At 45.8% G+C, this 288358-nt stretch overlaps 2 protein-coding genes across 2 annotated transcripts; both read left to right on the top strand.

The window, feature by feature from the left end:
- The first annotated feature begins 27675 nt into the window (after positions 1 to 27675).
- Positions 27676 to 31646, top strand: EEF1A1 (eukaryotic translation elongation factor 1 alpha 1). The gene is made up of 8 exons (XM_088471372.1): positions 27676 to 27777; positions 28731 to 28905; positions 29210 to 29389; positions 29874 to 30170; positions 30274 to 30424; positions 30531 to 30787; positions 30869 to 31103; positions 31246 to 31646. Exons 2-8 carry the CDS (start codon positions 28762 to 28764, stop codon positions 31368 to 31370), a joined length of 1389 nt encoding a protein of 462 aa, XP_088327498.1. The 5' UTR covers positions 27676 to 27777; positions 28731 to 28761; the 3' UTR covers positions 31371 to 31646.
- Positions 31647 to 125359: 93713 nt separating this feature from the next.
- On the top strand, positions 125360 to 252228 carry LOC148542089 (cyclic GMP-AMP synthase-like). Its single transcript, XM_088470524.1, has 5 exons — positions 125360 to 126037; positions 181692 to 181905; positions 207521 to 207766; positions 211889 to 211988; positions 251629 to 252228. Exons 1-5 carry the CDS (start codon positions 125390 to 125392, stop codon positions 251963 to 251965), a joined length of 1545 nt encoding a protein of 514 aa, XP_088326650.1. The 5' UTR covers positions 125360 to 125389; the 3' UTR covers positions 251966 to 252228.
- The last annotated feature ends 36130 nt before the right edge of the window (positions 252229 to 288358 follow it).

The following is a 288358-nucleotide window of genomic DNA, read 5'->3' as shown; positions in this document are numbered from 1 at the left end:
GTTTAACAAAAACTCTCCAAAATTCCAGGGTTATGTTATTCCTTTCAGTCTTTATGGAAATACAAGTTCTACCTTTATTTACCTACTCTCTATGAATGTCTGAGAGACTCACACGTTTTGGGGAGCTCTCCCAGAATCCCAGTAGAGTAGATGACGCTCCTGCTTCCTGCCCACGTTTACAGTGAAGTGGGTGGGGCAGTAATGATGTGATTTGAGTCATGTTGCAAAATGCTGCAAATCTCTGCATTTTGCAGCAGGGGTTGGGCTGTGATGATGCAATTCATAGCGCTTTGACACTCGTAATTGCCTATGGGATATGCCCCTGCAGGATCTTCGATAGGGGTGTATCACAAAGTCTGCAACTGTAGTCCTAGCAGGACATGCCAGCCAAAGTCCTGCTCAAATAGTAGTTCCACAACACCTGGATAGTTTATTTACCTCTGGCATATTTATTTTGCATTTTCTTCTCCATTAAGTTATACAAGTTGTCTTGTATGAAAGTAGCAAGTAACAGGAAGTACACACATACCTGGCTCATAAATAAACAAACTGTGCTAATATACAGGCTAAAAAAAAGCCACCAATCATTACAGTAAAATATGAAGAATCAGGAGGACACAGTATCCATATTTACCTACTCTCCTTTAATGTACAGGAGACTCCCAAAATTCAGGTGGCTCTACTGGACTTTGGGAGAGTAGGCCAGCACCCTGGAAGCTTCCCCAATGAAATGGGTGGACGGAAAGTTAATGACTTAATTTGAGTTGAATTGTGGCATTGTGGAACCTACCCTCCGCAAGGGAGCAGCAGTAATATCAGCAAGTGTGGGGCATGCATTGTGTCACAAAGAAACCTAAAGACAAAGAACAAGTGTTTGCTGTGCAAGAGATACTAGTTCCAGATGTGTCCTGTTTGTCTTGGAAAGCTGAGTGACACTACTACTCACAGTGGTAGTAAGGAAATTATATTTTTAAAATAAAAGTTCTTTAGCCATCTTTATGAGAAGGACACCACTGATTAGCTCAGTGACGTGCAGTGAAGTTAATGGCTGGGGAGGCACAAATGGAGATGGGTCTGAATGCTGGGATCCTGTCTCACCCCATACTCACTGTAACTCTGCTCTCACTACACTAAGCGTCAGTGTCCATTGATTCTCCTGCCTGCATCACAGTCTTCTTTTGCTGCTGCTGACTGAGCTCCAATCTCTAAACACTGCAGTGCACTTCCTGCTCACATGACACATCCAAAGTGTCCATCGGTGCTCAAAGCATGCCCCCCCATACTCAGAGGCATGCCTCTAATAGCTCACTTTCTGTGTTGCTTAATGCCCGTGGAGTGGCCCCGCCCAGAGTGTGCAAGCAGTGTCTGACTATACAGAAGCGAGGCTGAGTTGTTGCTGCCTCATCTCTGGTCTCCCTGCAGTCCCTGGGAGCTCCACAAAGCTGGTGAGTGTTAACTATGAAAATTATTACAATAAACAAAGATGTTTATAAATTATAAATATCTTCTTTGTATTATTCTAATAATTTGATATCAAATCCCAGGAGTATGACAGGGGAGGCTCTGCCTTCCCTTACTGCACATCCCTGGATGAGCTGTAGTTGTCATAAAGGATAAGATAGTATTGGTGTTGCCATTACAATTCATAAGTTGCTTCATAATATAACAAATTGGTTTACGTTTAACAATAAAAAGATGTTAATTTTACTGTTTAAGGATAAAAGCATCCATACTTACATTACACAGGAGCAGACTGGCTGCTCATATCTTTACATGTAGGCTTTGTCATTCAGGAAGTAGCTCCTACTTGTTTCTGTAGGTCTGAATGTCACATATCAATACTGAGGTAAACATCTATTCAGTCAATTCATTTAAACCATCAGATTATCATGTCAATGCCGATTTAAATAAATGAGCGAAAGTTTGTTGTGCTATGCATACAACCAGCTACAGTGCATCATAAAACAGTACAACTGCAGATCAATCTATCTTCAGAGTGCTGAAATGATAAAGGTTATGGGCCTGATGCAGAGTAGCACTTCAGTCGGCCATTATTGCTCCTATATTCCATACATGAAAAAAATGCATATGTCCACCCATATTCAGAGTTATACACATCTGCCCACCATCCATACATTTAGTTTGGTAGTCATCAATATCATCATGATAGCGCACTTACACCAGCCCTATACTTAATGCAAGTGATATACCTGAAAACAGACATATTTACACTTCTAACATTGCATATTCCATCAACAAGCCATCTCTGAAATTTGCCTACCTGAGAATACCCTGCTACTGGTCAATTTCAGTCGCAAGTGGAGAAGCTATTGAAATTTGTATGACTTGGTGATGAAGCACACGGAGTGTGAAAACAAGCAAATTACACTACGCAATATCTAGGGGATGTAGTTATTATACCGGCGGCCGCGATGCCGCCGGTCTAAATCCCGACGGGTGAAGCCTGACATGGGACTTAAGATAAGCGTCAAAATACCGATGCCTATCTTAATCCCGACGTAGGAATCCAGAAGGATGGCAGCCCAAACGAGGTAAGTCCGGGGCGCCCTTAACGTTAACCGCGGGGGAGTGTTAGGTTTAGGTAGCATAGCGGGGTTAGCGATAGGTTTTGGAAAGGGGGGGGTTAGGCACTCCTAGGGGGGAGGGTTAGACACCACTGGGGGGAGTTAGGGTTAGGCACAAAGGGGGGAAACTTAGGTTTAGGCACTAACAGGGAGGGTTAGGCTACAAAAAGGGAGGGTTAGGGGGAGAAGGAGGGAGGGTAAGTATACTTACCCGACCCGTCGGGATACCAACCATCGGGATGCCGCTGTTTATATTTTGACAGGAGGCATCCCGACAGCCGGCATTACATACCGATTCCATATCTAGATATGGAATATCTAGATTATCTATATAATAAGCAAGAAAGTGTGTGTCTCTGTCTGTTTGTCCTTTATGCATGAACAGTTTTGTACCCAGCTCCACCAAATTTGGCATGGTGTAGTTTGACCAGGATTAAGTTTTTGGCTATGTTTAAAGTTCGTCAGGCCATGGAGGTCTACATGGTGCCTACCAAGTAGGCCGTGGAGTCACTGATTTGAAATTTTTGTTTACGCAAGTTTACTCTGGATGTCTTCCAGTGCCTAACACTGCACTGATCTGAAGGCACAGGCTGATATGTACCAGTGTGGGGACAGGCAGAGCTCCAACGGAAGAGCAGTGAGTCGGAGGATCAACTGTCACACTGCACCTGCATTGACAGTTATTAAGTCAACCTGGGCTTGACTTTAGAGAAAATATGAGGGAAGACATTCACTATAAAGAAAGATGAGCCAATCCTGAGCTAGGGTTACAATACACTGATGCAATGTTCAATTAAGCTCTCATCTGCTTGGAGGACAAAATTCAACAGATGGCAGAGTCTGCATCAGCTAGGGCTGTGGTCAGGGAACAGTGGTAAATTACCCCATATGGGGTAAAAATGAAATTCCTAGGGGTAATGGATGGACAGCTGGGCATGCATATGAATCATTCTATAATATAGAATGATTCATATGCATGCCCGGCTGTGCCCCAGGGAGGCTCTAACCCGGACGCCCGCTGAGATGTTATTACCAGCGGGTGCCCGACTCCTTCCCTGCAGCGCTGCATTAGCCGGAGGCTGGAGTTCTCTTCTGAACTCCAGCTTCCGGCTCTCTCCATGCGCACTATGGGAGAGAGCGGCTCTACAGGGGCATTATATGGTGGAACTACTACAGGGGCATTATATGGGGGCACTACTATATGATTTCCTTCCTTTCAAATCAAGGGGGCAATGTCGGCATATCTAAATATATTTTGGGGTAAAAGGTAAAAAAGTTTCCTGACCTCTGAGCTAGGGCTTCCAACTCCTGACAGAAGTAACAATTCCAGTCCTAGTAAACATATGTTTCGTAAAACAAGCTAAAATGTTGCAATTTCAGAGATTTATGACAGAAAATTAGCCAAGACTGGTGTCAGATCAAAAAGTTTCATATAACACAATTAGTTCTATGGTAACAAGAAAAACTGGAGTTACTGTCTTTCTAGATGCTCCAGGGGGGAACAGAAAAAACAATCCTTCTATATCTAATCTTGGCCAAAGTTCGTGGCCAAAGCAGATTGTAATTGCGGTTGCCTCAGGTATTGCAGCAACATTACTTATAAAACATTGTTCTTACCTCAGTGTTGAGGTAACAGTGTCTAAATATTCGATATAAAAGGATATAGGGGGTCATTTAGACCCGTTCGCTCGCAAAGGACGCTCGCAAACGGGTCAATGTTCCCCCACTGCACATGTTGATTGACAGCACGCCCCCTTTGGTGGGCGTGCCTGCCAGACGGAGCCGTTCCCATGGGAACGCCTCCCGTCTGGAGCCGGCCCCACTGACATCACTAGTGATGTCAGTGGGAGTGATTTTGGCTCTGATAGAGCCAAAATCACTCCTGGGCTTGCGGCAGCGAGACCCTACCGCAGGGTCTCCGTCACAAGCCCGATGGTCGTGATGGTCACAGCTATGCGAGCGTCCAAGAGGACGCTCCATTTTCAGGGAGGGCCCTGATTCAGAGCGAGCGCTCTGGTCAGAGCGTTCAGCTCTGAATCAGGCCCATAGTTCCTTGTCAGGGATAAAACCATGTTACCAACCAGCGGGGTCCTTTTCCGAATTTCTGGAATGGGGTTTATAGGCGAGGATAATGTCAAAATTAAAGGTTACAGATGTACTTTAAGGTCCATTCTTCAACCCCGGCCACGCCAGTTATCCCAGCTATTATCAACTAAACATTGACAAGACCTATTTAACAACCTTGTTCATGTAAGGCATTAATCTATTGTCCATAACTATCTCTCCTTCCCATGAATAGCAAATAGGGGCCACAAGTCCTGGCAGGATGTTCCCCAAACCACAGAAACGGAAAGCGCTGAATAGCACAGGATCTCACTGCAGCAAAGCAAGTGTATTGCTGTCTATAGCTCTACATGCCATCATAAGCTGTGCATAATCTCTGTCTGCTAGTGCTTATATACCCAGCACTAGACAGCTCTTGGCTTCAGATAACAGGGGGAGCATTCCCTCTATTTGGTACATGTGGGATGGAGGGGTTAAATAAGAAGAGGACCCCTCGTTTATTGCTGTACATTCCACTGTATATTATTTTTCCTGGGAAAAGACTTATACCATAATTAAAAGAACCAGATGATCTAAAAAAAACTCTGAAACCATCTGTCTATGGGAGTTTACTATAGCAAAGGGACTGCACAAGCTGCAGGTTATTATTAACCCTGCTGGACAATGCAACTTTTAACCCTAATACCAAGTGGTACCGGTAACTATATGCAATATTTGGATCTTATAATTCTCATTACTCAGTGATTTTTACTTGTGGGACTTTTTCCTCTGGTGGATTAGATATATACCCCAGCAGAGCCAGCAACAGAAACCATGGTGCCCGCTACTGTGCATTCTCTGTCCTGGTCCCCTCTTCTCTTGCAGGCGGTGGAGGTGTGTAGACTCTGCCACTGTACTAGAGTCTACTAAACATCTCCAGGAACATGGTGCCCATGCCCTTTTCCTGGTGATTTATCTACTGCACGTGACAATCTCTGGGAAAATGGCCACTACCGTAGAGAGGTAAGCAAACTACATTGGTGCAGGGTGTGCCCCACTGGACCCAGAGGCTCATGTGCACCACACACCCTGCACCTGATATATATACGCCACTGGAAGGGGGGGTTACAAGTGACAATGACATTGGAAATAATTAAAATGGAGGATGGGGCAGAGAGAGACAATGTAATTGTAAATAATTATAATAGTAACCTAAGCAATGTATTTTCTATGTATTGGTATGTGGATAGAATGGGCCAGACCCTGAGACAGTAAAACAATAATAATTAAATCTTGCAATTGTGGCCCAAACATCCCTTATCAAGATTTTGCGCACGCCTATGTCATTATTACTATTAACTGTACTGTAAGTATGTGTGACTGGGATAGGTGTATGTAATAAATTTGTACTGTATACGGTGTGTGTGTACTGTCTTTATTTAACTACTTTACAGTGGAGGTACGGATGCTGGTCGCCTGCTGGCACTTGTAGCTCCACAAGTGCCAAAGGGCAGGCATGCTGGCACCTGTAGTTCCACTTTAAAATACAATAGTTTACTACTATTTAACACTTTACTACCCTATGTACCCACAGCCCAGGGGTGCGGGGAAGAGCCCTGGGCTTCAGACCAAGCCTGGGGTTTCGGGTGGGGGGACCCCTTTTTTGGGGGTCTCCACCTCCCCTGAGATCCCCGGCTTGGGGTGTTAATGCTTTGGCCATGGAGCCCCGGTGATAGGGTCTCCTGGCTGTGGCATTACTCCCCGGTTGGTTTAGGTCCGGTACTGGTTTTAAATATAGGGGGACCCCTACGGAATTTTTTTCCCCCTATATTTAAAACCAGGACTGGCCCTGCAGCCTGGTGCTGGTTCCTAAATTACAGTGGAACCCTAATCATTTTGTTCCCCGTAACTTTTGGAACCAGGACTGGCTGACAAGTCCGGGGCTGGTCATGTTTACTTGTGTGTCACCCTATGTAATTCTTTGTTATTTATTTAACCCTTTTTTTTCTGTTTACAGGCAGAAACATACATGGATCACACTGATCTGTGTATGTTTCTGCCAAACTCGCAGATCACAGGCAGGTGAACTGACTTCACAAATTTTTAAAGGAGTGTTGTCCGTTCTCATCAGAGTTTATAAACTCTCATCTTGGTAAATTCCCGAATCCTATCTTCACTAGTGAAAAAGTTCTAGAGTTTACCCAATGGTGAATTGAAGAGAGCTCGCTAACTCTCCAGTATTTTCCCGTAGCAAAGGAGATTTCTCTCCCGAGTTTTACAATAGTAAATTTGCGAGTGGAAAAAAATGCCCAAACTCTCCGAAGATTGCCAACTCGACCAGACTCGATTCTTTTTACCCCATAGGGGTAAATTTAATAAAGTGATAGTTTTTAGAAGTGAGTTTTAAAAGTGATGTTGCCCATAGCAACCGGATTCTACTTAACATTCAACTAGCACCTTCTAGAAGATAATACAGAAGCTAGAATCTGATTGGTTGCTATGGGCAACATCACTTTTAAAACTCACTTCTAAAAACTCTCACTGTAGTAAATTTACCCCTAAATGTGTTTTTACTATTAACCACTTATTACCTCCGTACCAAAAGCCTAGACGGAACGGGGACAGCCATAATGGTGATTTTGAGAGACATTTTTAAAAACTTCTGCAAACATTGGATAGGCCACTGTGGCAGGGGCAGCACAAATCTGAGTGTGGTTGTTTGGGGGGGGGGCGCTACTGTTAGGAGTCCTGGATCTGGTGTTTGTGTGACCTGTGCTATAACCTGTGACTTGTTTGTAACCTGCTGACATTCTGCCTGTCTTGGAAAGCTGTGAAGAAATAAACCTGTTATTTGGAACGTTTACACTGGTGCAAGTGATCTTGTGATCCTTTTCACACCACCACTTATGATCAATTCAGATTTATCATGAGAATATACGGATTTATAATTACTGTATGCACCCTGTCTTATAAGTGAACTTGCGATTCATATTGACTATCCACACTATTCCTGAAGCTCTCATCACTTCAGGGACTGTGTACTTGTATGAACTCTCACATATGAAAAGATAGACACATTTTATATAGTAACTAAATAGGCACATTTTGATATTTTGTCCAATCCTTCTATGACAAAATTCCAGCAAATTATAATCAGGGGATGTTACTATAGAGCAGTTTAGGTGTGAATCCATACATTAGAGGTTTCTTCATGCTCTTTTTGATAAAAACTTCTGGATCATTCCTATGAAAATACAGAATTTTTACATTTTTAATAGATTTTTCTATTTCCGTAGTAGGGAGTAATGGGGACACTTTACATTATTACATTCATTGCCACTGACATGAGGTTATTGAGAACATACTGCCAGTTTTTTTCCTGGTATTGTTTTTTCTTGCTCTAGGAATGACTGAATTGTATTTTTAGTTAAAAAAGAAAAAACATAAAAAATGACCTTGCAGCAAACACTGCATGAAATATAGAAAATGCCTCCAGCTAGGATCGGCTGGAACTACTTGCCTATCTTTAACATTACCCTATTCTTTAATATAGTGGTTCTCACAGGGATACAGTTGAAATACTGGCTGTCGGGATGCCGGCGCTGGAATACCAACACCAGTCAGAATCCCGGCGCTGGCATTCTGACGGTAAGTAGTGGGGTTAGGGGGAGGGTTAGATTTAGGAACTGGGGGGTAAGTAGGGTGTGGGGAAGGAGGGTTAGGATACTTACCCGACAGGTGTCAGTATCCTAATCGTCAGGATGCTGGCGTCGATTACTATCCGCTGGAATCCTGAGCACCAGCATCCCATTCCCAACCCTTCTCACGTTACTTCAGTAACAAAAAACAAACAAAACACATTTACTAATAGGGACTAATTCGGAGTAGGATGCAATTATTTTCATAGCGAGTTTTACTGTACAGCGCCTGCGCAGAAGTGATTTTACACATTTTTGCATACCTCCAGCTGAGTCGCATGGATCTTTCCAGGATCGTGCTTTGCACAAGATGCGTATTTTGGGGCAGGAACTGGTTAAACATCGAAAATCCGATCACACGGAAAATGTCTTGTGGGAATGTCATGGGTAGTGTTCCCGCCAGGCTGTTTTAGCGGGGCGCGGCCCCCTGCCCTCCTTCTGGAGGGCAAAAAGCACCCTGCCCTCCAGGAGGAGGGCAAAAAGCGCCCTGCCCTAACAGCCTGCAGGAGCCGTTCTCACCCGCGGGACACTGCGTCCCGCGGGTGGACAAACATGCGGTGACCCGGTCACCGCCGGGGAATAGACGCCGGGCGCATGCGCCCGGCGTCTATTCTCCCTTTCTGCAGCGCTTGGGGGCTGCCCGGCATGTCCGTAAGCGCCGGGCATGCCCCCAAGTATGACGAAAAGGGGGACGCGTCTTATAGACACGCCCTTTTCATAACCACGCCCCTTTTCGGACGCGCGCGCGCACAACATTGCCCTCTCTAGCTCCGGCGCCCTGCCTGCCGCCGGAGCTAGAGGGAACACTACATGGGCATGTAGCTAGAGTTCTGTGCTATTTTGAGTTGTGCATACAAAGAAAGGAACTCTTGCACCTAGATTTAAGGGCTGTTGTATATTATATCACCGGACTAAGGGCTGGTATGGATCGCAGCTGCGATTGCAATAGCGATTACGCACAGTCTCACTGCGAAGATATGCCTTTGCAATCGCTATGCCGTCACAGCACTACATAAGGACGCCCACCTTACCTAACACATATACGTAATACTTTGCAAGTCTACGAAACCATTGGTAATATCGAGTACAATTGGAGCCTCACGCACACTTGCACAAGGTCTGACCTTAGGAATTGCTCAACTTCCTGTACGCAGTGAGAGCTCAGGCAGCACAGTGGCTAATTTACGCACACCCCTGCAATGGCGTTAAAATGCACTGGCATGCCTGCATTTCGCCGACCACCACCTCGTCCCCACCCCCAAACGGTACTTCCTGTCAATCACTCTGCGATGGATCTGCGTAGTCACTCCGATCGCAGTGGAGAGTTCGCACAGCGCACGGCATGCGCAGAACGCAGTTGCGATCCTTGCTGGATCAGGCCCTAAATATCTACATTCAATAGGTCGTTATGTCGACAGTGTGTTTTTACAGTACTTTATCTCTAACCTCTCCTCTTTTTCTCAATGGTGTAAAAGGTGGCGATCCGTAATTTATCTCAGATATACATACTGTAAATACTTCTAGTACATAGCCAGCATTGGGTACCTTCATTCTGATACATTTGTGAGTTTGTGCTGCATTGCAATCAACATCTGGTAGTATCTTATTTGCAAATACTTTTTGTTCACTAAAACTGGCCTATATCAGGGCTTGACAAATTTCTCTAAAATCTAGGAGCCAGGATGAAACTGTAGGAGCCAGACCACCGTCCCCCCAAAGAAAATTACAGGAGTTAGTGAGGAGCACAGCTCAGTGTGTTATGCAATTGTTATACATACTATACTAGTCCACAAAATGGTCACAGTTGAATGGATACAGTAAAATGGAGGCCCCCTCACTGCTCTGCACAGCTCCCCTGCTCCACCCCCCACCCTCCAGTAATAACGGACCACATTTCACATAAAATAATGGTGCCAGAAAGTACAAAACCCCCCCTCCCCTCGTGATCACACCGCTATCCCTCTGAAGCCGCTCCGCAATCCCTGGCCACGCATAGACCCTACTACCGGAGAGCTCTATGCAGCCGGAGATAGGAGACAGTAGACAACCAGGACATACAGGAGGATCAGCGTAGATTGGGACAGACAGCAGGGATCAGAGCAGTCCAGGATTGAGAGGAGTCGTCAGTGCAGGCCGGGACGGACAGAGGCACAGCAGTCACCACAGGCGACACTCAGCACATGCACTCCTGTGCATGATGTGAACACCGCAATGCTATAGGCACGAATCTCCGCTGCAGCTGATGAGGATCTGCTTCCTCGCTCACTGCAAAATCTAGTAGCTAGGCAGCATAATCTGGTAGCCATGGTGACCTGGCCCCCGGGATTTGTCGAGCCCTGGCCTATATAATATAATAATAAAGAGATTAAGGACCTTATTAAGAGCCGCTTGCAAAATGCGAGCGCTCGCTCTGAATGAGGGCAGCCGCATCTCTAAAAAGTGACCGACAGCTTTAGCGAGCGGCCAGGTTGATGGTCGCGATGGTCTTGACCATCGGGGCTTGCGACGAGACCCTTGTGGTAGGGTCTCGTCTGCCGCAAGCCCCAGAGAGCTTCCGGCAAGCATTCGTTTGGGAATGCCTCCGTTTGTGAAGCCACCCACCCGCCATGCCTACAAAATGGGGCGAGCTGTCGATCACCATCGACAGCCGCCCCTTTTGTAGTGAACCCCCGGAGCGAGAGAATTTCTCTCTTGCTCCAGGGCTTGCGCACACGCAGTGCGGCCGCTGCGCGTGCGCAGAGCCCAACATCGATCCGCTTGCGAGCGCTCAAGCGTGGGTCTGAATGAGACCCTAAGTGTTCCTTACACAAATCAGGTGATGAGTTGTGTGCTAGCAGGTCACAGCCATGTTTACTCGACTAAAGCAAAACTCAGTTTCACATTTTGAGATGGAAATAAATTTGATATCTGACCTCTGACGACGTCTTCAAACTCTCAAACTTTTAGTTATGTACTGTGCAAAAGAAAACTTTTTTTTTAAACAGTGCAGAGTAAATTCAAACAAGAAAGATAAGGACAATTACATAAAAATTTACTAAAGTTGAATGTGGCAATGAAAGAGTTGATGGCATGAAATCTAGGGGAAAAAATTCTGTGGAGCCCACTTTACCTTGCTGCCCTAAGCAAATTTTATTTTCCTTTGCTTCAAGGTTAATCCAGGGGGGATGCGGTCAAAATGCAAACGGCCGGGAAGCCGTCTGGCTAAATCCCAACGCGGAACTAAAAAGATGTTGAAATCCCAACGCCCGTCTAGATCCCGATGCTGGAATCTAGACAGATGGAAATCCGAACGAAGGTGAGCCGGGCAGTGTTAGCGCTTAGCTGCGGGTGGGGGGAGGGTAAGGTTAGGTAACCCCTGGGGGAACTCAGGGTTAGGCACCACCCAGGGTTAGGTTTAGGGTGCGGGAAGGGGGGGATTAGGGTTAGGCACCACCGGGAGGGAGGTTAGGCACCACTAAGGGAGGGTTGGGGGGGGGGAGAGGGGGGGTTACGGGATCCTGACAGTTCGAGCTTCCAGCGTTGGTATTTAGACCGCTGGCATTACATACCGATACCATCTAGGGCTGTGCTAGGAGTATTAGTTATGTGTAGGTATGGTTTCCATGTTCAATCAAAATAAGAAGTTTCCTTCATGGATATATATAATGGATGCTGAGTGTGTTGTACAAATGGGCCCTTGGATCTGCAGAGGGGGGGCACACACAGGGCATGATGTAGGAGGGATTGCAAGTCTGCAATCTCACGCACCTGCTCGCTACAAAAATATGAAAATTAATGTGATCGCAGTGCAATCGCAGCACTATAACAAGATGCCCACCACTGTATAAAGCAGTCCAATTCCCATTACAAACATCCGCAAATCAGCGAAACATTGGTAACATCGGACCCATACGCACAGCTGTGGTTGAGCTGACCCTGACTAAGAAACTGCAAAACTTCCTGTCATCTAGACATCTGGCTGCATATATGCATATACCATCACAGGGGTTTACATATGCCAACCCCTGTAACGCGTTCAGACGCACAGGCACGCCTGCGTTCCTTCAACCACACCCCTCTCCACCCCCAAACTGTGCTTTCTGTCATTCATTACTGTGTGCCGCTGTGTTCGCATACCCGATCGCAGTGACTGGCTTGCACAGGCGCACTGCGATGCATGCGCAGAACTCAAACATCGACCAGTTGCGCACGTCCGCAGCCTTGCGATCCAACCTGAATCAGAGCCCACAGCGCCCTTACCTCTGTACTGAGTGCCGCAGAAATCACTGGGAATATAAATGGAGCAGATACCATTTTCCCAGAGATCTGCACAAGAATAGAGAAATCACTGGCTGACCACCCGTACACACAGCACGATGCCCAATATATCTGCAGATAATTTGAGCATCGGCACCACAGCCGACGCCATGTCTGAACGATGCCGTTCACAGACATATCGCTGGTACACACTGGCCGATGTACACAAGCTGTATTGGCCGATCAATTGATCGGCCAATATATCTGCCTGTGTGTACCCAGCATAAGAAGCATTTTCGGCAAAAAAAAAAGACACCCGGCGCTAGCAGAGTCTCACGGGGCCTGGCACGCTGAGAGGGGCTTTTTAGCACGACTGCAACAAAGATGTATAAGGACACATCTGTAGCTGGCAATTAGATGCTAATTGCAAGCCACACAATTATGAGCTATAACATACAAACAAAAAACACTTTAAAATATCCTTAAATCTGCATATAACAGTTGTGCAGAACTGCATTACACTGCCAGCAATAAGTTACCCCCAGTATATTATTCTACATCAGCTGTATGCAAGTGTAAGATATTTAAGTTACAGATGCCTTCCTTTTCCTCCCTACCCTGGGGTATATTTACTAAAGTGCAGGTTTTTAGAAGTGGAGATGTTGCCCATAGCAACCAATCAGGTTCTGTTTCACATCTATCTAGCACCTTCTACAAGATAATAGCTAAAATCTGATTGGTTGCTATGGGCAACATCTCCACTTCTAAAATCCCACACTTTAGTAAATATACCCCCGTCTTTTGAGTTAGAGCAATGGTGGGAGTCAAACAAGACCTCAGTGCAGTAATGCAAACCATTACACCATCCGTGCTGCACAAATGAAATGATATGGAAGGATAATCAGGGGAATAGCCAATAAACTGTGAGGTTTACCCCACAGCTAATTATCGGCTGTATTCCCCATGCGTTAAGCCCTGAGCAGGGACGGTTCTAGGGCGGGCTAACAGGGCCGTCGCCCGGAGCGCCGGCCCCTAGAGGGCGCCGCTGAGTCCTCTCCCCATCAGTGAGCTGGAGGAACCTGCGGTTTCCGTTTCTTGCCCGCCGGCACTTTCTGGAGTGGAGGAAGAAGAAAGCTGCCATTCGGAGGTTGCCTTCCGCCTGAGCCCACTGCGGCGGTTCCCCACTTCCCTTCCCTCCCACAGTGCAGTACCGTTGTGGCATTCTGGGAGTCCCAGAATGCCAGGCACGGCCATCGGCGATGTCACTGAGCGCGCAGGGGAGATGCAGGCAACTCGCCGGGACATGGAGAGCAACAGCAGCTTGGCGGCATTGAGTGTCGGGGAACTTGGGTCATTTGATCTAGTGGCGGCGGCGCGTGTAGTACTGCAGGACACACCACCTCCACTCACTCATCAGCTCCCTCCAATCCCTGCTTGTTCAACAGCCTGGGCAGTGATTACTGCTGCAGCCCCTGGCCCTGCCTGTGCCTGACTCTGATCTCTGGCCCCTGCTGTCAGACTGTGCAAAAAGTATGTATATCTGATCAATCATATCACATTGTATGGGGGCATTGCTCTGTGTGGCATATTATGTATAGGGCATTACTCTGTGTGGCATATTATGTATGGGGCATTAATCTGTGTGACATATTATGTAAGAGGCATTACCCTGTGCGGCATAATGTGTAAGGGGCATTACCCTGTGCGGCATAATGTTTAAGGGGCATTACCCTGTGCGGCATAATGTGTTATAAGGGGCACTACTACAGAATTGGTATGAAATCCAGGCAGTTGGGATGCCTGCTGTCAATATACCGACAGCAGCATCCCGATGCTCAGGATCATGACAAGAGTCAGGTAAGTATGGTAACCGTCCCCCATTGTGCCCCTAACCCTAACTCTCTGTTGTTGCATCCTAACACTAACCCTCCCCACCCCTTGGTGCCTAAACCTTACCCTCCCCCCTTAGTGTCTAACCCTAACCTCACTCCCCCGTGGTGCCTAACTTCCCCCTTCCGTACCCTAACCCCCCTGTGAAGCCTACATTTAACTCTCCTCCTACGGCTAAAACCTAACAAGCCCTGCTATTCTTATGATCAGCATCCCGGCTGTCGGTATTCCGGCGTCGGCATGTCAACTACTGTCGGTATTCCAGCGCCTATCTTCTAGTTGGATAGTGGCATTCCGGCACCAGGATTTCATCAGCTGGGATGCCGGCTGTATGTATAATAACTACATCCCACTCTACAGTGTGCCATAACATGTATAAAGAGTACTACTGTGTGGAATAACGTGAATAGGCTCTGTGTGGCATGCCATACAAACGCTGGCGGTGCCATATTCACAAACTGTCCTGCTGTTCCCAATCACTCCCAGTCTCCCAGAATGCCGGTGGTGCTGGGCGTGACGTCGTCGCGCATGGCAGTGCATCCACGACCACCTTCTGCTGGGCATGTTTCCTAAAGAGAAAAACAGTGGGAGTGTCACAAAGCCACACCCCCCTATTGGAGAACGCGCTCAAGAAAACACCCTCTTTCGTTTCTGCCTGAATTTTTATTTTGGGGGGGGAGGGGGCGGCGGCGCCAGTGGGAACTCTCGCCCTGAGCTCCACAAGGTCTAGAACCGGCCCTGAGGGTGCACTTTTACTCACAGTCTCAGGAGCTATGAGGAAAAATCTGTGTTAAAATGCACCCTCTTGGAATTAACAGGCAGGGAAACCCTTAGAATCTGCATTTCACGTGGAATCTATGCATTACCTACCGCGTATTGTATGAGGGTTTACAGCATGGGGAAAATGCAGAATAATTAAATAGCTCTGGCTTTGAACTCGGGGGGTTTCCCCGAGCAGTGAACCCTGCGTCTAATTGTATATGCTCAATTGGCACTACAAAATGTTTAAGGTTCCTAATTCTAAAAAAGGAATATTATTTATTCTGACATACTTAACAAGTAGTCTGAAACAATTTCAGAAAACTAATATATAAAAGCCTCTTGTCTGTTTTGTACATTTCATGCCAACAAAGTTTGCATGTTCTCCTCCCCCAGCAGCAGGCAACTCATCTACTTATCACTTCTCTATACAAAATTAACATTTCAAGCAAACAAGAGGGGTCTTTGTGTCTGTATTTGTTTTGAATTAGCACAAATAAGTTACAGTGATACGTATTTCCTGCCAAACTAACCTTGATCACTGGAAGACTTGGCCCTGAATGTCCCAGTAAAAAAAAATTAATTTAGATAGGTGTTAAACCTCAAAATGACCGTTCTTGTATTTGTTTTAAAAGTACGTGTCAAAAACAGTACAGAAATTAAGAACATAATATAGCAAAGAACATTAATGGCGCATACACACGGTCAGATTTGTCAGATGAACGATTTGAACTACGAACGATTTTTGACTGCATTAAAATGAATGGAATCGTCCAAATCTGACTGCAAACACATCAGATGTCAGATATCCTTATCTGACAAGTGGGAACGCGCATCGTTCATCTGACAAACATGTCAGATTTTCCTTCAGATATGAACGATGGAACGATTTTTTAAATCGTTATTGTTCAGATCTGAAGAAAAATCTGACCGTGTGTATGCCCAAATGGGCTCAACAGTTGAAGGATTATTCATCCTGCCCATGAAAGATCCAGGTGAGGCAGCCATTTTAGGCACACTATATAGAATTACTCTGTGCAGAATATGCAATGCCTATAACTCATGACACATCATGGGAGAAATAAAACTACTAGGCAGGGATCCTTGCATGTTCATCAGAGCCATGCATTTTACATTCTACAGTCATACATTCCACAGCCCCTGGGTCCAGAGAGGTTGAGGGCTTCCCAGCAGTTCCCAAAGCGCTGGAAAGCCCCCAGCGTAACGACAACGGGGCAAATCAGGGGGTGTGGCACAAGGTCGGGAGCCTACAGTATTTGGCAGGATGCCTTGATACCAACTCCCAGCAGGTTCTTCTCACACCAATATTGCATTATAATAACATGCCATACTATGATCATTATAACATTACTCTTGGCAATGTATAGTTATGAGATTACCATTTCACTCATATTATCCTAGGGTACAGATGCAGCTTTTGATGGTTAAATGGCATGACAAAGCCTGTGTGCATGTTACAGTGATCATACCTTCTACCTCTAATAACACTGCACAATTATTTTACTGCTGAGTGGTCGAGGTTAATACGATATAATTGGCGGTGTTCCCCGCAGCTGGGTTCTGGATGAAAGGTCAACAATAAAATGGTCGACACCAGGAGGTTGAAAGTCATTAGGTCGACAGGTACAAAATGTCGACACACTAAGGGCCAAATGTAATAGGTTGTCTGTTTTGGTAAATTGCAAGTTTTGTGGTAAACTCATGCTTTTTCACAACTCTCCAATGTAATAGGGTGTCAGTTCAATAGAACTCGCATTTTTTTCAGAGATACTAAAAATCACCATTATCAAAATCGCATCCAGATGTTTTCCCATTTAAAACAATCAACTCACCCAATGTAATAGGGTGCGAGTTTCAAACTGACAAAAAAAAGTTACCAAAAGTCCCCAAATAGTAGACCAGCTTCAGGATAGCGAATTTATCCTGAGCAGGTCAGAGTAACACATCCATGAGATACGTGCATGTTTCTGTTTGTACATATGAAAATAGTTTTAAAAAATTACGTGCAACCCCTCCCCAAAAGCATAAACAGCCCCGGGCTTTATAAAGCCTGTCTTGGTTCTAAAAATACAGGGGAAAAAATGCGTAGGGGGCCCCTGTATATTAACAAGCACAGGGCTTTGCTGAGCCGGTCCAGGTTGTGGAAAAACAGTGGACAAAACGAGTAGGGGTCCCCTGTAATCGACATAACCAGCACCGGACTCTTTCTAGCGGGGGGGTAATGCCACCGCCAGGGAAAACCTTTCACTGGTTTCCCCGACCCAATAAAGGGGTCCACCTCTCCAGGGCACCTGTGGGCAGTGGGTGCCAGCTTGATAGGGTCAAAGTGTAGCATAAAATAGAGGTGTAAATACGGTCTTTAGCTGTGGTACTACACGTCCCCGCAAGCCTACCCCGCATGCTGGTACTTGGAGAAGTACCAGCATGTGGGGCATTACGGGCCCGCTGTGGTACCTGTAGTTCCACAGCCAAAAACAATACTTAAAAAAGCACAACACACACACCGTGTCAGTAAAAGTTTATTATAACATACATGCACACTCACTATCACACATATTCACCTAGTATCCCTGATGACATCATGGCCAATTGTCCAGTAGGATTTATTAGGTGTACCTATAATAAAAAATCCATACTCACCTCTCCTATGCGTAGTTCAGGTCCTCTTTGCTCCATGTAGGCATCCAGGCTACTATTACAGGCTATTACATTTTCGAGTTGCAGAACAAACTCGCACTTAAAAAGTGCGAGTTTGTACTGTTACCAAAAACAGACAACCCATTACATTGACCCTAAAGGTTGATATGTGAATGGTTGACACATTTTTTTTGTTTTTTAGAGTTAGGCACTAGGAGGGACGGTTAGGCTCTAACCCTGTTGGTTAAGGTTAATCGCTAGGAGAGACAGTTAGGGTGAGGCACAATTAGAGTTAGGCACCAAGGGGAGGGTTAGGGTGAAGCTTAGGGTTAGTAAACAAAATAAAACATGTGTCGACCATTTTGTGTCAACCATACCCAAGTCAACCTTCATATATGTCGACCTATACACTGTCAACCTTTTTTTGTAGATCTAATGAACCACCCCCTTCACAGCTGGCAGGCACCTATTCACACCATTTGGTTAAATAAAAATGTTCTCCAAAATTGGGGTGATATAGGGGAAAAATATAATTAAAGCTGGGTACACACTAGGTTCGGCCGACCCTTCTGATGATTGGCAAGTGTATATACACGTACCAATTCGTCTGCCCGATGTGCCAGGCTTGACAGCTCAAATGGGCGGGCATTTAAATCACCCACCCAGTTGAGCTGTCAATCGCCGCCGGGTCTCTGCAGCATCTATACGAGTGATCGGCGGATCGCCCATACACACCAGCAGATGGCCAATATATCTTTCAGATATATCAGCCATGTGCTGTGCTGCACAGCAGATCGGATGTCTGTGAACGACGTCGTTCACAGACATATCCGCTGTACACACCCAGCGATGACCTATAGATATATCGCCCGTTCAAACGAGCGGGCGATATATCTATCAGTGTGTACCCAGCTTTAGTTGTAGAACCCAAATAAGCATTATTTGTGACATATACTATTACTAAGTGTTATTTATTTATGCAGACTCGGTACACACACAAATCAAAGGCTGGATTTGGATATACCAATTAAATATATTTTCAAACAAAAAATATATTTCTTACTCCACCAGAGGAAAACTAGGAACTACAACCAACAAGTATCACAATGCAGAAATGCCAAGACAAACTATTTTGATCATAGATCTTTTGACAGAGTTTATTCCTGTATAGAGGAAATATTCTATAGAAAAACATTTTGCTTATCTCTGCTGTTTCTGAGCAATTGAGAATAAAACTGGAGCTCATTTGCAAAGGGCAAAAGATCTTTGTTTATCAGTGCACCTCAATTATTTACACAGCGCTCATTAAGGTCAAGAAATATTTGTCTCCCTCTCAATTTGCAATTTACATGTGACATTGTCTGAAGATAGTCGTTTACTCAACTAGGTTACTTGAAGATCTTGTATATGTATATTTTATCTTTTGGCATTGTGATCCTAGGGACACTTATTAGACCATTGACCACTAGGGCGGTAAATACTTCATTGAAATCATTAGTCACTTTTTGCATAGAGATATATATATTTATTTTACCAGCATAATTTGTTTGTACATTCTCGTATTTATACAGTCCTGTAGCATTATTAAGGCTATCTGCCACACCTGTCATCAAGATGGAAGACCTTCATTCAGATGAAAAAAAGTTATATTGAATTCAATGGGCAAGCTCAAACAGAAGCTGCTATACTAGAAAAACCTGCTGTCATGCTATCATAAGAGGCAATATTACTTCCCCTCCCTAAGCAGCAAGTGTACATGAAAGCAGAATGCATCTATCATACTTTAATTCTCTCCCACAGCGAGGGATAAAGCGCTAAAAGGTTCCAATTCAATCAGAAAATACAACTAAAACACAATGTGTTCTGTAATTCCATAATGAAAAAACACACACCTTAAACATTGTGATACATTAGTTATATCACTTAACACATTTTCACATAAAGTGCATTTTATCTGACAAGCCATTTTTTCTGCAGTGAATTATGTTGACGACACATAAGGGCATATTCAATTGGGAGCGAGGTAAAAAATAATAATACTCACCAGTCCGGGGGTCTCTGCGGCTCCCGGGGGCCTCCCCTTCATCTTGTCACTGGGTAGGGGGCTGCTGGCAGATGCCGGCTATACACTCACACGAGGGGGGCCACCCACGCACACATACACTCACTCATACACACACTCACCCTGCTGCAGGATACCCGGCTCCCGACGTAGGATGCAGAAGACACCACTTCGGAAGGTAAGTATGGACTAATTAGAAACTTCCAATTGTTTAATTAGTCCTCTTGCTGCCACCGGAGCTCCAGAGCAAGTCCCAGTGATTTTTCCTAAAATTGCCAATTTTAGCAAAAAGACTTGCTCTGGATGTGCGAGAAATCACTGCGTCCCATTTTCAGTGCCGATTGAATAGCAAAACCCTGCAGCTGCAGGAAAAACCCTGCGCCACAGGGAATTTTAAATTCCCTGCCCGCAATTGGATTCCCCCCATCTTGTCATCTGCAGCAATATCACAGTGTGGTTCTAAAATGTTCTTCATGCCTGATAATAATCTGATCAAAATCAGTTTGTCCTTTATCACATGAATTGGTACATATGGTCAGAAAATTACCAGTAATGGACATAATTCAACTTCTGGTCACAGTGCTTGCCAATTCTAGTCTTCACGCCACCCCAATAGCTCAAGATTTGTGGAACAGGCAGGATAATGACTGACTCAGCCAAGTTTACAAAGTCATCATCTGTGCATCATTAAAGCAATGTTCATGACTTGTTGGGGGTCCATAAGGACTGGATTTGGGGCAAAACAGATTCAGCTGTTCGGCATAAGTGCCAAACTGACAGATATTGTATAATTACACGTATGGCTAAACTGGACCGGCGTATGGATAAACAGGCTGGGAGACAAAGGATCAAGCACATTAAAAGTTTGTTCACATAGCGGTGAACAGATGCTGACTAGCAGAGACACACATACACCTATCCCAACCATATAATTTGTGGGTGCCAAAGGGAGTTTCTGATTGGCTCATTGTGAGCTCATCTCTGAAACTGATATGTGCTTCCATTGTTGCTTGTGCATATGTAATTTTAGATTCCATGTTTTAGCATTTATTTTGTGTCCAATAATTGGAGATGCATCTGCTGTGCTAAAGGTTTTTAAGCTTTATTGAAATCTAATGGTGAATGTATTTCAAAAGCTAAACAAATTATTAAAAACATGAGTGTGATTTCTAAGTGATGTAAACTGGGCACATAGGTTACTGATGCAGACCTGCAATGCATCTTTGCATACTCCTCAGCATATGGGCACAAATATGCAATTTTTATGCGCAGCTCTTTTGAGGGTAAATTACAACCAACTCTGCATCAGCCCCAGCAGATCTAGGTCTGTATTACGGTAATATAAAATCACACAGATAATTCAATAAGGGGTCCAAGCCCATAAAATGTTTGGAAACTGTGGGGTCAATCCAATTATCCATGAATACACTGCGTGTACAAGTAGGCCGAAAACTGCTCGCAGCCCCATAGAGATGCGAGCAAAAATGAGCGAATTCAGGCTGAGAGCAGGCCACGAGATGCGGTGCCATTGCCGGCGATTTACAGCAACGGCAACGCACTCTTTGTGGTTAATTGTTTGACCCCTGTATTTGAAAATTGTTTCCCCATCTGAATCCACTCATACCAGTAGCAATTCAAATGTGTTTTTTTTTAAATGTAAACGTTTTATACATACAAGGTAAAACAATGAAGCTAAAAATCACTGAATTTTAGATGTAGCTGCCTAAAGACACCATTTGCATTTAAATAATACCCTTTGCATCTTAATGAATCAAATTCACAGGTAACAGGTCTTCCTACTCAAAACTTGCAACACAATAGAAAAAGAGACACTCCCAAATTCTTTAACAAAATGTATTCCAGTTGTACTGAGACATTCAACACCTTGTGCAAAGTTTGGTATTATTGGATGAAGAATCTACACACAACACTGTCAATTTAATTATTTATGGACACAAAAACCTGCACCAAGACTTTGGAAAGTAAACACAAACTAGATCAAATTCAATTGAATAAAAAACCTCATGGTTAGCTTATTTCTAAAATCAAACGATCTAACCTTAGCTGAAACACCATAAAAAAGGAAAAATGCTTTGTGATCAAGTTCAGTTCATAAGTATTATACAGTCCCGAATATTATAGTTGTGCTAAAATGACTTTTTGTTGGCACCTTCCAATCCTTAGAAGTTTTGATTAAAGTGGATATAGCATATACTTTTAATCATATTCATCGGTATGAAAGTTTAACAAGAAAAGAATTGTTAAGCAGGAGGCAATTAACTGTGAATTTGCAGTTTAAGCAGGTAATTACACAAAGAGGGACACTGAAATTATTTTAAAAAGTCATACTATAGAATCTATGGATGTGGGAAATTAGGGTAAAATATATCACACGGACCATCAGTTAGACAGCCATGCCATTCTTAACATCAGTGATTGGCAATAGGCAGTCTTTGCTTACATCTCCCAAGTCGCACAAAAAGACGCTCAACGCTACCCAGTCACACGGAGCTCCCGCGTTGTGTGTGGTGCACGGAGGATAGATGTGGACACATCTGTATATCTTATGCTGGCCATACACGCTGCAATTATCGGGACGATCCGCCCGATACCGGCAGATCGCCGCGATAATTGTAGCGTGGGGGGGGGGGCGACCGAGGGTTAAATATTGCTCGGTTGGGCATGCTGGATTGTCCAGCATGCCCGTCCGATGCGATATTTACCCGGCAACTGTCAGCCGCATCGGGCAGTGTATGCCCAGCGCGGCCGACAGACAGACATTTCCCCCGGGGGCGGAGCGCAGATGTCGGGCTATACACTGTGAGATTTCTCTCACAGTGTATGCCGCGGACATCTGCGGCTGGCAGCCAGCCAGATAAAATGTCTGTCGGTCTGACAGACATTTTATCTTGCCGTGTATGCCCAGCATTACTAATGCTGGCCATACACTGTCAGATAAAAATATCTGTCTGACCAACAGACCAATTTAAAAGCTACAGATATCTTGCCCATACACTGACAGATATTTTAACACAACCAACAGATTTTTTCAAACAATAATCTGCCAGGCTCTGTCATATTTTTGTTCCCTCACAGTGGAGGGACAAAAGAATTTGCACTTTAGCAACTATAAAATATGCTGACCCCCATTTTCAAGTACCCCAAATTTGCTGGGCATAGTTATTTTCGCCCCCCAAAAATTCTAAATGCTCTTCTGCATCACTTTCTTCAAAGTCGCATTTATGCACTTGCCGCGGCAATTATAAACCACGACTTTGTTCAGTAGCTGTGATCCCCCATGTCTACACATCTTTAGGGGGGTCCCTAGAATATTTCCCGAAAATTCCCGTTTTTGTTGAACCTGTAAAAAAAAAGTAGCAAAAATTTACAAAAAAAAAATGACATAAGGTCCCCCCCAAAAGGCAAACCAGCCCCAGGCTTGCCAGCCAGTGGTGGTTTCTAAAAATACGGGGAACAAAATGTGTAGGGTTCCACTGTATTTTAGAAACCAACACCAGGCTGCAGGGACTAGTGCTGGTTTTAAATATAGGGTGCACATTGCCGAGATTTATGGGAGTGACATTACAGATTCGCCTGCATACCTCTATGGGGTGCAAAGGAAAATTTGTCTATTGAGGTCTGGGCCTGATTCAGACCCGGTCGCGAGCGATGTGCGCTCGCAACCGGGTCGATGGTAGGCCAGTGCGCATGCGCAAGACCCGGATAACGACGGGCAATCCGTTGCTCCGGGTCTCGTACCAAAGGGGGCGTGCTGTCGATGTTGAATGACAGCACGCCCCCTTTGGTGGACGGGGCAGGGGCGTGGCTGCCCAGACGGAGGCGTTCCCATGGGAACGCCTACCGTCTGGGGCCGGCCCCACTGACATCACAAGTGATGTCAGTGGGAGAGCTTGCGGCAACGAGACCCTACCACAAGGGTCTCGTCGCAAGCCCGATGGTCGCGATGGTCTTGACCATCGCGACCATCATCATGGCCACTCGCTATAGCTGTGGGTGGTCACCCACAGCTATGCGAGCGGCCAGGAGGCCATTCTGTAAAACAAAAAAATGCCCGGCCCTGATTCAGAGTGAGCGCTCTGTCAGAGCGTCCGGCTCTGAATCAGGGCCTCTGTTTGTGAGTACTCCACACAGACTACATTACAGGTTGAGTCTCCCATATCCAAAATGCTTGGGACCAGGGGTATTTTAGATAACGGAATATTCCATATTTTGGAATATTTGCATTTCATAATGAAATATCTTGGGAATAGGACCCCAATATACACACAGAATGCATTTATGTGTTTTATATATACCATATGCACACAGCCTGCAGGTAATTTTATACAATATTTTCAATAATTTTGTGGTTCAAGAAAAGATTGTGTACATACATGAAATTAATTTATGTTTCATATACACCTTATACACAGTCTGAAGGTAATGTTATACAGTATTTTTAATAATTTGTGCCTTAGATAAAGTTTGTGTACATTGAACCATCAAAAATCAAAGGTTTCATTATCTCAGTCATGCCAAAATTATTCCGTATTTCGGAATATTCCGATATGGGAGACTCAACCTGTACTAGGATCTCAAACAGTTTGCCCCTTTTCATCCTGTGCATTAGGTAAATTAACTTGTGTTTGCCCTTCTATTAAGATGGCAATAAGTACATTTACAAAAAAATATTTAGAAAATCATGTCGATATTCCAGGAATTGCTTTAAATTTAGTGACATAAATCCATCAAGAATGCAATGCTGTCTGGTCGATATGCCCTCTTATGTTCAGCTCAGTGCCCCTTGTGCTAGGCGTCTACCCCAATATACGAATACTATGTTTTAGAAACTAGTTTAGGATCACTGAAACTGAACAGGTAATGGAGAACAAAAACCACCATAAGCAATGCCTATCCGTCCCTAATAGCAGTTTGCAACTGACCTGGCAATCCTAGGTTTTTATAGATTTGTTTGCCAAAAAATATATCTGTTTCACTCATTTTTGCTCTCAGCCCTAAGAGGCTGCAAACAGAAATGTGCGATTCTGGAGGTACCATAAGTGTGGCATACAGGCACACATACTCATATACTCATGGATGTGAATAATTTGCACCTAATTGGATCAAGCCCCCAAAATGTAAAAAACCTCCTTATGAAATTTATTGCACACTGGGCCTGATTAAGAGATGGATGGAATTGCAGAGTCGCATACAAGCAGCTGTGCAATTCCGTCCCACTAAAACGCAAATGCAGCAGGAGGTGTCACACACCTCCTTGCTGCGTTTGCAATCCCAGCACTGTGACCGAGGTCGCATTATCGATGGTTGCTCCTTTGGTCAGGCTGTGGGAGCTTAAGCTTCCCGCAGCCTGGCTGGGTCTTGATCACTTGAAAGGCCAGGAATCTGCCTCCACCCTGGCCTTGTCCTTCGCAGAAAACGGGAACGGTGACCAGCCAAACCCGCGCTCCACCTCCTAAACGCTACATGTCAAGACCCGTTCTGCACATATGCGCAGACCTGGAAACATCGGAGATGTACGCTAACCATCGGATTAGCGTACATCTCTGAATCAGGCCCTCTGTCCCTTCCAAGTGCTATCTATACTACAGACTGCAATGAGCACACAGGGAGGGGGGAATTCTCAGTACCACGTCATGTGCTGGATGCTTCCATTTGTAAAAATAGTAAAGCATGCAGACAGTAGAAACAGCCACACTCAATGAATCACACAGCACTGAGGCTTGCCAGTGCCTTACGCAGTATACTGTATACAAGTGGCCATATACTGTACAGAACACTGACCTTCACAGCATACTGTATACATGTGACAGTATGCTATACAAGACACAGACTGTCAAAACTTAATGTGTACATACTATATAGGATACAGACCATCACAGCTTACTATATACATGTGGCTATATACTGTAAAGGACACAGACCATTACAGCTTAATATACATGTGGACATATACTGCACAGAACACAGACCATCACAGCTTACTGTATACATGTGGCTATATACTGTACAATATCTTACTGTGTACATGTGGGTATACACTGTGCAAGACACAGACCGTCATAGCTAACTATACATGTGTGGACATATACTGTACAGGACACCGACCTTCACAGCTGAACATATACTGTACAGGGCACAGCACTTCACATCGTGCTGAATACATGTGACCATATACTGTACAGGACACATACCATTACTGCTTACTGTATACATGTGGCTATATACTGTACAGGACAGACCATAATATCTTACGGTGTACATATACTGTAGACAGACCATTACAGCATATTGTATACATGTGACCTATACTGTACAGGATACAGACCATACTGTATACAAGTGACCGCATACTGTACATGACACAGACCATCACAACTTACTGTACACACGTCTCTGTAGACCAGCGGTTTTCAACTGCTGGCCACGCCCCCTGTACCGGATTCTAAATTTGAAATGTTGGAGGGTATGCCACTGTAGTGTGTTTTATTCCTACAGACGCCAATGTATGCGTGTTTTATTCCTGCGGAGGCCAATGTAGTGTGTTTTATTCCTGCAGAGGCCAATGTGTAGGTTTTTTCATCTGTCTCGCACGCCGCATTGCCAGATGGTGTGCCTTGGCAATTTTAAATCTTGCGCTGTGTGCCTCAAGTTGAAAATCACTGCTGTAGACTATACAGGACACAGACCATCACAGCTTACTATATATGCGTGGACATATACTGTACAGGCCACAGACCATCACTGCTTACTGTATGCATGTGACCATATACTGTACATGTCATAGACCTTCACAGCTTACTATATATGTTGCTATATACTGTACAGGACACAGACCAACGCAGCTTACTGTATACATGTGACTGTATACTGTACAGGTCGTAGGCTTTCACAGCTTACGTTAAATGTGTGGCTATATACTGTATATGACACAGACCATCACAGCTTACTGTAGACTGCACAGGACATAGATCATCACAGCTTACTGTCTGACCGCATACTTTACAGGTCGTAGACCTTCACAGCTTACTATACATGTGGCTATATACTGTACTGTATATGACACAGGCCATCACAGCTTACTGTAGACTGTACAGGCCACAGACCATCACAGCTTACTATTGCATGTGACCGTAAATTGTACAAGACAGTTTAAAAGACAGCGAAGTAACGCGTTGTAGAACTAGAATGATAGGGCTGAACTGGACACGGCGTAGAGGGAGAGCAGCACACACCGACCCACCCACGGGCCCGGTCATTCTATGGTCGTGATAATGAGCAGCCGCCTTCAAAAACAGCGCTACGGCTACGGTTGGCTGTATTTCCCCTTCGTGCTAGGGACCTGGAAGGGATTTAGACATTTCCCTACGGCTACACTGCCCGAGGTTACAAACGGTTCCGTGAGGGGAGACACCGGCGCCGACAAAACACAGCTGCGGTCACTAAGGCAGCCATATTGGGAGGCCCCCTCTAACCAACACTGGAGCCTCAGTAACGTACGCGAATTATACATCATGCCCTATACAGCGCCGGTATAGTCGCCTGCGGCATCGGTTTAACGTGATACAGCCTCCCATCCAGTACGCGGCCCGGCCTGAGGCCCTAACATGCAGCGTACATACTACACACGCTCCACATTATTCTCACGCCCTTCCAGGGCCTGGCACGGGCAGCGGCCTGGCAGTCAGGGAACACAGCGCCCCTCCCCCTGACGCCCGGGAATGCTAGGCGGCATGACGTCAAATCTAAGCCCCGCCCCAGCTGCTATATAAGACGGGCGCACGCTGATTTCGGTCTCTTCCTCACCGGGTTTGCGGCGCATAATAAGGTAAGGCGGGGTGGCGCTGTGCGTGGGTTGGGGCTAGGCCCGGGCGCAGGATGGTTACAGCGGAACTGGCGGTGGCTCTATTCCTGGATTCGTGTTTGGATTTATGCTGCTGTGATGATGATTGTGGCGCTGTGCGCGGAGCCCGGGCGTGAGCGCGTCTGTACCTCTGGCGGCCTCCCGGCCTTACATGGCCGGCGTGCGGCCTACACCTAATCCAACCGGCATCCTCCCACAGGAGAGCCATCCGGCGCAGGCGAGCAGTCCTCCGCCCTCACTGAGACACTGGCTGTGGCGGCAACACCGTATCTGGCTGTAATCTGCGGGCAGCGGCTGGATGTATCACCGGTGCCTCTCTGGCGATCGCGTTACCCGTGATATGTGCGAGCTGGGTGTGGCGGATATTTGTCGTCGTCCCCGGAGAGTGGATCTGGTTCTCGGTGTATCGGTGGCCGCTATTACGAAGGATCTGACTAAAGTTACCGATCAGTGTCATGTATATCGGGCTGGGGTATATACGCCCCCGGCATGTGGTCCTGGGTTCCCCGCCGGTGGGTGGAGTGTGCGCTACATCGGCCTTCCGTCTCGGTGATACCGGAGCTGTCGTGGCCGCGCTCTGAGCTGTGTACAATGTAAAGATGGCGGCTGCTCTCCTGTCTGCTGATCGGGCTTCCCCTCACACAAGATGGAGGACGATGAGTCACCGCTCGGGAGACAAAGAGCAGCTGCTGTACATGTGGGCACGGCACATGCACCCGGCCTGGGGATGGCCGCATAGATGTAGCCCATTACTTTGTGGCGTCTTCATTTCTGTCTTCCACCAGTCCTGTAGGTGGAGTTGTATAGCGGACACGTTGCCTAGGCCTCCACATTGTGGCATTATTATATCCCTGTGTCCTACTGCGTTAGCTACTGAATCTTCTATAACTCACTTTTTTTTTTCTTTTAACATTAAGGTGTCCATCGCCAAACATCTAAAGATCCACAATGGGAAAAGAAAAGACCCACATCAACATCGTCGTCATTGGACACGTAGATTCTGGAAAGTCCACAACAACTGGACATCTTATCTACAAATGCGGTGGCATTGACAAGCGAACCATTGAAAAGTTTGAGAAGGAAGCTGCTGAGGTAAGGACTTGCTACATGCCTGTGAATTTGGTGCCTAACTATCTTTCTGTAAGTGTTTTAGGTCAGACTAGTTCAATTGAAATAATACAGAAAACTATCTAATACATTCCTTATAAATGTCACACTTGTGCTGAGGTAGTAAAGTTCAGCCCTTCTGATCCAGTAACTCATTGAGTGATAAGCTTTCACTATTTAACACCTCTCTCTCTCCAAGAAGTATTGTGTTCCTGCCAAAGTATTCTGTTAAAGTAGCAGGTCTCAAACTAGTTTGGCAACCTAATCACTGACCCTTATCATTCAACAGATGGGAAAGGGCTCCTTCAAATACGCTTGGGTCTTGGACAAACTGAAGGCTGAACGTGAACGTGGTATCACTATTGACATCTCCCTCTGGAAATTTGAGACCAGCAGATACTATGTCACAATTATTGATGCTCCTGGCCACAGAGACTTCATCAAGAACATGATCACTGGTACTTCTCAGGTAAATAAGACTACACTGTACATCCTGAATAATTTTTTTCGCCTATATCCAGTTTAAGTGGTGGGATTTAGATTAATGTAATAGTTTCCAAATGTTCTTGAATCCTAGTGTACTCTGATAGCAAAACTGTGGTAGGTCTTGCTGGGTGGAGTGCTGCTTATTGCCCACCCCTACGGTATCAGACATTTCTTATGAAATGCAACAAAAATCATTAGTACTACGCTTGTCCTCTTTGGGTACAGTTATATGGTGATGCACAGGGTTGTGCTTCTGTCTGCTCACATTTTGAGGTTTGGTAATGGACTATTGGCATAATGCATTTTAAAAATCCAAGCCTCTGCTATACTCATTGTGTTGCCTAACCTTACAATATTCTCTGTTTTGGTTCTTGCTACATGTACTAACAGGAAAGATGGGAGAAATTGAACTGGAATGCTAATTCATGGCAATAAATGTGCTTACATTCCTTTTGTGTTTCTTGTAGGCTGACTGTGCTGTCCTAATTGTTGCTGCTGGTGTTGGTGAGTTTGAAGCTGGTATCTCAAAGAATGGACAAACTCGTGAGCATGCTCTGCTGGCCTACACTCTGGGTGTTAAGCAGCTCATTGTTGGCGTCAACAAAATGGACTCTACTGAGCCACCATACAGTCAGAAGAGGTACGAGGAAATTGTAAAGGAAGTAAGCACTTACATCAAGAAGATTGGATACAACCCAGATACCGTTGCCTTCGTACCTATCTCTGGCTGGAATGGGGACAACATGCTTGAACCCAGTGCTAATGTAAGTGTTTGTTTTTTCTTCCCCCTCCCATGGAAATACTGGTTATGTAAACCTAAAACACATTTTTAGGGGGGAAATATCTAAATCCTTGTCTCTTCCATAGATGCCTTGGTTCAAGGGATGGGCAATCACACGTAAAGAAGGAAAGGGCAGTGGAACTACTCTGCTTGAAGCTCTTGACTGCATTTTGCCACCTAGCCGCCCCACTGATAAGCCTCTACGTCTGCCTCTACAGGATGTCTACAAGATTGGTGGTATGTACTTGTCTCTTACTGCACTGATGACGCACTCTGATAGTCAACTTTAGCTTTTTTTTTTTTTTTTTTTAAACTAACTACATGGTAAATCATTTTTTGCTAGGTATTGGAACTGTACCAGTAGGTCGTGTGGAAACTGGTGTCCTGAAACCAGGCATGGTAGTTACTTTTGCTCCAGTCAATGTAACAACTGAAGTAAAGTCTGTGGAAATGCACCATGAAGCTCTGACTGAGGCTATGCCCGGTGACAATGTTGGTTTCAATGTTAAGAACGTTTCCGTGAAGGACATCCGTCGTGGTAACGTTGCTGGTGATAGCAAGAACGACCCACCTCTGGAAGCTGGTGGCTTCACTGCACAGGTATTTTGCGTGCTTAATATGATGAGAGAGCAAGGCAGACTAATAAATCAAAACTGAGTAACATTCATTTGCTCTTTGCAGGTTATCATCCTGAACCATCCAGGTCAGATTAGTGCTGGGTATGCACCTGTGCTGGATTGCCATACTGCTCATATAGCTTGCAAGTTTGCTGAGCTCAAGGAAAAGATTGATCGTCGTTCTGGTAAGAAACTGGAAGAAAACCCCAAGTCCCTGAAGTCTGGTGATGCTGCAATTGTTGAAATGGTCCCTGGCAAACCCATGTGTGTGGAGAGCTTCTCTGACTATCCTCCTCTTGGTGAGTAGCATCTGTCTGTACTAGCTATATAAGGCTTTGTCTCTATACTGTTAGGGGATGAACAACATGGTTCAAGGATCTAGGTCTCTACCTTGCAAAATGAATAACTTTTGCTAATAAACTTCTTTTTTTTTCCTCTTAGGACGCTTTGCTGTGCGTGACATGAGACAGACTGTTGCTGTTGGTGTCATCAAGGCAGTTGAGAAGAAAGCTGCAGGAAGTGGCAAAGTCACAAAATCTGCTCAGAAGGCCCAGAAAACCAAATGAATATTTCTAAAGTACATTACCACCTCAGTCTTAACCAGTGGTGGAAGAACGGTCTCAGAACTGTTTGTCTCAATTGGCCATTTCAGTTTAATAGTAAAAGACTGGTTAATGATTACAATGCATCGTAAAAGCTTCAGAAGGAAAGGAATGTTTGTGGACCATTTTGTTTGTGGCAGTTTTAAGTTATTAGTGTTTTAAATCGGTAATTTTTAAGTGGAAACAACTTGACCAAAATCTGTCACCAAATTTGAGACCATTAAAAAAGTTAATTATAAATGTGTTGTGGTTTGTACTAAAGGTGGTTAAAAACAAAACAAAAAAAATTATGGGGGTTCGGTAATTTAACACTTTATAGAGATGTATGTGTAAATGGTATTTTGGCATATGCAATCTCTGGTATGGCTATTTTAAGCTCCCAGACTTGTCATGGTGTATAAACAAAGACCTTATCCACCAGACTATATAACCTGTTTATGATTCACTGAAAAGCTTTAACTGTGTGCCCTTTGAATATTGTGGCAAGTACTGGGCTGCTATGCTGGCACAATTCTGTGTTTAATAGTATGGATGCTTGTAAGGTTGCAAGCACTTTCTGGTAGGCTTTCTATAACTGCTTATCTCCTCTCCATCCCCTCCCACACACTTGTATATGTGCTCTGCCAAAATGGAATTGTCCGCAAGCAGACCACATGGGGAGTAGAAGAGTGACCCATAAAGAAGGGATGTCTGATATGGTTCTTGTTTAGAGCTGGATGACGTGAGGAACACATTTAGTTTCACAGCAATTTGGGTCCGTCCCCCCCCATAAAAACTAGATCAGGGGTTCATAAACTGTCCTCAAGGCACCTGACAGTTCATGTTTAAAGAATATTCATACTTGTACATAGATTGTATCAAACTGACTGAGGTACTAATTAAGTGAGCTGTGCTTCAGTATGGCTAACCTGAAAACCTGGACTGTTAGGGTGCCTTGACAGTTTGGGAACCACTGCACTAGATGCTATGTAATGGGCTCTTGTCACTATTCACATGGTACGCAAAGCTTGACTGTTTTCTTGTATACCGTTGTGCATACTTTTTAGCAGTATTACATTTTAAGCCTTGAATTATCAAACAAAACTTTGAATATGTGCAACTTTGCATCTTTGTCTGGCAAGCTGATTAATGGTTAACAGCTCTGTTTTCTACCACCTAATTATATTCTGTTGTCTTCTCCCTTTTTTTTTTTTTTTTTTTTTTTTTGGTTAACAATATAATAGTTTTAGTATGCAGAAAATAGTAAACAGTAGTAGGAACTGTGGTCTACACTGTCAAATGAGTACAGTACTTGAGAGATGTACTAAGCATTGGAGAGTGATAAAGTACCAGCCAATCCTGCTCTTAACTGTCTAAAAAATTTTCAAACCGCCTGTAAGCTGATATTTATGAGCTGATTGGTAATTTATCACTCTCCAAGGCTTGGCACATCTATTTGTGTTAGCAGGGGGAAGTCGGGATAGCTGCACTGAGCACAAGCTGTACTGAGCACAAGCTGTACCTGGACTCTTCAGTACAGGAGTTTTGGGGCCAAGGTTCACTCATTTTGTTTGTTTTCCCCCAAAGGTAATATAAAGTATGGCATACTTGTTTTGGATGAGGTGACAGAATGAAACTTATACTGTTAGTTTCTTTGTTAACATATTGTGAAATATAGGCCAAAATGAGCATTAGTTACATATTCAGGAAATGTGTATGTGCCACACTGAGGGAACAATAGGTAAAACACGAGAGCAGCAGATCTTTTAATATAACTTCTGTAAGGAGAATTGTTATGCTATGTTAATTTCCAACTTGCTGCCAGAATGCTGCATCCATGTTGGGGATACTCTGCACTTGGAGTGGGGCTAGTTGATAAACCTGAACTATTAATCAGTGGAGTTTACTGAAAGCTTTATTGCTGTGGCACCTGTATTTTGCTTTTAGCTATTCCCTTATAGCTCTTCCCCATTTCTCACTGTTTTCACACATCCTGAATTAGAATATGTGAAAGTGCATAGTTTATTTTTGAAGTGCACCTTAAGAGCTATAAGAGAATGCTTACATGACTTGAAATGATCAGATGTACATTTTTTGTTTTTTATAACTGGGAAGATTTTATATAGTGCAGAATGATCTGTCATTGAAGCATGGCTACAAAAGTGACAAAATCCACCAGTCTCCTGTAAGTATGAGTCTTTAACCCCATGTTCTGCAATGATCAGCCACTGACCTTACTGTTTACCCATTGGTATCCCACACTCCCTAGATTCCACTCCTATCTACTCAATTCTTTCACGTTTGGTGCATACACACTGGACAATATATCGTTGAATGTGATCGTTCATCTTTATCTAGTGGAGAGGTTCCCAAATGCGGTCCCCTGTTGGTATATGCTGGGCAGAACTTTGACCTGCAGAGCCTGTTCTGGGTCTTCCACTGGATAGATTTGGATGAAAACTTGTGAGGTGTGGCAATTGGTCTGGGATGCCTAAAGAAGTGGATGGGTTTTATGGTTGGACCTCACGGGGGAGTGTGCTGGGCAGACCGTTGCTGGGCATTCCACTGGATGGATTTGGATGATCTCATGCAATAAAATTTGATAACTAGTTTTCTACTTCAGGGTCCATAGGGTATCCACAGGATACCTTGGGGTATAGGTGTGACGTCAGTCGCAGGGCACCAAAGAGTTAAGCTTTCAGCCTCCCAGGATGCACTAGGTCCCCCTCCTATACCCCGCCCCCGGGCCAAGGCACCTCAGTTTAGTTTGGTGCCCGGCCGGAGTCGGGTGCACCTGTTGGAGTGGGGGCTAGAAGAGCCCCTGAAGCTTTTTCTTCATGCAGCTGTGGCTGCACATCTGGATGAACAGCATGGACAGTCAGTCCTGACGTCCATGCTGTCTTCCCTACACCCCGCCGGTACCAGAACGCCGGTACTGATCCGGGGATGCTGGTGGGCGTCTGGGGTCACAGCTAGCGGTGACCCCAGATGCTTCGGACCATGGCCGGATTCAAGGGGGACAGAGGTAAGCAGCGGGGTCCCGCGGTGGGTCCCCGCTGATCACATGGTCCTAAGTCCCCAGGCAGGGGGCTCCCTGGGGACTGGCTGCAGCGTGGAGCCAGGCGACCAACCTGCGCTTCCACTACCCCCTGGGACAGCGGACCGCAGCAGAGCGGTAGCGCTGCGGCGTCCCAGGGGTTAAATGCATGCCAGGGGAGCGTGCCTTCCCTGTCTCACAGCCGGCGCCTCCCCCGCTGCACACAGCCCTCTCTGCACTGTGCTGACTGGTCCTGTGTCAGCTCTCCTCCCCCAGGCCAGCTTCTCTCTGCTCCTCGGCGGCCATCTTCTCTGCAACGCATGGTGAACGCTGCTGGAAGTCTGGAAGGAAGCATCGTGGTCTGGGTCCCCCCGCATACCTCTCCTCCGCTGTGGCTCAGGTCTGTGTATGCAGCGCTGTGTCCTACCAGGCCCTGTGTCTGTGTAGTTGAGTGATCAGCGCTGTTAGTGCAGGAATTGTTATTTCTCTGCATTGTATGTGACTGTGCTAGCGCTGCCTGTAACTTTTCTTCTCTAAACTGTCAGCTTTATTACTGTCCCTGTTCTTTCTGCTAAAGCCCTTGCGGTGCGGTGCTGCAGGGTGGTCTCTCGCCTATTTAATACTTAATTGGTGAGAGAGGTCACATACGTGGTGCCATCATGTCTGAAAGTGATTTTCCCCTCCGGCTACAGTGTACCACGTGCAAAGTACCATTAGCGGAGGGGGAGGGTAGCGCGGAGGGCCTTTGCCGGCAGTGTTTGTCCATGGCGCGGCCTATTACGGTTACAGCACCGGTACAGGAGCCGCCCTGGGCTTGTTTCGCTCAGGCGTTAACAGCTTTAGTGGGCCAGTTCCGCAGCCCGCGTTTACTCCGATGGGTTTGTCCCAGCAGTCTGTGGTGTCGTCACCCATGCAGGGGTTCCCACGACAATTGGTGGTACCCCACAGTCTCCCTATTTCCCCGCTCCCGGGTTCTCAGGAGCCAGCGTGGGTTAACTCCCTGACGAGTTCTGTACAGCACTTGTCGGATGTGTTGCAAGGGGAGTCTGTGATGCGGCCTCATAAAAGGCCGGTGGCGTCTCTGTCCGCTCCTTATGAGGATGACGAAGGGACGTCTGATGATGGGGAGATTCTGGATCCTTACGATCAGGAACCTCTCCATACTAAGGACGCTGATGCTAAGTCCAAAGTATATATTCCTGGACTTATTCGGGCGGTCCGCACAGCCTTGGTGATTGAGGACGAAGTTCCCCCAGCGGCTAAATCTAAGTATGCCTTTTTCAAAGATGTGAAGGGCGATGCCACAGTCTTTCCTCTTTCGGGTCAGTTGGTGGACCATTTAGAGGAGGCGTGGAAACAACCTGGCAAAAGATACCAGCCGCAGAGACGCCTGGCGGTGGCTTATCCGTTCGCGGATAATTATTTTGCTAAGTGGGAATCCCCTCCACAGGTGGATTCTCACGTGACCCGTCTTGTCCGTAGTGCCACATTGCCGATGCCATCCATGTCCTCCCTTAAGGATGCTACGGGCCGCAAGGTAGAAATCTGCCTGAAGTCCGCTTATTCCCTTGCAGGGGGGGCAGCACGGCCGGCTATGGCCATTTGCTGGGTTGCCAGAGCGATGGAGCGCTGGGCGGATTCATTAGAGGCTTCTTTTGAATCCGACTGTCCGGCCGAACAAGCGGAGTTGATTGGCAATCTCCGTGATTCGGCCACCTACATCAACGAGGCGGCTCTAGACATTAGTACTCTGGTGTCTAGAATTTCTTCAGCAGCGGTAGCTGCTCGTCGCACCTTGTGGCTGCGATCCTGGAAGGCGGACGCAGATTCTAAGAAAGGTCTGGAAGCGTTGCCGTTTACCGGAGAAGTTCTCTTCGGTCCGGATCTGGATAAGATTGTGGCCACGCTGGCGGCAGCCAAATCTGCTTGTCTCCCGTCGGCCGCTGCTCCTTCTGGTTCTGGACCATCGTCCTTTCGGTCATCTAGGGCCCAGGGCAGGCCCAAACCACAGTCGTTTCCTCGACAGGCTGGCCCTAAGAAATCGGTCAAGCCCCGGAAACAGGCATGGAGTACCAGACGTCCGGCCCCCAAGCCAGATGACAAGCCTGCGGCCTGACGGTCCGGGTCTCCCCTTGGGGGATCCCAGGGTGGGAGGCCGCCTGCTGCAGTTCTCCCGGTGTTGGTCGTTCACTACGACAGACACTTGGGTTCTGGAGGTGGTCTCCCACGGGTACGCCCTCTCCTTCCGGCACAGACCCCCGGCTCGATTCTTCACCACGGGTCTACCATCAGACCGGAACAAGGCTACGGAGCTGCGGAAGGTATTGCACACTATGCTCCAGGCTGGAGTTATAGTGCCTGTTCCATTCTCCCAGAGGGGCCAGGGTTTCTATTCAAATCTATTTTTGGTACAGAAACCCAATGGGTCATATCGTCCGATTCTCAACCTCAAAGCACTCAACAAGTCTTTGCGGGTCCCGAAGTTTCGGATGGAGACCCTACGGTCCATCATTCTGGCGCTGGAACCTGGGGACTACATGGTGTCATTGGACATACAGGACGCTTACCTGCATGTCCCTATTTTGCGCCATCAAGAGTTCCTTCGGTTTGCAATCTGCAGCGACCACTTCCAGTTTCGGGCGTTACCTTTTGGCCTGGCGACAGCACCACGTGTTTTCACCAAGGTGATGGCGGTCATGGCGGCTTCTCTGCGGCTGCAAGGAGTCCGCATGTTGCCGTACTTGGACGACCTGTTATTGGTGGCAGGATCTCCAGAGCTCCTGTTACACCACTTGGACCTGACCATTGCACTGCTGCAACGGCACGGCTGGCTAATCAACTGGCAGAAGTCCACTCTAATCCCGTCTCGGAGGATTCTGCATCTTTGAGCCTTATTGGACTCGGGACAGCAAAGGATCTTCGTGACGGAGGACAAGATCTCTGCTTTACAGTTAAGGGTGCGCAGTTGTCTGCACAGCCGCCGGGTGTCCTTACACTCGGCGATGAGGTTACTGGGCTCCTTGGTGTCGGTGTTCGACATGGTGGAATACGCCCAGTTTCACTCCAGACCTCTGCAGCACCTGATCCTGTCCAAGTGGAACGGGCTGCCTCAGTCTCTGAAGTTCCAGACGATTGTGCTCACCCCGGAGGTTCGCCTGTCCCTTGCGTGGTGGTTAAAGACGACCCACCTCAACAAGGGACGTCCGTTCTGGGTTCCAAATTGGGTCCTGTTGACAACGGACGCCAGTCTTCGGGGCTGGGGAGCAGTTTCGGGTCCACACTTGTTCCAGGGCAGGTGGACGCCGACAGAAGCGGAGTTTCCAATAAATATCTTGGAACTCCGTGCGGTCTTCAATGCTCTCCTGCAGGCACAGCGGTTTCTCCGGGGTCACCCGGTGCAGGTCCAGTCGGACAATGCTACCACCGTGGCCTACATAAACAGGCAAGGAGGAACTCGCAGTCGGGCGGCTCTCGTAGAGGTCTCTCGGGTCCTGGTTTGGGCGGAGCGCAATCTTCCGGCCATATCAGCGGTCTTCATTCCGGGAGTGCTAAATTGGGAGGCGGACTTTCTAAGTCGCCAGGACGTTCATCCAGGGGAATGGTCCCTGCACCCGGACGTTTTTCAACTACTGGTGGACAGGTGGGGTCTTCCAGAAATCGACCTCATGGCGTCCCGGCACAACAACAAGTTGCCGGTGTACGGGTCTCGCACAAGAGACGAAGGGGCGTCTCTGGTGGATGCTCTGTCCGTCCGGTGGACGTTCAGGTTCGCATACCTGTTCCCTCCGGTCTCCCTTCTTCCACGGGTGATCCGGAAATTCAAACAGGAAGGAGGGACGCTCCTGTTGATAGCTCCCGCGTGGCCCAGACGGCACTGGTTCTCAGACCTTCAGGGTCTGTCCGTGGACAGTCCTCTGCGGTTGCCGCTACGACCGGACCTTCTGTCTCAGGGTCCTTGTCTTCACCCGGACCTGACTCGGCTGTCTTTGGCGGCGTGGCTGTTGAGACGGCCATGCTGAGGTCCCGGGGGTTTTCCAGCTCTGTGGTGCGTACCATGTTACGAGCTCGGAAACCGTCTTCCGCGAGGATATACCATCGCGTGTGGCATACGTTCTTCCAGTGGTGTCGACCGAGAGGTTATGCACCGCGGGAGTTTCGTCTGTCTCGGATTCTCGCCTTCCTGCAAGCGGGACTAGATCATGGGCTTCGCCTTGCTTCTTTGAAGGTACAGGTTTCGGCCCTATCTGTCTGGTTTCACCGTAGGATTGCTACAGTCCCGGTTGTGCGCACCTTTATGCAAGGTGTTCTCCGTATTCAGCCGCCCTTTGTTCCAACTGTGGCGCCTTGGGATTTGGCTGTGGTCCTGAGGGCTCTCCAAGGACCGCCGTTTGAACCACTGGGCTCAGTGGATATTAAATGGCTAACAGCTAAGACTGTTTTCCTTCTGGCCGTTGCTTCAGCCAGACGTGTTTCTGAGTTAGGGGCTCTTTCTTGTAGACCCCCTTTCTTGGTTTTTCATGGGAACAGGGCAGTGCTCCGCACTCGGCCCGAGTTTCTTCCCAAAGTTGTTTCCCAGTTTCATGTTAACGAGGAAATAGTTGTTCCGGCCTTTAACTCACCGGGTCTTTCCGTGGGTGAGGCCTCTTTGGATGTTGTGCGGGCCTTAAGGACTTATGTTGACCGCACTTCTTCGTTTAGGAAGTAGGACACTTTGTTGTCCTCTATGGCTTCTGTAAAAAGGGTTGGCCTGCTTCAAAGCAAACTTTGGCAGCCTGGATCCGTATGGCTATTTCTGAAGCTTATCTTCATGAAGACCTACCGGTCCCTCCTTCTCTGAAGGCTCATTCCACTAGGTCTGTGGGTCCTTCGTGGGCAGCTCGACGTGGTGCCTCGGCAGTTCAGATCTGCAAGGCTGCTACGTGGTCTTCTGTCCATACCTTCGTGAGGTATTACAGGTTTGACACCTTCGCCTCTCAGGATGCTTCCTTCGGGCGGCGGATTCTCCTTTCTGCACAGGAGCGTCCCCACCCTTAAAGGATACTGCTTTGGGACATCCCCAAGGTATCCTGTGGATACCCTATGGACCCTGAAGTAGAAAATATGAGATATGGTAAGAACTTACCCTTGTTATCTCTATTTCTACGAAGTCCATAGGGTTCCACAGGACTCCCGCCCTGTCGCACCTGTGCTGCAGATGGGCTTTGCTCTGGTCACCGGTTTTCCGTCTCCCTCTGGTGAGAATGTGATTCTTGTATGTGTCCAGATCTTTGTTCTCTCTCTTCCTTCTCCTCCTCCGGCCTATGGCTTGGTAACTAACTGAGGTGCCTTGGCCCGGGGGCGGGGTATAGGAGGGGGACTTAGTGCATCCTGGGAGGCTGAAAGCTTAACTCTTTGGTGCCCTGCGACTGACGTCACACCTATACCCCAAGGTATCCTGTGGAACCCTATGGACTTCGTAGAAATAGAGATAACAAGGGTAAGTTCTTACCATATCTCATATTTTAAATCTGGGCAATTTTGGGTACTGTCCCAAGGGTGAGGAGTGTTTCTGCACCCCAAAATCGCAATTCTGCACTCTTTTCCGCCTGCTATTAATAGGCAAAACTTTTCTGCTAATTACATGGTCTGCAAAAAGTCTTTTGGAATTGAATAGAGGGAACTTATTGCCTGGCAAAATGATGTCATCCATGATACTTTTCTGCGGATTTAGACTTTTCGACGGCAATTGAATACGGGCCTAAATGTGAAAATGGGCTCGGTGCACAAGTCATGGGACCATATATTGAATATAATAGACCAATGTTCCGTATTAACTGTAAAGTAGTCTTTAATTCTGCAACTCAACTCTGGACAAAGTGTGGGGGGAACAGACCAAATGTAAAAATTGTGTAGAGTGAGGGGGCATTAAATGTCAAATTAATACAATATTTCATAATGGAGGGTTTAGTATGTCTCTTAAATCTCTTGGGTGAAAAATAAAAATAGATTTTGAGGGTTTAGTTCTCCACTTATAAGAGGCTAGAACGTTTAGGTTTTATTTGGAACAAACCTCCCAATGTCTAGAGAGGATTTATTAAGTGTATTAAAGCCACAATCCCTTGAAAAAAAACCAAAGCTTGTATTGTAGAATTAGTTCCTATTATGCAAATGTATCTGTTTCAACATTATGCAAAATGTTTGTTTCACAAGAATCCACCTTTCTCTTGCAAGAAGCATTCAAACTATCCCTTCCCTTTTAGTGTTCACTGACAAAAGGTGCGTACACACTAGGTGATATTACTGAGCAATTGCACGATTCCGAACACTATAGTCGGACATGACCAGCGATGCACGCTCCCACTGGTCGTTTGGCCTAAATGTTCAGGAGATTATAGATGTCAATCTGCCGATAACAAATTGGCCAGGTTAAGGAATGATGAACATGTACACTGAATGACATCATTTAGTGTATGCACTACAGGGGATCAGGAACGACTGTATGATTACAATGTTGTATTTGTACTCTTCCCTAATCACCTAGTGTGTATGCACCTTTAGCGTCAGTTGCTGCATGAGAGCCTACAGAAAAATGTACACTATCAATTTCAACACCTATTACATTTGGCCCGTCATTTGCTTCTGGAAGTGATCCAAGGTATTTTGCCATAATAGGGAAAACTTTTTGAACCCAGAGAAGCGCAGGATAGGTAAATTGTAAACCTTAATCCCTCAAACCAATTTTGTGTCAAATGGACAACAGTATATAATTGCATGAGGATGTCCCATGCCCATAATGTGTGGTACAGACTTGGAAGAGAACTGGCACCAGGGCAAGTATGGGAGATGGGTTTGAAGCTGTGTCAGGATGTTAACTTTCTAATTGTCCTGAACTCTCAACAATTTCAAAGAACTTATATAGTGCACTAAAATGTGTCCCTGATGTGTAGTTAGAGGCAGAACATGCACGCTAGGACTTGACAGGTTCTGAATGTTGACATGGTCATTAGGTTGATAATGTGGTTAAGATGGTTAATTTGTCAACATATTCAGAATGTTGCCATTTAACATGTTGACAGGCTAAACTAACCAAAAAACCCTAACCCTAAAAACCAGCAAATCTAGATATTGGCATGGTAAATGCTAACATTCTGTACATGTTGACATTTTCAATGAGTCGACCTGCATGTAGTTTTACACACAGAATGCCTAAACGGTCATTAGGTCGACAATCTAACAGTCTCATTGTGAACTAGATACCATTCCCACAACTTTCTTTTCAGCACTGTAAGTAGGTGTCACCTGCCCCCATTCCCCAGTGCCTTCAGTAGTGAGTTAGTCACAATCCATCTCATGTTCACCTCCACAGGAACATGTCGGAAGTATTGTCCCTGAACCACTGGTGTCCACATGCTATTAAGTCCTGTGGTGTGTGTGCTCTCTCGCACCCATGTTCCACCATGTGTCATCCACTATTGGCCACCCTACTGATATGTTCAACCAGTGTGTTAGCACCAAGCTGACTCCACAGTGTGTTTCCTCCAGATAACAGGCTGCGACAGCCCCATTTACCAGAGTACTCCTTGCAGAGCATATTAAGAAAAGCCAGGTATTTAACAAATGGGGTAAAATGTCCTCTTTCACATATGATGTTTTGCCTTGCCCTGAGACCCAAACTTGGTGGGAAGACCTGAGATAAAACCCGAATTGCTTATCGCTAATCTATACCAGGAGAGAGTGGTTCTGCTTCCTATTGCTGCAGAGATGTGCCCTCCTGCTGCAGGGCAGCAAAAAGTGAGGGGCCTAAAAAAAAAAATTTCAGATTGTCTAAGAAGCCGTAAGGGTTTTTGTCTAACAAAATGGTACACTAGCGCGGGTGGAGGTGGGGACAGCACACAGGTGTTTTTTTGGGGGGGTGCAAAGGGAGGGACAGTTGTTGGGGCAGCTGTGCAGGTTAAGGGGCAGCAGTGGGGGAAAGAAGGGCTCACTGGTGATGGTCCCAGCCCTAAACTGCTTCTTCAGGCTCCATTAGGGGATCCACAGGGTTGAGCTTTGGGTATAGCTGGATCTGGATCCACAGGCACCACACAGTTAAAGCTTTAGCTCCCAGGATGCACTGGGTCCATCCCCTATGCCCCGCCCCCGAGCCACAGGCTCCTCCGTTTAAGTTGTGCCCCTGCCATAGTCTGGTCACCGTTAGTGCAGGGGGGGCTGATTAGCAGTCCCTAAGCTTATTTTATGAGGTTGTTTTTTTTTTTTTTAGTTTTCTATTTTACTTTTAAACTCGTCAGAGCGGCAGCGTCGAACTGTCCATAGGACGTCCAAGCTGCTGCTCCACCAGTACAGATCTGGGGATCACGGCGGGACCCCAGAGTCTGTGATAGCCGGACTTTGTGGACTGCCAGGACTGCTGCAGGATCGACAGGTAAGGTCGTGGGTCACCGCTTGCAGTGATTCGTGTGTTTATGCAGTCTATTGTCTCTGGGGACAGATCGGAGGTGCTGGCAGTGGTGACGGGCCCCCCACCATACCCCGTGCGTCCACTAGACCACCAGGGAACTTTGCCGGCAGCGGGAGCTGGCGTCCCAGGGGTTAATAGCCTTCCCTGTTTAGCAGCTTCTCAGCTCAGCGCACCTTTCCGCTCTGGTCTGGCGTCGCTGAGCTGCTCTCCTTTGGCCACACCTCTTCTGAGTTCTCCGGCGCCATCTTTGGCTATAGGTGGCAGCTCAGATCTCCCAGGCGCGTGAGTGGACTGGTCCCCCTGTACCTCTCCTCTGCAGGGACAGTGTATACAGCACTATAGCCCTCCCAGACACTGGATCTGGGCAGGTTGATTGTAGTGGCAAGCTGCAGTGAGTATTACTTATGCACTGTATGTGACTTTTGCTAGCTCTGACTGTCTGCTTTTTTTCTCTTTAAACTGTCAGTCTACACCTATCCCTTTCTCTCCTCTACAGCCCTGACAGGTGTGTGAGAAGGGCTCTTTGAGCTCACTTATGTAAATGCAAGTATTTGTGAGGACTGTCACATACAGTTGCGTGCTACACGGTACCATATCTGTGGAACTGAGTGTTGCTTCCCAATATATTCAAAATTATATATATATACAGTCAGGTGCATAAATATTGTGACATTGATAGAATTTTCATATTTTGGCCTCTATTCACCACCACAATGGCTTTGAAATGAAACAAACAAGATGTGCTCTAACTGCAGACTTTCAGATTTAATTTGAGGGTAATTACATCCAAATCAGGTGAACGGTGTAGAAATTACAACGGTTTCTATATGTGCCTCCCACTTTTTAAGGGGCCAAAAGTAATGGGACAAACTAAACAATCCTAAGTCTAACTTTCACTTTTTAATACTTTGTTGCAAATCCTTTGCAGGCAATTACAGCCTGAAGTCTGGAACGCATAGACATCACCAGATGCTGGGTTTCATCCCTGGTGATGCTCTGCCAGGCCTCTACTGCAAATGTCTTCAGTTCCTGCTTATTGGGGCATTTTCCCTTCATCAAGTGAAATGCATGCTCAATCGGATTCAGGTCAGGGGATTGACTTAGCCATTGCATAACATTCCACTTTTTAGCCTTAAAAAACTCTTTGGTTGCTTTTGCAGTATGCTTCGGGTCATTGTCCATCTGCCCTGTGAAGCGCCATCCAATGAGTTCTGAAGCATTTGACTGAATATGAGCATATAATATTGCTCGAAACACTTCAGAATTCATTCTGCTGCTTTTGTCAGCAGTCACATCATCAATAAATACAAGAGAACCAGTTCCATTGGCAGCCATACATGCCCACGCCATGACACTACCACCACCATGCTTCACTGATGAGGTGGTATGTTTTGGATCATGAGCAGTTCCTTTCCTTCTACATACTCTTCTCTTCCCATCACTCTGGTACAAGTTGATCTTTGTCTCATCTGTCCATAGGATGTTGTTCCAGAACTGTAATGGTTTTTTTTTTAGATGTTGTTTGGCAAACTCTAATCTGGTCTTCCTGTTTTTGAGGCTCACCAATGGTTTACATCTTGTGGTGAACCCTCTATATTCACTCTTGTGAAGTCTTCTCTTGATTGTTGACTTTGACACATATACACCTACCTCCTGGAGAGTGTTCTTGATTTGGCCAACTGTTGTGAAGGGGTTTTTCTTCACCAGGGAAATAATTCTTCTGTCATCCACCACAGTTGTTTTCCGTGGTCTTCTGGGTCTTTTGGTGTTGCTGAGCTCTCCGGTGCGTTCTTTCTATTTAAGAATGTTCCAAACAGTTGATTTGGCCACACCTAATGTTTTTGCTATCTCTCTGATGGGATTGTTTTGATTTTTCAGCCTAATGATGGCTTGCTTCACTGATAGTGACAGCTCTTTGGATCTCATATTGAGAGTCGACAGCAACTGATTCCAAATGCAAATGTCACACCTCGAATCAACTCCAGACCTTTTACCTGCTTAATTGATAATGAAATAACGAGGGAATAGCCCACACCTGTCTATGAAATAGCTTTTGAGTTGATAGTCCCATTACTTTTGGCCCCTTAAAAAGTGGGAGGCACATATAGAAACCGTTGTAATTCCTACACTGTTCACCTGATTTGGATGTAATTACCCTCAAATTGAATATGAAAGTCTGCAGTTAAAGCACATCTTGTTTGTTTCATGTCAAAGCAATTGTGGTGGTGAATAGAGGTCAAAATATGAAAAATCTGTCAATGTCCCAATATTTATGCACGTGTGTGTGTATATTATAATATATATATATATGAGTCAGCCATGTCTGATAAGGAAGTTGAGCGCTCCGCTGCTGCCACTCTGCTCTCCTGCAGGCGCTGCAGGGGTCGGTAAGGAGGATTTATCGCAGGATGGGCCGTGTGTCAGGTGTTATCAGTTGCCTGGTCCCTCCAACCCCTCAACTATGGGACAGGACCCTCCCTGGATGGTGTTTTCTCAGGTGCTGGCCTCCATCGCGGATTGTCTGGCGGTCCCAGCTGCTCTCCCCCAATTGGGGTTACCCCAAACGGCCATCCTTCCTTCTCAGGGTATCCCGCAATTATTGCAGTCTACTCCTGGGCCTCAGACTGTTACTCCCTATCAGGGGTTACCGCTTTATATGCAGTCTCCGGTAACTCAACAGTCTTTCATTCCCTTCTAGGGACAAGCAGGGGTCATTGTTCCCGTTCCACTTTCTCAACACCGGACGGGTTTCTACTCTGTTTCTGGTTCAGAAACCCAGTGGGTCTCATCGGCCGATTTTCAATCTAAAGTCACCAAACAAGTTTATCATAGTGCCCAAACTCATGATGGAAACTTTGCGTTCCATCATTCTGACTGGAACTTGAGGATTACATGGTCTCCTTGGACATCCAGGACGCCTACCTTCATGTTCCCATAGCGCCTTCACACCAGTGGTTTCTGCGGTTTGCTACACGGCAACACCGCTTCCAGTTGCAGGCACTGCCCTTTGGCCTCTCCACGGCTCCAAGGGTATTCACTAAAATTATGGCTGTCATGGCTGCCCATCTACAGAGCCAAGGTATACGACTTCTGCCGTATCTCGACCTGTTGCTGGCGAGCTCTCTGGAGGTACTTCTACAACATCTGCACCTGACGATTGCTTGTCTACAAGAGCACGGGTGGCTGATAAATTTGAAAAAGTTCTCGCTAATTCCCTCACAGAGGATTGTGCATTTGGGAACCCTTCTGGATTATCATCAGCAGAGGATCTTTCTAACCCTGGAAAAGATCTCCCTACAACTGCGGGTGCGCAGTTGCCTTCACAGTTGCTGGGTATCTGTTCACTCTGCATTGCGTTTTCTAGGGTCCATGGTGTCCGCGTTCTACATGGTGGAATATGCCCAGTTCCATTCCAGGCCCCTGCACGGGCTAATTCTATCCAAATGGAATGGGTTACCAGATCAGAATCAGATGCTGGTGTTGTCTCCGGAGGTGCGCCTGTCTCTGTCTTAGTGGCTCCAGACATCTCCTCTCACCAGGGGTCGACCCTTTTGGATCCCAGACTGGGTTCTTCTGACACCAGTCTACAGGGTTGGGGTGCAGTGACAGGTCCACTCTCACTTCAGGGCCGTTGGACAGCGGAAGAGGCAATTCTCCCGATCAACATTCTGGAACTTCGGGCCATGTACAGGGCCTCCCAGTTGTCAAGTCACGTTCTTCAGGGAAGAGCCGTACAGGTTCAGTCCGACAACGCCACCATAGTGGCGTACATCAACCATCAATGGGGCACGTGCAGTCGAGCAGCGATGACAGAGGTCATTCATTCTGTCTTGGGCAGAGTGCCTCCTTCCAGCCATCTCAGCAGTTTTCATTCCAGGAGTCACCAAGAGGTGTTTCAACTCCTTGTGGACAAATGGGGCCTGTCGTCACAATTACTAGTTGCCAGTGTACGGGTCCAGAACAAGAAATGCCGAAGCAAGCTTGGTGGATGCTCTGTTGGTGAGGTGGACCTTCCAGTTTGCATATCTATTCCCTCAGATATCCCTGCTTCCTTGAGTTCTTCGGAAATTCAAGCAGGACAGCGGTACGATTCTGCTGGTGGCTCCGGCTTGGCCCAGATGTCCTTGGTACTCAGAGTTTCTGAGTCTCTCCATCGGCACGCCGTTCCTGCCGTCTGGACCTCTTGAGACATCCATCTTAAGGTCCAAGGGCTTCTCTAGTGCGGTCATCAGCACGATGCTGTGGGCACGCAAGCCGGCCTCAGCCAGGATTTATCACAGAATGTGGCATACCTATTTTCAGTGGTGTGGCAAAACAAGAGATATGGTAAGAACTTACCTTTGTTATCTCTGTTTCTACGAAGTCCATAGGGTCCACAGGGTTGACCTTGGGGTTATAGCTGGAACAGGATCCATGGGCACCACACAGTTAAGCTTTTAGCTCCCAGGATGCACTTGGGTCCTCCTCTATACCCCGCCCCCGAGCCACAGGCACCTCAGTTGGTAAGCAGCCTAGGCCGGAGGAGAATATGGAACAGAGAGAAGGAAGACTGGAACACACAAGAAACCATACTCACAGCAATAGGAGACGGAAAACCGGTGACCAGCCACACAGCCCATTTGAAGCCAGGTGCGTCAGGGCGGGCGCCCTGTGGACCCTATGGACTTCGTAGAAACAGAGATAACAAAGGTAAGTTCTTACCATATCTCTTGTTTTCTACTTCAGGGTCCATAGGGGGTCCACAGGGTTGACCTTGGGGATGTCCCAAAGCAGTTCAACTAAGGGCGGGGACGCTCCTGTGCTGAAAGGAGCACCCGGCGCCCAAAGGAAGCATCCTGAGAGGCGAAGGTGTCAAACGCATAGAACCTCAAAAACGTTTGAATAGAAGACCAAGTGGCCGCCTTACACAGCTGAACAGCAGAAGCGCCACGTCTAGCAGCCCAAGAGGGACCCACAGAACGAGTGGAATGAGCCTTAACAGAGGCTGGCACAGGTAAACCCTCTTGTGCATAAGCCTCACAAATAACGGAACGAAGCCAACGGGCTAATGTTTGTTTGTTGGCAGGCCAACCCCTCTTGTGAAAACCAAAGAGGATAAACAAGGAATCAGACTTCCTAACCGAAGCCGTCCGGTCTACATAAATTCTAAGCGCCCGGACCACATCTAAGGAAGTCTCACCAGCTGAAAGACCAGGGGACTGAAAAGCTGGCACAACAAGTTCCTGATTAATGTGGAACTTCGAGACCACTTTGGGCAAAAACTCAGGACGAGTGCGGAGCACCGCTCTGTCCTGGTGAAAAATCAGGAAAGCGCCCCCAATTCAGACACCCTCCTGGCCGAAGCAATTGCCAGGAGAAAAACCGTTTTAAATGTCAGCCACTTGAGCTCCACCGCCTCAAGAGGCTCAAACGGAGGACCCTGCAGGACCCGTAGCACCACCGCCAAGTCCCAAGGAGCCACAGGAGGCACAAAGGGAGGTTGGATCCTGAGAACACCCTGGAAAAAGGTGTGAACGTCTGGTAGTATTGCAATCCGCCGTTGAAACCACATGGACAAGGCGGACACATGAACCTTCAGAGATGCAAGGCGTAAGCCGAGATCCAATCCTGACTGAAGAAATTCCAAGATCCTAGAAACTCGGAACACCTGAGGATCATAATGTCTGGACTCACACCACTGAAAGTAAGTGTGCCACACTCTGTGATAAATCCGTGCTGAAGCAGGCTTGCGTGCCCGGAGCATGGTACCAATAACCGAACCGGAGAAGCCCCGAGACCTCAAGACGGCTGTCTCAAGAGCCACGCCATCAAAGACAGCCGACCCAGATCCGGGTAAAGGAAGGGCCCCTGAGACAACAGGTCCCGACGCTGAGGAAGAAGGTACGGAGCGTCGATGGAGAGGCTCCTGAGATCGGAGTACCAAGGACGTCTGGGCCACGCCGGAGCTACCAGCACGAGCATGCCGCCGTCCTGCTTGAATTTCCGCAGAACCCGAGGAAGCAGGGATAGCGGAGGAAACAGATACGCCAGGTGAAACGTCCATTTCACCGACAGCGCGTCCACCAGACTTGCGCCTGCGTCTCTTGTCCTTGACCCGTAAACGGGCAACTTGTGATTGTGACGGGAGGCCATCAAGTCCAGCTCCGGCAGTCCCCACCTGTCCACGAGTAGCTGAAACACCTCTGGGTGAAGCGACCATTCCCCGGGATGCACGTCGTGACTGCTGAGGAAGTCCGCCTCCCAATTGAGGACTCCGGGGATGAAGACCGCCGAGATCGCCGGAATGTGACCCTCCGCCCAAGTCAGGATACGAGACACCTCCGACATCGCTGCCTGACTGCGAGTTCCGCCTTGGTGGTTGATATACGCCACCGTGGTGGCGTTGTCGGACTGCACCTGTACCGCCCTTCCGTGAAGAGCGGGGCCGGACGACTGCAGGGCCCTGTATACTGCCCGCAGTTCCAGGATGTTGATGGGGAGAAGTGCTTCTTCCGCTGACCAACGACCCTGAAGCGACAAAGAGCCGGTCACTGCCCCCCAACCCCGGAGACTGGCATCCGTCGTGAGCAGGACCCAGTCCGGGATCCAAAATGGGCGCCCCTCGACCAGATGAGCTGTCTGAAGCCACCAAGCCAAAGATTGCCGAACGTCCGGAGACAACACCAGCATCTGAGAGCGGATCCGGTGAGGTAACCCGTTACATTCTGATAGAATCAGCCCCTGCAGGGGCCGGGAATGGAACTGGGCAAATTCCACCATGTCGAATGTCGACACCATGGACCCCAGAACTCTCATAGCCGAATGGACCGACAGGCGGCAACGGCTCAGGCAACTGTGTATCCGCAGCTGTAGGGATGAGACCTTCTCCGGAGTCAGGAAGATCCTTTGCTGACGCGAATCCAGCAGGGCTCCCAAATGAACCATCCGCTGAGATGGAATCAGGGAGGACTTTTTCCAATTTATCAACCACCCGTGTGCTTGCAGGCAAGCGATCGTCAGGTGGAGATGTTGAAGCAGTACCTCTGGGGAGCTCGCCAGCAACAGGAGGTCGTCCAGATACGGCAGCAGCCGTACATTCTGGTTCCGAAGATGTGCGGCCATGACCGCCATAATCTTCGTGAACACCCTCGGTGCCGTGGAGAGACCAAAGGGTAGCGCCCGGAACTGATAGTGGTGTTGAAGGATAGCGAACCTCAGATACCGCTGGTGTGAAGATGCTATCGGAACATGGAGGTAGGCGTCCTGGATGTCCAGGGACACCATGTAATCCCCCGGTTCCATCGCCAGAATGATGGAACGTAACGTTTCCATCCTGAACTTGGGAACTCTGAGGAATCTGTTCAGAGACTTCAAGTTGAGGATAGGGCGATGAGAACCATTGGGTTTCTGCACCAGAAACAGAGATGAATAATACCCCGTCCCTCGTTGTGATAGAGGAACGGGAACAATGACCCCTGCTTTCAGCAAGGACTCTATAGCCTCCTGAACCTGTAACGCCTTGGTCCTGTCCTGAGAAGGACTTGTGCAGAAAAACTGGTGGGGTGGTCTGTGCCGAAAAGACAGGGCGTACCCCTGGGAGACCACTTCTCGAACCCAGGCATCCGTGGTGGTATTGTGCCAGCACTGGGCAAATAGAAGAAGTCGGCCTCCCACTCTGAGGTCCCCCAGAGGGAGGCCCGTCCCATCAGGCCGCAGGTTTATCTTCCTGCTTGGAAGAAGGGCGCCGAGCACTCCAGACTTGCTTCTTGGGTTTAGAGGCAGTCTTACTCGCAGACTGTCTCGGGAAGGACTGACCTTTCGCCTTACCCTGAACCCGAAAGGAACGAAAAGCCGAACTCCGAACCTTAGCAGGCAGTGCCGCCGAAGGGAGGAAGGCCGACTTGGATTTAGCCAGGGTGTCCACTATTTTGTCCAAGTCCGGACCAAATAGTAATTCACCATTGAAAGGTAAGGCCTCCAGACCCTTCTTTGAATCAGAGTCCGCTCTCCAGGACCGCAACCACAAGGATCGGCCGCCAGACACCGCTGCAGCCGATACCCGCAAGGTCAGCAGACTAGCATCTAAAGAAGCTTCACCAATGTAAGAAGCAGCGTCCCTCATTTGTCCCAACAACGCCCGCTGGACATCCGGAGCGTCGTCTGGGAAGGTATCTTCCAATGCATTGGCCCACCCCTCAATGGCCTTGGCCACCCAGGAGATGGCCATGGACGGTCGGGCCACCGCCCCGGAGAGGGAGTAAATAGACTTTAAGCAAGTCTCAACTTTCCTGTCCGTGGGATCCTTCAGCGAGGATATCGACGGTAATGGTAAGGTGGCGCCCCGAGTTAAACGGGTGACATGGGAATCCACCGCCGGTGGAGTTTCCCATTTTTTACAATGTGCCTCAGGGAAGGGGTAATTAGAAGCCAACCGCTTCTGAGGAAGGAATCTCTTACTGGGCGCCTGCCAAGCTACCGCCATATGATCCGTCAACTGATCCGACAGGGGAAACACCGCAGAAGCCACCTTAGTCTTTTTGAAACTAGGAAACTTCGACTTAGGAACCGGTGCCTCATCCTCTATAAGAAGAATAGCTCGCACCGCCCTAACCGCACATTAATGGACGACTTGGTATCCATTTCCTGGACCGAGGCGTCCGAGTCAGTGTCATCAGGGACCTCCCCATCATCTGAGGAACCCTCTGAGTCCAATACCTGATCAGCCCGTGTCATGAGTGGGCGTTTAGAAATCCTAGAAGGCATGTCAGTCTGCAACATTGACTGAAAAGCCGAGGAAGCGGCCGCCAAATTTTGCACGGAGTTGGAGAGCACATCCACCCATGGTGGAGGCGTCGCCATAGGGGCCTGAAAAGGTACCACAGGCTGCTGCGGCACAGGGGAAGCCTGTATATACATAGGCAACCCCGCATAGGGACCAATTGATTGAGACCCAGGAGGACTCCGCAATAACTGCGGGACACCCGGGGAATGGGGGATGGTCGGCTGGGGCACCGCCCTAGTAGGGAGAGCAGTCGGGACCGACAGACGGTCCGCAATAGACACCAGCACTTGAGAAAACATCGCCCACGGTGGTTCCTGCGCCAGAGAAGGTCTGGATGGGCCAGGAGCCACCTGGCATCGACTACACAGGCCATCCTGTGACAAATCCTCCCTATCTACTCCTGCAGAACAGCGTCCGCAGGAGGCCAACACCGGAGCCACTGAGCGCTCAACCTCCTCGTCTGACATGACAGAATATATTATATATCTGGCACCAGGGTAGAAGTAAAACGCACTCACCGGGGAGAGGTACACAGGGGGACCGGTCCGCGTGCTCCCTGAGATCTGTGCTGCCACTGGGAAAATGGCCGCTGGAGACCTCAGAGGAGGAGTGGCCGAGTGAACTGCAGCTCAGGGACGCTAGACATGCAGGCTGAAAAGCGCGCTGAGCTGAGGGGAGGAGCCGCTGAACAGGGAAGGCTTCCTCCCCTGGCTGGCCATTAACCCCAGGGATGCTGGCTTCCCGATTGCCGGTTATCCCTGGTGGTCTAGTGGTCCCACGGGTTATCTCGGGGGCCCGCCGCCACTGCCAGCAGCCTCCGGTCTGTCCCCAGGACCGGAGGCTAAAGCACTGCATTTAAGGTATTCCGCGCGCCGTTGCTAGCCAGCGACGCGCGGCTTACCTGAATCCCCGGCGACTCCGGCAGCAGTCCTGGGAGGTAGACAGAGTCCGGCTAGTACGGACTCTGTCCTCCCGCCGCGATCCCCAGATCAGTACTGGCGTCGCGGCGCCAGTCGGGGATCAGAGCGGCAGCGTGGGCGTCTGTACAGACAGCCCTTCGCTGCCGTCTGTAGTAAAAAGAGAAATAAAATAAAAAGCTTCTGGGGGCTGCTCCTGCAGCCCCCCTGCGCGGTGACCGAGTCCTGCCGGGCACCAGCTTACACTGAGGTGCCTGTGGCTCGGGGGCGGGGTATAGAGGAGGACCCAAGTGCATCCTGGGAGCTAAAAGCTTAACTGTGTGGTGCCCATGGATCCTGTTCCAGCTATAACCCCAAGGTCAACCCTGTGGACCCTGAAGTAGAAAAGAAATTACGATCCTCAAGTGTTTCAAGGGTTTTGGCGTTCCTTCAGTCTGCTTTGGACCTCAGCCTACGCCTGGCCTCCTTAAAGTCAATGTTTCTACACTACTGGTGTGGATCCAGCGAAGGATAGCTCCGCTATCGGATATCCGCACCTTTTTCCAAGGTGCTCTCAGAATTCAGCCTGTCTTTGTCCCCCCAGTGGCTCCTTGGGATTTGGCGGTGGTTCTTCAGGCCCTCCATTCGAACCACTGGAGTCGGTGGACCTCAAGTGGTTGACTACTAAGACTCTTTTTCTCCTGGCCATTGCTTCGGCCAGGAGGGTATCAGAAATGAGGGCGCTTTCCTGTCGTCCTCCCTTTCTGATATTTCACCAGGACAGGGCGGTGCTTCTCACTCGTCCAGGTTTTCTACCTAAGGTGGTTTCTAAATTATACATTAATCAGGAAATTGTTGTGCCAGTCTTTCAGTCACCTGACCGCTCAGTTGGTGAGGCCGCCTTGGATGTGGTCTGTGCTCTCAAAATTTATGTGGACCGGACAAGTTCCCTTCGGAAGTCGGATTCCTTATTCGTCCTCTTTGGATTTCACAAGAGGGGATGGCTAGCCAACAAACAAACTTTGGCTAGATGGCTTCGCTTGGCTATTTGAGGGTTATACACAGGCGGGCCTGCCTGTTTCAGCCTCTGTTAAGGCACATTCTACTCGGTCTGTAGGTCCCTCATGGGCAGTTCGCTGTGGCGCCTCGGCTGTTCAGCTGTGTAAGGCTCCCACGTGGTCTTCCATCCAGACCTTTCTAAGGTTCTATGCTTTTGACACCTTTGCCTCTGGGGATGCTTCCTTTGGGCGCCGGATTCTCCTCTCAGCACAGGAGCGTCCCCGCCCTTAATTGGACTGCTTTGGGACATCCCCAAGGTCAACCCTGTGGACCCCCTATGCACCCTGAAGAAAAAAGAGAGAGATATGGTAAGAACTTACCCTTGTTATCTCTCTTTCTTCGAAGTCCATAGGGTTCACTGGGCACCCGCCCTAACTCACCTGGCTTCATATGGGCTGTGTTGCTGGTCACCGGTTTTCCGTCTCCCTTTCTGTGGATATGGTTCTTGTGTGTTCCAGTCTTCCTTCTCTCTGTTATTCCTCCTCCGGCCTTGGGTGCCTGTGGCTCGGGGGCGGAGTATAGAGGAGGATGGACCCAGTGCATCCTGGGAGCTAAAGCTTTAACTGCGCGGTGCCCGTGGATCCAGATCCAGCCATACCCCAAGGTCAACCCTGTGGACCCTATGGACTTCGAAAAGAGAGAGATAACAAGGGTAAGGTCTTACCATATCTCTCTTTTTTTTTTTTTAGGCACAGAACGATGTATTCATGATGCGATTTTGTGAACGATTTCCCTTGAACTCTCCCAGGCACTCCAGGACATGATATGGTGCTTAAACAGCACATTTTGACATATGAACTTTTTTAAATGGCATTCCCCACCCCACCTCCCAAAGCACAACCAGCCCCGAGCTTTTTATAGCTGGTCCTGGTTGACAAAATACAGGGGCCAAACGACATAGGAGCCCCCCATATTTAACACAACCCCAATATAGGGGACAAAAGACATAGGGGTCCCCCTATATTTCGCTGAGGCCAGTGCTGGTTGTGCTAGCCGGTCCTGGTTTTGGAAATACAAGGGACAAAAAAAAAAAAACGTAGGGGTCCCCTGTATTATCCATAACCAGAGTAATGCCACAGCCAGGGGAAACCTTTCACTGGGTCCGTAAGCCAAACATTACCCCTGACCACTAATCAGCCAAGGCTTGGGAGCTGGGGACCCCCTACAATAAAGGGGTACTCCTCCAGGGCACCCCAGGCCAGGGCTGATAGCCCAGTTCTATCCCCCGCAGCCCTGTGCGGTGGGTGCCGGGTTGATTATGTAAAGAAAGAAGTAAAAAATATTGGGCCTGATTCAGAGCCACTCGTAAGCGGCAGCTCGTTCGCTCCGAGCGATGTTTGCCCAACTGCGCATGCGTACGGATCGTTATACGCATGCGCGACTACATCCCATGCAAAGGGGGCATCAGTGGGCGACAGAGGGCTCACTGGTAGTGCATATACACCTGTGAAAATCAAATCAATAAGTCACAGATGAACAAATGCAGCAGTGAGATCTACGCATTTATGTTAAAAATTGACTGTAAAAAAAAAAAAAAGCGTAGCACCAGCCCCAGACTTTTTAGCCCCAGTACTGGTTGTGCTAAATACAGGGGACAAACGAGTGGTTTGTCCCCTGTAGGGGTCCCCTGTATTAAGCACAACCAGGCTTTTGAGAACCTGTCCTGGTTGCCAAAATACGGGGGACAGATGACGTAGGGGTCCCCCGTACTTAGTGCAACCAGCACAGGGCTCTGAGCCGGTCCTGGTTCTGGAAATACAGGGGGAATAAATGCATAGGGCTCCCCCTGTATTTCCCAAAACCAGCACCGGACTCCGTCTAGCGAGGGGGGAGTGGTGATGCCACAGCCAGGGGAGCCCTTTCACCGGGTCCCCCAGCCACAGCATCACCCCTGACCGCTAGTCAGCCCGGGCTGGGGAGTTGGGGACCCCCCCAATAAAGGGGTCCCCCTCCTCAGGGCACCCCAGGCTGATAGCCCGGGGCTATCCCTGGCACCCCGGGGCGGTAGGTGCCGAGTTGATTATGTATAGTGTGGTGCATAACAAAATATAAATATTGTCTTTTGCAGTAGTACTACAAGTCCCAGCAGGCATCCCCCGCATGCTGGTACTTGGAGAACCACAAGTACCAGCAGGCGGGGTATTAAGGGCCTGCTGGCACCTATAGCACCCCTGCAAAATAAATATAAAAATAAAACAAACACAGTTTTTATTATGCCGCACCTTCACCTGGAGGGCGACGGCCTTTAATCTCTTTTACATGGCCGTTGCCCATCCAGGACTTCAACGGCGTCTTCACCTGGAGCGCGGCGGCCAGTGAGCTCTTTTGTGTGGCCGCCGCACATCCAGGGCTTCCCGGCATCTTCATTCTTCAGCTGGTCTCTCCAGCTCCCCGGCCGATGGACTGAATGAACGGACTGAGCTTGCGCTAGCTCTATTTAAGCCAGCCGAGGGGGCGGGGCGGTGATGTCGCGAGCCGTGATTGTCTCGTGGTGGCCATCTTTGAATTTCCCATGTATTTCCAGAACCAGCTCAGAGCGCTATGCTGGTTGCGCTAAATACGGGGGACCCCTATGTAATTTGTCCCCCGTATTTTGGCAACCAGGACAGGTTCTCAAAAGCCTGGTGCTGGTTGCGCTTAATACAGAGGACCCCTACATCGTTTGTCCCCTGTCTTTAGCACAACCAGTACTGGGGCTCCAAAGCCCATGGCTGGTTGTTTGGTGGGGGTGGGGGTGGGACCGTGCCATATTTTTTTTTTTTAAACACAGGCAGCCAGTCCTGGTTGTGATTAAATGCAGGGAACAAATTACATAGGGTTCCCCCATATTTAAGCACAACCAGCACCGGGCTAGTCAGAACCAGCCCTGGTTGCCAAAATACAGGGGACAAATGACATAGGGGTCCCCCGTAAGTTATGTAACCAGCACTGGGCTCTGAACCGGTCCTGGTTCTGGAAATACAGGGGGAAAAAAATTAGTAGGGTCCCCCTGTATTCTCCAGGACCAGCACCGGACTATTTCTAATGGGGGGGCTGATGCCACAGCCAGGGGAGCCCTTTCACCGGGCCCCCCAGCCGCAGTATCAACCCTGACCGCTAGTCAGTCCAGATCCCTGAGGAGCTGGGGACCCCCCCCAATAAAGGGGTCCCCCTCCTTAGGGCACCCCAGGCTGATAGCCCGGGGCTATCCCCAGCACCCCTTGGCGGGTGGGTGCTGGGTTGATTGTGTTGTGTGGTGCATTTTAAAGAATATTTTCTTTTGCAGGTGAACTATAGGTCCCAGCACGCCTCCCTGCATGCTGGTACTTGGAAAACCACAAGTACCAGCATGCTGGGCATTAGAGCCCACTGCCACCTGTAAAAAAAAAAAAAAAAAAAATAACACAACATACGTTAATATTGTAATATTTTATTTTACAGGTCTTCATCTGGGGGACAGCGGCCTTTAAGCTCTTTTGCATGGCCGCCGCCGCCACCCCAGGGCTTAGGCGTCTTCGCCTAGCGGGCACTAACCCGCCAAAGCTTCGGCGTCTTCGCCTGGCGGATGCCAACCCACCAGGAATTCCACGTCTTCACCTAGTGGGCGACAGCCTGTGTCAGCTCTTTTGCATGGCCACCGCCCACTAGGACTTATGGCCTCTTCGCCTGGCGGGCACCAATCCGCCAGGGCTTCGGCGGCTTCACCTAGTGGGCGGCAGCCTTTGTCAGCTCTTTTGCATGGCTACCGCCCACTTGGACTTCTGGTGTCTTCGCCTGGCGGATGCCAACCCACCAGGACTTCCACGTCTTCACCTAGTGGGCGACAGCCTGTCAGCTCCTTTTCGTGGCTGCCACCCACTAGGACTTATGGCGTCTTCGCCTAGCGGGCACCAACCCGCTATGGCTTTGGCGTCTTCGCCTGGTGGGCGCCAACCCGCCAGGGCTTCGACATCTTCACCTAGTGGGCGTCAGCCTGTGATAGCTCTTTTTTGTGGTCACTAGGACTTCCAGTGTCTTCGCCTGGCGGGCGCCAACCCTCCAGGGCTTCGGCGGCTTTGTCTGGCGGGTGCCCACCAGGGCTTCGGCATCTTCGCCTGGCGGACGCCCATCCGCCAGGGCTTCTGGAGTCTTCACCTAGTGGGCGGCAACCTGTGTCAGCTCTTTTGCATGGCCACTGCCCACTAGGACTTTTGGTGTCTTCGCCCGGCGGGCACCAACCCAACAGGGCTTCGGTGTCTTTGCCTGGCAGGCGCCCACCCACTAGGGCTTCTGGCGGCTTCACCTGGCGGGTGGCTGCCACCTCCCCAGGGCTTCTATGGTCCTCTGCAGGTGCCGCCGTCTCCATTGACGTCACGAGTCGTGATTGGCTCACGGTGGCCATCTTTGAAAATCTGCAGCTGTGGGACCGGCGCATGTTCAGGTGTCGGCGGTGGGCCTGGATCCGAGAGGATCTAGTCCCCGTCAGCCATTCTGCCTAGTACGGCAGCGGCGCCCATTTTAAATTCAAAGATGGGCACCGCGAGCCGTGCTTGGCTAACAGCGCCATCTTTTAATTTAAAATATAGCGCTGAGGCGCCATATTTTAAATGGGTGCCGCTGCCGTATTCGGCATAATAGCTGGCGGGGTCTGAATCCTCTCAGGTCCAGGCCCGCTGCCAACGCCCTCACCGCCGCCGGACCCTCTGCCGCCAACGCCCGCCGCGGTCCCCACCGCCTCATCCGTGTCCCCGCTGCTGCTTTGCCTGCTACCGCCCGCAAACGACGGCCATCTTGCTGCACCCAAGTGAAGCTACTATAACTACACCTGCTGGAAGCTCCTACTGCGGCTGCGCAACAATTTGAAAAGTCCTATCTTTATAATGGTGCAATCTTGAGGTAATAGTTTACAAACTGTAACTTTCTAATTTACCTGAACCCCAAAAGCACGTACCCTGGCACAATAGCTACCTAATAAAACAAACCCCAAGTCTAAATTCACCCCCTACCCCGAGTTTTGCCTTCCCAAAAATCCCCCATAGGCTACAGCAGAAAAAGGTTCCTAACTGACAATGGCCCTCATTCAGAGCCGCACGTTAACAACAGTACGCTCGTTGCGTTCCGATGTTGACTAACCGCGCATGCGTCGGTGTTACACTGCGCATGTGCGTACGGCAGATTGCGTTTTTTTTTTTCTCTCGTTCCTAAAATAGCGTACAGGAAGTGACATGTCAAATGTGATTGACAGAACAGGGCGTTTTAGGGTGTTGACGGGGGTGGAGATGAAAAAACGCAGGCGTGGCGAGGCGTTTTTGGGGCGTACATACATTAGCAGATGCGAACGTCAAATGTGTTCGGACCGTCTCATACGTCACTGGAACATCCGCTTTCCCTTCAAAATGCTCGCACAGCTTAGGGTCAGGATTACTCGACCACATTGGCGATGGCCTTCTCCTCCGTCCCGGGACTCAACGATGGTGCTGCGATTAATCGCGGCTGGTCAGTAAAGTAATTAGTGTTGGATTGAAAACCGGCTTGGTATGTGTTTGGAAAGCAGTTTATTGGGATAGAACAAAAGCGAACGCAGGTGGAAATCAGAGCTGCTAATGTCATGATTACACAATCAATTAGCGTACATTTTTGGTGTTTTATTTTGGCCACAATTTGTTGGTTATGGCCTATTATAACAATAATGTCATCATGTTTTAATTAGCTCCCCTTTTTTTTGGTTTACTGTGGAATTTGCATCGCTATGTGATTTTTGAAACGTTCCTTAAAGAGGCCTTTTTTTTTTTTTAAGAGGGTCAGTTTTTGCCTTTAGGGCCAGGATTAAATGTAACCCATTTGTACAATAATGTCACAATACAATCTCAGTTTTTTTTTTTTAATTTATTGTTTAAACACAAACAAATTGGCCTAATATTTTTTGGCCTTTTTTTTGTGGCAAAGATATTTGTTAAAAAAAAAAAAAAAGCCATAACTGGTAACATAAACGTAAATACCAAATTTTATAAAATTTCACAAGAAAGGAGAGGGAAGTTTTGACCAGAAAGGAATATGAGCCAAGCACAGAAGGAGTGTGGGAAAAGTCGCCATTGCTGTCACCGTTTTCTCGCCCGTTTGGCTGGGTGAGGGTGGGCGCCAGACCGGGTCCGGGATGCCATCGGGCTGGCCTGTCCAGAGGCAGATGTTGTGGCCTCTGGACTAGGCACAGGGCTAGGCACATTTGGAGGATTGGCTGATGTTGTGCCAGAGGTGGAGGATCCGGATGTTCCGGCAGGAAGGGAGGTCGGCTCCACCATGTGCTGGCGAACGAGCTGCTCCAGGGCATCGGCGATGCGGATGTTGGCCCTGGTATTTTCCGCCAGGGCCTGAGCAATGGTCACGTTGGCCGCAGCATTTTGCTCCAGGGCCTCAGCCACCCGTATCAGACTGGCGTCCATCCTCTGCAGAATCTCCGTATGGAAATCCGATTTAAAATTGAGTTCTGTGAGGAGGCCCACTGCCTGCGAGGGGGCACGCCCTGGACTGGCTTCTGCAGGGTCCTCAGCCGGATGTACTGGTTCCTCCCCTGCAGAGCCAGCAGAAATTCTGCGGCCAAGGCTCCCCCCTGGAGCAGACTCATCCGCCTCTGTCTCTGTTAGGAAAAATGCAAAAAGACTCACATTAGAATCTACATATTGGCACAATCGCATTTCAGAGTTGGTGACATCACAAGACTTACCTTGGCCAACATGAGGAGCCGCAAAGTCTGGCATGTCCGTATCCATGTTGGACACGCCAAACACCTCCACAGCCTGCACACACCCCTGTGCCAGCTCTTCTAAGTCTGTCAACTCCAATGACACAGGGGTGGGACCCCCACCTGTCCCCCTTGCATGCCTAGCCCTGTCGGCAAGTTTTTGCTTGAGACGATATTTGAAGTCTGCCCATCTGTGGAATGAAATTGGAACCATTATCCTTTTTTTTACAATGGGGTTTGTTTATAGGATGGGAAAGTGTTTACTTACCGCCGTTTGACATCCCGGGCTAGACGGACATAATCACCCACCCTATTGACAGCAACGGCGACCTCCTCCCACATTCTCCACTTCTGGCTTTGGCTCATATTCCTGGCTGCCTGGGGCAGGATGTCAACGCACTTCTGGATCAAAACCTCCATCTCCTTGCTTGTGAAATGTGGCTGCCTTTTTTTTTTGGCAGCTTTGGCGGGTTGACTGGGGCCAGCAGTCTCTTCCATGTCTTCCTCCTCACCTATTTGGGTAAATATGCAGATTTAGCCACTTCACAACTTGCACAATATTATGTTTTAAAAGAATCATTGAGACAAAATGCATGAAGGCCTTACCGCCGGATTTTTGGCCATTGTTTCCCTGGTCTGAAGCCATGTCTCTGCTTCCAGAATGAAATCAACCAGAAATTAAATGTGATTTCGTGACGTATTTATACATGCGTCCTTAGTTTGCGGCCGCATCATTGATTGTGCGTCCCTATGATTCATCCTTAATTTGTGCGGGAAAATAAACACTATTTATGGCTTGGTGTGTGTGGAGTCGAGGTTGCGTTGTTGGATTGTTGGCGGTAAAGTTGGTTGGATTTGGTTGTTTGCGGTTGGAGGATTTGGCGGTGTTTGTATATTTTTGGTTTTGCTACAGTTGTTTTGTTTTTCCGTTCGCAGTTTTTTGGGTTTTTTTTGGCCCTCGTTTCCTGATTTGGTAAGTTTTGTGCTGTCTAATTTGTGGCCAATTGGTGTCTACTTCTTGTTTTTTGTTTTATATATTTTTTTTTACAATAATTTCATCTATTTTAGTTTGTTTTGGCTTTCGGACCCAAAGACCTTTTTGTTGGAAATCTTATATATTCGATTTTGGTAAGTCCATTATTTTTCTTGCATTTGCGAACAAATTAACGCATTTTTGACTGTTGGTGTAGTGACTTGCATTTGCGAACTAATTAACGCATTTTTGACTGTTGGTGTAGTGACTTGCATTTGCGAACTAATTAACGCATTTTTGACTGTTGGTGTAGTGACTTGCATTTGCGAACAAATTAACGCATTTTTGACTGTTGGTGTAGTGACTTGCATTTGCGAACAAATTAACGCATTTTTGACTGTTGGTGTAGTGACTTGCATTTGCGAACTAATTAACGCATTTTTGACTGTTGGTGTAGTGACTTGCATTTGCGAAATAATTGACGCATTTTTCGAGGCTTATTCATCATGTAAACCAGTTTTTCTTTTCCCTTTTACATTTTTGAGGTCCATTTGACCCCTATTTTACGTACGGTGTGCAATGTCGTTTTCATCGATGGCCAAATGTGTGTTTCGCCTATTTTATGTGTTGGCTTGCACCAATTTGACAAACATAAAATCACCCTCTAAATTTTTGATGTCTCATTTTTGGCTTTTTTACAGTTTCTACGTATCATGACAATACCCCGGCATGTAAGCAGCTATGGATGGTATCATAAAGCTAAGTTGTTTTATGTTACTTTTGGGGTGGCTCAAAAGCCTTACATTGTAAACTTTGAATTTCAGGTAGATCTGGGGCGAATTGTTCTGGCCCTGCTCCCGGAAGACGACCAACCTCAAACTCCTCCCAGGCGTAGGCATCGTAGGCATGCAAGGCCCCAGATATTTCGAACACGTGTCACCCTTTTTGGAATGCCCGATGATGAGGTTTTAAGACGCTACCGTCTACCTCCCAAAATCATCATAGACACTCTCTCATTAATAGAAAGTGATCTTGAGCGGCAAATTGACAGTCCAACAGCAATACCACCACTGACGCAATTTATGGCGGTGTTACATTTCTGTGCCTCAGGATCGTTTCAAACAACGGTGGGAATAGTGGCGGGCATCTCCCAATCCTCCTTTTCCCGGATCCTGAGGGCAGTGATGGAGGCACTTTTCAAGCACCTCCATCATTTTATTAAAATGCCTTTGGATATGGGTGCCCTTAGTGTGGCCAAGGCCAATTTTTACCAAATAGCTGGCTTCCCACACATCATAGGGGTTGTGGATGGTACTCACATACCACTTCAGCCTCCAGCACGGCTGGAGGCAATATTTAGAAACCGTAAACACTATCACTCCCTGAATGTAATGGTGGTATGTGATGCCTCCCTCCAGATCCTGTCCCTGAATGCTAAATTACCAGGAAGTGCTCATGACTCCTTCGTCATCCGGCAATCAGGGATATGGCAGAAATTAACCAACCTACAAGCTGGTGATGCGTGGCTTCTGGGTAAGTGGAGACCTTTAGTACATAACAATGTTAAGCTTGATACACAGTGTTCCTGATGTTGTCTATTTTTTTTCACAGGAGACAGTGGATACCCTTGCATGTCCTGGCTGCTCACTCCTTATTTGGCTCCCACACCAGGGCCACAAAGTGCGTATAATTCCGCACTTACAGCCACCAGGCAAGTGGTGGAGCGCTGTATCGGCCTTTTAAAAGGCCGATTCAGATGCCTCCACCGCTCTGGTGGCGAGCTCATGTATGTGCCGGATATGGTGTCTAAAATTGTGGTCCTGTGTGGGATATTTCACAACATTGCCATAAGGAGTGGTGTCCCAATGCAGCCAGAGGATGCCTTACCTGAGGATGGCCCCCCCGAGGTTGGTCGGAGGTCAGTATGTGGGGGGGCCATACGCGATGATGTGGTGGCCCGATTTTTTAGGTAAGTTGTAACAAAACTACAGTGTTTATACCTAATGTGTTTGTGTTTGTTTGCGAACATCTAATTTTGTGTTTTTTTTCTCACCATCTTCTGTTTGTTCACATAATCTTTGGCACTCCAACGCTCACTACTTCCTGCTACCCTTACCAAACCTGGATCTGGTCCTTTTGGGCATATATTCTGGAACCCATATCGCAACGCCATGTTTGTGGAATCATGTTGCCATGGTCCTTCGTCAACCAGTTCTTGATTTTTAGTTTTTATTTAATTATTTCTTGGTATGTGTTGTATTTGAATTTATCACTGTGTTATTTTTTTGGGAGTGACCACTTTGTTTTCTCTGTTATGTTGTGAATAAATGTTTGGAGAGTGAAATGGTCTTCCTTTTTTGGGACGTTAACAGCAAGTGTAACCAGGTTAACACAAGTTACATTTGACTAAGGGGTAATCCAGTACTGACGCCAGTTGAGCTAAACTGAAATATGTTTTCAGCTTCCCAACCCACACCAAAAGGAAGCCTGGCCCAACCTTGGGATTTGTAAGATTGGCCTAAGCAGCTTGCGCACCAACTAGGAACCTGTAAAATGTAGAAATATGTAATTGACACTACACCCAAATAGGGAAATGACATTGTTACTGTTATGTGTTTCTTGTGTCTGTTTGACATACAAAGACAAAACACAATCTAACTTTTAAAAAAGGGAAATCCTTGCAGGAACAGTCTACTTATGTCATGCTAAACTATCTTGGTTTTGGATGTAAAAAATGAGCCAGAACGTATATTTGTCTGAAAAAATTTATTTGGAAACGTTAACAAAAATAAAAAAACTACTGCCGAAGGAGGCCAGACAGCCGGTCGAGGCCCACCAGAATGCCAATTACATGTTGGCGCATCTGGCCCACACAATCCGCCACCTCTTGCCGACGCCTCTGTTCCTCTGTGGGTGAGAAAAGTGTGTGGGTTAATACAACAATAGGGAATCCACAATAAAAAAAAAAAAAAAACAACGAAATCACTCCTAAACCTAAAAAAAACAAAAAAAAAAAGGGGGGGCTGCCAAAAATACAAGGCCTATGTACAAATTCCCACAGGTGTGATATGTGTATGTTGAAATCACCAGGAAGAGGTAAAGGCAAACTGCAAAATCACCAAAAGTCAAGCCACAAAAACACGAAGAAAGGCACGACACATGATTACATACAAACAGTTTGTGCTTTAAAAAAAAACAAAATAAAAACATACCGGGAGCCAAAACGGGAGCTCCGGAAATGCCTCCATGATCCTCCTCGGAGGATCCGTCATTCCCCAAAGAATGGGGAGGAATTATGATGGACTCCGGGGAGGGGGTAATTGGAAGAGGGGTGGGTGGAGGAGAGGGGGAAGTGGGACGGAGGGGAAGGAGGCCCGACATTTCCGGGAGAGGGTCTGGGAAGGATGGGGAGGAGTGGGAAATAGGGGAAAGATTTGGGGTGGAGTGTTGGCTGGGGGTTGGGGATAGTGTCCGGGAACGCCGTCTGGACGGACGGTGACGGCGGAGTCTTGGCTGTCCCCCTAAAATATGTCAACGAAATTGCGGTTAGTTTATGGACAAATCCGGGGACCAAAACTAAAAAAAAAAAAAAAACCAAAAAATAAGCCAAATAGGAGTAGAATGAATAAATCAGAAAGAGAGGGAAAACATGCACACGCAGATATGAGTACAAATAAGAAATCGGACAGACAGGAAAACATGCACACGCAGATATGAGTACAAATAAGAAATAGGACAGACAGGAAAACATGCACACGCAGATATGAGTACAAATAATAAATCGGACAGACAGGAAAACATGCACACGCAGATATGAGTACAAATAAGAAATAGGACAGACAGGAAAACATGCACACGCAGATATGAGTACAAATAATAAATCGGACAGACAGGAAAACATGCACACGCAGTTTGCCCCACAAACACAAACATTAAAACCACAATACATAACACTTACTTTCCAGGATCTGCATGCGAAAGCATGCCAGCAAGCGGGGCGTTCGCCGTTGCAGGTCGGACCACCTGCACTCCAGCTGCCCAATGTTGCGGCGTGAGCCGAAGGACCGCAGGCGGGACCGTGCCTCCGCATACGCGGAGCGCTTCTGCCGGTTGGTCATGGGTTGAGGTTGGCTGGTGATCCGGCGATCCATGACCTCCGTAAGCACCAGCAGCTCGCGCCTGGTGAATGCGGAGGCTCTCATGATGGCAATGGTGTTTTTCTTAAAAAACATTTTTGATAAAGTGTGTAAAAATTTACTGATTGGCTAATGTATTTTGGAAATTAACAGGAGCAATTTTATTGGTTAGTGTATGAGTCATGTGTTCGACAGGGCCAGAAATCTCTGGAGAGTTATGATAGGCTTGATGCAGTGACATGCGTAAGCAAATTTAAATAAAGAAATGAACCCAGAGAAATATGCGGGGATCCACAGCAATAGAACAATTGTTTAATTGTGGTTCACATGTTTTTTGAACAATAAAAGCGAATGTTTCATCCGTACGTATTCTGCGGGTAAACACAAACACGGACAAGAGTAAAGTTTCTTGCATTGTGTTGAAAAAAAACAAACAATTAAGCTAATTGATACATTGATTGGCATGATACGATTGATGGAGGTAGGCAGAATAAAGGAGCAGGTAATCGACATCTGACAAGGCCACTTCCTGTTTATACTTGTGCGTGCGTTCCTTTCAAGCCATTTCGGGGATGTACGCTCGCTATTTCGTACGCTCGTTAGTTAGAGGAGGGGTCGTCAGAGTTTAGGGAGGAATTTTAGATGCGAACGAAAATACGAGCGAGCCATTGAATTTAAATATTTTTGTACGTACGCCTAACGTACGTGCGCCCGCTTGCGAGTGGGTCTGAATGAGGGCCAATGTCAGAAAAAAGTGACAGTTGGAGCTTTAGATTACTCCCATGTCCTCATTTTTTATGTTTTTTCCCTGAAATTTGGCATGCAGCACCCAGTGACAGTCCTACCCAGCCATGCCAAATTTCAGATCCGTACCTCCTATAGCTTTTGAGGTGTAGCCCCTTGAACCCCCCCTTCAAAATTCTCTATGGAGAAATCTATTTTTTTAGACGCAGCCTTAATATAAGGGCACGTCTGTGCCTGTTTTACTTTTCCTACCTGACAGACTCTGCAGGTTCCTCCATGTTGGGGCTGGGCTGCGTCTGTGTTCTTCCTCCCTCCCGCCTCCTTCGCTGCAGCCTGCGCACCAGCCAGTCACTGAGCCGCAGGTTGCAGCTCCACAAGCTATTGGACAACGAAGCCGTCGCTCAGCTGCCCAGCACTTCTCTGTGGTGCTGGCGGCTGTGACAACCGTCACAGCTGTCATTGTGGTGCGCGTGCGCAGCGCTGCAGATCGGATCACTAATAGAGATCCGATCTGTGGCGGGGAGGCGGGGGTACTTACCACCAGCGCTCCATAATCTGGCCCTGTGGGGGAAACGCTGTGGAGGGAGGGCAGCGTTGCAGGGGGGGTGAAGTGGCAGAGCCCTGGAAGGCCCCTAGGGCATTCCAGTCGCCCTAGGCATTTGCTTAGAATGCCTATGCCCGGCTCTGGGAAAACCTCAGGCCAGGTGGCCGTATAAGGCCCCCGGAATCATTTGGTCTGGCTCTCTAAGTTTTTTTCTGCTAGCCTCATCTGGCTAGCAGTGTGCCTAGAATGGGACCCTGCAGCCAGAATCTATGCAGACTTGTCACCTGGAGCATCCTTGGACTCTTCAGACAGTCACACCGCTGCCATTACAGCTCCCCGGAGCATCCTCTGGCTGCTCCGGGCATTGCTGTAATCTCAGGCGATTGTGGCCTCGCCCCTGTGTGACACACATGGAGGGGGCGTGGCCTACACCTGGCCCGCGAATGATGATATATATATCAAAATGGCCCTCGGCAGAAAAAAAGGTTCTCCACCCCTGCTCTACAAGATCAGAAGTAATCATGCATACGGCATTAATAAACACTGGTATGCATGCGATAAGGGGCGGTATGTCTTGCATAGTATATGCGATACATCCCATCCTTACTGTGTTAGCTTAGTAGGTTGGTACAAACATGTAAAAACTCTTATAGGAACTCACAAGCAAAATTCCCATTATACCTTTCTGAATCTGATCTACAGCATTTTGAGACTCATAGCTGGTCAGAAAATTACCTTGGAGTTCATGATAGACCAAAGGCCTTCTTGTGAAAATATCTACATCTCAAATATCCACATACTTTACTTATTTTTACTATTGTAAGGAGACCCAGAATGCTCCTAATCCCGGTTCGGTAAATTCATGGAGGTTATGAAAAATTGTTTCTCTCCTATTAGTGTATGTGGAGAGAATGCAGCCGAACTGTTCTGGACACACTGCATGCATATTTTAAATTCAACAATTACTATATTCAGTTAATACAGACTGCTCCACTCTGAGAAAAGTAGAATAAATCCCATGTTGATATCAAATACAGGAGATAAACCCAAATAAATATCACAACTCAGGTTACATGTTTGTTTTTTTAAATGACACAAAATATCTTCAGAATAAATATCTTATCAGCATGGTGATAAACGTATTATTATTATCATACATATATTTTATGAGAAAATTCAACATGAAAAGGTATATCTCAATTACTGCAAAGATTCTTCCGTTGGATATAGGAGATATCTGCAGGCTTTTTCAGTCTAATAAAACAGTTATTCTTTTACAGGTTTATTCAGTATGATGAAGCAATTCTTGACAGAGCACACAATAGTCTAATGGTTATGTGCTGCGGATATTCCATAGTTAGATCCACATATTTAATGATTGGCAGCCACCAACACTTGTTTTTCCTATCACAATGACCATAAATAATTTGATTTGGGCTTGGACCTCCAACCATTGGCACTCCTGCAAGTGCACCCTGTTTGGGAACGACAGGTGTAGGTAGTATCTATAACGCTAAGACCTAGCAAGTAGGATAGTAATTATTCCCTGATTATATAAAAGAACAAAATAGCACAAAAGGATATCCTATAAATAAAACATTTTTATATGTCTCATATATAATGCAACAACAGTGCTAGAAGTGTTTTGTGGAGAGACAGGAAGAAAAAAACTATTTTTAAATTGTATCAAGTTCTCAATAGTAATAGGATAAAATAATTATGGCTGGATACTTGTGGTCACATGAATGTATATATGTAGCTGTGTTAATATTTTTTCCAAAAACCTCTCAGAGATTGAATTAGGTAAAGAACACCTAAACACCTATTTAAAACGTATCCAACACAATTTTATTTAAAAAAAAAAAAGTTAAACACATAAAATTAATAAAAGTTTTAAAAATCAGGCACCAATGTATCGGACTGTCGATGATAGTGCTTTTGCAACCAGCGCTGCTATGCATTTACCTGGTGGCTGCTCCTCACTGATGCCACCGTGCATACACCGGGGATGCTGAGGGCTGCTCCTCTCTGCAGCTGACAGATAACATCAGTGGGAACAGGCTTCCCCTGTGGCTGCTGCTATCTGCAGCCGCCGGGTATACACATCGGTGGCAGTGTTTGCCTTGTATGCACAGTGGGGGTCAGAGCTGGATTTGCTGCCAGCTGCGCCTCTCTGCAGCTGCAGGGTATACACAGTGGGGGCAGAGCTGGATTTACCAGTGGCTGCTCCTCTCTGCAGTCGTCGGGTAACAGTGGGGACAGGCTTCCCTGGTGGCTGCTTCTGCTGCTGCTCTCTGTAGCCACTGGGTATACACACTGAGGCAGTGCTGGATTTACCAGCGACTGCTCCTCTCTGCAGCCACCGGGAGGAGGGGCTGCCTAATCGCTGCTGGCCACAGTGATCGTGACACACTAGGGAAAGGAGCCATGTGTGCAAAGGTGCCGGAAGGTCCCTCTGAGCTTGGCGGCTGCTAAAAGATTGTCTTCCAGCAGCCGCCCAGTGGACGTTTCTGTCTGCTCAAATCAGATGTACCATACCAGGGAAAGTCCAGCCTGGTGTGGTCTCACCTGATGCGACCACACTAGGCAAGGGAATCAGTATGTAATGGCGGCGGCTGTCTAGCCGCCAGATTAAATACCGACAGCGGCAGCCCGACGGGGCGGAAACCCGACTGCAATCAGGTAAGTACTCTAACCCTACCCTAACTCTCCATTAGTGTTGCCTAACCCTATCCTGCCCCCGTTAGTGCCTAAACCTAACCCCCTCCCCGCACCCTAAACCTAACCCTCCCTGGGGGATGCCTAACCCCCCCTAGTGGTACCTAACCCCCCTTTTGCCTACCCTAACCCTTACCCTAAGGGGTGCCTTACCCTGTCCTCCCAGGGGTCCCTAAAGCTAATCCCCCCCCCCGCGGCTACACGCCAAGACACCCAGCTTACCTTCGTTCGGTAAGCCAGGTGTCAGGATTTAGTAGTGGGGCTAATGATAGGCGTCGGGATTTCAATGCCTATCTTTAGTCCCATGTCGGGATATCGGCGGGCGGGATATCGCCCGCCGGTATTCTGGCCGCATCCCCTAGGCAAGTCGGTAAACAGACTAAATCTGGAGAAACACTACGTTTCTCGGCCTGACATGGCTTTATCTGTCAGATAGAGCCAATTATTGTGTAGTGTGTATGCAGCACCAGGCCACGACGGGCGATCTAAAACCTGTTGGATCGGCTCCCAATATAACGTGTGCTGCATAGGCAATGTCATTTTGGTATCATTCATTAACAGCAGTGTGTATGGACTTTTGCCCAATGCCTGTCGATAGTGTATCATGCAAACCTTTCAAATGTGGGCATTGTATTTAAATCAGCTATGATGTGACTTCCCTCTGCTCATCACCAAACAAATGTAATGTCAGCAGTACAAGGAAGGTAGCGTGAGGCACCCATTTTGCCATGATCTACACATGCCAGCATGCCTTTCCTATCGACATGTACAATGACAGGGCATGCTGGCATGTGTAGTTACACGCCAGATGAAGTGTGGCATGTGGTTAACCCCTGATGTAGCCCTTGCAAGTGGCAGGAGTGATAATGTGCCATCTACATCACCTCAAGTGAGTGCACTCACCTGAGTATTGCTGTCATTTACTTCACCGGGCAACTCTAGCATCCCCCTTCAGGCTGCTTCTCCCCTTAAGGATGGCCTGTGACAGTATGCATACTCCACACTGCATGTGAGTGCAGTCACCTGTACCCAAGTATTTTTGTAATTAACTTCACCTGTAGTACCCCCGCCCCTCCTTCTATTCACCAGTGTCCGGTCCCACTCCGGCTTGCTGCTAATCTCTCCAGTCCCAATCTTGTTCACGCCTGCGGTCCCACTCTGGCTGGCTCTGCTCTCCTCTCCTGTTCCAGTCCGGTTCCACTCTGGCTGGTTGCTGTCCTCTCTGGTTCCATTCCAGTTCAAGTCTGAGATTCCACTCCTGCTGTCCCCTCTGGGTTCATTTCAGTTCAAGTATTCAGTTCCACTACGGCAAACTGCTGTTACTTCTGGTACCATACCAGTTTAAGTCTGCAGTTCCACTCCAGCTCAGCAGCTCAGCTCAGCAGCTATTGCCACATGTCCCAGTCTAGGTTTAAACCTCCGGTTGCAATCCGGTTCCACGACTGCTACCGTTGGTTCCAATCTGGTTCAAGTTAGGTCCAAATCTGTGATTTATCCCTTTTTCCAGCCTGCATAATAGTCTGAATTCTCCTGGGCATGCTAAAGACTTTCCTAGTGCTTCCAAGTACCAAGTCTACTGCCTACAGTGATCCTGACTACAAACAAGTCAGCTCTCCTGCTCATTGCGGGTTCAAAAGGACTATACTTACACTGCACTTTAGATTACCTTTCTGCTCTGCAATTACATTGCTTACTCTCAGCATCACTGCTCCTGACCTAATCTGAGTCCCTCTGCTCACCATTAGTACCTCTATCGATGGTGGTTGTTGCCATGAGGATCCTCTCATAGGACCTCTTACCAAAGGTCAATTTTGATAGATTTAAAACCGATTAACATTGATGTTGTTTCCTGGTTTAAATCACACATATACTAATACTTGAAAACCAAATCAAAAATTGTCTGTTAGTAAATGTGTGCTTTATCCCCAGAAACAACATTGATGTTGATCAATTTTAAATAGAATAAAATCGACCTTTAGTAAATATACCCCTTAGAGTGTTAGGGCCAAATGTAATAGAGTGAGAGTTTCGAAAATCTCTCACATTGGTAGAGTATTATCTTCAAAATTGGAAAACATCTGGATGAGAGTTTTAAATCGGGAGTTTTTTTTAGTCTAAAAACATGCGAGTTTGCATGGACTCTATTACATTGGCCAAGTTTAAAAAGTGTGAGAGTTTACTGCTAAACGCTCACATTTTCTAAACTCTCACTCTATTACATTTGGCAGGTTGCTGGGGACTGGGTGCTGGATCTAGATTCCTCTTTGAGGGTCTAGGCTCCAGTGACCCAGCTCTGGTAATCTGTAGCAACTGTCAGCAGACTCCAGAAGGGCTACCAATTACCTGTATTATGCACTACTCTGTTCCCTGAGTTCTCAAACACTAGTCTCGGCACCCTATATTCAGGGTAAGGGGTTGAGTTCCACTCAATTGGTCCCATGGACAGACAGGGAGCCTTCCAGGTGTCACTGACCTCTATGAAGGCACCAGGCATTTACTGCATGGGTCTCACCCCATGAGTAGACTTCTGATTCACCCACCTCTAATCTGCTACCACCCAGGGGCGTATTTATAATGGGTGCAGGGTGTGCAGTGCACATGGGGCCAGGAGGCCACCCTGCACCCATATGTTTTAATTACGCGCCCCTCCAAAGTCCCGCGCCCGGCTTTCTCGCCGGAGAAAACACCTGAAAAATGGCCACCGTTGCCATTTTTTCGGTATGTCCTGCACATGCACAAAAGGTAAATAAGCCTAGTACGACTGGCGTATGAACTGTAGACTACAGGCACACTCTAGTGCTCAAAGTTTGCAAGTCCGCTGCCGCAGAGAGAGGAGGGGGCTCGTTCAGAGAGTGCACACGGGCTCCCTCCTCTGTAGAAATGCCCCTGCTACCACCCATCAGCCCAGTTCACGGGTCCTGACTCAGATCGCAAAACCCAAACACGACAACTATATGGGACAATTGTAAGTTTACAATTATACTTTTTTTTTTGTAACTTTTACTTAAACTACTGTGAATGTACAGCCTTTGCAGATGCGATCTCATTAATGAGATAAAGTGCAGTTTCCTATATAGATATGTAATATACAAATAAAAACTTGGTATTGCAATCTATTACCCATGATCTCATATGCTCTGAGGTGTTTACACACTTTGCTGATTTGACTCCATTATATAAACAATATTTCATTACTTTTGAGAGTAAATATCAAATGCATTTAATTACTGTTGTACCTAACTCAGGCTCATTGTACATACCTCAATAACTCACTCATTCATCGTTCAATGTACACATAAATGATAAAAAGGAGTACACAGTGGGCAAATTGCGCAGATTCCAGATGGCTGGGAATCTGCGCATACACAGTATGGGTCTGCAATCCCGCACACAGTCTGGGAGCAGACCGTCAGTGATTGACATTCTGCTGTAATTTCTGGGCGGGGAAGCGGCAACAATCTCCGTTTCCCAAAACTGAGGCATGTTGCCGCCGTTGGGGGGGAATCTCCGTCAGCTGACAGAGATTTCCTGGACTTCTTTGTGCATCTGTGGCGGCCGGCTTGGGTCACTCAGCCAGCTGATTGATAGCAGATGGGTCACTCAGTCAGCTGATGGATAGCAGATGGGTCACTCAGCCAGCTGATGGATAGCAGATGGTCCAATGCTAAGTCCTAGGATGCCTCCTGCTGCATTACCATATTAGTGCTATAGCAGCTGCTGTCATTGCAACTTTGTCCTCTGCTGAATTAGGCCTTTCATACAGACCCCATCTATCCCTACTGTTCTATGCAAGATGGTAGATATGCATATGTGACTCTCATTTACTGTCCACTGTAGCAAACAGTGAGCAGCAGAAATCGGTTCTTAATCTATGATCTTTCACTATTTTCTTGTTACGGAGTGTCCATTGACTCTCGCATCCCCTGTTCACTGTCTTGAGACTCTCCTTTTCAAATTCTTCTTGTACCTATCTCTTTACCTTGATTAATAATAATAACTGGTATTATTCTCAAACCAATTATCAGGTACCAAGATACTTGCTGAATAATTCTGGACTATATAGTATAATTATTACTTACATTGAGTCTGTGGTGTGACCTTTTTTTAGTGTATTTGTTCATTATTATACAAATTGTCACTTTAGTTGTATATTTCTCCCCTTTTTTTACTGCAACACAGTTTGTCTACTTTTCTATGTCAACTTTTTTACTTACAGTCAGGTGCATAAATATTGGGACATTGACAGAATTTTCATATTTTGGCCTCTATTCACCACCACAATGGCTTTGAAATGAAACAAACAAGATGTGCTTTAACTGCAGACTTTCAGATTTAATTTGAGGGTAATTACATCCAAATCAGGTGAACGATGTAGGAATTACAATGGTTTCTATATGTGCCTCCCACTTTTTAAGGGGCCAAAAGTAATGGGACAAACTAAATCCTAAATCTAACTTTCACTTTTTAATACTTTGTTGCAAATCCTTTGCAGGCAATTACAACCTGAAGTCTGGAACGCATAGACATCACCAGACGCTGGGTTTCATCCCTGGTGATGCTCTGCCAGGCTTCTACTGCAAATGTCTTCAGTTCCTGTTTGTTCTTGGGGCATTTTCCCTTCAGTTTTGTCTTCATCAAGTGAAATGCATGCTCAATCGGATTCAGGTCAGGGGATTGACTTGGCCATTGCATAACACTCCACTTTTTAGCCTTAAAAAACTCTTTGGTTGCTTTTGCAGTATGCTTCGGGTCATTGTCCATCTGCACTGTGAAGCGCCGTCCAATGAGTTCTGAAGCATTTGACTGAATATGAGCATATAATATTGCCCGAAACACTTCAGAATTCATTCTGCTGCTTTTGTCAGCAGTCACATCATCAATAAATACAAGAGAACCAGTTCCATTGGCAGCCATACATGCCCACGCCATGACACTACCACCACCATACTTCACTGATGAGGTGGTATGTTTTGGATCATGAGCAGTTCCTTTCCTTCTCCATACTCTTCTCGTCCCATCACTCTGGTACAAGTTGATCTTTGTCTCATCTGTCCATAGGATGTTGTTCCAGAACTGTAATGGCTTTTTTAGATATTGTTTGGCAAACTCTAATCTGGTCTTCCTGTTTTTGTGGCTCACCAATGGTTTACATCTTGTGGTGAACCCTCTATATTCACTCTTGTGAAGTCTTCTCTTGATTGTTGACTTTGACACATATACACATACCTCCTGGAGAGTGTTCTTGATTTGGCCAACTGTTGTTAAGGGGTTTTTCTTCACCAGGGAAATAATTCTTCTGTCATCCACCACAGTTGTTTTCCGTGGTCTTCCGGGTCTTTTGGTGTTGCTGAGCTCTCCGGTGCATTCTTTCTTTTTAAGAATGTTCCAAACAGTTGATTTGGCCACACCTAATGTTTTAGCTATCTCTCTGATGGGTTTGTTTTGATTTTTCAGCCTAATGATGGCTTGCTTCACTGATAGTGACAGCTCTTTGGATCTCATATTGAGAGTCGACAGCAACTGATTCCAAATGCAAATGTCACACCTAGAATCAATTCCAGACCTTTTACCTGCTTAATTGATAATGAAATAACAAGGGAATAGCCCACACCTGTCCATGAAATAGCTTTTGAGTTGATAGTCCCATTACTTTTGGCCCCTTAAAAAGTGGGAGGCACATATAGAAACCGTTGTAATTCCAACACCGTTCACCTGATTTGGATGTAATTACCCGCAAATTAAATCTGAAAGTCTGCAGTTAAATCACATCTTGTTTGTTTCATTTCAAAGCCATTGTTGTGGTGAATAGAGGCCAAAATATGAAAATTCTGTCAATGTCCCAATATTTATGCACCTGACTGTAACTGAGGAGGAGGTAGAAATGTTAAAGTTATTTAAAATAAAAGTTATATTTTAACTAAATTACATTTCAGAACTAAGTGTGCCCTCAAAAACTGAGTACTTTGGCTCTCTTTGATATAATTTGAGATTCTACAATTACCTGATAGTTAAACAAAAACTCTGCCATCCATGTCTGCATATAGATGACTTGAAGCTGGTTAGGTTGTACATGACAGTAATCTTTGGGCACCAAGAGCAGCAGTCTGATCAAAATATGTGTCTCCAATATCTGCTGCTGTCCCTCTACTTCCGACAGCAGCCGCAACCGCCACATATTGCTATGGTGGATGCGATGCTGTCAGAATTACTAAGCTCCTGAATGCGAATGTGTGGTGCTGCTGTAGCCTATGGGCTACACTTTGCAAATCTAACTGTGATAGGGTACTGGAGGAATGGCAGCCGCACATGAGTGGTCTGTAGACCACACGTGCTGGAGCCCGGCACAGGAGAGAGAGATGGTCTTTTCACTCCGAGCACCTCGCAGGGACAGGCCCCTCTCGGATGCCCTGCCACTGCAGGGGCTAGTTGATACATTGCAGTGCTAAGAACGCATCTTGTAATGCGATAATGGGCTCTAGTAACACACCCAGATCGCATTGCAAATGTGATTGTTGATCAATGGGCCCTAGAGTGTTTAGGCACCTGTTGCCCCTTTTATTTCCATGGTCGGAGGCAAGAGAGGTGTATGGTATAACAAGCAGAGTGATAGAATATTAATAGTAGATGGCAGTCCTGACACACTAGTGTAGTGCCAGTCAGAGTAATAGGGTTATTGGCTCTGACCTAGTCAAACTGGGATATCTATAGGGATCCCTGACAGTGTATTTTCAACATGCAAGACTTCATAACAGAATGTAGTTTGTATAAATATTTTTGCGGAGATTTTATGGCATTGGATGAAAAATATATAATGCTGCTAGCTGGTCCAGATGCTTAATTTCAAAAGAAGATGTACTATATTTAAATGTAGCTTTCTATTATTATGTTTTTTGTTTAGCCTATGAACAATAGTTTGATATTTAAAGGGTTTATGTACGAAGGGATTTGTCATGGAAAGAGAAGCAAATTTCTACTCGTTACTCAATATTGCCTACTGTTGGTAACTTTTTGTGGCTGGTATGCTGGTAGGGTGCGTCAGGAGATGGAGTCAAGGCCGAATTAGGAAGCACATGCATGGTATTGTATCTATGCTCTAATAACCTGTTACTGTTTTCTATCAAATCCTTGTTTGGTACTGCATACACCTTGTGACACCTTAATAACAAAAGTTAAAAACAATAATAGTGGTAATAATTCTCTTTTATCTTGTCCGTTCTCCAATTTCTTCTGCCATAATCCTCAGTGTAGCTGGGAAAAATGGATAGTCTGAGGGTGAGCGGAAGGAACAATCACCAACCACAATCAAAAGACTGCAGTTAATGATTGTCCCTCACACTCACCCAGGGGGTGATTCAGAGGTGGATGCAGTTGGCAGGCGCAAGATGTCCGGCTGACCATGGCCGCCATGGCCAGTGCAACTGCTATTTAGATGCAACTGCTGACACACCCATGACTGGAAGCCACTCCCCCCCCAGATACCACCGAGAAATACCCATCGAAATTGCGTGGATCTCCATGCAATTTAGATCTGCATATCTGTGCGGTAACCATCGCTGTGAATGTGCAGAGGGAAACCATCTGCATCTACCTCTGAATCATTCCCCCACTCTGCTGCCATTGAAATCAATTGACATCATTTCTGTACATTTCTGGGCTTGCTATTTTTTTATTTGCATTTTGTTTGCCCAGGTGTGTGTCCACCAGTTCAAGCGGCAGGCAGAGGAGGAAGGAGGGGGACAAGAGAAGAACAGGGCCAGGAATGGAGTCAGAAGGGATCTGCACCACAGCAATGCCCAGATCAGACAGCAACCTCTTCAGACAGGATCCCTCGTCAAAGCTCAGATCTCGAGGGAAGGAGTAGGCGCTCACAGCGGCACCGCGCTCAGAGACTCAGGAGATAAGTCTCGTAGTAGGTAAATGCAGCAGTCGGGAGCGGACAGTCACCTCGATCGCTTGTTTATACACGAATATTGACTGAGGGAGGGGGGAAGGTTTTGTTCTGGTCAATAGAGGGTAATAGACAGAGGATGGGGTAAAGTTAAATGGGGCAGGCAAGAGGGAGAGGTAAAATAGATGAATTCTATTAGACAGGTACATTTGGTTAAGTATCCCTGGGCCGACTTCCGGTGGGCAGAAATAGAAAATAAAAAGAATCACATTTAGCGCTGTCACATAATGAAGGAAAGTCTCTTACATCAATATCAGTCCAAAATGTACAAATCCAGAAAGGTTCCTACTGAAATTCTGTTCCACTTTTATCACGAGTCTTTTTCTCTTCTTTCTACAATATGACTCATAAAGGGAAGCAGAAAATAGTGCAAATATTGTTTGATGCAAATAAAAAACAATTTATTACAGTATTGCACTCACATTCCAAATAAAAACAACAGGCGTATAGCATCGCCAATATGATGCACAATGGGTCAATAGTGTATGGGACACCAATAAGTGTGGGGGGGTTAAGCAGGGTTCCGGATACCTGTAACCTCCTCACAATGAACACGGTCCCCCACACCACAGCGATCCCAAAGTGTTCTGTCCCACTTGCTTAACGCGTTTCGAATCCTTAGATCCTTCGTCAGAAGCATAGTGGGAAGGTTTCCTATTCTTCTATTTATACCCTACCTAACTGGTAAATCGTAGTAAGAATGAGGATAGTAGAGAACAAATGATACAAATGAGAGACCATTTTCTGGAGAAGGGATACAATTTAAAAGACCTGAATAATACAATGGAGGAAACCACTTCTAAGGATAGAGCTCAATTGATTGGACCCAAAGAGGAGAGAGAGGAAAGCTTCAAGAATAACAAGGAAAAACAAAAAGAAAAACAAAAGTGGGAATTAATTACCAATTACGACACCCAACATAAGCAGATAGAGAAACTTTTCTCAAAGCATTGGCATTTATTAAGAAGAGATCCAATCCTTAAAGAAATTATTCCAGAGAAACCATCTTTCATCTATGGAAGGCCAAAAATTTGAAGAATCATTTGGTTAAAAGTACATTACCAGTAACATCGAAAAATTTAGTCCGGACGAAGGGGTTCCACAGATACGGCTTATGTATTGGGTGCAGGAACATCAAGGACAACCACAGCAAATACAATGAAGTATTAGCAAATGGGACTGTTATGAAGATCAAAGACTTCATTACATGTAACACCGCAAATGTAGTGTACCTAGTGGAATGCACATGTGGCCTAACGTATATAGGAAGAACTACAAGATCTTTAAAAATAAGGATCTCGGAGCATTTGAGAAATGTAAAAAAAGGATTGCAGACATACCACTTATCAAATCATTTCAAGTATAGCATCGCCAATATGATGCACAATGGGTCAATAGTGTATGGGACGCCAATAAGTTCTTTGTTGGTAAAGGGTGGGGGGTTAAACAGGGTTCCGGATACCTGTAACCTCCTCACAATGAACACGGTCCCCCACACCACAGCGATCCCAAAGTGTTCTGTCCCACTTGCTTAACGCGTTTCGAATCCTTAGAGCCTTCGTCAGAAGCATAGTGGGAAGGTTTCCTATTCTTCTATTTATACCCTACCTAACTGGTAAATCACACGTCACCTCCGGCATGTAGATTCCCGCCTTACACGGAGATCACCGGTCCCGGAAGTGACATATTACGCAATGGTCATGTGTTCACGGAAGTGACGTATTACGCAATGATCATGCGTTCCATTTAGCGGAAGTGTTCACATGTGAGCGTCCACGTGTTCAAGTGTCCAACCTCCGGTCTCTTAACCGGAAGCCGCGGAAGTCAGTCCCCAGAGTATTCCACCTTGCGTTCCATTTGTGTTCAGATATTCCGGTGGGCAGAGCAACGTGATGGCCGCATTTTAATGTCCACTCCGAATCAGCCCTGAACAATCCGCACACATCGGTGACCCCAGTGTCTTTTTTCACCTGCCACCTATCGCACCTGTTGCATAAGGGCGAGAGCTACCAGTTGAGCCTACCTACAAGCTGATCGGACCACCCTAGCCACCGGAGTCTGGCCTTGGCTAACTAGGCCACATGGCGTGGGCCCTATGAGGTGTAGAGTCTCTCAAGTAGCTCTGCGTTTGCATGGTTCGGAGTCCTACCCTTGGCCCCTCAAAAAGCCAGCACTTCCCTATCATCTCCCCCCCCCCTGCTTCCACCGATTCCAGCAAACCAACCGCCCGGTGATCTCCCCTCTGCACTGGGGACCAACGAGTGGTATCACTTGAGGCGCTGAAGTCTGCATTGCCGGGTAACCTGTCCTCTCTGGGCGCCGAGAATCCTGTGCTGGTGGCCAGACTCCATACCGAGACGTCTACGGGGGATGCCGCTGGGGGGGGGGGGGAAGAGATTGAGATGATGGTCTGCTCGCGACTGCTGCATTGACCTACTATGTGATTTATCTCCTGAGTCTCTGAGCGCGGTACCGCTGTGAGCACTGAGAGGGGAATTCAATTAGAGGTGAAAAGCCAAATTCAATTCCAGGACAATTTCGCCTATTTTTGGGGTGCAAACGTGGGGAAACAACTCAGACCCCTTGGGACAGCCCCCCAAAAGGACAAATCTGCAAAAAAACCAGAAACGAAAACCTAAGAACACCCCAAAAAAGACATGTCATTTTTGGGGTGAAAATTTAAAAAGTGGGGGGATAAACATAAAAGTAGTGAAATAGACTTCTTGGGGGTCCCCAATGATGGGTCAGGTGTTTTTGGGATTGCAGGTGCATGTAGCAGGTGGATTTTTCAAGTTTAAAAGTTCACTTTAGAGATATAAAAATATGCTAGCACCCATTTTCAAGCACCCCAAATTTGACAGGAGTACTTATTTTCACCAAAATATACAGCTTTATGCCATTCTTCACCACTTTTACAAAGACGCTAATAGCAAGCAATTTACACAACTTAAGTACCCAAAATAGTCTTATTAGGGCTATTAGTACACATCTATAGTGATTCCCTGTGTTAGTGCATCTTTTTCTGGGGTACAGACTTATTTCCCCAATTCTTTCAGTACTTTTCGCCTATTTCCGTTTTCGCTGTTTTGCAATTGAATTAGGTGAATAGCGGGGACGAGCACGGAATAAATTTGCCTCTGAAACTGACGAATGAAGCGAACAGTCGGACAGGCGAAAACTTTGCCTCTAATTGAATATGGCTCTGAGTCCTTCCCTCGAGATCTGAGCTTCGACAAGGGATCCTTTCTGAAGAGGTTGCTGTCTGATCTGGGCATTGCTGTGGTGCAGATCCCTTCTGACTCCATTCCTGGCCCTGTTCTTCTCTTGTCTCCCGCCTTCCTCCTCTGCCTGCCGCTTGAACTGGTGGGGTGCTTCGATGTCGTGACCGGCACTTACCAGGAATGTTACATGGTGGAGCTGCAGTTGTTGTCCTGCTACTTAGCCCACCACAGAATCTGCACTTCGCTTGGCTGTCCTCTCTAAATAGTAATCACCCCTGGAGGCACTGCCGGCGATCATCACTTACCAGTCAGTGTACATCAACAGGAGAGGTCTCTGTGGTCCGCGTCAAGTTCATCTATAATCCATCAGCTGAACTCTCGTTACCGCAGCCGCGGTTCATGGTGAACTTACCCTCTCTCTCTGCATAGTTTTCTTTACTTACCCCCTCTCATTAGATATGTGGGTCTGAAATTAATGTTTGTGCTTAACCCATTTTGACACTTGTCTAGCTTTCTCTCTTCCCTTATATCCATGCTATGCACAATATATAAGCTATAATGTAATGTGTACAATTCTATAAGCTGCTCTGCCATACCATTATTTGTTCTCAGTGTCACTTCAGCGACAACAGCACCATCTTGTGGATGTGTGAGGGTAATGAATGCATGATCTCTGACTTTACACTAAAGTCTTATAGTCTGACTGTTACTATTCTCCTCACATCGTATTAGACATTTATTTTTGTATTACCTGATACTTTCTCATATGTAATTATCAGTCAATGCTTACTCGCTAATACTTATATGTAACCAACTGATACTTTTAGTCCAACCCCAACAGTACTTCATATCGTTAGTGATCTTATTGTTGCGCATTCGGTGTTGATTACAGGATAATTATGTAGTCACATATCGTTTTTTGTCTTGTCTTGGTGTAACTAAATTGTATAGGAGGGGTTCTCTATTCTACTCATCTATATCATAACTTAGAGAGCTATATTACAACTGGTCTGGAGCCACATGGTATGGAAAAATTTCTATACAAAAATATATAGCTACCCCAGAGAATGGTTAAACCCAGCAAAGGAGGCAATAAATTTCAACAAAACAAAAACACCCTAACACATAAAGTAAATTCAATGGAGGAATCTCAGCCTTTCCCATCACAAGCTGATCCGCTCTCCCCTGTATCTGATATGTCTCAGGATGATCCAATTTTCAACAGATGGACAAAAAAATGGATAACATCCATATATCCATAGATAAGAAAATGGATACTATCCAGCTGTCCATAAACACAATTTTAACTAAGCTTGAATCCAACAGTAAAAAAATAGCAGATCTGGAGCAGCGTACCAGTGACAACGAAGATGCTCTAACTCCATTACAGAATATCGTAGACATAAAATCCAAGGTTATAGAGGACTTAACTGACAAGCTAGACCACCAGGAAAATCACAATAGACGCAATCATTTGCAATTCCTGGTAATCCCTGAGTTGATAAAAGGCCCAGACCTCAACGACTTACTTAGTGTAGATCTGGTGAGTGCACTCCAAATCTCTACTACTAATGGCATAATTGCTATTGAACAATGTCACCATATTGGCCCTGAACGTCAGTCTAAAAATAACAACCCCAGACAGGTGATAGTCAAATTTTTGGATTTTCGCGTACCGTAAGGTCACCTCCCTTAAAATCCGTGATTTCACAGTACTAATTTTTCAGGATTTCTCAGCCGTAGTTTCTCTTAAATGAAGAGAATTTAGTCCGATCTTCAAAATTCTCTTCGAGAAGAAACTTAAATTTGTTCTGCAATACCCAGCAAAACTGAGTTATATTAGATGGCAAACCAATCACCTTTGATACCCCACAGGCAGCAAGATCTCACTTTAATCTGTCATCACGCTCACCTGATGGGCCTAACCATTCCCTTCCTAACGGCTGAGCTAAGATATCCCTCCTTGAGGTGATATTCCATATTTTCTAAGTTGCATTGAGTCTAAGACTCACAGGTTCACAACTTGATACACTATGAATAATTTGAGCAAAATGTTTGATCCATATCGCACAAGGTTCTCTCTATACTTTGTGCTCATGTTTGTCTTTTCAGTGTCCCTTTCCTTTCATCCTTTTTCTTTTCTTTCCTCCTTCGTCTTTGAGCAGTGGAGCCGAAGTCGGGGGTGGCCCGTATCTCTAAGTGTTGCCAGTTGCTTTTCAATATGAAGCAAATATTCAGGAGCCAATTTGTCCAGCTTACTAAGACAGAACGATGGCTTTAATACCTAACTCATCAAATATAGCAGGTCATACAAGACGAGGAGTTGGTTGATAACTGACCCTCCACCATTATTTAATTAAATCATAACTAATACTGTTTCGAATTTGCGTTTCTTGTCCTGGAACATAGCGGATGTAAATTCAGCCATAGAACTAAAAAAAGTGGTAACACATATCAAATCCTTTAACCCAGATGTTGTATTGTTGCAGGAGACTCATTGGGTCGATGGGCCGTACGCTAGGTTATCTGCTCCTTGGATTGGTGAGTGTTTAGCAGCTCATTATACTCGAAAACAGAGGGCTGTGGGGATCCTACTTAATAGACGATTGGAGTATAATGTCATTATTGACACAGAAGGGCGCTTTATTATACTTAGTATAAAAAATGTTGGCGAAATGTTCACTATACTCAACTTCTATGCCCCGAACATGCCTAACTTTGACTTTTTTCTCAAAATTTCTAATTTATTAATGAAAATGGACACCCTCAACTTTATTGTTGATTCATCCATTGATAGATCACCAGCTCTTCCGGAGGGATGGAATCCGTCTGTTAACCTTACATCATAATTTAATAGATCCGTGGAGACTACTTCATTATAGTAGCAGAGAATTTACATTCTTTTCACATGTACATAATGTCTTTACTAGGATAGATCATGTTCTTGCTGCAGACTCACTACTTCGGAGACTACAAAAAGCACATATTGGGAATATCCTTATATCCGACCATTCACCCCTCTATTTAGACATTTCTCTGAGCTCCCCACATGATAGAAATAAACACTGGCACTTCCCATCCTACTAATACTCAAAAGATGATTTTAAAAAATAAGTGGATCTGCTATAGAACTGGAGTTCCCATCATGGGCACCGACCAGGGCCGGTTCTCCCATTACGCATGGTACGCAGCTGCATAGGGCGCCACATAGTGGAGGGCACCTCAGCTGCGTACCATGCAGGCCGCGGGCAGACTGTGTCTCTGTGACACAGCCGCACCGCGTTTGTAGTGCTGACCAGACAGAGGGCCCGATTCAGAGCCGGTCGCTTTGATAGAGCGCTCGCTCTGAATCAGGGCTGGTCTTTTTTTTTTTTTTAAGAACAGCCTCCTGGCCGCTCACATAGCTGTGGGTGACCACCCACTGCTATAGCGAGCGGCCATGATGATGGTCGCGATGGTCAAGACCATCGCGACCATCGGGCTTGCGCCAAGACCCTTGTGGTAGGGTCTCGTGGCCGCAAGTCCCAGAGAGCTTTCGGCTCAAACAGAGCTGAAAGCTTTCCCACTGACATCACTTGTGATGTCAGTGGGGCCACCCTCAGACGGTAGGCGTTCTCATGAGAACGCCTCCGTCTGGGCAGCCACCCCCCCACCAAAAGGGCGTGCTGTCACTCAACATTGACAGCACGCCCCCTTTGTTGCAAGACCCGGGTCTCGCGCATGCGCTCAACGGAGCCGGCTCCGTCGTGCACATGCCCTCTGGGCCACCATCGACCCGGTTGCGAGTGCTCAGCGCTTGCGACCGGGTCTGAATCAGGCCCGGAGTTCGGTCAGCACTACACAGTGCTAAACACACACCGCCAGCGCTGGCAGCTGTGTTTTGCTTTAGCAGCTGATGAGAGTCAGACAGACTCTCATCGGCTGCTGCTCCCACAGCCGGAGCCGGGCATCTTCCTGCTCCCGCAGTGGGTAATGGGAGAAACGTCATGACGTCTCTCCCATGATGCAAAGCGGCCCGGGAGGACGGACGGAAGAGCTGATAGCGGCAGCGGGAGCAGGAGCGGGGTTTCAGGTAAGTGTTTAATTTTTTAAATTTTTTTCCATGTGTCTCTATTGCGGGGAGGGGGGGGGACTACTACTGGGGGAACTAAAAGGGGAGCTACAGCTGGGGGCAATGCAAGGTGGGACTACTACTGGGGGCAATACAAGGGGGGGCTACTACTGGGGGCAATACAAGGGATTACTACTGGGGGAACTACAAGGGGGGGCAATACAAGGGGGGATTACTACTGGGGGCACTACAAAGGGGGCCTACTACTGGGGGCACTGCAGCATAGGGGGGGGGACCTCCACTGGGGGACTACTACTAGGGGCACTACAAGAGGGGGGACTACTGCTAGGGGCACTACAAGGGGTGGACCACTACTGGGGGCACTATATACAAAGCAATACTGGGGGTACTGCATAGGGGGAGGAACTACAACTGGGGCCACTGTTTAAAGGGCACTGCATAAAGGGTACCACTATTGGGGGCACTGCATGGAGGGACTACTACTGGGGACACTATATAAGGGGCTTACTACTAAGGTCACTATATAAGGGGCACGGCATAGGGGGTACCACTACTGGGGGCACTGCATAGGGGGACTACTACTGGGGGCACTATATAAGGGGCTTACTACGGGGGTACTGAACAGGGGGGACCACTACCGGGGGCACTGTAAAAGGGGCACCCAAAAATATACTCGCTTACCAAAAAATTTGGGCTAGGGCCGGCCCTGGCACCGCCATGACAGTTCTTCTCATGTGACAGTCCTCCTAACCAATGGTAGCACGATCTCAGTCAGCTGATGCTGTGATCCAATTATCATGCCTGTGCATGCTGTTCCTGTGATTGCAAACTACAAGGTTATCCTGTGTGTCTCACAGCTGCACCACTGTGCAATCTTCTCCTTGTTTACTAGCTACAAGTGTTCCCTGTGAGCAGCAGTGCTAATTACATCTCTGCCTGTGTACTTAAGTTCTAGTGTTTCCCAGTGAGCAGCAGTGCGACCAACATCCCTGCCTGTGCATTAAGTTACCAGTGTCTCCTGTGAGTTACAGAGCAATTACATCCTAGCCTGTATATATTTACCTGTGCCACCCTGTGTTGCAAAAGTACGTCCACACGCCATCTCCCTGTGTATCCCTTGTGTCTTACCTGTGGTGCTAAAGTGCATCAGCACGCCTCTCCTTGTGTTTCCCTCGTGTGCCACCCTGCAGTGCAAAGTGCGTCTGCGCAGCATTTCTTGTGTATTCCTCCAGTGCCATTCCATGTGACAAAGGGCACCACACGTCACATCCTGTGTCTTCTCAAGTGCCACTCCCAGTGTACCTCTTAAGGTGTGATTCCAGTGAACCTCTCAGTATTACTGCAAATATCTCTCTAGTATCAACCAGTTGTGCTAAAGTGCGTCAGTACTTAATTTCAGGAATACTCTCAAGTATCATCTCTCTGTGTAACAGTGCCTTGATTAGGCACTCTCCCCGGGCCACTGATATCTCGAGTCTCTATTCCCATGGATCTTGGATACCTGGTCAAAGGACCGCGACCTGCCTGCAGGGTGCAGCTAAGCCCATATCCTGATTGGAGGGGGTCACTGGTGAACACATCCCTGCAGGTTAGATTCCGCACCATTGACCAGGTCTCTCCAAGGTCCATGGATGAGGAGCTCTTGTATCCAGGCCTCTCACCCAGAGTTCTTCAAAAACCTAGACCACAACCCCTCAGTAAGGGATTCTACTACCCCAAACCTGACACTATACTACTGCCAAAACCCAATAAAGATGAGGAACCGGTGGGATCCTATCGTCCCATCACTCTCCTAAATCAGGACTTTAAACTGCTAGGAAAAATAACTGCCACCCGTTTACAAGCATTGATGCCTTCCCTTTTAACTCATCACCAATTAGGCTTTACTAATTTGAGACACTCGGTCCTGGGTATTAGATCTGCTATTTCTGCCATTGTAGCGTCTAAAAACTAGAAGGGGATAGTGGAGCGCTGACTTTGACTGATTAAATAATAACATAAGTTGATAAATATAAATATTAAAACATATTTAATTCATATACAAAATATAAAACAATAACAGAAAAAAATACAAATAAATCTCAGTCAAAGAATACACCCATAGAATAAAATAAAGACCTAAAAAATACCACCATATATAAAAAAACTGATGTAAATAAAAATTGTGGTAATAGAATATTTGTCAATCAGGATCAGTATAAAAGTCTGGTAAGCACTGTCCAGTTTAGCAGTAACAGGCAGGTAGATTCAGAATATTTGTCAACCAGGATCAGTATAAAAAGTCTGATAAGCACTGTCCAGTTTAGCAGTACCAGGCAGGTAGATTCAGCAGCCAGATAGTGGGTCTTCAGTTAGTAGCAGAGGTGGTGAATAGGGTTAGTAGGATGTCTTAAGTCTCACACTGAATATATACAAAGAACCCCAAGTGTTGATCAGACACTTGAGGAATTATCTTAATAAATCGTGGACCTTGTTTCCACCTATTAGCCACAACTGATATGAAGTCTGTTACTGGACAAACAGGAGGTAATACATCTCCAATAACATTTAACTCCAGTTAAAAAAATTTATTGCCTCCGCTTGGGAGAAGAGTTACTCACTGTGCACAGTGGGACTGATTCAGACCCACTCGCGAGCGGCTGTCCGCTCGCAAGTGGGTCGATGTTATGGACTGAGCATGCGCACGACGGAGGGAGCTCCGTCGTGCGCATGCGCCAGACGCGACGAGCGAAGGAAAGTCCTTCGCTCGTTGTGTCCGATCAAAGGGGGCATGCTGTCAATGTTGATTGACAGCATGCCCCCTTTGGTGGGCGTGCCAGGGGCGTGCCTCCCTGACGGGGGCGTTCCCACGGGAACGCCTCCCGTCAAAAGCCGGCCCACTGACATCACTAGTGATGTCAGTGGGAGTGATTTTGGCTCTGATAGAGCCAAAATCACTCCGGAGCTTGCGGTTGAAAACCTCAACCGCAGGCTCCGGCTCGCAAATTCGACTGTGTATTCGACTGGGTGGTGACCCACAGCTATACGAGCGTCCAGGAGGACGCTCCATGAAAATGGAGCCCGGCCCTCATTCAGAGCGTGCGCTCTGCTCAGAGCGTACGGCTCTGAATGAGGGCCTGTGTCTCATGAAAATTGCGCTGACCGCTGGCTTCTGATAAGTCGCGTCTTAGCGCTGCCTAGCGTGGACCTGCAGTCTGTGTATGCGGACCTGGAACTTCACCGCTCGTAGCTGAAAGCGTGTAGTGCAGATTGATGCAGATTTCTTCCTGGTTTGACGTCAGGGGGCGTGGCTTAATAAAGTTTCTCGGCCAAAGTGCCGTTTCGTCAGAAGCACATAGCCCTCTTAGGATACCCTCTTTTATTGGGCTGCCACCCAATCGGCTATTACACACTCTCAAATCTTAATTAGTGCATTAAGAGATCAATTATAATAATAAAGTACTCAAAACGAGCACCAGTTATGCTCTTAAAATAAGTTTAGCTTAATGTATATATCTCACAAAGTGCATTTCACTTGGCAGCATTTTAAAATCACATACAAAAATTAACAAATATATATGGTGTGTATAATATTATGAATAGTAAAAACATAAAAATAATGCTGGCCATACACGCTACAATTATCGGGACGATCCGCCCAATATAGGCGGATCGCCACGATAATTGTAGCGTGTGGGGGGGCGACCGAGGGTTAAATATTGCTCGGTCGGGCATGCTGGATTGTCCAGCATGCCCGTCCGATGCGATATTTAGCGGGTAAAGTGTCGGCCGCATCGGGCAGTGTATGCCCAGCGCAGCCGACATACAGACATTTCCTGTGTTCCTTCCTACGGAAGGAACAGGGAAATGTCTCCTCCCCCAGGGGCGGAGCGCGGATGTCTGCCGAATACACTGTGAGAGAAATCTCACAGTGTATGCCGGCGACTTCTGCGGCTGGCAGCCGGCCAGATAAAATGTCTGTCGGTCTGACAGACATTTTATCTGGTAGTGTATGCCCAGCATAAGTACATCAATAAATAGAAAGTAATTAAAAACACCATGTTAGATCTTAATTATTTCATCACCAATTCATAGAAAGCATGTCAGGAAATACTCATATGGTTTGGACCACTTTGATATTAAAATAAATATTCACTAAAGCCGTCCACATTCTATAAATTAAATAGAACCGACGATATTACATAAACAGGTGTCTATAAATTCCTGAAGACACGAATAAACAAGCTATAATGTGGTAAATTTGTCTATTTAGATAATATATCCAAGGCACAATTATGTTTTAAAAGGAATTAGAACCTATACTTCTCAAGAGAGACCATTATCCATAAATAATCATAAAACCATATTTAAAAAACAATCATTAAAATGAAATTAATTATTATGAAAATAATTAAAAAATATACTTCTATTAGTAGACTCATTGTTAGACCATATAAAACTATATACATAGTCATAATTAGTTTTCCTAAAAAATTTAAACACACTTGTGGATACAGATCTATGGGGAGATATGTGAACTACAACCCTTGATGATGACATATCAAGGCGAATGGGTGTCTCTAGATAACCCTTAGGGACCTAAAGTGAAACCCGATGACCCCAAACTCCATGTAGTATAATATCGCACACCTCTACCTTCCAATACACAAAATCGACAGCTGGAATAGGAATAAAGGGATAAAGCTGTTAGATAGGAAATTGAGGACTTTAAGACCTATTTGTTAAACTTAGATGTTATTAAGTTCTATTGTGTCATTAAGACCATGGGGGATAAGAGTATATAGTCTGAAAATCCAATAGGCTTCCCTTTTGCATAATCTTTGAAACCTGTCCCCCCCTCTGTTTGTGGTCTTGATTTGGGGTTCTTTGTATATATTCAGTGTGAGACTTAAGACATCCTACTAACCCTATTCACCACCTCTGCTAGTACTAACTGAAGACCCACTAACTATCTGGCTGCTGAATCTACTTGCCTGTTACTGCTAAACTGGACAGTGCTTATCAGACTTTTATACTGATCCTGGTTGACAAATATTCTATTACCACAATTTTTATTTACATCAGTTTTTTTATGTCTTTATTTTATTCTATGGGTGTATTCTTTGACTGAGATTTATTGTATTTTTTCTGTCATTGTTTTATATTTTGTATATGAATTAAACATGTTTTAATATTTATATTTATCAACTTATGTGATTAATCAGTCAAAGTCAGCGCTCCACTATCCCCTTCTATTGTTTTTCATAATTATTTAGGAGGGTCAGCTCCTCCGAGTGGTAGCGAGTGACTATTATTTTCACCCATATTAAATTGTTACACAATTTAATATGGGTGCCACAATATAGCGCCCAAAAGGTTTTTTCTCTCTTGCATCTAAAATCTGCAAAAACTCTCAAAATGTCTTGTTAAGCCTTGACGCTGAAAAGACATTTGAGAAGATAGCCTGGCCACACCTTTATCGGGTGCTGGAGGAGAGAGCATATGGATTCATAATTCATTATGGATTCCTAGATTCATTAATCTGATCCATTTTTTCTACCCCAATCCCACAACCAAGCTAATCGTTAACAATTTGATAGGTGCCCCAGTCCATCTTGCTAGGGGAACGAGGCAGGGATGTCCTTTATCCCCCCTCCTTTTCAACTTAGCCCTGGACCCCCTGCTACGTATTCTGCAAAACCTACAACATTTTAAAGGCATTCCCAAATGTATCTCTGTTTAAATAGTTTGGTAACAAATGTATCTTTGTTTAAATGATCAATGATACAATAGATACAAAATATAGTATTGATATTATTAAGTAGCCAAAACACTTTTAGGCTTCTCCACTTAGGAATAAACTCAGTAAATAATATCTGTACTTCTCTGGAGTGACTTATTATCTGGAAGTATTTGATTTTGCAGGAACAAGAACACACACAATCTAAAATAATACACTGACAAATAAAGACAGCACACAACCTTGTTTTTAAGTCTACTTTATTTTTACACATAATATATTTTTTTCATTTTTTCTATCATGTTATAATTTTGTAAAATAAAAATAATATTTAATATTTTGCTTTATGAAGCCCTAGTTCAAGGGCACATAAGTAATAATGTCAATATTGAACAATATTTGAGCAATAAATAGCACAAATACAGTGCAGTGATATTTAAATAAAACAAGCAATTAATAGTATTTTTGTATTATATGTTGATAAGCCAGATAAACAGTTTTTAATATATTTAATAAAAATTTAAATATTTTATCTAAAGAAGAGGTCTGAGTGCACCCATACTAAAATTGATTCCTTTGTCTCTACATATATATAATTCCCATAGGTATTAAATATTTGAAGATTCTGGCTTTCCCCAATGACTTACGCCTCTTTTTCTCTAACCCTGAACATGGTATGAGGGAAGTCATATCGATGATATCCCAATTTGGCCTAATTTCGGCTTTTTTTCTATTAATATCCAAAAGTCAGTAGCCGTTGCTTTATCTCCAGTCCAGTGTCCCCGGTGGGCAGCGAACCTAAATTTCCAGTGGGCAATTACTTCTATTCCCTACTTGGGTATTCAATTGTCAAAAAAAATATCTCCTTACTATACTCACTTAACATCACTAAAGTAATTTCCAAAATCACGGAGGAACTAGGTAATTAGCGAAATCTGCAGTTATCTTTTTGGGTCGTGCACAACTCATAAAAATTATATCCTTTCCTAAATTATTATACATTTTACAAGTTTTACCTATAGTCTTAACCAATAAAGATGAACAAAATCTAAATGCTACTTTCTGCTGCTTTATATGAAATGGCAATAAATCCAGAATTAGAATTAAAATCCTACAAAAAAAACAAAAAAGAAAGGGGTATAAATTTCCCTCATATAGGTTTCTACAACCAGGCCACTATTTGCCGGTATATTAGAGATTGGAAACATTCAAAAAATCATTACACCAACTCTGAATTGGAACAAAAGCTCATACCTGACATTCATCTAGTAGCCTTCCTTCATATGGCAAAAAAAGACTTCCCACTTACAGTGACAGAAAACCCACTATTAAACTCCACTAGAACAGTGTGGTTTAAAATAAGGAAAAACCTGGAATATGAATCCCTCCCACTCCCTGCTTTTGTCATTCTGTGGGAACCTAGCTTTCCAAAACGGCAGTTCCAATTGTACCATCTGCTCCTGGTCCAGATCCAGGCTTTCCTCTCTTAGATGCATTATGGATACCTCATCTCGGAAAACGTTATCTTTTCATAATGCAATAAAAAAATTTGGCTTCCTCAAAAATAACATTTTCGCATATCTTCAATCGCAACACTATGCAAACACGTCTTTACATAACCTATCAAGTAGTGACTGGACTAATAAATTGGACCCGTCATTTCTTAGACCAGACATCTAAAATGAGATCTCATTTCTACTCATTGGTACGCACGCCTTGCTTCTCTAAACCACATCTCACAGGCATATCAACATGGCAAGAACAGTTTCCACACCTTCAAATAGCAGATATTATAGCCACTCTCTCCTATTCATTGAATATTTTACCGGCAACCACATATAGGGAAATGATATACAAAATATTTTATAGAGGATATTTCACCCCCTCTCGAGCGAGTGTGGTGGGATTATCGGATTCATCTTCCTGTCCCAAATGTGGCCAATCTCCCGCTACACTTTTTCACTGTCTCTGGAGTTGTACCCCAATCCAGTTATCTTGGTCACAAATCACCCACTATATAAATCTCCATTTTACCCAGTCGTTTATACTAACTCTTGAATGGGCGGTTTTGGGCTTTTTAAATTCGGATCACCATCCACCTCTAGAAAACAGAAAAATCCTCACCACAATTTCCAATGTGGCCTGTAAGAGTATACTGCAGCAATGGAGATCTTCACACCCACCTTCCTTTAAATTATTTCAGGAAAAGTTGTTCTTCATTTTTAAAATGGACTGGACAGAGGCTTCTCTTTGGAAGGAAATTCGAGTTAAGAACTTTTCAATGTGTGGGAGAGATACATCACCTCTCAATCTAAAGACATTAGAGAAATGATATCTAGATGTTTTAGTTCAACACAATGGATGCAGTCACAGGCTACCTCTGCTGACGCCCTGCTCTAGTCATGAAACATCTCTTTCCTACTATTATATTTGTGTTGTGCAACTGGTTGTTGGTAGGTGCGATGCCCCCCTGTGCTCTGGTTCTGCTGCTCCCCCTTCCCCTCCCCCCCCTCTTTCCCCCTATTTCTTTCTCTTTATACTCATCTCTCATACTTTAAAGAGTGATTTACTTTTATCTCATCACTTTTCTTTCCTTCAAAAAATAAAATACGAGACTTCTCTAATTTAGTAGAACATATCTACAAATCTACTATAGCATTTATACCGGTCGTATTTTATTGTTCTATGCTATTTGGCAATTCTGATTTGAAATTGGTATTTCCTTTTGTACTTCTCATTATATTACAATTCAATTACCAAGCGAATGTTTGATTATAACTCACTAATTGTGATTTGTGGAGTTGTTTGATGCTATGCCATTTTCTCTATTGCCTTCAAATTATGTATACTATGTTACTGTATGCATTTTGAATACATGTTTGTATCAGAATCTTTGCCTTAATAAAAATATTGAATATAAAAAAAAAGTATCCCTGGGCCCCCCTCTCTGAGAGACCCCCCACCACAGATTGGATCTCGGATCCGATCTGCATCGCTGCACACGCTGACAGCAGTGACAGCTGCCAGTCCCGCAGAGCAGTGGTGGGCTGCTGAGCGACGGCTCAGCTGTCCAATGGCTTGAAAAGCTGCAGCCTGCAGCTCAGTGATTGGCCGGTGCACAGGCTGATGGGAAGGAGGAGGCAGGAAGAATGGAGGGTACAGTTGCAGCCCGCAGCTGTGATGCTTGCATATGGAGGTTGACCTGAGAGAGAGAGGAACAAGTAAGGCAGTATAGAGCTTTTTTGTTTCATTTAATATTATTGTTATTATTAATAAACTTGAATCTGAAGGCACTGGGTCCAATATGTACGATATGTATATATATATATATATATATATATATATATATTATACACACATACATACATACAACGTATAGAAGGCGGCGGCACTCGTCAACAATTCTTTCAAAAAGAAGGGTCACAGACCATCAATGGTGATTCAACGCTTCAATCTTAATAGATTTTCATCAGGAATAAATTACATAACAAAAAACACTGAAGGCTTCTTTGGTGGATAGCACTGTGGTGGTCTGTCTGTCCTGACAAAGGTCCTTGCGGGACCGAAACGTCGACTCGTGGTATGTGATTAATAAAATTGGACTTTTTCTACTACTTGGTGAGTGCCCATTCTATGTTAAATCTACATTTGGACCTTACTGTCTTTATTGGAGAACCTTGGAATATTTCACTTTTACATGTGAGTGCAGCGTATTGATCTATATTATATATATATATATATATATATATATATATATATATTAAATAATATATCCAAACTGCCCAGCACTCCTTTGCTTCAAATAATGCAGCATGTCCAGGAGCCCCCAATTAAAAGAGTTCACACTCTGAAACAATATAACTATCTGTGTCAGCTATCTAATTGCTGGGGGTTCCTGGGTGCATCAGATTTTGTACATTTTATATATGTGCGGGGGTCGAGGGGGGCCCCTGGAGGTATCAGTGTATCGGGCCCCAAGATTTCTGTTGCCGGCCCTGGTCACAATAAGTTAACCGACATCATTCCAAAGAATAACTTACTCACTGCTATTAGTTCCAGAAGCCTTACAAACCTTAGTCATTTGTAGAGCTCATAATAATTACACAAGCAGAAAACACCATCTAGCGGTCAGTTCCAGCTATCACATGTTGTAAAAGCAACAATTACAAGACACATGACAGAAGTGTCTGGGATAGGGTACTTACCTGCATGCGTCGGGATTCTGTCGGGGTGCCGCTGTTGGTATTCTGACCACCAGAATCCCGACCGCCGGGATCCTGTATCCAACCCTTATAATATAATCCCATATAGCGATATATTCACAATGTAACGTCACTTAAAGACAGTAAAAGGTTCCACTAACAGTAGTGTAGACCAGATAAAAAGTCATTCTCTATAACCCATTATGTACATAATGCTGACTGATGCAGCAACTACATGTGTGGCCCATATAAATGTGACATAACATACAGGACCAGCGCTAGACTTCCATTCTCCCAGGGCCGTCCTCCTGTGCTGCATAGCCGTGCTCCTTCCCTCCCCCTGATCTAGAGATGAGTGGGCCCGAACCCACCCGGACTTCGGGTGACCCGAGGCACCCCTCAGATCTCTCCTCCTGCCCCGGATCCCTAATCAAGGCAAAACCCCCGCTCTGCCGACACCACCGGTACCCTGCACTGAGGACACTGCCAGCACTCCCACACTGCCATTCCATGTATTGAGGACCGTCAGCAATCCCTGCACTGCTGACACAGCCAGCAAACCTGCACTAAAGACACCGCTGGCACTGCCGACTCCACCGGTACCCTTCACTGAGGACACTGCTAGCACCACAGCACTGCCATTCCATGTACTGAGGTCACTGTCAGCGACCCCACACTGCCGACACTGCCGACACTCCAACACTGAGGACACCACCAGCACCCCTGCACTGCCGACACTGTCAGCACACATGCACTGAGGACACCGCTGGTACCCCTGCTTTGCCGACACCACCGGCAACCTGCACTAAGGACACTGCTAGCACCCCCGCACTACTGCCCCACATATTGGAGGACTCAGTCAGCAACCCCGCACTGCTGCTACTCCCACACCGAGGGCATCCCTGCACAGCCGACACTGTCAGCACTCCTGCACAGAGGACACCGTTGGCACCCCCGCTCTGCCGACACTGCCGGCACTATACACTCAGGACACTGCCAGGGCCCCCACTCTGCCAACACTGCCACACTGCCAACACTGACGGCACATCCTCATTGAGGACACCACTGGCACTCTTGCTTTGAAGACACCGCCAGCACCCGACACTGCTGTCACAGTAAGTGCACTATTGGTGTATCCAACCCACACTGTATAACACACTGTATCCGTGTTGGAACTTGGAAGCTGAACTACCACATGTTAGTGCCGCCCACTGTGTCGCTTAGCTTAGTCAGCCAGCTAGCTGGATGCAACCTTTTGGCCTTTACTAGATGAAAAAAATAATATTGTGAGGTGGTCAAAACTGATTGGAAATGACTGGAAATAAATGTTATTGAGGTTAATAATACTGTAGGAACAAAAACAAGCCCAATTTATGTGATTTTAGCTGTTTTTATGATATTTTAAGAAAAAAATCCAGATCCAGAACCAAAAAACAAAACACCAAGAAAAAATATCCAAAACCAGATCCAGATCCAAAACCAAAACACGGGGGTCAGTGCACATCTCTACCCTGAACGCTTACCCAATAACGTCAGAAGGAGGTTGGGCTTTTCCTCTGGAGTCAGCGATGGCGAGCTAAGGCAGGAGGCAGAGCTGCGCTCCAGGCGACGGCCCTGCTAGCCCATGCCTAGAGCTACCACTGATAACATGAATGTATTGCCACAGTTCCCCTGCACTATGTCAGGGGTCCGAATTCCAGTATCGTGGAGAAGTTTGTTTTAATCGAGTTTGTTGGAAAGCCTGTCCATATGAAGATAAATATGCTTCCTTCTAGTAAGTCTGCACAAGGGGTCTGATTCAGACCCGTTCACTAAGCTGCGCTCGCTCGCTCGGGGCGATTATCGCACATCTGCGCATGCGTATGCGTCAAAGTACGCATGCGCGAACCAGTCATTGCGGCCAGGAATCGTGTGCTCGTGGTACACAGACTGGACGCTACTTTGAGTGACAGATAGCGCCATTTGTGGGTGGTGACATGGGAAGATGCTTGTGAATGGGGGAGTGGTTGTGTGAATGCAGGCGTCAAAACGGAGTTTAATGGGTGTGCATAATTAGCAAAGTTGTGTAATTGAACACGTCACTTGGTTGTTTTTTTGCCTCAACTGATCGCAGTGCTTGCGGTGGAGTAGGGGCTACCTCAAGTGCTGCATGCATCTCTGATGGGTCTCGATGTTCCCGATTAATCACACACTTCCTGGAGATGACGTGTGCTAAGAGAGAGAGGTGGGCGGCTTTATACTCCTGCGTACGCTCACTGCCGTCACCCTCTAAGACATAGAGGGCGTCCTTAAGCCAGACAGTGCGATCGCGGGATTTGCATACCTGGCCCCTTTTGGCAGCGAGCGAGTGCAGTTTAGCGACCGGGTCTGAATCAGGCCCAAGATCTGGAGGAGGGGAACCAGTGAGACATTCACTCGCGGCCCCCGCATCTCAGGACGGGAACCACACCACCTCCCGCAACACACCTCACCTGCAGGAGTCTAAAGGTGGCAGCCGAACATGTTAAGGTAAAAATTTAAACATAGAACAATCACTAACAGCAGCTACACACAGGCTGTGCTACTACAATTAAAAAACTGATTGTTGCACGTTTGCACCTTTGAAACTACCAAGTCCGCTGGAGAGACTAGTTTACCATGTAACACGAAAATCTGCATATTAACCAGTATACACAAACTGTGTCAACACAAGAACCAGCTATTTGGACAAATGAACTTTTAATTTAAAGGTCATTACTGTATATGTATTACATTTGTTATTTTACCTATTTAAAACTGTGTGTACACCATATACTTTTTACTGTTATAAAACTTTTAAATGACCATAGAATAAACAAACACTTATCTACACAATATATCTGTCATATATCTAAGAACCATCATTATAATATACATTTTTTTGCGTAAGCACACCTTGTATCTATAATTAGTTCAGTTTCCTGTGACTTATTAAAGGGGTCACAACTCTGCAGGCAGCAATAAAATATAATACCTTTATAAACAGATACTGAATTACCAACTGAGGGTGAGCTCAGTAAAAACACAATTTTCCCAAGTACAGTATACAAGAAAGCTGGGTGCACTAATCTTTCAATAACAATGAAGTGACTTTGTAAAACGTTCGCTGGTAAGCCCTGGGGCATGGCTGTGCCTAAGGTGACAGGGTTGGTGGGCTATGATTGCAAAGCGGACTGCTCCAAATTAATATTTTGTAAATGTTTACACAAAGACACAACCTGTCTCTGGAATGTTCATTGCCACTCAAAGAGGGAAAAAATTCTGTAACCTATAAATGTGATCAATAGCTGGTATAGACATCGTGCTCATGTGCACGGCACCTATTCACCGTTGCTCTACAGTAGGTGAAAGGGGGCCTTCCAACATCCCCTCCACCACAGGATACTGTGGCCCGTGGGTGAATGGCGGTACAGTGCCCAAAAAGCAACACAATTTCACACCTTTATAGGGTTTAAAGCAACATATTGGTTTAAAAAAAATAGGTTAGCAATAATTAAACTGGAACGTGATGTTTCAGGACATGTTTTTGAAGATAAAGATGTGCTTGCTTAATCAATATAATTAATGTTTATTGAACAATAGCATAATTGCTTAACAAATCGGCCAAGATGAAGTAAGAATTCTGCAGCTCTTTTCTTGGACTGCAGATAGGAAGCCCATCACTGAGTGGTCTGGATTATACTTGAGTCGATACGTGCATGTCATACCCCTTTTCCACTAACCTCAAAATTCTGTGTTATTGCATGTGAGCGAGCATGAACCCGGGATTATTGTCAGTGGAAATGGATCAACCCGGGAATCCAACCCCGGACCTAGTAGCTAGCAGGGTTTTACCCGGGAAGAACCAGAGTAGGGCTCAGTGGAAATGGATATCTGACCCAGGTCCCGTTTCCAGCATGAGGAGATTGTGCTTCTCCAAGCGCTGCCTGAAGAGTTCCACTGCACACGGGTGCAGTGTGAACGATGCCAACCTGGGAGTAACCCGGGTTGGTGCCACAGTGTGAAAGGGGCTGTCCCGGGTCTGATCAAGTTTGTAACCATGGAAAAGATGTATTAACCGCTGAAGTGGGATCAGCACACGTTATATGCATGGATACCGCTTCTCCCCCATGTATGATCGGGTGGCTGGGCGGTAAATGCCAGGGGTGCTATGCACCCCTGTCATTACTGGCGCTGCTATCTAGAAGGGGATGCATTTATTATGCCAGCAGATGGGTTGTTATCCAGTCGAAATACCGGCGCTGCATTCCTGCCACATGGGCATAATGCAGATGCCGATATCACGTTGGACATTAGGACACCGGCGTCGGCATCTCGACCGTCAGAAGACCGAACATCGGGTGAGTATGCAGGTAAGCCGGGGATGGAGGTGGTTAGGATTAGGCACCCCCCTGGGAGTGTTAGTGTTAGCATGCGGGGAGGGGGGTTAGGATTAGGCACCCCCTGGGGGAGGTTAGGGTTAGGCACCCCCTCCCCCGGGAGACTTAGGTTTAGGGTGCCAGGAGGGGGGGTTAGGGTTAGGCACCACTGGGGGGACTTAGGGTTAGGCACCCCCCTGGGAGTGTTAGTGTTAGCATGCGGGGAGGGGGGTTAGGATTAGGCACCCCCTGGGGGAGGTTAGGGTTAGGCATCCCCTCCCCCGGGAGACTTAGGTTTAGGGTGTCAGGAGGGGGGGTTAGGGTTAGGCACCACTGGGGGGGACTTAGGGTTAGGCAACCCCTAGGGAGGTTAGGTTTAGGCACCACTAAGGGTGGGTTAGGGATAGGGGGGTGCAGGGGAGGGTTAGTGGACTTACCTGGTCGCGCCGGGATCTCTTCCTGTTGTGCTTCCGGAAGTGGTATTTGAACCGGCAGCTAAACCACCGTTGGTATTTCAATACCATTCCATCTAGAAGATAGCAGCACTGATAGGCAGGGCAATATATGAACGGTCAGTTCACCTGACCGTTCCGCCAGCTGCAGCTTTTCGATATCGACAGCTGCTGCTTGGCGTTGCCCTATCACAACAGTAGGCACAGCACTGTCCCTGCTGGGGTGGCTGCCGCCTCCAGGGCTGCACGTGGGATCTCGCGATGCTTGCGAGATCCCGCACATGCTCAGTGGAGACGGCCGAGAGTGAGACACAGCGCATCAACACTAGGCTGATGCGCGGTGTGCTCTAGCTGGCATCGCCTGAGGGGGACGTTCCCATTCCCTGCTCCAACCAATGATATGTTAATGTGGCACCCCATAAAAATAGTGGTTAAAGGCAATTTCATATATGTACAAAAAGTTAAATATATGTAATGTGGGTTAAGTTGGCAATTCATGTATGTACACTTGAGTAAATTGTTAACTGATGACATTCTCCCCTAAGGAACTGAAGGTCTCTTCAATAAAGGCCCAGCACAGTAGCACTACAGGGACCCCTCAGGACAAGGACTCATCTATTACATCCCCAAAAGGGGAGTCCTGCTGGTACAAGGGATTTATATTGGGTACAGGGAGCTGCTGCCGGCACGTGGGTCCGGCGGGAGGAAACAGCAAGCTCACTCTGAGGACCAGTAACAGACTGTTGGGCGGAGTGTGACTGAGGCAGCAATATTGTAGGGTTCCCTGCGCTTGGTGGCCATAGTTGACAAGTCCGCTTATAACAAGCGGAATTGGGCTTGTTATTTTTGTAAGTTGTTTGTTTTTATGCAAGTTGCTTATTGCTTGTTTTTTTAAGGTTGCTAGATTTTGAGCTTGTTTTTGTTGTGTGCATTGCTGAGGCAGCCCTGGGGGTAAATAAATTTGTATGTGTGTGTGTGTGAGGGAGGGGGGGAAGGTTGTGTCTGGGGAATAGAGGGGAGTAGCTGCAGTACAGGGTGAAGTTGGAGGGGGCAGGCATGAAGGAGAGGTAAACTAGATGACAGAAATGAGGCAGGTACATGGGGGTAAGTTAAAATTACTGAGGCTGTTAAAAAGAGGGGATAATGGAATGAACAGGAATGAAGGAGGTAAAGAAGAGGGGTGAGAAAAATGCAGAGAGAAGAAGAGTCAGGTAAAGGAAAGGTGGGTACACACTAGATGATTTGTCGCCTGATCCTACTGATGATTGGCCGCTTGATATATATTGCGTGGTTGGGCGTCACATCGCTGGGTACACACATCGGCAAGTGTGTACCCAGCTGAAGACTGGCAAGGGAATGAGGTATGAAAAGAGGGAAGAGGTAAAAATATGGAGACGAACTACTAAGATAACACCAAAGTGCAAGATAAATGCTAAGTAATCCAAAAGAAGGTTAGAGGACACAAAGAATTCTGACCCATATAATGATATAGTCAATATCTACTAGTTCCAATTCCTTTATGATAGGGGAGGAGAATTGAAACTTGAAACTTGAATATCTTCTGTGAAGCTTCAAACACACTGTAATCGGGTGGATTTTCAAAGTCTCTTACGGCATAAATCCATGTACAAAGAAAACAAGAGACAAGAGAAAACCACCATAGTGTATTACAGATTTTAATATCAAATAACAAATAAACAATATGACTTCACTAAAATCCGGATACTGATAAAAAATAAAGGCGTACCAGATGGAGTTGGTGTACTGCTGTAACACCTAAATGCACGTTATGGGAATAAACACCTCCTGGGCACAGGAATCTGCAATCCTCTAGACTCTGCATACAGTTGTCCTCAGTCCAGTACTATCCTCTGCTTTCTGCCGCCTGACTGGGAGCTGTAATAACGTGCACTCAGAGTAGGGGGTGCTGTTCTTCTCATTGGACGGGATGCACTATCCTCTATTCCTCTAAGGTGAGGAATCTGTCTCTACTTACTGGCTGCTGCTCTTTGCTCCGGTATGTTGCCTGAGTGCTCAGATCCTCACACACAGAAGATTTGGTAGAAGCTGGTGTAGAGGGAGAAAAGCAATATAGGCAGATAAGGCTGTGCATACACTAAAATTTTAGGTTAGAGAAGAGGGGGAATAAAGGAAGTTAGGCAGGTAGAGAGTGAGGACAAAGAGACACCCCCATAAATTGGGCTTTTATATTGGGCTTTTTAGGATTGGTTTAGGCTTGTTTTGGGCTTGTTTTTTACTTATAGGTTGCTTGTTTTCCATTTCAGAGTTGGCAACACTGTTGGTGGCTCTTACCTCAGTGACCGAGGAGGTGCTTGAGACGCAGCAGTGTCCCAGTGGTGCAGTCCGCAGCTCGGGACGGCTGTACCGGAGAAGAGAGTACAGCCACCCCATTTCTTCCTTCCTGTTGTGACAGGGAGGTGGAGTGGGGCGGGGCGGATCGGAGAAGAGATAAGCCTGCCCTCAATTACATTCTCCAGTCAGAGGCAAAGGACCGGAGGCAAGCAGCAGGCGGGCTTCACTCCCTATAAGACGGATGGGAGGCTGCACAAGGCGGACCTTGCCCCTATAGGAGGCCGGCGGAATGGTGGTGAGTGACAGGAGTCAGTGGCTGTATCACTAGCAACCACTTTAGAGACAGTGCAGCCGTCAGGGAGAATCTATATTTCTACTGAGATCAGCATCTTATTCTGCATTATCCACTTCAGAGGCCAGCTTTGACAGGTTCTAGGGACCGATCTACAATTAACAACACTGTAATCCGCAGTAATTACAGTAAAGACCTTTCACTGAAATATTGGATAAACCTAATTAGCTGTAAACTGAGATAAGGGATAGCCTAAAAAATATGCTGCCATACAAATACACAAAGATTAAAGAGAACTCTTTCAAGTAGGGGTGTGCACCGGCAACTTTTCGTGTTTTGGATCTGGATCTTTCTTCGTGTTTTGGATCTGGATTGGTTTTGCCAAAACCACCCTTCCGTGTTTTGGGTTCTGGATTTGTGTTTTGGATCTGTTTTATTTTTTAAAAAAAGCATAAAAACTGCTAAAATCACAGAATTTGTGGGTGTTTCTGCTCCTATGCTATTATTAACCTCAATAACCTTAATTTCTACTCATTTCCAGTCTATTCTGAACACCTCACACCTCACAATAGTGTTTTTATTAGGGATGTGCGCCGGACCATTTTTGCCGGATTTGGATTTGGTTCTAATTTGTCGTCCGGCTTTGGATTTGGATTTGCCAAACTGCGGTGACTGGCTTTGGATTTGGATTTGGATTTTTTTACAAAAATTGACAAATAAAACTAAAATCACATAAATTGTTTTTTTTTCTTCCTAGAGTATTATTAACCTCAATAACATTAATTTCCAGTCAATTTAGACCATATCACAGCTTATAATATTGTTTTCAACATTATTGGCCAAAGGTTGCAGTGAGCTGACTGGTTACTAAGTGACAAAGCAGTGGCACAACGACACAGACACCACAGTATAAAGCACATCTATGACACATTGCCACACAGCAGTGGCAGAAATGAAAAGTAGTGCACCCACCCAGTGGGGTACGGCCAGCAGAGTCACAGTACTTGTTTACATAGTGGGCTACGGCCCAAGGAGTCACAGTGCACAATCTTATTCACATTACACCGCACATAGGGCCTGATTCACATTACACCATAAAGTAGTGTCTCTTATTTATGTTACGACACACAGTAGTGCCCCTTTTACACAATGCCCACAGTATTGACCCTTTTACACAATGCCCACAGTAGTGCCCCTTTTACACAATGCCCACAGTAGTGGTGTCCCTTACACAATGCCCCCAGCAGTGGTGCCCCCTATGCAGTCCCCTTAGTAGTAGGGTCCCCTATGCAGTGCCCCAGTAGAATGCCCCCCAGTAGTATGCCCCCCATTAGCATGCCACCCAGTAGTATGCCCCCCAGTAGTATGCCCCTCATTAGCATGCCCCCCAGTAGTATGCCCCCCATTAGCAGCCCCCCCAGTAGTATGGCCCCCCCAGTAGTAGGCCCCCCCAGTAGTAGGCCCCCCCCAGTAGTATGCCCCCCCAGTAGCAGGCCCATCAGTAGTATGGCCCCCCCCAGTAGCAGACCCCCCCAGTAGTATGCCCCCCCAGTAGTATGCCCCCCCCAGTAGTATGGCCCCCCCAGTAGTATAGCCCCCCCAGTAGTATAGCCCCCCCAGTAGCATCCCCCCCAGTAGTATGGCCCCCCCGCACCTCCAGTAGCAGACCCCCCCACCCCCCGCACCCCCTGTAGCAGACCCCCCCAGTAGCAGATCCCCCCCTCAGTATCGCCCCCGGCCCTTACACAAGTAAAAAAACAAAACAAAAAAAAACCTGTATCCCCGCTCCCGCGCCGTCCACTCTGCTGTCACACGCTGAGGAGGGAGCCGGAAGACGGAGCTCGTGTGTGAACTCCAGCCGGCTCCCTCCGTGCAGCAGCAAATGAGAGTTTGTGTGCTGCAAATGAGAGTTTGTGGCGGCTGTGTGTTTGTGTCTGTGTAGGGCAGACCGCTATCACAGCGGTCTGCCCTACACAATAGGAGCCCTGATGTCGGATTCTCTAGTGAGAATCCGACATCAGGCGGCCGCCGTTCGGCCCCGAACGGGGATCTGAGTCAGGCGGTGAACACCCGAACAGGGTTCGGGTGGACTCGGATCCCCAATGTTCAGAGCGGTTCGGAATCCACAGAATCCGAACCGCTCATCTCTAGTTTCTATGTCCAAAAGGTTGCACCGAAGTAGCTGGATGACTATGCTAAGCGACACGAGTGGGCAGCACAAACACGTGGCCCATCTAGGAGTGACACTGCAGTGGCAGACAGGATGGCAGTTTGAAAAACTAGGCCCCAAACAGTACATAATGCAAAGAAAAAAAAGAGGTGTATAAACAGGACATGCACACTTTAACAAACCAATCATTTCAGCGCCAGGGTCTGCCACACGACTGTGGCTGAAATAATTGCTTCGTTTGGGCCCCCACAAAACAAGCTGGCAATTAATCTGTCCCTGCACAAACTGGCTCTACAGAGGCAAGATGTCGTCCTCCTCATCCACCGATTCCTCACCCTCTTCAGTGTTGTGTACATCCTCATCCTCACAAAGTATTAATTCGTCCACGCTGGAATCCACCACCACAGGTTCCTCTGTACGTTCTGGAGTCTGGTCTCCCTGGAAGAGTTGATAATTCATTCTTATGAACATCATCTTCTCCACATTTTGTGGAAGCAACCTCCTATGCCTTTCGCTGACAAGGTTCCAGGCTGCACTAAACAGTCTTTCGGAGAACACACTGGAGGGGGCAACTCAGGTAAAATAGAGCCAGTTTGTACAGGGGCCTCCAAATTGCTTCTTTTTCCTGCCAGTAAAAGTACGGACTGCCTGACATGCCTACTTGGATGCTGTCACCGATGTAATCCTTTAACAGAGAGACGCACGCTTGTCGCTGCTGCTTTGAGGATGCAGGTGAGGCTACAGCCCACACAATTCACAAAGACAGAAAAAAAAGAAGAATTTTTTATTTTTTGTGGAGCGCACTTTGGAGGTTACAGCACCCTTTAACGGACAAGCCAGCCGGCCTTTTACTTATGGAACACAGGCGCTGCTCCTTTGTTGATGCACGTGCAGCCACAGTGTACACAATTCACAAACACAGAAAATATTTCCTCCACCATTCTGTCAGTGGTGACAGTATCATATGCAGTGACAGTAGACATGTCAGAAATTAACATTGTTGGCACGTCCTTCAGTCTGGACCAGATGTCAACACTGACCCTTGACTTATGACACAGGCGCACGCTTGGCGCTGCTGTTGTGTTGATGCACGTGCGGCTACTGCGCATACATTTCGTACACAAACACAGAAGAAAAAGAATTGTTTATTTTTTGTGGAGTGCACTTCGGGGGTTATACCACCCTTTAACAGACTTATGGGACACAGGCGCACACTTGGCGCTGCTCCTTTGTTGATGCACGTGCAGCCACAGTGCACACAATTCACAAACACAAAAAAATTTTTTTTATTTTGTTTGGAGTGCACTTTGGGGGTTACAGCACCCTTTAACGGTCAAGCCAGCCGGCTCTTTACTTATGACACAGGCGCACGGTTGGTGTTACTTTGTTGATGCACGTGCGGCTACTGCGCACACAATTCACAAACACAGAAAAAAATATATATATATTTTTTGGAGTGCACTTTGTGGGAGCACAACACAGCCCAGCCAGCCCTAGCTCCCACCATCCCTCTTCACTGTCCACAGCCAGAGTGAGAAATGGCGCCGACGCGGGGACCTTTTATAGAATCCAAAACCCGCGAGATCCGGAAGGCGGGATGATGACGTTTTGCCTCGATTTCAGATCCGAGCCAGACGGGAAAAGTCGAGCCTGACTCAGATACGACTCGGATCGGGGGGGGCTCGGGGGGTTCGGATTTCAGAAATCCGAACCCGCTCATCCCTACTTTTAAGACCTTAAAGCTGGGTACACACTGACAGATATATTGACCGATCAATTGACCGCTGTACACATGCAGCAGAAGCCTCGGGGAGGGGGATGGGACACGCCCCGCTGGCCAGCAGGACCCGCGGACAGAAGCAGATGATGGCCATTCAGTATGTATGAACGACCATCATCTGCAGATATATCTGCAGATCACTCGATCTGCAGATATATCTGTGCAGTGGGTACCCACCTTTAGACATAAAAACTAGTGCAGCCGCTTCATAAGGGAGACAGGACCTCATTCAGAGTCGGTCGTTGCGGCCGCTCGGTCGTAGGGGAAAGGGGCCGGATATGCAAATTAAGCGATCACAAGTTGCGGTCCTAAGATGAGATCGTTAGCTGAACGACCGAGGGTAAGAAGCAGCCGTAAGACTAAATAACGTCCCCTTCTCGATCACAACACACGTCATCTCCTGGGATATAAGGATTAATCGCGAGAATCGTGAACCATCGGAGCTGGTTGTAGAGCTTAAGGTTGACCATACCCTCTCTTAAGCACTACAATCAAGTCAGTGTAAAAACCTCCCATGTCATATGTGCCATGACACTACTTTGTTAATTATGCACTCCCATTAATTAGGCACGCCTGCGTTCGGATCTCCACTCCCCCGTTTTCAAGAACCTTAACCTGTTACCACCCACAAACGGTTCATCCTGTCACTCAAACTAACGACCTGGCTGTGTTCAAGGAGAGAGAAATTTCTGATCGTAAGAGCTAGTTTGCGCACGCGCATTGCGAACGAACTTTACGCATACGCAGTTTAGTGAACATCGGTGGCATACGACCGTGCGGCCGCAACGACCGACTCTGAATGAGGTCCACAGTTCTTAGGCATCAGCTTGGATCATTATTCCTGCCTAGAAAGTATAGCGTACATAGTAACCTATATACTACAATCCTCAGTGACAGGAGAGTTAACTGCGTCCAGGAGAAACAAGGAAACTTAATTGTTGTGATCCGAATATTTAGGATTCTGGATTATAATTGCTACAAAATTAACCTCCGTGCACCACCTTTAAAGTTCCAGCTGGCTAGCAATATTGCAATATACTGTTTTGAAGTCCAACACTTATAGTTTAAGGGCCAGATTCAGCTTGGACCGCAGTTGCCAATATGCACGCAATCTGCCGATTGTTGCAATGCACGAACTAGCTATTGCAATTGGGACTATGTAGCAGAGATTACACAGATCCCTCGCAGAGTGATTAACAGGAAGCACCGTTTGTGGGTGATGATGGGGGGGCGGTGGTCAGCCAAATGCAGGCGTGCCAGTGCATTTGCAAGCCGTTTCATGGGCATGCATAAATTAGCCACTGTTATCCCATACGGAGTGTGAGGTCTCATAACATGAATGGAAGTTAGCAATTTCTGAGTCAGGTCGGGGCTTGTTCTGAGTTTGCATTGCGATCGCAATGGACTAGCTTGCTATCGCAAGTGAACTGCATGCATATGCAATATGCGATCCGTAGTGAATCAGGCCCTAAGTTAATAAGACGTTTAACTGCACTGTAGAACTATTTACCTTAGTGTCAGGGGAATAAGCATGATTTACTGCATGGCAGAGGTGAAAATCCTGATCGTTCTTTTTGGTATCCCTAACCTAATTCCCCCCTAGCCCTCCTGTAGGGGTGCCTAACCCTAACCTCCCCCCAAGTGCCTAACCCTAACCCCCCTTTAAGTGCCTAAACCTAAACCTCCTGGGGGGTTGCCTAACCCTAAGTCCCCCCCCGGGAGCCTCTAACCTTCCCCCCCCCACGGCTGTCCGCGCCCGGCACCCGGCTTATCTTCGATCAGTATGCCGGATGTCGGGCTCTCGACGTAGGTCTAATGACAGGCGTCGGGATTTCGATGCCTGTCATCAGAACTTTGCCAGGATTAGACAGTCGGGAAGCCGGCGGTCGGGATTTTATCTGCTTCCCGTGTCAGGAACTGCGAGATTCCACTAGTTACATGATTCAGTTAAGAATTGCATGGCATACGTTTTTGTCATACTTGCCTACTTTTGAAAAAGCATTTCAGGGAGATTGTGAAAGCAACACTTATGAGCGCGGTGGTAAAGTGGGCGTGTACTGCTACATCTGAGAGGCGTGTCATAAAATTGACTTATATCCACATATAAATGAGCCCCAAAGCAGTTGGTAAGATCTACTTGTTGATGAAAACACACTGATACTTCTCAGAAAATGCATGTAGCCATAGGTATCATTGTGCCTTATAACCAATGCAGGGAAATTATACTAATGATCCTATCTGAATGTATATATCTCTGTTTTTTCTTTTATATAACAGTGTCATAATGGGGGTAAGGTGAAATGAGGGAGATTGGTAGACTCTTCAGGGACACAGGGAGATTGCTGCTATTTCAGGGAGTCTCCCTGACAATGAGGGAGAGTTGGCAGGTATGGTATTTGTGCATTGTTAATATTGCTTAATGTTTCAGGAACCGTGACTGGAGAAACTGGTTATCCAGCAGAGTTCCAGTAAAATAAAACTACATTGCTCTAAGTGTTATTTACTCACCTGAAGTGACAATCTCTGTTAGGGTGTTACATAGTAAATTTGGCATCCGCGAACAGGATCCAGGATCCTAAGTAAGGAAAACAGGACAAGATGTCGCAGTCGGAACATCTAACCTTCAACACAGCAGTTGGGCAAGGGACCCCTTCAATGGCGAATGCTTCGCCAATAATCATTGTTAGGAGAAGAGGGTAAGTCAGGCAGGTAAAAGTCTGTTAACAGCCTTGACGGCTGATTTGCATTGACTAGTTGTGGCCGAAGGGTTAAGGGTGTGATTCCGCCTTTGAGCGGTTGAGGCAGTTTTGGGGACTGGTCTGCCTTTAATAGTAGTGACCTGTGGGCCAAGGGTAAGATGCAGCCTTTGTGCTGGTGTAGCAGCCTTGAGGGCCGGTTTGCCTTTACTAGTTGTGGCCTGTGGGTTGAAGGTGAGATGCAGCCTTTGGGCTGGTGAAGCAGCCTTGAGGGCTGGTAGGTCTTGGCTAGTTGTGGCCTGAGGGCCGAAGGTGAGATGCAGCCTTTGGGCTGATGAAGCAGCCTTGAGGGCTGGTAGGTCTTGGCTAGTTGTGGCCTGAGGGACGAAGGTGAGATGCAGCCTTTGGGCTGATGAAGCAGCCTTGAGGGCTGGTTGACTTTGGCTAGTTGTGGCCTGAGGGCTGAAGGTGTGATGCAGCCTTTGGGCTGATGACTCTCTGGTGGAGTGTGCACAAAGACGTGGAGTTGTTATCAATGTCGCTGAGTTGACACTGGTGGTGGTGCTCCAGATGGCGCACTTTGGACACTGAGTTGATACCAGTGCCACCAGGTTGACACTGGCATCGGTGTGCCTGGTTGCGCACTCTGGATGCTGGGATGCGACCAGTGCCGCAGGGTTGACACAAGCCGCCAGATGCTGACCTGCACCCGGGATGGTAGTGCACTCCAAACCGCTGAGATGACACACGGCTGCGGCTGGGACGCACACTGTGCTGCCTCGATGACTCAAGCAGCACATGGCAGATGAAATACAGACTGTGCCACCTGGATGGAGCAAACGGCAGAGAAATAATACAACAGACTGAATGCTGGAACTCGACTGATTAATAGGAGACTGGAACAACCGAAGCACGAGAAACTCTATCACCGACATGGAGTGAAGGGCTGGCTGTAATTTAACAGATACAAGGTTCAATCAGAGTAAGCCCTGCAAGCCTCCCTAATGATAGACCAGTGTGCAGCTGGCCTGTGCACACTGACAAATAAATTAGTGAGCAGCTGATACTGCACACAGGCAGACAGTTAATTACTGAACACGTGATCAGCACACAGACAGGATTAAATGCAGTGTCTCAAAGGCAACTAAAATGATCTGCTAACCGCAGATCCTAACAACCATGCCCTATTACTTTGGGGATGCACCTACACAGGGCATCAGTACCCTGTAACAATTAAAATACAAACTACACACAATGTTTAGGTTGTACCAACTTGGAGATCTCCGAAAAGTAGAGATCCTCAATTAAAAGGGCGTGCCTTACGTGAGGTGAAATTGTGGCCTGAGAGACAGCAGAGGACAGTCGAGGATATCTTCGATAAGTTAGTCTCTATCTTCACCTCCCGAACTGTGGACTTGATTCACTATGCATCGCGAGTGCGATCACAGCTGCGATTACGCACACAAGCCCTGATTCAGACCCGCTCGCTGCCGGAGGCTGCTTGCAGGTCTGAAGGGTGTTTTTTTTTTTTGGAGACCGGCCTTGTGGCCGCTCGCTAAGCAGTGGGTGACCACCCACAGCTTTTGCGAGCGGCCAGGTGATGGTCGCGATGGTCGAAACCATCAAGCTTGCGACGAGACCCTTGTAGTAGGGTCTTGGCTTCCGCAAGCCCCGGTGAGCTTCCGGTTCTAATAGAGCCGGAAGCTCACTACTGACATCACTCGTGATGTCAGTAGGGCCGCCCCCAAATGGCAAGCGTTCCTTCGGGAATGCCTCCATTTGGCCAGCCACCCCCCTCCCCGCCTTCAAAACGGGGCGAGCTGTCAATCAACATCGACAGCCGCCCCATTTGTAGCGAGCCCCAGAGTGAGAGAATTTCTCTCTCACTCCGGGGCGTGCGCACTGCCCGGCCATCGACCCGCTTGCAAGCGCATAGCGCTTGTGAGCAGGTCTGAATCAGACCCCCAGTTCAACTGCAATAGTATGCTAATCCATTGCTAATACATTGCGATCGCAATACCCCCGCAGGACAGCACAGGGATGCCCACTTTACTCAGCACACATACGTACTGTTTTGCAAGACTGCAAAACTATCAGTACAATCAAGTACCATTGCAGCCTCACACACACTTGCATAAGTTCTGACCTTATTCAGAAATTGCTAACTTCCTTGCATGCTATGAGACCTCAGGCTGCGTAGACGGCCCCTGAAACGGCGTGCAAATGCACTGGCATGCCTGCATTTCCCCAACCACCCCCCATCACCACCTACAAATGACACTTTCTATCAATCACTCTGCGTAGCCTCTGCGATCGCAGTCCCAATCGCAATAGCTAGTTCAGGCATGTGCACTGCGATGCATACACAGTACGCAACAATCGGGCAATTGCATGCGTTTTAGCAACTGCTTTCCTTGCTGAATCAGGCCCTGTGTCTGAATTAAAGAGACAATTCTATGCGAGGAAGCAACAGCCACATGAGTCATTAAGAGAGTTCACTCTTAGCTTACAGGAGGCCCTGCGGACAATGCAAAACCTTGATTCTCGGGAGATGCAACAAGAGGATGAGATGTTAACCAATCTATTTATTAAAGGAGCTATTTGGGAATAAGTATGCACCCAATTACATATGTGGAATTTGAGAACCCAGATTGTCCATTTCTGGAGTATAAAAGAGACTGTGAATTCTAGGATTGAACCAGGGCTCGGGGGATGATTGTTTCTCCTTGGCAGAGTCTTCAGAGATCAAAGTTCCCCATAATTATAGTTATGGGGGCGGGCATGACTCTTCTGCACCTAAAGAATCCATAGGTCAACATGCTTAAGTGCAATTCCGCTTTTGTCCGATGGGAGTAATTTAAGGACAAATCGCAGAACGTACGCAAGGTCTCTCTGAGGTGTGTCGAGAACTAAAAGATCATAAACAAGGATAAACTTCAAACCGATGTAGATAAAGGCGTTCTGACTGCAAACTGCAAAATCAATCTAGATGGGATATACATAGGAATTCGGGAAGACGATCTACTGATCAGTTCAATAACCAAGGAAGACCCATATGTTGACGCTGCAAGCAATGTAGATATATTGAAAGGAATTGTCAATTATCTACGAATTTGAACGACAAAATCCCAAGGCAGGGGGCCGACCCTTGGGAGGAATCACGTCAATAAGTCAAGCTTGGTGGTCTCGATATGTAGGCCAGTGCCCCTCCTCAAAGGTCTGAATAAATGGAAAATTCTTAAATTATTATACACAGGTTCTCAAGTAACCACGATCCAAATATCTGAGTTCCTACGACACTGGGATGAACAGGAAATTATCCTACCACCTACTAGCTTGTTGAATCTAGTGGCCAGTACTGGACAACCAATCTTTTGTTGAGACTATTGGGAGGCGACCTTGGAAGTTGGAGAGATGAAACTTCAATGGAAAGGATGTTTTGTGACGACCGACCGGAATGATTATCTACCCCCAGTAATAATAGGCATGAATGTGCTTCAAAATTGCCCCAATGAGATAACTGATGCTCTGAAGGTAAAATTGCAATTTGCAGTACCAGTGTAAAAGAGGATGTTACAACAAATGATACGTCTTATCCGTGGATTGCTGACCGCACACCAGTTATTCTAGGGCCAAATTCTGAGAATGTCATCTGGTGTAAGGGAAGAATTGGACCGGGAGTATGAAACTACGAGGCTATAATAGAGTCCTGTGATGAAGATGGATGAAGCCTGTTTGCAGTGGCTTGAACTTTGGTCAAGGTGGAACAAGGGAGAGTGCCTATTTTTATATTGAATTCCCACAATTATCAAACACGACTGTACCAAAATTGACCTGTAGTGAGAATCCTACAAATTAATTTCATTAGACATACGCCAGGAGCCCGATGCCCGGCATCCCAATGAAAGGGATGCCGGGGGCCGAGCGCGGATAGCCGTGCGGGGGGGAGGGTTAGGTTTAGGGTTCCCGGGGGGGACTTAGGGTTAGGCACCCCCACGGGGGACTTAGGTTTAGGCGGTGGGGTAGGGGGATTAGGGTTAGGCACTGGGGGGAAGGTTAGGGTTAGGCACCTCTAAGGGAGGGTTAGGGGGTAGAAAAGGGTTAGCAAATACTCACCTTATAACGATCGGGATTTCCACTGCTGCCGGGATGCTGGTGTCGGGATTCCAACCTCAGGGCATGGATCCGGCGGTAAATCATATTGATTCCAGAGAGACAAGGGTGACACAGATGGGGTAGACAATGAGCAAGGGACAGAGGGTTAGGATGAGAGATGGTTGGATTCCTACTATACAGTATGTGAGGAAGTCATTTGGAGTAAGAGATTTTTGCCACTGACATTTTATATATGTGAGAGTTTTAAGGCGTCCATTAATTTATTGCAATTAACACCTGTATACAAACCATTAAGCTAGCTTAATACTAAAAATAACGACAACCACCACCGCATTGGTTTAAAGCTCAAAGTTATTTATTATTATTTCAACTGGTGACAAGGTCGACAGGTACTAAAGGTCGACAGGCAATAGGTCGACAGGGACTGAAGGGTCTGTAGGTCGACACACTAAAGGTCAACTGGTGACAAAGTCGACAGGTACTAAAGGTCGACAGGCAATAGGTCGACAGTGACTAAATGTTGACAGGCAATAGGTAGACAGGGTCTGAAGGTCGACAGGGTCAGAAGGTCGACAAACTAAAGGTCGACTGGTAACAAGGTCGACAGGTATGAAGGTTGCCAGGGTCATTAGGTCGACATGCATATAGTCAACATGCAAATGGTTGACACATGTCAACACTCATAGTCGACATGCAAATGATTGACACTCATATAGTCAGCATGCAAATGGGCGACATGTTTTTGTTTGTTTTTTTGTCCTAATCTTTATTCCTAACCCTCATCTTGGTGCCTAACCCAAAGTGCCTAACCCTAACTGTCGGGGTAAGTGCCTAACCTTAACCGTCAGAGTAAGTGCCTAACCCTAACCGTCGGGGTAAGTGCCTAACCCTAACCGTCGGGGTAAGTGCCTAAACCTAACCGTCGGGGTAAGTGCCTAAACCTAACCGTCGGGGTAAGTGCCTAACCCTAACCGTCGGGGTAAGTGCCTAACCCCAACCCTGACCCTAAAAAAAAAAAGTGTTGACCATTTGACTATATGAGTGTCGACCTACTGCCTGTCGACCTTCATACCTGTCAACCTTGTTACTAGTCAACCCGTCGGAGTAAGTGCCTAACCCTGACACTAACCCTAAAAAAAAAAGTGTCGACCATTTGACTATATGAGTGTCGACCTTGTTACCAGTCGACCTTTAGTGTGTCGACCTTCTGACCCTGTTGACCTACTGCCTGTCTACCTTCATAATTGTCGACCTTGTTACCAGTCGACCTATAGTGTGTGGACCGTACGACCCTGTCGACCTTCTGTACCTGTCGACCTTGTTACCAGTCGACCTTTAGTGTGTTGACCTTTAGTGTGTCGATGTTTAGTGTGTCAACCTTCTGACCCTGTCGACCTTCATACCTGTCGACCTTGTTACCAGTCGACCTTTAGTGTGTCGACCTTCAGACCCTGTCGATCTTCAGTCCATCTATCTATTGCCTGTCTATTTTCCATTGTCTACCTCAGTGGTTCTCAAACTCGGTCCTCAGGACCCCACACAGGTCACATTTTCCAGGTAACCTAGCAGGTGCACAGGTGTATTCATTAATCATGTACACATTTAAAAAGATCCACAGAGCTAAATATTTCACCTGTGATTTTGTGAGGAGACCTGGAAAACATGCACTGTTTGGGGTCCTTGGGACCGAGTTTGAGAACCTGTGGTCTACCTAAACACTGTCTATCTACACCAGGGGTTCCCAACCACGGTCCTCAAGGCACACTAACAGTCCAGGCTTTATGGATAGCCATAGTTGAGCACAGGTGACTTAATTAGTACCTTTGTTATTTTGATTTAACCATCTTTGCTTATGCATGTATATCACTAAAACCAGAACTGTTAGTGTGCCTTGAGGACCGAGGTTGGGAATCACTGCTCTAGACAATGCAGACCCATTGAACCATACCCTTTACTATGGCACAGTATGGACGCTCAGTAAGGAAACACCCGCCATCTTTCAAAAGGGTAAGAGCCCTACAATGACCACTTATGCCACCTGTGGCCGCTGGCTAGTAGCGCCTTCCCACCTTCTGACTCTGTTTAACATTTCTTAAAGATTAGTAAGACAAACTAACAAATAGTTTTAAAAGCTTTGGGCGGATGGGTGGGATTTCCAAACCGAAAAGCTGTACCATATTCAAATCTCACCTTAAATAGCCCCTTCAAAAGGTATACGCCCCAAAACCCAGTCATAGGCCAATTCTTTTGACCAATCAATACCAACAAACCAACTAATCTACCTAGCAACAGGTTCCTAACCTCTAACCAATTACAAAAAATTATGCCACTTATATTGCTTTATGCTTATCCAGCCCTCAGCTTATTTAAGGCGTCCATTAATTTATTGCAATTAACACCTGTATACAAAACATTAAGCTAGCTTAATACTAAAAATAACGACAACAACACCACTGCATTGGTTTAAAGCTCAAAGTTATTTATTTATTAATTGTAATTAATTTTAATTCAATAAGGGTGGCAAAGAAGGACGCTACCAAGAACCAGCTCTAGCCAATTGATTCTCTTAAAAAATTGGGGGAGGACTAAAACGTCCCCCCTCTATAACAACATAACCTGCGTTGTGCAGGACTCACCACCCTTTACTATGGGTATCCAGTCTTTAGGTCTACACTGTCTACATAGACAATGTTTAGGTAGACAATGGAAGATAGACAGGCAATAGATAGACAGGGACTGAAGGTCGACACACTAAAGGTCGCTGTGCAGGACTCACCACCCTTTACTATGGCACAGTATGGACACTCCGTAAGGAAACGCCCTGTCCCCCTGCTGGGGTAGGACACACCTGCCATCTTTCAAAAGGGTAAGTACCCCACAATGACCACTTATGCCACCTGTGGCCACTGGCTAGTAGCGCCTTCCCACCACAGTGAGGTTCTAGAAACCGCAGCCTGCCACCCTCAAGCAACCCCTAAGCCCAACTGGACCCAGCCCCTACTCATTCGAGAAATGAGAAAATATCCTTCAGGAACACTCCTAAACTGGACTCAGAAAGATGCACCCCAACTGACCTAAAGTATTGTGGACTCTGTAAAGTCAACAATGGGTGTCTAATTACTACACCCCCAGAAGAAGCTACAAATCTGAAAATAGCCGCATTGAACTTTTTCCTAGATTTGAAATGGCCACCAGATCCCTGAAACCTCTCCAAACAAACCTAGGTATCAACTCCGACCATACCACATGAGCCTCAGGCCAGCGTGAGACCACCTCTACCAAATCAGCCTTACCTTTTAAAATAAGGTTGATTCCTTTCACCTGCCCTACATCATTGCCCTCAAGGTACACAACTAACCAGTCAGGCCTCCCCCATAGTCGTCCCTTCCTGAAAATTAACTCCAAAAAAGCAGCCCACCTTAAACCTCGAACTCCTATACATCTGACCCTTCGTCTCCCCAACATCAGAGAAGCCTTCCTAGCTAATGAATGACGCTCAGCCCAAAATATGTAGGAATGACCCACATCCATACTTGCTCCGTTGATGTATGGGAAGCTGTAAGAGAAAGGACCCTTAAAAGTCAGTATCCTCACCCAATAAATCCAAATAACTAAACGATTAATCAAGAACAGTGGTGGTGACAAACAAGAACCCAAGCGAAGGAGAAAACTTAAAAACCTCCCGTGAACCTTGATATTCAGCCAATTGTAATTTAGGCCCCCTCAGAGGAAAATTAAAAATCCCTTCACACCCCCAGATTTTGAATGCTAGTCATTCAAAAACTGACGGGTAAGAAACGTTTTTGGGTTAGAGCAACAAGCGCAACATCAAACCTTATCACAATGTACATAAGACTTAAAAGCCGAAGACTTCCAATGGCCCATCTCCTGTATGGCTGAAGCTGACAAACCGCTGGCCGCTGCACAAGTAGCCGCTCCAATGCGAAAAGAGTGGGTGCCATAGTCCTCACTCTTCAGTCCCAACTTAACCAGAAAGCTCTTGAAAACTGCTGCGAATTGAAATTAGTAAGGGGTAGGGAATTCGTATGAAATAAAAACTGCTCACCTCCTGCTGGCCGCAACATCAAGTAATGCCTAGCTAAGCGCAAAGGGCAAATCTCAGCCACTACATCACTTTTTAAAGACAACCACAGACCCCTGCCCATTTGATCCATTTTTGAGCGAGGGATCTTACAAAGGACTGCCTCTCCCTTCAACACAACGTTTTTAAATAACAGACCTGTATCCCTTGATCGCTTATTTGAAGCCACTAACTCACTAATTCTTAAGGCCCCTAAGAAAGCAAAGGAAAAAGCCAATTGAAACAGTACTGCTTCGTATTCTGAATCTGCCACCGATTTCAGGACTACAAACAGGTCTTGCAACAACCCCAAATCAATTGGCCTACGGGAATCAGCCAGGGGCGGCTTTTCTTTAGTCCATCCCTTCAGGGCCTTGGACAGGACAAATGACCTAGAGGGATCATGAACTTGATTAAATTTAGCAAAGAAGGAAATCCCGGCTAAAGCAGAAGCCATGAAAGATTTGGACCTTCCCCGACTATAGTGCCCCCAAACGAATGCCAGCAAACATTCCTCATCTGACTTACCCTCCTGCTGGTAGCTAATATAATAAGCTTCCCACTCATGCCAAGCTGATGAATAGGCTCGCAATGTAGATGGCGCCAAGGATTTCCATGCCAATTCCGCTATGCCTGATCGATAATCTGCCAGACATAAGGAGGACACGTTAATCCGGAGGGTTCCGCTTCCGGCACCAAAAAGTTAAACTTATCAAAGTTAAACTGAGACAAAGCATCTGCTATCTTGTTATCAACCCCTGGCACATGCTTTGCTATAAAATTGATATTAAACTGTAAACACTTCAAAACAAGGTGCCTTAAAAGACGAAGGGCCTGTGGTGAAGAGGAACGCTGGTTGTTAACCGCGTGAACAACTCCCAAATTGTCGCACCGAAAGACAATGCTCTGATTTGACAATTTTTTGGCCCACAGTTTGACGGCCGCAATTCCAACAACTCCAACAAAAGCAAGTTGGCTGTAAAACCGTGTGAAACCCGAGATGGGGGCCAGGGAGCAGCACACCATTCCTCCTGGAAAAAAGCCCCGAAACTGTAAGAGCCAGCTGCATCAGTAAACAACTTAATGCACGAATTTGACACTGACCTAGAAGGCCAGATCAATTCCAAATTGAAATTAATAAAAAATGAAGACCACACCCTTAAATCATCCTTTATTTCCTTTGACAATCTTATAGTGTCGTGCGGCTTGACAACCCCTGCACTTGCCCTCTCTAGCTTCCGGTAAAAAACTTTCCCCATAGGAATTACTCTACAAGCAATATTAAAGGAGCCAAGGAGTGACTGAACCTGACGCAGCTTCACCCTATCCTTTCTCAAGCACTCCTCTATTTGGGCCAAAAGCTTCTGGATTTTGTCCGCAGGAATGCAACAACAACCTACTCCTGTGTCCAACTCAATACCCAGGTAAGAAAGGCAACACATAGGGCCTTCCATCTTGTCATGTGCAATTGGGTCTCCCATAACTTTAAACAATGCACAGGCTGAAAACAAAAGATCTTGACAAACGTTACTGTCTCTTGGGTCTATAAAAAGAAAATCATCTAAATAATGTGCAATTCCACTGTGACCGGTGCCTGCTTGGATACACCAATGTAGGAACGTACTAAATTTCTCAAAATAAGCGCCAGAGACAGAACAACCCATGGGTAAACATTTATTTAAGTAAAAGAGACTGTCTAACTTGAAACCCATGAACTTCAGGGAAGGGATGAAGCGGTAAGAGACGAAAAGCAGACTCAATTTTGCTATCAATGCCCCAGGGCCAAAACCCTGTATCAAGTCGAGGGCCTCCTCAAACAACTGGTACCGAACTCTACAAAACTCCTCAGGAATCGCGTCATTAACAGAGGCTCCATGAGGGTAAGACAAATGCTGGATTAAGCGGAACTTCCCCAGAACTTTCTTGGGCACCACTCCTAATGGAGAAATGCACAAGCCGGGCATGGGCTCAAATGAAAAAGGACCGCACATTCGGCCCAACTTAATTTGCGCCTCCACATTTTGTCTCACCGCATGAGGTAATTCTCTTGCTGACCTTAAATTCCTGCATGCCACAACTTGAACAGAGTCGATAATAGGCACCAGAAACCTAAACTAGAGTTGCCTACCCTCCCGAATTTCACAGGAGTCTCCCGAATAAAGGTGGGAGCTCCTGCTACCCCGCAAAGTAGGTTGAATCCCCCGCATTCCCTCTGCCCTGTCTAAAAATCCGGATTGCGCATGAGCGAGTCTGGAGGTAAAGGGGGCAGGGCCTGATCTTAAGATGCAGGGGCGTACTCACCGGATGCAGGGAGGCAGGATTGTGGCTGCTGCTGGCCCGGAGGTCTCTTGTGCATGCCTTCCCCTGCTCACAGACTGCTGCTCCCAGCATTCCCTGGCCAGCCTGTGATGACAGAGGATGGAGGGGGGAGGAGCCGACGCCGGAGGTACACTGAAGACAGAGACAGAGGAGCTGCCTGAGCCTGAGACGGTGAGTGTAGAGCTCACTGCAGCTCCTGCCAAATGTATAACTCACGTCAGTAACGTGGGGGAAGGAGGGAGATCTATTACTGTGTGTTTGTGTGTGTGGGTGTGTGTGTGCTGTGTAGTAATGTGATGTATGTGTGTGTGTAGTAATGTGATGTGTGTGTGTGTGACTGTGTGTGTGGGGCTGTGAAATCTTCATGTAATGTGTGTGACTGACTGTGTGTCTGTGTGTGAGAGATTGTGTGTGTGTGAATCTATTCATGGGATGTGTGTGTGAAACTGTATGAAACTGTGTGAGACTGTGTGTATGAGACTGTGTGACTGTGTATGAGACTATGTGAGACTGTGTGTGTGAGACTGTGTGTGTGAGACTGTGTGTGTATGAGACTGTGTGTGAATCTATTCATGGGATGTGTGTGTGAGACTGTGTGTGTGTGATTGTGTGCATGAATCTATTAATAGGATGTGTGTGTGTGAATCTATTCATGGGATGTGTGTGTGACACTGTGTGTGGATCTATTCATGGGATGTGTGTGTGTGTGTGTGAGACTGTGTGTGTGACTGTGTGAGACTGTGTGTGTGAAACTGTGTGTGTGTGACTGTGAATCTATTCATGGGATGTGTGTGTGTGACTGTGTATGAATCTATTCATGGGATGTGTGTGAGACTGTGTGTTTGACTGTGTGTGTGACTATGTGTGTGTGTGTGTAACTGTGTGTGTGTGACTATGTGTGAATCTATTCATGGGATGTGTGTGTGAATCTATTCATATAATAGAATGTGTGTGTGGGAATCTATTAATGTCAATATGGCAGGGTAGAGATGTATTAATGTCAGTGGGGGAGCTAGGGCGTCAGTTTATAGGAATATATACGCCCATAGGTGGAGTTAGACACGCCCTTTGGGTGGAGCAGACCACACCTCCACAATGGCGTGCCGCGCTGCGCGCAACGCATTCTGCAGCAATCTGCAATCTCCCTCAAAGTCATTTTCCTAACCCTAGGCCAACTTTCCAGTGTGATTGGATTATACAGCCCACCAAGAATATCTGCAATTGGGCTGGACCAATTTGCAATAGCACCTCTCCTTGTGTATCAACACCTATTTCCCTATAGATTGTAAGCTTGCGAGCAGGGCCCTCTTACCCTTATGTATGTCATGTATGTATGTCTTTTACAACCCAGTATAATGTTAATCTTGATTCAAATTGTAAAGCGCAACGGAATTTGCTGCGCTATATATATAAACTGTTAATAAATAAAATAAATAAATACATTTTCAAAAGTAGGCAAGTATGAACTAAACCCATCCCCAAAACATTGAGCATCCTCTCTCCTGGAGTATCTTGCCATTCATTTATTCAATTCGGACAGAACTACTGGGGATGAAGCCTTATTTATTACTTCCGCTACCTGTACCCTGATCGGGCTGACTCCCCCCTGCTGGTGACTTCTACAGGAGTGTCTGAAACGGTAACTCGTGCCCCTGTGACATTTGGAGTCATTGTACACTAAGCATTTACCCTTCTGCCCGTACCCAGCGACTGCCTTGGAGACAGGGGTGTTTTTTTTATCCTGGCCCTCAAGTGCATTCTTGCTCTATTGTTTGACCTCCAACCAAACTTCCACATCTTTAAAACCTAAAGGCATGCTTGGGTTTCCGTCAAAATTTTTCGTCGTATACCCTCCATACGTAACCCCTTGATTTCATGAACATCTCGTGAACTAAACATATGTATTTTAAAATGTTGGGATGTTCATCGGGCCTTGTATCTAAATAAGATATGGAAAAATCTAAGAAATGACCCTCAGCAAGTGGTGGAAACTACGGAAAGCGCTTTCTCCCATGCTCCCGCCTTTTTAGCCTTTTCAACATCCTGCCTCATTTTCTCAGTCAACATAAACACATCTATGTACTTCCCAGTCTTTATCTTTTCCTTCATTATTTTCCTTAACCCCCTAGTCACTGCTATGTTTGCGCAATGCACCATTTCTGAGAAAAGCGCCGGCTCAGAGGGAGCTCCTGCTGAACACGTGTCTTTCCGCTTTGCAGCTTTTTTAGCCAACCTGTGCACAATTAATTTAGCCAATTTTCGCGGGCGCTTGAGGGAACCCGAAGATTCGCTGCTAGTTGAAGATTCGGATGTTGAACTGACAGATGACATATGAGAAACATCATGCTCACCAGACCCAGATGGCCACAGAATCTCCAAAGTGTCCGCATTGGTTGCTGCTACAGAACTAGATGAATCTCCGGTTAACGCCACCTGTTCATCCGCCGTCTGTCTCTTCCCCCGAACCGTCTTCCCTGGCACAACCTGCACCATTGGTGTGTTAGCTACGGCTTCAGAACCGGAAACAGAAATTGTTAACTGGCTGTGAATAACTAGTTCTCCAGCTGGAGCAGGGGGAAGGGGGGGGGGAGGTTCTACGCTGCGTACAACTGGTGGAACTGGAGGTAAGGGGGGCGTGGGGGAAGCCTGGGCTGTGCGGTGGGCAGGAGCAGCTGGAAGGAAAAGGTTATTCCCTTTGACAGGGAGCGTATGGTCTTGGCAATTGTTGGGAAGGGTTTAAAGCTGGTTGCCAATATGGTGACTGGCTAAAAACTGTTGTTGCCGGGGTATTGAATTGATATGGCAAAGGATTGGGGGAGGGCACAATATTCTTCTGTATGCTTGAGGACCATGTGGACTGAACCACAGCAGGTGAGGAGACCACTGCAGGGTAATATGGGGCGGATTGTGTGTACTCCGGCATGTGCAAATATTGATTGCGCGTACTAGTGGCTGAGAAAACTTGCAAACCGGGCGCACTAGAGTAAAATGTGCTGGCATGAGGGGCATATTAAGGGAAGCTGACAGTGAGCTGTGTGAGCTTACAATATGCATCACTCCTGTATGGACAGTAGGTGGCGCTGCTGTCATACCTAAGATGGCTCCTGAAGCTTGTTGGGGGAAACTGAGGCACTCTTCCCACATCTAAAATGGCGGCTGCAAGCTGTAACATGAAAGCAGCTGCCCCACTTGGGTGGGGGGTTGCTGGGTGCTGCCTGTCGTGGGGGGGGTCGTGACCCCCACAGAGGGGCCCGGGGACCCCCCGGCCGGCGCTCTAATGATGGCCACTGATGACGCGGCCAGGGATGCCCAGTCCCCGGTGCTTGCGACGGGCGCAACTGTCCCACTGCTCGAGGGAACTCGCAGGGAGTTGTGAACGCCTGAGACCATGTAGGGAGCGGGAGGTGAAACAGAGGGCCGGGAAGCGGCACCTCTTTTTTGAGTGACCCAGCAATCCAATCCAGGTAACTTGCAGGGTTAAACAGGGAATAACCCGTGAAACCCTGCAATGTAAACGGCACAATCCGGGTCACAGTGACCTGGATCGTGCCGCATGCCTGCCGATTGGCCGTCAGGGAAGAGAAAAATAAAAATAGGCAAGTATGCATAAACTATAAAACTGACAAGAAGAGGTATACAAGCGCTAAGTGTAAAAAATAAATCAATGAGATACTTCAAACCAAATAAATGTATCACTGGATGTAATAGGTGTAGTCAATTAGATCCTATTCTCACGAACTATTGGATATGAACTCACATTAAAGTTCTGTCCCAAATGCATTGAAAGGTATCTTTACAGGTATTAGGGGTCTATTTACTAAGCAGTGTTAGGAGAAGTGAAGAGTGAAAAGTGATAAGGTGCCAGCCAATCAGCTCCCAACTGTCATTTTTCAAACACAGCCTGAGAGATGGCAGTTAGGAGCTGATTGGCTGGCACCTTATAACTTTTCACTCTTCACTTTTCACTTCTCCTAACACTGCTTAGTAAATAGACCCCTTACTCTGGTACACAAATCAGGACCTCATGGAAAACAGTCACTTACGTTAGTATTCTGTCCCGCATGCACTACAAAGGTTTCTTTAAAATTCAGGAATGTTGAAGACTCCTCACAGGAAAAAAAGTGATTTTATTTTAGGTGTTAAAAAGTAACATGTTCCAATGGGGAAAGTATTAAAATGAACATCCATAAAAGAATGAACAAGTCCATTGTCGGACTTTTCGCCGCCATCAGAGGTTTTGCAAGTGAAAAGTTATCGTGCACGTCCCCGCATACCCCCATATTAAATTTGGAATCGGCGAAAACGGGACTCAGCGAAAAGGTAATGTGAAAAGTCCTGTCATTTTTGGGGAAATCAGCCTGACATCCCCAAAGATGGTCTGACATGGGGGATAACTATCGGTACCCCTGAATAGCCCTGCTAAAGGTATTTGGGTTTTTTAAATGGTCTCAGTAGGTGCTTTATAGCGCCTTTGAGATAGTGGTGAAGAATAACATTTAGCAACATTTAAAAAAAAAAAAAAAAAAAACTAGTCCCATCAAATTTTGGGTACATGAAAATGGGGGTGAGCATATTTTTAAGTGGCTAAAATGAACTTGTAAATATCGTGAAATATCCACCTGCCACAAACACCTGCAATAAAAAAAAACACCTGGGGCACACTTGGGGACCCCCTGGAGTCTATTTCGCTAGTTTAAAAGTGTGTCCCCCATTATTTTATTTTACGCCCCCAAAATGAAAGCACCTTTTTTGGGGTGTCCTGTGGTATTTTTTTTTATTTTTTGACACAGAATACCTTAAGGGGCCTGTCCAAGGGGTGCACTGTGGTTTTTAGAAGTCTGCACCCCAAAACCCCAAATCTGCACTTTTTCTCTCCACCTATTCAATGGGGATACTTTTTCGCTGGGTTCGAACCTCTGACTTTCCGCACCTGCGAAAAGTCTTCCAAATTGAATACGGGGATAAGTGAGAATAGTGAAAATTACATAATTGGAGATGAAGTATCGCAGATAACAGGTTTTCGCAGCCTAATTGAATACGGCCCTTTGTGATTTAACACGTCATGCATTTAGCCACAGCTGCCAAACTGACACAGCTGCTTCTAGACATCTTAATACATCTCATCGTTAGTGCTTCCTGCTTTGCCTCGGTAAAGAGACGAAGCAGCAAGAGTTCTAGCGGCACGATAAGTGCAGCTACAATATATCTCCCCAATGTCCAAAACCAAGGTCAGACCCGAGACTTTAATGTAAAAGTGGTATCAGTGTGCAGTCATCGCTGTGTGTTCGCATGTTGATGCACTCAGTTATGACAGGTTCACTCAGTTATGACAGGTGCACTCAGTTATGACAGGTGCACTCAGTTATGACAGGTGGGCATTACAAACCAAGCACTTAAACTGGTGCAGGTGCACCAGCGTGCAAATATTCACATTAGGATATTAATATGGGTGCATCTAAGCTCTAGGGCGTTCATGCAGTCTTACATGTGTGTGACTCAGAATCAGGCCCACATAGTAGAGAGTTTTTGTTCTGACAATGTTGGCATTTAATGGAATATTTCCGCACATCTATCCCCCTTCCTACTGGTTGTGTACAGATTAGATTTGCTGCATCAAAGTTATGAGGTCATTGGTTCAATTCTAATGCTATATGTGTGGAGTTTGTATGTTCTCTCATGCTTGTGTGGGTTTCCTTTGAGTACCCTAGTTCCCTCCCACAATCCAAATACATTTTGATAGGCTAATTGGCTGTGAATATATGTTTAGGTGATAGGAAAAATAGATTGCAAGCTGTACTGGGGCAGGGATTGATGTAGATGACTAAATAGTCTCTGCAATGTGCTACGTAATATGTGTGCACTATATGTAATAACTGTTAATAAATAACAGTTTTTTATCTGACAGCATATCATGTACTCTAGCAAAACTTTGTTTCCAACTACCATCTTAATATCTTTTTGACTTCACATTATATATAGGCCTTTCTGTATGACATTTTATCTATACAATTCCGTTTTAAATATACATTAATAATTGTCACTGATACCTCTTGATATCTGTATACTCCCAGATTTATGTTGAATACAAAAATTGACATTGGACAGCAGGGATTTTCATGGCAGAGGAGTGATCAGCTAGGCGTGTGCCTCAGGGTGAAGGTTTCATTTCTCTCTACATAAATGGTAGGAGGAGCCATTGTACTAATTAGCTGAGAATGTAAGAATTTGTCAGGAAGGAAACAAACATGGGAGACTCTAGGCGGTATGAAGAAAAGGACTCTGCAACTCGACCAAAGGAGCCCAGGGGCAGGGGAAGGCCAGCCAGCAAATGCACCGAATCAGGCAAAAATAAGTGCTCTAAAGGAAGGGGAAAGTCACAGACATTGGGAAGAGCTACAGCCCTGTCAGAGGTTGATGGAATAGCTGTGGGACAAAGTAGTGGTACGAAACCGTCACAGGTGACACCTCAGAAAGCACAACAGACTCAAATCAAGAATAATGCGGCACATGACAATAATGAACGTACACAATCCCAAGTGAAGTTATCTGGAAGAACAAACATTAAGGGCAAAACTGGTAATGATAAAATTGTGAAAAAGAGAGTGAATGGGTCAATAGAACAATGCAGAGCCAGAAGTACAAAGGATTCTGAGGACAGTGATGGACCATCCAAAAATGACTTGAAAACAAAACAAACCCCCTCTGTGAAGGGAAAATCGAGGAAACTGAAACATGTGGTAGAGAGCGTGAGGCTGAAAATGAAGGACATCACAAATGCAGCAGGGAAAATAAATAGTATAGTAGAAAAAATCATCCATGAAGTCTCTAAAAAAGATTTACTATTCCAACAAATCCATACAATGACCACTGGAAGCTATGCTGAAGGACTCAAGGTAAGAAATCCTCTGTATAAAGGTAATATATCCATGTATATTGTTTTTATAAACCTTTTATTCTAAACAAAAATGAATGACTCCTATCCAAAAAGTTCATGCTTAATTCACCATCCAATTGAATGAAGTGCAAGCTAATGGGCCCCATCCATCTGCAATGGATTGCCGCGATCCCGCAACCCAGCATCGCAGGTTCGGTGATTTGACGATCACAATCAAAAAATTATCGCAATTGTCATATTGCGGACATTTAACATGTGAAATGTCTGCGAACCAGCGACGGATTGCAGAATGTCGATGGTGGGCGATCGGAAATTTCCGATGGCGATCAGAAATTTCTGACCGCAGCGATCCGTCACAGATGTATGGGCACCTAAACATACAGTACCATGACTAGAGGGCTACCATCGGGGGAATCGCCTGTGAAGGAAGTAGTTTGCTGTCAGAATGAATGGCACACTGAAGGGCCTCACTGTTTGCTGGTATGTGGCAGGTCTTGCAGGCAGGAAGGCTCCTGTAAGTACAGGAGCATATGCGCACTTAATGTCGGGCATATATTATAGAATTATCTGGGAGATTTGCCTGATATTGGCAGATCGCTCAGATATTTGTACTGTGCATTTGTGTGACCGATCACAAAATATTAATCTATCGGACAAGCCGAATTGTCCAGCATGTTTGTCCGATGCAAGTTGCAAGTCACCCGCATCAGGGCAATGTATGCACTGCCACAGCCGACTGACATTTCCTCTGTTCCTTTACAGGGGAGGAAGCCAGATATCATGTGGCCATACACTGTGAACATACTTTCCTACTCTCCTGGAACGTCCAGGAGTCTCCCAAAATTCAGGTGCCGCTTCTGAACAAGTCTTCAATGATGCGATTTGTGCTAAATTGCATATCATTGTAGCCCCCATGCTTTACAATGCTGGTAATCTCAGCATTATGTAGTAGGGGTCGGGCCACAATAACGTAACCTGGCTGCTACCTCCGGAGGGGGCAGCCAGACAGTCACCAAGTATGCTGTAAAATATCTCAGTGTATAGCTATAATACATAATCTGCTGGGTTACAGGCTGTCATATAAAATGTCTGTCCATTTGATAGGCATTTTGCCTACCAATGTATGCACAGCATTACACACACATTTACGGTGCAAGAGAAAGTGTGACCACAAAATGTTATTATAAACAATAGGCACTAATCCACGGCACTCCACTATCTGCGGTGTCTGATGTACTGTTTCTGACCACACTATAGAAATAAAAAAATCATACATGTCCTGCACTCCCATAATTACACTCCGAACTGTGGGCCTAATTTATCAACATGTTTTACCTCTGGAGCCCCTAATCCCTCCCAAAACGCGGCTGTCGATAAACCCGGCATCACTTCGATCGTGGGTGCCAGGCGCTGGTCTCCTGTCATCGGTAAAATGCCAGGCGTCTAGATTTAGATGCCTGTCCTTTAACCCTCACCGGGATTAAGCAGTCGGGAAGCCAGCTGTCGGGATTAGGTCCGCCGGCTTCCCGACTGCATACCAGAATAAATACTTCTATTCATCACATAATTAATGATTTGCACATAAAAAATGGTGATTACATAAATACAAACACACACACATATATATATATATATATATAAAAAACAGATACATAATAGAATTGAGAAAAAAAATACCAATAAGATTTTTTTCAATCCTATTATGTATTTTTTTTTTTTTGCATATATATGTTTGTATTTATGTAATCACCATTTTTTATGTGCAAATCATTAATTATGTGATGAATAGAAGTATTTATTCTATAGAGATCAAGACACCAAAAAAAATATATATTTTATTTTGTGGTTCATATAACTGAGAGGTATGTGATTAACACACCTGCAGAACCATGTGGAAACTAATTGTTTAATGAAGTATCCAATTAGGAGGAGGACCAGTATATAAAAGAAGAGACCAGGTCCTTTTCCACTACACTCTTTGATAAAGCTTCACATGGAATCCATTTTTATTAATTGTAGCAGTTACTTTTCATATTATTTAGATTAGTCTGTACAGACTTCTTTCAAAGAAGTAGTTCTCATTATTGATTTTTTTTTTTATTATTATTATTATTATTGTACTGTATTTTATTGTTGCTATTTTCTAAATAACTATTTCATAATATATATTTGGTGTCTTGACTCTGGTTTCTGCCATGTCTAGTTATTAAATCCATTATCTACTGTATATTTATTTAAGCGCAACACCTCATATATATCTCATATAATTTTTTTATTTTTTTTTCTGTGTAATTTAATGTCCTGTTGTTTATAAGCAAAGTGGTAATGTGTTGCTGTAATGTTATACTAGTGTTGCATGCAAATGTTATATGCAAAGTGAGGATTAAAAGCAATGCTGTGCTGATATTAGTGTTACATGCAAATATAAATCGGTATTGCAAACTGTTAACCCTTGCTATTTATTGCTACTGTTTGAATTAATGTAGGCCTTTGTCTACTGGTAAAGGTTAATTATTTTCCCGGGTCATTATTTTGGGTTAATCTTTTGTGTCAACTTCAGCTGGTGGAACAGTATACAGGAATTGTTATTGCACAAGGCCTGTTGCATGTTTTTCCTGCCATTGTGTGTTCTTCTAACTAAACTTATTGCATAGAGACTCTGCTGAATATTTTGTCTGGAAACCGCACATACTTTCATGAACTGTATTATACCCCTTTTACACCGGAGCTAAAACCCGGGTTTTTGAAGGGTTAACCCGGGCAGCTCCCTGGTGTAAAAGGGGAGAGAGTTGGATCGCCGGGTCGAGTGACCCGGCGATCCAACCCAGGTAACTAGCAGGGTTTAACACGGACGTAGCCCGTGAAACCCTGCTGTGAGAACAGCGCACTCCGGGTCACGATGACCAGGAGTGCGCTGCTAGCCGGCCGATTGGTTCGGCTTCAGTGGTGCTTGGAGATGACGTCATCTCCAAGCGACCACTTTCACTCCGCAAAAGCCGGGTCTATGCAGACCCGACTGTGGTGTGGTCCTTCGCTCGTCGTGTCTGGCGCATGCGCACGACGGAGCTCCCTCCGTCGTGCGCATGCTCGGTGCAGACCATCGACCCACTTGCGAGCGGACAGCCGCTCGCGAGTGGGTCTGAATCAGGCCCCTTGTTCCAACTCCAGGTCAGACCCGGAATTTAGGTGGAAAAGGGGTATTACTTAAAGTTGGCTACATACTTTTTCCCGCCACTGTGTGTGCATACCTGTCAAGCTATCTGCATAGACCTGTTTAAAGTCCAGCTGCATTGCGCACGTGTGTACACCTGTTAAGCTACCTAGACGCTGCCAGGTCTTACGTCTGAAAACTACACATACTTACCTGAACTGTTATTGCTTAAAGTTGGCTGCATATTTTTCTCACCATTGTCTGTGCCCTCGCTAAAGTTTCTGCACAAGAGACTCTGCCTAGTCATTATACTGGATACGGCACATACTTATCTGAACTGTTATTGCTTAAGCTGCATACACACAACGATTTTGTAAATGAACGATTTTCTGTCAGATTTTTTACAGTGTAATGAACAATTTTTGTGAACTACAAACGATATTTGCATATCCCCTTAATGAAAGTCGTTCAGTTGGTCAGTCTGACTGAACTACAAACATGAACACGCAGGAATGATAATCGTTCATCGGTTTAACTCGGAAAGTGAACGATTTTTTCAACGATTGAATGATAAACGATATTAACGATAATCGTTCAAAAAATCGTGTGTGTGTGTATGCACCTTTTAAAGTTCGCTGCATATTTTTCTCACCATTGTGTGTGCTCACTAAACTTTCATGCATTTAACTTGGGCCTGTGGTATTTAAAATTGTACACACGTGTGCCACCTTGATAAAGCTTGCTGTGTAGAAACACTGCTTGTTCATTTTTTGGGAACAACGTTCATTCACCTGCATCCACCTGTCTAAAGGCCCCCATCTATCAGAGATGGATGCAGTGATCCTGCAACCCGGCATCGCACGGTCGGAGAAATACAACATGTTGGAATTCACAGATATGCCAGTCATGATCAAAAAATTATCGTGATTGTCACATGTAAAACTTCACTGATCCTGCGACTGATCACAGAACGTCGATGGGCACTGGTCGGCATTTCCGATCCCATCGCTACATCCGTCGCAGATTTATGGGGGCCTTAAGTTCTGCTTTGTTTCACTACTGCATGTGTATGCTGAAATTGCTGGAAATGGCTTGTTAGAGACTGTGCTCTATCGTATACCTGGTCTTTGTGCAAGTGTAACAAGCCTCGATTCACTGGTTACATTCTTCCTCCAACCAGCTGAGGTTGCACCTAAAGGGGCACATCCACTAGACTATCTACTCCCTGTCCAATCTCTCTAAACGATTTTCCCTTGATATTTTTTCCCTTGAAATTTTATCTTTCAGTCTGAACGATTTGCAAACTATCTTTAATAGATCAAGTGAAATTGACCTGCTTGTTCGGTCGACTGACGAGACGATCAAACAACCAGCGGGAGCGCGCATCGTTGATCGTTAACGACCAAACACTGCACGATTTATAAAGTATTTTTAAACGATTGAATGAGAACGACGTCGTTATCGTTCAATCGCCTGCTAAAATTGTGTAGTGGATGCCCCCCTTTAGTTTCCTTTGCAAGGCAAGGGTTGACCCAATAGTTAATCTTACTCTGATATTGTATTGAAATTGTTACTTTTTGTAATTACTGTGTCAAGCCACTTGATAGTGTGAATATTGTAACAATTTGTCTTTGACTGGGTTTGAGCCTGGGAAAGTACACTTGTTACAACTTTAATGTATATTACATTACTTATACTATAATAAAATAGTGTTTGTATCTTTTCAAATTGTAATCATTGTGTCTGCAAAAAGGAAATTCCACCACACTTGCCCCTCTGTCACGGTGTATCTTTGCTGCTGGCCTCAAGAAGAGGATAGTGAACCAGTCAGCCAGCGCACCTTAGAACTTGGTTTACTACAACCATTTATCATACGCAACCAGTTTTATCACTTGTTGCGTAGGATAAAACTTGTTGATAAATGAGGCCTGTATTTCACTGAAATTCAAGAAATGTTTGTTCCAAACTGTTGCTGCATCCAAAGATGCTGAACCAATCACACAGTAGGCCATACACAAATGGAGATACAGCACCTGTTATAGGACTTATGTGACCAATGGTACTTCTGAAGGTGCTCCAAGACGGAAATGCACTGTCTCAAGACACTGCAAGTGGGCAGTCAGTTTTTAGAAAATCCAGAATCCAGGCCCATAATAAGGTACAATAATTGTGCAGAAATAGACTCATATGTTATGAGCCTCTGGGAAGATATACAGTGAACAATTACCAGGATAGTGAAGCTCAATATTGTATAGTGAGTTCATTGATTAGGGAGCTTAGGTGAGTCAATTGACTAATGGTTGCCATACACTGTGCGATTTAAAGTTGGTAAGACGTGTTGTATGATTGCCCTTGAAATTCTTCCCTTGAAATTCTTCATATAATGTGGTCAAATGCATGGCCATAGACAGCGCCACCGGGCCCTAAAAAAGAGCAGTGTGGCCTAATTGCGGGAGGCGTGGCCATGCACCCTTCAAAAAATAAACATACTTTTGTAGCTCCACGGAGGGGGCGCTGTGAGCCCCTCAGCCCGGCACAAAGCCAGGGGAGGGCGCGATCAGTGTGATTGCTCCCCCCCTCAGGCATAGGCGATTGCTCGCGGCTGCTGCTTAGCAGCTGCGAGCAATCTTCCACTGCATCCCAGCACATGCTGGGCTGCTGGAAGGGAGGGGGTGGCACCGGACCCGGGCCCCCGCTGGGCCCTTCTGGATCCCGGGCCCAGGTAAATTGTACTTGCTCCCTGCCTCTCGGCACCCCCTGGTCAAATGGTGTATGATTGATTGTTACACTTCTATGTATCTTATCCTATGTTCATATCACATTGTACTCAAACGATCGTAGATTTCTCTGCAAAACCATCTGATCTGCGATCCAACTAGAGGACGGCGGGGATGCACATCTGGGTCGCAGAACACACAAAAAACAATTTTCATACGATTCGTCTGTACAACCCATCTAAACTGTCCATATCAGGTAAAAAATTGTGCCGTGTATGGGCACCTTCAGAGTGAATTGATAAAAGATTCTTTGAGGAATCAATTAATAAGAAGTCAATCGATAAGGAGTTGTGAGGATTGGATGATTCCTGACTGGAATGTGGCCTTGAGGGCTGACATGTACTTGGCAAGTTGCAGCCTCGAACTGATAAATACTTGTGGGTTACAGCCTTGTGGGCTTGAATGAACTTGGTTGTTAGCATCCTTGTAGGCTGGAATGAACTTGGCGGGTTGCAGCCTTGAGGGCTGATATGTACTTGGCGGGTTGCAGCCTCGAGGACTGGAAAGTACTTGGCTAGTTGCAGCCTTGAGAGCTGGTATGCACTTGGCTGGTTGTAGCATTGAGGGCTGGTATGCACAGAGGTATGTCAGAAACTGCTGTAAAATGTTAATTGCTGCTGGTACATACAGACAATGAATTGCAACTGAGACTGATGAGTTGTCAATAAAGCAAGAGATATCTAGTGATGGTGCCAATGGTATAATTTATGAAAATAAAGTGTCTGTTGCTCTCAAAAACAAAGGGATTACTCTGTCCCCGTATATATGAACAAAAAAATAATAAGAGTTAGAGAGCGCTAACACACAGTTTGTAAATAAAATTGTTTGAATTATTAGTACCTATCTTATATAGGAGTTATCAACTCTTTAATATATATATATTGTCTAAAATTACCTTTAACAGGTGTTGTTCCATAATAAGTAATATTCTCCAAACCAGTATACTTAAGAATTTGTCATTTTATTAATTAATTAAATAATTAGATCAAGCCCTTTTAACTGGGACATATTCTCCCAGGGTTATAATGGAGGAATAACCACGATTGACATTGTTACACAGTACTTATACATTATTACAATATTCAGATTATACGCCCCTTTAACTCCCACTACCATTATCAGATAATAGACAAAGCTTGCTCTTGTTAACTCCTCCTTAACAATCAGACTCGAAACTGAATTCCTTTTGAGTGATACTCATGGAGTACTGCATCCCATATTTAGTCTGAATAGTTTCCCCAGCACAAGGACACATATATGGGCATTATCTCTTCACTGTGTTAGATAAACAGTTTCCCTCGGGTGCGGCCTTAAAGACATCACACTAGTTTCCATTTAAATCTAAGTTTGGACAGAGAAACAAAAATGGAAATACCAATGCCCTATTAAATCTCATGTACTGCTTCATTATACAGCATAAAGCATATGTAAATATGGAATTATGTAAATTAGTCTTCGACAGCTCCACCCTTAGATAAGCACATTAATTACATGTGCTATATCTCATCTCCATTTCTTGTATGTTTTCATTTTTAAAGTAGCCATCTGAATACAGCATAGGCCAATTTCAAAGAAAATCAGGATTAAGATTTCAAGAATAAACTTTGTCTGTACATAAAATATATTAAAAAACATTTGTAAACCTGAAAATCAACAATTAGTATCTAATCATGATCATCATAAATCACTTTAGAGTCTTTATCACAATGTATACATAGAAATTCTTCTTTTCTACTTCAGGGTCCATAGGGTATCCACAGGATACCTTGGGGTATAGGTGTGACGTCAGTCGCAGGGCACCAAAGAGTTAAGCTTTCAGCCTCCCAGGATGCACTAGGTCCCCCTCCTATACCCCGCCCCCAGGCCAAGGCACCTCAGTTTAGTTTGGTGCCCGGCCGGAGTCGGGTGCACCTGTTGGAGTGGGGGCTAGAAGAGCCCCTGAAGCTTATTCTTCATGCAGCTGTGGCTGCACAACTGGATGAACAGCATGGACAGTCAGTCCTGACGTCCATGCTGTCTTCCCTACACCCCGCCGGTACCAGAACGCCGGTACTGATCCGGGGATGCTGGTGGGCGTCTGGGGTCACAGCTAGCGGTGACCCCAGATGCTCCGGACCATGGCCGGATTCAAGGGGGACAGAGGTAAGCAGCGGGGTCCCGCGGTGGGTCCCCGCTGATCACATGGTCCTAAGTCCCCAGGCAGGGGGCTCCCTGGGGACTGGCTGCAGCGTGGAGCCAGGCGACCAACCTGCGCTTCCACTACCCCCTGGGACAGCGGACCGCAGCAGAGCGGTAGCGCTGCGGCGTCCCAGGGGTTAAATGCATGCCAGGGGAGCGCGCCTTCCCTGTCTCACAGCCGGTGCCTCCCCCGCTGCACACAGCCCTCTCTGCACTGTGCTGACTGGTCCTGTGTCAGCGCTCCTCCCCCAGGCCAGCTTCTCTCTGCTCCTCGGCGGCCATCTTCTCTGCAACGCATGGTGAACGCTGCTGGAAGTCTGGAAGGAAGCATCGTGGTCTGGGTCCCCCCGCATACCTCTCCTCCGCTGTGGCTCAGGTCTGTGTATGCAGCGCTGTGTCCTACCAGGCCCTGTGTCTGTGTAGTTGAGTGATCAGCGCTGTTAGTGCAGGAATTGTTATTTCTCTGCATTGTATGTGACTGTGCTAGCGCTGCCTGTAACTATTCTTCACTAAACTGTCAGCTTTATTACTGTCCCTGTTCTTTCTGCTAAAGCCCTTGCGGTGCGGTGCTGCAGGGTGGTCTCTCGCCTATTTAATACTTAATTGGTGAGAGAGGTCACATACGTGGTGCCATCATGTCTGAAAGTGATTTTCCCCTCCGGCTACAGTGTACCACGTGCAAAGTACCGTTAGCGGAGGGGGAGGGTAGCGCGGAGGGCCTTTGCCGGCAGTGTTGTCCATGGCGCGGCCTATTACGGTTACAGCACCGGTACAGGAGCCGCCCTGGGCTTGTTTCGCTCAGGCGTTAACAGCTTTAGTGGGCCAGTTAGCTCCGCAGCCCGCGTTTACTCCGATGGGTTTGTCCCAGCAGTCTGTGGTGTCGTCACCCATGCAGGGGTTCCCACGACAATTGGTGGTACCCCACAGTCTCCCTATTTCCCCGCTCCCGGGTTCTCAGGAGCCAGCGTGGGTTAACTCCCTGACGAGTTCTTTACAGCACTTGTCGGATGTATTGCAAGGGGAGTCTGTGATGCGGCCTCATAAAAGGCCGGTGGCGTCTCTGTCCGCTCCTTATGAGGATGACGAAGGGACGTCTGATGATGGGGAGATTCTGGATCCTTACGATCAGGAACCTTTCCATACTAAGGACGCTGATGCTAAGTCCAAAGTATATATTCCTGGACTTATTCGGGCGGTCCGCACAGCCTTGGTGATTGAGGACGAAGTTCCCCCAGCGGCTAAATCTAAGTATGCCTTTTTCAAAGATGTGAAGGGCGATGCCACAGTCTTTCCTCTTTCGGGTCAGTTGGTGGACCATTTAGAGGAGGCGTGGAAACAACCTGGCAAAAGATACCAGCCGCAGAGACGCCTGGCGGTGGCTTATCCGTTCGCGGATAATTATTTTGCTAAGTGTGAATCCCCTCCACAGGTGGATTCTCACGTGACCCGTCTTGTCCGTAGTGCCACATTGCCGATGCCATCCATGTCCTCCCTTAAGGATGCTACGGACCGCAAGGTAGAAATCTGCCTGAAGTCCGCTTATTCCCTTGCAGGGGGGGCAGCACGGCCGGCTATGGCCATTTGCTGGGTTGCCAGAGCGATGGAGCGCTGGGCGGATTCATTAGAGGCTTCTTTTGAATCCGACTGTCCGGCCGAACAAGCGGAGTTGATTGGCAATCTCCGTGATTCGGCCACCTACATCAACGAGGCGGCTCTAGACATTAGTACTCTGGTGTCTAGAATTTCTTCAGCAGCGGTAGCTGCTCGTCGCACCTTGTGGCTGCGATCCTGGAAGGCGGACGCAGATCCAAGAAAGGTCTGGAAGCGTTGCCGTTTACCGGAGAAGTTCTCTTCGGTCCGGATCTGGATAAGATTGTGGCCACGCTGGCGGCAGCCAAATCTGCTTGTCTCCCGTCGGCCGCTGCTCCTTCTGGTTCTGGACCATCGTCCTTTCGGTCATCTAGGGCCCAGGGCAGGCCCAAACCACAGTCGTTTCCTCGACAGGCTGGCCCTAAGAAATCGGGCAAGCCCCGGAAACAGGCATGGAGTACCAGACGTCCGGCCCCCAAGCCAGATGACAAGCCTGCGGCCTGACGGTGCGGGTCTCCCCTTGGGGGATCCCAGGGTGGGAGGCCGCCTGCTGCAGTTCTCCCGGTGTTGGTCGTTCACTACGACAGACACTTGGGTTCTGGAGGTGGTCTCTCACGGGTACGCCCTCTCCTTCCGGCACAGACCCCCGGCTCGATTCTTCACCACGGGTCTACCATCAGACCGGAACAAGGCTACGGAGCTGCGGAAGGTATTGCACACTATGCTCCAGGCTGGAGTTATAGTGCCTGTTCCATTCTCCCAGAGGGGCCAGGGTTTCTATTCAAATCTATTTTTGGTACAGAAACCCAATGGGTCATATCGTCCGATTCTCAACCTCAAAGCACTCAACAAGTCTTTGCGGGTCCCGAAGTTTCGGATGGAGACCCTACGGTCCATCATTCTGGCGCTGGAACCTGGGGACTACATGGTGTCATTGGACATACAGGACGCTATGGCGGTCATGGCGGCTTCTCTGCGGCTGCAAGGAGTCCGCATGTTGCCGTACTTGGACGACCTGTTATTGGTGGCAGGATCTCCAGAGCTCCTGTTACACCACTTGGACCTGACCATTGCACTGCTGCAACGGCACGGCTGGCTAATTAACTGGCAGAAGTCCACTCTAATCCCGTCTCGGAGGATTCTGCATCTTGGAGCCTTATTGGACTCGGGACAGCAAAGGATCTTCGTGACGGAGGACAAGATCTCTGCTTTACAGTCAAGGGTGCGCAGTTGTCTGCACAGCCGCCGGGTGTCCTTACACTCGGCGATGAGGTTACTGGGCTCCATGGTGTCGGTGTTCGACATGGTGGAATACGCCCAGTTTCACTCTAGACCTCTGCAGCACCTGATCCTGTCCAAGTGGAACGGGCTGCCTCAGTCTCTGAAGTTCCAGACGATTGTGCTCACCCCGGAGGTTCGCCTGTCCCTTGCGTGGTGGTTAAAGATGACCCACCTCAACAAGGGACGTCCGTTCTGGGTTCCAAATTGGGTCCTGTTGACAACGGACGCCAGTCTTCGGGGCTGGGGAGCAGTTTCGGGTCCACACTTGTTCCAGGGCAGGTGGACACCGACAGAAGCGGAGCTTCCAATAAATATCTTGGAACTCCGTGCGGTCTTCAATGCTCTCCTGCAGGCACAGCGGTTTCTCCAGGGTCACCCGGTGCAGGTCCAGTCGGACAATGCTACCACCGTGGCCTACATAAACAGGCAAGGAGGAACTCGCAGTCGGGCGGCTCTCGTAGAGGTCTCTCGGATCCTGGTTTGGGCGGAGCGCAATCTTCCGGCCATATCAGCGGTCTTCATCCCGGGAGTGCTAAATTGGGAGGCGGACTTTCTAAGTCGCCAGGACGTTCATCCAGGGGAATGGTCCCTGCACCCGGACGTTTTTCAACTACTGGTGGACAGGTGGGGTCTTCCAGAAATCGACCTCATGGCGTCCCGGCACAACAACAAGTTGCCGGTGTACGGGTCTCGCACAAGAGACGACGGGGCGTCTCTGGTGGATGCTCTGTCCGTCCGGTGGACGTTCAGGTTCGCATACCTGTTCCCTCCGGTCTCCCGTCTTCCACGGGTAATCCGGAAATTCAAACAGGAAGGAGGGACGCTCCTGTTGATAGCTCCCGCGTGGCCCAGACGGCACTGGTTCTCAGACCTTCAGGGTCTGTCCGTGGACAGTCCTCTGCGGTTGCCGCTACGACCGGACCTTCTGTCTCAGGGTCCTTGTCTTCACCCGGACCTGACTCGGCTGTCTTTGGCGGCGTGGCTGTTGAGACGGCCATGCTGAGGTCCTGGGGGTTTGCCAGCTCTATGCTGTGTACCATGTTACGAGCTCGGAAACCGTCTTCCGCGAGGATATACCATCGCGTGTGGCATACGTTCTTCCAGTGGTGTCGACCGAGAGGTTATGCACCGCGGGAGTTTCGTCTGTCTCGGATTCTCGCCTTCCTGCAAGCGGGACTAGATCATGGGCTTCGCCTTGCTTCTTTGAAGGTACAGGTTTCGGCCCTATCTGTCTGGTTTCACCGTAGGATTGCTACAATCCCGGATGTGCGCACCTTTATGCAAGGTGTTCTCCGTATTCAGCCGCCCTTTGTTCCACCTGTGGCGCCTTGGGATTTGGCTGTGGTCCTGAGGACTCTCCAAGGACCGCCGTTTGAACCACTGGGCTCAGTGGATATTAAATGGCTAACAGCTAAGACTGTTTTCCTTCTGGCCGTTGCTTCAGCCAGACGTGTTTCTGAGTTAGGGGCTCTTTCTTGTAGACCCCCTTTCTTGGTTTTTTTCATGGGAACAGGGCAGTGCTCCGCACTCGGCCCGAGTTTCTCCCCAAAGTTGTTTCCCAGTTTCAGGTTAACGAGGAAATAGTTGTTCCGGCCTTTAACTCACCGGGTCTTTCCGTGGGTGAGGCCTCTTTGGATGTTGTGCGGGCCTTAAGGACTTATGTGGACCGCACTTCTTTGTTTAGGAAGTCGGACGCTTTGTTGTCCTCTATGGCTTCTGTAAAAAGGGTTGGCCTGCTTCAAAGCAAACTTTGGCAGCCTGGATCCGTATGGCTATTTCTGAAGCTTATCTTCATGAAGGCCTACCGGTCCCTCCTTCTCTGAAGGCTCATTCCACTAGGTCTGTGGGTCCTTCGTGGGCAGCTTGACGTGGTGCCTCGGCAGTTCAGATCTGCAAGGCTGCTACGTGGTCTTCTGTCCATACCTTCGTGAGGTATTACAGGTTTGACACCTTCGCCTCTCAGGATGCTTCCTTCGGGCGGCGGATTCTCCTTTCTGCACAGGAGCGTCCCCACCCTTAAAGGATACTGCTTTGGGACATCCCCAAGGTATCCTGTGGATACTCTATGGACCCTGAAGTAGAAAATATGAGATATGGTAAGAACTTACCCTTGTTATCTCTATTTCTACGAAGTCCATAGGGTTCCACAGGACTCCCGCCCTGTCGCACCTGTGCTGCAGATGGGCTTTGCTCTGGTCACCGGTTTTCCGTCTCCCTCTGGTGAGAATGTGATTCTTGTATGTGTCCAGATCTTTGTTCTCTCTCTTCCTTCTCCTCCTCCGGCCTATGGCTTGGTAACTAACTGAGGTGCCTTGGCCTGGGGGCGGGGTATAGGAGGGGGACCTAGTGCATCCTGGGAGGCTGAAAGCTTAACTCTTTGGTGCCCTGCGACTGACGTCACACCTATACCCCAAGGTATCCTGTGGAACCCTATGGACTTCGTAGAAATAGAGATAACAAGGGTAAGTTCTTACCATATCTCATATTTTATAGTATATGTCTCATTTATGTAATTGATAATAATGGTTTCTTCATCTATAGTATTATTGGTCAAATAATTTCATCATTGAATTTCAAGATTTGTATAAAAAGTTCGATAATATCCTCCAGTATGTATTATCAAGCAATCAATTATGGCGGTGTTGTAGTAATAGTTCATTCCGGAATATTTTAATAAATGTCCAACAAATAAGAATGTCTTATCATATGAAGTCCAGTATCATTGTCAATAAATTTGTCCAGTTCAATAATTTCATGTTGATTATACAAATATCCCCAATTATCATACGTAAGGATGTTAGCAAAGTTGTTTCCAACATAATGTCTCGCTGAAGTATCAATCAGAGAAATTTATTTTTATTCACTGGATCAATATCTCTTGTAAAACGTCTGGCATCCTGCAAAAGAACTTATCACAAATTATTATGAGTTATAACATAATATTGTAGTATCAGTTTGCCTAAAAAGGAAATATCTTTTGAATTAATTGGCAATAATTTGTAAGCATACTTTCCTCATAGGTAATAAAGATTATCTGGTAACAAGAAAATAACATCAAACCCAAATATGGTAGTAATTAACATTACTAACATGTCTGAACTATATGATCTGTATCACTATTATGAACACTCAATATTGGAACTAATCCCTAGCAGTGTATAATCAAATGCCTCATTGTAAAAATACATTGTACATAATAAGCATTTAGTCCTTTTAAAATCTTCCTTACATTGTTCATTATAGCAAGGAATTTAAGGTTCGTACACAGTAAAGATTTTATTACAATATTATGACTCAACATTTTTCTACTTGTATTGGATTAGTAAATATTCCTGTAGTTATTCAGATCTGAAGTGTAGTCTGCTTCATATTTCCTTATTAAAATAAAATGGAATACTTTCACTTACATATGAAAATAACATAATTATTAGTGGTTTTGTCAAGTTATAGTTATCAGTAACCCTATTTCCTGTTTACACCCTTTTTTCACAATTCTCACATATTTTTATGTTAATTATCTTAGTATTTTCAGTATATTTCAACTCAAGAATGGTTCCATTTAATACTTTACCCATCAATGAATATTTTTTTAGAATTGGATACTCTTTTGAATAATATCCATACACCATAGTATACATCTTTCTTCTTGTTTAGTACAGTAAATGCAAATGCACTTTTCAATAGATGATAAATCAGACTTCTGATACCGATCATTTTCCCTGCTTAGAAAAGAGGAAGGAAAGGACTTATTAGAATAACCCCATCATCCACACTACTGGATGTGTAGTCATACCAGACCATGAACCCTTGCACGCCCTCTCTCCAAAATAAAAATAAGTCTCAATGTTGCAATAAACACGATTGTTTCCATCACGCAGCTAAGAAAAATTATGGTTCCTTTGTAATCAGTCTATATCATAGTCTATTGTGAGCAATAATCTCCATCTTGATTGAAGAGTTCTCATAGTCTTATATCACAGTCTTTATAGCTCAGTCTCTATATCAGCACTTGAGTCTGAGTCTTTATATCAGCACTTGAGTCTGAGAATAAGTCCCCTTTAAACTCGGATCTCTCTCTGACCTTTTCCTATGTGAGCCATGAATCCAGGTGTCCTTCTCAGCAACCTTTATAGCTGTATCTGTTGTCAGCATCACTTTGCCATGCCAAGGACCATCCCATTGATCTGTAAGGGAACCAGAATGTAATAAACTTCTCATCATACCATCATAGTCTCTAGACTGTATTTCATCTTCTGCATCAAATGCTGATGTTGGTTGAATATCCTGTTGAGCTTCCCCAAAAGTCTTCTTGTTGTAGCTGCTTAGACAATTGTATAACAGTCAAATCATGTCATAATCTCAAATCAGTCTTTGGTTTAGTAACACATCTTGATTGTAGTTCAAAAAAAATGAATAATAAGGAGAGAGTGAGAAAAGGCTCAGGTGTGATTCTATTACTATGAAGCACCAAATGTAGGCCTTCAAACAATGCCATTCCTGTCTCTTTTGTAAGTTTAACTCATTTGTTTTTTTATAACACCATTGTGTGTAACTTTCATTTTATTCCCATCTTTTCACTTATTTGAAAAACTTTCCTTGTAACTTTCAATAACACTTACAGTAAGCAAACTATACCTTACATACAAATTCCTCCAAAATCTCTTCTCTTAGCATTATGGAGCTATAAATTCAGAAAACTCCAAGAACATGCTAACACTATATTTTAAAACATCCTAAAACCTTAATAATAACATACTTTAATCCTCTAAAACGACATGCTTTAAATCATTTTTTTTCTTCATTGGTAACTGAATAAAATCAATTATCAATAGTACTTTGAAAATGTTTTAGTAGGTATCATTTTCTCTTCATTATTTATCATCTGAATTACATAAACATTCACATTTTCACTTTATCTCTGGCTCGAGAATACTAGTAAGATTGGACAATGTGATTCATATTATCTGCTCTTAAATGTACTAACCCATGAACATCTCTATAAGGCTTGTATTAATTTCAATTCTACTCAAATACCCATTATCATCTTCTCTTGTAACAATGCTCTAATTTCCAGACATTGACTTTATTGTGAGAAGTATTTTCCTGATATTGTCTTAATTAGTCAAATGTGATATCCTTAAACACCATCTACTGAGTTTCTATAACTGATTCATCATATGTACTTAAAATTACCTTTCATACTACCCTGTAAGCTAATATGTTACCCATGACAATAATATCAATCTCTTTAGTTTGTACCCGACACTTAATTACTACAACTTATTTTTAGTAAACATATTGCTTCTTTCAGTTCCTTAACTGTTTGTACATGTAAAATTGTAGTTCCCAGAAGCTATGCGGTAACACCTATGCTTCCAATTGCTATAATCAATACTGTACATTACATTCAGCTAACTACGTTGAATGTGGTAGTTACTGTAATGCATTCCCTGTAACCAAAAAAAACATTATGTATCCGTCTGTAACAGTTATCATCAGTAAAGAGAACTAAGGGCCTGATTCAGACCCACTCGCGAGCGGCTGTCCGCTCGCAAGTGGGTCGATGTTATGCACTGAGCATGCGCACGACGGAGGGAGCTCCGTCGTGCGCATGCGTCAGACGCGACGAGCGAAGGAAAGTCCTTCGCTCGTTGTGTCCGATCAAAGGGGGCGTGCTGTCAATGTTGATTGACAGCACGCCCCCTTTGGTGGGCGTGCCGGGGGCGTGCCTCCCTGACGGGGGCGTTCCCACGGGAACGCCTCCCGTCAGAAGCCGGCCCACTGACATCACTAGTGATGTCAGTGGGAGTGATTTTGGCTCTGATAGAGCCAAAATCACTCCGGAGCTTGCGGTTGAAAACCTCAACCGCAGGCTCCGGCTCGCAATTTCGATGGTCGCGATGGTCTCGACCATCGCGGCCATCACAAAGCACGCTCGTATAGCCTGTTGGGTGGTGACCCACAGCTATACGAGCGTCCAGGAGGACGCTCCATGAAAATGGAGCCCGGCCCTCATTCAGAGCGTGCGCTCTGCTCAGAGCGTACGGCTCTGAATGAGGGCCTAAGTCAAGATTATCTAATGAAACCTCCCATTACTGAAAAATATTTTTATATTTCATTATTGCAAACTTGTTCATTGTCTTCCTTTTTCCTCACCATTAACCATAATCAACCATATTCCCCCCTGTTGAGGATAAAGAAGATCAATGTAGCACAATTGAAATTATGACATATGTAAGATTGATATGAGTCTAAGATATTATCTCCCATTGAGAAAATCTGACTGTAGGAACATGTTTAATTTGAGCATTATTACAGATCTGAATAACAGTATGTAAAACCAATAGATGCAATTCAACTTAACAATAAATGCCACCCTTTAAGGATATAAATGTCTTCGAGATGGTGGAAAACAACGTCCTGTATATTTAAAACTATCAGTATACAGTTGGATTTTGTCCCAATAAACTTTTAACTTGCTTTTGCAAAAGAAACATAATTGTTTGTTAGCAGGTTTTATTGAAGTTTAAAATCTCTTTGAATGTAATCATAGATCACTGTTGGATAAGGACTGCGTCATCTGTAAGAACATAAAAAATTTCAGATTATTTTGAAAATATTGTAAACTGTTTGTAAACTTTTTCAGAATATATCCTTTTGCTTTATTAAAACATTATGTAGATACTGCATATATACTAAAAAGTATGTTTCATAACCTTCTTTTATTAGTACCCTAGCTGAGGTACAAAAGAAACCTGTGATGTAAGAATACAGACACAGTTTCATGCTCTGAGATACTTAAAGTATTTGTCTGAAACAAAACTGTATTTTTTTTTTTTTCTTCCTCCTCCGTGCAGCTTCTCCATCTGGGAGGGGTATATACAGAGAGAGTTAAACTCACACTGACGCACTAGTTACACAGACAGACAGTTTCTCACTCTGAAAACATTGAAAGTACAAGTTAAACAGTTTGTCATTACAAAAGTTTACAATCCTGCTGTGAACATAGGAAGTATATAGGATCATGTTTATTAGACCCCTCTAATATAGATGAAGTATCTACACTCTTCTCATCTCATTCCTAATACTCCACAGAAACAGCATTCTCTTCCTATGCAAACAATATAATCCCTAGGTTTTCAAGACACATCCCTTCTTGATTGACATCCTACTTATATAATCATTCTTATACTGTGCACTTTTCTGATTTTACCTCCATTCTTAGCAAACTAATCTGCTCCTTTGATTTTCAATATCATCTGTATGCAGAGGATACTCAAATTTTCCCTATTCTCCCCAGATTTGTCACTAACTGCGCTCATATGTGTCACCGTATATCTCTCCACCATTACATCTTGGAATGTCATCTCGCCACCTCAAAATTAATATATCCAAAGCAGAATTAATTATATATCTACCAGCAAATAATAGTCACCATATTAATATCTCTATAACTATTGACAACTCGACAATCAACCCCACTTCACAAGCTCGCTGCCTTAGGTGTCATCCTCGACTATAAACTGTCTAATGTTTCTCACATTCAACTGTCTCTAAATCCTGTTACATACATCTAAAAAACATAGTCAAAATTCGACCATATCTTACACAAGATAATGCAACAAATCTAGCACATGGAGTCAATATTTCCTCATAGACAATTGTAATAGTCTCATTATTGGCTTTCCCCACTATACGGCATTTTGAATATAGCTGCGAAGTTGAACTTTCTCACCAAATGCTCAGTGTCTGCTAATCTACTCTGTCTGGCTCTCTATTGGCTGCCGGTCTTCTACCGTATTCAACTTAAAATACTTACACTCATGAATGACGCTATTAACCAAACCAAACCAACATACATCTCTTCACTTATATCCAAATATCTCCCAACCCAACATCTCTGTTCTGCACAAGATCTGCGTCTGTCCTCTCCTTGTTAAGTTGGCGATTATGTTAAAGTATAGTTCTTCCCACTCTAGATATTAAAATGCTGCCCTATTACGTTATGCATCATTCAACCTAGCCTTAAAAAGTCCCTTAAGCATGTAATCATGTGGAATCCTTTATGATTAGCCGCAACAGTCTTATTCCTATTTAGTCTGGTATAACGTAGCATTAAACATTTGGCTTATGGTCAGTAATAACATCAACACTATTTATCTAAAAAATCACATTTCTCTAAAAATCAGCTGTTTCCAAACTTTCTCTATTGGTTTATGTAACAGTGATAATGTAATAAATATATAAGCCTTTATAGTTCTCTTGCTTTTGTAAACTCTGTCTTTTGTCTGGGACATTCTGAACTTATAAGAACTTTCTTGGCAAACAATAACGTAAACTCTGCCTGTACTTTTCAGATACTATGACAGCGCTTTGTTTTACAGATACTAAACACTATTTTAAAGATTTTTTTAAGAATATATTTAAACATTACTGACACAACTATAGAAATAGCAATAGCAGCTGCAGCCTGCCATTGTGTTCCCAACAACATACATTTGTTTTTTTTATAGAGTTTTAACATGACATACTTTACGCAAGCATACGGACTGATCTCTGCATTTAATTTAGAATTACTTATACTAATTATGTAAACATTACAAATTAACACTTTACGCTGCACTTTCTTTTTTATTTCCATCCACTGGAATACACATTTTATCATCTCTTGTCATTTTAACCCTCACCATAGAAACGCACATAGTCAGAACAAGCTTTCTATGATCACCTGTTTTTCTCCAAGCAAATACAAACACATTTGTATTACCTCTTGCGACACGTCTGTCTATCGAAAAACAGGTACATCTCCACATTTCATACATTCATAATTCATACATTCTTCACTACACAAATATTAAATAAACCTTTGACTGTGAGTGATCAGTTCACAGCCTAAATTATTAAAGCATCTTAATACAGTTAACTCTATTTTTCGCAATATTACTTAAATGAAACAACACACAATATAAAATCATCTCTGAGTTCAACTTTAGCTACACCCCCTTCATCACGTGGTACACCATTTCCTCTCATTACATAACATCTCGGAGCACAGAAACATACATATATATATACACATAATGTATATATATAATTCCGATACTCATGAAGATTTTGGAGATTGGATGTCCCAGCTGCTGGCCAGGCAGCAGGTATAGCCACTCCTCTCCCATTGTTGAGGTAGTGAGGAAACCTGACAGGTGCACAGGTAGATGATGGATGTCGTAAAGGAACAGCAAGTGCCTCCAACTGTCTAAAATTACCTTTAACAGGTGTTGTTCCATAATAAGTAATATTCTCCAAACCAGTATACTTAAGAATTTGTCATTTTATTAATTAATTAAATAAATAGATCAAGCCCTTTTAACTGGGACATATTCTCCCAGGGTTATAATGCAGAAATAACCACGATTGACATTGTTACACAGTACTTATACATTATTACAATATTCAGATTATACGCCCCTTTAACTCCCACTACCATTATCAGATAATAGACAAAGCTTGCTCTTGTTAACTCCTCCTTAACAATCAGACTCGAAACTGAATTCCTTTTGAGTGATACTCATGGAGTACTGCATCCCATATTTAGTCTGAATAGTTTCCCCAGCACAAGGACACATATATGGGCATTATCTCTTCACTGTGTTAGATAAACAGTTTCCCTCAGGTGCGGCCTTAAAGACATCACACTAGTTTCCATTTAAATCTAAGTTTGGACAGAGAAACAAAAATGAAAATACCAATGCCCTATTAAATCTCATGTACTGCTTCATTATACAGCATAAAGCATATGTAAATATGGAATTATGTAAATTAGTCTTCGACAATATATATATATATTATATTAATCTATATCCAATATTAATAGACCATATTATACATCAATAATACAATTAAAAATAATTATGACAATCAAGATATTCACTGCCACATATAACTCTATTCAGACAGGTAAACCCCCCCTCCCCTATATATAATACCTCTTTTCCACCAAAAACCCAGGTCCGACCTGGGTTTTTGGACATGGTTCCAACCCTGGTCAGACCCAGGTCAGACCCATTTACACTGCACCTTTGATCTGGGTTACTCCCAGGTCAGCCCTGTTCACAGTGAACTCAGGTCTTCCCTGCTAAACCTGTGAGGTCATAAAAAGTGGGAGGTGAATGCTCCACAACCACCAATCCGCTCATTTTAGGCATGATCCAGGTCAGATAACCTGGGTTGCACCGTTTACACTGCAGCATTACCTGGGTCCATCCTGAGTCCAACCCTGGTAGCTACCTGGGTTGGATTGCAGGGTCACTTGACCCAGGTTAATTTTCAGGGACCCTTTTACACTGAGCTGCGACCCGGGTAGACCCAGCAAAAACCCAGGTTTTTGATCTGGTGTAAAAGGGGTATAAGACAGTTACATCCAAATACTGAGCATCACTATGTTTTAAAAATTGAATACTGTAACACTTAGTTAAATTGAAACTGTTTCACAATAATTTTGTCATATTTGTTTTTCTAGTAACACTTTAGAGAGAAACAGATATTTATGTGTCAGTTATTTCATTATCAATTAAGCAGGTAAAAGGTCTGGAGTTGATTTTAGGTGTGACATTTGCATTTGGAATCAGTTGCTGTCGACTCTCAATATGAGATCCAAAGAGCTGTCACTATCAGTGAAGCAAGCCATAATTAGGCTGAAAAGTCAAAACAAACCCATCAGAGAGATAGCAAAAACATTAGGTGTGGCCAAATCAACTGTTTGGAACATTCTTGAAAAGAAAGAATGCATCGGAGAGCTCAGCAACACCAAAAGACCCGGAAGACCATGGAAAACAACTGTGGTGGATGAAAGAAGAATTATTTCCCTGGTGAAGAAAACCCCTTCACAAAAGTTGGCCAAATCAAGAACACTCTCCAGGAGGTAGGTGTATATGTGTCAAAGTCAACAATCAAGAGAAGACTTCACAAGAGTGAATATAGAGGGTTCACCACAAGATGTAAACCATTGGTGAGCCACAAAAACAGGAAGACCAGATTAGAGTTTGCCAAACAACATCTAAAAAAGCCATTACAGTTCTGGAACAACATCCTATGGACAGATGAGACAAAGATCAACTTGTACCAGAGTGATGGGAAGAGAAGAGTATGTAGAAGGAAAGGAACTGCTCATGATCCAAAACATACCACCTCATCAGTGAAGCATGGTGGTGGTAGTGTCATGGTGTGGGCATGTATGGCTGCCAATGGAACTGGTTCCCTTGTATTTATTGATGATGTGACTGCTGACAAAAGCAGCAGAATGAATTCTGAAGTGTTTTGGGCAATATTATATGCTCATATTCAGTCAAATGCTTCAGAACTCATTGGACGGCGCTTCACAGTGCAGATGGACAATGACCCTAAGCATACTGCAAAAGCAACCAAAGAGTTTTTTTAAGGCTAAAAAGTGGAATGGTATGCAATGGCCAAGTCAATCCGCTGACCTGAATCTGGTTGAGCATGCATTTCATTTGATGAAGACAAAACTGAAGGGAAAATGCCCCAAGAACAAGCAGGAATTGAAGACATTTGCAGTAGAGGCCTGGTAGAGCATCACCAGGGATGAAACCCAGCGTCTGGTGATGTCTATGCATTCCAGACTTCAGGCCGTAATTGCCTGCAAAGGATTTGCAACAAAGTATTAAAAAGTGAAAGTTAGATTTAGGATTGTTTAGATTGTTCCATTACTTTTGGCCCCTTTTAAAAAGTGGGAGGCACATATAGAAACCGTTGTAATTCCTACACCGTTCACCTGATTTGGATGTAATTACCCTCAAATTAAATCTGAAAGTCTGCAGTTTAAGCACATCTTGTTTGTTTCATTTCAAAGCCATTGTGGTGATGAATAGAGGCCAAAATATGAAAATTCTGTCAATATCCCAATATTTATGCACCTGACTGTATGTGATGCTGGTTACAGTACTGGTACATATAATGTTACAAGCCGCAGCTGCATCTTGTCTGACAATGGTGCTCCGGCTGGTTCTCTCGGGCCTGTTGCTAGGAGACAGGAACACCGGGTTGCCGCTCCATGAGGTCTTCCTACCAGACTGTTCTGTCTCCGCCTCCCTGCGCTGATTTTATCTCCTTCCTTTTTTACCCATGTTGGTTCTCTGCTCTGGTGCCAGCTATAGCGCTGTATGAGGCTTCCGGTTCTAGTGAGAAGTTCATCCTCCTGTTTGTTCCAGCTCCTCGTGTCCTAGCGTCTGTGTGGATTATCTGTAAGTCACATCAGAGCACTGCCTGCCATACCTCAGCGTCTGTGTACTCCCTGCAAGTAACATCACTCAGTGTCTGCCACTTCTCAGCGTCTGTGTGGATTGACTGCAAATTCATTGTAGCAGTGTCTGCTGTACCTCTGTACTGTGTGAACTTTTGTTTATTCATTCCTGCGGTCTCAGCAGCTCCTCGGTTTCTGTGAAGCCATTCAGCTCATTAACACCCAGCTGTCTTCACTGCTATTCAGGGTTTATGTGCAATCTGGTAAGGAATGGGAGTAAATGATCAGTAATTTGCTTCTAAATGCCAGAAAACAGATGAAAATGGTCGTCAGACAAGTTTGTTAAATGTAGCAAAGGGCCTGAGAGAACCAGCCGGAGCACCATTGTCAGACAAGATGCAGCGGTGGCCTGTAACATTATATGTACCAGTACTGTAACCAGCATCACATATAACACATACATAAGTAGTATACATATAACACATATCACATACATAAGTAGTAAAGTGTAAAAGAATATATGGATGCATAATACAAGAGGGTGCTATGAAGAGGAGCCATAAAGAGAGGCCTTAATATTTAGATAAATTAATACAGAGGGCCATGATATGAGGCAGAATAAATATTGGGGTGGCTTAATATAGGAGAGCATCAAAACATGGTGTCAGACACAATGTACGGCAAAGAAATGTAAGGTAGAGCAGGGGAGGTTTCCTGCTCTATATTATGCAGAAATCGCTATTATGCTCCCTCCATTGTGTGGTGGTCACTAGGATGCTCTCTGTATTGGCAGTGGTCATCACTTAGGGAAGAATGTACTAGGATTCTTTAGGAGCCTGCGAGGGCAGTGGACATGTAATCACACGTTCCATTATGCCATGACCACGCCCCCATCTGTACACCCTAGGAATGTAGCCACACCACCTCATATGGACATCCTCTCCAGTACAGAGGCCACCCAATGTCTCTACTTCCCTGGCGGTCATAAGGAAGATCTCTGTTTTTCTGTAACATACACAAGTGTTTGTTCTGTATTGTGTGGCAGTTACACAGAATACCTTTTGTTATAAAGTGTGTAGTATATATTGAATGATCTGTGTTATGTACTGCTTATGTGTATTTTATATTGTGCTCTATGAATAATAGAGGACTTGATTCAGAGGTGAATGCAGTTACAGGTGTCTTTATACTAATGCCTTGGGCAATGTAAATTGCACAAAGATGTCCACCACCTCTCTGCGTATTAAGTCGCACCATGAAGGTGCCCATCCAATAGACGATTTATGTGAGCGATTGAATGATAACTATATCATTATCGTTCATAAATCATTTGCAAATCGCTTGTAAAAATTTCTTAAACGACCAGCGATGCACGCTCCCGCTGGTCGTTTAGACATCTATCATCGTGCAAACATGCTGGACAATCTGACGATATCATCAGGTTCAGCATGTTTGCAGATGATTGATGATCCTGTACTGAACGACTGCTCGTTCAGTGTAGGCTCATCACAGACTGTCGTAATCGTGCAGTCGTTTTCATGTCTGCTAGTGGATGGGCACCTTTGGACTTTGCACCAGCCCTTTGGAGGAGCAGAATGTCCATCAGAACATGGCTGCTAGTGTCAGCACAACTGCGGTATAAGCCACAGTTGCTGACCGCAGAACACCCACATCATTCTACCCACCACCCAGAAACACTCACTGAAATTTCACTTCTCTGTGCCAAAATTCGCTCTATTTCCCATCATCAGGATGCATGCGCAGTAGGACTCAGACACATGAACAGACTGAAAACATCGGCTGCTTGCATCCAATGCCTCAACAGCGACCATGTCTGTATCAAGCCTAGAGTGTTATATCTGTTATAAAGTTATTTTGTATTTTATAAGGTATTCTAATTACTGTTACATATCTCCATCTTCTCACATTACTAGGAGGTGGTAATTTGGGTCGGGACCCCTTGGGCTAGCTGTATGTGCTAGAGTGTGAGTGAGGTTGGATGACCCAATAATGCTACTCTTCATGCAGGCCACAGGAAGTGGTATCGGGAGACTCATGCTGCAAAGAAAGTCAGAAGGACAGATACTGAAACTAGATGCCGGCTAGCAGGATAGCCTGTGGCTGTAGCAGGTTAGCAGGATTTGCCAATAGGTGGCTGCTGAATGATAGGCAAGTGCAGATTTACAGGTGTATAATGGGATATCTAGAATAGACTGCACATTATATTGGAACTGGGTGTTGGAAGCTCAACTGCAGCAGACTGCAGTAATCTACAGAAGAAAAACTGAAGCAGGCTGCAGGAATATACTGGATGCTGGAGAACAACTGAAGCAGACTGCAGCAATATGCTGAGACTGATGCTGGAAGCACAACTTAAGCAGGCTCCCTTAATGTACTGCTGTGAAGCAGTACTGGAGTATGTAGCTGGAATATACTGGAGCAGGTTGCTGGCGTATACTGGGACAGTATGCTGGAAGCAATACTGAACCAGGAGACGGTGTACTAGGTCCTCTATGAGAGCAGATATACTGGCAATGTACTGCCAATACTTCCTGGTTTAAAATAGGCTGAGTGGAACATGTGACCAGAGTCACCGAGAGCTGGTTGGCAGAGCAGATCATGTGTCACTGTCCAAAATGGAGGCGCCCATAGTCCAGAATGATGGGAACCACCAGGGAGGAGAACGCCAGCCACATTTCAGATAAATGACTTAAAAACTTTAGGATGCCGCAGGTGGCTAGTGGGTCAACAAATGGACACTGTTTCACTGCCGGACCTGTTTATGGGGTCCTGGTCTATGGCATGTGGCACCACTCCTCCATATCCTCTCCTTTCACCTCTGTTCATAAACTCTCTGTGGCTATTAATTCAGGCTTTGGCTCTGATCTGATCATCAGGGTCTTATAAAGTAGCAACCATAGAGTTTGAAAGTAATTGTAGTAACACTCAGATCAGTTGACACAATAAAAACTATTTAATATAAAATAATAAGACACAATATCACTGTCAACTGGTATATGAATACATACACAATCAGTTAAGTAGAATAAAAGTAGCTAAATGTATAGCTGTAATTAAAAAGTCCAGAAGTCTGGACCACCGCAATAGTTCATAATTGGGGGGTATTTCTGGTTGGGTTGAATTTCAGTCTCTAAGGTGATCAGAGCAAAAACATTATATGCTAGGCTAATTAGCCCGCTGATAGACCCATGGTTGGGATCACAAGTATTGCAGCATGTGTTTTTTACCTCTACTGTCCTGTCTCAGGTAATGTACAAGTCTAGCTGTACCAGAAGGTGTAAGTAGCATCCATGGTTGGCTGGCAGTGAAGCTCAACCCAACAAGCTGGGAAGCTCCTAAGGATGGTATTGAAGTGCCGCTCTAGCTTCCCATGTGACCCAGTGAGGGTCGGCAGGTCAAGTCGATAGTGTTCCACCTCAGACTTGCTGTAGCTCTGGCTTCCACGTTGATATGAAGCCGTGTTCAGGGTTGGCTGGCGAAAGAGCTCTCGCGGAGCTTGCTGACTGGCCGCTCTATATTTCCGTGTTGCTGGGCATAAGCCGGGCGAAATCCAAATAAACCCAGTGTGGATTTTGGCTGTATGCAAGTGGTTTCCTCGGGGTGCAAAGCTGGCACCTACGCGTTTCAACATCCTTCCGACATCTTTTTCAAGGTTATGCCTGGTGCCACCACTGTATCCATTGTTGATCCAGTACATCCTGTGGTCCAAATCATCTGACACTGATGCTCTTGACATCAGGCATACGGATGTGCTTTGGTCCGCTATTGGAACTTAAGGCCATGAACACAGCCTTGTTCTGCTGGTACTTCTTTGTCTATGCTGGCCTGCCTCCTCAATGTATTAGCTCCATCCAATTATACCTGTACCTCCATGCTGATTCCTGAATGTTTCCCCACTCAAGACCTCTGGCTACCCCCTTTACTTGTCCATGCATACTTTCCCCATCTCCACCATGTAATGTCTACCAGCTCATGCTGACCTTGTACCCACCATCCATTCCCTATCTCTCAAGGGTCTTCTTGGTTGCTTAAATTGTTTTCACCTTCACTTCCATGTCATTGCCCTCTACTACTGATCTATTTGCATTTATTAGCAGTATATTTCACTTCATTGATTAGCATTTGTCCTACCTCTCTAAACGTTGTCTCGCTATTGATCCTCTTCTCTCCACCAATGCCACCTTTCACACCCGCCTCCTCTTACCCCTTACTTCTTCACCTTTTATAGTCCCCTTTATTTAGCCCTTTCTAAAAATAATCATGTCTAAAACTGAGCTTATTGTTTTCCCACCCCAAGAGGTCGCCTAACCTCTCCCTCTTATGACTATATTTTGACAGCATCGCACTCTGTTTTGTCTCAGAAATTCTACCTCTGGACTGTTATTACCTGGTTTTGCTTCTTGCCACCCATTCACCAAAACCCTCCAAAACCATATTTCTCTCTCCTTGCCATGATATGCCTTCCCTCCTCCCTTATACTTCATCCCCAGTCTCTATTGCATCTCCAAACCTTCCCTTCCCCTGCATATTGACAACTCATCAAGGCAGGTCAGACAGCAACAAACTGGCCTTCAGACATGACCTCTTCATCTCCAACTCGCTCAACCTACTTACTATCAGAGAAACCTGGAGAATTCCCTCTCACCATCTCACCAGTTGTCCTCTCCTATGGGAGCCTCTTGACCATACCCCTAGAGCTAACTGCCTTGAGGTGTTGTAATCCTCCTCACCCCCAATGCACTTTCATGGTTATTTCCTCTGAATTTTTTTTAACTGTTGATGCTATCTTGTTCATTTGTGCACATATGTTTATTGCACAATTGATGTTTTTAATTCCTTTTTGAGTAAATGGGTTATTTTATCTATGACACTACTCAACAGCCATTTTGCATCTGACATGATATATATTATATCTGTGCAATTTTGTGCATATAATCCAAATATTCTATCGTAAATGTAATATCCAGTAAGGTTTTTGAGATGTTTTGAAAAATTTATTTGATCACCGAAAGTGCTCGACAAGACTCCCTTCTGCCATCACCATGGGGTACGCATCCTGCCTAGACTCCTCATCATCTACAGTATGTTATCAGAATCCTCATCTTCCTCATTACCCTACATGTGCTAGTCCTGGGACAGAACCCTCCTCTTAACGTTGGACGCCATGTTGCTTGCTGGCTCCTGTCCCAGCTCCCAGCCGGTGTGCAGAGGGGGAAGTAAGCAGGCTTGCTCCCTCGACCGTACCCTGACCATCTGTAATGGGGGGGGGGTGTTCACACAGTGGGCTGCTTCGTGGTGGTACCTCCATCTTTGTGTCCCGGCATTCTGACTGATAGCTGATCACCATAACAAGATATGTGGTCCTTACATCACTGCCAGTGACCAGTGCAAGTGACAATTTTACCTTTGTTTTCATTTCTCTATTTTAAATCAGTGGAATAATCTTGTGTTCGTTATTTCATATCTTTGTTCTTACATTTTTTGCACTGTTTGTAAGTACATACAAAGTAAAGACAGCTGTTAAAATTTGTGGGTGTGCAAACTATCCTGATAACCTTTATTATGTATGTGGCATGTACACACCAAAAAGTAAAAAAAACCTATTAGCACCTAGATAAAGAAGGCTTATATAATATATTATGCCATAGCTGTCCTAATGGCATTGCGTGTGTCTAAGAACCACTATACTGACTGTTATTTTTGTCTAACTAGTATTGCTGGGCTTTCCAGTAGAACTAAGCACACTATCAAATATCCCAAAGTGTCTTCAGCACTAAAACCTGTGCCTCATGGAGAAGGGCTGTCTGTTCCTGTACCTTGTGTGTGCGTACTAGTGAATTGGGGACATCAGAGGAAAGCGAGTCAGAAGATACAGAAATTACAGGGGAGTATCATCCCAAAATTCAAGACAAATCGCCTGACATCATGAAACATAATAAAAATGATTTAGTTTGTAACTTGAAGCTGTCAAAACAACAAGCTGAACTTTTGGGTTCTAGGCTGCAACAGTGGAACCTTCTGGCTCAATATTTTTGGAAAAGAAAAATTCAATGTGTGTGTGTGTGTACTGATGTTAATGATTGAGTTTGGTATTCAGCACAATACTAGTGAGTGGCACCTGTCTATTGATTCCTCGAAGAGTAGTCGGAAAGCAGTGATACTCCATAATGGGAGCAAACTCCTTTCAGTTCTTCCGACCTATGCAGTGAACATGAAAGAAATTTATGATATTATGGCTGTGGTGTTGGAGGGAATCAAGTATAAGCATCATGGGTAAAATCTTTGTTGTGACTTAAGGTAGTTGCACTGATGTTTGGTTTGCAAGGTGGATTCACAAAGTACTGCTGTTTTCTGTGTCTATGGGACAGCAGAGACACTAACCATCACTATCACATTAAAGTAGGGGTGTGCACCGGCCACTTTTCGTGTTTTGTGTTTTGGTTTTGGATCTGGATCTTTCTTCGTGTTTTGGATCTGGATTGGTTTTGCCAAAACCACCCTTCCGTGTTTTGGGTTCTGGGTTTTGTGTTTTGGATCTGTATTTTTTTGAAAAAAAGCATAAAAACAGCTAAAATCACAGAATTTGTAGGTTTTTCTGCTCCTATGCTATTATTAACCTCAATAACCTTAATTTCCACTGATTTCCAGTCTATTCTGAACACCTCACACCTCACAATAGTGTTTTTATGTCCAAAAGGTTGCCCCGAGGTAGCTGGATGACTATGCTAAGCGACACGAGTGGGCGGCACAAACACGTGACCCATCTAGGCGTGATACTGCAGTGGCAGACAGGATGGCAGTTTGAAAAACTAGGCCCCAAACTGTACATAATGCAAAGAAAAAAAAGAGGTGCAAGATGGAATTGTCCTTGGGCCCTCCCACCCACCCTTATGTTGTATAAACAGGACATGCACACTTTAACAAACCAATCATTTCAGCGCCAGGGTCTGCCACACAACTGTGGCTGAAATGATTGGTTCGTTTGGGCCCCCACAAAACAAGCTGGCAATTAATCTGTCCCTGCACAAACTGGCTCTACGGAGGCAAGATGTCATCCTCATCCTCCTCATCCACCGATTCCTCATCCTCTTCAGTGTGTACATCCTCATCCTCACAAAGTATTAACTCGTCCCCACTTGAATCCACCACCACAGGTCCCTCTGTACCTTCTGGAGGCTGGTCTCCCTGGAAGAGCTGATAATTTATTTTGATGAACATCATCTTCTCCACATTCTGTGGAAACAACCTCCTACGCCTTTCGCTGACAAGGTTCCCGGCTGCACTAAACACTCTTTCGGAGTACACACTGGAGGGGGGGCAACTCAGGTAAAATAGAGCCAGTTTGTACAGGGGCCTCCAAATTGCCTCTTTTTCCTGCCAGTACAGGTATGGACTGTCTGACATGCCTACTTGGATGCTGTCACCGATGTAATCCTCCACCATTCTGTCAATGGTGACAGTATCATATGCAGTGACAGTAGACATGTCAGAAATTGTTGCCAGGTCCTTCAGTCCGGACCAGATGTCCAAACTTGGTCCTGCCTGCCCTGCATCACCGCCAGCGGGTTGCTTAGGATACCTAAGTTTTTTCCTGGCAGCCCCAGTTGCGGGAGAAAATGAAGAAGGAGCTGTTGACGTGTCACGTTCCGCTTCAGCTGACAGTGTGTTCACCAGCAGGTCTTTGCACCTCTGCAGGCTTGTGTCGGCCAGAAAGAGAGACACCACATAGGCTTTAAACCTAGGATCGAGCACGGTGGCCAAAATGTAGTGGTCTGATTTCAACAGATTGACCACCCTGGAATCCTGGCAAAGCGAATGAAGGGCTTCATCCACAAGTCCCACATGCCGAGCGGAATCGCTCCGTCTTAGCTCCTCCTTCACTTTCTCCAGCTGCTTCTGCAAAAGCCTGATGAGGGGAATGACCTGACTCAAGCTGGCAGTGTCTGAACTGACTTCACGTGTGGCAAGTTCGAAGGGCTGGAGAACCTTGCACAACACGGAAATCATTCTCCACTGCGCTTGAGTCAGGTGCATACCCCCTCCTTTGCCTATGTCATAGGTGGATGTATAGGCTTGAATGGCCTTTTGCTGCTCCTCCATCCTCTGAAGCATATAGAGGGTTGAGTTCCACCGCGTCACAACCTCTTGCTTCAGGTGATGGCGGGGGCAGGTTCAAGAGTGTTTGCTGGCACTCCAGTCTTCGGCACACAGTCGCTGAATGGCGAAAGTGGCCTGAAATTTTTCGGGCCACCCAAAGCGTCTCCTGCACGCCCCTGTCGCTTTTCAGAAAATTCTGCACCACCAAGTTTATTGTGTGAGCAAAACATGGGACGTGCTGGAATTTGCCCAGATGTAATGCCCGCACAATACTGGTGGCGTTGTCAGATATCACAAATCTCCAGGAGAGTCTAAGTGGGGTAAGCCACTGTGCGATGATTTCCCTCAGTTTCTCTAAGAGGTTGTCGGCGGTGTGCCTCTTACTGAAACCGGTGATACACAGCGTAGCCTGCCTTGGAACGAGCTGGCGTTTCTGAGATGCTGCGACTGGTGACGCTGCTGCTGTTGCTGCGTAAGGTGATACATCTTCCCAGTGGGCTGTCACAGTCATATAGTCCTTAGTCTGCCCTGTTCCACTTGTCCACATGTCCGTGGTTAAGTGGACATTGGGTACAACGGCATTTTTCAGGACACTGAGGACACTTTTTCTGACGTTTCTGTACAGTCTCGGTATCGCCTGCCTAGTGAAGTGGAACCTAGACGGGATTTGGAACCGGGGACACACTACCTCCATCAATTGTCTAAATCCCACTGCACTAATGGCGGATACCGGATGCACTTCTAACACCAACATAGCAGTCAAGGCCTCAGTTATACGTTTTGCTTCAGGATGACTGCTGTCGTACTTCATCCTCCTCGCTAAGGACTGTTGGAGGGTCAATTGTTTAGTAAAAGTAGTGGTGTTCCTACTTCCTCTCTGGGATGATGAACGACTCCCAGCAGCAGCAACAGCAGCAGCGGCAGCAGGAGGCGTAGCAATGCAGGATCCTCCGGAGGAATCCGGGATAGGAGAGTCAGTCATTCCAGTGACATGGCCTGCAGGACTACTTCCGATCCTGACTAAGGAGGAAATTGACGAGGAGGGAGTTGACGGTGTGGTTTGCAGGCACTTGGATACAACAGGACAACGGGATTTAGGTGTCCCTGGACTGCTTACGGTCTTAGCCAAAGTTTCTGAACTTGACAGTAACTTATTATGAACGCGCTGCAGGTGCCGTATAAGGGAGGATGTTCCTAGGTGGTTAACGTCCCTACCCCTACTTATTCCACCTTTACATAAGGTACATATGGCAAGACAGTTGTTGTCCGGATTTGGATAGAAATATTGCCAGACCAAAGAGGTGGAATGTTTGGTCTTCTGCCCAGGCATGACCATGATGGGCTTTTTCATCCCACGGACAACAACTGTCTCCCCCGGAGCCTGATTTAAACAAACCACATCACCATCAGAATCCTCCTCGCCAACTTCCTCCTCAGCGCCAGCTACACCAGTATCCTCATCCTGTTGTACTTCAACAGTGACATCTTCAATTTGCATATCAGCAAGTGGACTGTGGGTGCTCCTTTCAGCACTTGCAGGGGGCGTGCAAATGGTGGAAAGAGCCACCTCTTCCCGTCCAGTGCTGGGAAGGTCAGGCATCGCAACCACCACCACACTTGGACTCTCCTTGGGGATTTGTGATATCTTCTTAGAAAGCACAGTTCTTCGCTGTGCTTTTGCCAGCTTAACTCTTTTGATTTTTTTAGTGGGAGGAGGGCTTCCATCGTCATGTGAAGCTGAACCACTAGTCATGAACATACTAGGGATCGACCTTAGCCGTTCCTTGCCACTCCGTGTCGTAAATGGCATATTGGCAAGTTTACGTTTCTCTTCAGCTGATTTAAATGTTTTTTTCAAGGTAATTTTCCTGAACTTTGTCATTTGGGATTGTATGTGCCCTCTACTATGACATTGGGCATCGGCCTTGGCAGACGACGTTGATGGCATGTTATCGTCTATGTCATGACTAGTGGCAGCAGCTTCAGCACTAGGAGGAAGTGGTTCTTGATCTTTCTCTATTTTATTTTTATCGGAGAAAGTTTGGTCCTCCATTTATGTTATTTTGATATATACGTGCGGCTAAACACAGAAAATATTTTTTTATTTTTGCTTGAGAGTAGTGCACTTTGTGGGTTACACCAGCCTTTAAGAAATGAGCCAGCCGGCCCTTTACTTATGACACAGGCGCACGCTTGGCACTACTTTGTTGATGCACGTGCGGCTACTGCGCACACAATTCACAAACACAGAAAATATATATTTTTTTGGTTTGGAGTGTACTTTGGGGGTTACAGCACCCTTTAACGGTCAAGCCAACTGGCCCTTTACTTATGACACAGGCGCACGCTTGGCACTACTTGGTTGATGCACGTGCGGCTACTGCGCACACAATTCACAAACACAAAAAATATTATTTTTTTAGCACTTGGGGGGAGCACCACTGATGGACGGAGCACCCCCTGGACAACACTACAGCACCCCTTTAGGACTGGGACACTGCACAGGACTTTGGAGTGGACACAGCCCCTATGGACAACTGACTGCACAACACAGTCCAGCCAGCCCCTATGGACTTTGAAGTAGTGGAGACAGCCCCTATTAACAACAGCAGCACAGCACAACACAGCCAGCCCCTATGGACTTTGAAGTAGTGGACAACAGCAGCACAGCACAGCACAACACTACTCTGCACTACACTACACTACACAGCCCAGCCAGCCCTAACTCCCACCCTCCCTCTTCACTGTCCACAGCCGAGTGAGAAAATGGCGCCAACGCGGGTACCTTTATATAGGTTCCAAAACCCGTGAGACTCGGAAGGCGGGATGATGACGTTTTGCCTCGATTTCAGATCCGTCAGGCGGGAAAAGTCGAGCCTGACTCGGATCTGCCTCGGATCAGGGGGGCTCGGGGGGGTTCGGATTTCAGAAATCCGAACCCGCTCACCCCTACATTAAAGTGAGAGAAACCTACAGTATGCTGCTGGAGAGAAAACATCAAGTAAACTCTATTGGCTGAGCCGCATAAAATCATTTTACCTTCGCTTTACATTAAGTTGGGCCTAATGAAGACGTTTGTGAAAGCTCTGAATAAAGAAGGCCAGAATGCCAGTTATCTGAAGGAAAAGTTTCCGAAGTTAAGTGAAGGAAAGCTAAAAGTAGGCATATTTGTTGGCCACCAAATAAGGAAACTGCTTATGGATTAAATATTTAATGCTAAATTGGTGGAAATTGAGTCGGCTGCTTGGTCCTCCAAGGCTGCTCTGTGTGGATTCTTAGGGAACAGAAAAGAGGCCAACTACATGTCTATCGTGAATGAACTATTAGACAACTACAAGAATGTAGGTTGTAGAATGTCACTTAAAATTAAATTTTTACATTCCCATCTAGACATGTCCATGACAACCTGGGTACTGTAAGTGATGAACAGAGGGAACGTTTTCACCAAGACATTCTGACAATGGAGCATTGCTACCAAGGACGCTGGGACCCTGCAATGATGGGGGACTACTGCTGGTTCCTTTTTAGAGAGACCAGTGATACCCCTTTCAGACAGAAATCCAAATTACCGGGTTAAACATTTCAACCCAGTAATTTTTTGATTTACACGGGACCTTTTTATGTCTGAAAGGGTCATCCCGGGTCTAAATTCCCGGGACTTCGACCCAGGAATTTACCAGGGTCGGAGGCACGGGAATTTAGTCCAGGGTTGACCCTTTCAGACAGAAGAAATACACGTGTAAATCAGCAAATTACCGGGTTGAATTTTTTGACCCGGTAATTTGCTCTTCTGTCTGAAGGGGGGTACAGACAGAATGGCAAAACAACCCGGTACGCAAAAGGTGGGAAAAATCCGTGTTTTTTTTGCCATTTTCTGTCTGAAAGTGGTATGAGTCACTGTACAAACAGAAAGCGTCATCATCCTATTTCCCTAAAGCAAAGTGACTTTACATTTTATCTTTAATTAACAATTACATTACAGCTACTTTGTATTGTTAAGAGTTTCTGAAGTTCAGTTTCTGCAGTTTTTAAGCGTTTCTGTAGTTTTATTAATATTTTATAAATATGACGAGAATATTTAAATTCTATAAAGATTAATTTAAATTTTCAGGTCTCTTACTTTTTTCCAGATATAGCTATTACCACTTTTGTTTTTTGTGTGTATCCGTAAATTAGGTGAAAACACATATTCACATGCCAGATGCAGAGATTTTTTTTACATTTTGCTGAGTAGTGTAATTAAAGATTTGTTTTAATTTAATATTTTATATGTTATATAGTTGATGTACTTCTGACAGGAACTGGTTACTTTTTTCTTCTCTTTTTTTTTTTTTTTTTTTTAATGTGAGGAACATTTGCTTGACCAGTAGGACTGCACCACCCCACAATAACTAACTAAATACAAATATGTTCTTGTTTATATAAGTGGGTGACCGGTAGATATTACTTCACATCTATAGCTTGTGTGGTTTCAACGTTCTCTGGGCCTGATTCAAAGTCGGACACTATTTGCGGACGCTCGTTCTAAAAAAGGGGTCGGATATTTAAATTGAGCTCTCACTCTTTGCGGTGTGTTGACACCTCTATGTCTGAGCGAGCGTCCGAAAAATGCGCTCGCTATTTTGTAAAGACGCCCTTTTTCCGTTCGCATCACACGTCATCTCCGGTATTTATTAGATTAATTGGGAACATCGAAAGGCATCTGAACTGCTCACAGAGGTTGTGGTAGGATTTTCTTCCCGCTATCACTGCGAGCAGTTCAGGCTAAAAGACGCTCCCTTACTAATTATGCATTCCCATTAAACGCCCTTTTGACCGTTAGGCACGCCTGCATTCGGATCTCCACTCCCCCGTTTTCAAGCACCTTCCCCTGTTACCACCCACAAACGGTACATTCTGTCAATCAAATTAGCAGCCCCTCGCTGTTTTACGAGTGCACGATTTCCGACCGCAATGACTGGTTTGCGCACGCGCATTACGACCCATACGCATGCGCAGTTGTGCGAACATTGCTCAGAGCGAACGAGTGGCTGCTTATGAGCGGCTCTGAATCAGGCCCTCTGTCTCTTAACCCCTTCACTACAGAGGGAGAATTGGAAGAATTGGGCTCATCGCAGGGTACACAACAATACTGTGGAGGACGAGCACCACTTGTTCTCCACAGCGATTGGCAAAACGAAAAATGTACCTGACCGCCACCCATCCTGATGACCACTGGGGGCTCCTGGCAGTCGCTGGGCCAGATTGGGAAGTGACTTATGTACAAGGATGTAGAGAGCAGGGCTGGGCCCAGGTGAAAGGGGGCGTGACCCAATCACGAGAGTCCTGGCCACGCCACCTTGGGCTGAGAAGAATAAAAAAGCAGGGGGGGGCGAGGTCAGTGTGATCGCATCCCCCCCCCCCCTCTCACCGGCATAGGAGACTGCTGTGGCTGCTTAGCTTCTACTGCAGTGCTGTGCTGCTGTGAGTGAAGGAGAGAGGGGGGGACGCTGGACCCTGTCCGGGCTCTACTAGCGGGCCCGGGTAAATAGTACCCGCCTCCCCCTTTCGGCGCCCCTGCTTATGTATAAAAAACAGAAATGAATGAAAACCCCATTACCTAGAAAGATGTGGACACCCTCATTTGAAAGGGAGGAGTCCCCTCTTTCAAATGGTTTTCCCACATAAAAAGTTAATGTCTGGTGATCTCAATGTTGGGGCCCATTATTACTTATTGCCTGGTGATCACCAGGCAATGTTATCCTGGAATCAGTATGTATTACCGCCGGCCACATGTCCGGCAGTTCAAATCCCGACGCTGGAAGCCCGGCAAGGGTTAAGATCCTGACAGCGGATTTAGGCAAGTATCGCTAAACCTACCCCCCCTTACCCTCCCTTAGGGGTGCCTAACCCTAACATCCCCTCCTTGTGCTTAACCCTAACCCCCTGCTAAGTGCCTAAGCCTCCCGGGATGGGGGTGCCTAACCCTAACTCCCCCCCGAGGATGTGCCTAACCTTAACCCCATCTTTCCCTAGCCTAACCTTCCCGAGGGGGTATCTAGCCCTAAGTCCCCTCGGGAACCCTGAAACCTAACCCACCCCTCCCCACGCGGCTGTCCGCACCCGGCTCCCGGATTACCTTCGTTCGGTATGCTTTGCGTTGTGCTCCTGGCGTAGGTTTCGACGCCTGTCATTAGTACCCTGCCGGGATTTGACAGTCGGAGGCCGGCGGCCGGCATTTCGACCGTTGGCTTCCTGACCGCATCCCATTACCCCTAGGGTCTGGAAAATCTGACATTATTGAATGTAATTCTGCTCTCGTCCATGGACAGTGCATATCTACATTCCTTATGGGAACTATGCCATCTTTTTCCGGTTTGCCATTGGGAACTGCAATTGTACGGACAGGATGTGCACCTACCACATCACTTTGTTCAGGATTACCCCTCCTAGTACGGTCTCCACTAGTCTTACCAATTTCAGCTGCTGGCCCTGCTGGTTGGATTGCTGCCTTTCCTCTCTGTGGAACATCTAATATATTAACAGCATGTGTAATGGCTGAAATTACAGTAGGTTCATCATCTTCTGCCAAAACATTTTCCTGGAGGGGACTTAAATCAGGATACAAGTTACTTATTACGATTTTTTTATTATTTTTGGTATCGGCTGTACTTTCACCTGCGGTCGCATATGGCGACCGAGGTGTACTTGCGCTGTCTCCTTTATGTACAGTAACGCTACCTTGCAGTGTGGGTTTGCTACCAGGCGGCGTGTTGCTTTGCAGCATGAGTACGCTGTTAGCGGCGTGCTACTATGCCACATGTGTGCGCTATTTTGCAGCGTGTACACGCTGTTTTGTGGCTTGTGCACGCCGCCAGTGGTGTGAGTACGCTGCTTTGTGACGCACATACACCACTGTGCCACATGTTCCCCTCGTGCTGCCATAACTTTAAACAATCATTATACTTTACTCTTTTCTTTAGAGATTTGACTAAACATATGTTATCGCTAACATTACTCAGTACCTCCAAATCGAAACTGCCAACTTTAGGAAAGGGTTTCACACATCCTGTGATCATTTTAACCCATATGTCACAGTACACAGTAGCATATGCGCCATAATTCTCATTCATTATATACCATTCCGATCCAATCGGCCCATTCATTAGCAGCTCTCCCTTGACCATCCCTGGCGATTGCTTAGCACCCATTTGTGACAACGCTTTTGCTTCTTCCTCTAGGGATTTCGTCATTGGACTAATTAAATAAGATGCGTCCACTCACTTCAACCCGTTGTGCACCGCCGACCGCTAAGCATTTTTCCGTTAGCGTGCACAACGAGGGAACAGAAAATAGCCTATGCAATTGTTCTGCTTTCTGTACAACTTCAACTTACCAAGCTATCAAGCTTCCTACTTTGAGTTACTCTCCACTGGTAGAATTTAAGTATTCCAATAACACTTACCCTTTCCAGGGATTTCCTCCCACGACCCCCAAGTCACAATCACAGTTTACACTACCATGTGGTCCGATCGCATTGCCCAGAGATGCTACCTTTTATCAATGGACTTTGCGATTACTATTGGAGGTTCAGCCAAGAAATGCCTTCGTTCTCGTTCAGTATACCTGCTGTGTATACCTACTCGGTAGTAGTTGTGCCTCGTCAGACACCTACCGGGTCTCTCCTGTCTCTCTCTCCGACAGTGAAGAAAAAGCCTTCTTTTTCTCTTTTTCACATTACAAGCATACGTTCACATTCATATACTTTTTTGTTTTCTGGCCATAAAAATTAGGGGTGTGCACCGGCCACTTTTCGTGTTTTGGTTTTGGATCTGGATCTTTCTTCGTGTTTTGGATCTGGATTGGTTTTGCCAAAACCACCCTTCCGTGTTTTGGGTTCTGGGTTTTGTGTTTTGGATCTGTATTTTTTTGAAAAAAAGCATAAAAACAGCTAAAATCACAGAATTTGTAGGTTTTTCTGCCCCTATGCTATTATTAACCTCAATAACCTTAATTTCCACTCATTTCCAGTCTATTCTGAACACCTCACACCTCACAATAGTGTTTTTATGTCCAAAAGGTTGCACCGAGGTAGCTGGATGACTATGCTAAGCGACACGAGTGGGCGGCACAAACACGTGACCCATCTAGGCGTGATACTGCAGTGGCAGACAGGATGGCAGTTTGAAAAACTAGGCCCCAAACTGTACATAGTGCAAAGAAAAAAAAGAGGTGCAAGATGGAATTGTCCTTGGGCCCTCCCACCCACCCTTATGTTGTATAAACAGGACATGCACACTTTAACAAACCAATCATTTCAGCGCCAGGGTCTGCCACACAACTGTGGCTGAAATGATTGGTTCGTTTGGGCCCCCACAAAACAAGCTGGCAATTAATCTGTCCCTGCACAAACTGGCTCTACGGAGGCAAGATGTCATCCTCATCCTCCTCATCCACCGATTCCTCACCCTCTTCAGTGTGTACATCCTCATCCTCACAAAGTATTAACTCGTCCCCACTTGAATCCACCACCACAGGTCCCTCTGTACGTTCTGGAGGCTGGTCTCCCTGGAAGAGCTGATAATTCATTTTGATGAACATCATCTTCTCCACATTCTGTGGAAGCAACCTCCTACGCCTTTCGCTGACAACGTTCCCGGCTGCACTAAACACTCTTTCGGAGTACACACTGGAGGGGGGGCAACTCAGGTAAAATAGAGCCAGTTTGTACAGGGGCCTCCAAATTGCCTCTTTTTCCTGCCAGTACAGGTATGGACTGTCTGACATGCCTACTTGGATGCTGTCACCGATGTAATCCTCCACCATTCTGTCAATGGTGACAGTATCATATGCAGTGACAGTAGACATGTCAGAAATTGTTGCCAGGTCCTTCAGTCCGGACCAGATGTCCAAACTTGGTCCTGCCTGCCCTGCATCACCGCCAGCGGGTTGCTTAGGATACCTAAGTTTTTTCCTGGCAGCCCCAGTTGCGGGAGAAAATGAAGAAGGAGCTGTTGACGTGTCACGTTCCGCTTCAGCTGACAGTGTGTTCACCAGCAGGTCTTTGCACCTCTGCAGGCTTGTGTCGGCCGGAAAGAGAGACACCACATAAGCTTTAAACCTAGGATCGAGCACGGTGGCCAAAATGTAGTGGTCTGATTTCAACAGATTGACCACCCTGGAATCCTGGCAAAGCGAATAAAGGGCTTCATCCACAAGTCCCACATGCCGAGCGGAATCGCTCCATCTTAGCTCCTCCTTCACTTTCTCCAGCTGCTTCTGCAAAAGCCTGATGAGGGGAATGACCTGACTCAAGCTGGCAGTGTCTGAACTGACTTCATGTGTGGCAAGTTCGAAGGGCTGGAGAACCTTGCACAACACGGAAATCATTCTCCACTGCGCTTGAGTCAGGTGCATACCCCCTCCTTTGCCTATGTCATAGGTGGATGTATAGGCTTGAATGGCCTTTTGCTGCTCCTCCATCCTCTGAAGCATATAGAGGGTTGAGTTCCACCGCGTCACAACCTCTTGCTTCAGGTGATGGCGGGGTAGGTTCAAGAGTGTTTGCTGGCACTCCAGTCTTCGGCACACAGTCGCTGAATGGCGAAAGTGGCCTGAAATTTTTCGGGCCACCCAAAGCGTCTCCTGCACGCCCCTGTCGCTTTTCAGAAAATTCTGCACCACCAAGTTTATTGTGTGAGCAAAACATGGGACGTGCTGGAATTTGCCCAGATGTAATGCCCGCACAATATTGGTGGCGTTGTCAGATATCACAAATCTCCAGGAGAGTCTAAGTGGGGTAAGCCACTGGGCGTAGCCTGCCTTGGAACGAGCTGGCGTTTCTGAGATGCTGCGACTGGTGATGCTGCTGCTGTTGCTGCGTAAGGTGATACATCTACCCAGTGGGCTGTCACAGTCATATAGTCCTTAGTCTGCCCTGTTCCACTTGTCCACATGTCCGTGGTTAAGTGGACATTGGGTACAATGGCATTTTTCAGGACACTGAGGACACTTTTTCTGACGTTTCTGTACAGTCTCGGTATCGCCTGCCTAGTGAAGTGGAATCTAGACGGGATTTGGAACCGGGGACACACTACCTCCAGCAATTGTCTAAATCCCACTGCACTAATGGCGGATACCGGACGCACGTCTAACACCAACATAGCAGTCAAGGCCTCAGTTATACGTTTTGCTTCAGGATGACTGCTGTCGTACTTCATCCTCCTCACTAAGGACTGTTGGAGGGTCAATTGTTTAGTAAAAGTAGTGGTGTTCCTACTTCCTCTCTGGGATGATGAACGACTCCCAGCAGCAGCAACAGCAGCAGCGGCAGCAGGAGGCGTAGCAATGCAGGATCCTCCGGAGGAATCCGGGATAGGAGAGTCAGTCATGCCAGTGACATGGCCTGCAGGACTACTTCCGATCCTGACTAAGGAGGAAATTGACGAGGAGGGAGTTGACGGTGTGGTTTGCAGGCGCTTGGATACAACAGGACAACGGGATTTAGGTGTCCCTGGACTGCTTACGGTCTTAGCCAAAGTTTCTGAACTTGACAGTAACTTATTATGAACGCGCTGCAGGTGCCGTATAAGGGAGGATGTTCCTAGGTGGTTAACGTCCCTACCCCTACTTATTCCACCTTTACATAAGGTACATATGGCAAGACAGTTGTTGTCCGGATTTGGATAGAAATATTGCCAGACCAAAGAGGTGGAATGTTTGGTCTTCTGCCCAGGCATGACCATGATGGGCTTTTTCATCCCACGGACAACAACTGTCTCCCCCGGAGCCTGATTTAAACAAACCACATCACCATCAGAATCCTCCTCGCCAACTTCCTCCTCAGCGCCAGCTACACCAGTATCCTCATCCTGTTGTACTTCAACAGTGACATCTTCAATTTGCATATCAGCAAGTGGACTGTGGGTGCTCCTTTCAGCACTTGCAGGGGGCGTGCAAATGGTGGAAAGAGCCACCTCTTCCCGTCCAGTGCTGGGAAGGTCAGGCATCGCAACCACCACCACACTTGGACTCTCCTTGGGGATTTGTGATATCTTCTTAGAAAGCACAGTTCTTCGCTGTGCTTTTGCCAGCTTAACTCTTTTGATTTTTTTAGTGGGAGGAGGGCTTCCATCGTCATGTGAAGCTGAACCACTAGTCATGAACATACTAGGGATCGACCTTAGCCGTTCCTTGCCACTCCGTGTCGTAAATGGCATATTGGCAAGTTTACGTTTCTCTTCAGCTGATTTAAATGTTTTTTTCAAGGTAATTTTCCTGAACTTTGTCATTTGGGATTGTATGTGCCCTCTACTATGACATTGGGCATCGGCCTTGGCAGACGACGTTGATGGCATGTTATCGTCTATGTCATGACTAGTGGCAGCAGCTTCAGCACTAGGAGGAAGTGGTTCTTGATCTTTCTCTATTTTATTTTTATCGGAGAAAGTTTGGTCCTCCATTTATGTTATTTTGATATATACGTGCGGCTAAACACAGAAAATATTTTTTTATTTTTGCTTGAGAGTAGTGCACTTTGTGGGTTACACCAGCCTTTAAGAAATGAGCCAGCCGGCCCTTTACTTATGACACAGGCGCACGCTTGGCACTACTTTGTTGATACACGTGCGGCTACTGCGCACACAATTCACAAACACAGAAAAAATATATTTTTTTGGTTTGGACTGGAGTGTACTTTGGGGGTTACAGCACCCTTTAACGGTCAAGCCAGCCGGCCCTTTACTTATGACACAGGCGCACGCTTGGCACTACTTTGTTGATGCACGTGCGGCTACTGCGCACACAATTCACAAACACAGAAAATATATATTTTTTTGGTTTGGAGTGTACTTTGGGGGTTACAGCACCCTTTAACGGTCAAGCCAACTGGCCCTTTACTTATGACACAGGCGCACGCTTGGCACTACTTGGTTGATGCACGTGCGGCTACTGCGCACACAATTCACAAACACAAAAAATATTATTTTTTTAGCACTTGGGGGGAGCACCACTGATGGACGGAGCACCCCCTGGACAACACTACAGCACCCCTTTAGGACTGGGACACTGCACAGGACTTTGGAGTGGACACAGCCCCTATGGACAACTGACTGCACAACACAGTCCAGCCAGCCCCTATGGACTTTGAAGTAGTGGAGACAGCCCCTATTAACAACAGCAGCACAGCACAACACAGCCAGCCCCTATGGACTTTGAAGTAGTGGACAACAGCAGCACAGCACAGCACAACACTACTCTGCACTACACTACACTACACAGCCCAGCCAGCCCTAACTCCCACCCTCCCTCTTCACTGTCCACAGCCGAGTGAGAAAATGGCGCCAACGCGGGTACCTTATATAGGTTCCAAAACCCGTGAGACTCGGAAGGCGGGATGATGACGTTTTGCCTCGATTTCAGATCCGTCAGGCGGGAAAAGTCGAGCCTGACTCGGATCTGCCTCGGATCAGGGGGGCTCGGGGGGGTTCGGATTTCAGAAATCCGAACCCGCTCACCCCTACATTAAAGTGAGAGAAACCTACAGTATGCTGCTGGAGAGAAAACATCAAGTAAACTCTATTGGCTGAGCCGCATAAAATCATTTTACCTTCGCTTTACATTAAGTTGGGCCTAATGAAGACGTTTGTGAAAGCTCTGAATAAAGAAGGCCAGAATGCCAGTTATCTGAAGGAAAAGTTTCCGAAGTTAAGTGAAGGAAAGCTAAAAGTAGGCATATTTGTTGGCCACCAAATAAGGAAACTGCTTATGGATTAAATATTTAATGCTAAATTGGTGGAAATTGAGTCGGCTGCTTGGTCCTCCAAGGCTGCTCTGTGTGGATTCTTAGGGAACAGAAAAGAGGCCAACTACATGTCTATCGTGAATGAACTATTAGACAACTACAAGAATGTAGGTTGTAGAATGTCACTTAAAATTAAATTTTTACATTCCCATCTAGACATGTCCATGACAACCTGGGTACTGTAAGTGATGAACAGAGGGAACGTTTTCACCAAGACATTCTGACAATGGAGCATTGCTACCAAGGACGCTGGGACCCTGCAATGATGGGGGACTACTGCTGGTTCCTTTTTAGAGAGACCAGTGATACCCCTTTCAGACAGAAATCCAAATTACCGGGTTAAACATTTCAACCCAGTAATTTTTTGATTTACACGGGACCTTTTTATGTCTGAAAGGGTCATCCCGGGTCTAAATTCCCGGGACTTCGACCCAGGAATTTACCAGGGTCGGAGGCACGGGAATTTAGTCCAGGGTTGACCCTTTCAGACAGAAGAAATACACGTGTAAATCAGCAAATTACCGGGTTGAATTTTTTGACCCGGTAATTTGCTCTTCTGTCTGAAGGGGGGTACAGACAGAATGGCAAAACAACCCGGTACGCAAAAGGTGGGAAAAATCCGTGGTTTTTTTGCCATTTTCTGTCTGAAAGTGGTATGAGTCACTGTACAAACAGAAAGCGTCATCATCCTATTTCCCTAAAGCAAAGTGACTTTACATTTTATCTTTAATTAACAATTACATTACAGCTACTTTGTATTGTTAAGAGTTTCTGAAGTTCAGTTTCTGCAGTTTTTAAGCGTTTCTGTAGTTTTATTAATATTTTATAAATATGACGAGAATATTTAAATTCTATAAAGATTAATTTAAATTTTCAGGTCTCTTACTTTTTTCCAGATATAGCTATTACCACTTTTGTTTTTTGTGTGTATCCGTAAATTAGGTGAAAACACATATTCACATGCCAGATGCAGAGATTTTTTTTACATTTTGCTGAGTAGTGTAATTAAAGATTTGTTTTAATTTAATATTTTATATGTTATATAGTTGATGTACTTCTGACAGGAACTGGTTACTTTTTTCTTCTCTTTTTTTTTTTTTTTTTTTTTAATGTGAGGAACATTTGCTTGACCAGTAGGACTGCACCACCCCACAATAACTAACTAAATACAAATATGTTCTTGTTTATATAAGTGGGTGACCGGTAGATATTACTTCACATCTATAGCTTGTGTGGTTTCAACGTTCTCTGGGCCTGATTCAAAGTCGGACACTATTTGCGGACGCTCGTTCTAAAAAAGGGGTCGGATATTTAAATTGAGCTCTCACTCTTTGCGGTGTGTTGACACCTCTATGTCTGAGCGAGCGTCCGAAAAATGCGCTCGCTATTTTGTAAAGACGCCCTTTTTCCGTTCGCATCACACGTCATCTCCGGTATTTATTAGATTAATTGGGAACATCGAAAGGCATCTGAACTGCTCACAGAGGTTGTGGTAGGATTTTCTTCCCGCTATCACTGCGAGCAGTTCAGGCTAAAAGACAACCAAGTGACGTGGTCGATGACGCTCCCTTACTAATTATGCATTCCCATTAAACGCCCTTTTGACCGTTAGGCACGCCTGCATTCGGATCTCCACTCCCCCGTTTTCAAGCACCTTCCCCTGTTACCACCCACAAACGGTACATTCTGTCAATCAAATTAGCAGCCCCTCGCTGTTTTACGAGTGCACGATTTCCGACCGCAATGACTGGTTTGCGCACGCGCATTACGACCCATACGCATGCGCAGTTGTGCGAACATTGCTCAGAGCGAACGAGTGGCTGCTTATGAGCGGCTCTGAATCAGGCCCTCTGTCTCTTAACCCCTTCACTACAGAGGGAGAATTGGAAGAATTGGGCTCATCGCAGGGTACACAACAATACTGTGGAGGACGAGCACCACTTGTTCTCCACAGCGATTGGCAAAACGAAAAATGTACCTGACCGCCACCCATCCTGATGACCACTGGGGGCTCCTGGCAGTCGCTGGGCCAGATTGGGAAGTGACTTATGTACAAGGATGTAGAGAGCAGGGCTGGGCCCAGGTGAAAGGGGGCGTGACCCAATCACGAGAGTCCTGGCCACGCCACCTTGGGCTGAGAAGAATAAAAAAGCAGGGGGGGGCGAGGTCAGTGTGATCGCATCCCCCCCCCCCTCTCACCGGCATAGGAGACTGCTGTGGCTGCTTAGCTTCTACTGCAGTGCTGTGCTGCTGTGAGTGAAGGAGAGAGGGGGGGACGCTGGACCCTGTCCGGGCTCTACTAGCGGGCCCGGGTAAATAGTACCCGCCTCCCCCTTTCGGCGCCCCTGCTTATGTATAAAAAACAGAAATGAATGAAAACCCCATTACCTAGAAAGATGTGGACACCCTCATTTGAAAGGGAGGAGTCCCCTCTTTCAAATGGTTTTCCCACATAAAAAGTTAATGTCTGGTGATCTCAATGTTGGGGCCCATTATTACTTATTGCCTGGTGATCACCAGGCAATGTTATCCTGGAATCAGTATGTATTACCGCCGGCCACATGTCCGGCAGTTCAAATCCCGACGCTGGAAGCCCGGCAAGGGTTAAGATCCTGACAGCGGATTTAGGCAAGTATCGCTAAACCTACCCCCCCTTACCCTCCCTTAGGGGTGCCTAACCCTAACATCCCCTCCTTGTGCTTAACCCTAACCCCCTGCTAAGTGCCTAAGCCTCCCGGGATGGGGGTGCCTAACCCTAACTCCCCCCCGAGGATGTGCCTAACCTTAACCCCATCTTTCCCTAGCCTAACCTTCCCGAGGGGGTATCTAGCCCTAAGTCCCCTCGGGAACCCTGAAACCTAACCCACCCCTCCCCACGCGGCTGTCCGCACCCGGCTCCCGGATTACCTTCGTTCGGTATGCTTTGCGTTGTGCTCCTGGCGTAGGTTTCGACGCCTGTCATTAGTACCCTGCCGGGATTTGACAGTCGGAGGCCGGCGGCCGGCATTTCGACCGTTGGCTTCCTGACCGCATCCCATTACCCCTAGGGTCTGGAAAATCTGACATTATTGAATGTAATTCTGCTCTCGTCCATGGACAGTGCATATCTACATTCCTTATGGGAACTATGCCATCTTTTTCCGGTTTGCCATTGGGAACTGCAATTGTACGGACAGGATGTGCACCTACCACATCACTTTGTTCAGGATTACCCCTCCTAGTACGGTCTCCACTAGTCTTACCAATTTCAGCTGCTGGCCCTGCTGGTTGGATTGCTGCCTTTCCTCTCTGTGGAACATCTAATATATTAACAGCATGTGTAATGGCTGAAATTACAGTAGGTTCATCATCTTCTGCCAAAACATTTTCCTGGAGGGGACTTAAATCAGGATACAAGTTACTTATTACGATTTTTTTATTATTTTTGGTATCGGCTGTACTTTCACCTGCGGTCGCATATGGCGACCGAGGTGTACTTGCGCTGTCTCCTTTATGCACAGTAACGCTACCTTGCAGTGTGGGTTTGCTACCAGGCGGCGTGTTGCTTTGCAGCATGAGTACGATGTTAGCGGCGTGCTACTATGCCACATGTGTGCGCTATTTTGCAGCGTGTACACGCTGTTTTGTGGCTTGTGCACGCCGCCAGTGGTGTGAGTACGCTGCTTTGTGACGCACATACACCACTGTGCCACATGTTCCCCTCGTGCTGCCATAACTTTAAACAATCATTATACTTTACTCTTTTCTTTAGAGATTTGACTAAACATATGTTATCGCTAACATTACTCAGTACCTCCAAATCGAAACTGCCAACTTTAGGAAAGGGTTTCACACATCCTGTGATCATTTTAACCCATATGTCACAGTACACAGTAGCATATGCGCCATAATTCTCATTCATTATATACCATTCCGATCCAATCGGCCCATTCATTAGCAGCTCTCCCTTGACCATCCCTGGCGATTGCTTAGCACCCATTTGTGACAACGCTTTTGCTTCTTCCTCTAGGGATTTCGTCATTGGACTAATTAAATAAGATGCGTCCACTCACTTCAACCCGTTGTGCACCGCCGACCGCTAAGCATTTTTCCGTTAGCGTGCACAACGAGGGAACAGAAAATAGCCTATGCAATTGTTCTGCTTTCTGTACAACTTCAACTTACCAAGCTATCAAGCTTCCTACTTTGAGTTACTCTCCACTGGTAGAATTTAAGTATTCCAATAACACTTACCCTTTCCAGGGATTTCCTCCCACGACCCCCAAGTCACAATCACAGTTTACACTACCATGTGGTCCGATCGCATTGCCCAGAGATGCTACCTTTTATCAATGGACTTTGCGATTACTATTGGAGGTTCAGCCAAGAAATGCCTTCGTTCTCGTTCAGTATACCTGCTGTGTATACCTACTCGGTAGTAGTTGTGCCTCGTCAGACACCTACCGGGTCTCTCCTGTCTCTCTCTCCGACAGTGAAGAAAAAGCCTTCTTTTTCTCTTTTTCACATTACAAGCATACGTTCACATTCATATACTTTTTTGTTTTCTGGCCATAAAAATTAGGGGTGTGCACCGGCCACTTTTCGTGTTTTGGTTTTGGATCTGGATCTTTCTTCGTGTTTTGGATCTGGATTGGTTTTGCCAAAACCACCCTTCCGTGTTTTGGGTTCTGGGTTTTGTGTTTTGGATCTGTATTTTTTTGAAAAAAAGCATAAAAACAGCTAAAATCACAGAATTTGTAGGTTTTTCTGCCCCTATGCTATTATTAACCTCAATAACCTTAATTTCCACTCATTTCCAGTCTATTCTGAACACCTCACACCTCACAATAGTGTTTTTATGTCCAAAAGGTTGCACCGAGGTAGCTGGATGACTATGCTAAGCGACACGAGTGGGCGGCACAAACACGTGACCCATCTAGGCGTGATACTGCAGTGGCAGACAGGATGGCAGTTTGAAAAACTAGGCCCCAAACTGTACATAGTGCAAAGAAAAAAAAGAGGTGCAAGATGGAATTGTCCTTGGGCCCTCCCACCCACCCTTATGTTGTATAAACAGGACATGCACACTTTAACAAACCAATCATTTCAGCGCCAGGGTCTGCCACACAACTGTGGCTGAAATGATTGGTTCGTTTGGGCCCCCACAAAACAAGCTGGCAATTAATCTGTCCCTGCACAAACTGGCTCTACGGAGGCAAGATGTCATCCTCATCCTCCTCATCCACCGATTCCTCACCCTCTTCAGTGTGTACATCCTCATCCTCACAAAGTATTAACTCGTCCCCACTTGAATCCACCACCACAGGTCCCTCTGTACGTTCTGGAGGCTGGTCTCCCTGGAAGAGCTGATAATTCATTTTGATGAACATCATCTTCTCCACATTCTGTGGAAGCAACCTCCTACGCCTTTCGCTGACAACGTTCCCGGCTGCACTAAACACTCTTTCGGAGTACACACTGGAGGGGGGGCAACTCAGGTAAAATAGAGCCAGTTTGTACAGGGGCCTCCAAATTGCCTCTTTTTCCTGCCAGTACAGGTATGGACTGTCTGACATGCCTACTTGGATGCTGTCACCGATGTAATCCTCCACCATTCTGTCAATGGTGACAGTATCATATGCAGTGACAGTAGACATGTCAGAAATTGTTGCCAGGTCCTTCAGTCCGGACCAGATGTCCAAACTTGGTCCTGCCTGCCCTGCATCACCGCCAGCGGGTTGCTTAGGATACCTAAGTTTTTTCCTGGCAGCCCCAGTTGCGGGAGAAAATGAAGAAGGAGCTGTTGACGTGTCACGTTCCGCTTCAGCTGACAGTGTGTTCACCAGCAGGTCTTTGCACCTCTGCAGGCTTGTGTCGGCCGGAAAGAGAGACACCACATAAGCTTTAAACCTAGGATCGAGCACGGTGGCCAAAATGTAGTGGTCTGATTTCAACAGATTGACCACCCTGGAATCCTGGCAAAGCGAATAAAGGGCTTCATCCACAAGTCCCACATGCCGAGCGGAATCGCTCCATCTTAGCTCCTCCTTCACTTTCTCCAGCTGCTTCTGCAAAAGCCTGATGAGGGGAATGACCTGACTCAAGCTGGCAGTGTCTGAACTGACTTCATGTGTGGCAAGTTCGAAGGGCTGGAGAACCTTGCACAACACGGAAATCATTCTCCACTGCGCTTGAGTCAGGTGCATACCCCCTCCTTTGCCTATGTCATAGGTGGATGTATAGGCTTGAATGGCCTTTTGCTGCTCCTCCATCCTCTGAAGCATATAGAGGGTTGAGTTCCACCGCGTCACAACCTCTTGCTTCAGGTGATGGCGGGGTAGGTTCAAGAGTGTTTGCTGGCACTCCAGTCTTCGGCACACAGTCGCTGAATGGCGAAAGTGGCCTGAAATTTTTCGGGCCACCCAAAGCGTCTCCTGCACGCCCCTGTCGCTTTTCAGAAAATTCTGCACCACCAAGTTTATTGTGTGAGCAAAACATGGGACGTGCTGGAATTTGCCCAGATGTAATGCCCGCACAATATTGGTGGCGTTGTCAGATATCACAAATCTCCAGGAGAGTCTAAGTGGGGTAAGCCACTGGGCGTAGCCTGCCTTGGAACGAGCTGGCGTTTCTGAGATGCTGCGACTGGTGATGCTGCTGCTGTTGCTGCGTAAGGTGATACATCTACCCAGTGGGCTGTCACAGTCATATAGTCCTTAGTCTGCCCTGTTCCACTTGTCCACATGTCCGTGGTTAAGTGGACATTGGGTACAATGGCATTTTTCAGGACACTGAGGACACTTTTTCTGACGTTTCTGTACAGTCTCGGTATCGCCTGCCTAGTGAAGTGGAATCTAGACGGGATTTGGAACCGGGGACACACTACCTCCAGCAATTGTCTAAATCCCACTGCACTAATGGCGGATACCGGACGCACGTCTAACACCAACATAGCAGTCAAGGCCTCAGTTATACGTTTTGCTTCAGGATGACTGCTGTCGTACTTCATCCTCCTCACTAAGGACTGTTGGAGGGTCAATTGTTTAGTAAAAGTAGTGGTGTTCCTACTTCCTCTCTGGGATGATGAACGACTCCCAGCAGCAGCAACAGCAGCAGCGGCAGCAGGAGGCGTAGCAATGCAGGATCCTCCGGAGGAATCCGGGATAGGAGAGTCAGTCATGCCAGTGACATGGCCTGCAGGACTACTTCCGATCCTGACTAAGGAGGAAATTGACGAGGAGGGAGTTGACGGTGTGGTTTGCAGGCGCTTGGATACAACAGGACAACGGGATTTAGGTGTCCCTGGACTGCTTACGGTCTTAGCCAAAGTTTCTGAACTTGACAGTAACTTATTATGAACGCGCTGCAGGTGCCGTATAAGGGAGGATGCTCCTAGGTGGTTAACGTCCCTACCCCTACTTATTCCACCTTTACATAAGGTACATATGGCAAGACAGTTGTTGTCCGGATTTGGATAGAAATATTGCCAGACCAAAGAGGTGGAATGTTTGGTCTTCTGCCCAGGCATGACCATGATGGGCTTTTTCATCCCACGGACAACAACTGTCTCCCCCGGAGCCTGATTTAAACAAACCACATCACCATCAGAATCCTCCTCGCCAACTTCCTCCTCAGCGCCAGCTACACCAGTATCCTCATCCTGTTGTACTTCAACAGTGACATCTTCAATTTGCATATCAGCAAGTGGACTGTGGGTGCTCCTTTCAGCACTTGCAGGGGGCGTGCAAATGGTGGAAAGAGCCACCTCTTCCCGTCCAGTGCTGGGAAGGTCAGGCATCGCAACCACCACCACACTTGGACTTTTTTTGGGGATCTGTGATATCTTCTTAGAAAGCACAGTTCTTCGCTGTGCTTTTGCCAGCTTAACTCTTTTGATTTTTTTAGTGGGAGGAGGGCTTCCATCGTCATGTGAAGCTGAACCACTAGTCATGAACATACTAGGGATCGACCTTAGCCGTTCCTTGCCACTCCGTGTCGTAAATGGCATATTGGCAAGTTTACATTTCTCTTCAGCTGATTTAAATGTTTTTTTCAAGGTAATTTTCCTGAACTTTGTCATTTGGGATTGTATGTGCCCTCTATTATGACATTGGGCATCGGCCTTGGCAGACGACGTTGATGGCATGTTATCGTCTATGTCATGACTAGTGGCAGCAGCTTCAGCACTAGGAGGAAGTGGTTCTTGATCTTTCTCTATTTTATTTTTATCGGAGAAAGTTTGGTCCTCCATTTATGTTATATCGATTTGATATATACGTGCGGCTAAACACAGAAAATATTTCTTTATTTTTGCTGGAGAGTAGTGCACTTTGTGGGTTACACCAGCCTTTAAGAAATGAGCCAGCCGGCTCTTTACTTATGGGACACAGGCGCACGCTTGGCGCTGCTCCTTTGTTGATGCACGTGCGGCTACTGCGCACACAATTCACAAACACAGAAAATATATTTTTTTTTGGTTTGGACTGGAGTGTACTTTGGGGGTTACAGCACCCTTTAACGGTCAAGCCAGCCGGCCCTTTACTTATGACACAGGCGCACGCTTGGCACTACTTTGTTGATGCACGTGCGGCTACTGCGCACACAATTCACAAACACAGAAAATATATTATTTTTTTAGCACTTGGGGGGAGCACCCCTGATGGACAGAGCACCCCCTGGACAACACTACAGCACCCCTTTAGGACTGGGACACTGCACAGGACTTTGGAGTGGACACAGCCCCTATGGAGAACTGACTGCACAACACAGTCCAGCCAGTCCCTATGGACTTTGAAGTAGTGGACACAGCCCCTATTAACAACAGCAGCACAGCACAACACAGCCAGCCCCTATGGACTTTGAAGTAGTGGACAACAGCAGCACTACACTACACTACACTACACAGCCCAGCCAGCCCTAACTCCCACCCTCCCTCTTCACTGTCCACAGCCGAGTGAGAAAATGGCGCCAACGCGGGTACCTTATATAGGATCCAAAACCCGCGAGACTCGGAAGGCGGGATGATGACGTTTTGCCTCGATTTCAGATCCGAGTCAGGCGGGAAAAGTCGAGCCTGACTCGGATCGGACTCTGATCGGGGGGGCTCGGGGCGGTTCGGATTTCAGAAATCCGAACCCGCTCACCCCTAATAAAAATGCTTTCCCTAGTGGCAATACCAATTCAGAGGATTTTAACAAGTGATACAAGACTATCTATTACAACAATTGTTTAAACATGTGGCATCAATACAGGGAAGACGCAGCCGCTATTTGCAAATCGCCTATTGCAGTGCAAAAGTGACAATAACAGAAATAGACTTTTCTCTCTTGTCCCTGGATTCTAATCAGCGCTTCTTAGATCACCCAAAGAATGGATATTCGATGTCACAAAACAGGTTTAAAACACATTGCATTCTTACCCGTATGTGACGAGTCCACCCTTTGTTGAGGAGTCGAAATCCAGTCATCACTTTGAGTAATTTCCGGTAGCGTGACCTCAAGGCCAAGCCCCCATCTATTGATTCCTAATAGTCGCTAGTCGCTATTTAGCGCTGCAAGTCGCTTAAGAATGAATTGCTTTCCAGTCCAATCGTGTGGTTCCAAAGCACAAAAAGTTATTATGTAATGAAAAAGTAACACAGTGAAAGATTTAACAATTAGAGTAAAAAGCAATCAATAATAGTACAAGCCAATACATACACATGCGCACTGGTCCCAGTATACATCAATCCAAAAGTCTGTGATCATCAAAGAGGATGTCTGAACAGTGGAATCGGGACGCAGTTTATATACCTTACAGAGTTCTACGTTAGAGTACTAGTTTACAGGTTTCCAATGGTTCTTGCTTCTGGATTATCTGGTCATTGGTTGATTCATACGGTGTCATCAGGTGCATGTCTCAGTTCTCCAACGGTCTCTTTGTGTAGTTTCCCACCGAACAACTGGTTAATACGGGTTACAACACTGCATATAGATACTAACATTCAATGCAATAACTCCCTATCATTGATAACTAGCAGATGCAAGATGCAACTCCTTTACCGATAGGAATGGGAGTCTGCAAATAAACAGGGATTTAGTATACCAAACATGACATGTCCACTATGCTCTAAACTTTAGATCTCCTTTTAAGTACATATTATATCATTATTTTTTTTAAAATACCTTTAATAACTCTGGTTAGTAACTATTGTGAATGGGAACCATCTTGCACATATGCGTCCGCATATGTGCGTCTGTGTGTTGAAATGGCAAAGATGTGTCGGTATGCATGTGACTATATACAAATGAGCGTCCACGTGTAAGTATGTGCATACGCATATGAGCATCCGTGTATATAAATATATATACATTTATATGTGTTTGGGTTATGTTCATCAGTGTGTGTTGTCAATACGCAGTTTAGCGCATCGGATTGCACAATGCAAAGTAGCGTCGCGGAAACACATCATCAGACCATAGACTATTAGATTGTCAGACAATAATTGTACAACGATCATAACCAATTATTTGACTTTGACACCCCTTAGTAGCTATTTTCTGGTGATCACCAGGCAATGACTGAATTAGTACACAAACACTTTTTTTTTTTTTTTTTTTAACATACCAGTATATTTTTGGAGTGTGGGAGAAATAAGGACCACCCGGTGGTCACCCGCGCAGGTACAGGGAAAACCTACAAACACCACACAGTTAGGGTCGTGCTGGGGATCAAACACAAGACCTCAGTGCTGTGAGGCAGTAAGGCTAACCATTACACCATCTGTGCTAAAAAAAAAAAAAAGTGGTCCCTCAATTAATATGGTCTAGTAGTTTATAAAATGATAGGCCTAGTTGTACCTCAGCACACAGGTGAAAAAACCCTCAGCAGCGAAGCAGTTCATTCTGGAAAAGTCTGCAAGTATGCTCATATTTACTGTGCAGTGGCAAACACAGGATTTCTAGAGGGGGATTTCCAAATGCTTGATTTTAGAGTGAGTGTAGCCAGTCCAAGAAGAGGGTATACTTACCACCTAACCAGCTTTAATATGCGTCATGCAAAGTGTATTGTGTGTCATAATTCCAGCATATACAGGACCAGTGATCACAATAAACCATTAAATGTGGCAGTATGGCCATCCTGCCTGAACTGAATGGTTTTATTTTAAATGTTCGCACCATCCCAGAGTATTAGAGAAAGTCCGGGAGTCTGGGAGCAGCAGAATAACCTAGCACTGCCCTGGACATATATGTACATATTGGGCTCTATAGCAGCACGTCCCTAACAGTGAATGTTTTCCAGATCTCCTAGTTGGTGCACAGGTTATTTATTACTAGCTGATACATGTTAAAAGGTAGTGCTAATTATTTCATTTGTGATACTGAGAATAACATGCAGCACTTGTCAAATTCTATTATATTACTATTTCTATTGTGGTCAAGGTGTGGGCTGAGGGGTTTCCAGGCAGACTGAAACCCCCCCTGCATTTGCCTATGCTGTGTATAAATATAAAAAACTGAGCAGTTATGAGAAGGCTAAATAGTTCTCCTATCCTTACTTTAGATTTCAAAGCCAAATGAATTTGATATCATGCTGAGAATACCAATCCCTCAAAGGGTTGCCTTGACTGAGTTTGACAAGACTGGTGCTTTCTACACACTGACATGTAAACGGAGTCCAGTAGATTTTATGGAACAATACACAGATGATGATGGAAACATTTTATCCCAAAAAGTAATTTCTCAATTTAGAAAACTTATTAAAGATGTAATCTCAGGTAAGTCCCAACAGTTTTTGTTTGTTTGTTTATGAAATGTGTATATTCTTAAAAGTACCTATTGTACTTGTACCATACAATACAGATTGTTTAATGACTATCAGATATATGAACAATAATGTTACATCAGTGGAAGGCTGACAAGTATTCGCCTTGAGGGTAGTAGGGTGCAAATAAAGTAAATTTGGCTCATGGTACTGAAGTTACATATCTAAAAGAAGCTATTATGGAGAGGATTACAGGGATAGACTGACATAAGGAACGGCTATGTGTTTCCTTATTGCAGTGCAATTGATTAATTACAGCAATTTTAGAGACTCCAACAACCTTTCAGTGCTGGCTATCATTTATTAACACAAAAGTGCCCTCCTGTCTCATTTTCTACCCTACCCTGGGGTTCCAACCAGATGAGATGTTATGTATCTTAAACTCAGAGGCGTCTTAAAAGAGGAGGGGACCCATGTGCATTCTCCGTCCCGGGCCCCCTCCTCCCTCCCTGGCGGCCGGCCGCGTCACCGCAGCAGTAAACTCTGGGCACTAGAGTGTGCCCAGAGTCTACTGTGCATGCGCAGGTCACCGGGAAAATGGCGCGGCCGCCATTTGCTTAGCAATTTCCCTAGTGCGCATGCACATAACACCGGAAAAATGGCGGTGGCGGCTATATTTCAGGTTTTTTATCCAGCGCTACAGCCCGCCGTGGGACTTCAGAGGAGTAAGTATTAAAACATATGGGTGCAGTGTGTGCCCCCCCCGACCCAAGGGCCCATGTGCACCCATTATAAATACACCCCTGCTTAAACTAAAAAAACACCTAAATTACAGCCGTCAGACCTGAATTTTACTTCACATATGTGCAGTTGTCTTGCTGTTGCCTTTTCATGGAATGTGCTGTGCACACATTATCCTCATGCATATGGTGTGTGTGCATTAGCATATCTATAGTGGGTGCAGGGTGTGCCATGAACACGAGCCCCTGGGTCTTGCGTCTGTGCTGCAGTAGCAGTGCAAATCAACGGGAAAATGGTGCAGTGGTAATTTTCCCAAAGATATGCCAAGTAGAGGTGTCACCGATACCAAGGCGATGATGCCATGTTACCGGAGACCTGTGCATGCTCAATAGAGTTGTTCACGGTACCATGTTGTGAGGGCAGTGTAATGGTTGTATATAGCAGTACACAGAGTGAAGCAGGGTCGGCTCAAAGGACATTCAACCAGTGTGGCTGAACGGGGGCGCCACCCCATTGGGGGCGCAGTGCGGGGCCGGTACAAAGTGGTAAGCGGGGGATGTATTGCAGAAAGGTACCTAGCTGTAGAGGCGCCATCCATGCTCCACTGTCCTGGCCTCATGCTTTTCTGGTGTCGGTCAGGGCGCCTTCCCCTTACCTTATGTGGCCACACTATCTGCTTCTGAGATCTGACAGCGCAGGGAGAGTGGCGGACTCGGGAGGGAGGGGACCATAATCTGCTTATGCTGGTGGACTGGTTCCAACATGTGGCAGATAAAGGCGTTTTTACTTTGTCTTTTTTGTTTTGTTAAGGAAATATGTCCAGTGCTACCTATGGCTGTTCTGGCAATTAGTGGCAGGCATGAAAATGATTTGCTTCCTGTCTGGAGGGCACCAGTCTCCATGGCAGCAGGGTTGCACTTCCCGCTCCTCACCTCCACCCAGTTTGGCCCTCGTGATGCATGCAATCTGTCTGCTTGTGTGTATTCTGTCTATAGCCAGCCCCCATCTCTATCTTCCATGTGATGTGGGAACTGCAGGAGACATCCACTCTGATCTGCTGTGTATGAAATCACCTGCAGCAACATGACCCATCACAGGCAGCAATCTATGTAAAGGCCCCCATACATCAGCAATTGATTGCAGCAATCGTGCAATTTGCAATCGATTGTGTATAAAAATCTTTCCCTTTTTCAATCGATTGTGGCAATTCTGCAACTGCAATCGATTGAAAAAGGGAAAGATTTTTATACACAATCAATCTCTGATGTATGGGGGCCTTTCGTTTTACTGCAAATTTTTTTTTATAGAGTGCTAAATAACACTCGCATATACACTGTGTATATAGGCCCTCATTCAGACCCACTCGCGAGCGGCTGTCTGATCGCAAGTGGGTCGATGGTCCCCACTGCGCATGCGCACGACGGAGGGAGCTCCGTCGTGTGCATGCGCGAGACCCGACGAGCGAAGGACTTTCCTTCGCTCGGAGTGTCTCATCAAAGGGGGCGTGCTGTCGATGGTGACTGACAGCACGCCCCCTTTGGTGGGCGTGCCGGGGGCGTGCCTGCCAGACGGAGGCGTTCCCAAGGGAACGCCTACCGTCTGAAGCCGGCCCCACTGACATCACTAGTGATGTCAGTGGGAGTGATTTTGGCTCTGATAGAGCCAAAATCACTCCTGGCCTTGTGGTTGAAAAACCCAACCGCAGGCTTTTGCTCGCAGTTTCGATGGTCGCGATGGTCAAGACCATCGCGACCATCATTTTGCACGCTCGTATATGCTGTGGGTGGTGACCCACAGCTATACGAGCGTCCAGGAGGACGCTCCATATTAATGGAGGTAGGCCCTGATTCAGAGCGAGTGCTCTGGTCAGAGCATCCGGCTCTGAATCAGGGCCATAGACTCTGTGTATTAGGATAGATAGAGAACCGGTGTGCTGTTTACTCTTCCTGCATGGAGTGCTGCCCAACTAGAGTGTGTATTGCGACTATGGGGGAGCCCAGCGGGGAAGGCATCTGTGTTACTGACTAAGTATATTGCACACAAGTAGTACTGCCGGCATAAAAAAAAATATATATACATACATACATACAGCTTGTAAAAGAAGTATTGAAAACATTTTTCTAAGCAAATACTGTAATGAAATTGTTAGCAACAACCCATGCAATCCATATATGCAGAGAGATCAAACCATAGATGTCCATGAATTAAGTTATGTGTAATAATGTGAAATGACACAGGGAAAAAGTATTGAACACGCTTACTGAGATTTCATACTTGCCTACTTTTGAAAAAGCGTTTCAGGGAGATTGTGAAAGCAGCACCTATGAGCCCAGCGGTAAAGTGGGCGTGTACTGCTACATCTGAGAGACGTATCATAAAATTGATTTACATCCACATGTAAATGAGCCCCAAAGCAGTTAGTAAGATCTACTTGTTGATGAAAACACACTGAAACTTCTCAGAAAATGTATGTAGCCATAGGGATCATTGTGCCTTATAACCAATGCAGGGAAATTATACTAATGATCCCATTTGAATGTATATATCTCTTTTTTCTTTTATATAACAGTGTCATAATGGGGGTAAAGTGAAATGAGGGAGATTGATAGACTCTTCAGGGAGACAGGGAGATTGCTGCTATTTCAGGGAGTCTCCCTGACAATGAGGGAGAGCTGGCAAGTATGATTTATTTAATACTTCATACAAAAGCCTTTGTTGGTAATGACAGTTTCAAGACTCCTCCTATATGTAGAACTAGTCTCATGCATTGCTCAGGTGTGATTTTGCCCCATTCTTCCACACAGTCTTCAAATCTTGAAGGTTCTGTGGGCCTCTCCTATGAACTCTGATCTTTAGTTCTTTCCATAGATTTTCAATTGGATTCAAGTCAGGTGATTGACTGGGCCATTCTAGCAGCTTTATTTTCTTTCTCTGAAACCAATTGAGAGTGTCCTTAGCTGTGTGTTTGGGATCATTGTCTTGCTGAAATGTCCACCCTCCTTTCATCTTCAGAATCCTGGTAGATGGCAGCAGATTTTTATTAAGAATGTCTCGTTACATTTTTCAATTCATCCTTCCTTCAACTATATGAAGTATGACAGTACTGTATGCTGAAAAACAGCCCCACACCATGATGTTCCCACCTTCAAACTTCAATGTTGGTATGGTGTTTGTGGGGTGATGTGCAGTGCCATTTCTCCTCCAAACATGGTGTGTATTATGGCATCCATTTTGGTCTCATCTGACCAGACTGTATTCTCCCAGTATTTCACAGGCTTGTCCAAATGTTGTGCAGCAAACTTTAAATGAGCTTCAACATTCTTTTTCTTCGGCAATGGAGTCTTGCGTGGTGAGCGTGCATACAGGCCATGGCGATTGAGTGCATTACTTATTGTTTACTTTGAAACAATTGTACCTGCTAATTCCAGGTCTTTCTGAAGCTCTCCACAAGTGGTCCTTGGTTCTTGGACAATTCTTCTGATAATTATTTTCACTCCTCTGTCAGAAATCTTGCGAGGAGCACCTGGTCGTGGCCGATTTATGGTGAAATTATGTTCTTTCCACTTCCGGATTATGACCCCCAACAGTGCTCACTGGAACATTCAGAAGTTTAGAAATCCTTCTGCAACCAATGTCATCAGTATGTTTTGTAACAATAAGGTTGCGAAGGTCTTGAGAGAGCTCTTTGTTTTTATCCATCATGAGATGTTTCTTGTGTGTCACCTTGGAATGAAACACCTTTTTATAGGTCATCAGTTGGGACTGAACCAGCTTATATTAATTTGCACTGACACAGGATAGGATTGCTTTCTAATTACTGATAGATTTAAGCTGGTGTTTTGGCATTCCATGCCTTTTTGCACCTCCCTTTCTTCATGTGTTCAATACTTTTTCCCTGTATCATTATTACACATAACTTAATTTATGGACATCCCATGGTTTAATTTCTTTGCATGGGTTGTTGCTGACATTTAGTGAAAATGTCATTACAATAGTCCTATTACAAATATATTTACTGAGAAAAATGTTGATGTGTTCAATACTTATTTTACCCGCTGTGTGTGTGTATGTGTGTGCGTGTATATGTATGTATGTATGTGTATATATGTATATCTATATTATAATTTTACGCCCGGCACTCCTATTGTAGTGGTAGATACTGGGTGCTCTTCCAGCAGTCCTGGGACTGCATAAATAACAATAGCAAAGTCTGAAAGGCACTCCAGATATAAATGAAGAAATAAATCATCCACACTCCAAGTGTAAGTCAACGTTTTAGAGGACTTTAACCTCTTTTATCAAGACATCATCACTGATACACAATAAGATAAACATATAAATAGCAACTCACCCATGCAACACCTCCACGCTCCCTCCGTCAGGCATCCACAACGTCATCACCTGCGCCCAGGCACCAGTGTTGCGGCACCAGCCGGGGGGCGTGTGTCAGAAGCGGGACCCATCACCATAGCAATGCACATAAACAGCGCAGGTCAAAACAAACCCTGTGTGTGAATAAAAATATAAATAAATACTTGAAGATATGTTGAGATACAAGTAACCTGGACACAATAAGGCAGAGTACAGAAGAACATAAATAACGGGAAATGACCTGGTATTGGTCCATAAACGAACCAAGAAAGCCAGCAATAATGTACACCAAACATTAAATAGAGGCAAACGTAATCAATACTCTCTTACAGATAAATTAGAGCAGGGAGGAAGAATGAGCTAATTTACAGAAAACATGAAAAAGACATTATCTCATTAAGCCCATATGAATACACAGTATTCAGCCCATGTATCCATCTACATTCCTTTTGCAACAGTAGACGTCCCCTATCACCACCTCTAACATATATTATAAATGCATTTATTCGCCAAGTCACTATTATTGTGTAGGGCTTTATATTCCCCCCAGCTTCTCCTGTCTACCTTTCTTCTTTCCCCAACTTCTCATGTTTCTCTCTGTTCTTCCCCCTATCTTTCCATCTTTCTCTGTTCTTGCCCCTTTAATTCCGTCTTTCTTTCACTTCCCCGTTCCTCCCGTCTCTCTGTTCTTCCCCTTTTCCTCCTGTATTCCCCTGTTCTTCCCCCTTTCCTCTCATCTCCCCCAGTTTGTCACATATTTATATACACTGCGGACCTCATTCAGAGTCTCTCGCAAAAGGCCGCTCGCTTGTACGCGGCCAATGTTAACAGACCACGCATGCGTGCACTTCGTTGTGCGCATGTGCGTACGAGTCCTTGCAATCACAAAATCCGTCGCTTGCACGGCTTGCGAGCAAAGGAAAGGCCGTTTGTGGGTGGTAACAGGGTAAGGTGCTTCTGAACGGGGGAGTGGTTGTGTGAACGCAGGCATGTCAGGCCACCAAAACACCGTTTAAAGGGCGTGCATAACTTACAAAGTAGCGTCATGGTACACGTCACCTGAATGTATTTCAGCTAGCACTGATCGCAGTGCTTGCGGCAGGCTAAGGCTCTCGATGGTCCTGATCAATCCTTCATTTCCAGGAGATGACGTCTGTTGCGAGTGGCAAGGGGGCATCTTTAGACACTTGCGAGCGCACTTTGCCGTAGCTCGCTAAAACATAGTGGGCGTCCTTACGAGACGCAGTGCGAGCACTTCATTACAATATCCGGACCCTTTTTGCCAGCGAGCAATCGCATCTTGCGAGAGACTCTGAATAAGGTCCTGTGTGTGTATATTAGGGGTGAGCGGGTTCGGATTTCTGAAATCCGAGCCCCCCCGATCCGAGGCCGATCCGAGTCAGGCTCGACTTTTCCCGCCTGACTCGGATCTGAAATCGAGGTAAAATGTCATCATCCCACCTTCCGGGTCTCGCGGGTTTTGGATCCTATATAAGGTACCCGCGTCGGCGCCATTTTCTCACTCGGCTGTGGACAGTGAAGAGGGAGGGTGGGAGTTAGGGCTGGCTGGGCTGTGTAGTGTAGTGTAGTGTTGTGCTGTGCTGTGCTGTGCTGCTGTTGTCCATAGGGGCTGTGTCCACTCCAAAGTCCTGTGCAGTGTCCCAGTCCTAAAGGGGTGCTGTAATGTTGTCCAGGTGGTGCTCTGTCCATCAGGGATGCTCCCCCCAAGTGCAAAAAAATATATATTTTTTCCGTGTTTGTGAATTGTGTGCGCAGTTGCCGCACGTGCATCAACAAAGTAGTGCCAAGCTTGTGCCTGTGTCCCATAAATAAAGGGCCGGCTGGCTTGTCTGTTAAAGGGTGCTGTAACCCCCAAAGGGCACTCCAAACAAAATAAAAAAATATTTTCTGTGTTTGTGAATTGTGTGGCTGTAGCTGCACGTGCATCAACAAAGGAGCAGCGCCAAGCGTGCGCCTGTGTCCCATAGGTAAAGGGCCGACTGGCTTGACCGCTAAAGGGTGCTGTAACCCCCAAAGGGCACTCCAAACAAAATAAAAATATATATTTTTTTGTGTTTGTGAATTGTGTGCGCAGTAGCCGCACGTGCATCAACAAAGTAGTGCCAAGCGTGCGCCTGTGTCCCATAAATAAAGGGCCAGCTGGCTTGTCCGTTAAAGGGTGCTGTAACCCCCAAAGGGCACTCCAAACAAAATAAAAAAATATTTTCTGTGTTTGTGAATTGTGTGGGCTGTAGCTGCACGTGCATCAACAAAGGAGCAGCGCCAAGCGTGCGCCTGTGTCCCATAAGTAAAGGGCCGGCTGGCTCATTTCTTAAAGGGTGGTGTAACCCACAAAGTGCACTAGTCTCCAACAAAAATAAAAAATTATTTTCTGTATTTGTGTGCGCCTTAGCCGCACGTACATATCAATATAACATAAATGGAGGACCAAACTTTCTCCGATAAAAATAAAATAGGGAAAGATCAAGCAACTAGTCATGACATAGACGATAACATGCCATCAACGTCGTCTGCCAAGGCCGATGCCCAATGTCATAGTAGAGGGCACATACAATCCCAAATGACAAAGTTCAGGAAAATGACCTTGAAAAAAACATTTAAATCATCTGAAGAGATACGTAAACTTGCCAATATGCCATTTACGACACGGAGTGGCAAGGAACGGCTAAGGCCTTTCCCTATGTTCATGACTAGTGGTTCAGCTTCACATGACGATGGAAGCGCTCCTCCCGCTAAAAAAATCAAACGAGTTAAGCTGGCAAAAGCACAGCGAAGAACTGTGCGTTCTAAGAAGATATCACAAATCCCCAAGGAGAGTCCAAGTGTGGTGGCGGTTGCGATGCCTGACCTTCCCAGCACTGGATGGGAAGAGGTGGCTCTTTCCACCATTTGCACGCCCCCTGCAAGTGCTGAAAGGAGCACCCACAGTCCACTTGCTGATATGCAAATTGAAGATGTCACTGTTGAAGTACAACAGGATGTGGATACTGGTGTAGCTGGCACTGAGGAGGAAGTTGGCGAGGAGGATTCTGATGGTGATGTGGTTTGTTTAAATCAGGCTCCGGGGGAGACAGTTGTTGTCCGTGGGATGAAAAAGCCCATCACGGTCATGCCTGGGCAGAAGACCAAACATTCCACCTCTTTGGTCTGGCAATATTTCTATCCAAATCCGGACAACAACTGTCTTGCCATATGTACCATATGTAAAGGTGAAATAAGTAGGGGTAGGGACGTTAACCACCAAGGAACATCCTCCCTTACACGGCACCTGCAGCGCGTTCATAATAAGTTACTGTCAAGTTCAGAAACTTTGGCTAAGACCGTAAGCAGTCCAGGGACACCTAAATCCCGTTGTCCTGTTGTATCCAAGCGCCTGCAAACCACACCGTCAACTCCCTCCTCGTCAATTTCCTCCTTAGTCAGGATCGGAAGTAGTCCTGCAGGCCATGTCACTGGCATGACTGACTCTCCTATCGGGGATTCCTCCGGAGGATCCTGCATTGCTACACCTCCTGCTGCCGCTGCTGTTGCTGCTGCTGGGAGTCGTTCATCATCCCAGAGAGGAAGTAGGAACACCACTACTTTTACTAAACAATTGACCCTCCAACAGTCCTTAGCTTGGAGGATGAAGTACGACAGCAGTCATCCTGAAGCAAAACTTATAACTGAGGCCTTGACTGCTATGTTGGTGTTAGACGTGCGTCCGGTATCCGCCATTGGTGCAGTGGGATTTATACAATTGATGGAGGTAGTGTGTCCCCGGTTCCAAATCCCGTCTAGATTCCACTTCACTAGGCAGGCGATACCAAGACTGTACAGAAATGTCAGAAAAAGTGTCCTCAGTGTGCTGAAAAATGCGATTGTACCCAATGTCCACTTAACCACGGACATGTGGACAAGTGGAACAGGGCAGACTAAGGACTATATGACTGTGACAGCCCACTGGGTAGATGTATCACCTTACGCAGCAACAACAGCAGCATCACCAGTAGCAGCATCTCAGAAACGCCAGCTTGTTCCAAGGCAGGCTACGCTGTGTATCACCGGTTTCAGTAAGAGGCACACCGCCGACAACCTCTTAGAGAAACTGAGGGAAATCATCGCCCAGTGGCTTACCCCACTTAGACTCTCCTGGGGATTTGTGATATCTGACAACGCCACCAATATTGTGCGGGCATTACATCTGGGCAAATTCCAGCACGTCCCATGTTTTGCTCACACATTAAACTTGGTGGTGCAGAATTTTCTGAAAAGCGTCAGGGGCGTGCAGGAGACTCTTTGGGTGGCCCGAAAAATTTCTGGCCACTTTCGCCATTCAGCGACTGCGTGCCAAAGACTGGAGCGCCAGCAAACACTCTTGAACCTGCCCCGCCATCACCTGAAGCAAGAGGTTGTGACGCGGTGGAACTCAACCCTCTATATGCTTCAGAGGTTGGAGGAGCAGCAAAAGGCCATTCAAGCCTATACATCCACCTATGAGATAGGCAAAGGAGGGGGTATGCACCTGACTCAAGCTCAGTGGAGAATGATTTCCGTGTTGTGCAAGGTTCTCCAGCCCTTCGAACTTGCCACACGTGAAGTCAGTTCAGACACTGCCAGCTTGAGTCAGGTCATTCCCCTCATCAGGCTTTTGCAGAAGCAGCTGGAGAAAGTGAAAGGTATCCTGGGAAAACTCTATAATATGTTACATTGGTAAGCATGTGCCACGGCACATCATTCGCTTCTCTCCTTTATATGAATACAGGACATACGCGCACCATCCATTCACACTCCAGGGGTCCGGCACCACCGCACAGCTGTGGCGGTGGGGATCCCCAACCTCCTGATTAGACCACCCACGGGCCACTTCGGCCCACAGGTGGAACAGCGGGACATTACTGTCCCGCTGAAATTGGGATGTTGGGGAGGGGTGCGCCCTCTATGGGTGGCGCCCCTGTTTGACCGCACTGGTTGAACACCCCTAGAGCCAGCCCTGGTCAGTGGCTATGCCTCTTTTAAGAAACCATAAAAAAAACCAGTTTTTGCTGTGTCACATCACCATTGTGCTGAGGGGCACAATGGTGATGTGACGCAGCAAACACTGTTTTTTTTTTTTATGGTTTCTTAAAAGAGGCATAGCCACTGACCAGGGCTGGCTCTAGGAGGATTGCTAGGTGCAGATCGAGGAAGGGGGGGCATGGTCAGTGCGATCGCTTCCCCCTTTTTCTCTCCCACACATCCAGAGGAGAGACTGTTGCTGCTGATCAGCGACAGCAGCCTCCCTGTACTCACCGCAGCCCAGCAAACAGCAGCATGTGCCGAGCTGGCGAGACACTGCCGCTGACAGGTAAGGGGGAGGGGGGAAGTGGAGTGGTGGTGGACTTCCCACCCCTCCCCTCCTTTCTGCGTCTCTGGCTAGAATACACACGTGCAGTCTATGCAACTGAAGGTCAATTATGTCATTAGCACCACTCTACAGACACAAGTAATATGGGAACATCTAGGCAGCATTTTTAAAAAATTCTTGGTGAAACTATATGGCCACCTAATGGCCCACTTAACAACAGACCCAAAGTGATACACACACAAACTGCTATTTGCCTGCTGACCGCTATTACTTTATCTGCACATCCACGCCACGTGAACAATGACTTACAATGCAGATGCCAGGTGCCGGTTGGACGTGCATCCAAAGTTTTAAATACATTTTGGATGCTCGCTACCCTGCAAATGTCTGGTCTAAAATACTAGTTATATAATATAAGTGAATATAGTGTTAAATGTTATGTATTCTTCAGAAGCACCAACAGATGTCATCATTCACCTAACGTTTTAGCACCATACGCTTGGCGCAGAAAATCTGACTCACCCGTTGCCTCCCCCCTGTCACCCTCTTCCAGCAGACCCATCTGCGCATGTGCCGTTGCAAAAAAAAGCTCCACTATGATTGATGCTAGATCCAAGATACCTTTGACATCACAATCATATGACTGCTACTACAGGGCCGGTCAGCTACCAGTTATTGATACCTACTTAAAACCTCTATGCGATCCTGCCTATACCTTCTAGAATTGTCGCAATTTAGCGTAATGAGTCACACTGTAAATAAATGCCTTCAGACTTTGAATGTGGTTCCAAAGCACAAAAAGTTATTATTCAACATAAAAACAGCTGTGATCTAAAGACAATTAGCGCAAATAAATCATACAGACCCAAGGTACAGTTGTTATATACGCACGCGCTCTGGGCCCAGATACCGGCATCAGCATTAGAAACCTAATTAATTACCTAATTAAAAACCTAAACTAATTAGTTTATATGTTTTAGCGACTGTCTGTGGTGAGGACTTTTAACTTCTTTCTATTGCGTGGAAATCGCACGACGCTAAATAATAGCATCGCCGTATGTACTTATAGTGGAGAGTTTCACTAAAATGGCGCTGGGCGGCCAGTTGCAAAACGGCGTCTGATTGCCATTCGCAAAATGGTGTCACGCAGATCAAATTTTAAACTGATCTTGTCTCAGCCAATTATCCGGCTTCGACAGTCCACCATTTGATAGCAAACAATATGCTATCATACTCTGATTTAAAAATTTATTTTAGGCTTACATTATGACATATTATTTTAATGTTATATTAAGGGATGGCATAAGGTGGTTCTTAATCCATCAATAATGTGTCTCTAAGAGGGAACATAAAACTACCCTTATACGCACACCGCGGATCCTGGGAGATCATGGGAAAGATGTGGGGACTTACATTATTTAAGGTGTTTTAAAATAACATTTTTAATAATGTATTTTATGCATGTCTAAATATAATACATTATACAATGATATTTCCTAGTTCAGGGTTGTAATGCAGTTCTACATTTACCTCAGTATTCATATTGTCACTATCGACCACCATCATAATTTCGTTCTTCCGGTTTACCTTATATTTACATTTTCCACACTTCAACACAGTAGTAGCACACCTGACACATATGCCAATTACTATGATGACAACCAGTATGAGGATCAGGAGTTTACCTATACTTGCAATCATTTCCTGGACCCATTCTCCTAGACTTGAGAACCATTTCCCTGGGTTCAACCATGAAACCCATTCCTCCACCTTCTCCTCTACTTCAGCCACTGAAGCATTATGGTTCTTTTGAAATTCCCATTTTAGCTGCAGAATTTCATCCATCTTCCAGTCTATCACCTCCTTGGGGTCGCTGGTATCATTTGTGACATAAGTGCAACACTTTACTCCAAATTGGGTGGCCAAAGTTACACAATACCCTCCAGTAACAGCTGTTAAATAATTTAACACTAGTCTGTGTTGCACCAATTCTTTCTTGTACACTTGCAACTCCGTACCTGTATACCTGAATGTGTCATCATACATTTCGGTGATATTATCTATCAATTTAGCAAGATCTTGGATATATCTGGGATCCAGTGCTACTAAAACTTTGAAAGCCAGTTGTCTCACTAATTAACTGTGTGGCTTTATGCACATCACCAGGTATCATATTTCTTTTGCCTCCTGTGTTCGTACTGTGTGTGAAGATATGGTGATGGTGTGTATTTATGAATACCAAGCATTTCATCATGTGTGAGGGTCATAACCTCTGGGACTACTCTTCCCAGATAACACAAACCTTCGGAACTCGGGGAGAGCCACTTATACGCTTTCCTTCCACATATAAAATATACATCATCGGGGAGAACATAAGGAATAGTATGCATCGTTATCATTAAACACATTTCCCTCTCAAATAATCCTATCTTAGGTTCTCCAATCTGGCAAATACATGTTTCTGGTTGTATAACCTTAGCACAGTACCCTTCTGGTATTCTACCAACCATTTCTTTGGTGGAACTTAGTGTGTATTTATACCGGAAGTGTCTTCCACTTGACCTAATTTGGCATAATAGTTCATAATTCATAGGCTCATGGTCAGCTCTTTGTGAGAAGGTCATCGTCTGATTATTCCCGTCACCTCCCAACTCCCTGGTTCATTGGAGTTGGTGATGTTTAAACATAAAAGTGTTTTATCTGCTTGGTACTGGTGGAGCTTAAAATGGGGTGGTTTGGTATTAAGAAATTTTCCATCCAGTTTCTTCCCTTTTGGCAATTCTAAAATTTCAGAGATATCTAACGGAAAGGGCACTAATCCTACATTATGTTGTCCTTGGGGGACGTGAGAGCACACCCAACAGTCAGTTTGGTTCAAAATTTTGCCCACCATGGTGTGATAATCCTCTAAAGGATACCCACCCCAATACTGATTATACTTGGGTTGACACCATTGGATGCATCTCTCATCAATTACGGACTCACTCACACAATAATCCTCAGACAATAGACCTTCACACTGTCCCCGAGTATCCAAAATAGCAGATCTCTTATCAATTACAGTACTAAGATTGGTCAAACACTCCCCTGATTGGCATAGCACTCCTCCTTTCGACTCTACTCCATCAATTTTACCATCAGCTCCCAACTCCTCTATCATCCCCCATCACAGAAACCAGAAATCCCCAAACAAATCAGGATGATGGAAACTCTGGAAGAGAATATAAAAATTAACACAGCAGACCAGTCCATTGCCGCAGCAAGTACCTGCAAATTTCTTTAGCTCAGATATCTCACTGCAACCTTTTAACCCTCCCGGAACAAGCTCGCGATCAACAGGTCCACGTATCAGCCTCATCTCCGCCTTGTTTTCCCCCCCGTTGGTTGACCTTCTTGCAGTGAGTGGAATGGACCCAGGTATCTCTCTCGGCCACCTTCAAAAATGTGGTACTCGTCAGCAACACCTGATATGGACCTTCGCAATGATCAGTCAAACAACCTGAACGCAAGAAATTTCGGATCATAACATATTCTCCAGGTTCAACATCATGACAGTTTGTTTCAGGCATATCATGGGACAACAATTTAAGTTTCTGCTGTTGCTGTTTTAGCTGTTTACTCATTGTTATAAGATACCTTACAGTTACCTCGTTGTTACCTTTCAAATCTTCCTGTGGACTTATAATCAAATGAGGTTGTCTACCAAACAGTATTTCAAAGGGGGACAGATTTAGAGGGGGTCTAGGAGTGATCCTTATGCTATGTAGGACCAACGGTAATGCTTCTGGCCATCCTAGTCCAGTCTCTGCCATGATTTTACTTAGTTTGTTTTTAATAGTACCGTTCATCCTCTCCACCTTGGCACTGGCTTGCGGTCGGTAGGGGGTATGAAGTCAACATATTTTGAAAAACATGACCTGTGAAATAAGTACCCCTATCACTCTCGATAATTTTAGGGATATCGTATCTGCACACAAACTCCTGAACAATTTTCTTGGCAGTGAACGCAGCAGTATTAGTGGCAGCTGGGTATGTTCCAATTGGAAAACACATCAGAGCACACTAATACATACTTGAGATTCCTGCAGGGTAGTAATTGGATGAAATCAATTTGTATTACCTGGAAAGGTCTGTCAGTCAGGGGAATGTGGGATGGTTCGATAGGGATTGTTTTCTCAATGTTTTTCCTCAAGCAGTTCAGACAGGACATTGCTCTCTTTTCCGCTTGAGAAGAAAAACCCGGTGCGCACCAGTATGCTCTCACCAATTTGCACATACCTTGCTTTCCCAAATGAGCCAGACCGTGCGCTGCCTTTGCCAGGCTGGGGTAGTATGCCTTGGGAGCCACTGGCTTACCTTGTCTGTCCCTCCAGAGGCCAGAGGACTCTTGCCCACATCCCTTGAACCTCCAGACTGACTTTTCCTGAGTAGAACACAAATTTTGCATCTCAATTAATTTCAGCATATCAATTGTTTGGAAAGTCATGATTTGTTCAGTTGGTACATTCATTTTTAACCCTGCTGCCCATTTTGCAGCTTCGTCTGCCCTGTTGTTGCCCAGTGACACCGGATCTTCTTCACATGTATGGGGTTTACACTTAATTACTGCCACTGCCTTTGGCAATTGGATTGCTGTTAATAGTCCTTTTATATGTTTGGAATGTGCAATTGGTGTGCCTGCTGTTGTCGTAAATTTTCTCAGACACCATAAGGCACCGAAATCGTGTACTACCCCGAAGGCATACATTCAGTATAGATATTAGCAGATTTACCTTTTGCTAATTCACACGCTCTCTTTAGTGCCACAAGTTCCGCCACTTGGGCCGAGTGTGGTGGTCCTAAAGGTTCGGCTTCTATGATGTCGTCATCATTTACAACAGCATAACCTGTGCATAACTCTCCAGTGTCATTCTGTCTATGACAACTCCCATCCGTGTAAAATGTCACAACTACATTTTCTAAAGGTGTATCCCGTATGTCAGGTCTTTCAGTAAAGGTCTGATTCAGATATTCCATACAATCATGTGCATCAATATACCTGCAGAACTCACCTGTTGCCAGCGGCTCACCTCTCTCCACCCTTTGTGCATCATGTTGCACATATGGTAAATATGTAGCTGGGTTTAACGTACTGCACCTTTTGATGGTGATGTTTGCAGGTGCTATTAAAGCTAGTTCCCATTTTGTGAACCTAGCTGAGGAGACATGTCTGGTTTGGGCAGAGTTTAGCAAAGCAGATACAGCATGGGGAGTATAGACAATCATATCTTGACCTAGTACCACATCCTCACTCTTACTGACCAATAGAGCAGTTGCTGCCACACTTTTTAAACACGTTGGGAGTGATCTTGCCACAGTGTCCAATTGTGCACTGTAGTATGCTATGGGCCTACTGGCATCACCATGTTTTTGTGTGAGGACACCTGCTGCACACCCATCAGCTTTCATACAATACAAATCAAAAGGTTTTTCATAATCAGGAATTCCCAATGCAGGTGCTTTTGTCAGACTATCCTTAAGATTAAGAAAAGCCTGCTCTGATTCCTCTGTGTGTATGACACAATCAGGCTTTGAGGAAGAGACTAAGGACCTCATTCAGAGGCGGTCGTTAGTTGCAAGCGGTCGCACTGAATCAGGGCGGCCGCTTGTATCCTGAACGGCCGCCTCCTTGTCAATCGTTAAGCTGTGGGTTACCACCCACAGCTTAATGACCGACCAGGTTGATGGTCGCGATGGTGATCACGATCGTGACCATCTGGGCTTAAGACCAGACCCTAAGGTTGGGTCTGGGCACTCGTAAGCCCCAGGAAGCTTTCTGCTCTGATGGAGCAGGAAGCTCCCCACTGACATCACTGATGATGTCATTGCGGCCGCCCACAAAACGGTAGGCGTTCTGAAGGAACGCCTCCATTTTGGAAACCACCGCCCCGGCCCGCCTACCAAACAGGGGCAGCTGTCGATCAACATCAGTTTCTCTGTCGCTCTGGGCCTTGTGCACGCGCAGTGCAGCCGCTGCGCGTGCGCAGTCCTAACCATCAAGTCAGTTACGAGAGCATCGGTGCTCGCAACCGACTCTGAATGAGGTCCTAAGTCCTGTAATGGCAAGGCCAAAATAGAAAAACCTGGGATCCACATTCTGCAGTATCCACACATTCCCAAGAAGGTACGAATTTGCTGTTGGTTCTGCGGCAGTGTCATTTTCTGTGTGGCCTGGATTCTGTCGTTTGTGAAATGTCATAACCCCTGAGTTAGGCAGTGTCCCAAATATTTAACCCTGGACTGGCATGGCTGTAGTTTGTCCTTAGCAACCTTGTGTCCTGTTTGCGAGAGATGAAGCAACAAAAGTTTAGTATCATTTAAACATGACATAAACAAATCATAACATAACACTAAATCGTCCATAAATTGTATTAGAACAGATCCATTGGCAGGTTGAAAAGATTGTAAACAGTCATGTAAGGCCTGGGAAAAGATACTGGGGCTGTCTATGAAACCTTGGGGTAATCGTGTCCATGTGTATTGTACACCCCTGTATGTAAAGGCGAATAGGTACTGACAGTCAGGATGAAGAGGCACAGAGAAGAAAGCAGAACAGAGGTCAATGACAGTGAAATGGGTTGCATTTGGTGGGATCTGCATGAGAATGACAGCTGGATTTATCACTATGGGAAATTGGCTCTCTACCACCTTATTAACACCTCTAAGGTCTTGTACCAGCCTATAACCCCTCCCACCACTCTTCTTTACAGGAAAGATGGGACTGTTAGCTACACTAGCTGTACGAACTAAAATTCCCTGCTGTAACAATCGCTCAATAATGGGATAAACCCCTAAATCTACCTCCTGTTTTAATGTGTACTGGGGAATTTTAGGAGCTTTCCTACCGCTTTTTAAATTTACCATTACGGGACTTACTTTTGCCATTAATCCAGTGACTTTTGCCATTAATCCAGTGTCCTCTCCATCCTTGGTCCAAAGCGAATCTGGAATTTAGGATAACATTTGATCTACCTGAGATGGATTTTCACTTAAACCGGTAGAGTGATATATTATCCTTTGGGGAGTGTCCAACATATCCCTCACCTCATGCGCAACTCTCTCTGGGATATCTAAAAATACACCATCAGGGGTACAATATATGACACATCCCATCTTACATAACAAATTCCTTCCCAGTAGGTTAGTAGGAACCGCTGCTGCCAGGAGAAAAGAATGCCTGGTATGTAATGGCCCGATAGTGACCTCTGTGGATTTTGTTAAAGGATAATGTTGCACTTTACCCATTACGCCTATTACTGGTACTGTGTCGTTGGTTACCTGTAAATTAACGGGAGATTTTATCACTGACCTGGTCGCCCCTGTGTCTGCAAGAAAAGGATATTTAGTACCAGCTACATCAACCATCATTACCGGTTCTTCCCTAGTACTTCCCGTTAACCTGACTATCTGTAGACTACAGGTATGGCCTGACCCCTAGCGTTGACTCGCACTCTCCAATACAGCATTTACAGCCACAATTGGAGCTGGTGTCTGTTAGACATTTACTGGTCTCTGTGTATATCCCTTATGGCGATATCCAGGTACTCCCTGGTTAGGGGGTCCTACCCTCTTCACCGTACATTTCCTACTCACATGCCCCAGTTGGTTGCAATTAAAACACTTTCATGAGTGCGGTGGATGAAAGGATTGCTGTGTGGCTTGAGCGGGAGGGAAAGGTGGTGGGTATGGGTAAGTATATTGAGGGAGATATGGTGGTTGTGGATAGTATGGGTGTTGTGGTTGTGTGTGATAACTGGGGTAGGGCTGTGTTTGCAGTGGTGTAGGATTAGTGAGGACGTGTAGCTGTGCAGGTGCAGGTGTGTCTGCTGGCTGTGATGTTAGAGTCATTCATTCTAGAGCTTGAATACTAACAGCCATTAGTTTCTCGCTCTGGATCTCTCTCTTTTTAGAGATGTTCTTATCATGTTCAATAGCGGATTCTATAAGGGTGTCTACAGTGACTTCCCTCCAGCCAGGCTGTGAGGTCTGAACTCTGGTCTTTAGGTTCTCTTTTAGACCATCCATAAGTACAGTGACAATCATTCCCCTGTGGTGAGTGCTATCTTTAATATCTTCTAACCCAGTGTACTGGGTGATAGCCTGCAGAGCTCGGTTACAATAATCCTCTGTAGATTCACTCTCTCTTTGTTTTATGGTGAAAATTTTGCTCCAGTTAACTACCACTGGAAAATATACACCCAATTGAGTTACAATGCGGGAAATGTTACCTTGGTTAACTTTGTCTGTTAAGGGAACATCTCCATCAAATACACAATCCGTGATAAATTTTGTCACGCCGGTATTGCGTGGAAGACAAGTCCTGAACACCACTCGCCAATCTTTATTAGTTGGCTCGTGAGAACTACCCAAATTTTTAAAAAATCTTTGACATTTGGCTGATACCTTTTTGGGATCGGGGAAATCATTCATTATGGAATTTAGCTCCGCTCTTGTCCAAGGACAATGCACTGCTACTTCCCTTGTGGGCGCTACATCGTTCGCATCCGCATTCCCCTTTGGAACAGTTATTGTCCGGATGGGATGCAGACCGGCCGCACTGCTACTTTTGACCTTATTACCTGGCTAGGGGTTTAGTCTATTACTGCTATGTATAGGGTTAACAACTTCCTTTACGGGTGCAGTGGATGTTAACACTTCCTGTACTATCACTGATGAAGATGGCGGCACCACTTGTGCTTGTCGTGGTGGAGCATCTAACATGTGTACAGCATGGGAAATGGCAGACATAACAATAGGCTCACCATCCGCATCATAAACATTTTCCTTATGATTACTTAATAGAGGGTACAAATTACTTGTCACACTTTTATGGGTTTTTTCAACAACTGTACCTGCACCCCATCCACATAGGGTGGCGGTGGTGCACGTGAACCACTGGCAATACCTTCCACAACGATACCTTGCTGCACGTGCGCGCTATCTCGTGGCGCGCACGCACCACAGTTTAGCGCTGTGGGTGTACTTTCCGGTAATGTGCTCGCGACGCTAGTTTGCATCGCTTGCACACCTTTAAGCCACGCATCCCCTTTATGCCGCCATAATTTTAAACATTTGTTATATTTTACCTTTTTCACTCGAGAACGCACCATACTGATGATATCTCGGACATTGTTCAATACATCCTTATCAAAGCTACCAATTCTGGGAAATGGTCTAACACTCATCGTCGTCTTAAACCATACATCACAGTACCTAATTGCATAAGCACCGTACTTAGTATGCATAATACGGTGTGCCGACCCAAGCGGTGCTTCCATCAGCAGCACATCATTGTCTAACATCTCTACTGTTTGCGTGGCTCCCATCCTGGGAAAACCCCTATGTTTTTCAATAAAGATTTAAACTGGTGAAAGACACTCAAGACACTTTCACTTACCTGTGGACGTCTTGGAAACAGGGCGTATCCACAAACCCTATGGAAGACTATCTAGATGCTTCCACGCACCTATGGAAGAAGCTGCTTCCACACAGAATCCCTTTTTGACTACTTTTCAACTGCTAGGTGGTAATACTTACCCTTTGTTTTCCAGTTGATTTCGTCCACCCTCTCATCAGTTCACAATCACAGTTTAGCCAAAACTATGCGGTTCAATTACAGTGCTCAAATAAGCCTAACAGTTTACTGAATACTGTAATCACACTGAGAGCTGAACCCTAACAAAAATAACAACCCATAACCTGCTATGTGTATAGTAAACGGTAAGCTACTACCGAGTCACTAGGCTGCTTCTTACGCCTAGTACTTAAGGGTCCTACGATACCCTTAACATTTAGGAACCGTGTTACACCCTAAACCAACAAATGCTCACTGTTACACACTTTTTTCCTGCGCAGAAAAATACACGTTGACCCAGCTATTGGCAACACTGATAATACAATCTCAACGGCTTTGTTTAAAACATGTGGCAGCAATACCGGAAATACGTATACGCTATTGTGCGACTAGTCGCATACACAATAATGCGACTACTACACAACACGTATTATGACTTTTACGCTATAATGCGACTTAGCCGCATACACAATAATGCGACTTCCCCTTTTTTTTAACACACAAAACAACAACAACAACAAAAAAAAACCTATCGATGAAGGAAAACAAACTTTTTCCTCCCTCGTCCCTGGATACTCAATCAGCATTCCTAAAGCCACAATAACAGGTAGCGCACTTTCAGCAACAAAAGTGGTAACAGATTTCGAAGGCACAATGCGTTCTCCTGTTAGGCGCCTCCACCCTTTTGCTGAGAGATTGCTACCGAGTGTTACCGAGTGACCGGTGGCGTGATTCACACTACGAGACCCCAACTATTGATACCTACTTAAAACCTCTATGCGATCCTGCCTATACCTTCTAGAATTGTCGCAATTTAGCGTAATGAGTCGTACAGTAAATAAATGCCTTCAGTCTTTGAATGTGGTTCCAAATCACAAAAAGTTATTATTCAACATAAAAACAGATGGTTACACGCTGTGATCTAAAGACAATTAGTGCAAATAAATCATACAGACCCAAGGTACAGTTGTTATATACGCACGCGCTCTGGGCCCAGATACCGGCATCGGCATTAGAAACCTCCGTCAACAGCACAGCAAGAAGACTCCAGACTGGGGTCAGAACGCACTTATATACTCTTTCAGGGATTGGCAATACAATAGACAAATTTTGGCATGGTTCTTCTTAAAGGTGTTTCCGTTACAGGATCGTTTATAGGACAATTTCAAATGGACACAAACAGCCTTCAACCGCCCTTTGTATCCTTTTTCCCGCTGCATGCAAATCTAAGCTGCTAACATTACAGAGTACATTTTAATGGTTTAACTCTCTATAGTCCATAGTTTGCAGACATCAGTTCCGATCTTCTCAACGATGGTACCGGAAATCTGTGGAGACACAGTGGATCAGTACAACACCAGACACGGTCTGCTTAATAAACCTTAGATATCAAATAACCTTTATTACACAACATTAATAATCACTGAATAAACCTTGAATATTACACTTTAATACTAGGGAACCTTTCATGTAAGTGTGCAGTGTGTAAGTATTGGGGAATTGGGAAAAGACGCTAGTTAGCGCTGTGTGACTATGTGTTTTGTGGTGTACATTATGGTGCGTGTCTTGCAGGGATAATTAGTTTATATGTTTTGGTGACTGTATTTATGTGGTGAGGACTTTTAACTTCTATCCATTGCATGGGAATCGCACGACGCTAAATAATAGCATCGCCGTATGTACTTATAGTGGCGAGTTTAACTAAATTGGAGCTGGGCGGCCAGTTGCAAAATGGCGTCTCATTACCATTCGCAAAATGGCATCGCGAAGATCAAATTTTAAACCGATCCTGTCTCAGCCAATTATCCGGCTTCGACACAGTGTTACTATCCACATGGGCAGATAGAGGGAATATAAACTTGTGGTGAGTGAAGTGAGCCACTGTGCCCGAAGCATGGAGAGCGAAGCGAGCCTGTGAGGGGACACTTTTGGCCCCCTGTTCTGAACCTTGCTCCTCCACCTGTTGTCGTGAGTCAGTGTTGTGACGTCAGACGTCCTGTAAACCTCTTCACTTTAGACCTAACCCCTTAACTATGTGTACATCAGCATTGCGCAATGCTCTGAATCAGACCCTTATTTGCTACCAGGTTTGCAACTTTGCCTTCGTCAGCAGTCACTTCTGACCAACTGTGCTTTCCAGCAGAGACTGCAGGCATTGCAGCTCACTGTCACAGGCTCTGATACTCTGCTATGACTTGGAAGACCCCTTCCCTCAGGCACCACTTAGTGCTAGCTGTAACAAACATATCACGGTGAAGCTGTTGAACACTTTACACCCTGACTGCTCTGGTCACATGGCACCTCCCATTGAATTTATTACAAATGCATCAGTTGAGCTGCCACAGGACACCTGTTTTCATATGGTAACTGGTATATTAACCCAACATGGGACTATACTGCTTCATGTAACTGGATTATTCGAATTTTCTTTTCATTAACCTCTCTTTTTTTTTTTTTTTTATGTTTCTTCAATTGTGCTATTAACTTCCGTGTACCATATTTTCTCATTGCTCTGCTATACTGTAAATATCAGGGGTCAGGGAACTTTATTACCTTTTACCCCAAAATATATTTAGAACACCGACGTTACCCCCTTGATTTGAAAGGACGGAAATCCTATATTAGTGCCCCCATATAATGCCCCTGTAGTAGTGCCCCCATATAATGCCCCTGTAGTCCTGCATCCGCCGCAGTCCTGTCCGCCCGGCTGCTCCTCGGAACTATGGGAGAGATGTCATGACGTCTCTCCCATAGTGTGCATGGATAGAGCCGGAAGCTGGAGTTCAGAAGTGAACTCCATCCTCCGGCTAACGCGGCGCTTCAGGGAAGGAGCCGGGCATCTGTTGGTAATAACATCTCAGCGGGCATCCGGCTTAGAGCCTCCCTGCGGCACAGCTGGGCATGCATATGAATCATTCTATATTATAGAATGATTCATATGCATGCCTGGCTGTCCGTCCCCAGGAATTTCATTTTTACCCCACTTGGGGTAATTTACTAGTGATGGGTAGTTCACGAATGATCAGTTCAAAATTAACTGATCTTCAAAATGAACTAGTTCACTCAGTTCACAGCTCAGATCAGTTAATCAGGAGCTAAAACAAGTGGGAGGAGTTAGACACAGTCACAGAGAGAGCACTGCAGCTCCATTAGGCATGAGTCAGTACTGCTAAATGACCACAGGTAGCACTGCTATGCTCAGACAATTTGTAAGGGCTGTGTGTGTGTGACTTTGAACTAGATTGTCATGACTCATTCAGGCATTCTAGTTCACTAGTCAGTGACTCATGGTGCTGATTTAAATAGATTGTCATGATGACTCATTGAGTAGTTCAAAAGTCACATGATACAGTCCCCATCAGCTCTCTCACATACAGTCATCATGAGTCAATACTGCTAAACGACCACAGGTGGCGCTGCTGTGAGCAGACATATGCATTGTATGGATCTGATGTATATTGGGCCTGATTCAGAGCCGGACGCTCTGACCAGAGCGCTCGCTCTGAATCAGGGCCCTCCTACCTGTTTTTGGAGCGGCCTCATGGCCGCTCGCATAGCTGTGGGTTATCACCCACAGCATATGCGAGCGGCCATGATGATGGTCGCGATGGTCTTGACCATCGCGACCATCGGACTTGCAACGGAGACCCTGCGGTAGGGTCTCCCTGCCACAAGTCCTGGAGTGATTTTGGCTCTATCAGAGCCAAAATCACTCCCACTGACATCACTAGTGATGTCAGTGGGGCCGGCTTCAGACGGTAGGCGTTCCCATGGGAACGCCTCCGTCTGGCAGGCATGCCCCCGGCACACCCACCAAAAGGGGCGTGCTGTCAATCAACATCGACAGCACGCCCCCTTTGGTGCGAGACCCGGAGCGACAGCTTGGCTGTCGCAGTCTGGGTCTCGCACATGCGCACGACTGAGCTCCCCCCATCGTGCGCATGCGCAGTGGGGCAACATCGACCCGTTTGCAAGCGTCCTTTGCTCGCGAACAGGTCTGAATGACCCCCATTGTCAGGATTCATTCTCCTAGTATATTAATTCACAAGACACACTCCTAATCAGCTTAATACACAGTGCTGAGTGCTGCATGCAATATACTGTACTTCTGTTTACTCTACAAGACATAGGGGGAGATGTATCAAACCTTCAAGAGAGATAAAATGGAACCTATTAGCTTCTGTCATTTTATAGACTATGCTTTGCATAACTTCTTTACTTTATCGCTCTCTAAGATTTGATACATCTTCTTCCTATCTTTACTGTACTGATCTCAATTTTATAGCGGTGATGTATAAAACATTCTACAGAGGACAAGTAGAGAACTTGCCCATATTGAGACCATCCCCCTATTTTTATGTGGAGGCTGTAATCCCACCCGCCCTATTATTAATCTACAGTAACTCTGGTGTGCATTAAGTGACATTAATGGGTGCGATTAATAAATGGGGCAAAGGTGTTTTCCTTCTAATTACTGTATTTTAAAAGAAAAAAAAAAGTGACACGTTACATTACTCTGAATTTGGGTCTCTCTCACTTGTATATTATGGACATAAAAATTATAACAATAATTAAATTAGCATTGCAGAGCTAAACATGTCACTACTACTAGTAGTTTGTTATATAATGCTTTTTTTAAATATTAAAAGATCAGACATTTTAAACATAGCTGATCATTTGACCAAGACTATAACTCACCTAATGAGCTAGTAGTTGAAATCCCTACTGTTTGTGTAATAGACTAGTTCTAGGTTTCCAATCACTTCTCTCAGCAGTGTTTCAGAGCCAGTGATGCAATGACCTAAATGAACTACATGAACTGGTCATTTAAACTATTCTTTTCAGTGAACTACATCAGAATGAACTGTTCACCAAAATGAACTACATTTCCCATCACTAAATTTACTCCTGTTCCCCGACCACTGGTATATTTGCATATCAGATTCATTACTGCCACCTAGTGGTCATATTGAATATTACACAATACTTTTTTTGTGTTTCTTGCTTAAGGGAATATTTATCAATTAACAGATTTTAGACCCGATAATTTGCTATTCACAGCAATAAGAAAATAACATTCACTCAGCTGTAATATACACATGCAGGTACAGGGGCTCCGAAAGGATCCAGTGCCTGCGATGTGTTTAGAGTAAAGTGATCGTATTAGCAGCAGTATTTATTATTATTATTACCAGTTATTTATATAACGCACACATATTCCGCAGCGCTTTACAGAGAATATTTGTCTATTCACATTAGTCCCTGCCCCAGTGGAGCTTGCACTCTGTTCCCTACCACATGTATACTCACACACATACACACTGACTAGGGTTAATTCTTGTTGGGAGCCAATTATACCTACCAGTATATTTTTGGAATTTGGAAGGAAGCCGGAGTATGGCACACAGTCAACGTAAATCATATGTCAGTTCAATTTTTGTTTTATGAAAAGTCCCAAATGTGCATTAGATTTTTATTAAAGATAAATTATTTTGTTTGATTTGTTTTACTGTATTCTGAACAGGTTCTACAAATGTACCAATTTTTTTTAAACAGATATGCCTGTAACTTTATTAAGGAAAAAAGCCTCTTGTCCTGCAGTAACTGTTATTATCGCGAATGAGCATGCAGATATCTCTGTGGATCTAGTTCTTGCATTAGAAATACACCAGAGCTGGCCTCAAAAGACAAGAGACGGAATGAATATCGATGGATGGTTAGGCAAGAAGGTGAAAAGAAAGTTGAAGTTTAATCCATTCTATATGGTACCTAAGCAAGCCGAGAAGGGGAAGGAATCCAAAGGTAAAGACAATGATTTGCCTATGTACATTAATTTACTATGAATATAGCACTGATTTACTTATTCATACAGTTACATTGAGTGACTGGAAAATAATTAAAGACAACTCGGCATATGGCTCTCACTACATTCTGAGTGAACCAATCCTGGGTCCACCCAGCCTATATTCTTTTAATGGTGACATTATCAAGTCTTTGCTGTTATCCATTAAAACATAAATATCACTTTGGACTTTTTTATATAGGTGTATGGTCTAGATTTTTTTGGCAAATACTAGAAAAGATGACTAAAAACATTCACCACTTCATCAGTTTGGCATTGTGTATGAAGAAATATGTAATTGATAGGAGTGGGAGGCTGAAGAGGAGACTAGGAAGGTGTGATTAAATCTGGGTGGCTTGAGCCAGGACTACCACATGCATAGAGGAAAGAATGGAGGCAGTAGAACTGCTGGAGGTGATGAGCCCGAAGGCGAGGACAGTAGGGAACAACTTTAATAGACTGGAAATTGAATTGGAACTGTAATGGTAGAATCAGATAGAAACTGATGAAGTAGGATTGGATTGGAACTGATGTTGATGAATTGAAGGACCGGATCAGTTTGAGACCGATGAATGTAGATATTGGCTGGGACCAATGATTGTAGATATCGGCTGGGACCAATGATTGGAGATATCGGCTGGGACCGACGATTGGAGATATTGGCTGGGACCGATGATTGGAGATATTGGCTGTGACCGATGGTGGCAGGGATGAGCAAGTCTCTGCGGTAAAACCAAACTGGAGTACTAAATGGAATGAAGACTTTATAACCAGACATGGAACTGGAATCGTTTAGATACAGAGTACCTGGGAGCTCTGCACAGAGCTGTAACTTCAGCAGAAGCGACGTTGTACTGGCAATGGGAGCCAGTCAGGAAATGGAATTTATAGGGGTGGTCCCCCGGGGATTGGATTCTTCAATCAGCTGGTCTGGAAGCAGCGCAGCAGCACTCTAAGTGGTGGAGGAGAGTCAGGTGTCTGAATCCAACATGGTTGCGCTCATACTGAGTTTTAGAAGGAACTTGGGACCTGATTCAGACCCGCACGCTAAGGCACGATTGCTCGCTCTGAGCGATTTTCTCCCATCTGCGCATGCGTATAATTCGCAGTATGCGTGCGCAAGCCATTCGTTGCAATCCGATTTTGGTAGCTTGTAAGCCACTATCAGGTCCATACTTTGAGTGACAGTGCCGTTTGTGGGTGGTAACAGGGGTAGGTGCTTGTAAACGGGGGAGTGGATGTGCGAACGCAGGCGTGTCTGGCTGCAAAAGCGGCTTTGAAAGGGCGTGCATAATTAGCAAAGTAGCGTCATTGTACACATCACCTGGATGTATTTCAGCCAGCGCTGATCCCTGTGCTTGCGGCAGGCTAAGGCAACCCCAAGGGCTGCGAGTAGCTCCGATGGCTCACGATTGTCTCGATTAATCCTTCATTTCCCGGAGATGACGTGTGTTGCGAGTGGCAAGGGGGCATCTTCAGACATTTGCAAGCGCACTTTGCCATAGCTCACTAAAACATAGTGGGCGTCCTTACGCGACGCAGTGCGAGAGCTTCATCTAAATATCCGTCCCCTTTTTGCCAGCGAGCGATCGCATCTTGCGAGCGGGTCTGAATCAGGTCCTTGGTGTGCAGCCTGAGTGCTAGCATACTGAGTAAGCACACTGGGAACACAGAGTAGGAACAGCATGGACAGACCTCATAGTCAGCTGGATGCGATGTGCAGTGCAGGCGGACCTCTGCGTCATCTGGGATAGATGTGCAGTCACAGCACGAGCAGACCTCAGAGCTAGCTGGAACAAACATAGGAAAATATGGGAAAAATTAGTCAGGATCGTGACAAATAGGCAGTAAAAGGCTTGTAGAACTTTTGACTAGTGGCCCTCATTCAGAGCCGTTCGCTATTTGCGTTCGTTCGTTCAAAAACAAGGGGTGGCTATGCAAATGATCCGTTCGCACATTGCAGTCTGTTCACACCTCTAAGTCTGAACGAGCGAGCAAAACATACGCTCGTTTATTTGATAAAAACGCCCCCTGGCCGCTCGCACCATACGTCATGTCCGCTATTTATTAGATTAATCGAGTACATCGAACAGGATATGAACTGCTCGCTATTCTTGTGGTTGGTTTTTTCAACTGCTATTTTGCGAGCAGTTCTGAGTTAAAAAAACCAAGTGACGTGGTCATTGACGCTGCTGTATTAATTATGCACACCCATAAAATGCCCGTTTTGACCTTTAAGCACGCCTGCGATCAGATCTCCACTCCCCGTTTTCAAGCACCTTCCCCTGTTACCACCCACATACGCCTCATTCTGTCACTCAAAATAGCAGGCACTCGCTATATTGCGTACAAATGATTTTCGGCCGCACTGACTGGTTCGCGCATGCGTACTAAAAACCGTACGCATGCGCAGATGTGCGAACATCGCTCGGAACGAGCGTACTGCCGCTAGCGAGTGGCTCTGAATGAGGGCCTGTGTCTCATTGTTGTTCAATAATTCTATCTTATTTGTTTTTTTTTACCTTTTTTTCATCCTATAATACAGTGGTTCTCAAACTCTGTCCTCAGGACCCCTCACAGGTCACGTTTTACATGTCACCAAGCAGGTGCACAGGTGTATTCATTACTCACTGACACATTTTAAAAGATCCTCAGGTGGAGCTAATTATTTCACTTGTGACTATGTGAGGCGACCTGGAAAACATGTACTGTTTGGGGTCCTGAGGACCGAGTTTGAGAACCTGTGCTATAATATAACCTTTTATTGTTTGTCTACATTATGAGATAAAATAGCTTGTTGTATGCATGAACTACCTTTTGCACTGTGGTGTTTTGCCTTCCTGTGGATTTACACAATTTGAATTTGTGTAAAGTTATTTACTAAAGTACAGGTTTATAGAAGTGGAGGTGTTTCCCATAGCAACCAATCATATTCTACCTCGTTATTTACATAGCGCACACATATTCCGCAGCTCTTTACAGAGAATATCTGTTAATTCGCATGAGTCCCTCCCCAATGGAGCTAACAATCTATATTCCCTATCACATGCCCACACACAGACACACTAGGGTTATATATATATATATATTTTTTTTTTTTTGAGGGGAGCCAATTAACCTACCAGTATATTTTTGGAGTGTGGGAGGAAACAGGAGTACCCGAAGGAAACCCACGCAAGCACAGAGAGAATATACAAACTCCAAACAGTTGGGTCCATAGTGGGAATTGAACCCACAACCTCAGTGCTGTGAGGCAGTAATGCTAACACTTTTTAGAAGATAGTAGCTAGAATCTGATGGGCAACACCTCCACTTCTATAACCCTGCTCTTTAATAAATATAACCCTCAGTCCTAAATCTTAATGCTGGTCACCTCATTTGACTGATCATACCGTAAGGTCAGAATATATTTGGTGAGAACAAGATTCCAGGGATAGTCTATAGTAATGGAAATATACATGGCCTGAGGGCCGGATTCATCAACTGACGCGATGCCAATATTTTCACAGATCGAGTGATTGTTTGCTATTGCGCATGTGCCAACGGCGCCATGCGTACGTGCAGCGATTACATTGTGATTACGTTCTCATATAGGAGTCCCTTACACAGTGAGTGTCAGGTGGTCAGCTTTTGGGGGAAGTAACGGGGGGTGGTTAGGCAATTGCAGTTGTGTCTGACTGTTTAAACACCGTTTCATGGGCATGCATATGTTAGCCAATCGCTCTCTGAGTGTCAGGAGGGCTGCAGCATTTGCGGTTAGTCAGACCTGCTTTACATGCTATGTGATTGGCTGATGTGTGTCAGTGTTACTGACGTTTACGTAGGAGCGTGACATTGGACGGATATGAGAAGGCAGCAGGTAAGCTCGGATATGCTTTGGAAACATTCGCATATTTTCGCAGCTGCATTCCGTGCGGAATCGCAGCTACAAATGCATTTGCGCCCGCTACTGAATCAGGCCCTGAATGTTCTTAAAATTACCTGCTACCTTTTAAAAAATGACTGGTATATCTGTCACAGGCATTTCCACATTCGGTTATGTTTCCCATTTAAGGTACCTTGTGATTTTTCATTTTTCACAGATACATGGCGAATTTCTTTTTCTCACATTGAAAAGGAGATATTACTGAATCATGGAAGCGCAAAAACCTGCTGTGAGGCTGAAGGAAAGAAATGCTGCAGGTTAGTGTACCATATTTGTTAACATGTACAATTTTATTATTCAACTTTTTTGTAATTTCAGGGGATTTATATAGAAATACCTCACAAAAGTCCCAATTTTGGCAGGACCAGTGTTTTCTATCTGCGGTAAGGGTATCAGAACTATATAAAAAAAAGGTACCAGTACTCCCCTAAACTTACCTCAGTTAATGTATTTGAATATCTGGTTTCTGTAGTCATTAAAGAGTTGGAGCTGTCAGTGATTAGGCACAGAGTCTAAAGGCGGGTATCCACTTGCCAATTAAAATGAACAATTGAACAATAATTAGGGGGGAGTGGGTTCGGATTTCTGAAATCCGAACCCCCCCGATCCGAGGCCGATCCGAATCAGGCTCGACTTTTCCCGCCTGACTCGGATCTGAAATCGAGGCAAAACGTCATCATCCCGCCTTCCGGGTCTCGCGGGTTTTGGATTCTATATAAGGTACCTGCGTCGGCGCCATTTTCTCACTCGGCTGTGGACAGTGAAGAGGGAGGGTGGGAGTTAGGGCTGGCTGGGCTGTGTAGTGTAGTGTTGTGCTGTGCTGCGCTGTGCTGCTGTTGTCCATAGGGGCTGTGTCCACTCCTCCAAAGTCCATAGGGGCTGGCAGTGTTGTGCTGTGCTGCTGTTGTCCATAGGGGCTGTGTCCACTCCTCCAAAGTCCATAGGGGCTGGCTGTGTTGTGCTGTGCTGCTGTTGTCTATAGGGGCTGTGTCCACTCCTCCAAAGTCCATAGGGGCTGGCTGGACTGTGTTGTGCAGTCAGTTGTCCATAGGGGCTGTGTCCACTCCAAAGTCCTGTGCAGTGTCCCAGTCCTAAAGGGGTTCTGTAGTGTTGTCCAGGGGGTGCTCTGTCCATCAGGGGTGCTCCCCCCAAGTGCAAAAAAATAAATATTTTTTTTCTGTGTTTGTGAATTGTGTGCACAGTAGCCGCACGTGCATCAACAAAGTAGTGCCAAGCGTGCGCCTGTGTCATAAGTAAAGGGCTGGCTGGCTTGACCGTTAAAGGGTGCTGTAACCCCCAAAGTGCACTCCAAACAAAATAAAAAAATATTTTCTGTGTTTGTGAATTGTGTGCACTGTGGCTGCACGTGCATCAACAAAGGAGCAGCGCCAAGCGTGCGCCTGTGTCCCATAAGTAAAGGGCGGTTGGCTAATTTCTTAAAGGGTGGTGTAACCCACAAAGTGCACTAGTGTCCAACAAAAATAAAAAATTATTTTCTGTTTGTGTGCGCCTTAGCCGCACGTATATATCAATATAACATAAATGGAGGACCAAACTTTCTCCGATAAAAATAAAATAGGGAAAGATCAAGAACCACTTCCTCCTAGTGCTGTTGCTGCTGCTGGGAGTTGTTCATCATCCCAGAGAGGAAGTAGGAACACCACTACTTTTACTAAACAATTGACCCTCCAACAGTCCCTAGCGAGGAGGATGAAGTACGACAGCAGTCATCCTGAAGCGAAACGTTCTTCTTCTGCTGCACCGCTCTGTCAGTCCCTCCATTGGTTGCCGGTTTTCTACCGTATTCAATACAAAATACTTTCACTTATACATAAGGCTATTAACCAAATCACACCAACATACATCTCTTCATTCATCTCAAAATATCTCCCAACCCGACCTCTCCGCTCAGCACAAGATCTGTGTCTCTCATCCCCATGCATTACTTGCTCCCATTCATGGTTACAGGACTTTCTTCGCGCTGCATCCATTCTATGGAATAACCTACCTTGCACAATAAGACTTTCCTCTAGTCTACAATCCTTCAAGCGTTCCTTGAAAACTCACCTCTTCAGGCAAGCTTATCAGATTCCAGAACATCCCACATAACCTTCATAGCTTCCATATCTAATTACATCTCCTTTTACAGTCCACACACAATCTCACACATCGTTTTTCTCTCACATCCTCATGACATTTGGTCAATATTCCTGTGTGACTGGATCATACAGCCAACCAAGAAATTGTGCATTCTGGCTGGACCAAAATGCAATATGTAGCACATATCCTTGTGTATCAATGCCTATTTCCCTATAGATTGTAAGCTTGCGAGCAGGGCCTTCCTACCTATATATCTGTTTGTTATTACCCAGTTTTGTTCTGTTAATGTTCCAATTGTAAAGCACAACGGAATAAGCTGCGCTATATAAGAAACTGTTAATAAATAAATAAATAAATAAAACGTATAACTGAGGCCTTGACTGCTATGTTGGTGTTAGACGTGCGTCCGGTATTCGCCATTAGTGCAGTGGGATTTAGACAATTGATGGAGGTAGTGTGTCCCCGGTTACAAATCCCGTCTAGATTCCACCTGCATCCTCAAAGCAGCAGCGACAAGCGCATCTGTCTGTCAAAGAGTGGTGTAACCCCCAAAGTGCACTCCACAAAAAATAAAAAATTCTTCTTTTTTCTTCTGTCTTTGTGAAATGTGTGGGCTTAGCTGCACCTGCATCCTCAAAGCAGCAGCGACAAGCGTGCTTCTGTCTGTTAAAGGGTGGTGTAAAAAGTGCTCCAAAAAATAAAAAACAATTTTTTTTATGTGTTTGTGACTTGTGTGCGATGTAGCCGCACGTGCATCAACACAGTAGCAGCGCCAAGCGTGCGCCTGTGTCATAAGTCAAGGGCCGGTTTAGACATCTGGTCCGGAGTGAAGGACGTGCCAACAATTTCTGACAAGTCTATTGTCACTGCATACGATACTGTCCTCAAAGCAGCAGCGACAAGCGTGCGTCTGTCTGTTAAAGGGTGATGTTACCCCCAAAGTGCGCTCCAACCAAAATAAAACAATCTTCTTTTTTTCTGTGTTTGTGTGTGAAATGTATGCACAGTAGCCGCACCTGCATCCTCAAAGCAGCAGCGACAACGTGCGTCTGTCTGTCAAAGGGTGGTAAAACCCTCAAAGTGCGCTCCACAAACAATAAAAGAATTCTTCTTTTTTTTCTGTCTTTGTGAAATGTGTGGGCTTAGCCGCACCTGCATCCTCAAAGCAGCAGCGACAAGCGTGCGTCTGTCTGTTAAAGGATTACATCGGTGACAGCATCCAAGTAGGCATGTCAAATAGTCCGTACATGTACTGGCAGGAAAAAGAGACAATATGGAGGCCCCTGTACAAACTGGCTCTATTTTACCTGAGTTGCCCCCCCTCCAGTATGTACTCCGAAAGAGTGTTTAGTGCAGCCGGGAACCTTGTCAGCGAAAGGCGTAGGAGATTGCTTCCACAAAATGTGGAGAAGATGATGTTCATAAAAATGAATTATCAACTCTTCCAGGGAGACCAGCCTCCAGAACATACAGAGGGACCTGTGGTGTTGGATTCCAGCGGGGACAAATTAATACTCTGTGAGGATGAGGATGTACACAACACTGAAGAGGGTGAGGAATCGGTGAATGAGGAGGATGAGGACGACATCTTGCCTCCGTAGAGCCAGTTTGTGCAGGGACAGATTAATTGCCAGCTTGTTTTGTGGGGGCCCAAACGAACCAATCATTTCAGCCACAGTCGTGTGGCAGACCCTGGCGCTGAAATGATTGGTTTGTTAAAGTGTGCATGTCCTGTTTATACAACATAAGGGTGGGTGGGAGGGCCCAAGGACAATTCCATCTTGCACCTCTTTTTTTTTTCTTTGCATTATATACTGTTTGCGGCCTAGATTTCAAACTGCCATCCTGTCTGCCACTGCAGTGTCACTCCTAGATGGGCCACGTGTTTGTGCCGCCCACTCGTGTCGCTTAGCATAGTCATCCAGCTACCTCGGTGCAACCTTTTGGACATAAAAACACTATTGTGAGGTGTGAGGTGTTCAGAATAGACTGGAAATGAGTGGAAATTAAGGTTTTTGAGGTTAATAATAACATAGGAACAGAAAAATCAAAACATTCTGTGATTTTAGCTGTTTTTATGCTTTTTTTCAAAAAAACACAGTCCAAAACACAAAACCCAGAACCCAAAACACGGAAGGGTGGTTTTGGCAAAACCAATCCAGATCCGAAACACGAAGAAAGATCCAGATCCAAAACCAAAACACGAAAAGTGGCCGGTGCACACCCCTAACAATAATGATATCGTTATCGTTCAATCGCTCATTAATCGTGCATGAAAATGTCAACAACTACCAGCGATGCGCGCTCCCGCTGGTCGGTTTTGACATCAATCATCGCTTGAACATTCTGGTCAATCTGCTGATACTGACAGATTGACCATGTCCAGGGATGAGGGAGGGTGCCTACACTGAACTACAAAATGGCTCAGTGTAGGCACTGCAGGCAAAGAGGAACGACTGTACGATTACAATGTTGTAATCGTACTGTCGTTCCACTATCTGCTAGTGGATATGCACCATAACTGACCCCTTGGTCTTCACCAGTAACCACCGCAAGGTGGTATGGACTTCAACACTATGAGCCCATAGTTTACAACCCTCTAGCTGTCCCCTCTGTGAGATTAACTTGGAGGTATGGACAGTTTGAACCGTTAGTGCTGTACAGAAACATGATCTGGAGAATGATCAACTGTAGCAAAAAAAGATCAGAAACACAGGAACTTGATCGGTAATACAGACAAAAAGTCAGGGTTACAAGCTAAGGATTCAAATAACAGGCAAGAAATTGGTACACGGGCAGGCTATTCACAATAGAAACAGGTGATCGAGCTAGGGATATTGTACTAATATTTTGGCAGCTTGCAGCAGCCAGAGTAGAGGTTAAATAATCAGCCCAATCTTAAAGTTCATGCCATAGTTACATCAGTGGTCAGCTGACATCATTTAAATCCCAGAGAATGTCGTGCATCAGTCCCTAGAGGACACACTAGTGGCAACACTATGCAGACCATACTTTCCCAAGAAAGATGACGCCAGAGCAGAACTGCTATCATGATTGACTGGAGGCATGTGGTGGGATGCCAGATGTCCCTGCAGGCCAGAGTAAGTGGGTGCTGAGCAAAGTTTTCTTTATAGGAGGCGTGTGGTAATAAAAGTTCCATTCAGGAAAGTTATACTATTTGCCCCCACACGTAGTCGAGTCTCACTGCTTCATATGGTCCTACAGCACTCCCTTCTCTCTTGGTCCTCAATGTCATTTGACAGGCAGCATTGGGCACTGTTATATTGTATTTCGGATAGATGGATAGGACTGGCGACAGACATCCCCTGGACACCAAACTGGGCAGCAGTCACTGGACTCTGGAGCTGGGAAGAAAAGACTGGAACCTCTGGACTGGCGGCAGACACCACTTGGTTACCAGATATTGGGACACCAGGCTGGGCAGCAGTAATCTTAAGGACACCGGACTGGACGCACAATTTGGCAGGAAGTGCAGATTGGACACGCAACTAAGCAGGATGCTTGAACTGTGCACATGAATTGAGAGGAAGCCCGCACTGGGCACACAACTTGGCAGAAACCTGGACTGGACACATGACTCCTCAGGAAACCCAGACAGGGCACACAACTTGGCAATCCTGGACTGTGCACATGACTCTGCAGGAGCAGACACAGGGCTTGGTACATTGGCAGGCTCAGCAGGACTGGCAACTCAAGCTAATGGAACCTTATGCCCAAGACAATGGCAGACAGACCTCTGGGCCCAGGACCATAGGCATTTTGCAAGGCATTGACCATCTCTCAGAGCTCAAGAATGACAGGGGGCACCTATAGGAAATCCCATTGAAAAGGGGAGGCAAACTATCCTTACGCCCAGAACCAGAAAAGGTAAAAAATCAAAAGACATGGTCCTAATCATGGAAATGGGTCTAGTACAGGATCAAGATAATGAGAATAGCTAATCATCCCTTCATGTGACCGCCCCATAAAGACCCAAGGACAGAGGTAAACTAGACACAGTGGGGCTGCAATGAACATAATCAGGGTTACAATTGGCTGTTAGTGACCTCTGAGAAGACGAGTGAGGAGCCTGCATCAAGATCCTCTCCAAGTCATTTCGTATGAAGGAAATGGCATATAATCCAATTGTGTAGAAATAGAAACAAAGGTCATACAAGTAATAGGACATGTATCATCCTGGTGGGGAGGTAAGTTGGACGTAAGGAGATTAACTGCTTCCAATTGCTGGGAACGCAGAGCAATAGGGTTGGATACCACAGCAGGTGGGCAGACCTCAGTCGTGGAAACATCTGCGGTCCTGGATATAGGATCATAGCACCCCTCCCATCTGTTCCTGGGTGTTTTTAATTAACAAGGAGTCCTTGCACTCCAAGACTGCACATCTAATGAGGCACACTGACGGTAAGACCATATATATATATATATATATATATGTAGGACTTACCACATAGGCTTTCTTCTTTATTATTCTTTAACCCTCACTTTAAATCTCACACTATTGTGATGCAATGGGGCGGTTCTGTTTTGTTGGCCTGGGGGGTCCCGTGCCCTGCATTTGTTCCATAGGAGTGTTAGGGACCTGCCTGATAGAGGTCACCTGGACACGGTGGGCAGGCCCATAATTATGGCCATTATTATGCTAAGAACCTCTTGGATGTAATTTATGCAGTATTATTATTAGTGATGAGCGGTTCGGATTCTGAGGAATCCGAACCTCTCCGAACAGGTGGAATCCGAGTCCACCCGAACGCAAGTTCGGGTGTTCCCGCCTGACTCGGATTCCACCTCGAGGCCGAACGTCACCCGTCCGGCGTCGGATTCTCGCGAGAGCCGAGTGACGTTCGGCCTCAATAAAAAGGCGCGGCGCCCGGCAGTCGGCGCCATTTCTCGCGTGACGCGTAGTTAGGTAGTTAGCTAGTGCGCTGTCTGTTCTAGTGTTAGATAGATTAGAGTAGGCAGTGCTCTGTGACTTTACTGGGCATAAGCCCTTGTGTGTGCTCTGTGACTGGGCATAATAAGCCCACTGTGTGTATGTGTACTCTACTACTCACTGTATTATACAAGCTCCATGACAACTGACAGGGCATAGCCCACTGAGTGTATTATACAAGCTCCGTGACAGGGCATAGCCCACTGAGTATTATACAAGCTCCTTGACAGGGCATAGCCCACTGTGTCTATTATACAAGCTCTGTGACAGGGCATAGCCCACTGTGTCTATTATACAAGCTCCGTGACAGGGCATAAGCCCACTGAGTGTATTATACAAGCTCCGTGACAGGGCATAAGCCCACTGAGTATTATACAAGCTCCGTGACAGGGCATAGCCCACTCAGTGTATTATACAAGCTCCGTGACAGGGCATAGCCCACTGAGTATTATACAAGCTTCTTGACAGGGCATAGCCCACTGTGTCTATTATACAAGCTCTGTGACAGGGCATAGCCCACTGTATCTATTATACAAGCTCCGTGACAGGGCATAGCCCACTGAGTGTATTATACAAGCTCCGTGACAGGGCATATGCCCACTGAGTATTATACAAGCTCCGTGACAGGGCATAGCCCACTGAGTGTATTATACAAGCTCCGTGACAGGGCATAGCCCACTGTGTCTATTATACAAGCTCCGTGACAGGGCATAGCCCACTGTGTCTATTATACAAGCTCCGTGACAGGGCATAGCCCACTGGGTCTATTATACAAGCTCCGTGACAGGGCATAGCCCACTGAGTGTATTATACAAGCTCCGTGACAGGGCATAGCCCACTGTGTCTATTATACAAGCTCCGTGACAGGGCATAGCCCACTGAGTGTATTATACAAGCTCCGTGACAGGGCATAGCCCACTGTGTCTATTATACAAGCTCCGTGACAGGGCATAAACCCACTGAGTATTATACAAGCTCCGTGACAGGGCATAGCCTACTGTGTCTATTATACAAGCTCCGTGACAGGGCATAGCCCACTGAGTGTATTATACAAGCTCCGTGACAGGGCATAGCCCACTGTGTCTATTATACAAGCTCCGTGACAGGGCATAAGCCCACTGAGTATTATACAAGCTCCGTGACAGGGCATAGCCCACTGTGTCTATTATACAAGCTCTGTGACAGGGCATAGCCCACTGGGTCTATTATACAAGCTCCGTGACAGGGCATAGCCACTGAGTGTATTATACAAGCTCCGTGACAGGGCATAGCCCACTGGGTCTATTATACAAGCTCCGTGACAGGGCATAGCCCACTGTGTCTATTATACAAGCTCCGTGACAGGGCATAGCCCACTGAGTGTATTATACAAGCTCCGTGACAGGGCATAGCCCACTGTGTCTATTATACAAGCTCCGTGACAGGGCATAAACCCACTGAGTATTATACAAGCTCCGTGACAGGGCATAGCCTACTGTGTCTATTATACAAGCTCCGTGACAGGGCATAGCCCACTGAGTGCATTATACAAGCTCCGTGACAGGGCATAAGCCCACTGAGTATTATACAAGCTCCGTGACAGGGCATAAGCCCACTGAGTATTATACAAGCTCCGTGACAGGGCATAGCCCACTGTGTCTATTATACAAGCTCCGTGACAGGGCATAGCCCACTGAGTGTATTATACAAGCTCCGTGACAGGGCATAAGCCCACTGAGTATTATACAAGCTCCGTGACAGGGCATAAGCCCACTGTGTCTATTATACAAGCTCTGTGACAGGGCATAAGCCCACTGTGTCTATTATACAAGCTTCGTGACAGGGCATAGCCCACTGAGTCTATTATACAAGCTCCGTGACAGGGCATAAGCCCACTGAGTATTATACAAGCTTCGTGACAGGGCATAGCCCACTGAGTGTATTATACAAGCTCCGTGACAGGGCATAGCCCACTGTGTCTATTATACAAGCTCCGTGACAGGGCATAGCCCACTGAGTGCATTATACAAGCTCCGTGACAGGGCATAAGCCCACTGAGTATTATACAAGCTCCGTGACAGGGCATAAGCCCACTGAGTATTATACAAGCTCCGTGACAGGGCATAGCCCACTGTGTCTATTATACAAGCTCCGTGACAGGGCATAGCCCACTGAGTGTATTATACAAGCTCCGTGACAGGGCATAAGCCCACTGAGTATTATACAAGCTCCGTGACAGGGCATAAGCCCACTGTGTCTATTATACAAGCTCCGTGACAGGGCATAGCCCACTGTGTCTATTATACAAGCTCCGTGACAGGGCATAGCCCACTGAGTGTATTATACAAGCTCCGTGACAGGGCATAGCCCACTGTGTCTATTATACAAGCTCCGTGAAAGGGCATAGCCCACTGTGTGTATACAAGCTCTGTGACTCCAGTTCATAGTGATAAAGTAATATGGATCACGAGAATGAACTGAGATTAGAGCAGAAACAACATGTAAATGCTAGCATTGCAGCGGCTGGAAGTCCATCACTTTTATCTAAAGCTGATGCTCAAGGGCGTAGAGGCTTTAAAACCTTAGGGAACCTGAAATCAAAAAATTTAGATTTTACAGGGGTAAAGACAAAAAAAAAACCTCTAAAGACTACTACTTTTGCAGAGAAACAGAAAATTGGCAACATACCATTCACCACACGTAGCGGCAAGGAAAGACTCAGGCTTTGCCCTTTATTTCTGAGTGGTGGTTCTGCAGCTGTCAGTGAGGCATCTTGTGCCTCTCGTGATGATAAAAGACCTTTTCAATCAGACTATAGAAGTGTGAAAAAATTTAAAACCAATAAGGCAGTCGAACAAACTGTGTTTTTTGAAACACAAATGTCAGAAATCCCTGAGGAGAGTCTAAGTGGGTCCACAAGTGGCATTTCTATGTGTAAGCCTGACCTTTCAGAGAAGCCGCCCTCCACAGTTTCTTTTCCATCTGTAGTTGTGGGGATGAGCAGTATTGCCGAGGACATAGAAATTGAGGATGCCACCGTGGAATTGCAAGAGGATGAGAGGAATATATGTGCAGCTGATGCTGGCACTAATGAGGATGTTGAGGATGAGGATATTATTTGTATAAGTCAGGCACCAGTGGAAGCAGCTCTTGGCCAAGATAAGAAGGCCATTGCCATGCCTGGGCATAGAACCAAGAAATCCACATCTTTTGTGTGGAATTACTTTTACCCAAACCCTGACAACGTTTGTCAAGCCATTTGTAGCCTCTGTGAGACCACAGTTAGTAGAGGTAGGGACGTTAAACATCTAGGAACCTCTACGCTATTACGTCATCTGCAGCGAGCTCATGACAGGTGTTTGATAACAGAAACTACTGCAAAAAAAATAACAACAAGCAGTCCAGCATTAGCTAGATGCCTTCTCTCTACTAAATCCCAGCACCTGCAATCTCCACCGACAACACCTTCCTCCTCAATATCCTCAGGAATGATCAGTGGTAGTACAACATCCAATTTATTAGTGCTAAGTCACGGTGACTCCTCCAATTTCCAGGACACCTCAGAAGAAACTGAATCTTTGAGCGCTAGGCCTGCTGCTGCTGCTGCTGGTGGATCTTCATCCCAGAAGTGGACAAAGAAGACTACTAGTAGTATACCAAAAAAACAATTGACTGTTAAAGAATCTCTTGCAAGGGGAAGCAAGTATGACAGCTCTCACCCTGTCGCACAGCGGATCACTGACGCCATGACAGCTATGCTAATATTAGATCTGCGTCCAATATCCTCAATTAATGCAGTGGGATTTACACAGCTAGTTGAGGTCATGTGTCCCCGGTACCAAATTCCATCTCGGTTTCATTTTACCCGAAAAGCCATTCCTCGGCTGTACCAGGACGTTAAACAGAACCTAATTATTGGTCTGCAAAATGCTATTGTACCCACTGTCCACTTAACCACAGATATGTGGACAAGCGGTAGTGGACAAACTAAAGATTACATGACTGTGACAGCCCACTGGGTGGGTGAATCGCCTTCAGCAGCAGCAGTATCTAACAAACAACACCAGCTCATTCAGAGGCAGGCAACTCTGTGCATCACCGGATTCAATAAGAGGCATACCGCTGACAACCTCTTAGAAAAACTAAGAGATGTCATAGAAACATGGCTTACCCCACTTGGACTCTCCTCAGGATTTGTGATTTCTGACAATGCTACAAATATAGTGAAAGCATTACAGCTGGGTGAATTCCAACACATCCCCTGTTTTGCTCACACAATAAACTTAGTGGTGCAGGGTTTTTTAAAAAACGACAGGGGCGTTCAGGAGATGCTGTCTGTGGCCCGAAAAATTTCGGGACATTTTCGGCATTCAGCAACAGCGTGCAGGAGATTGCAGCACCTGCAAGAGCAGTTTAATTTGCCCTGCCATCAACTGAAGCAAGAAGTGGTAACGAGGTGGAACTCAACCCTGTATATGCTTCAGCGGATGGAGGAGCAGCAAAAAGCCATCCATAGCTATACGACAAGCCATGACATTGGGAGAGGAGGGGGAATGTACCTTACCCCAGCACAGTGGAGAGTACTTTCTGTCTTGTGCAAGGTGCTCAAACCATTTGAAGTTGCCACTTGTGAAGTGAGTGCTGACACTGCTAGCTTGAGTAAGGTGATTCCCCTGATTTCGCTTTTGGAAAAGCAGCTGGAGAAATTGAAGGATGATATTAAACAAAGTGATTCCGCAAAGTATGCTGGACTGATAGATCAAGTCCTTTGTTCGCTTCGCCAGGATCCCACGGGTGGCCAAGATCTTGAAATCTGATCATTATATTTTAGCAACCATTCTTGATCCTAGGTTCAAGTCATATGCTGTGTCTTTCTTTACAACTGACCCAGATCTTAAAAGAACCAAAGCGCTCCTGGTGAGCAAGTTGGCAGCTGAAGTGACACATGGCACTACGATGACGTCTCCTCCTTCGGTTTCTGCAGCAGCAGCCAGAAAAAAATGCACCTTTTCCAAAAGACCCAGTGGTGATGCAGATAAGTCAAGTCAACATTTTGACATCTGGTCGGGTCTAAAAGATTTGCCCAACACCAGTGACACCTCTACCGCAACTCCATCTAATACGATTACCATCCAAAGAATGGTGGAGGATTATTTTCAGGACACCATACACGTAGACATGTCACAGAGTCCCTTCGAATATTGGAAGAAAAAAAAGGCAATTTGGAGACCCTTGTATAAACTGGCTTTGCATTATTTAAGCTGCCCACCCTCCAGTGTGTACTCGGAGAGAGTTTTCAGTACAGCCGGGAACCTTGTGAGTGAACGACGAAGGAGGCTACTTCCACAAAATGTAGAAAAAATGATGTTCATTAAAATGAACTGGAAATTTCACGAGGAAAACCTTTCCCACCAATCACGTCACAGTACAGATACTTCTGTAATGGTAGATTCCAGCGGGGATGAACTGATATTGTGTGAGGAATCGGATGATGTACACACTGATGAGGGTGAGGATGGCAATGATGGTGACATCATGCCACTGTAGACCTGTTGCCTTTAGTAGATTGGAAGATTTTTTTGTGGGGGCCCAAACAAACCAAGCACTTCAGCCACAAAGTGGCAGTACCTGTCGCTGAAATGCTTTGTTTGTTAAAGTGTGCATGTCCTTTTTAAGATCCAACATAAAGGGTGGGTGGGAGGGCCCAAGGACAATTCCATCTAGCACTACCTTTCATTTCTGCCACTGCTGTGTGGCATAGTTTCATAGATGTGCTTTAAACTGTGGTGTCTGTGCCACTGCGCCGCTGCTCTGACGCTTGGTCACCAGTCAGCTCACTGCAACCTTTGGCCAATAATGGTGAAACGAATAATTTAAGCTGTGAGGTGGTCTAAATTGACTGTAAATGACTGGAAATTAATGTTATTGAGGTAAATAACACTCTAGGAAGAAAAAAAAGCCCAATTTATGTAATTTTAGCTTTTTTTGCCAATTTTGGCAAAAAATCCAAATCCAAATCCAAATCCAAAGCCAGTCACCGCAGTTTGGCAAATCCAAATCCAAATCCAAAGCCGGATGACGAATTAGAACCAAATCCAAATCCAAATCCGCCAAAAATGGTCCGGCGCACATCCCTAATTATTATTAGGTTCAGCATGGTTAGAGTGTGCACTTGCATCTGTCTCTTTTTCTGCTTGCATCATTAGGGTCCACAATTGGTATCCAGGCGAGACTTTAAACTATTAAAGCGGTCATCCAAGTATGACAATAGGAGATCACTACGCTCCTGGACCAGGCGGGGAACATTGATAATGAAGCACAGGTATCAAACATTATAGAACACTAAATAATCTACAGACTGCAAGTAAAGTTTTCTCCACTAGATGGCAATATGAAGCCTTACTTGTAAATTATAGTACACAAAGAGCACTGAGCTACGAAACAAAACAACTCATGCAGTAAATAGTAGAAGTGCAGAATATCAGTAAAACAGATAAAAATATAGAATAATGATATAAACAAATAACAGTAATAAGATGAGCAAAGTCTTTTGCTAGGGGAATTACTCTATTTCCTCACTGTGATCATGGAACCTCAGCTACTGCTGACTGTCTCAGCGATAACTGAAGCAGGTCAAGCCCAGTCCAGACAGATGGAGTGCAGTCCTGGCAGCAGCAGACCCAGCCAAAGCAGCCACTGAAGAGATGTCTTCGCTAAAAAAGGGAGGAAGATGATGCAGAGAAACCGTAGTGTGTGGGAAAGTGCAGCGAGTGGTTACTTCAAAGGCTGCCACAGAGTAACAGGTCTGTATAAATGGATAGCAGGACCATTCGCTGGAAGGAACGCAGTCTCCCCTAGAACCGGACATAACTGTCCGAGTAGGAGATCAGCGTCGCTGTGGGTTTTCCAGGGGAGCACCCTCAGAGATAACTTGCAGATGGCTCGGTCAGAGGCAGGGAACCCCCGGCAAGACACAACTCAGCAGTCACACCAAAGCCAGATCTGACACTTGCTGGTTACAAAGAAAACTCCAAACAGGATCAACATCTCAGGAGGTGAGTCCAGCAATGCTAATAGAACAAGGGAGTCTCAGTCGCAGACCTCTCAAAGATTAGTCCGTTAGGGAAAGGGCAGATTTACAAGAAGAGAAGATCTCTCTGTCCCAGTATTCACGCCCTAAGCTGGCCTGGGGCATTCATAAACGTCTGTACCCTTACAGGCTGGACTCCAGGGTAGATAAAGGGTCTCCAGAGTCTGTGTGCAGATCCAAAACCCCACTGAGATGTTGAAGCAGCTGTATCCCACAATGCAGGGTAAGTCTGAGGGTTAAGACCCAGTTACAAAGCAGTTTTGATGATTGAAGTCTGGAGCCCATGTAGAACGCAGCCACACTGGGTGCCCCGCCCACCGGAAATCCTCGACAGACCACTTCTTATGCCCTGAGGCAAGGGCAGACTGAACCCCATGCCTGGAAGGAAGGCGTTTAGTTTGGAGGCCGACATGGCAGCACTTTGACTGGCGACTGACACGGCGGCACTTGGACTGGAGGCAGACATGGTGGCACTCAACTCCTCGAACCTGTAAGATGATTCAGGCTCAGCAGCACTGGGAGGGTGCGGCAAGAGCCCCCCACTGGGAGGGTGCGGCAAGAGCCCCCACTGGGAGGGTGCGGCTAGAGCCCCCCACTCGGAGGGTGCGGCTAGAGCCCCCCATGGGGAGGGTGCGGCTACAGCCCCCCACTGGGACTGGACACAGTGAACCCTCTCCTGAGGCTGGTCACAGTGAACCCTCTCCTGAGGCTGGTCACAGTGAACCCTCTCCTGAGGCTGGTCACAGTGAACCCTCTCCTGAGGCTGGTCACAGTGAACCCTCTCCTGAGGCTGGTCACAGTGAACCCTCTCCTGAGGCTGGTCACAGTGAACCCTCTCCTGAGGCTGGACACAGTGAACCCTCTCCTGAGGCTGGACACACACAACCCCCTCCTGGGATGGAACTGCAAATTGGTTCATAAGCAGATTCTTTTTGCGGTAGCAACTCGGACCTGCAATATTCCATATCAACTTTGGGCCTGCAGCGAGGGCAGGAGACCAAAGGCAGGAGATCAGCAGGACTGGCAACCCCAAGCTAATGGAACCTTAGGCCCAGGGACATAGACTCTAGTCGTGCCGTCCCAGTGGGGGACTCTAGCCGTGCCGTCCCAGTGGGGGACTCTAGCCGTGCCGTCCCAGTGGGGGACTCTAGCCGTGCCGTCCCAGTGGGGGAATCTAGCCGTGCTGTCCCAGTGGGGGAATCCAGCCTGCCAGTTCCTAAAAGGGTGCATTCCCTCCAGTTTAGGACTGGCACAATATAAACACAGTTGATTATATCTGCGAAAAGCTCGCTCTGCCTCAGTAAGGAGAAGATGAGGACCACTTGAACCCTTGATACTCCCAGTAGCTGGCTGCGCAGGATTAGAGGCTGATGGAATGGAATGGTGACCCTCTCAGAATGGGTGTAACTAGAAAGCACATTTTTGGGGTACACGGGTGTAGTTTTCTTTTGGCAGTTCAGGAACTGCAGTATTACTGGAAGGTGGAACAACTCTGAAGAGTGCAGACATTTTCATAAGGAGCTCAAGCAAAACAGGAAGTCTGTGCTATCTGAGTACTTAACAGTATAATGTCCATTTGCAGGGAGTGTAGTGAAGTGGATCCACAGGGAGGAAGGGCATTACAGAGCACTCCAGGAAGTTCTGCAACAAGGGGCTGACTGGGAGAGCTCTTCAGCATTCTCTGGATTGTTGGGCAGGGTCATTTTGTTATGAACTTCCGAGTGAAGTTGCTCAATAAGTAACAGGATATAGGAAAATGCATGTAGTGATATTTATTCTTGGCAAAATACAATAGCAGGGGAGTGCAGGTATATATAGTCTAATGGTAGAATGCAAAAATGCAAGGCAATAAAACTTGGCAGATCTCAGGAGCTCATAGGAATATAAGACTAGAAACATTAATACTTAACAGCAGGAGGGTAACTTGATAAAGAGCAGTACCTCTGGTAAGGACCAGTACTGGCGACCCCTGGTGATAGGGTATCATACTGCAGGGCAACATGGCAAGGCAGAATAGACAGCGTTCTAACACATTCAATAAACTTCTAATTATGCTTTCACAGAGTACATCTCTCATGTCATCTAACTCTGCTTCACTTGTGGATGACATGGCTTTAGTTAGTTTAGTGCTTTGACAATGGGAGTAACATAGAAACATAGAATTTGACGGCAGATAAGAACCACTTGGCCCATGAAGTCTGCCCCTTTTTTAAACATGTTATTACCTCAACCCTTATTGATCCTTACATCTTCTGAAGGATATCCTTATGTCTATCCCATGCACGTTTAAATTGCTCTACTGTCTTAGCCTCTATCACCTCTGATGGGAGGCTATTCCACTTGTCCACTACCCTTGCTGTGAAGTAATTTTTCCTCAAATTTCCCCTGAACCTACCACCCTCCAGTTTCAGAACATGTCCTCTTGTTCTAATACTTCTCTTTCTTTGAAGAATGTCTCCTTCCTTTACCTTGTTAAAACCCTTTATATCTTTGAACGTTTCTATCATGTCCCCCCTATCCCTTCTCTGCTCCAAACTATACATATTAAGATCTTTTTAGTCTTTCCTGGTATGTTTTGTGGTGTAGACCTTGCACCATTTTAGTTGCCCTTCTTTGTACAGTCTCTAATGTATTAATATCCTTATGGCCTCCAGAATTGAACACAGTATTCGAGATGAGGATGTACCAATGACCTAGACTTTGTTTTAACATCTGACAGCTTATACTTCTCAAGTATTGCTTCAATGTATGTTTGCTGATCAATAGTGATTGTTCCTGTCTCTAAGCTTTGTGAAATTATTAGGCATAAGAGGTGATGTGCAGCAGGGACTTGTAGTCAGTGTAGGCAGAGCCTACCCTATCATACTCTCTGTCATGCTCCTGAGTGTTGATATAGAAGCGATTAGAATAATAAAAAGAAGATGACTTATAAATGTCTGTTTAGTGTAATATTTTTTTAGTTAAAATTGGCCAAATCTGTGGAGCTCCCTCGAATTGCAGGGAGAGACAAGAGGTGAGGCAACAAGAGCTCAGCCTCACCTCTCAGACACTGCTTATAGAGCTGGGGGTGGGGGGCCACACCAAGGCCAGTAATACTACACACAAAGCGAGCCAACAGAGGCATGCCTCACTGGGGAGTGGTGTGCCTTGAGCTTTGATGGACACCTTGGATGTGTCTTGTGACCAGGAAGTGCATTGCTCAGAGACCCACCGGAGCTCAGTCAGCAGCAGGAGGAGGAAAAGAAGAGACACCGTGTGTGATGCAGGTAGAGAATCAGTAGACACTGAAACTTCGTGTAGTGAGGGGAGAGTTGCAGTGAGTAGGGGTGGAGACAGGCTCACGACACTCAGACCCACCCCCATGTGTGCCACCCCAGCCATTGAACTCACCGCACGTCATTGATGTGCAGGTCCTCTGTCTTTCAGCTTAAATTTCTGTTCTAACAGTTGCTTGATATCATTAGTCATTCTTGAATTCATTTTCATGAGACTATTTCTTTATTTGTATTTGTGCAATACCGTAAATGAAATCCTTATTTTTGCTGCTAAATAGAACATGTGCAATTAATATATCTGATACTGGTACACTCTTTGTATGCGAATTGTTGCAACCCATGTTTTCCACCAACAAGGAATTTGTTAAATGACAGTGTGGCTATCAGATAACACTGCCATCTGTCTGTGCCCGGAGGTAATCTAACACAATTATTGTGGTAAAAATACACAGAATGCTAAAGATTACTACTTCTCTTTAAATATTTCGCCAATTTTACATAGTACTAACCTTAATTAAATTAAAGGTATACACTAATAAAAGTTAAGTTTTATTTATTATAACCAATACAAAGGTTCAATATACAAAGAGTGCCCCAACTAAGGAATTTGTTCTTCTCTGTCTGTCTGTGCAGAATATAATCTAAAATTGATCTATATTAATTCCTGGGAGCACCACCAACAAAGAGGTATTATTAAAGGATAAGAATGCAGATACATAAGAGATCCATTGGTTTATTGCCTCTTAACCTTAACTAACCTTCTTAATTTAACCTACTTAAACTAATAAATAACAACACAGACACCAAACAGCTTAGCTAAAAAGGGTCACAGCTTTTTATTAAGAATTAGTTAATTAACCTAACCAGAGTGGTAAAGCGATGCTGCAAGGTTAGTTCTAGCTTTCGAATATAACTGACTCAGGGGATGACTAAAACGTCCCCCCTCAAGACGCACTTACGATGTGAGAGTCTCGCTTCCCTCCTGGGCCAATCCGAAACGCTTCCGTACAAAAGTGTCTGGGTCCCCTCGCACTGAGAATTATATATTCACCAAGCACATCGAGGGCAAGCGTCCCCACAATGTTTTCTTGCGACACATAAAGCCACCGAGCTACAACGTACTCCTGTCAAAGCCAGACCACGAAGGAAGACTGGCCCGCCACCAACAGCAACTAATCCAAAAAGGACAGCAAATCCTTAATAAAAAGCCCTAGACCAAGCGCACTCAGATGCACTCCATCGGGCCTAAAAAACCTAGCCAAATCCACACTCAGAAAGCCATGACGCACCACCAAGCCCCCGCACGATAGCACATGTTGGTCAATTGCCACATTCACCTTCTTTCTCACCCTGTCCAAAGCAGCATGCTTACGATCACCCCACCAAGTAAACGAGGAACCATCTCTGACCAAACAATCCTCACATACAGCCAACGCAATCGAATCTCATCCACAACTCCCCGAATGATCAACTCAACCCCTTTCAATTGACCCACTGTGCGCGCACCATCCAAAATGACCGCCGTGTGTGTAATGGCCGCCGGGTCCACCGCAAGAGCAGGGCTGCTGGGGCCATCACCTGTAGTGTTGCCTGTCACAGGGCCTGGAGACCCCACCGCGATGCTAACCATCGGGGGGGGAGTGGCACAGCAAAATAACCAGCGGGAGCCGCAGAAGCAGGCGCTCCAGCTGATGCAGCAGAGGTAAGGGTGCCAAAAGGGGACCCCATTAGGGGAAGGGCTGTAGCATCAGGGGAAGGCTGGTGAGTCAGGAGGGAGGCCTGCCCGCGTGTAGCAGCGGTGCAGAGTGGGCGAGCAAAATCAGCCAGTGAGGGTGGGACAGAACGGCGGGGACGGGGCATTGTACCAGAATAAAGCTGGGGGCAAAAGGTAAAATAGAAAGGAGAAAGAGAGAGAAAGCACAGATTGAATGCAAACGCAATGCACTGATACACTCACCCCTGACCAACTGACACCTACTAAAGTACCCGGTAACAAGGCTGTCATAACTACCAATCAGCAAAAAAACAGTCTTCTTATTTATTCTTAAGCTTAAACAGCTTTTGCTTACTATTATTTTATTGTAGGTTTTTGCATATCGGTTTACACAACTTTTCAGAATCCATAATCCATAATCCTGTGCAGGAATCCATCTCGAACCCTTTTGAGAGAAGCCATCACTTTACCTATTGCTGATTTCCATTCTTCCCAGCCTATTGCTGATTTTCATTCTTCTCGTTGCTGACTTTGCTTCCTGAATATTATAAGGTTCACAGAATGTTATGTTTGCAAATTCCTCATAATATCTCTTAGTTGGTTTTTCCTTGTTGTTTCTCTCAGAACTTCTGCTTTGTTGTTGAGTGTGGATATCGGTATTGTCAGCTTCTGATTCAGACACTGTTTCTGCTGCAAGCATATCTAATGTAACAAACATGTTCTACAGTTCTTGTTTCAGCCTTATGTTGGGTTTCTTGCAATGTAACATCTCTTGACTTTATGAGCTTTTTCTTTGTGGTGTCCCAAAGTTTCTTTGTGGTGTCCCAAAGTCTGTAATTCCCTTCCTGTCTTTACAATATCCAAGCATGATACACTGATTAGGGATCTAGCTTGTGACTCTTCTCTTTAGATATGTAAGAATGTGCTTTGCATCCAAATACTCTGAGATGGTTGATGCTTGGCTAAGTTCCAGACCATGCCTCTAATGGTGTTTTGTCTTGTAATGCAACTGTGGGTGCATGATTCTTTATGTAGACTGCTGTGGACACTGCTTCTGCCCAAAATACATTTTTCTATGTTGACGTCATGCAGCATAGACCTTGCTCTTTCCACAATTGTGTGGTTGTTATGCTCACTTACACAGTTTTGTTCTAGCATGTATACGATGGTTAGTTGATGCTTGATTCCATTCTTCTTTTGAAATAAAGGTTTTATGTTCCTATTTTCAGATTCTCCACCATTGTCAGATCTCAAGACTTTTTTATATTCTGACCAGTATAAGTTTGTACTGATCTCTTGTAATCTGCAATCTTATCTACTACTTCACTCATTGCTTTGATGATGTAAACCTATGTCATTCTTGTGAAGTCATCGATGAATGTCAGAAAGGGTTTGTATTCACTAAGTGATTTAACCTCCATTGGGCCACACAGATCTGAATGTACCAGCGATAGTGGTGCTTTAGCTCTAGTATGGTTTTGGAAAGGGGTAACTGGCTTGCTTATCCATTACACAACTCTTGCATGTTGGTCTGTCTGTTTTACCCACGGTTATTCCTGTCACAATTCCATCAAGGAGCTTCTGGACATAATACCACAAATGGCCTAGTTGTCTGTGCCAGAGTTCCATAGATTGATTTGAATCAGAGGTCATCATTGCGTAACTCTCTTCTGTGTCTAGGATGTACAGTTGTTGGCAAATGTGAAAAGGGATTGTAATAGCGACCGCAACCTGATGTTGCTGTCGCTATCCCCATCCCTATTCACATTTTCCCTCTGCAAACTTGACCTTGAATCCCTTCTTTTCTATGATACTTATGACAATGAGAGTTGTCTCCATATCTGATATGACTAAAACATCTTGAAGATCTGTGACTATGGCTTCACCTTTTATTCTTTGGCGAACCATGATTGTCCCATCTTTCATGGCTGTAAGGACCTTGTCCCCAATTCCTCTGATTTTTATAGGATCGCAAGTGGTTAGTTATGTAAACCACTCCTGGGTGCAACTGAAGTGTCTTTTTGCTCTCGACTCTATGCACCAACAGTCTTCTGGGACTGTCTGTGATGCTTAGGGCTGACTCATTTTTGTTGTCATGCTTCTTTTGATACACAGCATTCACACCTTTCAGCTTGCATTCTGAGGCCTTGTGTCCAAATTTGTGACATACAAAACACCTTTACTTGGGCCTTTTGAGCTTGGTATTTCTTGTGTATAATGCAGCATGCTCAGCACTTCAACTGGTATGCGTTCCTGGAACTGCACCAGTTTAGTACTCGCGAACTCTGTTGATAGCTTGGTCGTATTGGACTCTAGAGCTAGTACTAGGAAATTGACTTCAGACATTAGGTCATGTAGCATCACCATTGTGACTTCCTCGTTATCGATTTGGACTCCTACAGATGTAGGTGCTGAGATATAGACATCATCTTATCAATATAGTTATTTATGTCTTTGCATTCTCTCAAATTGGTTTAGTACAGTGTACGCCTTAAATTTATGAGATCCTTGTGAGACCTCATATGGTGCTGCAGGGATATCTGCATGTCATAGGCTTACACTTTGCCATTAATTATAGAATAAACATGTTGCTCCACACTTAGAGTCATGGGTACCATAGGCTTATCTACTTCATCTGGGTTATGATTGTCACATAGTATAGTTGTGAGACCCCTTCTCTTGGGCTAGCACTCCTCCCACATCACCCTGGTGATTTTAATTGGCATGGGTCCTTTACATTGCAGTACAAGTCCCAGATACATTTATTTAATGTGTCAGTATTAGGGATGTTAGAGACCCACCTTATGAGGTTTACCATGATGTGCTAAGTGGGCAAACATCTTTGGCCAAACATGTACTAAAAAAGTCCTTACTTAAAAAAAACATGTTAATTGTTGGTGTGGCATTCACTGTACAAGAGATCATTGAGATCTAGTTTTTAACCTATTGCATCTGATTTATTTACTTCCCACCAATTTACCGTTCGACTCCCTAGAACTTTCTCACACCGTCCGTGATTAATGTCCAAGTGACCTCCTGAATGCTATTGTTGAATAAGTCAGGCAGAGCAAACAAGTCTGCAATCTTGAGAAATCTCAAAATCCAAAAGTTGCAATACTCCAAGTCACAATCCTCAGCACACAGGCAGAAGCCGAGACACACACACCTGGAGCTCCCTTGTAGAGCCGCAACTAGACTTTTTGGTGCCCTGTGCCAATGAGAGCATTGGCGCCCCCTCCCCTCATTTTTCAAATAGGGACATAAGATAGTGCACCTGAAAAAGGGCCATGGCTTCATGGGGAAGGGTCAGGGAATAGATAGGTGAAGCCAGGCAAAGCTGGGGATAAAAAAAGAGGAAGCTACAAGTGAGAATGATAATAAACAGGAAAATTGACAGGTCCAAACAGCGCCCCCTGCCCTGCGGTGCCCTGTGCCATGGCACTACCCTAGTTACGGCCCTGCTAACTTGCATCCTCTTTTTACAAAAGGTTCCAATTCCCACAACTAAAGTTCATCCTGCAAAGGGTGATCTTAGCAAAAGGTCTCCCCTGATTGGTAGAGATCAATGAGGAGCTATAAAAGAGAGTAGTCATGTCTCAGGGCCAAGATGAATTCCATTTTGCTGTGTTCATGACACATTGTCTGACTCATTGGGAGCTTGATTTAATTAATCCTTTGGCAATGGTGGGGGATAACCAGTCACTCTCTGATTTAACCCCTTCTTGTCATTTGTGACATCAGAGGGGCTCCAGACACAGAGTGGAGAGACAGTGAGCAAGGAGCATGGGGCAGTGAGTTACGATGAGAACTGGAAGGCTTTGATGAAAAAGTGGGTCTTGAGAGCCCGTTTAAAATTTTGTACAGAGATGGAGAGTCTGATAAGAAGAGGGAGAGAGTCCCAGAGGTGAGGAGGGGGGTGCGGTGGGTGCGGTCCGCACCGGGTGTAACCCTGGAAGGGGGTGACACCAAAATCCGACTCATCCCCACCCCCCGCTCAGCAGGTCCTGCACTGCAGGGAGACGCCAGGCTGGAGAGGCGCTCTCCCTGCAGCAGCTGCCTGCTGAGACAGTTTTTGCTTCTGCTGGCTGCCGCTGCGCCTGTCACACTGAGACAGCCAGTGGCAGCCTTCTATACAGTAAGTGCAGCTGAGCTCCTCATGCAGTCCCCTCCATGTGGGGCGGGGGCGTGCAAGCGCTAGAGGACAGGGGGCTGATTACTGATCAGCCTGGCTGAAGCCGCTGGGGTGGATGGATGGCAGCTGAGCTTCTGCTCCTCGCTGCTGTCTGATAGATCGTCACGCTGGGAACAAGCAGGGACAGTCTACAAAACATTTTTCCAGTGTTCAAGTGTATTCAGACACTGTTGATTACACTTGAATACTGCCAAGTAGTTTGTACACGGTCCCTGCTTCTTCCCAGCGTGACCCTCTGACCTCTCAGTCAGCGAGGATGAGAAGGAACTGGGAGACAGCAGCAGCCAGCACAGCGTAAACAGTAGGTGTAATGGGATGTAAATAATTCAATGAGGGAGGAGGGGGGGCATTACCTGTCATTGTGTGTGTGTGTGTTTGTTATGTTAGACCTGTGCCTGCAGGGGCTGTGTTGTCCCTGTCCTTTATTTCCTACTCCATACCCCTAACCATAACCCCTAACCCTCCCTCCCCAATGCCTAAACCTAACCTCCCCCTCCCCGCACCCTAAACCTCCCCCCTAGTGCCTATCCCAAACCCCCCCAGTGCCTAACCCTCCCCCTCTCCATAACCATAACCCCTAACCCTCCCTCCCCAGTACCTAAACCTAACCTCCTCCTCCCTGCACCCTAACCCTCCCCTCCTAGTGCCTAACCCTCCCCTCCTTGTGCCTAACCCTAACCTCCCCCTCCCCGCACCCCCTAACACTCTCTCCTAGCACCTAACCCTAACCCTCTCACCTCTAGTGCATAACCCTAACCCTCCCCTCCTAGTGTCTAACCCTAACCTCCCCCTCCCCACACCTTAATACTCTCCCCTAGTGCCTATCCCTAATCCTCTCCCCTAGTGCCTAACCCTAACCCTCTTGTCTAGTGCCTAACCCTTTCACCTCTAGTGCATAACCCTATCCCTCCCCACCTAGTGCCTAACCCTCCTCCCTGGTGCCTAAACCTAACCTCCCCTCCCTAAACCTAATGCCAGGTACACACTAGAAGATATGTACATATCGGGCATATCGGCCAGTGTGTACCCGCTATGTCACTGACGAGGGTTGCTCCCACGTTTCGTCAGCGACATTGCCCATCAGACCGAGGGGGATGATATACTTATTCAATGGGGGAGGGTGTATTTGTTTTTAACTTGGGGAGGTAATACTGTCTATGCTGGGGATGGTGATTAATGTATGTGCGTGGGTATAATTATTGTGTTTCTGTGTGTATAAGGGGTGTATTCATATTATGTGTTATATGTGGGTCAATGATGGTCTCTGCATTATCTGGCATTCACTGTGACTCTACATTATCTGGTGGTTACTACGACGCTCTCTGTATTATCTGGTCGGTCACTGCAATCTACGGGGCACCACTATTGGGGGCATTGTGTAAGTGTGATTGCTGGACTGGTATTTGGGGAGAGTTCGTGGAGCTGCATATCAATTTTTTTTTTTTGGAGGGGGGGGTGTCACCATGAGTTATAGCACTGGGTGACACCAGCCCTAGTGACGCCTCTGGGAGCAGCATGGGCAATTTGGAGGCGAGAGTGGGAGGAAATAATCAGCTGGGAGGAGAGGCAACATTCATGGGTGGAGCGAAGTGGGTGGTTGGGAGTGTGAAATGAGATGGGGTCTGCAATGTAAATAGAAGAGGATTGGGTGAGGGCTTTGTAAGTTAATGTGAGAAGTTTCAAATGAGTTCTGAAGAGGAAGAGGAGTCAGTTAATGGCTTGCAGGAGAAGGGAGGCAAATGTAGTGCATATAGAGAGAAAGATGAGTTGGGCACAGCATTATGGACAGATTGTAGTGGAGATAGGTGTAAGTTAAGGAGGCCAGATAAGAGGAGGCTGCAGTAGTATAGGCTGGAGATGATCAGTGAGTGGATAAGGGTCTTAGGCCCTGATTCAGACCCACTCACGAGCGGCTGTCCGCTCGCAAGTGGGTCGATGTTCTGCACTGAGCATGCGCACGACGGAGGGAGCTCCGTCGTGCGCATGCGCCAGACGCAACGAGCGAAGGAAAGTTCTTCTCTCGTTGTGTCTGATCAAAGGGGGCGTGCTGTCGATGTTGATTGACAGCACGCCCCCTTTGGTGGGCGTGCCGGGGGCGTGCCTCCCTGACGGGGGCGTTCCCACGGGAACGCCTCCCGTCAGAAGCCGGCCCACTGACATCACTAGTGATGTCAGTGGGAGTGATTTTGGCTCTGATAGAGCCAAAATCACTCCGGAGCTTGCGGTTGAAAACCTCAACCACAGGCTCCGGCTCACAATTTTGATGGTCGCGATGGTCAAGACCATCGCGGCCATCAAACTGCATGCTCGTATAGGCTGTGGGTCGTGACCCACAGGTATACGAGCGTCCAGGAGGACGCTCCATTTTTATGGAGGGCGGCCCTCATTCAGAGCGTGAATGAGGGCCTTATAGTTGCCTCAAGGGTGAGAAAGGGTGGCACTGTTTTTGAGCTGGAAACTGCAGGACTGAGAGAAGTGCTAGATGTGTGGTTTGAAGGAGAGGGAGGAGTCAAGGATGACTCCAAGACAGCGAACTTGTGGGCTAGAGGAGATGGTGGTGTCAATAGATCAAGAATTTGTTCAAGGTGAAGGTATTCAGGAGGGCGAGAAGATTATCATTTTAGTCTTAAACATGTTAAGTTTAAGAAAGCACTGTGACATCCAAGAGGAAATAGCAGAGAGACAGTTGGAGATATGATCAAGGAGAGAGGGGGAAAGGTCTGGGGAGGAGAGGTAGATCTGATTGTCATCAGCATAGAGATGATATTGGAGGCCAAAAGAGCTGATGGGCTCACCTAAAGAAGATATATAGAGGGAGAAATAGGAGAGGTCCAAGAACAGAATCTTGGGGGACACCTACTGGCAGAGGAAGTGGGGCGGGGGGAGTGGAGTCTTGATAGGAGACTGAGGAAGAATGGTCAGAGAGGTAGGAAGGAATGTAAAAAAGATAGAATTTTGGGGGAAAATATACTATAGGGAGGAAAAGGTTACAGGTGTGCCTACAGATGGGGTTATTGACAGACAGCTGGTTGTACCCCGGACCTATAGGGACGGGTTGCTGAAAGTAGCCTTTTAAATTTTCTTAGCTAAACATTTGGATGTTAAAAGAACCAAAACACTTTTGATACACAATTTTTACTGGCCCGGCATGCTGACTGACATAGCAGATTACTGTCGCACACGCCATGTATGTCAGGTGGTTGGGAAGGCTAGTGATGTGGGGCGGGGTCCTCTCATACCCTTACCAATCACCTTTTGAACAGTTTGCTGTGGATATTGTGGGGCCTCTAGCCATTCGCTGTAGCTTTAGGAAATAGCACATCCTGACTGTGGTAGATTATGCACAGAAGCAGTCACCCTTTCCTCCATTCTGCAGACAAAGTTGCTGATGTCCTCATAACCATTTTTTCCAGGGTGGGGTTCCCGAAGAAAATGTTAACCAATCAGGGTACCCAATTTATGTCCAACATCATGCAGAGTCCCTGTAAAATCATGCAGGTGGATCATTTGAACACCTCCGCATAACATCCACAGACCAATGGTGTCTACAAGCACCTTAATAGCACTCTAAAACAAATGCTTCTGGAGTCCCAGGGAAGAGACTGTGATAGGTTCCTGGCTCACCTCCTCATTGCATACCATGAGCTACCGCAAGAATCCACTGGCTTCTCCCCCTTTGAACTCCTGTGCGGACGCAGGGTGCGCGGACCCTTAGATTTGATTAGGGAAGAGGGGGAAGGAAAATTAATCACCCCTGAAATATCTGTGGTGCACTATGTGGTGAAGTTCAGGCAGAAATTGCAGTCCCTAATGGGGATGGCACAGAGCAACATTAAAGCTGCGAAGGCAAAACAAAAACTGGTATGATCGCAGCGCAAGAGAATGCATTTTTAAGGTGGGCCAAAAGGTCCTGGTTCTGATCCCTATGCGACAGATCAAGTTACAGGCTCCTTGGGAGGGCCCATACGCTACAGTACAGCGCATCAATTATGTAATTTATATAGTGGCAAACGAGGAGGGGCGAAAGAGGCAAAAGGTGTACCACATCAGCATGCTTAAAGCTTAAATCAGTTTGCCCAGGCACACCACATCACTATCATGGATCTTAGTAGGGGGTACTGGCAGATCCCATTGTCACCCGTGGCCCACAAGCATTTATCACCCCATTTGGGCTGCTTAAAGTTCAGGTCATGCCCTTTGGGATGACAAATGTCCCTGTGTCATTTGCTTTGTCTGGTCATTGACCTGCTGAAGGGCCAGTAAAGTCATGCCTACCTGGATGACATTGCAGTGTTCAGCCAGACCTGGGAGGAACATCTGATCCATCTTAATAGTGTGTTAGGTCAAATCACTGAGGCATGTCTGACTGTCAAGCCAGAATAGTGACAGCTTGGTATGAGTGAAGTACAGTACTTGGGGCACAGAGTACCGTCCACCAAGAGCGCTGCATGGTCTACCCCTTAGACATAAAACAGGTCATGTCTTTTTCAGGTACTTCTGGGTACTACCGAAAGTTTGTACCTCACTACAGCACACTAGCCAGCCTGGCAGATTTGGCAAAATAAAAATTTCCACAGGTGGGGAACTGGACAGAGGACTGTGAGAAGGCCTTCTTGGCTTTGAAATCCGCTCTCTCAGTCCCCTGTGCTGCAGGTCCTAGATTTTAAAAGGAGGTTCATAGTGCAGACTGAGGCCTCCAATTATGGGTTAGGTGCTGTGTTCAGTCAGGTCAATGAACAGGGGGAAGAGCATCCTGTTATTTTCTTAAGTAGGAAACTGCTCTTCCGTGAGTTGGCATATGCCACCATTGAAAAGGAGTGTTTGCCAATTGTATGGTCTCTCCAAAAGCTACAGCCCTACCACTATGATGGGGACTTCACTGTCATTACCAATCATAACCCACTCAGCTGGTTGAATAGAGGTGGCATTCAGAACAGAAAGGGCGCAGAGCATGGTAATGCTGATGGGCTCTCCTGGCAAGGTGCAGAGGTGGTCAATAGCACACAGGTGATACTGTGATGTGGGTCACAGCCCCCGTACCCCATTTTTGAGGGGAAGGTGTGACATACAGTATGCATAACATGTCAGTTGCTATTTTGTATGAAACATTGAATCTGAAAATACATGAGACAAATGTGAGATTAAAGGGCCGGGTCACTACTCTTTCAAGTCCTATGACCAGTTTGTGTCAGGACCAGTTGTTTACCTACACAACATGACCCCTGAAGGAGAGGTCTGTGTTTCAGATCTCCTTATCTCTCCTCTTTTAGAGCACAAAGAACTGTGTAGTCCTCACAGCATGAGGTTCTGTGTACAGGATCCTTCCTTCCTGAAACGGGGTACACATTAGACAATTTATTGAATGATTTTGCCGATTTCAACGGATGGGAATGACAAATGGTTCAAAACCATCTAGTGTGTACTCACTCTGTCGGCTGTTGCGCGCTCCTGTTTGGTTGTCAGGCACATTGTCAGGTCGTCCCAACGTGCAGCTCAACCTGACGATGCGGCTGATGACCCCATGCAGCAGGATGCGGCAGGGACCGACATGTTGGACACCGGATCATCTAGTGTATACTGGCCACCCGATATGTCGTCCCATCAGCAGGGGGGGGTTGCCGGTCGCATTGTTGGGTACACACATTGTCTAATGTGCACCCAGCCTTACAGCCTCCATGCAAGAGTCACTAAAACTACACAGGTGACAAATCTTTTGAAGCCAAAGGAAAGTACAGATAACAAGGTCTATTGACAGTTTACATTCCTCAGAGAGAACAGTCCATATACCTTTGCATATCAATGAATCTCAAATATTTTCTGCCATATGGATATTCTAGTCGTATATCACTATGCCAGAAGTGATATTGTAACCTCTCTGTAGAACCTGCTAGTTTGACAAGATGACCCTGTATTGGAAGACCCAGTGGTCCCCTATTGATTTTAGGCCCTGCTAGTTTGACAGGTAGAACCTGTTTGAGAGGTAACAAAGGAGTTGGATATCCATAAAAAGAAATGCCACCCAACAATCAATGTCATTCCTTGGGGAACAGCTACGCGCTGGGGACACAACATTACTCTTTCTTGTGAAAACCCCCACAGTAGAAGTTCCTATGGTCTCCATTGTAAGTGTCCTCGATTTCTGTGTTATTCCTTTTATTTTTTTTCTGAAACTACTATTTTACATTTATAACCTGTATGTCATTTTATTAACGATTTTTGTAATTAAGCCTTGGAAATATTTTCGGATTAAACACATTTAATCTAGCATATTCTCTGTGATTCTTATTGAACCTGTGAGCCTGTGAAGCCCATGCTATAGACATGTGTAATTAAGTGTGAAATATTAGTATTTGTTCAGAAATCATAAGGATTCCGTGATCGTCTTCATTTTGGCAGAAGAATTGTGTATTTATCTGTAAGTGGCCGAAGTGCTCACCGCCACAACCCAGTTGGTCCAGGTTGCTGTGTTGAGAGAAGTGTTGTTATGTACACAAGGATACTATGGGCTCTATTTATTAACATTAATTTTACTAAAATAAAGTGAAAAAGGGTGTTTTCACACCATTTTCACATTATTTTAGTATCACCTATAGTTATTACAGGGCTATTGGAGTAGAATTCGTAAAATTCTACTCCAACCCCTAAGTATCACTTATTTTTAGTTATCAGATCGCATTTCCCACAATTGTAATGGGAAATGTGATCTGGCCAAAGTTACTAAAAATAAATTGTAAAAAAACCCGGGAAAGCCCTGTGATAATAACGCCACCTGGAGGTAGCGTTATCCAGGGTCTCCCCCGGTTACCGTCCTCCTGCCCTGCTCTAACGGGGAGAGCAGAGCCGGGAGTCGGTCCCAGTAATCAGCTGTGTGGTCTAAACAGACCGCAAGCTGATCACTGTAAAAAAAATAATTTACTTACCTGACTCCAGGGACAGGTGATCGGGCCTCCGGTGATGACTCCCCTCCGGTTAGCTGGTTTCCCATAGTGCACTGCTGCCCGGTCATCAGGTGATCGGGTCCCAGTGCAGTATGGGACATCACCTGACCGGAGGCATGGAGAACATCACCGGAGGCCCGGATCATGCAGGTAAGTGTAATTAAGGGAGGGGGGGGGTCGCTGGGGGTCTGCGATCGTGGGGGGTGGGGCTTAGTGCCGGGGGTGGGGCTTAGCGCCGGGGGGGTAGCAGCGGAGCCATGATAAGGCTCCGAAGGGGATTCGCAGGGACAGAGCTTTATCGCAAGCTCTGTCCCTGGAAGGGATTTGTAGTAAATATCTGTGATATTGGCTGAATTCGCAATGCAAATTCAGTCGATAATATCACACTACAATCTGCATTCAATATGCGGATTGTAGTAAATAGAGCCCTATGTATGTTTTATTTCCAATATTTTACGTGTTTAATATTGTCTTCCTATTCAGAGAGGTGCATCCTCTCCATATTTTCGTGTTTGCACCTATTCATCAATGTGCAATATTTTCCATTTTCCATTTTGTGTAAAAAGTTTCCGATAAAAATATATATTTTTATTTTTTTTAAAAGGGAGTCAAACAAATTACATCATATTATTATTTCTTTAATATGCATCTAAAAACAAGTGCTGACAATATCTCAATAATATTAAAACATTTTGTTTTTAAACATTTCAATTCATATAATATAAAATTTCACAAACCAATAGAACAATTAATATTCTTCAGCTTGCCTTGCACAGATGCATAAAAATCAAATTACTACACAAGTATGCCACATCTGTAATGTTTAGCAAGACTGCAAAACCATCGGATACATCAAGTACAATCAGAGCCTCACGCAGACTTGCACAAGGTCAGACCTCACTCAGAAATTGCTAACTTTATTGCATGCTATGAGTACTCAAGCTGCATAGGGCATCACAGTGGATAATTATGCATGCCCATGCAACGGCGTTTAAACGCACTAGCATGCCTGCATTACGCCGGCCACCCCTCCGTCACCACCCACAAACATCACTTCCTGTTGATCACTCTGCGATGGGTCTGCGTAGTCACTGCGATCACCGTCCTGATCGCAGTGGCTAGTTCGCGCACGCACACTGCGATGCATGTGCAGATGGCAACAATCAGCCGATTGTGTGCTTAATCGCAGTTATGATCGGTAGTGAATCAGGCCCATAATCTGTAAACTCAGACATATCCAGACTCCCAAAAGTAGTTGCTTATTGAGACATCAATATACACATGATCATTACTTGGTATATACCCCACAATAATCCTGTTTGAAAATTCAAAGATAACAAGTTTATTGGATCCACTGTATTATTAAGTAATGTATAAACAGTATATTTAAGTCAGCGGTCATAATGCGTACTTGATGAATAAAGTATGACTTGAAAAATTTGTAAGGAGAGATAAATCAACAAAGTATTGTACACTGATATATCCGCACATAGGAAGAGTTCTGTGTGTATATCTGAATATACTCAACTATTTGTTGGATATTTGCTTATGCAGCCGGTGATGAATAACAGAAAATGTTTATTTGCTGCCTTGTTACAATAGTTCTTGGCAGAATATTAGCCTTAAGTATGGTGAGAGAACACATTTTATCATAAGATCTGCATTGGTTTACTGCTTCAAATATATCTTAACACCTTGATATCTTACTTAACCAATATATAAATAAATAAAGACACGGACACCAGAGCTTTGCTAAAAAGGTCACAGTTTTTTATTTATAAATTATTAATCAACCTAACCAGGGTGGCTAAGAGACGCTGCAAACTCAGTTCTAGCTTTCACGCTGATCAGAATACTCAGAGGACTACTTAAAAGTCCCCCCTCTAGACGTACTAACGATGTGAGAGTCTCACTTCCCTCTAGGGCCAATCCGAGGTGCTACCATACAGCCAGCACCCGGGTCCCCCGCACAGAGCAGGACTAATTCGCCAGGGGCAACGAGGGTCAGTGCCCCCACAAAGTTGTCTTACGCCCTCTAAAGCCACTGAGTTGCAGCGTACTCCCGCCAAAGCCAGGCCCTAAAAGAGACTGGCCCGCCACCCAAAAACCTAACCCAGGAACGAGAACAAGTCCTTAATAAACAAAGCTGTGCCCACAGCATTAAGATGTACCCCATCATGCCGAAAAAACTTCCCAAGCTCTCCGACCAGAAAAACATGTCTAATCGCCATTCCACCCAGAGACTCAACATGTCTCGTAATTGCCACATTCACCTTCTTTCGTGACCTATCCAACGCACCATGCTTGCGCACACCTCTCCAATTCAAACGCGGCATCATATCCTACCAAACAATCTGAATTGTCGGCCATCTGACACGAATCTCTTCCAAAACTTCACGCAGCCTCACAATCAATTCAACTCCTTTCAACTGACCAAGATCATTCCCTCCAACATGGAGCACCAAGAATTTGGGAGTTCCCCATTTGGAAACAGATGAAACAATCAATCCTAGCACTGACTCCACACGTAAACCTCTCACACCAATCCAGCGAACGCTAACACCACTCGGCCACAAATTCTGACCCTGTGACAAGACATGTTTTTCCGCCCAAAAAATATAAGAATGGCCCACTAGCCACACTGTCACATCTTCATTTGCCAAATCTGTGGAAAAAGAGAAAAACCCTAACCTTAACAACCGCACCATACCCAAAAACACAAACACAACTTTAACAACACATGGCAACTAACTAGCAGGGATGCAAATGTGGGGAAACTGGAACCCGAGTGAAGAAGAAAACCCAAAAAACCTTCCCGTGAACCAAATATGGGCCAAATCATGGCTAACGGGAGGAAAAATTAAAAAATCCCTTCACACCCCCAATTGCTCAACGCTAGCCGTTGAACAATTGGCGGGTAAGCAACGCTTTCGGGTTGACGCCAGGAGCGCATCTACAACTTGTCGCAGCGCACATACTTCTTAAAAGCAGCCGACTTCCAACGCCCTACTTGCTGAATGGAGTCTGCTGAAGCTCCAGCGAGAGCCGTGCTAGTAGCAGCCCCAATTCGGAAGGAATGAGTACCATATTCTGACGGATCTGCCCGTAATTCAAGCAAGCCTTTCCTAAATACTGCTGCGAACTGGTATTTCGTGAGGGGTGAATTATCCGCATGTAGCAACCATTGCGCATTACCATGTAATCTGCCGCTAAGTGTACCGGACAAATATTCTGGTCCTGCTGTTGTTGCAAAGTAACCCACTTGCCCCTGCCTGTTTGATCGGTTTTAGAGAAACGAAGTCGACAAAGCACCGACGAATCTCTAAAAACGATATCGCTCAACAAAAGTCCTGAGGAATTGGACGCCTTGTTGGAAGCTACCAGCTCACTAACTCTAAATGCACCAAAAAATGCCGTTGCAAATGTAAGACGGAAAAGACAAGCCTCAAAATTATCAGAGGCCACCCTCCCCATTACTGATAACAAATTTGCCAACAACTGTAAGTCCACAGGCTGCCGTGAATCCGAACGAACGGGGAAAACCTTAGCCCAACCTTTCATGGCCTTTGTTAACACAAAAGACTTGGTGGGGTCATGCAAACCCTTCAGCTTACAAAAAAAAGAAATCCCTGCAAGCGCGGATCCCATGGAGGCCCTGGACCTACCCTGCTGATATCTTTCCCAAACAAAGGAAGAAATCAACTCATCCGCCGACTTACCCTCCTTCTCAAGGAGTGCACCATCCAGCGGCCGAATAAGCCTTGAGAGTCGACAGGGCAAGCGATTGTAACGCCAAACCTTCTAAGCCGGCCTGATGATCTGCCACACGAACGGGGGCACACCAAACCAATGCCAGAAGCCGACGGGACAAGAGCTTTAAAGCGCGCAAATTGAAAGCGAGACAAAGCATCAGCAATTTCGTTACAGACACCCGGTACATGTCTAGCTCTAAACCTTATATTACCCTAGAGGCAGCGCAAAACTAAATGCCGAAGCAAACGTAAAACAAAAGGTGAGGACGAACGTTTTTTGTTGATGGCGTGAGCCACTCCCAGATTGTCACACCAAAATACTACTTGGCAGTTACTCAGTCGTACCGACCAGAGTTCCACCGCTACGACAATTGGGAACAGCTCCAACAACAACATGTTATTCGTCAGCCCCTCCCTGTGCCAATCAAGAGGCCATGGAGCAGCACACCACTCCCCATTGAAAAAGGCCCCAAAACCAGACGACCCAGCCGCATCAGTAAAAAGTTGAAGCATGCTATTCGCCAACGGGGGCGAAGGCCAAATGCGTTCACCATTGAAACTCAACAAAAAACGCTTAAGATTCCTAAGATCCTCTTTAATCTCTCCCGACAGGCGAATATACTGATGCGGCTGCGTCGCACCAACTCTCTCCAATTTTCTGCAGAAAACTCTACCCATGGGAATGATCCGACAGGCAAAGTTTAAGGAACCCAGGAGCGACTGAACCCTGCGTAACCTAACTGATTCTGCTGCTAAACACGACTCAATTAGTTCCTGCAGTTTCTCCACTTTATCCTTAGGTAGCCTGCAACAACCCGCTGCTGTGTCTATCTCTATGCCTAAGTACGACAAACACGCCACCGGACCCTCCGTCTTGTCATGGGCAATGGGGACACCTAACACTTTGAACAAAGCCTGCGCCGAAAAGAGAAGATCAGCACAAACTTCGCTCTTTCCTGGGCCTATAAAGAGAAAATCATCCAAATAGTGCGCTATACCCATCTGACCTGTACCGGCATGCAGACACCATTGAAGAAAAGAGCTGAATTTCTCAAAATAGGCACAGGAAACCGCGCAACCCATGGGCAAACACTTGTCTACAAAATAACCCAATTTAAAACCCATGAATTGCATGGCCTCCGGATGCATCGGTAACAAACGAAATGCAGCCTCTATGTCTAGCTTTGCCATTAAGGCGCCACTACCAAAACTGCGAACTAAGGGCCTGATTCAGACCCACTCGCGAGCGGCTGTCCGCTCGCAAGTGGGTCGATGTTCTGGACTGAGCATGCGCACGACGGAGGGAGCTCCGTCGTGCGCATGCGCCAGACGCGACGAGCGAAGGAAAGTCCTTCGCTCGTTGTGTCTGATCAAAGGGGGCGTGCTGTCGATGTTGATTGACAGCACGCCCCCTTTGGTAGGCGTGCCTCCCTGACGGGGGCGTTCCCACGGGAACGCCTCCCGTCAGAAGCCGGCCCACTGACATCACTAGTGATGTCAGTGGGAGTGATTTTGGCTCTGATAGAGCCAAAATCACTCCGGAGCTTGCAGTTGAAAACCTCAACCGCAGGCTCCGGCTCGCAGTTTCGATGGTCGCGATGGTCACGACCATCGCGGCCATCAAAATGCACGCTCGTATAGCCTGTGGGTGGTGACCCACAGCTATACGAGCGTCCAGGAGGACGCTCCATTTTCATGGAGGCCGGCCCTCATTCAGAGCGTGCGCTCTGCTCAGAGCGTACGGCTCTGAATGAGGGCCTAAGTCCAAAGTAGCATCAAAAGATTGATACACTACCCTACAATAGTTCCCAGGTATAGCATCATTCACTGAACCGCCCCGAGGATGGGAGAGATATTGAATCAAGCGGAACTTACCCAGCACTTTCTTAGGAAACCACCCCCATCGGGGATATACAGAGGTTATGCAAAGGAGGACAGGGAAAGAGACCTTCCATCCTCCCCAGCAAGACCTCCGCACTCACTTTCCTCCTCAATTCCCCTGGGAAGTCCCTGGCGGAACGTAAATTCTGTGACGCCCTTATCCGCAAAGGCCCCTTTATAGGTAAACGAAAACCAACTGTGAAACCTTCTAACAAAAACAAAGCATCCTCTCTACTAGGATATAACTGTAACCATCTGGTAAGAGAATCTAAGCATACTGGAGAAAAGCTTTAACCATTTCCTTTGTGACTCTCTCCTCTATCCTGTGACGCACTTCCTGAACCCTGTCGACAATCCTTGGCTGGATGCTCCCCCCCGCAGAGATGACAGGAGTGGCGAAAACGACAGCCTGCACCCCGCGTACACTTGGAGTCATTATAGACAAAACATTTACCTCTCCCCGCTCCCGCCGTCCCCTGTCTGTTGTTTGCAAGATTCTTACGAGGGGGAGCACCATCCAAGGGGGGCCGACGCTGCTGCGACACCTCCAGCCAAACCTCTACGTCTTTAACCCCAAATGGAATGAGGAGAGCACCGTCATGCTTCTTGCGAAATTGAGAGTCATATTCGCGCCATGCCAGATTACGAGACCTGACGAACATGTCGAGTACCAAAAATAAATATCTTATAATGTTAACATGTTCGTCTGCCCTGGTCTCCAAACAACATGTCGCGAAAATGAGCATTCCCTTCAACCATGTGTTGAAGCTGCAAAAGGCATCTTCGCCAATGCCGCCCGACTTCTTCGCCTGTGTGAATCCCTTTTTCATATCATCTGTGAGCGAAAAAAGGTCCACAAATTTTCCCCTGCGTATTCTGCTTCTAACACTTTTACGCAAGCCCCTAAGCACCGCCGTATTAGCACAGTGAACCGTGTCTGCGCCTGCTTCTTGCGCTTTAGCCCCTATATCATCATCCTTCCTAGTATTGTTACTAGACTTTTTTGCTAGACGCCGCGCTACCATTCGCGCAATTTTGCGGGGGCGTGCAGGGGATCCAGAAGAGTGTGAAGAGGAAGAGGAAGAATCGGTAGAAGACATGTCATTTTCATGCTCAGGCCCGGAACTTCTTCGTCCACTTTATCTCTTGTTTCCGCACCTGTCCCGGTCACAGTGGTAGAAGAGTCTTGTGCCGTTTCAGACAACGAAGGCATTACAGCCACCGCGGTAACTTGCCCGCTAACCGCATCTGCACCTGAAACTGAAAGAGATGTGTGAGGCACCGGCAACGTGGACAAGGTAGCGATAGTGGGCGCGGGAGTCGGGTCCACCACCGGAGGGGCAATGCGAGGACCTCGAGCCGGAGATGCTTGACTGTTATTATCAACAGAGGGGTTCAAAGGAAACATATGGGAAATAGGAGGATAAAGCACAGGCCGAAGAGGGGGTGCGGCCGGGGCAGAGGGGTAAACTTGCCAAGGCGGTACGTAAGGGTAATACAATTGCTGCTGTGTTAAAGCTGAAGGGTAGTAGATGGGGGGTGCTGTAAAATGTGCCCCGTACACAGAAGAGGAAGGGGCCACTGCAGGGGAGGATAAAACAGGTGGGGCAACACCTGAACTCCATGACGCTTGGCTCCAATTAGGACCAGCCATGGAAAGGGGCATTGGTGATGCGCTCGCCGCTGCCTGACTACCTGCTGGCGTGAACCACGGGGGCTGATAAGCCGCCTGCGATACTACACTAATGGGTACCACCCCACCGTGAGTGGGGAACCAGCTGGGAGCTGGTAAGCGTGGCGCTATGCTGCTGTGCAGCTGACTGGCCGTGCCGGCAAAATAAGGGGATCTCCTCCCCAAAATGGCGCCCGGCTGTAAGATGGCCACCGGACCCGCCGTGTGAGCCAGGCCGACAGGACCACCCTGCACTAAAGAGGCAGAGGAGGAGGTAAGCGGGGAAACAAGCCCACCTCCCAGGCCCGCATAAGGCCACGCGGAAGGACCAGCTATGTGCCCTGCTGCAGCGCAGGGACCTGTCGCCGACGGGTGACTCGCGGAAGGAGCCCCCGCCGGAACAGGTAAGAGGGGAGTGCTAGGAGGGGGAGAAAGGCTGACTATGCTGGGCAAACCTGTTAGCGGCGTGGGACCAGAGGCACCGGAAGATGTGCCCGGCGAAGAGAATGGGGATGCTGTTGGTCGCGGAAGGAGGTCGCTCCGCCATGAGGCCTGAACCTGGTGCAGTCTGGGGAGGGAGAGGTACTGGGGAAGCCTGCCTGATGGAGGGCTGCAAAAGCAAGGGAGGGGGCGCGGCCAAAGAGGGAGAGCCTGTGTGTGCTGGGGGACTGCCGGGGGGGATGATGGATCCACCCTGAGACAAAAGTAAGAGGGCAGGCTGAGGAATGGGGGATGGACCGCAGGCGGGAGCGGAGCGAATGGGGCAGGCAAAATCAGCCAGCCGGCTGGGGGGGGGGAGCGGAGCGGCGGGGCCGTGACATTATAAATGGAAAGGGGAAAGATGCAATCGAGTGCTGGCAATGTGCAACAATGAGCAGACTAGCAACCCAGATACTTAGCTCTTTTAAGAAGATCAACTAAAGAGACTGAGCTAAATTCTGGCAGCCCTTTAAATAGACAAAACCTAGCTCCACCTACTAACAATCCTATAGGATAATCCACTCAATCTGACACAAACAGTTTAACCCAGCAACAAGGCTGTCATCAACACCCACACACAGCAGAAAACCAGCAATTTTACCTTTCCTCAATTCTATTCAAATTTCGTCCTCCAGAGTCTACTTGGATGATCTATTCAGCCCATGGGCATGCCTTTATCTGATAATCCTTAGGTAATACATCATATAATAAACAATTATCCTACTGTTGGATCTAAAAATTATATATGATTATACAAACAAATGATAAAATAAAAGAAAACATTGTTTAGAGGAAAAAAGGGGGTATTGAAAATTAGGTAAACATGCAACACGTTTGAAGACATTTTCTATATACTCCAATGCAAACTTCTTCGTCTTTTTTTTTCCATACAAGAGGTTTTTTTTTCTGTATTAAAAAGATTTTAAGTCTTATTGATACCTAATAGTAAATGTGTATTTAGCCACACAAATGTTAAAAATATAGGAGAAAATCTGGGTACGCCAGGGTTGCCGATATTCTGGCTGCCCCTTTCGGGAGGGAGCAGCCAGATCGGCATTGCAGGGGGCATGACCGACATAGGGGGCGTGACTGGGTGGGTTTGTGGGTGGCGTGGCCACTCGGATGTGTAATTTTGGCCCTGCCCCCGCTACACAGTGCCAAGATTACTGGCATTGTGAAGCAGGGGGTGGGCAAAAATGACACGATTCATTGCAAATCATGTCATCAGCCTCTCCCGCTGCTGGGGTTTTTCTTCTACCCACGAGGGGACAGAGAGAGGCTTGCAGACCATAGATCACCATACCAGTGAGCGCATGGTTCTGTAGAACCATTTAAATGTCAACATATTAATGTATGATCTAAAGACACCCATGGAAATCCTCTGCTGCCATGATGTATATAAGACTTGGGGGTAAACTCACCAGTATTTTAGTAGAAAAAACAAAGAAAGTTGGGTGGTAAGACAAGCAAAATGTTGTGCAAAGTAAGTGCTCAGTTGGTTGATGAAAACGTGCAGTCTATGTATATGCACATTTTGTCTGGTTCCTAAATGAATCCTATTTATTCTACTATTCGATTATCCATTTCTGCCACAAAGCCGTATGTTATTTCTAAGGGGCCTGTTCATCATCGGGGGCCCTTGATAATTAATTATCCAACTTACTGCAAGTGGATACTAAAACACAGGAGCAATTCAACATTCGGTTTCCACATTTGTAATGGGCCCATTAAGGATGATGATGAATACGCCCCTTAATATGAGTATTTTCTATTGTGGCTTTCTGTTACATAAGCTATTGGCTTTATCATGTTAAAGATATTGTAGAAAGCAATTGCTTATTGTGGTGTTTTGCTTTGTTTGAATTTTGATTAGGAAACAGTGCCTTAAACTGCTGAAGCACCTATTGGAACTGCTTGGAAAAAATGGGATGGAAGGAAAAATGGATCATTTCTGTTCATACCATGCGAAGACTGCTTTATTACATCACTGTACGCAGTATCCAGAAGATAAAGACTGGCAACTGGAAGATCTGGATTTATGCTTTAACAGATACATTGATTTCTTTCAAGAATGCCTTAAAAATGCACAGCTTCTAAACTTTTTCATACCTTCCCTTAATCTGTTCAGTTCGATTATTTCTGATTGTAACCTGCTGCATAGAAAGCTAGAAGATCAGAAAAGGCAGAATTATCCACTCTTCTATAGTTAGGGGAAATAACCGTGGATGTGGATAGGTTTGGGCTTGCTTAACTACTTCAGGTTTGTCCTCTCCCTTATGCTGGGCATACACTATACAATTATCTATCAGATATCTGTCCAATCTGGCTGGTTGGAATGAAAACCTGGTAATGTATGGGAGCAAATGACAATTGATTATACGGTTTTAAACACTGGAAAACAGACAAAAACGATTGTTCAAGTTGGTTAAATTTGTTTTATTTAACCAATTTGGCTGAGCGTTCATTTCGATTGTCATTTGCTCCCATACATTACCAGATTTTCATTCCAACCAGCCAGATCTGACAGATAATTGTATAGTGTATGCCCAGCATTAGATATGGGAGTCAAGTTTGTTAAAGTGTCTTCCATTTGTGTCCTAAATCAGTTGACAGGTCAGCTGTATGGGCATGTACTGAAATAGAAACACCACTAATGCTGGGCATACACTATACAATTATCTGTCAGATATCTGTCCAATCTGACTGGTTGGAATGAAAACCTGGTAATGTATGGGAGCAAATAACAATCGACCATTTGCTCACAAACACTGGAAACAGACAAAAATGGTCGTTCAGAGAAATTGGTTAAAACACATGAATTTAACCAATTTGAACAATTGTTTTTTGTCAGTTTTCCAGTGTTTAAAACCATATGATCGACCTGTCATTTGCTCCCATACATTACCAGGTTTTCATTCCAACCAGCCAGATTGGACAGATATCTGACAGATAATTGTATAGTGTATACCCAGCATAAGGAGGCTAATCCTATTTTAAGCGCAGAATTTACACACCAAAAATAACTATATGAGGATTAGTGCATGAGGTATAGTGGTGCCTTACCCTAATACTTTAAACCTCATTATTTGCTTACTCTAAATTTAAGGATAGTAGCCAGTTTGGTCTGTTTGATGTGAAGAAAATGCAGTAAAAAGAATAGAGGTGCTGATAATCAATACAGACACGTGTGTAATCATTAATTTTGGTATAACATACACAGGTAAAAAATTAAATGATTTCTTAAAATGGCTTAGAAAATAGAGGGTTCCCAGCACCCTTGCGTTCTTAATATTTGGGTTGCCTTATATGATACAGGTCTCCCTTGATATACTTTAAATTGCAACCCCAAAAGACAACAATGCACAATAATGTACACTGGGCCTAATTCAGATCCGCTCGCGAGTGTAGGACGCTCGCAAGCGGGTCGATGGTGCCCTAATGCGCATGCGCACGACGGAGGGAGCTTCGTCGTGCGCATGCGCGAGACCCGCATAGCGACAACCAAGCTGTCGCTCCGGGTCTCGCACCAAAGGGGGCGTGCTGTCGATGGTGACTGACAGCACGCCCCCTTTGGTGGGTGTGCCGGGGGCGTGACTGCCAGACGGAGGCGTTCCCATGGGAACGCCTACCGTCTGGGTCCGGCCCCACTGACATCACTAGTGATGTCAGTGGGAGTGATTTTGGCTCTGATAGAGCCAAAATCACTCCAGGGCTTGCAGCCACGAGACCCTACCGCAGGGTCTCATCGCAAGCCCGATGGTCGCTATGGTCTTGACCATCGCGACCATCATCATGGACGCCCAGAGCTATGCGAGCGTCCAAGAGGCAGCTCCAAGTTGAGGTAGGAGGGCCCTGATTCAGAGCGAGCGCTCTGGTCAGAGCATCCGGCTCTGAATCAGGCCCACTGTGTGGAATTGGAGAAGTGTGTGTACCTTTGAATTTTGGCTCTAAAACATCATCGTGTTTTGGTTCAGTGTCTGTTTTGGATTTCTTTAAAAAAACAGCTAAAATCATGTAATTTAGACCTGTTTTTGTTCCTATAGTATTATTAACATCAATAGCATTCATTTCCAGTAATTTATAGTCAATTATGACTACCTCACAGCTCACAATGTTGTTTTCACCCATATTGACCAAAGACTGCAGCGGCACAAACACATTGCAGTGTAAAAGTACAAAGCACATCTACAGATGTGTTCACATACATTTACCTCTGTGCGCTACAAGTCGCGTTAAACATGACGCATGAGCACCGTATGACTTGGTAGAGCAGAAATGCTACGTTACAGTGTCAGCGGCTGTGACACTATAACATAGCATTTTCCATGCAGATGCACCCGCAGTCGCACACAGAATAGAGGCATGCCACATATTTTAATCAGCAGAAGCTGCTTGTGCATCATATTCACATCACTTTATGAATAAGACGCATTTGTAGGTAAAAAGTCCCACGAAAGACACTCGCCAATACCGAGTCACGCATGGCTCAACTAGAATTGCTGTTTAACACGCAAGAAAGTAAACTGTATGTGGACACATCTGTATGAAACATAGTGGCGCAGCAACACAGGATGGCAATTTAATAAAGTATACAATGCTATAGAATGTTTTCATCAATCAAGAACTAAATCAAAGGCCCGAACAGCAAATCATAGGCTTCAGGACAATACAAATGATCAAGGCAGAGTAACCGCCTAGTCGAAGTCAATAATATATTATATTAAAATCAAGCTACCAATGGACTTAAGGTGGCTAACAGCGTTGTCAATCAAAATCACAGTTGGAAGATGTCATCATCATCCTCATCATCACCCTTATCAGTGTTAATATCATCATCACACAATATTAGCTCATACCCACCGGAATCCACCATTATAGTAGTCTCTGTACTTTGTTGTAATTGGTGGCAAAGGTCTTCCTCATAGAATTTTTACTTCATTTTTATGAACATTAGTTTTTCCACATTTTTTGGAAGTAGCCTCCTAAGCCAATTGCTCACATGATTCCCATCTGTGCTAAACACACTTTCTGAGTACACACTGGAGGGTGGGCAGCTTAAGTAAAGCAAAGCTAGTTTGTACAGGGGGCTCCAAATTGTCTTTCTTCCTCCCGTATTCAAGGGGACTGTGTGAGATGCTAATTTGTACATGGTCATTAAAATAATCCTCCACCATTCTATTGATGCTTACTTTATCAGCTGAATCACAGTAGAGGTATCAATAATTGTGGGCAATTCTTTTAAGCCTGACCAAATGTCATAATATTTCACCATAGTGCACTGAGGTGACTCATTATCATCACCAATGGGTCTCTTGGAGAAAGTCAGTTTTTTCCTGACAGTAGCATTTGCAGGTGAAACTGAAGCAGGAGATATCTTTGTGTCATATGCCACTTGAGCTGACAACTTGCTCATTGCATCTCTTAATATCTTTCTTTACAACTAACACAGATCTTATGTATATAATTCCTTTACAAAACACTGGCAGTTTTTACACATTAGGAACAGAAAATATGCCCATTGCAGGAATTATTTTGGGGTACAGATGATGGGGATACTATTGCACAAAGAAGCTGTCTCTGAAAAACATGTGAATTTCTAAATTCCAATATAAAAAACTGGCATTTTTTATGCACCTGGAACAGAAAGGTCTCCTTTGCAAGACTTGTTTTGGGGTGCAGATGATGGGGATACCACCGCTCACAGTTAGACCAGTAATATATACGCTGAATGTCAACACACACTTCTTGAAATATACAATTAAAAAAGGCTCAGACACAGCAAAGTATTTTTTGAATAATAATCTTGAAATCAACACAGACTCTGCCCTCATACACAAGTGACAAACAATATACAGCAGTGTAGATAGATGTCCTTGAGATAAAAAAGTCCAAAAAATGTACTTTAACAAATAATTAAAAGTCTATTTTATTTTTTGCAGCACACACACAGTAGCCTGCAGAGGCTCCGAGAGAGGGGGTGGGGCGAGTACTAATTACCCGGACCAGGCTTGCTGGAGGGGCCTGGGTCCGGCACCACCACCCCTCCCTCTTATCTCACAGCAGCCAAGCACACACTGCTGTGTGCTGGGCTGCAGTGGGAGACTGCTTGCGGCTGCTGAGCAACAGCCGCAGCAGTGTCCTATGCCTGTGGGGGGGGAAGCGATAACACTGATCGTGCCCTCCTTGGCTGTGCGCTGGGTTGAGTGGCTCACAGTGCCGCTCTTCACAGCTTTCAGCGTTGCAAAAAATATAATTGTTTTACTTTTTTTATCCTAAGGAGAAGTGGCCACGCCTCCCACAATTATGTCATGCCCCTTCCACCCGGGCCTGGCACTGCTCTCAGCCAGTTAGTTTGCAGTGTGTGTCTGACAAACACACACATACATAAAGTGACAAAGACTCCTGCAGCCACCCTTGCCACCCACTGCATCTACCTACTACAACTCTGCCTGCTAAATCTGGTATTCTAATGCAGTGGCGTCCCTCCCAGGGGTGACACCTGGTGCGGGTTGGGGAGTGGAGGGTGTGTGGTGCGTACAGCGAAGCCATGCGCGCACCGCATTTTGTGGGGTCCGGAGTCACTCCGGGGTCCGGGAGATGCGGGCTGCCCTGGGGACAAGTCTGTTTTAAAGTGCCAGCTCCCTCACTGTGTCAGGAGCTGAGAGCTGCACCGTAATGCTACAGTGCAACACCCGTCTCCTGTCACTGTCAGGATCTGCAGCTTCTAGCCTAAAAAACTGCATTAATTACTGCCTGTCTCTGTGCAGTGTCAGTTGCATTCTAATTAATTCTCCTGTCTGTGCACAGCTGCACACTGGTCTATCACTAAGGGAGACTTGCTCTGTTTGGGCCTTGTTCCTGTTAAAATATGCAATCCAAAACAGCTATAATGGACATGCTATACAGTATGTACAGTGCTAGCCTTGATTTGACAGTTGACATGTGGAATTGGTGAAGTGCTGATTGGTTAAGATTAGGGGTGTGCACCGGCCACTTTTTGTGTTTTGGTTTTGGATCTGGATCTTTCTTCGTATTTTGGATCTGGATTGGTTTTGCCAAAACCACCCTTCCGTGGTTTTGTGTTTTGGATATGTATTTTTTTTTAAAAAAGCTTAAAAACAGCTAAAATCACAGAATTTTTTTTTTTATTATTCCTATGCTATTATTAACCTCAATAACATTAATTTCCACTCATTTCCAGACTATTCTGAACACCTCACAATATTGTTTTTAGGCAAAAAGGTAGCTATACAAGTGGGCGGCACAAACACATGGCCCATCTAGGAGTGGCACTGCAGTGGCAGACAGGATGGCAGTTTGAAAAACTAGGCCCTAAAGATACATATATCGCGCTGCTACTTTGTTGATGCATGTGCAGCTAACACGCACACAAACACAGAAAAATAAACAATTTTTAAATGTTTTAATTTTTTGGGGCACTTTGGGGGTTACACCACCCTTCAACAGACCAGCCAGCCCTTGACTTATGACACAGGCGCACGCTTGGGGCTGCTACTTTGTTGATGCGCATGTGGCTAACGCTCACACAAACACAGAAAAATAAACCCTTATTAAATGTTTTATTTTTTGGGGACACTTTGGGGGTTATGCCACCCTTCAACAGACCAGCCGGCCCTTGACTTATGACACAGGCGCACGCTTGGCGCTGCTACTTTGTTGAAACACGTGCGGCTAACGTGCATACAAACACAGAAGAATAAACTCTTTTTAAATGTTTTATTTTTGGGGGCACTTTGGAGGTTACACCACCCTTCAACAGACCAGCCGGTCCTTGACTTATGACACAGGCGCACGCTTGGCACTGCTACTTTGTTGATGCATGTGCGGCAAAGCGCGCACAAACACAGAAAAAAATATATATATCTTTTTTTGCACTTGGGGGGAGCACCCCTGAAGGACAGAGCAAACCCTGGACAACACTACAGCACCCCTTTAGGACTACAGTAACACAGGAGCCACTGAAGCCCCCCCTCTTCTGTCTGCACACAGCTCCTATGGACAACACAGCCTTTATGGGACAACAGCACTGCACAACCCAGCCCAGCCAGCTCCTATGGACAACACAGCCTTTATGGGACAACAGCACTGCACAACCCAGCCCAGTCAGCTCCTATGGACAACACAGCCTTTATGGGACAACAGCATTTCACAACCCAGCCCAGCCAGCTCCTATGGACAACACAGGCTTTATGGGACAACAGCACTGCTCAACACAGCCCAGCCAGCTCCTATGGACTTTGAACACAGCCCCTATGGACAACAGCAGCACCAGCACAGCAACCCCCACCCTGGGGGGAGGTATCCCAATTTATTTTTGGGGACCCCACTTTCCAAGGATTCCCAGGCCTGAGCTGACCAGTTTGGTGCTGGTTAATGTGATGGCAGGGGGATATTGCTCTGTGTCCCCCTGCTATGGCATTACCACCCCGGCTGGTTCGGCCCTGTGCTGGTTAAAGAAAAATAGGGGGAACCAAACGCTGTTATTTTCCGCAATTTTCCATGACCAGCCTAAGAGGTCTGGGGGCTGGTAATGGATTTACGGGGGAGACCCCATGTATTTTTTCATTTTTAACTATTTCAGTTCTTTTAACTCTAAGTCATACTTGCCAACTCTCCCTCATTGTCAGGGAGACTCCCTGAAATAGCAGCAATCTCCCTGTCTCCCTGAAGAGTCTACCAATCTCCCTGATTTCACCTTACCCCCATTATGATACTGTTATATAAAAGAAAACACAGAGATATATACATTCAAATGGGATCATTAGTATCATTTACCTGCATTGATTATAAGGCACAATGATCCCAGTGGCGTAAATTCATCCCAGATGCCCGGAGGCAAGTTATAATTTGGTGCCCCTCCCCCCATCACAGCCGCTGACACTGTAATGTAGCAATTTGCATGCAGACAGGCTATAGATACAAGAAGGTAGCAGCTGATGGTCTGACATGGAGCTCTCCACTAGTGTATGGTGGCTTCTCAGGTGCCGGAAGAGATGCCATGTATTGGGCGGCCGTGATGGTACACTCCGGGTACATAGTTACAGCCATAAGTGGAGTGAATATGTTGTGGACAATGGAGGAGGTGCCCCTTCAGAGCTGGAGCCCGGCGGCAGGCGCCTCCATTGTCTCCCATAGTTCTGCCCCTGAATGATCCCTATGGTTACATGTATTTTCTGAGAAGTATCAGTGTGTTTTCATCAACAAGTAGTTTTTACTAACTCCTTTGGGGCTCATTTACATGTGGATATAAATCAATTTTATGACACGCCTCTCAGATGTAGCAGTACACGCCCACTTTACCGCTGGGCTCATAGGTGCTGCTTTCACAATCTCCCTGAAATGCTTTTTCAAAAGTAGGCAAGTATGGTCTAAGTAGCCTGCACAAATCATAGTGCTTCTCCCAAACTCGCCTGTCTCAGGCAGGTCTATTGTTTGGGCGGGTTTGCTGTCGATTTTTGGTAGTTTTACAAACATACCGTTAGAATATCTCCTGTTTCTATAGTCTATGTGAAAATATACCTTTTTGGGCATTGTTCCAAACTCTTCAGAAGGTTTTGACTTAAGTAAATCTCTGCAAACTAGATGACAAATCGCACAAAAATGCAAAATCAATCTTTAGTAAATGTATCCCCTAGTCTTTTAGTTAAATTACTTAATCACAAAGCTCCTTTCTTCGTTTCCATTTCCTGATCAACTAATGTACAAAATAAAGTACAATTATGTAAGTTTGAGTAAACATGTATTATGTTTTATTTGGAATTATATATTTTTTATAATAATAGAATGCAGAATAGATGATAAATAAAACATTGTTGGAATATAGAAAGGAAAATCCAGAAGGTATTGGGTAGGGGTGTGTGGGAGGGTAACTTCCATTTTTTAAAATTAGCATAACACAGAACACAATTAGAAATGAGTATCATATTATGAAAAGTCTCATACTTCAGTATAGTAAACTGTAAGAGCTAATGCACCAATAAGGATTGGTGTAAGGTTTGTTTTTGCCCCAGGGCAGCTAAATTTGTGGTTACCCTTGTACAAACCATCCCCCTCCCCCTTCCTCATGTGACTCCTATACTGTGCGATCCTGTGTCACAGTCAATCATCCTTGCCCAGTGGTTGTTTCTAGCTGCTATGTATTGCCACAATCACACTGACTATGACCATGTCAGGTTGTCATTATTTCCCATTTATGGCCCTAACCTGAAAAGTACTCAGAGCCAGATGTGGGGAACATTTTGTTGTGTCTCAACAGGGTAGAGACGCTATGTGTGGGGTCCCTGGGGCATCTGCCCCAACCACCCCACTGGTAATCCAGCACTTACTGTTTATGATACATTAGTGCTCTCTGACTTGTATGAGAAACATAGGTACAGATGTGACCTCACACACAGGGGCGTATCTATAATGGGTGCAGGGGGGCCCACACCGCACACCCTGCACCCATAGCATACTTACCTTTCCGGAGTCCCACGCTCTAAAAACTACTGGAAAATGGCCACCACGGCCACTTTTCCGTTGTTTGCGCATGCGTAGTACAGAGAAAATGGCCACCGTGGCCATTTTCCGGGTGACCTGTACATACACTATAGACTCTGGGCGCACTCTAGTGCCCAGAGTCTATAACTCTGACGCTGGCCGCAGACACAGCTCAGTGCGCTGCCAGCCGCCGGACAGAGAGGAGGGGGCCCGTGTCGAAGACTGCACATGGGCCCCCTCCTCTCTAGAAACGGCCCTGCTGACACGTTTGCTTCAGTGCAGCCAAATAGTCCCTCTAGTTCTGTGCATCTTTTTTGTGTCTTTTTTGTTGAAAATTAATCTAGGATGCACCAGGAGACTGTGCTGATGAATTTGATATGCAACACATATATCTGTGTGCTACTAAGTCTTTCAATCAGCATACGACGTGCTATGATGCAGCGGCCACAGCTTTTTTCCACACCAAGTTCCGTTTACAGACTAAGGTGCACACAGATATATAAGTGTTGCATATCAAATTAATCGGCACAGTCTGCTGGTTCGTCCTAGTCACTTCATATTTATGGCAAAAAAAGATGCCTCTTTCTAGCAGAGTTGCATGGGACCTGGCAGCTCACTCGCTCCAGGCATATTGCACTGCGTGGCATACTGAGGATGAATGACACATCTGTATCATGTAAGTAATGGGTGAACTCTTTATAACGTTATACATATGGTGTATTCCAATGAGCACACAATTCTGTGAATTAGCAGCTCCACCATTTTGTGAGTGACAGCAATCTGATTCTGTGAGAGTCCTGAATCTGCAGTTAACCACAGGATGTGATGGCATACCATATCTGTATTGCGCAAGGAACATGTCCATTAAGGTGTCAGCCTTAATGATCGTAATTTCATTGCTTTTTGAAGTTTGAATGGCAGAAAATCAATAGGTTTTGTGAATTTTCAGATCTTGTTTAAGCAGCCTTAATGGGACATATGAAAGCATAAGGTTTTCTGTCTATGGAATTTCATATCTTTTTAAAAATGTATTAACTATCAGGGTTTGGATGAGCAAACCGGGCCACCTGTAGGGGAGAAGGGCAACAAAATGTTACACTAACGCAGGTGGAAGAGTGGACAGCACACAGGAGGTTGGTTTGGGAGGTGCAGAATGCGAGACTGCTGTAGGCGTGTGGGGTAGTGGCAGAAGCTATGTACTTGGAGAACCATAAGTACCAGCATGCAGGGCATTACGAGCGTGCTGGTAGCTGTAGTTCCACAACAAAAGCAATATTAATAAAACACACCGTAGAAAAGTATAATTTTATTAAAACATACACACACACACACACACACATGTACTCACACATGCACATACTCACCTAGTATCCCTGAAGCCAATCTGTCCTCTTCTCCAGTAGGTAATCCAATGGTGTACCTGTAATAAAAATTCCATACTCACTTCCTCCTATGCGTAGATCTGTCCTCTTCGTTCCAAAGTAGGCAAATCCTGGGTCTTGGCAAAATAAAAAAATGAATTACCTGAGCTCACGGACACTACTACCTGAATGACAGCTCCGCTGCAGTATTTTTTCTTTTTACACACAGGGGTAGGGGGTACAGGGAGACACACACACACACGGGTACGGGGTCCAGGGAGACACACAGGGATAGGGGGTCCAGGGTGACACACACACAGGGATAGGGGGTCCAGGGTGACACACACATACAGGGGTAGGGGGTCCAGGGTGACACACACATACAGGGGTAGGGGGTCCAGGGTGACACACACACAGGGGTAGGGGGTCCAGGGTGACACACACACAGGGGTAGGGGGTCCAGGGTGATACACACACACACACAGGGATAGGGGGTCCAGGGTGACACAAACAGGGGTAGAGGGTACAGGGTGACACACACAGGGGTAGAGGGTACAGGGTGACACACACAGGGGTAGAGGGTACAGGGTGTCATACACACACAGGGGTCATCTCGTCCAGGAAATATCAGCATCAGGGGAGGGAGCATCTATTCGGGCTAAAAGGCAGCCATGTTTGTACACCCATGTGAAGTCACAGTACATACACCCCCTGCTGGAAGCTCCTACTGTGGCTGCACAACAAGTTGAAAAGTCCTATCTTTATAATTGAGCATTCTTGAGGTAATAGTTTAAAAACTGTAAATTTCTAATGTACCTGAATCCCAAAAGCACGTACCCTGGCACAATAGCTACGTAATAAAACAAACCCCAAGTCTAAATTCCACCCCTACCCTGAGGTTTGTCTTCCCAAAAATCCCCCATAGACTATAGCAGAAAAGGGTTCCTAACTGACAATGTCAGAAAAAAAGTGACAGTTGGAGCTTTAGATTACTCCCAAATCCTCATTTTTTATGTTTTCGCCCTGAAATGTAGCATGCAGCACCCAGTGACAGTTCTACACAGCCATGCCAAATTTCAGATCCGTACCTCCTATAGCTTGTAAGGTGTAGCCCCTTAAACACCCTGCCCCCCCCTTCAGAATTCTCTATGGAGAAATCCGTTTTTGTAGATGCAGCCTTAATATAAGGGCACGACTGTGCCCTTACAATATAGATAACAGAGCAGTAACTAGACCTTTTGGTGCCCTGTGCCAGAGAGAGCATTGGCACCCCCCCACCCTTCATTTTTTTAAATAGGGACATAAGATAGTGCATTTCAAAGAGGGCCATGGCCTCATGGGGAAGGGCCAAGGAAGAGATAGGAGAGGCCAGGAGATGCTGGGGATAAAAGAAGAGGAAGCTACAAGTGAGAATGATAATAAACAGGAAAATTGGAAGGCCCAAACAGCACCCACTGCCCTGCATTGCCCTGTGCCATGGCACTGGTCACACTACCCTAGTTACGGCCCTGATAGATAATATACTACATCTCCCCCTTTCTTTCATATACATTTTTTTTAGACACATAAATATGTACTTTCAATCTATGCATTTTTTAATTTAAACATATAACAATATATTAACGGCATCAGAATTGGGTCTTATACAAATTGTGGCCCACACTCACATTTCCACTCCTGTCATACTGTACCTGACACTTCCAATTCTACTCCTGTCCTACATGAACCAAAACCACTATGAAGTGATGTTGATGTTTTACTGCAGGAGTATGATCATATTTTTCATGGCATTGGAAAACTTCACATTCCAAATACTTATTCAGGACAGCTATGCAACTGCAAACTGAGGCCCTCATTCAGAGCCGCTCGCTATTTGCGGTCGTTTGTTCTAAAACAAGGGGTGGCTATTCAAATGAACCGTTCGCTAATTGCGGCTATTCTTGTGGCTGGTTTTTTCAACCGCTATTTTGCGAGCAGTTTGGAGTAAAAAAAAAACAAGTGACGTGGTCAATGACGCAACTGCATTAATTATGCACTCCCTTAAAACGCCTGTTTTGACCTTTAAGCACGCCTGCGATCAAATTCCACACCCCCGTTTTCAAGCACCTTCCCCTGTTACCACCCACATACGCCTAATTCTGTCACTCAAAATAGCAGGCATTCGCTATATAGCGAATAAACGATTTTTGGCCGCACTGACTGGTTCGTGCATGCTTATTAAAATCTGTACGCATGCGCAGATGTGCGAACATCGGTCAGAACGAACGAGCGGCCGCTTGCGAGCGGCTTTGAATCAGGCCCTGAATCTGTTGATGCACATATTACTAGACTACGGATTCTTGCCAGAACATGTCAGTTCCATGATGTTGACGATGAAATTAGGCAGCAACTAATTGCATTTGGCATATGTGGAAAGTTGTGCAGATGTGTTCTTAAGTCTGAAATGATGCTGATAGAGCTGCAGCAATAAGCTAGAAGTCTTGAACTTTCAAAAACACATGCTAAGGACATGGAGAGGAGTATGAACCAGCTGGAAGTGTGCAATAAATTACATACTGACACAAGTGGCAATCTGGAGTAAATCTAGATCATGTTAGATCATGTGGACGGTCCTATACACATTCAGGAGACTGTCCGCCCGGCTGCCACTGATAAAATTTGCACTGCATGTGGCAAACTGAATCACTTTTCCTCTGTTTGCAAGTCCAAGGAAACCAAACCTACACCCAAACAATCTTCTCAGCAGTTTAAATCCAGGAGAAAGACAGTGTGTTGTGTGGATCAACATTCTACATCGTCTCCAACTGCAGAATCATGTGACAGTGATAATATGCCAGCATCAGGTCGGCAAAAACAAGGTCAGTCCAAAAACTGACAACACTTCTGTTGAATTTCTAATAGATTCCGGTGCGTCTGTAAATCTAATGGATGCTAACATTTTCAAGGAGCTGCATGGCATGGTGGTTTTGAATCCAACATCTGTAAAAATATTCACTTAAGGTAATAAATGACCCCTTCCCTTACAGAGTTCTTTTGACATTATTGCACGCAAAAATGACAAAGCATTATTTTTTTACCACTAAATATGCAAAAGGCAATCTCTTGGGATTCTGCAAATATTGGGCCAATCAGCTGATATCGGCTGATAGACCACATAATTGCTGGTGTGGATGTGGACCCAGCTTAAGTGTTTGCTTGTCTTTTGTGTTCTCTTGTGTCTTTTGTGTTAGCATGGAGGGGGCAGTGAAGAGTCAAGGCGCACATCCACTTGCTGATTTCTATGAGCGATTGAATGATAATGATATCGTTATAATTCAATCACTCATGAATCGGGCACATTAATGTCAGAAATGACCAGCGATGCGTGCTCCCACTGGTCGTTTTCCGACATCAATCATCGGCCCAACATGTTGGTCAACCTGACGATAACGACAGGTTGAGCATGTTAGGGGATGATTGATGTGCCTGCACTGAACGACTTAACATTCAGTGTAGGCACAGCACCAGACTGTGAAACTACAGCGCGATTACAATGTCTGCTAGTGGATGTGCCCCATTAGTAAATAGGAGGAGAGGGAGCCAGGGGTACGTGAAGAAGAGGACAATAACCCACCCTGAGAAACCAAGTCTTGTTGTCAATTAACCACTGAAAAGGACTCAAAGGATACTCTGATCAGGATTGCTGGTAATTTTGATTCTGTATGCAGCTTTATGAGCTATATTGATCTAGTACACTAGTGGATAACAGGTGGATCTCCAGATAAAATATGCATTCTGCAGCTTCTTTCTGCTTTATTGCCCAACTTAAATATTGTAGTTTGTACCACTATTTAAAATTAGCTCTGATATTTTATATGTGGTGGCATCACTAAGGGGGCTTTGAAATTCATGCCGCACTAGGTGGCACCAACTGAGGGGGTGACACGAAGGGGGTGATTCAATTCAGCTCAATGTTGAATAGCCCTGGGAAGGAGTTCCAAGAGGTAGTCAATTGACCGCGCTGTTAAGATCGACTAGAACCATTTAAGTTGGAGAATGCCGGTTACTGTGGCTTAAGTTGGGTGTTTAGTGGTGGTAACTGTTATTCTCTGACTAAAATGTTATCCACAAGGCTGTTAACACTGCGCTAAGCTAGAAAACAGCATCGTGGCGACAGGGTGCGAGCAGAAATCTTCTAGATGGACTTAACAGCGTGGTCAATTACATAGCTCCAGGAATACCATATCTGGGTTATTCAGCATCGCACTGAAATGAATTGCCCCCCAAGAATGCAGAGCTGCTCTGCTATTTTGGTGTCACCCCCTCGGATGGTGTCACTGAGCAGAGCTGCAGTGGTGATGGATGACGTGTGCATGACCGTGTCATCCACACTGTGCTGAGAGAGGCTGAGGTCACACTCCTAAAATGGCACAAATCAAGAGGGTGTGACTTTGTGCCCGTGAGGTCATGCCCCCTTTTGCGTGCAGCACCGGGTGTCACCACCTGTTGTTATTTGATAAGTGTCTCTTTCTTTGATTAAATGTTTTGTGTGGTTTAAAAATAAAAATCTTTATGGAATGAGACATCAGTTCAAAATTATATAATCAGTGCAAAAAGTAGAATTACATTGATACAATGGAAGTGGGCAGAACGCAGGAGAAGTGCCTAACCTTCCGGGGGTGCGGGGGGTTACCTTAAAAATCGGGAGCCTCCCACGAAAACTGGGACGGTAGGCATGTATGAATTAGGCCACGCTCCCTTTGGTAGCGCACGGCTTTGCCGCAGGCAGAGTTATGGGGCGCAGCAGTCCAGAACTTGCACAGGGCACCGGCAACACAGAAAAGAGATGAGAGTGTGTGTGTGTGGGGGGGGGGGGGGGAGGGTTGGGGGTTGGTAGTGGAGAGGAAACACACACTAGCGGGAGGGTAAAAGTTAGTAAGGGAATGCAATCCACAAATGGGGTGGGGCCACAACAGGGGCAGTAAGCTGCACAGAAAGAGAGCTAATAGAGGCATGCCTCTGAGTATGGGGGGCATGCCTTGAGCACTGATGGACACCCTAGATGTGTTATGTTACCAGGAAGTGCACTGCAGTGTTTAGAGATCAGACTTCAGTTAGCAAGCAGCAAGACAAGACACAGTGATGCAGGTAGGAGAATCAATGGACACTGAACCTTAGTGTAGTGATGGGAGAGTTACAGTGAGTAGGACAGGCTCCCAGCACTCAGACTCATCTCCTTGTGTGCCTCCCCAGCCACTGACCTCACCGCACATCATTGTGGTCAAACTACCCCTGTGACAGGGTAATTAGAGGACAAAAGAGTACATAAACATCTGAGGTCCATCCCGTCCCTTTGAGCGGGTTGTTGACTATCAGCCTTGTGGATCACAGCCAATCAGCGGGCACTAACTGTATAGCGAGTGCTGATTGGCTGGTGGGCCCGGAGAATTACAGAAACCTGCTGATGTCCATCATTTACCGGGTTAGAGATGTATGTGCTATCATATACATCTCTACATGTCCGATATGGTATGGGTACCTCATTTTTTTGGTTTGAGTCCAGTGCTGGTTTTAAAAATAGGGGAACCCCATGCCATTTTTACTCTATTTTTAAAACCAGGACTGGCTCTGGGCGCCCAGTGCTAGTTCATAAAATACGGGGGGGACGGGGGGGGGACACTACACGTTTCCCCCCTATACTTTTAGAAGCAGGACTGGCTCAGGCTGTTTGGGGGGAACCCTACCTAATTTTTTTTTACATTAACACTTTATTTAATTTTTAACCCCACACAAGCAGTCTGCACGTATCTCACTGATATGTCCAGACTGCATGTTCAGGTGAGTTTGTCTGCGGTCAGACTCGGGGATAATCTCTATCACATACACCACCAAAAAACATGATTCAGCAAATCACAATTCTTGGTAAATTTGGTAGTGGAGAGGAAACACACACTAGCGGGAGGGTAAAAGTTAGTAAGGGAATGCAATCCACAAATGACAAAGTTAGACAGGATGGCAAGTCTTGAAGGTAAAATGAGTCCAGGGCTCTCTATGCAGCGGGCCACCAGAATGGGAGTATCAGAAACAGGTTCCCAGGCTAAGGATGACCAATGGGCAGAAGGAGCACCACAGTACTGCTTTCTGCAGAAAAGGGTATATATAGGAGGATGCATGAAAGAATAGATCGCTGCAATAGTTATCACTGATGTTCAAAAAATCTGCTAGATGATGATATCACTCCACAGCATAAGCACAGATGAGGTTGCGAGAAAATCACTGCAGAAATGCTGTCTGTACCTCTGGAAGATGCAGGCCTCCATAATACAGGCAAGCCTGTTGAGCAGGAACAGCACAAGTAGTCAAAGGCACCACAACTTGCAAGACTATTGTCATTGGTGGGAAGAGGATTGTGATTATAACAATGTCCGTGTTTCAGCGTTATCCAGGGTCTCCCCCGTTTACAGGACTCCTGCTCTGCGATAACGGGTAGAGCAGAGTCCGGAGCCGGCCCCAGTGATCGGACCACACGCTGATACACTGAGAAAAAAAATAAACTTACCTGAGTCCAGGGACCGGAGTTCGGGGCGCCGGTGATGTTCTCCCTCCGGTCAGCTGGTCTCCCATACTGCACTGCGGCCCGGTCATCAGGTGACCGGGTCCCAGTGCAGTATGGGATATCAGCTGACCGGAGTCATGGAGGACATCACCGGAGCCTGGATCATGCAGGTAAGTGCAATTAAGGGATGGTGGCTTGCAGGGGGGGGGGAATCGCAGGGGGTCCACGATCATGGGGGGTGGGGCTTAGCACCGGGGACGGGGCTTTGCACCGGGGGGGGTAGCAGCGGCGGCCCTTCAGCGCATGTGCAGGCACTTGTCACAGTATTTTTTTGCGAAAATACCGTGATAAGGCTGCAGAGGGGATTCGCATGGACAGAGCTTTATCACAAGCTCTGTCCCTGCAAGGGATTTTTAGTAAATCCCTGTGATATTGCCTGAATTCGCAATGCGAATTCAGTCGGTAATATCATACTACTGTCACGACCCTGTCTAGTTGTCACCTCTTTGCCTTGAAACTTACCCCTGTCAGCTGTCCCATGGATCTGTGTTTGTAGTTCACCTGGGGGATCTGCTGTGAATTCTCTATGCATTCCTGTCACAGTGATTATTGCACTTGGTCTCTCCTGTCTGTGAGCACTGCTAGCCCTGATTGGAGTCGCAGGTGTGGTTCTGATTCTCAGAGCTGCAGAGATGATACTCCCTCTGCATGTTGTGCCTTCCACCACTCAGAATGCTACTACCAGACCATCTGTCCGTATCCACCAATTGCAGCCAGACCCAGGGTATATATAGCCTCTCCTGATAGCATTCTGGGCCTGAACATCTCGTCTTCCCGTGGTGTATGGTTCATGCTGTTTCTGCGTTCTAGTGTATCCCTGAAACCTGCTACAGCAACCCCTGGTGCTATCCAGAAAACCTGCTACAGCTATACCTGGCAATCCAGTAAACCTGCTGACAGCAACCCCTGGTGCATCCCAAAAACCTGCTACAGCAATACCTGGCATCCAGACATCCTGTTTCAGCAATAGCTGGCCTGTGCTCTGCTGCTAGTCCTACTCCTGGTTGGTCCCTGGCACTCTGTAAACCTGCATCGTGTCACCCTGCCTTGCTTCCAGCTGTGGATCAACTCCTGCTCCTTTTACCTACCTACTACCTCCCTGAACCTAAACTTCCCAGACCTACCCTTTCCTTCCTGAACCTGTTATTCCCTATGACTCATCCAGCCTGTACCTGTGTTCCAGCCTTTGTCACAGAAATTCCAGATTACCCTGTTTAGCCCTCGTCTCAGCATTACCTGACTTCCCTTCAGCCATTATCACATTATTCCAGTCCAGAGTAAAGTTCAAGCTCATCAGTTCAGTCCATGTTGTTCCAGTCCAGAGTCAAGTTCCAAGCTCATCACCTGAGACAGGTAACTCACAAGCACCAATCATGACAACTACAATCTGCATTCCCAAAGCGGATTGTAGTAAATGGGGCCCTATTTACTACAATTCAATTTAAAATACAGATTGTAATGTGATATTTCAGACTGAATTCGCATTGAGAATTCAGGCACTATCACAGGGATTTATTAAAAATTCCTTGCAGGGGCAGAGTTTGCGATAAAGCTCTGTCAATGCGAATCCCTTCCGCAATCTTATCATTGTATTCTTCAGAAAAAATACAGTGATAGGTTCTGCGCATTGCGCTGACTGGCCGCCGCTGCACACCGCCCCCCCCTCGCAGCCGCCCCCACCCTCCCACAACCCCCCCTTACTTTTACTTACCTCCGGTCAGGTCATCACTACTCCGGTGATGTCCTCCCTCCAGGGCTTCGGTCAGCTGGTCTGCCATCCTGCACTGTGATCCGGTCAGCTATTTAATGCGGCAACTGACCAGGGTCATAGCGAAGGACCCGGGAGACCAGCTGACCGGAGGGAGGACATCACCGGAGCACCGATCACCGGGGTCAGTGATCAGCTCCGGGCTCTGCTCTGCCTGTTAGAGTAGAGCAGGCAGGGGCGTATCTATAATGGGTGCAGGGTGTGCGGGGCACACGGGCCCCCGGGTCCAGGGGGGCCCCGGACTGCACACCCTGCACCCATATTATTTAAAACTCAAAGGCTGTCATAGTATTGAGACAACAGTAAACTGTACATCATACTTGCCAACTCTCCCTGAATGTCAGGGAGATTCCATGTAATAATTGCACTTTACCTTCTAATTTAGTTGTTTTATAACATGGAAAACATCATATCTGTATCTCTCTCTTTCTCTATAAATCCTTTATATGGTCCAATCTATGGGCTCTATTTACTACAATCAGCATTAAAATGCAGATTGTAGTGTGATATTACTGACTGAATTCGCATTGCAAATTCACGCAATATCACAGGGATTTATTAAAAATCCCTTGCAGGGACAGAGCTTGCGATAAAGCTCTGTCCCTGCGAATCCCCTCCGCAGCCTTATCACTGTCCTTTTTGGAAATAATACAGTGACAAGGTGCCCGTGCATGCACCGACTGGCTGCTGCTAACCCCCCCCCCCCCCGCGATTGCCTCCTGCGCCCCCCCCTCTTCAAATCACTTACCTCCGGTGCTCAGTGCTCCGGTGATGTCCTCCGTGGCTCCAGTCAGCTGGTCTCCCATCCTGCACTGTGACCCAGTCAGCTGATCGGGTCACAGTGCAGGATGGGAGACCAGCTAACCGGAGCCACGGCGGACATCACCTTAGCACCGATCACCGGCCCTGAACTCAGGTAATGTTTTCTTTTTTTTTAAGCAGTGATAGAGCCTGCCTGTTAGAGCAGAGCCTGCAGCCGGGAAAACCATGAATGACGTCACCTCCAGATGGCTTTATTATCACAGGGCTTCCCCTGGTATTTTTTCACATTTTATTTTTAGTAAATCTCAGGCAGATCACATTTCTCATTACAATTATGGGAAATGCAATCTGCTTACTAAAAATGTGATATTTTGGGCTTGGAGTAGAATTTTATGAATTCTACTCCAATTGCCCTTTAGTAAATTTAGATTAAACTAAAATAATGTGAAAAGGGTGTGAAAACACCCTTTTTCACTTTATTTTGGTAAAAATAATGTTAATAAATAGAGCCCTAAGTAACTGCTTTGGCGCTCATTTACAGTTGGTGGTGAGTTTTATGACACGCCTCTGAGGTGCAACAGTACACAATCTCTTCAGTGCTGAGTGTATGTGTTCTTTCACAATCTCCCGAAAAAGCTTTTTCAAAGCTTTTTTATGAGTTATTCTATATTTGTAACATGGAAAATGTTTGGACGAGACACCAATCTGTTTTCACAAGCCTTTTACTGTGCATCAACTGAAAAATGGACAAAGCAGACAGCAAAAGCCAGGGACAATGCACCTACACCAATGACACCCTATCTCCAGACATTGCTTTCAAAGCTCTTTAAACGTATGTACAACTCTTTCAACCAAGTCATTAGTAGCAGGGTGTTGTGGAGCCAATATGAAAGGTTTTGTTGTTCTCTTTAATAAACAATTGAAATTCTGCTGTCATGAACTGTGGCCCATTGTCGCTGCAGATTTGTTCTGGTAACCTATTTCTGGCCAAAATAGATCTAAACACAGATACAGTTTTTGTGGCAAATTTCATGATAATTACTTCTGACCAGAATGAGCATCCACTGCAATGAAGAATATACAGCCCATAAATGGCCCTGCAAAATCTATGTGTACTCTCTGCCAAGGAGAGGAAGGCCAACCTCATGGATGTAATGAGGCCACTGGAGGAACATTCTATACTTTCTAACATCCTGAACATCCTTTATGCTGGGCATACACTATACAATTATCTGTCAGATATCTGTCCAATCTGGCTGGTTGGAATGAAAATCCGGTAATGTATGGGAGCACATTTTCCAGTATTTAAGACCATACGATCGACTGTAATTTGCTCCCATACATTACCAGGTTTTCATTCCAACCAGCCAGATGGGACAGATATCTGACAGATAAGTGTATAGTGTATGCCCAGCATTAGTCAGAGTCTCAAATTGGCTATCAGCCACCGCAAAATTCTTCATTTTAGTTGTATCCAGATTCCAGATGGCCTTTGTGCAGTTTAGCTAAGATTTTGTAATGAAGATTTGGTCATATCACCAACTGAAAACTGAACGGTTCCCTGGCACACAGACAATTGAATATCCATGGTAAGATGATTTCTGCCTTTCTGCCAGCCCTTTAAAAGTAAGACCAATACCCTAGAGCGATCTTTTCGTGTTCCTCATAATTTGTTTGTTGGTCACAAGCAACTAACAAAATATGATAAATCTTGCGTGGATCTTGCTTATCACTTTCCAAAGACTGTGGCAATGGACAGCAAGAGCGATCACTAGCATTACTGCGTTGTTTAGTTCCCCTAAATTAAATTCGGTATGAAAGTCCTCCCAATGTTGTAGGCTTAGAGCTATGACAGCTATACACCCACAACATTGGGAGGACTTTGATACCGAATTGAATTTAGGGAAACTTACATGATTACTTTTTTTTTTATGACTTTTATAAGATCCCAGGGGCTGCATCATGCCCAGCGTCACTGGGTATACATTTAGCACAGATACATTTTCATGCCATTGATACAGTTCTCTTCAGCACATGTGAGGTCCACTTTTTAATTCTGTGACAATATGGACATTTTTATTTTATCATTGCTGCAGCTGCCCTGGTGTTTCAGTCTTTCTCTGGATAGATGCACATGTGTAATGTTTTTGAAAGGTCAGATATAGGCTTTCATTTTCACTAATAAAAAAATATATAAATAAATAAAATGGTTTAAAAAAAGTAAATAAAATAAAGAAGTGTAAACAATAAGAATAGGATAAAGCATTTTTTAAATGATTTGGATCTATTATTTTTATTACCATCTGGAGATAGTAGAGGTTTCTCCGGTATAATTTTTAAATTGGCATTCCCATGTAAAGACATAGGTAAGTTGTTGTAGGCGGTTACTCATTGCTGTATGGGGCTAAGCAAGAAAAAGCCCATGAAAACATTCATTTTTGCAGGCAATAGGTAGTTTTCCCCTTTTAGTAAAATTAGCCTCTTAATATCCAAACTATATATCTTTAATGGTAAAAGCTAATTCACATTACAACTGCCAAGAAGATGATTATTTATGTGAAATGCAGCTTTAATCAAGGCAGAAGTTGTCTTTACAGTACCTCCAGACTCCCAGGGGAATTCCAGCTTCTTGCACTCTCCTGCAGTTACACAATCCAAGACACATCCTCTATACACAGGCAGCTCTGCCCACATTTGTTCTATGAAAACTGCATTCTCATAGATATTTTTATTTTAAACAGGAACTTTGGTTAAGAATTGAACGTCACCAGCGCCTAGAAAGTGCTTTTAAAGTGATAAATGCATAGAGGCACAGTTGCCTACTTTCAGTTCCCTCCTTCCGGGGGTATCCGTTCATTAGGTCTACAGTAAATAGATAGACAATGTTTGGGTAGACAATGCAAGTTAGATAGGCAATAGGTCAACAGGGTCTGAAGGTCAACACACTAAAGGTTGACTTGTAAGAACGTCGTCATGTACTGGAGTACGACAGGGTCATTAGGTCGACACACATATGGTCGACATAGAAATGGTGACACATGTTTTTTTTGTTTTAGGCTAACCTGCATTTCCAGGGGGCCGGGAGCGGCACCCGATTTTCGGGAGGCTCCTGGCAGAATTGAGAGGGTAGACAACCCTGCATAAAGGGTACAATAAAAACAGATAAAAACAACAAATGGAATATGGAATAGCTTATCTTGGTTGCTTTGTCTTCAGACCATAGGCCCATAATTGTTTGCTGTAAACCAGGAGACAAAAAGAAAATAAAAATAACATTGTGCGTATTTATTAAAACCAGTATCTTAAAATGCAGATATTACTGAGGACACCATTATCAGCATGTCTCTAACAGTGTGTTAAAGTAGTATATTACAGGTTGAGTCTCCCATATCCAAAATGCTTGGGACCAGGGGTATTTTGGATAGGGATGTGCGCCGGACCATTTTTGCCGGATTTGGATTTGGATTTGGTTCTAATTCGTCGTCCGGATTTGGATTTGGATTTGCCAAACTGCGGTGACTGGCTTTGGATTTGGATTTGGATTTTTTTACAAAAATTGACAAAAAAAGCTAAAATCACATAAATTGGTCTTTTTTTTCATCCTAGAGTATTATTAACCTCAATAACATTAATTTCCAGTCAATTTAGACCATATCACAGCTTATAATATTGTTTTCAACATTATTGGCCAAAGGTTGCAGTGAGCTGACTGGTTACTAAGCGACAAAGCAGCGGCACAACGACACAGACACCACAGTATAAAGCACATTATGACACATTGCCACACAGCAGTGGCAGAAATGAAAAGTAGTGCACCCACCCAGTGGGGTACGGCCAGCAGAGTCACAGTACTTGTTTACAAAGTGGGCTACGGCCCTAGGAGTCACAGTGCACAATCTTATTAGCATTACACCGCACATAGGGCCTGATTCACATTACACCATAAAGTAGTGTCTCTTATTTATGTTACGACACACAGTAGTGCCCCTTTTACACAATGCCCACAGTAGTGACCCTTTTACACAATGCCCACAGTAGCGGTGTCCCTTACACAATGTCCCCCAGCAGTGGTGCCCCCTATGCAGTCCCCTTAGTAGTACGGTCCACTATGCAGTGCCCCCAGTTGAATGCTCCCCAGTAGTATGCCCCCCATTAGCAGGCCCCCCCAGTAGTATGTCCCCCATTAGCAGGCCCCCCCAGTAGTATGCCCCCCATTAGCATGCCACCCAGTAGTATGCCCCCCAGTAGTATGGCTCCCCCAGTAGTAGGCTGCCCCAGTAGCAGGCCCCCCCAGTAGTAGGCTGCTCCAGTAGTAGCCCCCCCTGTAGTATGGGCCCCCCTGTAGTATGGCCCCCCCTGTAGTAGGCCCCCCCAGTAGTATGGCCCCCCCCAGTAGCAGGCCCCTCAGTAGTATGGCCCTCCCAGTAGCAGACCCCCCCCAGTAGTATAGCCCCCCCCAGTAGCAGGCCCCTCTGTAGTATGGCCCCCCCAGTAGTATAGCCCTGCCCAGTAGCAGACCCCCCCCAGTAGTGCAGACCCCCCCAGTAGTATAGCCCCCCCCCAGTAGCAGGCCCCTCTGTAGTATGGCCCCCCAATAGTGCAGATCCCCCCCAGTAGTATGGCCCCCCCAGTAGCAGACCCCCCCCCAGTAGTATAGCCCCCCCCAGTAGCAGGCCCCTCTGTAGTATGGCCCCCCCAGTAGTATTGCCTCCCCCAGTAGCAGACCCCCCCCCAGTAGTGCAGACCCCCCCCCAGTAGTATAGCCCCCCCAGTAGCAGGCCCCTCTGTAGTATGGCCCCCCCAGTAGTATAGCCCCCCCCCCAGTAGCAGACCCCCCCAGTAGTGCAGACCCCCCCCCCCAGTAGCGCCCTCGGACCTTTGACAAGTAAAAAAAAAAAAAAAAAAAACTTACCTGTATCCCCGCTCCCGCGCCGTCCGCTCTGTCACACGCTGAGGAGGGAGCCGGAAGACGGAGCTCATGTGTGAGCTCCAGCCGGCTCCCTCCGTGCAGCAGCCAATGAGAGTCTGTGTGACTCTCATTGGCTGCTGTAACAAACACACAGCTGCCGCTGGCGGCTGTGTGTCTGTGTCTGTGTAGGGCAGAGCGCTATCACTGCGCTCTGCCCTACACGCGAGGAGACCTGATGTCGGATTCTCTAGTGAGAATCCGACATCAGGCGGCCGCCGTTCGGCCCCGAACGGGGATCCGAGTCAGGCGGTGAACACCCGAACAGGGTTCGGGTGGACTCGGATCCCCAATGTTCGGAGCGGTTCGGATTCCACAGAATCCGAACCGCTCATCTCTAATTTTGGATAAAGGAATATTCCGTATTTTGGAATAATTGCATATCATAATGAAATATCTTGGGAATGGGACCCCAATATACACACAGAATGCATTTATGTGTTATATACACCTTATACACACAGCCTGAAGGTAATTGTATACACTATCTTTAATAATTTGTGCCTTTGACAGAGTTTGTGTACATTGAACCATCAAAAATGAAAGATTTCATTATCTCAGTCATGCCAAATTAATTCCGTATTTCGGAATATTTGGATATGGGAGACTCAATCTGTACTACAAGTTCTACAACATATATAAAAATGCAGATACTCTATGGTTTAAAAATATATTTAATGCACAAAATAATTTTTTTTTATAACAAATCAGCAGACATATGGTAAGTAGCAAACGTATAATGTACAAAGTATAAAAAGGCTTACAGTATCTGTCCAATGACATGGAGTCAGGTTTGAAGAAGCTTTTCCTATGTGTTATATCTATAGTTCAACTTCATCAAGGGAATTAAGTTTGCTTCTTTGTGTAGCAAAAAATAAAAATTTTCTAGGATGTCCTTTTGGAAAAAAATCATTCTGATAGCTACTGTATAAGATGGTCTCTATGCATTCAAGAGAACACTCAGATTTCTAAATCTGAACCAGTCCAGCAAGAAACTCCTCAACTGATGTCAGAGGAGGGAGTGTGGGTGTTTGTTCTATGAAGTTGTATGCTAAGAAGACAATGGCTGTCAGTCATCAGACAACTTACTTGCCAACTTTCCTATAGAGCTCTATTTATTAATATTAGTTTTACTAAAATAAAGTGAAAAAGGGTGTTTTCACACCCTTTTCATATTATTTTAGTTTCACCTACAGTTACTAAAGGGCAATTGGAGTAGAGTTCGCAAAATTCTACTCCAACCCTTAAGTATCACTTATTTTTAGTAATCAGGTCGCATTTCCCATAATTGTAATGGGAAATGTGATATGGCCAAAGTTACTGAAATAAAATGTGAAAAAATACCGGGGAAAGCCCTGTGAGAATAACGCCACCTGGAGGTGGCGTTATCCAGGGTCTCCCCCGGTTACCGGACTCCTGCTCCGCTCTGACGGGGAGAGCAGAGCCTGGAGCCGGCCCCAGTGATCAACTGTGTGGTATAAACAGACCACGCACTGATAGACTGCAAAAAAGTAAAAAAAAAAAAAACTTACCTGACTCCAGGGACCGGTGATCGGGGCTCCGGTGATATCCTCCCTCCAGTCAGCTGGTCTCCCATGCTGCACTGCGGCCCGATCATCACCTGACAGGGTCCCAGTGCAGTATGGGATGTCAGCTGAGCGGAGGACATCACCGGAGCCCGGATCATGAAGGTAAGTGTAATTAAGGGAGAGGGGGAGTCGCAAGGGGGGGGGCCGCGATCGTGGGGGTTGGGGCTTGGCGGTGGGGGCGGGGCTTAGCGCCGGGGGTAGCAGCGGCGGACGGTCGACGCATGCACGGGGCACTTGTCACCATATTTTTTTGCGAAAATACCGTGAGGGGATTCGCAGGGACAGAGCTTTCTCGCAAGCTCTATCCCTGCAAGGGATTTGTAGTAAATCCCTGTGATATTGCCTGAATTCACAATGCGAATTCACTCGGTAATATCACACTACAATCTGCATCACCAATGCGGATTGTAGTAAATAGAGCCCTAAATGTCAGGGAGATTCCCTGAAATAGTTGCACTTTACCTTCTAATTTAGTTATTTTAGAACATGGAAAAAATCATAGCTGTATCTCCCTCTTTCTCTATAAATCCTTTATATGTTCCTATCTATGTAACTGCTTTAGCGCTCATTTACAGTTGGTGGTAAGTGAGTTTCATGACACCTCTGAGGTGCAGCAGTACACGCCCTCTTGTGTGTAAAAGGGGCCCATTTATCATTGATCGCTTTTGTAATGCGATCAGGGCATGCCAGTAACGCCCCTGATCGCATTGCAAATAGCGTTCTTCGGACGGATGTAACAACCGGTACATGCAGTCCCTGCGATGTCTCTGGAGAGCTGCTGGCCACTGCAGGGGGTGGTGCGCATTCGCAGTCCTGTGGACTGCACATGCACATCTGCCATAGCCGGGCAGGGTTCTGGCGGGTCACTCCGCCGGCTAATAGTGCGCAGTGTAGCCCATAGGCTACAGCAGCTAACGCCATCCTCAGATGGCGTTAGCTGCTGGGGCCAATATCTGGAATGTATCACATTCCGGATATTGGTACATTTGGCAGCATCGCTTCCCCCATAGAAACGTATTGGGGAGACGGCTGCTGTGGTCCCTCCTTAATACATCCGGGGATACTTAGTATTGAGGTAAAACCCCGAAAATTGGTGTTTTCGGGGATTTTACCTCAAATACATTTCGATAAATGGGCCCCTAAGTGTTCTTTCACAATCTCCCTAAAAATCTTTTTCAATAGTATGCTGTAAATCACACTTGCCTACTTTTGAAAAAGCATTTCAGGGAGATTGTGAAAGCAACACCTATGAGGCGGGTGGTAAAGTGGACGTGTACTGGTACATCTGAGAAGCGTGTCATAAAACTGCATTACATTTACATCCAAATGTAAACGAGCCCAAAAGCAGTTAGTAAGATCTACATGTATTGTGTTTTACAAGTGGTTCCCTATAAGTGGCCACAGTAAACCTTATATGAAAATGGATGTACCCATAGGGATCATTGTGCCTTATAACCAATGCAGGGAAATGGCATTGGTGATCCTATTTGAATGTATATATCTCTGATTTATTTTTTTCTCAGGTATATAATAGCTACATAATTGGGGTAAGGTGTAATCAGGGAGATTGCTGGACTCTTCGGGGAGTCAGGGAGATTTCTACTATTTCAGGGAGTCTCCCTGACAATGAGGGAGAGTAGGTAAGTATGCTGTAATTTTTATCATTATTACTACTTCTTAAATGTATGAGTTATTCTATATTTGTAACATTAAATATTTGGACGAGACACCAATCTGTTTTCACAGCTTTTAACTGTGCAGCAACTGAAAAATGGGCAAAACAGACAGCAACAGTTAGGGACAATGCACCTACACCAATGACACCCTTTCTCCAGACATTGCTTTCAAAGCTTTTTTAAATGTATGTACAACTCTTTCTACCAAGTCATTAGTAGCAGGATGTTGTGGAGCCAATATGAAAGGTTTTGTTGTTCTCTTTAATAAACAATTGAAATTCTACTGTCATGAACTGTGGCCCATTGTCGCTGCAGATTTGTTCTGGTAACCCATTTCTGGCCAAAATAGATCTAAACACAGATAGTTTCTTTTGGTGGTGGTGAACTTCATCATAATCACTTCTGGCCATTGAGAATGAGCATCCACTGCAATGAAGAATATACAGCCCATAAATGGCCCTGCAAAATCGATGTGTACTCTCTGCCAAGGAGAGGAAGACATGCTCCCATGATAATGCTAATAGCCAGTGGCACTACCGCATCCCACACAGTACCCACCGCTGCCGCTGGAGAAGAGACATGTCTGCAGAGCACCTGCATGACAGACTTGCTCCCATGGTAATGCTAACAGCCAGTGGTGCCACCAATCACCAGCCCCAATTACGATCACCCACCTCCTCCTGCAGACATATTATAGATGTGCCTGACAGCATACTCACATTAAGTTTGGCCATCCCGTTATACAGTATGCAGAAGTAGAAAGTGTGTTCCACAGTCTACATCCTCGAGGCCTGGAGCACTGGTTGCTAGCAATACCATGGTCTACCATCTGGGTCCTTTGCAGACATGTCTCCTCCAGCGACAGTGGTGGGTACTGTGTGGGAGGCTCTATTCGGGTCAGCAGCTGTCACAGTAGCACAGGAGCAGCAGCAGCTCTTGTGTAAAAAGACGGGAAAAACACTTGGGGTCAGGCAGGCAAGGAAGGAATGAGCATGCATCACAGAATGGCCTCTATACAGAGGAGTACCGTGGAACCATGGTGCCCGGAGAAAGTGAATGTCATAGCACCCCCCCACTACCTGTACTGAACTGTGCCATTGGGGTATGGCCAGCCTGCAGGGGAATACAGAAGTGAAGAGAAAAACAGCAAACAGTGGCAGTATCATGCTTGGCATTGAGGTCTCAGTGGGGGAATAGAATGCTTCACTGATACACTATCTGTCATTAAGGGGTAGCTCCTCTGGCACTGCTTTATTTATGTATCGCACCTAGGATCTGACTGTTATCTCCTTTAAATCATTATTAGTCAATAGAGGAGATTGTATTATAATTTCTGATCATTTAACTTAAACTGATAGAATACATGTGCTAGAGTGAGATTCCACAGGGTGCACAGCTTATTGCTGCAATTACTGCCCCAAGCAGCTATCACTGGAGTGGGAACACCTATGGGAAGCTCCCTTCTCAGCTATGCTCCTACTTTGCAAATATACATTGCACCTACAGTACATTAATGTGAGTACTACTAATCATGTTCTGTCTACCACCATTATTATTATTCCAGGTCTCCTAATATTTAAAAAAAAAACCTAGAAACACCTCCATTACTTTAAATAGCAAAGCAGTGACTTTTTTTAAACTCATACCTTATAATTGAAGATTAGGATTTTACCTCAGATGTGTCACTTTTAAGTCCATTGAAGCACAGAATGAGGAGAGAAGGAGGGAGGGGATCAAAGAGGAGAGGGAGAAGAAAGTGCTGACCAGAGAGGGGAGGTGATAGAGGCCAATAAGAAAGGAGAGGAGATGGGTAGTGACAGAAACCAATAAGAAAGGAGAGGGGAGGGGCAAAGAGTCAATCAGAGAGAGGTTGTGACAGAAGCCAATAAGAAAGCAGAGGACAGGGGCAAAGAGCCGATCACAAGGTAGAGGGAGGAGGGAATTAAAGAGGTGAGAAGTGAATGTAATCAATCTGACAGAAAGGGGAGGTGACAGAAGATGATCACAGAGGAGGGAGGGCCGGCAATCTGGGCAGATTGAGGAAGCATGAAATGTAGAAACAGATCTCAAATCCATAATTTATTTAGAATATAGAGCAAACAAACTGAAATAAAACTAACAGGCGGCTGTCATACTATGTAGCGCTCCATAAATTCCAGAACCCTGGATGGCACCCTCTTTTGGCGCCCGGAGCTTGTGCTCCACTGGGACCACCCTCGCTACTCTCCTGCCTCTATATCCCCCAAACACTGAAAAGTGTTAAATTAGGAAGGAATAAGTAGATACAGAAAAGTGTTCCATTAGGAATTAACAATTTACTAAAGCATTACATTAATAAGAAGTAAATTAGTTTACTTAATATTCTGGAAAGTTTACTGATGTTCAGCAGCAGTTTAGTTATTATAACCCAGGGGGCCCCATATTCTGAACTTGAACCTCCGTTGCCTAATAGAAGCCTGTGGGCTTCTTTCAACATCATTCTCTGAAAGGGATCCAATAAGATCACCCCTAGTGTCCCATGTGGCTCGTGCATGTGCTGGTCGACGGCCGCACATGTACAGAAGGACTTCTGGGTCATAAACCTGGAAGTTCTCACACTGCAAAGGACAGCTCTTATCGGAAGAGCTGTCCTTTGCGGTTTTAGGGCCTGATTCAGAGGCGCTCGCTATTTGCGAGCGCTTGCTCTGAATCAGGGCGGGGTATTTTTTTTTTATTCCGGCCTCCAGGCTGCTCGCTAAGCTGTGGGTGACCACCTACCACTTTAGAGGGTGGCCTGGCGATGGTCGCTATTGTGCAGCCACCCCCCCTACCCGCCTACAAAACGGGGTGAGCTGTCGTAAACATTGTGTGTGCGCACTGGGCCACCATCGACCCGCTTGCGAGCGCTATGCGCTCAGGGTCTGAATCAGGCCCTTAGTTACAAGATTACATGCATACAGTACATCATTATGCATGCGATCAGTGGCGGGATGTATCACATTCAAAATGCAATGCTTGATGCATCCTGTCCAAAGGACTGTTTTGATGTAGCTGAAATCTATACCTCCTGTTTGGACATGTATATTTTGTACCTAGAATAGGGAAGGTGCAAGTGAATGCTGATGACAACTAGTAGCAAACTAGGCGTACACATAGGGATGGTCGCATCGAAATTAGGGGTGAGCGGGTTCGGATTTCTGAAATCCGACCCCCCCCCCGAGCCTCCCCGATCGATCGGATCTGAAATCGTGGCAAAACGTCATCATCCTGCCTTCCGGGTCTCGCGGGTTTTGGATCCCATATAAGGTACCCGCGTCGGCGCCATTTTCTCACTCGACTGTGGACAGTGAAGAGGGAGGGTGGGAGTTAGGGCTGGCTGGGCTGTGTAGTGTATTGTAGTGTAGTGTTGTGCTGTGCTGTGCTGCGCTGTGCTGCTGTTGTCCATAGGGGCTGTGTCCACTCCTTCAAAGTCCATAGGGGCTGGCTGGACTGTGTTGTGCAGTCAGTTGTCCATAGGGGCTGTGTCCCAGTCCTAAAGGGGTGCTGTAGTGTTGTCCAGGGGGTGCTCTGTCCATCAGGGGTGCTCCCCCCAAGTGCAAAAAAAATATATATTTTTTCTGTGTTTGTGAATTGTGTGCACTGTGGCTGCACGTGCATCAACAAAGGAGCGGCGCCAAGCGTGCGCCTGTGTCCCATAGGTAAAGGGCCGGCTGGCTTGACCGCTAAAGGGTGCTGTAACCCCCAAAGGGCACTCCAAACAAAATAAAAAAATATATTTTTTTGTGTTTGTGAATTGTGTGCGCAGTAGCCGCTGTGCATCAACAAAGGAGCAGCGCCAAGCGTGCGCCTGTGTCCCATAAATAAAGGGCCGGCTGGATTGACCGCTAAAGGGTGCTGTAACTCCCAAAGGGCACTCCAAACAAAATAAAAAAATATTTTCTGTGTTTGTGAATTGTGTGCGCAGTAGCCGCACGTGCATCAACAAAGGAGCAGCGCCAAGCGTGCGCCTGTGTCCCATAAATAAAGGGCCGGCTGGCTTGACCGCTAAAGGGTGCTGTAACCCCAAAGGGCACTCCAAACAAAATAAAAAAATATTTTCTGTGTTTGTGAATTGTGTGCGCAGTAGCCGCACGTGCATCAACAAAGGAGCAGCGCCAAGCGTGCGCCTGTGTCCCATAAATAAAGGGCCGGCTGGATTGACCGCTAAAGGGTGCTGTAACCCCCAAAGGGCACTCCAAACAAAATAAAAAAATATTTTCTGTGTTTGTGAATTGTGTGGGCTGTAGCTGCACGTGCATCAACAAAGGAGCAGCGCCAAGCGTGCGCCTGTGTCCCATAAGTAAAGGGCTGGCTGGCTCATTTCTTAAAGGGTGGTGTAACCCACAAAGTGCACTAGTCTCCAACAAAAATAAAAAATTATTTTCTGTGTTTGTGTGCGCCTTAGCCGCACGTATATATCAATATAACATAAATGGAGGACCAAACTTTCTCTGATAAAAATAAAATAGGGAACGATCAAGAACCACTTCCTCCTAGTGCTGAAGCTGCTGCCACTAGTCATGACATAGACGATAACATGCCATCAACGTCCTCTGCCAAGGCCGATGCCCAATGTCATAGTAGAGGGCACATACAATCCCAAATGACAAAGTTCAGGAAAATGTCCTTAGAAAAAACATTTAAATCATCTGAAGAGAAACGTAAACTTGCCAATATGCCATTTATGACACGGAGTGGCAAGGAACGGCTAAGGTCTTTCCCTATGTTCATGACTAGTGGTTCAGCTTCACATGACGATGGAAGCCCTCTTCCCGCTAAAAAAATCAAACGAGTTAAGCTGGCAAAAGCACAGCGAAGAACTGTGCATTCTAAGAAGAGGTCACAAATCCCCAAGGAGAGTCCAAGTGTGGTGGCGGTTGCGATGCCTGACCTTCCCAGCACTGGACGGGAAGAGGTGGCTCATTCCACCATTTGCATGCCCCCTGCAAGTGCTGAAAGGAGCACCCACAGTCCACTTGCTGATATGCAAATTGAAGATGTCACTGTTGAAGTACAACAGGATGAGGATACTGGTGTAGCTGGTGCTGAGGAGGAAGTTGGCTAGAAGGATTCTGATGGTGATGTGGTTTGTTTAAATCAGGCTCTGGGGGAGACAGTTGTTGTCCGTGGGATGAAAAAGCCCATCACGGTCATGCCTGGGCAGAAGACCAAACAATCCACCTCTTTGGTCTGGCAATATTTCTATCCAAATCCGGACAACAACTGTCTTGCCATATGTACCATATGTAAAGGTGAAATAAGTAGGGGTAGGGACGTTAACCACCTAGGAACATCCTCCCTTATACGGCACCTGCAGCGCGTTCATAAAAAGTTACTGTCAAGTTCAGAAACTGGCTAAGACCGTAAGCAGTCCAGGGACACCTAAATCCCTTTTTCCTGTTTTATCCAAGGAATCGGTGGATGAGGAGGATGAGGACGACAATTTGCCTCCGTAGAGCCAGTTTGTGCAGGGACACATTAATTGCCAGCTTGTTTTGTGGGGGCCCAAATGAACCAATCATTTCAGCCACAGTCATGTGGCAGACCCTGGCGCTGAAATGATTGGTTTGTTAAAGTGTGCATGTCCTATTTATACAACATAAGGGTGGGTGGGAGGGCCCAAGGACAATTTCATCTTGCACCTCTTTTTTTTCTTTGCAGTATGTACTGTTTGGGGCCTAGTTTTTTAAACTGCCATCCTGTCTGCCACTGCAGTGTCACTCCTAGATGGGCCACGTGTTTGTGCCGCCCACTCGTGTCGCTTAGCATAGTCATCCAGCTACCTCGGTGCAACCTTTTGGACATAAAAACAATATTGTGAGGTGTGAGGTGTTCAGAATAGACTGGAAATGAGTGGAAATGAAGGTTATTGAGGTTAATAATTGAATAGGAGCATAAAAACCCACAAATTCTGTGATTTTAGCTGTTTTTATGCTTTTTTTTCAAAAAAATACCGATCCAAAACACAAATCCCAGAACATGGAAGGGTGGTTTTGGCAAAACCAATCCAGATACAAAATACGAAGAAAGATCCAGATCCAAAACCAAAACACAAAACACGAAAAGTGGCCGGTTCACACCCCTAATCGAAATATACATACAACTCAGTCTGTGTATATGCATTTTTTCCATGAGCACTGTTTTGGAGCACCATAGGCCGGATTTACATCCAGTTCTTCATCAGGCCCATAATGCACTTATAACTTGCGAAAGGAAGTTCCTAATATTTATATAAGAATTGACTGAAATTTGCTACAGAAAGTAGGGGCTCTAAGTTGGATATGGAAAGCTGCGAAAATCTCAGATCATTTATAATTACTTTACAGATTTTTAACCCAGATTTAATTTCAGTATGACTATCAAATGAACATTTACACTATAATTGCCGACTTTTAGCTGCTTCTCTCCGACAAAAGCCTGAAGAAAAGATGCAGCTGACCATTTTGGGGGCGAGCTCTTTGCATCATTAGGCAATTGTCCCCGTCAGGGCAAAATGCTGTGAATCACAAGTCCGTGGGGAAGGAGTGGGATTAAATGATGCAAATTGCCTCCATATGGAGCTACGATTCTCGGTACTGTCACCCACTTCACCAGTGGAGGAACTTGTGAGTGGTGGGCCCAGATGCAAAAATATGGTTTGGGGACCCTATTTAGTTCTCATTCTAGCACCCTGTACGTAGTCAGTGAGGAAGGCATATTGTAACTTTAAGGGCAACATTGTAGATGTGATATATCGCTACTGTAGCTGTACTTATACGTCACGTATAAAATGTTGCCCTTCAAAGTTATGTGCAGTCCAGTACCAGTCCAATGTCGGCAGAAATAATTCAAACCAGTCCTTGGTGGTGACCAACGTTTCAATGTCAGTCACACATTTTTGCCAGTGAACAAATGTATGGTTTGACTGGATTGATATATAAATATATATTCACACACACGTCTTTCACATATGGATAACATTTTTAGTATATAGTATGTATATGTGTAATCTCAACTTGGACTGCAGATGGTTATAACAACACACTCCCATACATCATATATAAATACATACATAAATACATACACACACACCTGGACTGACTGGTCTGCAGATTGCCCCCCCCCCCCCCCCCCCGGCCCCTCATACTCAGAAATGTGGACAGTAGATTCCATCCCCCCTCTAATACACACGCACTTGGACAGCAGATTCCCTTCCTCCCCCCCCTCCACTCAGACTGCAGACTTACCTGATTCTCCCACTGTAGCAGCTGTCTGCTTCCTGTCTGAAGCTGCAACCTCCATCCAGGTACTGTTGTGGCATCTTCTTTCTTGCCAAAGAAGGCAGATGCTAGTGCATGGAGTGGGTGAGCAGAGCGCGGCGCGGGAATTGATGTGTCATTAGGTGGGGGCTACTAAGGCCCTCTCTCTACTAACAATCAGAAATGTCATAGGAGCTGCCACATATGTGCAGTAGTTCCAGCTCGCGGAGAGAATGTGTGTGCTACTGAACTGGGTAACCTGACTCTTTATAATGCTGCTTGCTGCTGGCCCCTTTATTGCGGCGGGCCCAGGTGCAAAGCATCGGCTGCACCGCCAGTAGTTCTGCCACTGCACTTCACAAAGAAATGGGCGGGATGCGGGAGATCCACCTACTCCTCCAGGGGTATGGGGGACTACCCGAAAAATTGTGTGTCTCCCGTACCTTCCCGGGAGTGTAGGCATGTATGATTTAAATGCATGTGAATAGGCACCACAAAATGGAAATGTATTCAATCACAGCTCTTCAATATTTAAAAAGCATAATTGCTAAAATACGAGTATATCTACAGCTGAATCAAATCAATCCAAATTGAGCATTCTTATTATCAAACTACTCACTTCCCTATTATAGTGTTGGAATGTGAAAGTGTTAACCTAGACATATAGCAATGCTCTGCAATATTCTGCAAACTGTTATTTTTGGAATATATTTTTCTATTGTGACAAAGCAGAAGTGTAATCAAAAAGCGTCACAGAAGTTTAGCCACAGCCGTACTTACAGCCACTGTAAATCACATAGGTCAACCAAGGAAGATCTCAACATTAAATTGTGCAAACCTTTGTTTTTACATCCAGGTGATCATTTTACAAATTTCCCTGTCTAAGCTCTGTCAGTTTCACTCACAGCAATTAGGTTGTGCAACATTAGCAGTGCATTGATGCAGTGAGGAATGATAGAGGAATGATAGAGCAGCCTCATCACTAATGTATACTGCTAGTCATCAATGCATTAGCTTATACCAGCAATACCTCCAGGCTTCCCGATCACTGCTTCCTTCCTCCATGTGAGCAGCCATTCAGAAGAGCTGAACCTCATTCCCCAGAATGTTTTTTCTCTTCCCACCTTCCCATTTCTCTCCTCCGCCTTCCCCTCTTCGACCATCTCTGTCTCTCTCACTACCATCTCCCTCCCTATAGCTCCCAACTCTCTGTCTCCCCCCATCTTCCCCTATACCTCAGTGATGGACTGATTTTTTTCTGAGATGACACAAGGCTCCTTCTCTACGATAAATTCCCCTGTATTAAAACAGAAAATTCTCAGAATACAATTCACAGGACTTGAACTCCCAACTCATACACAACAGCCAGGCACTTAACATATGGAGCTATTTACTCCAGCATAGGAAGCCATGTAATGCTAACTATAAAGCTAGTTGTAATTGTTAGTTTAAGCCAATGCAGCTAAGTAGATCTATGTAGTGTGCCACAATAGTGCTTTAGTGGGGTCCCTTGCATGGAACTACTAGCTCAATTGTTTGTTGTAATCAGTAGGTTCATGGCGCTTGCCGCATACAGCCATTATCTCTGCCATTCAACTTCGGGTGCCAATCAAATCACCAGTCTGCTTTATATTCGCTTTGTCAGATCCATCCTTCTCCAGAGAATGTGTCAGCAGTGCGAAAGGTCAGCAGCTTAAATAACAGACTCAGATTTCATGTGTACTATTGGTGAAGGTAATAGAGAGTAATAGTATACACCAGCGAATGCCTCAAAGTCACGGAACAGCCCAGTACTTAACCAGTAGGGTGATTTCTTTAGAAGTAATATAATTGTACACCGTGCTCGCAGTTATGCACACACAGGGGCATATTCAATTGGACGCAACTCTTTGGCCGCAAAGACAGGCATCGCGACCAATTTTTAACTACTCCCAATAGCCGCGGTTTGAAAACAAATGGTCGGGGGGAAGTACAATTTGAGCAGCGTGCATAGCTACTTGTACATTCAGGCAATGTATAAGTAATGTACGGCAGCCAGCAGCAACAAGCACACTACCAGCCAGCCCAGCAGTAGGGCAATGAGTGACTGCACCTCAGCACCAAGAGAAGGAACAGAAGTAAAGTCCGTTC

Source organism: Taudactylus pleione, unplaced genomic scaffold (assembly GCF_031769625.1).
Source record: "Taudactylus pleione unplaced genomic scaffold, aTauple2 ptg000015l, whole genome shotgun sequence".
Lineage (NCBI taxonomy): Eukaryota > Metazoa > Chordata > Amphibia > Anura > Myobatrachidae > Taudactylus > Taudactylus pleione.
Note: the sequence above shows the minus strand (reverse complement) of the source record. Positions and strands in the feature narration are given on the sequence as shown.

Bases quoted from the DNA above. Each gene is read 5' to 3' on its own strand.
- EEF1A1 (XM_088471372.1), top strand. From the start codon at position 28,762: ATGGGAAAAGAAAAGACCCACATCAACATCGTCGTCATTGGACACGTA. The intron at 30,425-30,530 runs GTATGTACTTGT...ATTTTTTGCTAG, and splicing joins GGATGTCTACAAGATTGGTG to GTATTGGAACTGTACCAGTA. The intron at 30,788-30,868 runs GTATTTTGCGTG...TGCTCTTTGCAG, and splicing joins CTGGTGGCTTCACTGCACAG to GTTATCATCCTGAACCATCC.
- LOC148542089 (XM_088470524.1), top strand. From the start codon at position 125,390: ATGGGAGACTCTAGGCGGTATGAAGAAAAGGACTCTGCAACTCGACCA. The intron at 181,906-207,520 runs GTAAGTCCCAAC...TTTTTTAAACAG, and splicing joins TATTAAAGATGTAATCTCAG to ATATGCCTGTAACTTTATTA. The intron at 211,989-251,628 runs GTTAGTGTACCA...AATTTTGATTAG, and splicing joins GAAGGAAAGAAATGCTGCAG to GAAACAGTGCCTTAAACTGC.